The sequence below is a fragment of the Lepidochelys olivacea genome (assembly GCF_965140295.1).
Source record: "Lepidochelys olivacea isolate rLepOli2 genome assembly, chromosome: 1".
In the NCBI taxonomy this organism is placed as follows: Eukaryota; Metazoa; Chordata; order Testudines; family Cheloniidae; genus Lepidochelys; species Lepidochelys olivacea.
In genome coordinates, this window is record NC_140411.1 from 211,391,469 (window position 1) to 211,631,980 (window position 240,512).

Sequence of the window (240,512 nt, forward strand, 5' to 3'; positions counted from 1 at the left end):
CCGAAAGGGGGAGGGAGAGTAAGGGAAGGGGCTCCGCTGTTATGCCACCTGGCTCCAGTCAGGGGCCTAGGGAGGGGGACGCCCTCGTTGCACTGCTCCTGAGTTCATGTTCTCACGAGTGGGTATCGGGGTCAGTGGTCCTTGCCCCTCCTCCCCTCCCCCCCACCCCCCCGGCGCCGATGCTGGTAACACGTGCAGAGCCGGTATATCAGTATATTGCATGTGGAGTGTGAGTCCAGTATATTCCTGCTATAGGATGGTTGCATGGGTGTGCTGTGGCAGCTAAGATTTGTGTATGTGCACCTGCGTAGTAGGTGTATTTGCCTGTCTGAACTTGTGCGTGTGAGGAGCTGGGGAGAGTGATTTATTTGTACACTGGGATGTACACACAACACAGTACGTGTGTGGAGCAGGTGCCTCTGTGCGTGCAGGTGTGTGTGTGTGGGGGGGGGGGTGTAAGTCCACCTATCTTCAGGCGCGTGTCCATGTGGAGCATGTGCCTGGGTGAGTGCCCGCGTGCTCGGGGAAGGGAGCAGAGAGCGGGGAGTGGGAGCTGACCAGGGGCTTCTCCCTCCTCCCTCCCCGCTGGCTCCCGCGAGGCTGCAAGTGCCGCTGCTGCCGCTGGGGGGACCTGCGGGAGATGCTGCCGCTGCTGCCGCCCTGGCCGGCGCCGGAGGAGGGGTAGGAGCGGGGGGCAGACCGAGCAGCTGGAGCATCTCCGCAGCCGCAGCGCGCAAGCTGCTGCCTCCCCTCCGGCCGGGCACCGAGCTGGGCGCCGCCGAGGCAGCGAGCCGACCCCAAGGCAGGCGCGGGGCAGGAGGTGAGCGGGGCTAGGGCGGGGCCGGGAGCCCGGGGGCGCTGCTGCCGCCCGACTGCAAGCAGCGGGTGCCCCAGAGGGGGGACGCGCCGCTTCCGCGGCCGCTCGGGGCTCCCAGCTGGTCCGGCTCGGCTCTCCCGGCAGGCAGGCAGGCCGGCCGGACCGCCAGGGGCCGCGCTCCCCCCGCGGGGTGGACGGCAGCCTGGGGCAGCCCGCCCTGCTCCTCGCAAGGTCAGCGCGGGATCGGGGCCGCTGACTGGACATGGCCTTGGCGCCCCTTCCCGCGAGCTGCCTTCGCCCGCGGGGAGGGAGGTGAGTTCGCTGAGCAGCCCGGCAAAGGCTGAGGAGCGAGGGCGGGCACCGGGCGGCGTGGTGCGCCAGTGGCTGCGGGAGAGCGTGCTTGGAAGTGAGGCGCGAGCAAACACCCCCGCTAAATCCAGAGCTGCTGCCGGTGCAGGGCACCGCTTCCCCCCCCCCTTCGGCTCCGAGCTCGCCTGGGCCAGGGGCACTGGTTTTTAGTGCAGGTTCTGTGGTGCTCGCATCAGCCCAGGACTTAATTCACCTGCTTTTCTTGCGGAGCAAAGGAGCTGGCGGCTGATACGTTTTGGTGGATTTGGAAGGTTTTCACCAATGGGGACAAAAAGTGGGAAGCACAGTGTGAAGCGTACGGTTTTGCACAAAGCCGATTCCAGGTCTAAACGATGTTCATGCCTCTGGTTATATGTACCGGGGTTAAGTGCCAGCCTACGATGCATGGCTAGAAGGAACATGTTGTAGCATAAAATTCCGCTGCTGGGCTTTTCTGGTGCCTCTCTAGAGTCGTCCTTGGATACTTCGGAAAATGGGCGTTTTAGAGCATTTTGAAAGGGGTAATGGTAATAAGGCAAATGATTAATGTGCCATTGAAATAATAGGAATTAAATGGCGAACTATTGCCCAATACTGTAGTCCTTACTCAGGCAAAACTTCCATTAAGGACTGATTTTAAAACCTGTGAATTTGGCCCTAAACTATTTTGTAAATATAGGTGTCCAAGTGAAAGAAAATTCATTGGCAAGCAGTACTATTCATAAACGTTTTCTCAAAGTGGAGGTTTATGGAGAAATTAGTGGAGCTAAGACAATTACCTAAAAATAAAACTATTTAGTCACATAGAAATCACACAGGCTGCAAAAAATTGTCTCAAATATGCTTCATGGAAAATGAATAATAAAAATGATGTCTCAGAAAATGTACCAAAAGAATCTGCCTGGTAGATTATGATACCATTAGAAGAGATTTCATCCTAAGTATAAGGAAACATTTTGTGAACTAACATATCTTGCTTTGATGTTTTCATTTTGAGCTCAATTTTCATAGAATGTTATTGTAAAATAATCTTGACATTTTTACTTTGATTTTATAAAATATTTTTCTATTTTACTTTTTCTATTGTAGAGAGTATTTCTTGAGGTGGATCCTCCAATTACATGCTCACAGGTTAAACGCTCCTTAATTTCCTTGAGTCAGACTCTCTGGTCTGCTAAATCAATTTTGCACTGCCTACTTCACTCATATTGCACAAAGTGAGCTTAATCCTGCTGGAGATTCATCTTGGAGAATTTCCCCTGTATAGAGGCAATCTCTGCCAATGTAGAGACTCTGTTTCCTCTTACACCAGCCCTATCACCTGCCAGAAGAGTAGGAGGGGCAAGTCTGAGGAAATAGGGAGTGTGGCTGGGAGATGGTTTGTTGTGGCTGAGTCCCTGCCTCCCTGAGGTACCTACTGCCAACAACATAAATTAAAGCTGCTACCCAGTATTTTTAATTTATGCCAGGGCTCGGCCACGAAGAATCATCTCGCAGCAATCACCTGCCTATCCCACTGCTCCTTCCACTGCACCCAACCTCTGTTCAGATACAGAATTGAGCCCTTAGTCTAAATAAGAAATGCAAGTTTATGCCTTAAGGACGTAGAATCCAGTTCTGCTCCTATTGAATTCAATGGGAGTTCTGTCATTGACTTCAGTGGGACCAGGACTGGGTTCACATGTGTTTTGATTAGATTTATTGAAGTGGTAAAATGTGAGTAATGTGATTATTAAAATTATTTGTAATTGGGCTAAATGACTAGATAGTAAAGTGACTGGGTAGTTGTGCAGCTTAAAGAAATGTTTTAGTAACTGATGTTTAATGGAATAAACTAAAAGCTGTTGCAGTGGTTGTGCAGTGTAGATTAGTGAAAAACAGATCCGTTTAAAGCAAATTGATGGGTGACAAAGAGGATTAGTAATGAGCTACAGAACTAGCTGTTCACCTCTATGTCATCTCTCTCAGTCCGTCTCAGGTATGTAGTGACTTGTGTTTGGTGGCCTCTATGAAGTGACTTTGTTTCAGCTCACTTCCAAGTGCCTCATCATAAAAACTGCCACCACACTGTCATCTCAGCAGTCTCCACATGGAGGCCAAGGACTGAATGGACTATGAAGATGGAATGTCTACACTGCAATGTAAGCCCAGGGTTAGTAGTAAAACTTGAGTTAGCACACCCTGGGTTTGTTAAACTAGGGCTTGGGCATCTACACTCATTTGTAACCTAGGTTAGGAATTGTTGATCCCTAGGTCCCAACCTGGGGCATCTGCGTTTACACTGCATTATGCAAGCCCGAGTCTAACCACCCATATCCCAGACTTCCTAGTGCCCTTTCAAAATGTGGCCGCTCTAGCCATTTGTTCCTGATGCAATGTGGAAAAACGTGACTGTCCACCAAACTTGACTCTCTAAAGGACAAAGAAAGTTGGCCCGTGGGATTGTGGAATACTTTTTGCAGACTCCCAGAGCACGAGTCCAGTGGGGCTGTGTCTACACTACAAAACAATAGGTCTTGAACCCTGGGCTTGACTCAGGCTCGGACCCTCCACCCCAGGGGGTCCTGGAACTCTGGGTTAGCATGATTTGTGTGTAGACTGAAGCAGGGTTAGGGTTGAGCCTGACTTCACTTTCCCTTCTAGAAAGGGCAGAGGCATGTTGTTGGGGCAGTCTGTGAAGCTGTTGCCTAAGTTGTACTTTACGTTGTGCTGTAAATATGGGTGTGTCTACACAGCAACACCCCCCCAACCCCCCCGCCACTCCTTGCAGCAAAGGTCTAAGGCTGGATCAACTGACCTGGGCTCATGGGGCTTGCTGGCTGTGTGGGTCTAAAAATAGCAGAAAAGGCATTTGGGCTTGGGCTGGAGCCTGGGCTCTGAGACTCTTCACCTTCACCGGGCTTCAGAGTGTGAGCTTCTGCCCAAGCCTGGATGTCTACACTGCTATTTTTAGCCCCTTAGCATGAGCCCTGCAAGCCTGAGTCAGTTGACCCAGGCTCTGAGACTCATTGCCATGGGTCATTTTGTGCTGAGCAGACGTACTATAAGGGGAGAACTTCAGACTCCATGTCTATCAATCTGGTACGTTTTGCACAGTTTTCAAACCTCAGTGCTTTTAAAAATAATTAATATTTTTATGATTGTTTTATTAAATCAACATAAAACCTGTCAGTGAGACTTTGTGTTGCTTGGGAAAATGACAAAGCCTAGACTGGCCATCAGTAAACTCCCGCTTTATCTGCATGTGTACTGCTGGTTGCAAACAGCTCCTACTGCATAAGTTGATATGCCTCTCAGTCACTTATTAACCGCAGGAGTGAGGAATGCTTTACCTGCGCTAATTGCTGCTGAGCATTGTAAGATCGTTGTCCACCCAACTGTCCATTAATAGAGTGGAGCGCTGACAGAACTGGTAGCTTTAGTGTTACTTTTTTGTACCTGTCACATCCGGAGCTATTTCAAGTGTGAATGCCACATTTCTGCAGAGTCAAGGAAACCTTGCCTGCTGAACTTGTTAGCATGCAAAATACACTGGATTGTTGTAATCCGTTCCCATGTGGCTATAATACACGTGATCTAGAAGTTAAGGCAGCAGACTGGGATTCTGACCTTAGGAAGCCACTTCTCCTCAGTTTGCCCCGCTGTAAAATGGGGATGCCAATATCTACTCCCTGGCGTTCTGTCTTGAGGATTAATTGAGGTTTGTAAGGCCCTAGTGAAATCCCCAGGCGAAAGGCTCTATATACAAAGTACTATTATTACTATTGGCTGTGGGGCCAGTTTTTCAAATGCTCTTTCAAACGTGCATCTTTGACTTGGTCAGAAGCAGCTCCCAATCCACTCCACACTGAGGTGCTCACATTTGCACATTTGAAAGTCTGACCTGTTATTGCCTAAGGCTTTGGTTCCACTACAGCGCTTACAGTGGCGCAGCTGTATCGATGCAGCGTTGCTGCTGTCATGCTGTGAGCGCAGATGCTCTAAGCCGAGGGGAGCGGTAGCTGTGTCAGCGGGAGAAGCCGACATAGCACAGTCCACACCAGCACTTAGGTTGTTGTAACTTTACGTTGCTCGGAGGGGTGGCTTATTCATGTCCCTGAGTGACATCACTTATATTGACTTAAGCTGTACTGTATACATAGCCACAGAAAGTGTCTTGGAATTGCCAAGTTAAAAGATGCTGTCCAGGCTGGGAAGCTCAAAATTTGAACTTTTAAAAAGATATCACTCTGGAATTCCTCATGATTATAATCACCTAGCCTCATGTCTACTGTAGAGTCAAATTTGGGGACAGGTCCTGACATCTCCAGTTCCTCTTCTCTGGCATCTTCAGGGGCCGTCAACGGACTGCTGTGACCCTTATGGCCAGTTAACTGACCACTCCCCCGTTCTGCAGTCTTCAAGAGGGAGCAGCAAATAGACCCACTGCCTCTGAAAACTTCCTCTACCCTTTGTCTGTCTTATCTATTTCGATTGTAAGTTCTCTGGAGCATGGACTGTCTCTTACTATGTGTTTATATAAGCAGCTAGCTCAGTGGAGCCCTGATTTCCATAAGTTCTAGGTGCTATTGTCATACAAATAAATAATGGATCTGAAAGGTGCTTCTCTGGTCCCACTATTGACTTTTTAAACACTGTTTATACCACTGAGGCCTATTAAAATGCACTGCACAGAATGGGAATCCATGTGAAGAGGGAGCCAACTGTAAACTGAATGAAGTAGGCAGTGCTCAAGGTTTCATACTACATCCAGTGTTGTTTAAAACATTTATTAATGATCTGGAAATGAAGGTGAGTAGTAAGGTGATAACATTTGCAAATGATTCAAAACTATTTAAGCTACTCTTGTCCGTACAAGAATGTGAGTAACTTCAGAGGGCCAGACCAAGCTAGGTGAATGGTGAGCAACACAATGGCAACTGAAGTTCAGTGTTGATAAGTACAAAGCATTGCACATGAAAGGAAAAATATAAACGACTCATATAGCTTAACAGGTTTCTAAATTAACAGTTTCAACTGAAGAAGAATATCTGGGCACCACCATGGTCCCATCAAAAAAGACATCTGCCTAATGTTCACCTGTGATCAAAAAGCAAACAAGATGTTATCATGCATAAGGAATGGGATGGAGAATAATATGAAAAGTATGATAACACCACTAAATAAATCTATGGTTCACACTCATTTGAGAGACCATGTTCAGCACAAGTCACTCCCTCACAAAACAAAATACTGCAGACTTAGAAGTGATTCAGACAGGGGTGATGGAAATGGTGAGAGGCATGGAAAACCTCTCATGTGAAGAGAGATTGAAAAGATTGGGGTTGTTCACTTTAGAGAAGAGATGAATAAGAGGAGGAGCCATGATAAAAGTATAATAAGAGTAAGTATAATGAATGCTAAACAAGGTGGATTGAGAGTGTCTGTTCTCTGTATTGTAACACACGAACAAGGGGATGTTTAATAAAATTGAAAGGCAGCAAATTCAGAATTGATAGAAATAGTTTGTCATACAAGACTGTGGAACACATTGCCACAGGATGCTGTTGATTAGCAAGATTTATAGAGGAACTGGACATTTATATGGATAACAAGAATATCCAGAGTTGTTATAGTTAATAATTCTTTAAAAAGGGTTTTAGAAGGCAGATAAAACTTAACGATTCAGGGTTTTACCCAATTTTAACTATTAGTGGCTAGCATGAAGACTTAAAGGAGACAAATTATCCCACATCTGTCTACTGTAGAGTTTCTTGCACCTTCTTCTGCAATATCTGGTTCTGATCATTGTGGGAGACAGGATACTGGACTACATGGATTGATAGAGCCATAGATTTCATGGCCAGAAGGGACCACTGTGATCATCCAGTCTGACCTTCTATAACACAGACCATAGAACTTCCCCCAAGTAATTCCCAGAACATATTTTAAAAAAAATCTGATCTTGATTTAAAAATTGTCAGTGATGGAGAATCCACCATGACTCTTGGTAAGTTGTTCCAGTGGTTAATTACCCTCACTGTTAACATTTATACCTTATTTCCAGTATGAATTTGTCTTGGATCATGTTATACCTTTCTCTGTAAGATTGAAGACCGCATTATTAAATATTTGTTCCCCATTTAGTACCTAGAGACTATAATCAAGTCAGCCATTAACCTTCTCCTTGTTAAGCTAAGTATATCGAGCTCCTTGAGTCTGTCACTGTAAGGCATGTTTTCTAATCCTTTAGTCATTCTCATGGCTCTTCTCTGAAATCTCTCCAATTTATAAACATCTGTCTTGAATTGGGGACACCAGAACTGGACACAGTATTCCAGCAGCAGTTGCTCTACTGCCAAATATAGAGGTAAAATAACCTCTATACTCCTTCTCAAGAATTTCCTGTTTATGCATCCCAGGATCACATTAGCTCTTTTGGCCACAGCTAACAGGGAGCTCATGTATTCACCGCATCTTTTTTAGAGTCACTGTTTCCCAGGTTTAAGTCCCCCATCCTGTAAGTATGGCCTACATTCTTTGTTCCTGGTGTATACATTTACATTTAGCTGTATTAAAACTCATACTGTTTGTTTGCTCCTAGTTTACCAAGTGATCCAGATTGCTTTGAATCAGTGGCCTGTCTTTTTCATTATTTACCACTCCCCCAATTTGGGTTATCTGCAAACTTTATCAGTGATGATTTTGTTTTCTTCCAGGTCATTGATAAACATCTTAAATAGCTTAGGGCCAAGAAGAAATCCCTGCAGGACTCTACTAGAAACAAATGTGTTTGATGTTGGTTCCCCATTTACAATTTTATTTTGAATCTTTCAGTTATCCATACAGAAACAAAAAAGCAGGCTGGTGAAAAGAAACAAGGCTACTGAAGGAATATAGAAGGCAGAACGAGCAATGATTCTGAAGATGAGACTATTTTCCAGTGAGTGATGCTGAATGTGATTAAACAAATAACTAAAAGTTTTCGTTTATTACGTAGAGGCCAGATTCTAGCCTGGACCTCCGTATAAACTTCCTACTGACATCTGTGGGCGAGCTCCTGTGGATCAAGAGCAGTATGAGTTCTAAATATATGCCCTAGCCCATAGACCACAATTAAACGTGGAATTCAACTTTCTCCAAAAATGAATTTGTAGTCGTGAGTGAACCATAAACTTAAAATTTGTTCACAAACATTCCTGAAACGAATTGACAAAAATCAAAGTCTGTTCATAGATAATTCACAGACCAAAAAGTGGCTAAATTATCTGAGTAAGTTGTTCATTGTGAGTTGTTCACCCAGCTTTAATAGCAACATAGAGTAATGGTGAAAATGGGCCAGCATGTACAGAGCTTAAAATTAACTCAATAACCACAACACTACAACTAGTGCTTTGTTAATATATCTCACAATGAATATACTACTGCTATATAATACAGTTATTTAGAATATTCAGCAACTAGAAACACATTTTTTAATTTACATTTACTTGACTAGAAATATACTAATAACTTTTCAAATTATTAACAAGTAGTTATAAATTGCATAATCAGCTGTTTAAGAAACAGTTGAACAAGTTTTTTAAATACACACATTACCTAGAAGAAAAGCAATATCTAAACTTTATTAAGAAATATGAGGGCCAATGACATAAAACATACAAATGAGACACATTTCTAACACAGAAACAAGAACTCTGTTATTACAACCCAGATTTTACTGAGCACTGAGGGATTTTAGAAATCCATGTATGAATTTTTTTTTAACAATTTTAACAATTGCAGCATTCACTGTAGCCATACAAGGTGGGCTGGAAGTCAGAATTTATTTAAGACAATCTAAGGTATTTGTAAGTGCTTATCACCATTTTATCAAGACACAATACAGTAATGTCTATTTATTCACAAACAAAAAGTTGTAAATATGGACAAGGAAGGAAAAATCGTAATTCTTAGTTAAGAATAATGCAGTAGTGACACTTGCACCTCCTAATGATACACATTTCCTCCTAAATGAAATATTTTAAGTGAACAAGAGTTCACATACTGTTATGGGAAGGGATTATGAGATGTATGCCTGTTAATTAAGAGAACAAAATTTTCACTAATAGAGGTGGCAGTGGGTTTGCTAATTTAGAACTGTAATCCTTTCCCTGAGACTCCCTTTAGTATTACAGATTTACAGAAATTAAAGATGGAAAAGGCTTGTTGCAGTAAGTACTTTGCCTATCTCTTCCCATGCATGCAACTTTAACCGAGAGTAACCATTTTGGTACATAAGACATATCCATCTGTCTTGAGGCCTGATCCTACACCCTTGAAGCCATCGGAGTTTTATCATTGGCATCAGTGAGTACAGACTTGAACACTAGGGGCTCAGTCCACAAAGGGGATTTAAACATTAGATATTGTAATGACTAATGTTTAGGCCTCCTGCCACCCCGTGGAATCCACAGCCCTGCGTTAAGTGCCCAGGCTCCCTATACAATGCATGGGGCATAAGAAAGGTATTCTTCAGAAGCCAGGAAGGAACATGAGCAGAGAGCCATCTAAACGAGCTATAAGGAAATGCTGTGGAGGGGAGTGGCCTAAGCATCACCCCTCAAAATAGGGGCACCTCCTTCCACTCAGGATTTGCAGCTGTGAGCCCTCTCCTGGAGGTAGGTGCCTAAGTCAGGTCAGCTCGTTCTCTCAAAATAAATAAATAAATAAGATGAGTGCCCTAACCACTGGTCTGTGGGGGTATTCTGGAGTTTCTGCCGAAGATGTTCCATTGTGAATAAAACACTGAAATATTCTTTGGGATGGCAAGTGAGAATGACTCTATAGCTTGTGGTTAGGGCACTCACTTAAGAAATTAGAGACCCGTGTTCAGTCCCTAGTCTACAGCAGGTCGAGTGGGGATTTAAACCTGGGTCTCCCATATCCCTAGTGACGGCTCTAAAAAGGGAGCAGTTGGGGATGGGGAGACAGTTATACACTAGTCAGCCTCTGAGAATCCCTATTAGATTGGACCTCACTGGCAAGATAGGCAGAGGAATGCCTAGCTTGAAGATCCTGCATGGACTAAAGGCACTGGGTTTTAGACAAGGCCTGATGAAATTCACCCTGCGGTACTTAAGGAACAAGTGAAGCAATCTCAGAATTGTTAGCAATTACCCTGGAGGACAGATTAGCACTGGAGAAGGACAAACATAGTACCTAGCTTTAAAAAGGGGAACAAAAAGAGGACCCACGGAATTATAGACCAGTCAGCCTAACTTCAATACCTGGAAAGATACTGGAACAGACTATTAAACAATCAGTTTGTAAGCACCTAGAAAATAATAGGGTTATAAGGAATAGCCAACATGAATTTGTCAAGAATAAATTATGCCAAACCAACCTGATTTTCCTTTTTGATAGAGTTATCGGCTAGCGGATGGGAGGTGGTGGGGGAAGCTGTAGACATGATATGTCTTGATTTCAGGAAGGCTTTTTGACGCCGTCCAACGTGACATTTTCGTAAGCAAACTAGGGAAATGCCATCTAGATGAAATTACTATAAGGTGGTTCCACAACTGGTTGAAAGACCATACACAAAGAGTAGTTATCAACTGTTCTCTGTCAATCTGGGAGGGTGTATATAGTGGGGTGCTGCTACGGTCAGTCCTGGGTTTGGTAATATTCAGTATTTTCATTAATGACATGGATGGTGGACAGGGTGGATTTGATTTAAATCAAATTGATTTAAATCATGATTTAAACTAGTCAGGAAGACTCGATTTAATCATGGATTTCTACATAAAAGTGTATTCTTGTTGGTTGTTATAACCTTAATACATATTCTTCACAACTCAGTAATAGATGTAGGTTTCATTTTTAGAAGGTACACACTATACATTTTTAAAGTGATGTACTTTGAAAACTTTTCAGATTAGTTTTATGGCTATATCAGAAAATGAATGATTGTTTGGTTATTTCATTTACCAAAGGTAATTGAAGCAGATATTTATGAAATCACTGGGAGGTGAACTATCTCCAATTCAAAAGGTTAATCATTAATATTTGGAGGATTTTCTTGCCATGCTGTATTTGGAGGAGAACATCACCAGACAGACATTTAAATTGTTTTATTTAAGTAAAACAATGTTATATATTTTGGATTTTTTTCTTCAACAGCAAACATATAATATTTTAATAAAACAAGCATATGAATTTTTGAATTTAGTTAAACATTCAAGTTTTTTTTAAATCAGGTTTTTGTTAAATTTAACTACAATAGTTAAATGAAATATTTTTTTAAAAAATTCAAAAATTCAAGCGACTATGTCAGCCATATCAACATGAGAAACTTATAATATTGGCTTCTACAGCTAACTCAGTTGTCTTCACCTTCATTTTCCTGTTTGTTCATAATCTGGAAAAGAAAAACAAGCTTTCCTTCTTTTTCATGATCCAAACGATTTCTCAGTTTGGAATGAATTAGACCAAAGGAAGAAAATATTCTTTCTACACTGGCAGAAAAAGCTACTGCTGTTAAAAGTGAGATTATCACTTCAACAGGATCTGAATTGAAGTGCTTAAGTGACTTCCACCAGTTCACTGGTGTGACTTTCTTTAAAACATCATCAGCAAACATATATTTCTTGAATGGTTCTTATTCCCAAACTGGGTCTCTTTTACAGCCTGCTACCATTATATGTTTTCCCTTCTAGTCAGAGAATGGTATGGTAGATCTCAAATCAAGGCTACACTCAGAAAGACCTCAAGAATTCTGGAATATGCTGCTCAAACAGTTTCACTTTTCTTTCTACTGCGTGTCCCTCCCTTCTCACATTTTTCTCCAGACTTCTTCTCCTTGTCCAGATCTATTCCGCCCCCAGCAATCTTCCATTCATTGAACTTTTTGAAACTTTGCCCTTTTAGAGAGAGGTAAGGGATTGACTCTGTGTCCACAAATTTGCAGAGGGACAATAGGGTTGAGGTCTGTTATTTCTCACCTCTATATTTTATTTAATTTATTTATTTATAACATTTTTGCTGTTAACAAGCATGTTATCTCTGGAGACACAAAACCAGTTTGAGAACTGCAAAACTAAGCATCTCTGATGGTATCTTCTAGACTGAGCACTGAGTCCCATTGGGTAGATAGAAAGATTAACCTAAATAATCTATACAGAAGCCCCTGGAACCCCGTAAGATTGGGTCCCTAATCCATCAACTATTGGAACTCATTTACAAAACTTTCCTTAAATATTGCATGAATATATTGTCTCATACTATAGAATTATAATTTATAATCCCAATTCCATGATGAGATATCTTTGAGCTATAATGTATCTTAATTAAAACTATCTTCAGTTTTAATTAAAAGAATCTGATGTTTTTGATTTAAAAAAAACCCCATTGATTTTTATCCACCCTGATGGTGGAGTGGAGAGCATGCTTTTAAAATTTGCAGATGACACCAAGCAGGGAGGGGTTGCAAGCACTTTGGAGGTCCAGATTACAATTCAAGATAACCTGGACAAATTGGAGAATTAGTCAGAGTTCAACAAGGTGAAATTCAGTAAAGACAAGTGCAAAGTGCTTCACTTAGGAAGGAAAAATCAGGTGCACAACAACAACAACAACAAAAACGGGGGAATAACTGGCTAGATGGTAGCCGTGCTGAAAAGTATCTGGGGGTAAAAGTGGATCCCAAATTATTGGCTTATATACAGTGTGATGCAATTGAAAAAAGGGCTAATATAATTCTGGGGCATATTAACAGGAATATTTTATGTAAGCCAGAGGAGGTAATTATCTTACTGTACTTGGCACTGGTGAGGCCTCATCTGAAGTACTGTGTCCAATTCTGGATGCCACGCTTTAGGAAAGATGTGGACAAATTGGAGAGAGTCCAAAGGAGAGCAGCAAAAATTATGAAAAGTTTAGAACACCTGATCTATGAGGAAAGGTTAAAAAAACTGAGTATGTTTAGTCTTGAGAAAAGAAGACTGAGTAGGGACCTGATAACAGTCTTCCAATATGTTAAGAGCTGTTATAAAGAGGTCTGTGTTTAATTGTTCCCCATGTCCACTGAAGGTAGGACAAGAAGTAATGGGCTTAATCTGCAGCAAGGGATGTTTAGATTAGATATTAGGAAGAACTTTCTCACTGTAACAGTAGTTAAACTCTGGAATAGGCTTCCAAAGGAGATAATGGAATCCCCATCATTGGAGGTTTTTAAGAACACATTGGACAAATATGTGTCAGGCATATTCTAAGTTTACCTGGTCCTGCCTCAACTCGGGATGGGACACAATGACTTCTTGACATCCCTTCTAGCCCTAAATTTCTATGATTTAGGTAGCTTTGTGATTGCCCACTAGCAGAAATTTAAGTATCGGGAATTTGAGTACCTACAGGGTTAGGCACACAGTATTCAAGATGTGGGCAAACCAGGGATTTATATAGAGGCAATATTATATTTTCTGTCTTATTATCTATCCATTTCCTAATGATTCCCAACATTCTGTTAGCTTTTTTGACTGATGCTGCACATTGAGTGGATGTTTTCAGAGAACTATCCGCAATGACTCCAAGATCTCTTTCTTGAGTGGTAACAGCTAATTTAGATCCTATTATTTTATATGTGTCGATGGGATTATGTTTTCCAATGTGCATTACTTTGCATTTATCAACATTCAGTTTCATCTTTCATTTTGTTGCCCAGTCACCCGGATTTGAGGATTGAATTTTGGATTTAGATGCCTAAAATGGCAGTTGGACATCTAAATCTGTGGATCTAGACCTGATTTTTTTTGGGGAAAAGGGCCATATTCCAGCAGAACCAAACTTTGAGGCTGTTTTCCACTCATATGGGTAAATATTCCAATTCTGATTTTGTGCATTTGTGGACCAGAGATCAGAATCTCTAAAATTATGCTGAAAAGTGTTAGGGGGAAACATCCATAACCTTTCATTATCAGGGTTTTAGGATGCAGAATCAACCCAACAAAATCAGGAGAGATCGCAGCAGAAACAGGACAGGTGATAATTTTACAAGAGAGGCCTAAAACAGGAATATCAGTGGGTGCTTGAGGTCACGACTGATCTAAGAAGAAAGGGGGATAATACATAGCTGGAATGGGATGCTGCCAAGCAGGATTAAGATGCACTAGCAGAGCTGTAGATGGGCCCAGGATTAGAATAACAGATGATCCTGTTCAGGATCGAGGTGACTGGCAAAGCTCTGTGTTGGAGCAGCTTGCCTGGTGTTGTTAACCTACACTGTGCATAAATCTAGCCTGTAGTACACTTTCTAAGAGTATCAAATTCATCCTAAAATGGGGGGGGGGAATTAAAAAGATTATTAAAAGAAAAGCCTATGGCATAAACATACCAGGTTTATATCTGAAAAGCATGCTGAGCGATTTAGCTCCTCCTAGAAAAGTTTTAGATTTATTAGGCTCTTGTGCCCCTCCACGAGATACAGAGATTTGAAACAGCTAGCTCTAGTACAAACAAGAGAAAAAGTTATTCTTGACTTATTCTTAAGTAACAGCCAGCAGTTAATTCAAGAAATAACAGTAGCCAAGCCACTAAATAATAATGACCACAATATAAGTAGATTCTACAGCCTATGGAGAAGTATGGTGCAAAAAGTGTCACAGTGACATTAAGTTTTAGAGAGGGTGATTTCAATAAGATGAGGATGTTAGTCAAAAAGACCCTAAAAGGCAAAAGTAAAGGTAGTAAAATCCTTACACGTGGCATGGATGCTACTTAAGGAAGCAATAATAGAGTTTCAGAAGATACATACCACTGAACAAACAGGGAAACAGGAAGGCAAGAACATGGCTGAATGGCAAGGTTCAAGAGGCTGCTCATGCCAAACAGAAATTCTTTCAACACTGGAAATTTAATCCTAGTGAAGCCAATAAACCAGAGCACAAATCACAGCAACTGGTATGTAAGAGGGAAATTAGGAAGGCTAAAATAGATTTCAAGGAGCAAATAGGTAGAGGTATAAAAAACAAACAATTCTTTAAGTGTTTCAGAAGCAGGAAGCCTGAAAAAGAATTGGTGGTCTGATGAATCACCAGGGATTAAAGAGAACAATTAAGGATATTGCTGAGAAGCAAAACAATTTATTTGCCTTAGTCTTCACTGAGAAGTATGGTGAGGAGACATGCCTACCCAGGATTTTCTCTTTTCCAGTAATAAGGGTGAAGTTGTCATAGTTGCAGGGCAATTGCATCTGTGTTCCCCTTCTGTGGTCCACCAAGGGAACCCACTTTAGGTCCTCAGTTCCCAGGTGTCTTTCTGAAGGCTGTGACCATTGCATTGCCCACAGTTATAAGTTACCATGCAGCTCCTTCTAAGCAAGCACATTAATTCTTAAGGTAAAAGCATTAGAGAGAAAACATATAAAAACAGTAAAAGTTCCTATACACATTGTGACAAAGTTCCTCCTCTACCTTGGTGGGTCTAGCGCTTATTAGAGGATTTGCTCGCCTTGGAGCTTCATGGCAGCCCTCAGCTTGGCTGTTTTTCTGAACCCACAGTCCAGGTCGATTCCTCCTGTGTCTGACCAGGAGTTGGGAGGTTTGGGGGGAACCCGAGCCTGCCCTCTATTCCGGGTTCCAGCCCAGGGCCCTGTGGAATGCAGCTGTCTAGAGTGCCTCCTGGAACAGCTGTGTGACAGCTACAACTCCCTGGGCTACTTCCCCATGGCCTCCTCCCAACACCTTCTTTATTCTCAACATAGGGCCTTCCTCCTGGTGTCTGATAATGCTTGTACTCCTCAGTCCTCCAAGAGTCCCATTCTCACTCTCAGCTCCTAGTGCCTCTTGCTCCCAGCTCCTCAGACGCACACCACAAACTGAAATGAGCTCCTTTTTAAACCCAGGTGCCCTGATTAGCCTGCCTTAATTGATTCTAACAGCTTCTTGATTGGCTGCAGGTGTTCTAATCAGCCTGTCTGTCTTAATTGTCTCCAGAATGTTCCTGATTGTTCTGGAACTTTCCCTGTTACCTTACCCAGGGAAAAGGGACCTACTTAACCTGGGGCTAATATATCTGCCTTGTGTTACTCTCCTGTAGCCATCTGGCCCGACCCTGTCACGACCAGCTAAAAACTTACTGGAGGTCACCCACCAGTCTTATGGGGCCCTTGTAGGTCAAGTCCTTCCAACCCTTCCATAAGAATTGCCTCTCTCCTTTTCTAAAACAGAAGGCCCTGTCTGTTTGCTGGATTAGAATGAAGGCCCCTAGTCAGGCTATTTGTCCAAGAGTCCTTTGTGTAGCTCCCTGGAGAATCCAGTTTGAACTAGTATGTGCAAGTATCCCCAGAAGGTGGTACCTCTCTGGGGGAGTTACAACCTGGCTGATTTGCTATAATCACCACCCACTCTTTATAGTTCCTGGAGGAGCTGTGGTAACCCTCCCCCATGGAGTAGAATACAATCAGACATAAACTGGTCATTTAAACCAATGGACCCCAAAGATACTGCATGGGGTTGCAATGTCTGTCACATCTCCCCCTTTGAGAAGTTACATGAAGTTCCAGCCCACAGTACATGAAATTATTGTATCGAGGTCTTTCAAGGATACACAGAGGTGTTCTCAGATCTCTAGCTGTCAGAAGAGTAGATGCTAGAAAACATGGACAATTTAAAGAAAGTTACAGATTATGAAGTCTTAAATGTGTACCTGGTAAATTTCAAGAAATGATAATTAAAAATAGAACAACAAAACACGTGAAATATTGAGTTATGATATGGTCTAACCAGTACGGTTTCTGCAAAGGAAAATCATGCCTTATTTATCTACTAGAATGCTTTGAACATCTCAATAAAGTAAAGGAGATGTGGTTGACATTGTTTATTTAGACTTTTAAAAGGCCTTTGACAAGCTCTCTCACAAGAGGCTATTAAAGAAACTAAGTAGTCCTGACATGGGATGCAAAGTATTGTCATCTAAAATTGGCTAAGAGACAAGAAGCAAAGAGTAGGATTAAACGGTCAGTTTTCATCATAGCAAAGGTTAACATCATGGGAAAGGAGAAACCAGAAAGTTCTGAAAAAAAAAAAGTCCATTTTGTTTAATATATTTATTAGTGATCTGTAAAGGGGTTTGAATGAAATAAAAAAATTTGCAGATGACACAAAATTATTTAAGTTAGAACCAGAGAGGCGACAAGGAATTTTAGAGGGATCTAAACAACCTAGGTGAATGGACAACATGATGGAAAATAAAGATCAATGTTGATAAATGCAAAGTAATGAACATTGGAGAGATAAATGTAAACAAGTCATACACCTCAATGGGTCTAAATTAAAGGAGGGTATGTCTACACAGCAGCAGGGAGAGTTCTTCCCAGTGCAAGTAGACCTACACGCATAGCTTTGCTCCAGCCTAGCACATTAAAAATAGCAGTGTGACCATGGCAGCACTAGTGGTGGCTTGGTCTAGCACCTAAGTACATACCCAGGGGGTCGGGTAGGCTTGTACTCAGGCTGCTAGCCCAAACTGCCATCCACGCTGCTGTGATCACATTGCTATTTATAACATGCTAGCTTAAGCAGAGCTAAAGTGTGTCTGTCTACCCATGTTGGGAAGCACCATTCCAGCTGCTCTGTAGACATACCCTAAATCAATTCACAAAAGGGATGTAGGTGTCATTGTGGACAACTTAATGAAGACCTCTGTTCAACGTGTAGCTGCGGTCAAAAAAGCAAAGAAGATGTTAGAATATGTGAGTAATTGGATGAAGAGTATTGAAAATATGATGCCATTGTATAACTCAATGGTGCAACCTCATCTCAAATATGTGCAGTTCTTCTCACTCATCTCAAAAAAGACATTGCAGAATTAGAAGAGGTTGCGATGAGAGTAATGAAGTAATTTGAGGCATGGAAAAACTCATATGAAGAGAGATTGAAAAGACTGAGTTTGATTAGTTTAGAAAGGACACAAATAAAAGGGGACATGATAAAAGTGTATTTAAATAATCATTGTTATAAAAAAGGTAGATTGGGAGCTTCTGTTCTCCCTTCCTCATAATACATAAGGTGATTATCAAGGGACAACCCACTGGTTAGAGCACCCCTTAGTACTTGGGCATGACTACATCAAGTTTTCACATCTCAAGAACCCCCTTTGGACATCCAGGTGCTCCCTTCCTCTTCTGGAAACTATGTCCTCCAGCCAGGCCACAGAATCATAGGGTATGTCTACACTATGGAATAAGGTTGAATTTATAGAAGTCTTTTTTTTAGAAATCGGTTTTATATATTCGAGTGTGTGTGTCCCCACAGAAAATGCTCTAAGTGCATTAAGTCGGCAGAGTGCTTCCACAGTACCGAGGCTAGAGTTGACTTCTGGAGCGTTGCGCTGTGGATAGCTATCCCACAGTTCCCGCAGTCTCCGCTGTCCATTGGAATTCTGGGTTGAGATCCCAATGCCTGATGCGGCTAAAACATTGTCGCGGGTGGTTCTGGGTACATATCGTCAGGCCCCCCTTCCCTCCCTCCCTCCGTGAAAGCAAGGGCAGACAATCGTTTCGCGCCTTTTTTCCTGAGTTACCTGTGCAGACGCCATACCACGGCAAGCATGGAGCCCGCTCAGGTAACCGTCACCCTATGTCTCCTGGGTGCTGGCAGACGCGGTACGGCATTGCTACACAGTAGCAGCAACCCATTGCCTTCTGGCAGCAGACGGTGCAGTACGACTGGTAGCCGTCCTCGTCGTGTCCGAGGTGCTCCTGGCCACGTCGGCTGGGAGCGCCTGGGCAGACATGGGCGCAGGGACTAAATTTGGAGTGACTTGACCAGGTCATTCTCTTTAGTCCTGCAGTCAGTCCTATTGAACTGTCTTATGGTGAGCAGGCAGGCGATACGGATTGCTAGCAGTTACTCTCTTCAGCCCGCCACCTCTCCTCCCGGTCATTTTGTGCTTTCCTGCACTCCGACATTATTTGCCTCCACGCATTCGTCTGTGCTCTGTCAGTGTGGGCGGACAGCATGAGCTCGGAGAACATTTCATCTCAAGTGCGTTTTTTTTTCTTTCTAAGCTTCACTAGCCTCTGGGAAGGAGAAGATCTGTGATCATTGAAACACATGCAGCTGGTGGAGAAAAAAAAAGGGACAGCGGTATTTAAAAAGACACAATTTATAAAACAGTGGCTACAGTCTTTCAGGGTAAACCTTGCTGTTAACATTACATACATAGCACATGTGCTTTCGTTACAAGGTCGCATTTTGCTTCCCCCCACTGCGTGGCTACCCCCTCAACCCTCCCCCCTTCCTGTGGCTAACAGCGGGGAACATTTCTGTTTAGCCACAGGCAAACAGCCCAGCAGGAATGGGCTCCTCTGAGTGTCCCCTGAAGAAAAGCATTCTATTTCAACCAGGTGACCATGAATTATATCTCACTCTCCTGAGGATAACACAGAGAGATAAAGAACGGATGTTGTTTGAATGCCAGCAAACATACACTGCAATGCTTTGTTGTACAATGATTCCCGAGTACGTGTTACTGGCCTGGAGTGGTAAAGTGTCCTACCATGAAGGATGCAATAAGGCTGCCCTCCCCAGAAACCTTTTGCAAAGGCTTTGGGAGTACATCCAGGAGAGCCGCGAATGCCAGGGCAAAGTAATCCTTCCACATGCTTGCTTTTAAACCATGTATAGTATTTTAAAAGGTACACTCACCGGAGGTCCCTTCTCCGCCTGCTGGGTCCAGGAGGCAGCCTTGGGTGGGTTCGGGGGGTACTGGCTCCAGGTCCAGGGTGAGAAACAGTTCCTGGATGTCGGGAAAACCGGTTTCTCCGCTTGCTTGCTGTGAGCTATCTACAACCTCATCATCATCTTCTTCGTCCCCAAAACCTGCTTCCGTGTTGCCTCCATCTTCATTGAAGGAGTCAAACAACACGGCTGGGGTAGTAGTGGCTGAACCCCCTAAAATGGCATGCAGCTCATCATAGAAGCGGCATGTTTGGGGCTCTGACCCGGAGCGGCCGTTCGCCTCTCTGGTTTTCTGGTAGGCTTGCCTCAGCTCCTTCAGTTTCACGCGGCACTGCTTCGGGTCCCTGTTATGGCCTCTGTCCTTCATGCCCTGGGAGATTTTGACAAAGGTTTTGGCATTTCGAAAACTGGAACGGAGTTCTGATAGCACGGATTCCTCTCCCCATACAGTGATCAGATCCCGTACCTCCCGTTCGGCCCATGCTGGAGCTCTTTTGCGATTCTGGGACTCCATCATGGTCACCTCTGCTGATGAGCTCTGCATGGTCACCTGCAGCTTGCCACGCTGGCCAAACAGGAAATGAGATTCAAAAGTTTGCGGTTCTTTTCCTGTCTACCTGGCCAGTGCATCTGAGTTGAGAGTGCTGTCCCAGAGCGGTCACAATGGAGCACTCTGGGATAGCTCCCGGAGGCCAATACCGTAGAATTGTGTCCACAGTACCCCAAATTCGAGCCGGCAAGGCCGTTTTAAGCGCTAATCCACTTGTCGGGGTGGAGTAAGGAAATCGATTTTAAGAGCCCTTTAAGTCGAAATAAAGGGCTTCATCGTGTGGACGGGTGCAGGTTTACATCGATTTAATGCTGCTAAATTCGACCTAAAGTCCTAGTGTAGACCAGGGCATAGACATGTAGGTTCGATGAGTCTGTGATCTGGTCAGAGGGCCAATATCCCAGAAGAGAAATGGGGCCTCAGAAGGGGTGCTTGAGAGATTGGAGACTTGGGGTAGTTACAACTGAGTGCTAGGGGATGCTCTAACTGCTGAGCCATCCCTTATGTTGTTAAGAGGAAGGGAGAACAGAAACTTTCCCTTGTGTGACATTAAATCCCATGTCCAAAATAGACACGCAGTCACACCCACAGTCACACTATCTTCAAGACCTCCTTCCTGGGCCCCAGGACCTCAGGTCATCTCTACAACAAATGGCACACAATCAAAACTCTGAAAAAGATTTGGGGGTTGTTGTCACACACCAAAGTGTAGGTGGTGCAATTTAGTGATCGGAGAAGGAGTATGGCCTCGTGGTTGGAACAGAATTGACGGGCAGAACTGGAGGCATGGTCAGGAGACAAGTCAGTGGTCAGAATCAAGAACCAGAAGAGACCCAAAGGGCAGAGCTAGAGCTGGGCTCAGAAGAGAAGACAGTGATCAGAGGCAGGAGTTAGGAATCAGGTGTTCAGAGGTAGGCAGGGGCTGGTGCTGGAGCCAGGGCAGGCAAGGGCTGGACAGGATGCAGGTGTGGAATGCATCCAGTAGCCACTGTGCTGCTGGTGCTACAAGGCTTAAGTGGTGATCTGTTGGCTCTTCTGACCAATCAGGGAATGCAGTCACTTAGGGATAGTTTATTGGGCCCAGCTGAGCTCATTGGGTTGCCAGGCTTGCAGCAGGTGAGTTCCTGACAGTCATGGTGGATAATCAGCTGAACATGAGCTCCCTCTGTATTTGGCATTGGTGCGACTGCTGCTGGAATACTGTGTCCAGTTCAGGTGTCCACAGTTCAAGAAGAATGTTGGTAAATTATAGTGGGTTCAGAGAAGAGCCATGAGAATGATTAAAGGATTAGAAAACATGTCTTATAGTAATACATTCAAACACAGGCGCCGGCTTTTTCCTTTGCCCGGTGGTGCTCAACTCTGCTCAGCCCAAGGCCCCACCCCTGCCTCTTCCTGTCCCACCCCGACTCTTCTCTCCCAGTTCCGCCACCTCCCGCGAGTGCACGCCATCCCTGCTACTCTCCCCTTCCCCCCAGTGCCTCCTGCACACCGCAGAACAGCTGATCACGGTGAGCGGGAGGCGCTGGGAGGGAGGGGCTGCCGGCGGATGGGAGGTACTGAGGGGAGGGCAGAACTGGCTGCCGATGGGTGCTAAGTCACCCGCTAATTTTTTCCCCTGGGTGCTCCAGTCCTGGAGCACCCACAGAGTCGGTGTCTATGGATTCAAAAGCTATTTAGCTTAACAAAGAGAAGTTAAAGGTGTAACTTGGTTACAGTCTATCAATATCTACATGGGGAAAACATTTTTAATAATGGTATTTTCAAAGGGGTATTTTCAAATTTCAAAGCAGAGAAAGGAATAACATGATCCAGTGGCTGGAAGTTGAAGCTAAACAAATTTTGTCTGGAAATAAGGCATAAGGCTGACAGTGGGGGTAATTAATCATTGGAACAATTTAGCCAGGGTCATGGCGGATTCTTCATCACAGACAAGTTTGAAATCGAGATTGGCTATTTTTCTAAAAGATGTGCTCTAGGAATTATACTGTGAGCCTGTGTTATATAGAAGGTCAGATTAGATGATCACAATGGGCCCTTCTGGCCTCGGAATCTATGAAAACTCATTCAAATATCTCACACTCTGGCTGAGTCCCCTGCAAAGTCCTGTTACAGTGTCTTAGGCCTGGTCTACACTAGGAACTTACATCAGTATAGCTTTGTCTCTCAGGGGTGTGAAAAATCCACACTCCTGAGAGACATAGCTATACCGACCTAACCTCTGGTGTAGAGAGAAGAATTCCTCCATCGACCTAGCTATCGCCTCTCCGGGAGATGGATTAGCTCTGCTGACAGCAGAACCCTTCCAATTGGAGTAGATAGTGTCTACTCTGAAGTGCTACAACAGCGCAGCTGTGCCACTGTAGTGTTTTAAGTGTAGACATACTCTTAATCCCTTACAAGGCCCTGTGTCAGGCTCACTACAGTGAGAATCTCCCACTTCCTCTTTCAGGCTCAGCCCCTTGTCTTCCTTTTGTCCTCTCTAAGGTTTCCTACTAAGCCAGGAGCCCTGGCCTCCTGCCACCTAGGCATCTCTGTTTCTGGCTTGGCTCTCACGCTTCCCAGTATGCTACAAGCTTTCTTTATAGGCCTGCCATCACAGACACCTTTCTCAAATGTATCAAGATAATCCCAATTAGGACCAAACACACCTCTTTCCCAGGTGACACAAAGGTGTCCTAATTAAGACCCTGTCAGTTTCATTAACCCTTTCCTAGGTCCTATTCCTTCTTACCTAAACTCCCCTGGGGTATAGAGGTGTTATTCTTTCAGGCATAGGGCTCTAAACCAGCCCTGTCATGAGGACATCTAATGAAATTGAAAGATGGCAAGTTCAAAATTGGTAACAGGAAATACTTTTTCACAAAATACAAAAATAAACCATGGAACTCATTGCCACAGGATGTCACTGAAGAGAAGAACTTAGCAAAATCTAAAAAAGGTATTGGATGTTTATATCAATAATAACAAGAATATCTAGAGTTAATGCTGATATAAATGTAGGGGAAAAACATTAAACCTCATGCTTCAGGACTTCAACAAATCTCTAACTACTGGGGGCTAGTGGGAAACCCTGAGGTAGGAGACAAATTATTCTACATCTGCCTACTGTAGGAATTCTTTCACCTTCCTCTGAAATATCTGGTTCTGTCCACTGTCGGGACTGTCCCGATTTTTAGGTCTTTGTCCCGATGAATGGACGGGACGCCATTTGTCCTGATATTGCGGCTTTGGCCACTCCGGCGTTTTTGTTTGTTTGTTTGTTTGTTTTTTTGCTTCCCCCATGTGTCCTGATATTTTCTCCGTTTCATCTGGTCACCCTAGAGTCAGGATACAAGACTAAATGGGCCATGGGTCTGATCCACTCTGACAATTCTGATGCTCCTGTGTAGACTCTCTCAGGTGCTCTTGTGGAATACTGCTGCTCTGTTGTTCTTCCATTTACTCTTTCTGTCTCCCTGTGCTTCCCATTTCACTCTGTTTTCTTCATTCCATCCTGTGAGATAACCCTTCTGGTCATTTTCTTTCTTTTCATTTCTCACCCTTTTTCTAATGACTGTCCCGCCCAGAGGTGCGGTAGTCTGGTAGTATGAGCATGGGAGTGAGATGGAGAGACTCTGAGTTCCAGTGAAAAGAAAAGGAGTACTTGTGGCACCTTAGAGACTAACCCATTTATTTGAGCATAAGCTTGCGTGAGCTACAGCTCACTTAATCGGATGCTCAAATAAATGGGTTAGTCTCTAAGGTGCCACAAGTACTCCTTTTCTTTTTGCCAATACAGACTAACACGGCTGCTACTCTGAAACCTGAGTTCCAGTGCTGGCTCAGACACTGACTCTCTTTGAGGACTTGGCCAAGTCATATAATCTCTTGGCCTGAATTTCTCCATCTGCAAAATGAGAGTCCTAATGAATAATTATCCACTACATATGGCTGCTGTGAAAATTCAGTATGTGACATTTGTAAAGTACATTAATCGGTTCTGTGTGAATACTAATACTAAAAAGTATTATTAGCCAATACTGCACCTTTGTTTGGTCCTGTCCCTTCAGCACATTGATTTCATCTAGGTGAACTAGAGGAGGTGATATTTCAAGAATTTGTCTAATTCAGTATTGTGGAGAAGAATGGTGTTGAGAAAATGAAGGGCACTTACATGCATTTAAAAAAAAGTTGGGATAAAAACTAATTTTCAGATATGTCCAAGATACCAATAGAATAATCAGGACTGAGCCTCCAAACACAGACATTGGATCTAAAGGCTCTGTTGTAGCTGCTACATGAAGATCAAGGGCTGGAGAAGGGCTGACGTGAAATAACACATATTTTTTGTTCATTTAACACTTGGGAAATAAAAAATTACACATTTTAAAATCAAATCATGAATATAAAGTCATTAAATGAGACTTGCAGGCAATAGCTTGCTCATTATATACTCCCAGATGCAAACGGTGGAAAAGATTTATTTATTTCCTAGTGTTGTTTTGAGGTTTAATTTAATATTATTTGTGCAGATCTCTGAGATTCTTGGAGGGAAGGATAAAGTATCATATATTCTTTTTCTATAATTTTGATGATAATATTTTGCCCTTCCTGCAAATTACTAACATTAATTAAACCTCCTTCTGCGCCCCATTCCACCTCCCCAGTAAGATATATTCACAGATTGTAAGGCCAGAAGGGACCACTGTGATTATCTAGTCTGACCTCCTGCATAACATAGGCCATAGAACTATCCTGAATTAATTCCAGTTTGAATGATATCATATCCTTTTTTAAAAAAATCAGTCTTAATTTGAAAATTGCCAGTGATGGAGAATCCACCGTGAGCCTTGGTAAAGTGTTCCAATGGTTAATTACTCTTCTCAGTTAAAAATTTGTGCCTTAATTCCAGTCTAAATTTTTCTAGCTTCAGCTTTCAGCCACTGGATCGTATGATACCATTCTCTGCTAGATTGAAGAGCTCATTATTAAATGTTTGGTCTCCATGTAGATACTTACAGACCTCAGTTAAGTCACTCCTTAACCTTCTCTTTGTTAAATTAAATAGATTGAGTTCCGTGAGTCTATCACTATCAAGCATGGTTACTAATCTGTTAATCATTCTCCGTGGCTCTTCTCTGAACCCTCTCCAGTTTACCAACAACTTTCTCAAATTGTGGAACCAGAACTGGACACAGTATTTCAGCAGTGGTTGCACGAGTGCCAAATATAGGTAACTCTTATTATCTCTGTTTAATAGCTGGGGAAGTTAAGGTGCCATGTGACTTACTTGAGATCACACAGCAAGTCAGTGGCTGAGCAAGAAACAAAAGTGTATACATATATCCCCTAACTGCCAGCCTGATGCTCCAACCACTAGTCAACAGTCCTTCTCAAAATATCTGCTCAGTGCAACATATTTTAATTAAAGTCTCCTAGACGGTAGTGTTTTTTCTCCTAGACAGTAGTGGTTTTTCTGAGGCTTGGAAAGAGAATATAAATGCTAACATTGGGTTTGTGCCTGTCTTATCTGAAGGACTGGAAGGTTTTGTTTTCCCAAAAACATTTTTTCCTCTTTTTATCATTAGAAATATCAGGAAAGTAAAGTGTGCTCTTTCCTAGAGAACCTGCTATGAGTCTAAGAGGTGACATTTTTGAGCTCTGACACCTTAATTTTGTCTAAATTAGTCATTGAAGTTAAATAGCTGGAAACAAAAAAACAAAGTGTTTCAACAGTCTGACTAAAATCCTTTCCCCTTCTCACTTGCTACATTTTGACTTTCTGGACTATTATGATGTCATCATTTCACTAGCCCTCCAGAATTTCCATAACATTTTTCAGGATACAGAGATCCCGAATTTCTAATGTAAAATACCTTCATTTATTTAGGCCTTCTTTCTACAGCAATAGGAAGGAGGAAAGGGGGTGGGGAGGTTCCCCCCCATCCCTCCTTAGCAGGTCAGTTTTAAGGGTTATTTCCCTTTAACTCATATGATACTTCCGCTGCTTCTAAATTCATTGGTCTTTGCTTCAGGACATGGCAGGGATGGATTTGACATGAATTCAAAAAGAACAAAATACTGTGTAACTTTAATGAGGAGCTCTGGAGTGGCTGTAGCATCAGTTTTCAAAGCAGTGGCTGTATTTTCCATTTTTAAATGTGGTGGTCATTGTCAGAAAAATAAACTGTCAGTAAAATGACTACTTGTTATACCATATTTATTCTCCTTCAGTGGCTTTGTCTTTGCTCTACTCAGTTTACATGTCAAAACAAGATTTCTCACCTTTACTGACAGTGCAAATTCAGCCTGCTATCTGAAAATCAAGCAGGGTTTGTTCTGCTTCAATACAGTATCACCCACAGTATAAGCATTCTGGAGTCTGAACTCATCTGGGTTTTTTGATTATGCTCAAGGCAAATACACATGGAGCCTGGACTTCAATGCTCACTCTGCTGACTCTATAGGAAAAATGTCCTTTGTCAGTAAATTAAGTGGATGTGACCTAGTAAATACAGGGAACAGATAGTAGTAGTGTCCATTTTTCAGTTATTTTTCTGATCCTTTTCCCATTTAAAAAAAATTGCTTAATCAACTAACTGGTGACTGTTCTGCTGTGAAATAAATTAGTCTCTCAGCAATTGAAATTTAAAGTCTGCAAGAAAATCATGTCACCATGTTGCCATTTTATGATGATGAGACATTTATCTTATGCCACTTGCATGTTGGCTTTACCTAATAAATCATAAATCATGGTTCCTGTCACAAAGTGCTTAAACTTAAACTCAGATTAGACAAAACACAAAACAACAGCTCAGATAGGGGAGGGTGTGCGGAGACCACTATTGAGGAAAGACTCATTGAAGGACTAGGCTTGAAGAAGGGAACTGAGAGCTCAGTTAGGGAACAAGAGTGAGACCATTTCAAGCAAAGAAGGCAGTGTGATAGAAAGTGTGAAATCAAGAGTGGGAGAAGGAAATGAAGGGAGCAAGCAGGCGGGAGGACTCAGATGAGAGTAGGGAGCAGAAGGATAAGCAGGGTAGATGAGAGCCAACATATAGGTAGAAGTGAGATTCCTTAGGACTATGTAGGGCCCCTTCTTTCAAACAGCATTTCTTATTCTGATGGGACAATCTGTGTTTTTCAGGCCACTATTCCTTAAAATATCCTCATGGCTGCAATATGGCAAAGCAGCATCACAATACACCTATCAAAATGTCCCAGTTCAACAACATTATCCCAGAGGACAAAGGTTAAAGTGGCAGGTCTACTCATTTGTAAAAACAGAACGAATGCTTGAAGTAACGTTGAGCAGACATGATCAAAACTCAGAAAAAATCTCATGACATTTTTCCCCCCACTCATCAAAATGTTGGATCATTAAAATTTTTCTGACTAACTCTACAGAAGAGACAGAAATGCAATAGAGGAGTGAAAGGGATTGAGAGTAGCTGAGGCACTGTCATGCAGCAGAACTGGGCTCAGTTGCCATTCAGCTCTTTCAATAACACCCCTGTAGACCTTCACCCCCATACTTTGCCATGCTAACATCATCACTGTTGAGGCCCAGTGTTGTGGCTGCCACCTTTCTGGACAACAAGGAATGCATAGATCACTCACTCAACCAGAGACATCACTATTTAGTGATATAAAGTCTTCTCTCCCTCAGGGCTTTCACAGCACTGCCAGCCATTTCCAGACTCTGAAGTGGGAGTCTAGGTTTTGGAGTGAACTTGAGGGGTTTTTCTTTTGCTTTTTTCACTAGAATCACATCGTGAGAATCTCTTTTTTTAGGAGAAGAAAAGTTATTGGCATGTGACAATTTATATCTTCACTGTCATTCACTGTGGTGGGGAAAGACTCTGGCAATGGGAAGGCAATGGGACACTGCACTGCTAAAAATAGAAGTGTAGACGGGGCAGGCAATGCATGGATGTGTAGAGAGCTGTGTAGGGTATATACCCTAGAGTTCAGGCATGTAGGGCACTCTTCTTTACTCGCCTAAGCAGAGTTCACTGTTGGCACTGCTGTTTATACCGTACTAGCTGGGCATGCAGTGTCTATAGTCTACACATTGCTGTAAGTGTAGACATACCTTAAACATGCTCTCCACACATACATCCTCCCTTCACAGATACAACACACATGCACACATGCCTTTCCCCATACACAGATGAACACACATACTCCTCTCTCTCTCTCTCTCTCTCTCTCTCTCTCTCTCTCCCCTACAAAGAAACTTTCCCTGACACAGATACAATCCCACATGCACAGTTGATTTACAGGAAGAAAGCTGGATTGATTTCTTCTGAAATCCTGTTAGTCTGTCAAAGCTGTGGTTTAGTTTTCTGTTGCCTCTATCTTTCCATGGTATACTAGTGAGATAAGAAGGGAAAACAGTGAGTCAGCTGCACTCAGGGTTTGTGACTAGCTCACTTCCAGTTGCTGCTGGTTTTCATATATGGGTAGGTTTTAAGGCAAGAAGATAATCTGATCTCCTGAATAACACAGACTATAAAACCTCATTCAGTAATTCCTACATAAAGCCCATAATTTCAAAATGAGCTAGATCATACCTTTTATGAAAAATATTCAATCTGGATTTAACACAGTGTATCCACCACCACCCAATGTAAATGATTTAGAAGGTTATTACACTCATTATTAAAAATGTGTGCCTTATTTCTAGTCTGAATTGGTGTACCTTCAGCTTTCAGCCATTGGATCTTGCTATGACTTTGCTAAACAAAAGAACCTTTCACTATTTGAAATCTTCTCTTCATGTATGTATTTATAGACTGTGGTGAAGTATCCATTTTACCTTCTCTTGGATGAACTAAATAATGGAGCTTCTTTAGTCTATAGAAGAACTATAGAAGAACCCTGTAGAACTGACCTATCCTTAGCATTATTTACCAGTCCATCAATTTGGGACTTCCCCACTATTCCTAGATTTGTTAAACATCAGCATCAATGGTTTAGAGCTTCTCAGCCAGTTATTTTAAAACTCTTTGGTGCAAGTTATCCAGTCTTTCAGATTTAAAAATGCTTAACTTAGCAGTTGTTGCTTACCCTACTACCTAGTTATGATTGGAATAGAAAGTATCTCTTTGCCACAGGAAGATGTGAATACATTATCCCTCTTTACAAACATAGAACATTTGCCATCTGCACAAATCCACATAACTCTCCGAGCACAACCCCTAAACACTAATCAACCCAAACATCAACACAACCTGCATTCCAAACACATATAGCTCCTCACCATAGCACACACCATAGAATCATAGAATATCAGGGTTGGAAGGGACCCAGAAGGTCATCTAGTCCAACCCCCTGCTCGAAGCAGGACCAATTCCCAGTTAAATCATCCCAGCCAGGGCTTTGTCAAGCCTTTGTCACCCTTCATTTGCCACCTGCACAAATCAAAACAAATTTCCCAACACAGCACCACCCATACACAAATCAACCCAACCACCCCCACAATGCAGTCAGCACATACATTAATCCTAACTCTGAAGCCTAGAATGTCTGTTGAGTTAGTGTGAAGCAATGGAAATAGCAACAAGCATAGTTGAGAGCTCTTTTTCTTTAGAATATCACCAGATTCAATCATCACTGGGATTCACAATCTGTTATTGTCCAATTATGTTCTCAGTTATCTTTGGCTTTTTTACATACACAGCTTTATGAATTACACCTGTGTGACAGCACAGGCTTTCAGCTACTACTAATTATTATGATCACTATTATTGATAATGATGATGATTTTATATCCCTGTCTAGTACTGGACCTATACAATTGCTAGGGTTTCTTGTGTTCCGAATACATTTTTGAAATAGATTTTTATTGTCTTTAACTCTACTGGCCATAGACTTTTAATTGATGCCTCTAGCTTCCCTTATCAATTGTTAATTGTAGTCACTGCTATCAACGTCCTTATTTTTCCATTTGTTATGTGTTTTCATGTTGTTTATTGCTGCTTTCACATGTCTTCTTAACAAGAATGGCATTTTTAATGGAAGAAGCCTTCTTTCAAGATGGTAGCATTATGAGGGTTTATGGCATAAAGTTCTCCTAAACATCTCCCAATTATAATTCATACTGTTTTGTTTAAAATCAGTTTTGCTCATGATTGTTTGGCCTTTTAAAATACCAACATTTATATATAACTGGTCAGGATAATAGTTAATTTGCAAATAACAAATACAACTAGATCATGATAACTTGCACTTATGTAACCACTAAATATTAGTGCAGTGATCAGTTCATTTTTATCCATCAGAAGGAGCTAAAATATAGAATAACCCTAAATTAGGCATGAATTTTTATATTAGAAAGTTGTCATCTATAATTTTTAGGAAAGGTTTTACTTACGAAAGCATGAGACCTCCAATATATGTCCTCCAGATTTAAATAATCCAGGTTAATGCAGTTTTTCTTTCATATTATAGATAGATTTTTAAGAAGCTGCTTATCCTGTTCCGTCATCTCACGGTCTATCACATACCCCCATCACTATCAAATCTTGTGCATTATCACTTGGAACACTGATCCATAAGCATTCCAAAAGCTACACTTCTGAATTGTCAATAATGCTAAAACAGAATAGCATATCTTTAACGTAAAGTATGACCCCACCTCCCCTTCTGACCACTCTGTCCGTCCTGATTTTAAGATTCCAGTCATGCGAATCCTCCCATAAGGTTTCAATAATGCCAGTTATATCAAATATTTTCTCAGAAATGAGCACTCTTAATTATTCTTGTTTATTACTCAAGATTTTAACATTGGTATATACACAATTGAAGGATTTATTTTCCTAAGTCACTTGATTCATTATGTTACATTCTTTATGATACCTTGAGTATGAGTTTTATGGTTGTGTATTTGTACTATGTTTATCCCCTTAGCACTCTACTCTTTTGTTATTAGTTTTACACCCACCCAACTAATCTAGCTAGTCTGTCATCAGGAGATTGTTCCCCTTCTGCTGAGATGGTGGCTAAGCCAGGCATCTTCCTGTCTCCATAGAGACAGACATCCTCGTGTCTCCAGAGGTGGCCCAGTCTTTGTATTTTCACGTACCTAACCAACAGTTCATTTTTAGTATCTTCTGTTATTTGTCTTCTCTTGCTACTGGGATAGAAATGCTTTCCAAGATCACCTGTACTTTCCTCTCCTTTAGCTCCCTTCTGAGCTCTCTGAAGTTTTCAGCAATCTGTGAATTATTACCTGAAGCTATGTCATTTGTGTCATTATATGTCGTAACCAGTGGGGCCTTGCCTCCTGTCTTCAGAACCCCATCTAGTCTTGCAGGCACATGGCTTGTCTTCACTCCAGGAAGACAACACACTATTTCGTTTGTCTGTTAGGGCTTTGGAAAATCTAATATTAATTATATCTAACCTGGCCAAATGACAACCAAAGGAAGACATCATAACTGTCCAAAGGGATTGGAAGGATGTAAACACTGGGGAGGAAAAGAGATTCTTTTTGGGAAGCCAAAAAATGTAACTGGGAACAGGAGGGCACTGAGCAAAAAGACATCAGTAAAGAATTTCCATTGGTGAGCTTTATCAAACTGCATTAGCAATCTCCCAGAGGAAATGGTGGGAGACTAATGCTTGGGACTTTTAAATTAGACTGGACAAAGGACAGGAGGATGTTCTGCAGGTAATGGTCCTACACTAGTCCCCAGAGGGACAGTTTAAGTGAATAATGCTGGTCTTGACACAAAGGTGCACCAAAACAACTAATTCAGCTTTAATTCATCCTTTTGGTTATTTCAGTGGAAAGCTGTGTGTGGATACTTTTATCTTAGATTCAGAACATCTTGTTCTGATTTACCATAAATTGGTTAAAAAAAAATCCTTTGCCAAGAAAAAAGGGACCCATCTGGAGATGGAAGAAAGCACTTTTGGCTACTGCTGTGCTGTACTGCTATGCACACATACACCCCACACCACTCTAGTTCCTCAGTCACTGAATATGAGCGGAGGCAGAAACTCCCACCAGAGAGCTTTCCAAGAAGATAAGCAACTACCCAAAACAGTCCTCTGGGATCCTAACTCTAAAAATAAAGAACAGAGCCATAAAAAAGCCAGGGCCTTTCTAGGGGCTTCAGGGTTCCACAATTAAGGAAAAGTCACCAGAACCCTGTGATGACTGGTATCAAAGGCTCAAATAGAGCTAAAAGTATGGGTAGTTGGGCTTTGCCCATCTCTAGGATTGTATATGCCAAAATAATTATCTGTCAAATGGGATTTGTGTGTGTGTGTGTAAAAGCAAATCTTATTCAGCAAGCTTGCTCCACTGCTGGTTTTGCATCCAGATACTTGTTGAGAACAGCTTAGCATATGCTGAGATCTCCCGTCCTTTGGTATTTAGAAATAGACTATTTCCATTTTTTTTCTTTCTTAGGTGTGTGTGTGCATTTTCTGCATTTCGGGATTTATATAGAATAAAGGACAGATTATGGGAGGAGTTCTGGAGAGGACAGCATGGTGCCTTCTGTGAAGCGTTTGTGTAACCAGCACACAGTATCTGGGCTAGGGAGGGTGTACCTTGAGAAGAGAATGGAGCTTGGAACGATGGAATAGAAATGGAAGAACTTGTGACTCACTACATGAGATGGCAAAATGGATCTGTGTCTTGAATGGCAGTAACTCTTGTTATTAGAATTCCCTTAGTTCTCCTCCCACACATCTAATGAAATCATCCATTAACTCTATGGCTACTGGGAACCATTCAGGGGCGGAGTGAGAGCCTGTAGGTGAGAGGGGGGGATATATTACTGTGGAAACATTGTAGGAAGTGAAACATACATGAAAGCTTCATGGCTTTGCCCCTTTTCTGCTGGCTCACTTGCTTATGATGTTAGCCCTGCCAGTGGCAGCACCAGAATCAGCATAATTATAAACAGAGATAGATGAATAAATGGCTGGTCAAAGTGGGAAATGTTCTTTTTCTTTTCTTTTTTCCGATGGCTTAAATAAGCACAGCAAAGCTGGTTTTTATCACGCTCCTGCTCCTGCATTTTTCCAACCCAATTAGGCCATTACCAGGGCTAAATGAGGCATGGAGCCTCCAAAACTCACACCGTCGTCCTGGAGATGGAACGCGTATTGCTGCAGAGTTGGCAGGCAGGTGAGTGGCTGGGACTCACTGGAGTGTGACCCCGGGTGTTTTTGTGTTCCACCTTATGCAGAAAGATCACCTTCACAATAAGTAAAAAAAAGTCAATTTTCACATTTTATTGGAAAAGACACTGTATGGTGGGTAGATTTGCCTGGTTACTGTCAGGTAATGAGACTGTATTCTCCTGTGCTGCATGCACTGAGAAAGTACAGGTGGTTGTAGCTGGGAGTACAGTGTATTGTACAGATTTTAATGAAGATTATATTAGTCATTGTGCTATGTGCTTTCTGCTCTCATACACCTGCTGTCCCTGACTATTTCAGGCCTATTAAGCTTCCTATGGCCATGTAATTCCTGGGCCCTCACGGCCAATCCATCAGACAGAGTGCCATCCTCCAATTCTCTATCCACAATCCCATCTGACTCCAGAGCTGCTGAGTGAGCCGGCAGGAAGGGGTAAAGCTGTGAAAACATTCACATATGTTTCACTGCCTGTAATGTTTTCAACATTCATTTACCTCGGCTTCCCTTCCCGCCCAGAGGCTTTTACACTGCCCCTGAATGGTCCCTAGAATCCAAAGATTTAATAGATCATTCCACTCAGTGAGGGCAAAGGGGCAAGTGGAATTCTAATGACGAGATTTGCCATTCAAGAGACATTGATCATGAGTTGCCATTCTTTAGCCAGCTCATATATTAATCTAGGGGATTCCTCAACCATTTCCATGATGTAAACCCACACTCTATTCTCTTCCCAAATCCCTGAGCACCTTTTGTGTTGGTTACAGAAACGTATCACAGGAGATTTTCCAGAGCTCCTTCCATAATCTGCCCCTTATTTATTAAAGCCAGAGCTGGAAAAAATTCATACACGACAACAACCTAAGAAACAGAAAAAGACTCTATTTAAAATATCAAAGGATTGGAGGCATAGTGGAGTGGACTGAGTGGAGATTTGGGATTGCATGCTTTCTTTTGCATAAGAAGGCCTCTGACAGATGGGATGGAGGATCAGGCATGATTTAGCACATTAATGTTTTGGTGAATAAGTTGTTACACGCTGAAGTCTTACTGTCACATGCAGTGTTATGCATATATGTTTTCACATGTGGTGAAAGTAAATTAGCATGTACAGTTTTATACATATAACATGTATATGATGAAAAGAATTCAGTACATAAAAACTCCTGCTAAGAATACTTTAAACAAATGATTACATGAGCTGAATAGCGCTTAGTTCTCTCTCTTACCTAATGCCTCTAGGCCTGATTTGGCCACCCTTACTTGCAATAAGTAGTACGCCACTCTGGAAGTAGACCAAATGGTACTAATTGCAGAGTTAAATACTGCTCAAGGTGGTTGATTCAGGTCCAGTATGGACTTTGCCAGCTGAAATCAAGCCAGGAGTGAGGAGGATACAATTCCTACCTAGGACTAGAGCTGATACACTGATAGCTCTATCCTTGAGCCTATTCTATTGAAAAACACCACACAGACTTGGCCAGTTGAGCATGAGTGCAGACAAAAGGACCCCAGACTTATTTTCATCTGAAGAGAGGAGTGGGAGCTTGTAGCAAGTGGAGAACTGGGGCCCTTCAAGGATAAGCTTTCATAAAATGAAAAGCAACATTTGCAGGAGTCCATGCAGACCTTTTAAATGCTGCAGGAACATAATTGATGCTCCTAATTATGGAGAAAGATCGTAGCTTGAATATCATTAAGGTTGCAACAATGACATTATAAGTCTGATTTTCATAAATCCTCTTGTTTCAGGGCATAAGACAACTACTGACTAGTAGGGTAAGGAAGGAACTTCCCCTGTGGAAGTTATTGCATAACTGTCCTGTAGGAACATAAATCCACTCCGTGTAGAAGTCAAGCACAAGAATTTATTATGCACAGCACTGGCGGAGTGTCACTTTGCTTATTAGGCTCAGAGACACTGCAGAACAATTGATTACAATGGATTATATGGATTTTCCATGGGCGGAGGGAAATGATGGACTAGGCAGTCCCAGACCCCTGGATAGGTCTAGCAGCAAGACAAGATAAGCACAGTAGCCAATGGTCAAAGGTTGCATAATGTCTCCGCCCATGGTTTCAGGTTAACAAGTAACACTTAATTAGTACTTCAATAAAATGTATTAGTATAAAATATATATATATATGTTGAATACAATTTGGAGTCCATAGGAATGAAGTAACTCCTCTGATTGTCCAACAGATATATATCTAGGGATAAAAGCAAAAAACATCTAAAAGTATATGGCATTAAAGATTGTCTTTCAAGTTGCTCATTTGTGTTTTTAAGGCAGGCACTGGTGCCTGGGAAAGGGAGGTAGGAGGAGGCCATATCTTATACTGACGTGCTTGAACTTTTCCTAAACTCAAGGTTGGTGTGTGGGAAGAACACCTCTCTATAGAAGAAACGAACACAACCGGAACATGGCTTCTTTGTTCTTTGCAACTTTGAATAAGATACAATTATTGCCCCCAACATCTGGCGTTTTGCTGACCAGGCTTATTTTAGCAAAAGCAAGGTTATCTTTGGTTTATTCTACTTCTCTTAGCTAATCACTATTTGCTAGGCCTCTGATTTCTTGACCAAACTCTGGACTTTGGGCCTGTAGAAAAAGCTGACACAATCCATATATCACGTTATTACATAAGCAGCAATGGATTTTGACCCTTCATGTCCACTGTGGTGGTTTTTCACTTTCCTTTGAAGCATCTGTTACTGGCCGCTGTCAGAGACAGAGTCCTAGGCTAAATAGGCTGCTGGTCTGAATAAGTATGGCAATTCCTATGGTCCTACATAGGCTACAAAGTGGATAACGGGTAACTGTGGGAATTGTGGGAAGAGGTAGTCAGCATCAAAGTGTGATTGTTGAGAAAACCTTTAACTTACTTTCCCATCTTGTAGATAGGGAAAATTAGCCAGGGAAAATGTATTTCACCCAAGAGTAGTTAATAGTGTTGCAGTGGAAGCAAGGGGACTGCTATGGAAGTTATGCTGGGTGTTAGGACAACTGGTCCTTTTTGAAATGCCTCTGGTTGTACTGGCTGAGAGTCATATGCCTGAAGTATCATCCCTTTGGCATCCTCAGCAAACATGCAGCCTTGCAGGAAGTTTTCTTTAGTGAATAATTGATAATAACTTTGCCCTTCTACATCACCTTTGATCCAACAGTCTTGCAGTGCTTTGCCCAGGAAGACAAGGGGCATTAGCCCCATTCAGGATTCATTAGACAGCATATGATTGTGTCTTCAGGGCTGCATCATGCTCTCCTGCCCTCATGGAATATGCTGGCACAGGGCCTGTCCTACAGTGAAAAGCAACAGAGGGGAGTCTGCAAAAACAACGCTGCTGTTTTCTTCCAACAGACCCCAATACTGTGTTTGAGGTTCTGTGGCTTGTGATGTGCACGAGGTCAGACTACGTGATCATGATGGTCCCCTCTGGCCTTAAAGTCTATGGATATGTCTACACTGTTATAAAAAACCCATGGCACCAAGACTTAGGCTCATGGGGATTGAGCTGTGGGGCTAAAAATTGCAGTGTAGATGTTCAGGCTCAAGCTGGAGCCTCGACTCTGAGACCCTGCAGTGTAGACATACTCTATGAGTATGATCAGCAGGATAGATCTGCATCCCACTATAGCCACTTCTTCTTCACTGCCCACATCTGTTCCCCCCACACAACTGTAGTCCCTCCTATCTAACTTTTCTCTACTCCTCTGCCATTGGTGTGAGCCCAATAGGCTTTCCCCATTCACTGGCTCACTGAGACTTCTTACCTCCTTCCCACCATCTCTAGTGACCCCTTTCACAGACTCCCTCCCTAGAGAACTCATCTTCCCTGTCCAAAAGACTCTTCCAAGACCCTTTCCCACCATATATCATTATTTCTTGGGAGTAGTAGTAGGAGAGAGATTAGACACAGTGTCCGGGAGCAGAGGAGGGGAGAGATTGGGAAGAGGGTCCAGAGGAGAGAAGAAGAGAGGTGGAGGGAGTAGAGGGAACAATTATTACTCAGTTTAGAAAAATAAGAAAAACGGAAAATGGACACAGAAAAATGGACAAAGAGATATATCAAGATACAGTATATAAAAATAAAGTATTATAGAAAGGAAAGGGGAAGAAAAAAGGACATATAATAAGATCCAAAATGGTTTATTAATAAACAACATAGAATTAAATAAAAAAATTACAATAAACAGCGCAACAAAAAGGGTTTTTAATAAAAGGGGCAAGCTACAGTACAGCAGTTAGGGCTGGGGATAATTTAGGCTCTGATTCAGCATAGTATTAAAGCATATGCTTAGCTTTAAGTATCTGCTTAAGTTTCACTGAAGTTAAATCCCACTAAGGTTAAGCACATTCTTGATTGTTTTGTTGAATTGATGCCATGTTGAAATTGGCTCAGAACAGCCACATGTTTGGGTCCGACCCTGGGAGTAGCACTGTTTTTTTAGTACTACTTTATGGAGTAGTTTTGCCTTCTCATATTTAGCCAGGATCGAACTAATATTCCATTTGACCTCTGTTTTGTGACATGGATGGGACACAATTCCAACAAATTTCTGAAATGGACCCTGACCATATTACAGATTGGGAAACCAAGCACAGGCAAGTGAAGTGACCAGTCCAAAGCTACGTAGCAAGTCAGTGGCAGAGCCAAGAGTATGATGTAGGCATTGGGTCACAGTCCCCTTTTCTAGTACATCCCTTGGCCCGCACCGCTTCCAGCAGCTCCCATTGGCCTGGAGCAGCGAACCGTGGCCACTGGGAGCTGCAATCGGCCGAACCTGCCAACGCGACAGGTAAACAAACTGGTGTGGCCCGCCAGGGGCTTTCCCTGCTCAAGAGGCAGAACAAGTTTGGGAACCACTGGACTATACTAACCTGCTATCAGAGCTCAGATAGCGTGTTTTTAAGCCTCTCTGTTTTCAGTTTAAACCAGGTTTACCAAAAAAATCCTGGGTTTTACAAAAAGTATTGTTCATTTTTTTCTGATTTTCACCCTACTTTTGTATTGTTCAAATATACAAAAAGTAAGTTTTTTTTATTAGGAAAGTACAGTACATCACATGAGATATATGTATTACGATACTACATTAGTCTGTGTGTATATGCAAAGCTGTCTGTTGAAGTATGTATTAGTCTAGAACAGTGGTTCTCAAAGCCAGTCCGCCGCTTGTTCAGGGAAAGCCCCTGGTGCACCAGACCGGTTTGTTTACCTGCCATGTCCGTAGGTTTGGCCAATTGCGGCTCCCATTGGCCGCGGTTCGCTGCTCCAGGCCAATGGGGGCTGCAGGAAGCGGCGCGGGCCAAGGGATGTAATGGCTGCCCTTCCCGCAGCCCCCATTGGCCTGGAGCGGCAAACCGCGGCCAGTGGGAGCTGCGATCGGCCGAACCTGCGGACGCGGCAGGTAAACAAACTGGTCCGCCTTGCTAGGGGCTTTCCCTGAACAAGCGGTGGACTGGCTTTGAGAACCACTGGTCTAGAAGATACACACAATAAACAAACAGGCACGCACACATGCTTTGAAGTTACTGACGAATCTCACGTCCATCACATACACATTTCAAGCTGCTAGCAGATAATGGTTTAAAGATTTGACACACTAAAATGGGAAGAAAATGAAAATCTATATCAGGATATGTTTCAGAACACAAGGAAGTATTTGAAAGTTTTAAAAAAACAAAAACAGGAGAAAAGGATGAAGTTGAGTGTATGCACTACATATGGTGTGGCCAAATTATTAAATGTAAATATATATAGGCTAATAGTTCTAAGTCTACAACAGTAAACTGTTTATTCAAATGAAAAGTTTTATTTGGGGATTAGAGATATTGTTTTTTTAAACTGAGAGGTGGCATTGTGTTTTGAGTTCTGTTTTAGTTCTGCAGCAAACCACATTGAATTCCATTAATCAAAGTATTAATCTACTGAATACTTCCCCCCCATCCTTCTGTCTGCCAAAATAAACCCCGATATTTATCAAGAAAAATTATTAATAGTTTTTCCACCAATTTTCACCTGTTTTTGTTGTTGTGGTAATAAACACTGATAAATTCCTGGGAAAAATTAAATAAAATAAAAACAGAAAATGAAGGACCCTACATGTCTTATAGAAGTGCTACATCTCAAGCAGACTGCTCTTCTAGGAGCTCATAAATACTAAGGCTTTAAAGAATTGTTAATTCCTTATCTAAAGTTTTGAAGAGGCAATTCTGCTGACACATGATACATTTTCTGCATTTCTTTATTTACAAGGAAAGAGGATCATTTGCTCCCACTGCTAAGCTGTAAAATAGGAAACTGATTAAAAATCTGATGATTAACCCCTTAGCAGTACAGGGGTTAATCTGTATGCTCTCATACTCCTCTTCCCATCGATGGCATTATCCTCTCAGCATGATTCCCGTCACTGTCAGACCCACCAGCCACAGTTGCTTACATTGGCCAACTGGAAAGTTCGAGTTGTATTTTGAATAACAATTGTATAAAATTGTATAATTTGTATAACTTATGTACAGCTGCTCTCTGCTCTTCAGTCTCTTTTTCTGTCTGCCTCAATCTTTCTCTCATTGCTCTGTGTTCCTCTCCCCTCACTCAAATAGACAGAAAGGAAACGATTTAAACTGTCCTGAAAATTCTGTAAATCCTGCTGACCAACCTCCTTCTGAGTTGCCTTTTTTTTTCTTTTTGTTTCTGAATAGATAACGAAGGCTGAGCACAAGTGATTTTAAAAGAAGGAATAGGAGGCTGGGGGGATCAGGGAAGTGGCAACAAGTCTCAGACATTTATTTCTTGCCCACCATTTCAAATCCGGCTTACGTCAGCAATACCTGAAAGTTGATGCCTTTTGATTGTTCATTGACCTGTGTGAAATGAGTTGGAGTCTCTTTCTATTTGCTAGTGCACAAGTATCCACATTAAAAAAAAATCACCTGTCACAATACCCACTAATTGATGTTTTATTTGCAGTCTTAGCAAGGAGCAATGACTGAGAAGGCCATAGAGGCTGAACTTCTGTCTGACCCCTAGCACTGTTCCCTCCAAGACGGGACTCAGGCACACTGGCAGATGGTGGGTGTTGGAGAAACATTTCCTGTTGCCTGTGCTGAACCTGCTCAGTAGGTAAATGGAGGACTTTATTCCCTAGGGGTATGAATCTGGCACCTTTCACCAGTTCTGCATTTGCTGAAAAAAATAGAAAAAATTATAAATATTGTACATTAGACAGTAAGAGCAAGTCAGTTAAGTGATTGTGTTAACACCTGTTACTGGCAAAGCTTCTGTAATACATGTAGGAGAAATGGCATGTTTGAGATGCAGGAATGTATATATAATATGCAGGAATGTATTATATACTCTGAAAGGCACACATGTTGAATGCCTGTTTCACCTCCAGGCAAAAGTCTAAACTAATCAAACTTTGAAGCAGGGTGCCTTTCCAAAGGGAATACATATGAACCCAAGGTATGTATCCCTGGTTCTCTTTCATCCTCAACTGTGTACCCATTGGGACTATAGATATATGCTAGAATTGCTATCCACTTTACAAAAAAGACTCTCTCGATGCCTGGTATAGAAGGAGCAAGCCTGGATTATGCCCTGTCTGATGTGGATTGTGGTAATGTCATCCAAAGACAGCAAGGCCAGGGACACTGGCAATCAAAAATCACACTTTTTTGTGAAAATATTGTACCCCCTGCTTTACAAGTAATGCCTAAGATGGATATAAATGAAACATATGAGTGAAAAAATGCTCACTTCTATATTTTTCTGTTTATTTCCTTTCTACCTTTTGATGGCGGGTGTATAATCAGTTTTACTATCTCCTCTGTTTAATCAGTTTCTCCTGCTTATGTGGGTCTTTCACACAGCAAAAGGGAGAGGAGATATAAAAACAGGAAAATACTATTGTAAAATCACAAAAATTGTCAGGGACACACAGAGACAAGCACAGCACCTGAAACTGCTTTTAACTCTTCGTAGAAACTGATTAAATTCAAGTTAATGGTGTCCTTTTAAAGGGGGAGTTCCTTCGTGGAGGAGGAAAACATGCACTTCTTTGGGGGAAACAACAGAATTTGCAAGCTGTAAAATGGGAAAGAGAGAGGATGAAATTCTGTGCTGCATCTCTTGGAAGTGCAGTGCAGAAGGCTCAGCCCAGATGGAAAAAGGGGCAAAGATGGTTTCACGCCACATTTGCATCCTGGAGATTCTAGGTTGCTCTGGGTTAATGTGGTTCAAAGCATAAATTAGGGGAGCCAGAGGTTGATCTAATTCATGGTAGCTTCCCAAAGGTTGCCTTTAGGCTGTTCTGCAGTCTGTAACTGCATAGAATCGCTTATAATTATTCTCTTCTATTTTGTTCTGTTCTTCTCTGCATTCATCACCATAGTATCTGAGCACATTCCAGTACTGGATTAAGCAATGTGACTGACATCTGTCACATATCATTTCTTATCGCAGGGGGGAGAAGCGTGCCCCATAGAATGTTTTGTTTGATTGGATTGTATAGATAGATCAATACATTGCTCTATTTATGTTAGAGAAGGTAAGGTCAAAGAAATGCACCTTGCACTTGGAGAAGAAGGTGGTGAAATTTGTGATGGTCTTTGTTCCTGGAGGAGTTCATTCTGTAAGCTCAGACTGGCCCCTGAGAAAGCTCTGTCTACAGCACAGATGAGCTTTACCCTTATTGTAGTAAGGTCCAGTTGTACCACTGGAGTGAAGTTGTCGACCATTACATTCATCCTGGAGCTTTAGATTATTTTTTGGTACTCGGAGCCCCAGCCTTTGAGTCCCTTGAAGATATATTTGCTGGTGTCCACAAACTCCAACCTTTTTCTGTAATGGCAGCTGAAAAGACTATCTAGCCAGCACTGTATCAGCTGGTAGTGATCCACTGCCACTTAGCAGTGTCTTTTCAGAATACCTGTTCAGCACAGCAGGAGCAAGAGTGACAGATTTTCCTGCCTTCCTGCAGGGACAGAGGAGAAGCTTTTGTGGTGCTCAGTAAACACTCAGAGGCAGGGAGTCTCACAGAGGTCTGCTTCATTCAGTGTCTGAGTCTACCTGATTAGCATTGCACAACATCAGCCAATGCATTACATCACAACCAATTTCAACTTAAAAGTACAGTTCCCCACATCTTCCTTCACCAGCCAAACATAACGATAATCGATTAACAGTAAACATTAATCTAATGCAGAATTTCAAACCCTTATAACCAATCTACTAAGAAAATTTGCAAACAGTGTTCAATTAGTCTTAGCGGAGCTCTGCACTGTTGGTTGGCCCTGTGGAGCTCCCCTGGAACACTGGCGTTACTGCTGTCAGAAAGCAGCAAGTTCACTTCTTCTGACTGTTCTATGCCCTGGGGCTCCTGCTGTAGAGATGTTTGTGTAAGACTATAATTTAGAGATCCTCCCTCATAAGGGACAGTATTATGTATATCGGGATTTGGAGACATGATCTGGAAGCAGGGGTAGAGAGCACAGGGTAGCTGCATACAGCAGTTCTCCACAGAAGCTCTCTAGTTCGTTTTTCATAAAAGTTTCATTCTGTTCTTTTTCACTGGTTTGTTGTTCAATGAACCCCAAGATTACTACTTGGTGTCAGGTTTCAGAGTAACAGCCGTGTGAGTCTGTATTCGCAAAAAGAAAAGGAGTCCTTGTGGCACCTTAGAGACTAACCAATGTATTTGAGCATGAGCTTTCGTGAGCTACAGCTCACTTCATCGGATGCATTCAGTGGAAAATACATTCCACTGAATGCATCCGATGAAGCGTAGTACTCCTTTTCTACTTGGTGTCAGATGTGCCAAATGTGAAAGAGACTGCAGTCATTTTGAGGCTAACTCCTGGTTTTGAAACTGAAAGCAGAGGAAAGGAGACATGTAGAGCAGCAGAGAACAACAAAGATTTCTGTGTGTATTTGATGAGTACATTATTAGCTTGACTAGCTTAAGAAGAGAAGAAAGCAAAAAATGAACGTGTGGGAACCTCCATCCCATTTGCAATTGTCAGACAATGTTGCAGAGAACTGGAAGAAATTCCAACAGAGATTTGAATTGTATTTAGCAGCCACGGAGAGGCGGGGGGGCGGGGGCGGGAGGAGGAGAAAAATGATAAAGAGAAAACATCAATCTTTTTGTTGGGGAGGTAGCACTGGATATTTAAAACAACTTTAAGTTTGAAGAAGGTGAAAGCAAGAAGTTAATTAAAACACTGACTAATTTTAAGGAACATTGCATTCCAAAAAGGAATAAGACACAATTTTTTTACATGCATGCAAAAAATTGATGACACCATAGAGCAACATGTCACAGAATTAAGTACATTGAGTAAAACATGGGACTTTGGTGAGCTGACACAATCTCTAGTCAGAGATAGAATCATTTGTGGCATTAAAAGCAATATGTTAAGAGAGAGACTGCTCTGTGAAGGAGATTTAACTTTAGAAAAAGCTCTCCAGATATGCAGGGCAGCAGAAACTGTCAAAGCAGAAGCCGAAGAGCTAAATTCACCAGAAGTGGTTATCCACATACTAAGTACAAAAGAGTAAGGCCAGGAAAAGTCAAATCTACTCGCTATGAAAGTCACTGCTAGGGGGAAGACTGGATAAAGATGGTTATGTGGAAGGTGTGGATCACAGCATGACCCCAAACAAGTGTTTTGCCTCTGAGAAACACTGTCATAAATGTGGGGAAAATAATCATTTTTGCAAAACGCTACAGATCCCACATGCAAAAAAGTTAAGTGCATTCAGTTGAAGACAACCTGGTTGAGTATTAAAAAAAAAATAAAAATGCTGGGACCAAGCAAACCTGACGAAAGGGACTGGATACCGCCCTGTGAAAGTGAAAGAAACAATTATTCCACTCGGGCACAGGAGCTCAGATTAATAGTCTGTTTGAACAAGATTATGAGGCACTGAAAATAACACTAATTCTAGGACCAACAAAAATAAAAGTAACTGGTTATTCTGAACAAATACACCATGCAGGGGAGGTGCACTGTTAGCATCAACTATACACACGCCATGTACAGACTCCCATTCGTTGTAGCACCAAAGGAGGTGACACCAATTTTAGGCCTGGCCACCAGGTTGATCTGGTAGATCGGGTGCGCTCACTACAAGATCATACTGAACCTGGCAGTGAGGCACTCCTTCAGGAACATTGTGGTTTGTTTCAAGGGTTGGGTTGCTTGCAGGATGAACATACAATCCAGATAAACAAGCAGGTGCCTCAAGTTATCCATTGATGTAGACAGGTGCCATTTGCACTTCATGATAAACTCAAGGCTGAGCTTGCAAGTTTGGAAGCAATGCAAGTAATACAAACAATTAAGGAGCCAATGGAACAGGTGATCTCTGTAGTCTTTGTGGAGAAAAATAACGGCTAGCTACTCATATGCTCAGATCCTAGAAACTTCAACAAGACTATAAAAAGAGAACATTTCAAACTGCCAACAAGAGAAGAGATTATAGCTCAATTTGTGAATGCACACAGTTATCGTATATTGGATGCCTCCTCAGGATTTTGACAGCTAAGATTAATTGAAGAAAGCTCAAAACTATGTATATTTAATATCCCATTTGGAAGATACAGAATCTTATGGCTACCATTTGGCATAGCTTCAGCACCAGAAGTGGACCACAAAACCAAACATCTGATCTGTGAACATATTAACAGCGTTGACACCTCAAAGGATGATATCATCATCTGAGGCTTACCTAAAGAGGAGCATGGCTATAGACTTCAGGAAGTTTTGGATGAAACTAGAGCTGCAAACTTGAAACTAAATAGGGAGAAGTATGTTTTATGGGTTCCAGAACTGACTTTTATTGGAGATATTATTTCCAACAAAGGTGTAAACCTGATAAGAAGAAAATTTTGGCCATTGAAATGATGCCTCATCCCCAGTCAAAGAAAGATGTCCAGGGGTTTCTGGGAATGGTTAATTATCTTGGGAAATACATACTTTATCTACAAAAGCAGCGGATTTGAGAAAACTCCTAGAAAATAAAAATGAATGGTACTGGTGTGTAGAACAGGAGGAATCATGGGAAGGTTTGAAACAAAAACTGGTACAAGAACCAGTGCTGAAGTTTTATGGACCAGGCAGGCCTATTAAAATTTCATCAGATGCTTCACAGTCTGGGTTAGGTGCAGTGATTTTACAGAAACATGAGAATTGTTGGAAACCAGAGGTGTACACATCCAAATCACTGACTGATGCAGAAACCAGATATGCACAGATTGAGAAGGAGCTTTTAAGGATATTGTTTGCCTGTGAGAGATTCAATCAATATATTTATGGCCAGGCAGTGGATGTTGAAACAGACTAATGGCCCTGATGGCATTATCTGGAAAACTGCTAAATGACTGTGCCTTAAGGATTCAAAGAATGATGATAAGACTACAAAAATATGATGTGGTTGCGATCTATATGCCCGATAAATTCATGTTCACTGCAGATGCTCTTTCCAGAATGGTGACTCCTACTACAAAACCAGAAAAGACCTTACTGATAGAGATGCAAGCCTGTATAGATCTGATTGTAAAGTCAATTCCTTTAGCTAACAGGAAACTGCAACAAATAAGAGGGGAAACACAAAAAGATTAATTGTTGGGGAACCTTAAAGAGTTGGGGATGATTAAAGAGTAGCCTGAAGAAGTGAAGTAAGCAGTTGCTGTCCAAGTATAAGAGACTATTGGAACTGCAGACATGAATTTACTGTGATAGATGGGGTGATTTTCAATGGTAGAAAGGTTGTAAATACCAATGAGCCTCCGGAAAGAAATGCTACAGACGATCCATGACGGTCATTCAGGAATTGAGAAGTGCAAACAACACGCACGAGATGTATTGGCTGTGGATCATTCATGACATTACTAATGTGGCAGGAAACTGTTCTCATGCTTGAAATACAAACCATGCCAACAGGCAGAGCCGCTGAGACCTTGCCCAGTTGCACAAAGGCCTTATGAGAAGGTAGTCACTGACTTATTTACCTGGCAATCAAAAGCTTATTTAATAGTCACAGATTATTTTTCTGTATATCCAGAAATTTGCACTGCACAGGACTAATAGTAAGTCAGTGATAGCCGGCATGAAGGGAATCTTTTCCAGACATGGAATTCCAGATGAAGTCTTTAGGGATAATTGGCTGCAATTTTCCAGTGCAGATTTTAGGCAGATTGCCCTAGATTGAGATTTTCATCACAAAACATCAAGTCCAAATTACCCCCAGTCACATGGACTTGTGGAAAGGTTGATATAGACAGTAAAGAACCTTATGAAAAAGACTTTCAACAGTGGGAGTGATTTTCATAAAACTTTATTGATTTACCAAAGTACACCTCTGGGGAATGGCTCTTCTCGAGCTCAGCTATTAAAGGGAAGAAGGATCAGATCTAATTTACCAGTCACTGATAACGAGCTGAAATCCCATGACAATTAAACTGTATGGAAGATGAAGGAAAATCAGAGGGGAAGCAGAAATATTATTTTGAAAGCAAGGGCCCGTGATCCTATCTTAATCTAGGTGATAGAGTGTGTCTGAGGCATCACACTGATAATACTTGGAACCAAATGGGTTACCATTAAAGGACAGCTGCATCCAAAGTCTTACATAGTCCAGATGGACGAAGGGAACATATTTCAGCATAATCAGGGATTTAAGAATAATCACAGAATGTTCCAAAACACTGACAGTCGATGTGGACTCTGGCATTTACCAACTGACTTGATTGTTTAATCATCAATGGACAAAGGCTTTTAGCAAAGCTTTTGACACGGTCTCCCACAGTATTCTTGTCAGCAAGTTAAAGAAGTATGGGCTGGATGAATGCACTATAAGGTGGGTAGAAAGTTGGCTAGATTGTCGGGCTCAACGGGTAGTGATCAATGGCTCCATGTCTAATTGGCAGCCGGTGTCAAGTGGAGTGCCCCAGGGGTCGGTCCTGGGGCCGGTTTTGTTCAATATCTTCATAAATGATCTGGAGGATGGTGTGGATTGCACCCTCAGCAAATTTGCGGATGATACTAAACTAGGAGGAGTGGTAGATACGCTGGAGGGCAGAGATAGGATACAGAGGGACCTAGACAAATTGGAGGATTGGGCCAAAAGAAATCTGATGAGGTTCAATAAGGATAAGTGCAGGGTCCTGCACTTAGGACGAAAGAACCCAATGCACCACTACAGACTAGGGACCAAATGGCTAGGCAGCAGTTCTGTGGAAAAGGACCTAGGGGTGACAGTGGACGAGAAGCTGGATATGAGTCAGCAGTGTGCCCTTGTTACCAAGAAGGCCAATGGCATTTTGGGTTGTATAAGTAGGGGCATAGCGAGCAGATCGAGGGACATGATCGTCCCCCTCTATTCGACATTGGTGAGGCCTCATCTGGAGTAGTGTGTCCAGTTTTGGGCCCCACACTACAAGAAGGATGTGGATAAATTGGAGAGAGTCCAGCGAAGGGCAACAAAAATGATTAGGGGTCTGGAACACATGACTTATGAGGAGAGGCTGAGGGAACTGGGATTGTTTAGTCTGCAGAAGAGAAGAATGAGGGGGATTTGATAGCTGCTTTCTACTACCTGAGAGGTGGTTCCAGAGAGGATGGTTCTAGACTATTCTCAGTGGTAGAAGAGGACAGGAGAAGGAGTAATGGTCTCAAGTTGCAGTGGGGGAGGTTTAGGTTGGATATGAGGAAAAATTTGTTCACTAGGAGGGTGGTGAAACACTGGAATGCGTTACTTAGGGAGGTGGTAGAATCTCCTTCCTTAGAAGTTTTTAAGGTCAGGCTTGACAAAGCCCTGGCTAGGATGATTTAATTGGGGATTGGTCCTGCTCTGAGCAGGGGGTTGGACTAGATGACCTCCTGAGGTCCCTTCCAACCCTGATATTCTATGATTCTAAAGGAGAAACTGTCAAGCAACAAGAGAACAACTCAGACTTTAATGAAAGGCTGATACTAAGAGAGAGAGAGATTCAATGTCCTGAAAGACTTGTGGAGACTTTCTAACCTGCCTGAAGAAAGGGTACTTGAGGAAAGTAAGTGGAAAGTGAGCTGGTAACCTCTCCTCTCTAGGTAGTTGACATGTTGTGTTTATGGAAATTTACTAGATGGGCTGAGAATTTAATGTATGTATTATCAGATAGTTATCTTTATATATATATATATATATATATATATATATATATAAAGATAACTATGTGTGTGTGTGTGTAAAAAGATAACTAATTGTTTTTTAGAAGGGACGATGTAGAGATATGTTTGTGTAAGATTATAATTTATAGGGGCTCCCTCACAAGGGAAAGTAATATGAATATACGAATATGGAGACATGTCCTGGAACCGGGGATAGAGAACACAGAGTAGATATGTATACCAGTTTACCACAAAAACTCTCTAGTTTGTTTTTCATAGAAGTTTTATACTTTTCTCATTCACTGGTTTGTTGTTTTATGAACCCCAGGATTATAACACAGGCATTTCAACTTACTGTGGTTGTTTCCTCTCTGAGACCTGCTCGAGCAAGACGGGTGACGGGTGCCCTTTATCTCCTTCCCTTCTGAGATCTGGAGAAGGTGTCACCTGTTCCTCCTCTGTATGTGTCCACCTGGAATGACAACCTTATAGGACTTCAGGGCTACATCTTCTGATACCACTGCTGTTTGTGACCATTGTTTTCCATCATAGATATGCAGAGTCATGTTCGTTAAATGGTGGCAGCTCCTAGGACCGAAAACCATATTGAATGTTTATTTTGCCTTACCTGTCTCAGTTTTCTGTTGGCCAAAACATCAGCAGGTGACAACCATGCTTCAGTGGTGTCCTTCTGTAATTTAACCGTGCTAAATACAGATCAGAGTCTGACTCTGAAGCTTTTTTCAGTTGGAGCTTTATTATTTTGACACTGTTTTCCATCAACCCATTGAGTTGGAGATAATGAGGACTGGTGGTTACATATCTAAACCTTTGCAAACTGCTTAAACTCATACCCACCAAACTAGCCCTTTGGCAGAAATTACTATGTCAGGTATAGCACGTCTAGCAGAAAAAGATTTGATATACACAATAATTGGCTTAGCCGTAGTATTTTCTAGTAAGGCTATCTCATGGAAGTGAGAATAATAATCTGGGACAATTACATAGATTTTTCCAGGCAATGTAAACAAATCTATGCCTGTTTTGTTCAAGGGGGGCAATTTTTCCTGAACCACCAACATGGGCCCTTTTGCTTGACGTGTCCTGTGTATGTTTGGCACATACAACAAGCCTTCAGATCTTCCTCAATGTCACTGGTCATTTGAGGCCAGTATAAAATATCTCTCGTCCATGTTTTAGATTTTTCAATCCCTAAATGACCTTCATGTATCTTTTTTTAACATATGTTTCTTAGGGATCCCTATCATGGTGATTTTAAACAAAATTCCATCTAGGACTTAGAGCTTCCTTTTCAATTGATAATAGGGGCTGGGAATATGTTGTCCTGGCCACTCAGTGCAAATAGCTTTAATTATTTTCTGTAGGGTGTCCTCTTGAACAGTAGCTCTGGCAGTCACAGTCCACATTTTGTCTGAGACTGGACAGATTTTTTTTTATCAGATTGACAAGTACAAAATCTAGGTTTGGACTTTGCTCCACTGTATTTTTGTCAAGTGCTCTAGAGAGTGTCTGCACCTACCAAATCTCTCCCAAGTTTGCATTCAGTTTGCAAATCATACATTTATAACTTGATAAAATAGTCCCTGTGTTCTTGGGGGAGTGTCTTCCAGGCCCCTTTTGGTAATGGCGATAAGTGTTTTATGGTCAGTTTCAGCTAACATTGGCATCCTGTAAAGAAATGAAACCTTTTGCAACCATGGCCTAAGGCCAAAGTTTCCTTCTCTATTTGAGCATATTGATACTGAGTTTATGTTAGTGCTTATGACTCATAAGCCACTGGTCTCCAAGTTTGACCAGCTGTTGTAAGAGCATTGCAGCAATGCCCTCCTTAGAGTCATCTATGGACAACTTAGTTTTACACTTACTATCATAGTAACCCATGACTGGGGCCTCTTTAATAAACTCCTTCAGTTTCTCAAACACCTTATTAAGATTTTCATCCCATGTCACTGGGCATCTTTGCACAATAGTGCTCTCAGATTGCTGATTTGGATGGAATAGGCATAGATTTCCCTACATAGTTCATCATTCCAAGGAATCTTTGAAGCCTTTCCTTGTCTGTTGGGACAGGCATGGGCGCCAGGTTTGTATAATTTTTGGTGGTGCCAGGAATGGGTCCAAGCGGAGCCGTCCCATCCATAGGATGGACCGGGACAACCACCCCGGGCCCCGTGCTTGGGGGGGCCCCATGCTTCAGGGAGATATGGGGTCCAGGGCAGCCTGCGGCGTTAGTGGGGGGCCTGGCACCGGCAGCAGCAAGCCACCTGGGCCCAGCCTGCCCCACTATGCCCCACCAGCTCCTGGCGTCGCTCGGGGGAGAGGGCAGAAGCCATAAAGTGGTGGGGCAGGGGTTTGGGGGAAGGAGTGGAGTGGGGGCGAGGAAGGGGCAGGAAGAGGTGGGGCAGGGCAGGCTGGGGCCGGGTTGCTCACTGCTGCTGGCACCAGGCCCCCTGCTAACTCCTCAGGCTGCCCTGGATCCCATGTCCCTCTGAAGCGCAGGGGCTCCCAAAGCGTGGGGCCCAGGGTGGTTGCCCCGGTCCATCCTATGGACAGGATGGCTTTGAAAATAAAAGCCCAAATATTGATGGAGCCAGGCCCACCTTCCTGAATATTGGTGGAGCGTGGGCACCACGGGCCCATATAACTTGCCGCTTATGGGGACAGGCATATTTGTTCTGGCTTCAACCTTACTGTGAACTACTTGTACACCTTGCTGTGTAGCTTCTCTCCCAAATATATGTTATTTTTGTTATATGGAATTTACATAAAACATTTAAGGCCTGGCTTGGCAAAGCCCTGGCTGGGATGATTTAATGGGGGTTGGTCCTGCTTTGAGCAGGGGGTTGGACTCGATGACCTCCTGAGGTCCCTTCCAACCCTGATATTCTATGATTCTACATATTTGTTTGTTTACTTTAGCTTTGCAGTTCTGGCTCTTTCCAGAGTTACTCAGAGCCTCTGGACCTGTTCTTCTACTGTTTTTCCCCAGATCAAAATGTCATCTATGTAAACCTTAGTCCCCTGTAGACCATCAAAAATGTGTCATATTTTCCAGTGAAACATCTCAGGTGTTAAGCAAAACCCAAATAGCACTCTGAGTTTTTTTGTCCCAGATCCCAATCACAATCTGGTCTCTTCTCAGTGGCAGCCCCCCAAAGTTTGAAGATTGGCTCTTCAGCCTTTGATCACTTAAGCTCTTTCTTTTTGCACTCTGTCTAAAAACATCTCTCTTATATGTTACATTTTTATGTGGAGTGCAGTACTCCTCAAGTTTCTGTATCACAGTTTAATAGTTAGCCTCCTCTGCCTGAGATAACTGAAAACTGTTAAACACATTAAGTGCTTCAGAGCTAGCTATTGTCAGAAATCAGGTGATCTTTTGACTGTCTTCCCTTTTTGCTGGCACCCAATGCTTGCAGATAGAGAGTGAAGTGCTGTTTAAGCCTTCTCCAGTTGTATTTCACATTTCCAGAGAGTTTCAGCTCTGATGGAGCTTTTAATTGCTCCATTCTTCCACTCAAGATATTTTCTTAGTTGGTTTTATTCCTGGCCCCATGTGGTGTTCAGTGACCACTCAGAGCCAAGAAGCCCGACAGAGATCTGCTTCTGTCTGAGTTCTATCTAACTCATCAGCACTGCAGCCCATAAGCCTCTGCATAACATAAAAATGATTCCAAATGGCTCTTGCAGTTCCCCCAGCTTTCATTCATAAGGACTTCATTAGGTCAGGCCTGACAAAGCCCTGGCTGGGATGATTTAGTTGGGGATTGGTCCTGCTTTGTGCAGGGGGTTGGACTAGATGACCTCCTGAGGTCCCTTCCATCCCTGATATTCTATGACTAATAGTCACCTGCTGCCCAGGGAATATACTGTGCCTGAGCATGTAGCTACCAGCTGGCTTCCTAGTAAACAGCCCATGGGTGAGGAAAAGGAGGAGTGCATAGAAGGGATCTTTCAGGAACTTGAATCTATTCTCCACCATGTCTGCCATATTCCCCTGCCTGCATTAAAACCTCCATGTGGAGTGATTAACTTGAGTCACCAATTCAGGATGCAGACACATCAGACACCAGGCACACACTGCCAGCATGGATATTGAGTCAGACTTTGAATAATTTCAGCTGGAGATTCCAGACTAAGAGAGAGTGGGAGCGAGAAAGACCATCACCACTTCACTCGTCGGCCTTCCGTTCAGCGCACTGGGCTGAACTGATTCAGTGCACCACATGCACATGCTGTGGCTCCTACCTGTTCCCTTTGTTTGCAGAACTCATGCATATCCTCCCTTTCTTCCCCTTCACACTTCAAAGTTAACACAGGGTGGGTAGGTTGGGCCCAATTACATTACGTTTATATTTATTGCATTTGACTCGCAGTTCTCAGATCTGGTCACTGTAAATACAAGGGATAAAATGGAGTATACAAGAATCACAGAATTGTAGGGCTGGTAGGGTCCTCGAGAAGTCATCAAGTTCAGTGCCCTGCACTGAATCAGGACCAAGTAAACCTAGATCATCCCTGTTCAATCTGTTTTTAAAAACTTCCAGTGATGGGGATTCCACAGGCTCCCTTTGAAGTCTGTTCCAGAGGTTAAATACCCTTATACAGTAGTTAGAAAGTTTTTTCTAATATCTAATCTAAATAAGCCCATTACTTCTTGTCATACCTTCAGGGGACATATATAACAATTGAATACCATTCTCTTTATTACAGCACTTAACATATTTGAAGACTATTATTAGGTTCCTGCTCAGTCATCTTGTCTCAAGACTAAATATGCCCAGATTTTTAATCTTTTCTCATAGGTCAGCTTTTCTAATCCTTTTATCATTGTTGTTCTCCTCTGGACTCTCTCCAGTTTGTTCATATATTTCCTAAATTATGGTGTCCAGAACTGGACACAATACTCCAGCTGAGACTTCACCAGTGCCGAGTAGAGCAGGACAGTTATCTCCTACATCTTACACATAACACTCATGTTAATAAAACCTTGTTACATATGAAACTCCTGTAAATAAAACCTTGACATATGACACTCCTGTTAATAAAACCTTGTTTTCTCATATTCAATTTATGATCCACTATAACTCCTAGATCATTTTCAGCAGTACTACTACTTAGCCAGTTGTTCTCCATTTTGTATTTGTGCATTTGATTTTTCCTTCCTAAATGAAGTACTTTGCATTTGTCTTTACTGAATTTCATCTTGTTGAATTCAGACCAATTCTCCAATTTGTCAAAGTCATTTTGAATTCTAATCCTGTCCTCCAAAGTGCTTGCAACCCTCCCAGGTTGGTATCATCTGCAAATTTTATAAGCATGCTCTTCACTCCCTTATCTAAATCGTTAATGACAATAATGCATAGTACCAGACCCAGGACTGACCCCTGTGGAACCCCACTACATAAGCCCTCCCATTTTCACTGCAAACCATTGATAACTACTCTTTGCCCTGGTCTACACTGGTGGGGGGGAGGGAAGGGGGCGTCGACCTAAGATACGCAACTTCAGTTACGTGAATACTGTCGCTGAAGTTGGTGTATCTTAGGTTGACTTACCTGGCCGTTAGGACGGTGGTGAGTTGAATGCTGCTGCTCCCCCATTAACTCTGCTTCCGCCTCTCACGAGCTGGAGTTCCAGAGTTGATGGGAAGCACGTTCGGGGATCGATTTATCACATCTAGATGAGACGTGATAAATTGATCCCCGATAGATCGATCACTACCCGCCAAAGTGGCGGGTAGTGAAGACCTGCCCTTTGAGTGTGGTCTTTTAACCAGTTGTGGCGGTACCTTATAGTAATTTCATCTAAACTGCTTTTCCATAGTTTGCTTATGAGACTGTCATGTGGGGCTGTGGTCAAAAGCCTTACTAAAATCATGATATATCATGTCTGCTGTTTCCCCATATCCACTAGGCCAGTGACCCTGTCAAAGAGTGAGATTAGGTTGGTTTAGCATGCTTTGTTCTTGACACATCCAGGTTGGCTGTTCCTTATAATCCTATTATCCTCCAGGTGCTTATAAATGGATTAATAATTTGTTTCAGTATCTTTCCAGGTATCAAAGTTAGGCTGACTGGTTTATAATTTCCTGAGTCCTCTCTGTGCCCCCTTTTAACGATAGTACTATGTTTGCCCTTCTCCAGTCTTCTGGTACCTCATTTGTCCTTCAGGAGTTCTCAAAGACAGTTGCTGACAGTTCCGAGATTGCTTCAGCTAGTTCCATAAGTACCTTAGGATGAATTTCATCAGGCCCTGCTGATCTGAATACATCTAACTTATCTAAATATTCTTTAATTTGTTCTTTCCCTATTTTGGCTTGTTTTCCTTCCCCCTTCTTGTTAACATTAATTGTGTTGAGTATCTGGTCACCATTAACCTTTTTAGTTAAAGCAAAAAGTTAGTGAAACAAAATAGGTATCAAATACCTCAGCTTTCTTGATGTCATCAGTTATTAGCTGTCTTTGCCCACTAAGAAGAGGGCCTACACTTTCCTTCATCTTTTTCTTGCTCCTAGATTTAAAGAATGTTGTCTTATTGCCTTTTATGTCCCTTGCTAGGTGTAACTAATTTTGTACCTTAGCCCAGGTCTGCTGATGGGGGGAGGAGGGGTAAGGGGGCAATTGCCTAGGGGCCTGGGTGATTTAAAAGGGCTTGGGGGTGGCGGTGGCAGCAGCCGGAAACCCCGGGACCTTTTAAATCGCCCAGGTGGACTGAAGGGCTCCTAGGCGCGTGTGGGGTGGTACCGGCAGCGGCGAAGGCAGCTGGGCGGGCATGTGGAAGCTCTGGCTGTGCCGAAAGAGCGCGCCCAGCGGCACAGCCGGCAGCTAGCAGGGCACCAGCAGTGCAGCTGGTAGCAGCTCGCTGGACACCAGCCAGCACAGCCCAAATGTCAGACGGGCCTTCCTAGGGAACAAGAGATAGAGTTAAAATATAAATTTCATGGCATAAGCCAAGTACAGATGTCCACTATGGGGTTTCTTGCATCTTCCTCTGATGAATCTGGAACATTGCCACTATCAGACACTGGACTGATTGACTGTTCTGCCCTGGGCAGAGCCCTCCCTAGGGTATGGCAAATCAGCCGACTGCTCCAGGCCCTGTGCTTTGGGGGCCCTGTGGGACGGTGCAATTGGCCAGCGCAGTTGGTCCCAGAAGTGATGGATTCGTCATTTCTGCCTTGGGTCTCACACCCCTCTAGGGGGCAGCCCTGGCCCCGGGGCCTGGAAATGCTGGTGGTGGGCCTGCCTTAGCCTTTCTGATTTTGTTTCTATGCTCTGTACTCTCCCTTAGCAATTTTTCCCACTTTATATAGAGTTCCTGTTTGATTTTCATGTCATTAAAGAGCTTCCTAATGAAGCAATATGTGCCTCTCACTATGTTTTTTTTCAGTGGAGGAGGAATGGACTCAAAATTACTTGACCGCGCTTTTGGAGGACAGATGAACTTAAATAAGCAGGGAATGTGAAACAAGTTGTTAAGTGCACATGCAATCTAGATTTACTAACGTATGTATGGAAAGAGGACCTTGCTTACTAGGAACTTTTTCTGCATTATTGTGAAAGAAATAAGAATTACCTCTTCTTGGCAACTTTTCATGATTTTATATTTTTGTATGTATGCTGAATAAATGCAAAAGTAGATATTAAAAAGGAAATTTACAAGAATACATATTGCGGAAAAGTTAAGGACTTAGCTAGATATGTGGGCTGTGTATGTAGCCTGTTTTTTGTAGAACTGATTACACTGAGAAACAAACTACGGCTAGATCCACATAAGAATCATGGAATATCAGGGTTGGAAGGGACCTCAGGAGGTCATTGAGTCCAACCCCCTGCTCAAAGCAGGACTAATCCCCAATTTCTGCCCCAGATTCCTAAATGGCCCCCTCAAGGATTGAGCTCACAACCCTGGGTTTAGCAGGCCAATGCTCAAACCACTGAGCTATCCCTCCCCCCTTAAAAAGGATTAAGACATTGCCACTCCTAGGGCACCTGCCACCTAGTAGAATTCTCAGCCCCAAGTTAGGCTGTGCAGGCTCCTCATACGATGCCTGGGGAGAGTTAGAAAGAGTTAGACAAATTAGAGGATTGGGCCAAAAGAAATCTGATGAGGTTCAACAAGGACAAGTGCAGAGTCCTGCACTTAGGATGGAAGAATCCCATGCACCGCTACAGACTAGCGACCGAATAGCTCGGCAGCAGTTCTGCAGAAAAGGACCTAGGGGTTACAGTGGATGAGAAGCTGGATATGAGTCAACAGTGAGCCCTTGTTGCCAAGAAAGCCAATGGCATTTTGGGATGTATATGTAGGGGCATTGCCAGCAGATCGAGGGACGTGATCGTTCCCCTCTATTCGACATTGGTGAGGCCTCATCTGGAGTACTGTGTCCAGTTTTGGGCCCCACACTACAAGAAGGATGTGGAAAAATTGGAAAGAGTCCAGCGGAGGGCAACAAAAATGATTAGGGGACTGGAACACATGACTTATGAGGAGAGGCTGAGGGAACTGGGATTGTTTTGTCCGCAGAAGAGAAGAATGAGGGGAGATTTGATAGCTGCTTTCAACTACCTGAAAGGGGGTTCCAAAGAGGATGGATCTAGACTGTTCTCAGTGGTAGTGGATGACACAACAAGGAGTAATGGTCTCAAGTTGCAGTGGGGGAGGTTTAGGTTGGATATGAGGAAAAACTTTTTCACTCGGAGGGTGGTGAAACACTGGAATGTGTTACCTAGGGAGGTGGTGGAATCTCCTTCCTTAGAAGTTTTTAAGGTCAGGCTTGACAAAGCCCTGGCTGGGATGATTTAGTTGGGGATTGGTCCTGCTTTGAGCAGGGGGTTGGACTAGATGACCTTCTGAGGTCCCTTCCAACCCTGATATTCTATGATTCTATGATTCTCCGAAGCTAACAATCTGAGCGATGAGCCGCCTAAGCTAGCCAATAGGAATTACCAAGGAAAGAGGGAGGGCTTAGGGCCCAAATCTTCAAAGGTATTTAAGTACCTAATTCCCATTGCTGTGGGGTTTAGGCACTGGACTGACTGGCCAGAAATAGGCACCTCCTTCCACTTGAGATTCTCAGCTGCGGAGCCTCCCCTGAAGTAAGGCACCTCATCTAGGTCAGCTGTTGAGGTAGCCCATGCCCTGTCTCATGAAACCACAGAGAGAGAGAAATAGGCCACCCCATTATACCCAATAACCTAGTCGTTAGGACACTCGTCAGGAATGTGGGAGACCCAGATGCAAGTCCCTGTTCTGAATCAGGTCATGTAGGGATTTGAACCAGTGCCTCTCGTAGCTCAGGTGAGTGCTCTCAGCTGCAGGCTATTGGTTACCCTGGAAGCTCTTTCTCTGGTTTTTCATGAAACACATCCAAAGGTCTGGGTTTCTCCTGATAGGGCATGTGCTGATTTGGCTCAGGTGTCTAATTCCTGGAGAGCATTTATAGCTGAGGATCCTAAGTGGAGGGAGGTGCCCATCTTTGGCCCCTCAGTTAGGCACCTAAGCCCCTCTCACTGCCCCCTTCCTCTGTATTTCAGTCCTGGTGAGGTTTGGCAGGTGACTGCTTAGCTTGCTGGCTTCTGAGGATCCCTTCCTTAGGCACCTAACTCTCCCCATGCATCATAAGGGAAGCCTGGTACCTGACTTGGGGCTAAGGATTTCATTAGGTGGCAGTGCACCTTGGGGTTAGGCATGGCAGTTCTGAGCAGAGCAATGCCTAAGTACCTCTGATGATCTGAGCCAGTGTGACTTGGTATGCAGGCAATGTGTTTGTGGAAGAAGGAAGATTGTCACCCCAAGGAAGGCTCATTAGGTGAGCCACAGGGACCTTTTGGAGAGGGATGTGTCCTCGAGAGGCGATTGCAAGTGCCCTGTAGTGGTCACAAGAACCTCTGGGACTTTTTGGGGGGTTAGTCCTGGCCTTTGCAATCCCCATATCTATGTGTAAAAGGTAGCTGCAGGCAGGCCAGGCCCATAAGCTTCTTTAAAGCAATGGGGCATTGGCTACGTCTACATTACGAGCAGGGGGTGTGAGTTACAGCTCATGTACACATACTTATGCTAGCTCACTGAGAGAGCTAGTGTGAGTATAAATAGTAGGGTAGCTGCTATAGCAAAGGCAGCAGCAGCATGGCAAACCCAGTGGGTACATACTCGGCACAGCTAAGCCATATTGCCACTGACCATGCTACTGTGGCTACACGACTATTTATACTCACACTGGCTTGTATGTGAGCTGGGAATTACACCTCTAGTTCGTAGTGTAGATGTATCCTTAGCGACCTGTGTCAGCTTGGTGTAGTCTTGCATGCACATGTGATCTGTGGGGTGGGGGTGGGGCTTTATTGTGGCTGTGAGGAGTAGAGAGGAAGAGGCCAGAGGGAGCAAAAGAAAAGGTGACTTAATGAGCCCTCCCCTTTGGCAGCAGCATCTGGTTTTGTTGTTGGGAGAACGACCAACTGCAGGTGGTGGTGGTGATAGCAACTGCTGCTGTGACTCTTTTGGAGGCCGAGGTTGGTGCTGCTGGTGGGCTACAGGTCATCGGCGGCTTCTGTAGCGACATCTGAGCCCACAGTAGTGGCACAAGCCTCATATGCCTCTGTGAGAAATGGCTCTGAAGCACACTGATGTCCTAAGACCACCGCTACATACGTTTCTGGAAGCAGTGGGGAGTTACCCACTAAGGCTTCTCTGCCACTTCATTGAAGCACTGTCAGACTGTGGAGCAGGCCCTTGTAGATTCATATCTATTAAGACTAGAGAGACAATTATCATTATTTAGTCTGAATTACTGCATAACACGGGTCATAAAATGTCATCCGATACCAAGTCAAATGCCTTACAGAAATCTGAATATATTATGTTAACTTTGTCAGCTAAACTTGTAATCCCATCAAGTATCTATTTCACATTTGTAAAACAAAACCTAATTTTCACAAAACCACATTGATTGGCATTAGTTTTTGTATCATCCTTTTATTCTTTACTGATTTCAATCTGTATCAGCTAATTGTCTTGTAGTTCTCCAGGCAATCCTGTTTACTGTTTTTAAATATTGGCACAATATTAGCTTTTCCCCATACCTCTGGAACTTCCCCAATATTCTGAGATTTGTTCACTAATCAACAGCAGTGGCTCTGAGAGCTCCTCAACCAATTATTTTAAAACAATTTGGTACAAAATACCTGGTTCTGCAGATTTTAAGCAGTGTAACTTTAGTGATTGCTGTTTAAAATCCTGCCTAGTTACTGTTTGATTATGCAATACTTTCTCTTCTAGGTAAGATGTAAAAACATCAACCGGCATCTTCCAAGTAGAGAACAGAAAATATTTATTGAACTTTTCTGCATCATTATTAACAATTTTAGATCCTTCCGAGTAAAAGATCCATGCCACTGCTATGATTTCTTTTGTTTTTCCCTCTGCTCCCTCCCCTGATTCTGTGTCTGCCTGCACAGGATCCTCTTCAGCTCCCTCTTCCATTGCCCTCCATCTTCCTTTCTCCCTGAAACCTCTTTAATTCCCTCCACAGGAGTTCAGGCAAAATGGCTGACATTCTATTTTTGCTTCCTGTGGAGTCCAAAACCTGGAGTCTGTGTTTATAAAACAGAAAAAATACTTCGATAAAAATGGAAAATGAAGAATAAGACTGTTTCAAAAAATCTGAATTGAAAACATTAAGGATTTTTTTTAATTCTTCACAAAAAAATCTTAACCAGCTGTGTGCATGAGGCAGACATGTAGAAAGACGAGATCTCAATTTTGAAGAGCTTGCAATATAAATATTTACTTTCTGTTATGGAATAAAGTTTAGACTGTAACAAATATTTGCTAAAGAACGGAAGTAGAAATAGATACAGAGCCTTCTGCTCAATTCAATCACTTGGTAATCTGATCTTTTAATTTGTGTGTTGAAACCACAGGAACAAAATTATTTGTACTAATAGCACAATTTCCACCCTATCCTTTAATACATTTTGATGACTTCAGGCATGCATTAGTGGATAATTCAACCACTGACTGGAAAAAGTTGTCATTAATATGGAAGAGACCGACATTCTTAATGAAATTAAGGAAAATAGAGCCCAAGGAAGATCTGTGATAACAAAAGATGACAGAGGGTGGAGGGGCTGGCTAATTCAGTATGCTGGGAAGAAGCAAGAGCTTTGCATCTACACGTCTGTGTTTATAAACCCTCTCTGTGTCTGTGACTGAAAATATTTGATAACTCTTGTGGATTGTATAAAGTGAGTTGGGGAATCTCAGGGCCAGTTTTGCACAGGCATTTAGGCATCTAAAGATTCGGGTAGGTGCCTAGTGAGATTTTCAGTAGTGTGTAAGAAATTGAATGGGAGTTAGGTCCCTGCCCTGCTTAGGTGCTTCTGTAAATCCCACTAGGCACCTATCTGCATCTTTAAGCACCTAAATATCTTTGTAAATCTGGCTTCCAATCTATTTCCTCAGGGAAAAGTGTTTTATTTGGATAATTCACCTCATTTAGATACATACCAGTTCAGATGAGTGTCACATCTAGTCCGGTGTCTGATAGTGGCCAGTTCCAGAATCATCAGAGGAAGATGCAAGAAACCCCATAGTGGACATCTGTACTTGGCTTATGCCATGAAATTTATATTTTAACTCTCTCATGTTTTCATTATCTGTATTTAAATCTAATCCTTTTAAAAATCTTGTCATGCTCCTGGTCTGAATGATAGCGTGTGGCAATGAGTTCCATGTGCATTGTTTTTAAAAACGCAGGAAAGGGTTGCAGCCTGGTGCAGGGAAGATAAGCATGGGCCACAGTTTCCCTATGCACACAATACTGGTAGGTATCAGGGGAATTTGTGAAGTTCACCAGCAACATGCCCATGCTCATGCCTCCGTGAAGGAGCTACTAACTCACATCCCTGGCATGTGGCAGAACAAGGCTAGGGAATACACTCTCCCACCGAGGATCCCACTTGGTGCCTGGGCAGGACACAAAGGTGAGAGAGTGGATGGTATGGAGTTTAAGCATGTAAAGGTTTTCCATGGGTGGAGCTGGAAGGAAAAATGATTGGATAGGATGCAGCCCTCTTGGGTGAAGAATGGGGGATATCTGGAAGGCCAAGAAGACAGGGCTGTGCAGAAGCCTAAAGTTCTTAACTTAAGTGACCACAGAAGACCTTCAAACACAGACCAGGGTTGCTAGGAGTAGTCCAGGACTTTCTTCTGGAGCCATGTTTTGACCTCCAGGGAGGTTAGGAAATGTGATTCAGGGAAGTTGCAAAGCAGTGAACATTTCATTACAGTTTAAAGCAAAGGAAATCTGTTCAAGTATTTCCTGTCAAATTCTCAGAACACACACAAATGCTATATGCTTTTCATTGTTACAATTTATGCATGTTTTTACTCATACTTTTATAATAAATGTAAAGGATTGTGAAAATGTTTGACTTTGAACAAGGAGCCCCCAACCTGCAAAGAGTGAGAAATACTGCTCTAGAGATTAGCCTGGGTATTCATTTTCACCAGATCTTCTGAGTCCCTGGTTGCAATGATCATAGAATCATAGAATATCAGGGTTGGAAAGGACCTCAGGAGGTCATCTAGTCCAACCCCCTGCTCAAAGCAGGACCGATCCCCAATTAAATCATCCCAGCCAAGGCTTTGTCAAACCTGACCTTAAAAACTTCTAAGGAAGAAGATTCCACCACCTCCCTAGGTAACGCATTCCAGTGTTTCACCACCCTCCTAGTGAAAAAGTTTTTCCTAATATCCAACTTAAATCTCCCCCACTGCAACTTGAGATCATTACTCCTTGTCCTGTCATCCGCTACCACTGAGAATAGTCTAGATCCATCCTCTTTGGAACCCCCTTTCAGGTAGTTGAAAGCAGCTATCAAATCTCCCCTCATTCTTCTCTTCTGTAGACTAAACAATCCCAGTTCCCTCAGCCTCTCCTCGTAAGTCATGTGTTCCAGTCCCCTAATCATTTTTGTTGCCCTCCGCTGGACTCTCTCCAATTTTTCCACATCCTTCTTCTGGTGTGGGGCCCAAAACTGGAAACAGTACTCTAGATGAGGCCTCACCAATGTTGAATAGAGGGGAACGATCACGTCCCTCGATCTGCTGGCAATGCCCCTACTTATACATCCCAAAATGCCATTGGCCTTCTTGGCTACAAGGGCACACTGTTGACTCATATCCAGCTTCTCGTCCACTGTAACCCCTAGGTCCTTTTCTGCAGAACTGCTGCCAAGCCATTCGGTCCCTAGTCTGTAGCGGTGCATTGGATTCTTGCTTCCTAAGTGCAGGACTCTGCACTTGTCCTTGTTGAACCTCATCAGATTTCTTTTGGCCCAATCCTCCAATTTGTCTAGGGCCCTCTGTATCCTATCCCTGCCCTCCAGCGTATCTACCTCTCCTCCCAGTTTAGTGTCAGTTTAGTGATGATGTCATCAGCATACACTGACAGCACCAGCTGTGTCTCTGAGCACTAACCTCATCAGCAGTTGATAGAAGAGAGAGAATCATAGAATATCAGGGTTGGAAGGGACCTCAGGAGGTCATCTAGTCCAACCCCCTGCTCAAAGCAGGATCAATCCCCAACTAAATCATCCCAGCCAGGGCTTTATCAAGCCTGACATTAAAAACCTCAAAGGAAGGAGATTCTACCATCTCCCTAATGCATTCCAGTGCTTCACCACCCTCTTAGTGAAAATGTTTTTCCTAATATCCAACCTAAACCTCCCCCACTGCAACTGGAGACCATAACTCCTTGTTCTGTCGTCTGCTACCACTGAGAAGGGTCCAGATCCATCCTCTTTGGAAGGGCTTGATGGCAGTGGAGTAGTTGGTTGGACAGAGGGCATTCCTGATGACAGTTTTGATCAGGGTCTGGTTGAGCTTAAACAAGCATCTGCAGAACTGTATGCCACTGAAAGGAACCCTGCAAAGTGGATCCCAAAGCCAGACAGAAGCAGTGTTCCCAAAAGATAAACATGATCCATCCAGTAAGACACATTTTTCTAGCCAAGTGCCAGAAGGGTGAGGGCAAAGACCATCCCTAGTTGGAGGCTGGAGGTCTGAGACCAGTTGGAATAAGTTGTCAAATATAGTCAGTCTGGGACAGAGTAGGTCTGGTTGAGATGAGTCACTACTATCATAGACTTCTGCTGCAGCAAGATTACCCTCCTTATGACTTTAAAGTGCATGCATAGGAAGAATATTAATAACTTAGCGCACAAAAGCTCTTTCTTAAGCAGCAGTGCAAGCACAATCTTTGTGCATGAATGGGGGAGTACTCAGCTCCCCAGTGACCTAGTCCACACAGTGAGAAAGTCTAGACTCAGGATGTCTCAGAACACAGAATCATAAAAATGTAGGGCTGGAAGGGAAATCGAGACTCCATCCCCCTGCACTGAAGCAGGACCAAGTTTACCCAGACCATCCCTGGCAGGTCTTTGTCCAACTGTTCTTGAAAACCTCTGAGAAGGACTCCACAACACCCCTTGGAAGGTTAAGCTATTCCGGAGCTTAACTACCCTTATAGTTGGAAAGTTTTTCCTAATATCTAACCTAAACATCCATTGCTGCATATCAAGTGATTTACTTCTTATCCCCTCTTCAATGAACATGGAAAACAATTGATCACCCCCATCTATAACAGTCCTCAACATATTTGAAGAGTGTTATTGGGTCCCCACTCAGTCTTCTTGTCTCAAGACTAAACATGCTCAGTTCATTTAACATTTCTTCCTGGGTCAGTTTTTCTAAACCATTGATCATTTTTTGCTCCCCTTTGGACTCTCATTTTTCCACAGCTTTCCTAAAGTGTAACATTCCAAACTAGACGCAGTATTCCAGCAGAGACCTCACTATTGCTGAGTAGAGCAGGACAGTTGCTTCAAGTATTTTACTTCTGACATTTTCTTAATATACCCCAGAAAGATATTAGCCTTTTTCAGGATTGCATCCCATTGTTGACTCATATTTAATTTGTGATCCCCTATAATCCCCAGATCCTTTTCAGCAGTACTATTGCGTAGATAGTTATTCTACATTTTGTATCTCTGCACTTGATTTTCCCTTTCTAAGAGCAGTAGTTTGTTAAATTTCATCTTGTTGATTTCAGACCAAGTCTCCAATTTGTCAAGATCATTTTGAATTCTAATCCTGTCTTCAAAGTGCTTGCAACCCCTCTCATCTTCGTATCATCTGCAAATTTTATAAGCACACTCTCCACTCCATTAGCCAGGTCATTAATGAAAATGTTGAATGGTACTGGACCCAGGACAGACCCCTCAGCACCTCACTAGATATGCCCTCCCTTTTTGACAGCAAACCATTGACAACTGCTGTTTGAATACAATCTGTCAACCAGTTGTGCATCCACCTTATAGTAATTTCATGTAGACCATGTTTCCCTAGTTTGCCTATGAGAATGTCATGTGGGACTGAGTAAAAAAGCCTTTCTAAAATCAAGATATATCATGTCTATTGGTTCCTTCCATCCACTAGTCCAGTAATCCTGTCAAGGAAAGAAATAAGTTAATTAGGCATGATTTGTTCTTGACAAATCTATATGGGCTGTTCCTTATAACCCTATTATCCTCCAGGTGTTTATAAAGTGATTGTTTCATAATTTGTCCTAGTATCTGTAACAAAAAGTAAGGTACAGAAAGTAAGATGATTGGTTTATAATTCCCTGGGCCCACTTTGTTCCCCTTTTTAAAGGTAGGAACTATGTTTGCCCTTTTCCAGTCTTCTGGGACCAGACTTGTCCTCCAGGAGTTCTCCAAGATAATTGCTAATGGTTCTGAAATTGCTTCAGCTAGTTCCTTAAGTACCCTAATCTGAATTTTGTCAGGCCCTGCTGACTAGAATACATCAAATATATCTAAATATTCTTTAATCAAGGGTTGCTGTTCCCAGCCAATGGGAGCTGCAGGAAACGGCAGCCAGTGGATTACCCTGAGGGGCCACGTGCCAAAGTTTGCCGACGCCGCTTTAATCTGTTCTTTCCCTGTTCTGGGTTGTGTTCTTTCCTCAGCCCATGTGACTCAATGGTCTTTTTATAGATTCACAGGGATTTGCTGTTGCACATTAGATGGAGGAAGGTTTCAGAGTGGTAACCGTGTTAGTCTGTATCAGCAAAAACAATGAGGAGTCCTTGTGGCACCTTAGAGACTAACACATTTATTTAGGCATAGGTTTTCGTGGGCTAAAACCCACTTCATCAGATGCATGGAGTGGAAAATACAGTAGTAGGTATATATACACAATACATGAAAAGATGGGAGTTGCCTTACCAAGGGGGGGCGGGGGGGTTCAGTGCTAACGAGACAATTCAATTAACAGTAGAATACCAAGGGAGGAAAAATCACTTTTGTAGTGCTAATGGGGATGGCCCATTTCAAACAGTTGACAAGAAGGTGTGAGTAACAGTAGGGGGAAATTAGTTTTTGTAATGACCCATCCACTCCCAGTCTTTATTCAGGCCTAATTTGATGGTGTCCAGTTTGCAAATTAATTCCAGTTCTGTAGTTTCTCGTTGGAGTCTGTTTTTGAAGGTTTTTTGTTGAAGAATTGCCACTTGGAGAGTTTCTGAGAATTAGGCCAGAGTGAGAAAGAAGCTCTAGCCACCTCCAGTTGCCTATACTGGCCAATTTACCATTGGGAGTTCATCTCCCAGGACCCCACCGTTAGAGCTGGAGGAAGTTTTGTCAAAATGAAATGTTTTGATTTTCAGTGTGAAATGATTGATTGTTTTGAATTTTGAACTTCAATTTTATTTAAAATCAAAAGGTAAAAACAAACTCGAAAATTAAATGGAACATTTCAACAAAAAGTCAAAATTTTGACATTTCCTATGAAATTAAAATTCTGAAAAATGTCATTTCAGAATTAGTGAAATTGTTAATCAAAATAGTTTCGTTTTGACAAGGTTGAAATGCTTTGTTTCAATTTTAATGTAACAGTGGAAGCAGTGAAGTTGAAATGAAGCACTTTGACCTTATTGAAAGTGTTTTGATAATTTTTCATGGAACATTTTGACAAAATTATGACATTCTGATTCAACAAAATCAAAATGTTTTGCAGGAAAGTTCTGGTGGGAAGTTTTTGACCAGCTCTAACTAACAATGACCCAAGGTTCCTAGGAAATCAGATGCCTGCTGATAGAAAAGCACTTGCTCCAAGTCCCATATCAGGGTATAGGTGTAGAGGAGGTTTAGTACCAGCCTCTTCACTAGGAGGTCAGCAGGTTTCCTGGTGTGACTTCAGTCACCTCAAGCGCCTGGGGACCTAGGGCTTGGGAGAACAGCATGGCAACCTGACCATAAACATTGGTGAGGAGGCTAAAGGAAACCCTCTCTCCCCACTCCAACCAGCAGCTGCTTTAAGAAGGCAGAATCACATACCTTTCCCATCAGGGAGAGAGTTGTGGCCTAGCCATGGTGGTGAGAAATGGGAGGAAAAACTAAGGAAAAAGACAAAAGGGAAAAAACCCAAACCCACAATAGTATCATGATTCCCTGTGATACTAGGCCTGGCTTTTAGATCCTGTGCAGGGACACAGAAGACCCAAATGAAGCAATACATGAAAACAAAGACAAATGAAGGGCCATCTGGCAACATTTGTGGGAGTGGGTGAGAAACAAAAAGGTGCAGGGGGCACAGGAGTTTTCGTGTATGACTATATGTGTACATGTGTGTGTCTCAGTGTATATGTGCATAACAAGAGAGTTTCTCCCTCAAGTCTTTGTGTACAGAACAACAAACCTAGAGACCCTGAGCTCTACTCTCAGTTCTTCCACTGTCTGTTATTGTTTCCTGAGAAAGGCAATTTATTGAGAATGCATGAAATACTTCCAAATGTGTCTCACACAATGTTCATGACACTTACAGATTCATAGATCACAGTGGGGCCCCAAGGTTCACTGTGATCATGTAGTCTGACTTCCTGCACAACACAAGCCACAGAGCTTCCTTGAATTAATCCCTGTTTGAACTAGATTACATCTTTTAGAAATACATCCAATCTTCATTTTAAAATGTTAATTGATGGAGAATCCACCACAATCCATGGTACGTTGCTCCAGTGGTTGATTATCTTGTTAAAAATGTGCGCCTTGCTTCTAATCTGAATTTGTCTAGCTTCAGTTTCCAGACCTTGCATCTTGATATACTTTTGCTAGATTGAAGAGCCTTCCATTATCAGATTTCTTTTCCTCATGTACATACGTGCAGACTCTGATTAAGCCACCTCTTAACTTAGCAGGTCTGTTACTATGTTACAGAAGGAAATCTACCGAACACAGATGAGACACAATATGTAGCAGGATGCAGTCCTCAAAGCAGGATTCGTAACTAAACCAGGAATGGTATGATCAGTGAACCTCAGAAGACTCAGAGGTTCAACTTGGAGAAATATCCTGATTTTACAAGGTTTCCAAAGCCATTTTGGGTGGGAAGGCTTATGAGAAAAGATTTTCTTGTTAGCTTCTTTCTGCTGGAGGGAAAGGAATCTGGCCCAAACAGGAAGGTGGTAAGGACTCTGTGAAAATAGGGTGGAAAACCCAAGCCAAACAGTTTACCATATTTCTCTGAGTATCAAATACGTTTGGTCTGAGTTTTGGGCCAAGGTGTAGGTTGGTTCTTACTTTACCTAAGTAGGGTTTCCCATTCTCTACTTGCTTTATGTCATCTCTCTTATCCCAAATGGGATGCAATCTTCCACCCCGATCCCCAGTAACCACTATATGTACTGTTTATATAGGGCTGACTCTAGATTTTGCAAGGCTCATTGTGAAGTAAGACAGGCAGACTTCACAGACGTCAGGCAGACTTCTGTAACCCACTTAGCACATCTGGGGGATGGGAGAATTTGGCAGCTGAGAGGGTCCAGGGTACTTGTTATTAAGGGGTTGGGGATGGTCATGCAGATTTCATAAATTAGAAGTGGGGCAGGGAGCATCTCAGCAACTAGAAGAGGTGGGGCGCCAAATTCATCTTTCAAAGTGGGAGTGAGTTGTTATGGGCTGTTGGGTGGAGGAGGGGCCGGATGTGTCCTGGGAAGGGGATTTGACAAAGCAGGGCCGCCCTTGAACGCATGGGACCCTGTAAAATTTTGCACCTGGTATGTGTCTAGCTAGGACTGGTGCTGCTATGCATACAGAATTTCCATTGATGTTTCATTATGCTGCATGTCACATACTTGCCATGTATAGTTGTAGCATTGTGGTGTGGAGGTGCAGTGGTGTAACACCATCATGACTTTGGGACTCTTCAGTAGCCCAAGAAGTAGGATAAACCCATGAAAACCAGGCCTATACCACATGTTGGGAGGAGTGGTGACCCTTGCTGTCCTGTGAAAACTGAAATAGAGTAGCCATAATGCAGCCAGCGATGGGGTACATGAATAAAAGGCACTGCACAAAAGTGCAAATAACAATTCTTTGTGTAGCTGGTCACTTTTTGTATCTCATTCTTTTTCAGAAGGTCTCAGAGATGGGCTCCACATAACACTTCAGTTCTGAAGAACCAAGGACTGTAGGATCTAGTGTGCAATGGAGAAGATAGCAGGAGAAATACCAGCCCTGACTCTACCATCTTGTGGCTTATTGTACTGCAGGCATGCACTCCCAACCCAGAGTGTGCTGCCTTAGGGAGAGGAAATACTTGTCAGACGTTACTAGATCCATTTATTTTCTTACATCTTTTTTACTTTTGCATCCTGTAATGCACTTATGAAAAAAGGAATGATGACTTTTTATAGTTGCTGTTTGATTCTCTTGGTGTTTACCTGGAACACCTCTGCCTACGGACCAAATCAAAGGGCGCAGAAGAAGGGAGACATTATTCTTGGGGGACTGTTCCCCATTCATTTTGGAGTGGCTGCCAAAGACCAGGATTTAAAATCTAGGCCAGAATCAGTGGAGTGTATAAGGTAAGCCAAAAAGAAACTGGTAAAAATCTGCAATGCTGGAGCCTTTACCTCAGTCAGTTATAAGTGAGGTGCCTTACTGCTTCAGTAGTATAGCGGTAGCTAGCTATCAAATACAACACATCTTTACTGTATATAGTATCTTTAATACAATTTGTAACCCAAATGCTTTACAGAGTTAAGTATTTGTCTTTTGCTTTTATGACAAGAACTCAAGCTCCAATTTTGCATTCCATCTACATTATCTTTGCTTTTTGCTACTGATGGGGGGCACCATGTGAAGACAGTAGACTTGCTCCCCACAGAGCTAAGTAATACAAGACCATGGAAGTGTGTGGTGTAAAGAGAATGAACGGTGAATAAGTGAAAGTAAATGTTAAGAATTATTTAGTGGCTTACAGTGAGAAATAACAATGCAAGTTATAGTTCTCAATGCTGCCAAATCACAAATACACAAATCTATTCAGGCAACGAATAATGGATGTTTAATAAATAATACATATATACTTTACTTAGAATCACAGCAAATGCAATGGAAGTGACCAAAATTTTTATAAGATTGTCTGACTACAGTTATATGTGGCAAAAAAGGGTTTTGAAATAATGAAATCTCATATTTTTGTTGTGCCTTTCCTCCTCCCTCCCAAAGCACTTCACTTACTGTGAGCTAAATTTTAAAAGTGTTTAGGTGCCTGAAGTACAGATAAGTGGGCATTAGATGCCTAGGCACTTTTGAAAATTCCTCTAGGCACCTGTCTTCCTCTGTAGGCACCTCAATACTTTAAAAAATCTGGCCCTATGGGCCCAAAGCTGAATTCCGTAATCGATCCTTGCTCAACCAAAATTCAATTACTTTTGTGTAAATACTGCCTATAGACTGGGCAAAGTCTTTGGCACTAAGGTCTATGTGTATGTATGTGAATTGCTTCTTCCACTACTGAAATATAGCCAGTTCTGGGGTGAGATGTGGCAGATGTTTAACCTTGCACAGCAACACTACATAGCAATTTAAGATTGGACATTACGACAAAAATTGAATTCAATTGAAACTTCATGGAGGCAAAATGTAAGATATTCAGTTTGGAATTTGGTCATGGCAAAGGGGGGAAACACTTGTGCTCCTGAGCAGTAAAGAGGCATGGGACTTTAATAACAACACGTGGTCAGGATGTCTGTTTTACACCTTATCTAAAAACAGCATGTCTAGAAGCACACTGACTTCTAATACTAGGCTGGGGAATTAGTTCAATATGGATTCAGAATGATGATAATGAATGCCTGACACCATTCCTGCTTTGCCTAGTGCAGTGGTTTTCAACCTGTGGCCCGCAGACCCCTGCGGGGGAGAGCGCAGACAATGTTTAAGAAGTCCGGGAAAGGTTGTCATTGCGATAGAACAGTGGTTTTCAGCCAGTGATCCGTGGATCCCTGTTGGGGGCACAGACTATGTCAAAGATTTCCAAAGGGGTCTGCACCTCCATTTGAAATTTTGTAGCGGTGCACAAATGAAAAAAGGTTGAAAACCACTGACTTAGGTTTTCTTAGTGGTCTCCCATCCAAATACTTAGCTGGTTCAATCCAACTAGTTTATAAGATCAGACAGAGTCACAGCACATAGTGGTCTGAATACAGTGCATAAGAGAGCAGAAGGAAAGAACTTCAACAAAACAATTCTAAAGCCTCTCTTGTTTTATTCAATACACTTACCTAAAAACTATAGGCTAGATCTACATCTAGGGAAATGCAACCTAGATGGAGCTACCATAAGGTGGGTGCAAAACTGGTTGGGAAACTGTTCCCAGAGAAAAGGAGTACTTGTGGCACCTTAGAGACTAACCAATTTATTTGAGCATGAGCTTTCGTGAGCTACAGCTCACTTCATCGGATGCATGCCGTGGAAACTGCAGCAGACTTTATTTATACACAGAGAATATGAAAAAATACCTCCTCCCACCCCACTGTCCTGCTGGTAATAGCTTATCTAAAGTGATCATCAGGTGGGCCATTTCCAGCACAAATCCAGGTTTTCTCACCCTCCACCCCCCCACACAAATTCACTCTCCTGCTGGTGATAGCCCATCCAAAGTGACAACTCTTTACACAATGTGCATGATAATCAAGTTGGGCCATTTCCTGCACAAATCCAGGTTCTCTCACCCCCTCACCCCCCTCCCAAAAACCACACACACAAACTCACTATCCTGCTGGTAATAGCTCATCCAAAGTGACCATTCTCCCTATAATGTGCATAATTAAGGTGGGTCATTTCCAGCACAAATCCAGGTTTTCTCACATCCCCCCCCCCCGCATATACACACAAACTCACTCTCCTGCTGGTAATAGCTCATCCAAACTGACCACTCTCCAAGTTTAAATCCAAGTTAAACCAGAACATCTGGGGGGGGGGTGGGAAAAAACAAGAGGAAATAGGTTATCTTGCATAATGACTTAGCCACTCCCAGTCTCTATTTAAGCCTAAATTAATAGTATCCAATTTGCAAATGAATTCCAATTCAGCAGTTTCTCGCTGGAGTCTGGATTTGAAGTTTTTTTGTTTTAAGATAGCGACCTTCATGTCTGTGATTGCGTGACCAGAGAGATTGAAGTGTTCTCCGACTGGTTTATGAATGTTATAATTCTTGACATCTGATTTGCGTCCATTTATTCTTTTACGTCTTTTATGTCATCTGCATCCGATGAAGTGAGCTGTAGCTCACGAAAGCTCATGCTCAAATAAATTGGTTAGTCTGTAAGGTGCCACAAGTACTCCTTTCCTTTTTGCGAAGGCACAAGAAGTAACTCTTCCAATCTATTCCATGCTGATTAGGCCTTAAATGGAGTATTGTGTCCAGTTCTGGGTACCACATTTCAGGAAAGATATGGACAAATTGGAGAAAGTCCAGAGGAGAGCAACAAAAAAGATTAAAGGTCTAGAAAACATGACCTATGAGGGAAGAATGAAAAAATTGGGTTTGTTTAGTCTGGAAAAGAGAAGACTGGGAGGGGACATGATGACAGTTTTCAAGTACATAAAAGATTGTTACAAGGAGGAGGGAGAAAAATTGTTTTTCTTAACCTCTGAGGATAGGACAAGAAGCAATGGGCTTACATTGCAGCAAGGAAGGTTTAGGTTGGACATCAGGAAAAACTTCCTAGCTGTCAGGGTGGTTAAGCACTGGAATAAATTCCCTAGGGAGGTTGTGGAATCTCCATCATTGGAGATTTTTAAGAGCAGGGTAGACAAACACCTGTCAGGAATGATCTAGATAATACTTAGTCTTGCCAAGAGTGCAGGGGGCTGGACTAGATGACCTCTCGAGGTCCCTTCCAGTCCTATGATTCTACACAGTGGATGTAGATTAAGTGTTGCAATAGCTGACATTTAGGCACCTTGCCACCCAGTGGACTCCACAGCCCTGAGCTAGGTACCCAGGCTCCCTGTACAATTCACAAGGAGAGTTAAGTGCCTGGGAAAGGTATTCATGGAAGGCACCAAGCTGATCAGGGAGAGGCCTAAGCTAATCAGTAGGAAATGCCTACGTCCCATCCCCTCAAGGGGAGTTGGATGCCTCCTTCCACTCAAGATTCACAGCCATGAACTAAGGCAGTCCTTTGTAGCAAAAAAACTGAGGGGGAAGAGGTGCCCCCTGCCGCATACGCAGTGGTTTGAGCACATCCATTCATTGGGCCAGAGAGTGAAAAATGACTCTATAGCCTGCTAGTTAGGGCACTGATGTGGGGGACCCAGATTCAAGTTCCTGTTGCTTCTTCAGTGCAACTTTCATGCAAAGTTGATCAGCTTCAGTGGGAGACACTGAGAGAACCCCAACCCTAAAATACCCTGTACCCCATTGGTTGGGGGTAGATCTGGTTCAAATCCTTGTTCCACCTCAGACAGAGCAGGGATTTGAACCTGGGTTTCCCACAACTTGGGTGAATGTTCTAACCACTGAACTATTCTCCTCAGATCTGCCTTGTGCAGGGCCCAATCCTGTAAGCTTGTTCTGAGGCAGTCTCTGAGGATGACTACTGCATTGGGCCCCACAGACAAGATAGGCAGGGGAATGCTTAGTCTGAGAACCCCACTGTGGCTTAGGCACAGAGCAGCTCAGCAGCAGCAGGAGGTAGGCAGCTTTGCGCATGGCCACTGAGAGAAATATAGGTGTCTCACGGATTTTTCTAGCAGAAATCTAGGTGCCAAGGGAATTTATGCCCCTACAGGGCAGGTGCTGGACTAGGGGTACTGGGGGTGCTGCTGCACCCCTGGCTTGAAGTGGTTTCCATCATATGCAGGATTTACAGTTTGGTTCAATGGTTCTCAGCACCCCAATTATACAGATTGTTCCAGCACCCCTACTTCAGGGTTAGGAAGCAGCTGAGCAGGGTTTTGAGCATCTACATTTTGGATTTAGGTGCCTAAAGCAGCTGTTAGGTCCCTATATTTCCTTGTGGATCTAGCACTAAACGTATATAAAATCCAGCATACCTTCTCTGTCACACTCTCAAAGCAGTGGTACATGTCAGCATTTGAACTTGATTCAGCATTCCTTTACTGTCTTAGATGCAGTAAAATTGTATTTTAAATGTGCAAACTGACATCTTAAGATTCAGCCTGTGCTTGCTTACATAAAGCCTGATCTAAATGGGTCCATTGACGTCAGTGGGGTTTGGATCAGGCTGATATTGAAGCAAAGCAGTTAAGCCATTATGTATCTATGTAGACTGCTTTTAGATAAAAGAAAAGGAGTACTTGTGGCACCTTAGAGACGAACAAATTTATTTGAGCATAAGCTTTCATGAGCTACAGCATCCGATGAAGTGAGCTGTAGCTCACGAAAGCTTATGCTCAAATAAATTTGTTCATCTCTAAGGTGCCACTAGTACGCCTTTTCTTTTTGCTGATACAGACTAACACGGCTGCTACTCTGAAACCTGCTTTTAGATAAGCACTCTCTAACTGATCTAACTCTGAGAACAAAGGTTCTTTGAGTGCTTGCTCATGTCAATTCCATTCTAGCAATGCCAGTGGCCAACACAGTGGCCGTATTGGGGAGCATGGGGCGTTTCAGTGAAGACATTGCCCCCTTCTCAGTGCTCATCAGTGGCCGTGTTGGAGCGAAGATTGACAGCCCCACTGACCAGTCCACAGAAGAGATCCACTTTCTGGACACTACGGTACTAATAAGTGATGGTCACTTAAAGACGACCCTATACCGGAAACCTACTGACCGCTATGCCTACTTACATGCCTCCAGCTTTCATCCAGACCACACCACACGATCCATTGTCTACAGCCAAGCTCTACGATACAACCGCATTTGCTCCAACCCCTCAGACAGAGACAAACACCTCCAAGATCTCTATCAAGCTTTCTTACAACTACAATACCCACCTGCGGAAGTGAAGAAACAGATTGACAGAGCCAGAAGAGTACCCAGAAGTTACCTACTACAGGACAGGCCCAACAAAGAAAATAACAGAACGCCACTAGCCATCACCTTCAGCCCCCAACTAAAACCTCTCCAATGCATCATCAAGGGTCTACAACCTATCCTGAAGGATGACCCATCACTCTAACAGATCTTGGGAGACAGGCCAGTCCTTGCTTACAGACAGCCCCCCAACCTGAAGCAAATACTCTCCAGCAACTGCACACCACACAACAGAACCACTAACCCAGGAACCTATCCTTGCAACAAAGCCCGTTGCCAACTGTGTCCACATATCTATTCAGGGGACACCATCATAGGGCCGAATCACATCAGCCACACTATCAGAGGCTTGTTCACCTGCACATCTACCAATGTGATATATGCCATCATGTGCCAGCAATGCCCCTCTGCCATGTACATTAGCCAAACTGGACAGTCTCTACGTAAAAGAATAAATAGACGTCAAGAATTATAACATTCAAAAACCAGTCAGAGAATACTTCAATCTCTTTGGTCACTCGACTACAGACCTAAAAGTGGCAATTCTTCAATAAAAAACTTCAAAAACAGACTCCAATGAGAGACTGCTGAATTGGAATTAATTTTCAAACTGGATACAATTAATTTAGGCTTGAATAGAGACTGGAAGTGGATGTGTCATTACACAAAGTAAAACTATTTCCCCATGTTTACTTCCCTCCATACTGTTCCTCACAAGTTCTTGTCAACTGCTGGCCCACCTTGATTATCATACAAAAGGTTCCTCCCCTCCCCCCCGCTCTCCTGATGGTAATAGCTCACCGTACCTGATCACTCTTGTTACAGTGTGTATGGTAACACCTATTGTTTCATGTTCTCTGGGTATATAAATCTCCCCACTGTATTTTCCACTGAATGCATCCAGTGAAGTGAGCTGTCGCTCACAAAAACTTATGCTCGAATAAATTTGTTAGTCTCTAAGGTGCCACAAGTACTCCTTTTCTTTTTACCTGGAACCGGGAATGTCCTGGCAGATCACCTCAGCAGGACCTTCTCCTCTCGCCACAAGTGGTCCCTCTATCTGGAGGTGGCCAACTTGATCTTCCGACGGTGGGGAACTCCCCAGTTGGACCTATTTGAGTCCAGGCTGACATGTTCTACTCCCTATATGGTGGAGACAGGGGTATCCTGTCGGATGCCTTCCTGATCCCGTGGTCTTCCGCCAGTGCTGCTTATCCACAGAGTCCTGCTAAAGGTGAAGCAAGACAGAATGTGGGTCATTCTCATTGCCCTGGCGTGGCCTCACCAGCACTGGTTCAACATGCTTCTGAATCTTTCAGTGGCCAACCCGCTGCAGTTACCTCTCCATCCAGAACTGCTATCCCAGAACCACAGCAATCTGCTGCACCCGAACCTGGCATTGCTGCACCTGACAGTGTGGCTGCTCCATGGCTAAGCACAGACGAGCGAGGGTGCTCCGCGGCAGTCCAGCAGGTCCTGCTGGGCAGCAGGAAGCCGTCCAGCAGGGCTACCTATGTGGCCAAGTGGAAGCGCTTCGCACACTGGACATTGGACAAGCACGTTCGTCCTGAGGAGGCCTTGATGCAGAACATCCTGGACTATTTGCTGCATCTAAAGCTCCAGGGCTTGTTGCCCCATCTCATAAAAAAGATATATTAGAAATGGAAAATGTACAGAGAAGGGCAACAAAAATGATTAGGGGTATGGAACAGTTTCCATTTGAGGAGAGATTGAAAAGATTGGGACTGTTCAGCTTGGAGAAGAGACAACTAAGAAGGGATGTGACAGAGGTCTGTAAAATCATGAATGGTGTGGAGACAGTGAATAAGGACGTGTTATTTATCCCTTCATGTAACACAAGAAACAGGGGTCATCCAATGAAATTAATAGGTAGCAGGTTTAAAACAAACATAAGGAAATACTTCTTCACACAACACGCAGTCAACCTGTGGAACTTATTGCCAAAGAATGTTGTGAAGGCCAAAAGTCTAACTGGGTTCAAAAAAGAATTAGATGTTTTAATGGAGGATAGGTCCATCAATGATATTATACATGACGGCCAGGGATCCAACACCATGCTCTAGGTGTCCCTAAACCTCTGACTGCCGGATGCTGGGGCTGGATGACAAAGGATGGATCACTTGATAATTGCCCTGTTCTATTAATTCCCTTTAAATTTGGCATTGGATGATATGACCTTATTTTAGATGACTGGGTACAACTGCATCTTTTTTATCAAAGGCATGTGTCAAACCATATGGGAAAATTGAGCCCAATCTGTTCATGAGCATTTGGTCAACCTCTCTAAATGGGTATGTCCAAAATGGTACCTTTCTCTTTTTTCTCATTCTTTTCTTTCATTAGACAGTAATAGCAGAAAGCCACCATATTTATTCTGTGGCCGAATCTTAGCCTTGAGAGAGAAGAAAGATGTATGAGTTCCATCCAGCCCATCCCTAGCATTCCAGGTGGTTCCATTGCTCCTTTCTGGTCTATTCTATTGCCTGATAAATGTCCTAACCAATGGGGCTTCCACCCCTTCCATTTTGAAACTATTCAACCTGAACTGCAGTGTTAGGATATTTTTCCTGATATTCAGCCTTGATCAGTTTCATCCTTTTACTCCTATCATATCTTCTCACGATACACAAAACAGTTCCATGCCCACTCCTCCCCATTCAAATACTTGTAGAATTGCCTCCTGACAGTCTTTGTCTAGCTATCCAATGCCTCTGCATATTCACTGACATAAATTTAATTTGTGTATCTTACATAATATTATCTGGAAAATTTCTCATACTGAATTTAACAGTGAAAAGAAGAAAGAAGAATAAGAATTTCCCCGTTGCTCTCATTGTCCCAGTGCAAAATACTTCTCCCTACCTTGGTCTTACCAGTTTGAGGGCTGAGTCCTAAAACCTAAGAGAAAAACTTGCCCACAATTTTCATCCTCATTGGAAATGTAAGATGGGGGTATCTCAAGCCACAGGAATTGCATATTTGCAGCTTGTGTTTCTGAAATATCTTATATATAATTAATTGTTTAAGTAGTGTAAGTATTGAGAGAGTGATGTAAAATTCATCTCCTATGTTGTATATTTGCCTGCAGCTCTACTTAGACTGTTTCCCATCACATTTCTGGTGTATACATTTTGTGTAGAATGGTAACAAAGGCAGAATACATCAGAGAATGAATCCGTCCCCAATGGCCTTATTCATATCCTAATCTCTCTGTCTTTTTTAGATCTCAGAAACATTATTTATTATTAATGTATTATTTGAAATAGCGTAGCGTCTAGGCACCCTAATCATGAACTGTTTATATCATAATATTGTGATTTTTTGCAATGACAATGAATCTTCACAGCATTACGATACATCATTGCCTTCTGGTGACAAAATGCCATCGTATCACCAGAATGCAGTACAACAATGCAATATTCTGATACACATCTCCATAATCTGATCGTCCACACTATGACACATTTCCACACTGTAAAACAGTATTTTTGCATCACAGTGCACCGTCCTGATTTCAGGACATTTTAACATCCTTTGCACCCACATTAGATGTTCCATTATAATCAAGACAGGAAACATCTTTTGTTCTGCCTTTAAAAGCTCTAATTTTCTCATGGAGATGTTATGGGACAAGTGATGCTGCTTTTCCACAATTTCAGCCCGTGCACGTCGGCGGAAGCACTCTATGTAGAAGTCCAGTCTGCTGTTTCGACCCTCAGGAGGAATCCACCTAGAATCCTTCTTTTTGTAGTGTTGGTAGGGAGGTCTCTGTGGATTAGTATGTTGTTCAGAGGTATGTTGGAAATATTCCTTGAGTCAGAGACGTCGAAAATAGGATTCTAGGTCACCACAGAACTGTATCATGTTCGTGGGGGTGGAGGGGCAGAAGGAGAGGCCCCGAGATAGGACAGATGCTTCTGCTGGGCTGAGAGTATAGTTGGATAGGTTAACAATATTGCTGGGTGGGTTGAGGGAACCATTGCTGTGGCCCCTTGTGGCATGTAGTAGTTTAGAAAGTTTAGTGTCCTTTTTCTTTTGTAGAGAAGCAAAGTGTGTGTTGTAAATGGCTTGTCTAGTTTTAGTAAAGTCCAGCCACGAGGAAGTTTGTGTGGAAGGTTGTTTTTTTATGAGAGGTTTCAGAGTAACAGCCGTGTTAGTCTGTATTCGCAAAAAGAAAAGGAGTACTTGTGGCACCTTAGAGACTAACCAATTTATTTGAGTATGAGCTTTCGTGAGCTACAGCTCGAGCTGTAGCTCACGAAAGCTCATACTCAAATAAATTGGTTAGTCTCTAAGGTGCCACAAGTACTCCTTTTCTTTTTTTATGAGAGTATCCATTTTTGAGAACTCATTCTTAATCTTTCCCTGTTTGCTGTAGAGGATGTTGATCAGGTGATTCCGCAGTTTCTTTGAGAGCGTGTGGCACAAGCTGTCAGCATAGTCTGTGTGGTATGTAGATTGTAATGGATTTTTTACCTTCAGTCCTTTTGGTACGATGTCCATCTGTTTGCATTTGGAAAAGAAGATGATGTCTGTCTGTATCTGTACAAGTTTTTTCATGCAGTTGATAGATTTCCACTCCATACGGCTAAATGCAGTGCCTTGCATAATGACAGGTTTCAGAGTAACAGCCGTGTTAGTCTGTATTCGCAAAAAGGAAAGGAGTACTTGTGGCACCTTAGAGACTAACCAATTTATTTGAGCATAAGCTTTCGTGAGCTACAGCTCACTTCATCAGATGCATACTGTGGAAAGTGTAGAAGATCTTTTATACACACAAAGCATGAACAAATACCTCCCCAAACCCCACTCTCCTGCTGGCAATAGCTTATCTAAAGTGATCACTCTCCTTACAATGTGTATGATAATCAAGTTGGGCCATTTCCAGCACAAATCTAGGTTTTCTCAACCCGCCCCCCCCCCACACACACACAAACCCACTCTCCTGCTGGTAATAACTTATATAAAGTGACCACTCTCCTTACAATGTGTATGATAATCAAGGTGGGCCATTTCCAGCACAAATCCAGGGTTTAACAAGAATGTCTGAGGAGGGGGGCAGGGTTAGGAAAAAACAAGGGGAAATAGGTTACCTTGCATAATGACTTAGCCACTCCCAGTCTCTATTCAAGCCTAAGTTAATTGTATACAATTTGCAAATGAATTCCAATTCAACCATCACAGGGCCTAATAACATCAGCCACACTATCAGAGGCTCGTTCACCTGCACATCCACCAATGTGATATATGCCATCATGTGCCAGCAATGCCCCTCTGCCATGTACATTGGTCAAACTGGACAGTCTCTACGTAAAAGAATAAATGGACACAAATCAGATGTCAAGAATTATAACATTCATAAACCAGTTGGAGAACACTACAATCTCTCTGGTCACGCGATTACAGACATGAAAGTTGCAATTCTTCAACAAAAATCTTCAAATCCAGACTCCAGCGAGAAACTGTTGAATTGGAATTCATTTGCAAATTGGATACAATTAACTTAGGCTTGAACAGAGACTGGGAGTGGCTAAGTCATTATGCAAGGTAACCTATTTCCCCTTGTTTTTTCCTAACCCTGCCCCCCTCCTCAGATGTTCTTGTTAAACCCTGGATTTGTGCTGGAAATGGCCCACCTTGATTATCATACACATTGTAAGGAGAGTGGTCACTTTATATAAGTTATTACCAGCAGGAGAGTGGGTTTGTGTGTGTGGGGGGGGGGGCGGGTTGAGAAAACCTAGATTTGTGCTGGAAATGGCCCAACTTGATTATCATACACATTGTAAGGAGAGTGATCACTTTAGATAAGCTATTGCCAGCAGGAGAGTGGGGTGGGGGGAGGTATTTTTTCATGCTTTGTGTGTATAAAAGATCATTTACACTTTCCACAGTATGCATCCGATGAAGTGAGCTGTAGCTCACGAAAGCTTATGCTCAAATAAATTGGTTAGTCTCTAAGGTGCCACAAGTACTCCTTTTCTTTCCACTTTACTTTGTTGTTCTTTCCTCTCTTGTTTTATTAGTTTCATGCTTGTGGATTTTAAGTCTTGGTGGGTGCAGCTGATGAAGATTTGTTGTTTTTGCACTGAAGTCACTGTGTAACATAAAGATGTTGAGTGTTCCAATAGATCTTCATCTCTCCTCTGGGTCCAGGCTGTGGGAGCTGTTCAAACCAAAAAATGTTTCTGGGCTTCCTTGTAAAAAACACACCAGTGTTCGTTGAAGGTCTAAGGAGGCAAGTGCAAGCAGAACAAATCATCTGGCCCTGAGCTAAGGTGACACTGCTGGGCCCACAAATGAAGATTTTGAAGTGGGGCAGCCTGAAGGGAAATAATTGTGGAGAAGGAAGCTGCAGAGACGTCCATGTTACTGCCTGCTCAGCATGTTGGAGGAGGGTGAGGAGGTTTGTTGAAGTGGCACCTTTATATCTCCTTCCACCTGAGGGTCTAGTGGCAGTGTTTGTCCTCTGTGGGCCCCCTACAAACCTCGATTCCGGGGCCCCTACCAGTGTTGGGGGCAGCAGGAGAATTAGGAGAGCCTCAAGGAAGCAGGGGGTGACTCCTCTCAAAGCCTCTCCCATTCATCTCCCCCTGCCTGTCTCTGGCTCCTGCTCCCAGCTGGTAGCTCCGCTGTCTTGGCAGCTTTGCTACTTAGCTCTGGCTCTGCTTCTGTGTCCGCCCCAGGCTCCCAGTAGCTCCAGCCCCTGCACTCCCTTGCCTGGTCCCCTCTGCCTTTAAGCAACTCTCACTCTCCGCCTGGACCTGGCAACAGCATGTACTGGCTTAGAGTATGCTCTGCAGGGGAAGGAAAGGGCCTGACATGGGAGCACAGGAGCAGGAACCTCTGATGAGGGCCTTCTGTTTGGCCTGCCGGGTATCAGTTCCTTCCAGCTCCCCAGTGGGGGGTCTGCTGTAAAGACTGCTTTGCTACCCAGCTCTGGCTTGCCCCAGGCTCCTGGTAGTTCCGGACTTTGTGCTCCCTGGCTGCCAGGTGGCCACTTTCTTCCTGGCTGCAGAGCATCCTCTGAGCTGGGGTGGAGGTGCTCAAAGGCAGGTCAGCATGGGAACACTGCAGATGTGATCGGGCAGGGGCACATAGGTGCTGAAGCTGCCAGCAGCCCAGGGTGGAGCTGGAGCCGGGTATCAGGGCAGTCCTTACAGCGGAGCCCCCAGCAGGGAGCAGGACCTAGTAGCTGATGCCTGATGGGTCAAACAGAAGACTTTTGCGAGTGGGATCTGGCTTTCAGGGGGCTCCTTGCTGCTTAGGCCCCCCCATGATTACATTGGTTGCAAGTGCTTAATGTCGCCACTGTGAGGATCCCACTGTGCTTTACAAATATTAACTAAGTCTCACAACCTCCTATATCAGAGATGGGCAAACTTTTTGACCCGAGGGCCCCATCTGGGTGGGGAAATTGCATGCAGGGCCATGAATGTAGGGCTGGGGCAGGGAGTTGGGGTGTGGTAGGGAGTGCAGAGTGTGGGAGGGGGTGTGGTGTTCAGGAAGGGGCTCAGGGCAGGGGGTTGGGGTGCAGCAGGGGTGTGGCAGGGAGCTCAAGGCAGGGGGGTAGGGGGTTCAGGGCAGGGGGCTAGGGTCTGGGCTGCAAGGGGGGTTTGGGGTGCAGGCTCCAGCCCAGTGCTGCTACTCAAGCAGCTCCGAGGGGCAGCAGCGCGCAGTGAGGCTAAGGCAGGCTCCGCATGTCAGCATGTCCGGCAGTGGCTCCTGGAGGTGGGGTGGGGCAGGCAGCTCCGCCGCACGCTGCCCTCACCTGCGGGTACCACCCCCAAAGCTTCCATTGGCTGCGGTTCCCCGTTCCCGGCCAATGGGAGCCACAGGGGGCAGTGCCTGCAGCCGAGGGCAGCACACAGAACCCTCTGCTCCCACCCCTCCCCCAGGGACTGCAGGGACATGGTGCTGGCCGCTTCTGGGAGAAGCATGGGGCCAGGGCAGGTAGGGAGCCTGCCTCAGCCCCGTGGCGCCACGGGAACTGGCAATCCCGCAGGCCGGGATTGAAAGCCCTGACAGGCCAGATCCAGCCTGCAGGCTGTAGTTTGCCCACCCCTGCCCTATATAGTAGGATAGTAGCATTATCCTTGTCTTACAGTTGGGGACACTTAGGTACAGAGAGGAGAAGCAACTTACTTGGGATCACAACATAAGCCTGTGGCAGGAGCAGAAATAGAACCAGTGGTTGGAGCCATGTCTGCTAGGCCATCCTCCCTCCCAAAGTGGGTGGAAAGGGTTGGGGCTGTTGAGATTCACAGAAAGAGGGAGGGGATTGGTCTGAAAACCTGTTCCCACACACACAGTTTATGATCCAGATCCATAGTTCCTTCTACCCTGTGCCATCCACGGATCCCTCAGTGCTTAAAGAGCTCGGAAAAACTCTGCTTTGTTCTGTGTTCAGTTTCAACTGACTGTGCATAACAAGAGCTTCAGAGCAGCTCAACCCCAACTGCCTGTCTGGGAAGCTCTTCAGCCCTTAAAGGCACAGCCCCCAACACCCCAGGCCCTGCTGTTTTCTGGTGCCTGAAATGAGGTCTCATTAATAAGGCTATGTTTTAGTCACGGGTATTTTAGTAAAAGTCATGGACAGGTCACGGGCAGTAAACAAATTCACAGCTCATGACCTGTCCATGACTTGCACTATACACCCCTAACTAAAACTTGAGCTGCGGGGCCATGAGTGCTCTGGGGGAGAGGGGGGAGAGGTCTGAGGGCACTGCGGGTGCTGGGGGTGGTGACCCAGGACCCCTGCTGGTGCTGGGGGTGGGAGGGTTGGCAGGGCTGGCAGGCTCCCTAACTGGCTCCATGTGTCCTTGAAGCTTCTAGGGGGAGGGAAAGCGAGGGGTGTCCCCATGCTGGCCCTGCCATGAGCTCCGGCTTTTCTCCCATTGGCCGATAACCACAGCCAGTGGGAGCTGCGGGGGCAGCGTGTGGAGCCCCCTGGCTCCTCCCCCTAGGAGCTTCAGAGACATGCCGACTGCTTCTGGGGAGCCCCCCCTGCACGAAGTAAGCACCGCCCCACACCCCAACCCCCTGCCCCAGCAGCCCTGAGCCCCCTCCCACACCCAAACTGCCCCAGCAGTGGCCGGGGCTACTGGCCCAGGGCTGCCTGATCTGCTGGGGCAGCCCCGGATTAGCCAGCCGCACCGGCCGCTGCAGAAGTCACGGAGGTCATGGAAAGTCACAGAATCCGTGACTTCCGTGACCTCTATGACAGACATGCAGCCTTACTCATTATTAAAGCTGGCTTTAATAAGGAGTCTGTGCAGTAAATGACCAAGTCTCATTCAAGCAATAACTACCCAAGTGAAAGGCATCTCCTGGAGACTAGTGCGCAGCTGGGAGGCCTCAATGGCACAGAGGTTAGGATCTCTTCCAGGGATTCATGCCCATCTTGGAAAAGACAATAGCCAAAAACGCGGAGGTCAGAAATGTGATTGCTTTGGGCATCTCTAGATGATCTAAGATTAGCTGGAAGCATTTTATAATATGCCTTGTATAGATTACTCTATCTAATATCACACCCTAACACCTTCTAAAACTCTAGTGAAGAGAAAGCTTTTCTATGTTAAAATGGGCTAGGCTTTAACTTGGCCAGTTTAGCACATTCTCTTCATTTTGACTGGGATTTTGAAGGTGTTAATTTGAAGCTATTATTCATTATCATTATTTCTCTTACTGTAGTGCCTACCCTAGGAGCCCCAGTCATAGACCAGGATCCCACTGTGCTAGGCATTGTGTAAACACAGAGCAAAAAGATAGTTCCTGTCTCAAAACACGTATAATCTGAGTATAACACAGACTCCTGGGGGACAGTAGCAGGAAACAATGAGACAATATTGTATAAGCAGACAAAACAGACATGTGGTAGGGATAGAACACACAAGCAGAGTGAATTATGTGATGGCAGCAAACATCGTATTAGCTCCATGTTAGTGAGCGAACTCAATCTAATATCACACCTTGAAACCTTAGACTAGACCAAGTCAGAGTGTAACTGCCACTCCCTGCTCTAATGGCCCTTGAAGCTTTAATGTAGTGGTGCCCAAACTTTTCCTGTCACTCCCCCCACCCTTACCAGTGACGGAATCTGTCCATCCCCCACCTTCCGTTATAGCACAGTTGGCTCAGCAGAGGAGCTTGGGCTGAAGGCAGAGCTGGGGCCCGAACTGCGGCACTGGGGAGGAGCTGGGGCTAGAGGTGGAGCTGGCCTGGGGGTGGAGAGGGAATGAGGGCAGAGCTGGGTTGTGGGTGTAGCAGGGGGAAGAGTGGAGCGGTGGCGGGAAGCGGAGTGGAGCAGGGTGGTATTCCCTCCCTGCACCCCAGTCCCTGCCGTGAACCCTCCCAACGTTCTAGAGGAGCGCGGGGACCACTGCTTTAATGACTGGGGAATTCACAGAAGAGAAACATTGGATCTTCTATTCATATGATGAGATTCATTGAGAACATTGTTGAAGCTCCTCTCACACATCCAGCTGCAGTTGGAACCTTTGAGAATGTGCTTGATTCCAAGCAGAACAACTAATGGTTCTAAGCAGGGCACAGCCTGTGACAGCTCGTAGAAACCTAGGCTGAAGAGTACCTTTTCCTTCTTGAAGAAAAAACATGGTCGATGAAGTGAGCTGTAGCTCACGAAAGCTCATGCTCAAATCAATTGGTTAGTCTCTAAGGTGCCACAAGTCCTGCTTTCCTTTTTGCGAATACAGACTAACACGGCTGTTACTCTGACACCTGGTCACTTGGTTAAGGCACATGATTTGGAGTCAGAAGATCCAAGTTCTGCCACTGACTTGCTGTATTGTTTTGGGCAGGTCATTTTGATTAAACACTTTGGCCAGGATCCACAAAGGGATTTAGGTTTCAGGTGTCGCAATGCTTACGCCATGCCTACACTGCAATCTTTGGTTGACACAAGTTATGTAAAGTGTGTTTATTTTCATCTTGTTTCTTTAATATCGTCGTGATATAACTTGCATTAAACCTAGCACTTTAGTTGCAGCAGGAGGATTTGGAGAGGAGATGTCTGTGGGTACGTGTACACTGCAATGTAAGCCCAGGCTCAAGCCCGTTGGCTCTGTATTTGTGTGCCCAGGCTTGAGCGGCCGCACTGAATATTGACCCCAGTTTTCACACCTGTGGTCAGGCTTCCACACTGCATTACACAAACCTGAGTCAAACCAGCTTGTACCAGGCTTCCTAGCACCCTCTCCAACTGTAGGCACTGTAGCCCTTAGATCGTGGTGCAGTGTGGAAAAACTTGAGTGTCCACCCTGCACATTACAGGAGGTTGTTGCAGCCTGCCAACACAACTTGCCGAGCTGTCTGCTGGATCTACACACTCCTGGCAATGAGAGCCAGCAACATAGAGGAGTCAACATGTGAAGAATATATCTTGCTCGGACTTTCACTCCTGTTTCAGGAAATAGACAGAGTGTCCATGAGATACTAGTGGATGTTTTGGCAGCATTTTCTGAGCTACCAAAGGCACCTGTTGGAGGAGGAAGATGATATAGAAATGACACACTTGAACTGGCTGAGGCTGCTGAAGGCTTTCGGTACAGCCGCTGATGTCCCCTCTGTAGATTGCAGCTTCTGGAGCACAGACTGGTGGGATCACATTATCATGTGCACCTGGGGTGACCAGCAATGGGTCCAGAAATTTAGCATGAAGATAGCTACACTTCTGGAGCTTTGTGAGCAGCCTGCTCCAACCCTCCAGCTTCATGATACATTCATGTGGTCGGCCATATTGGTTCAGAATCAAGTTGCTATAGTCATCTGGAAGCTGGCTACCTCAGACTGCTAGAAGTCCATTGCTAAGCAGCTTGGCAATGGAAAGTCAACTGTGGATAAAGTGATAGCAGAGGTTTCTGGGGCAATCAAGTGTATGGCAATGAGGTGTGCCCAAGGAGGCGGGTGTAAACAATATTCCTGAAGTAACTGCTGGTTTTGAGAGAATGCAGTTTCCAAATTGTGCTGGGGCCATTGATGGGACTCGTGCTCATAGTTCACCCTCCTTAAGGAACACATGAGTACATCAGCTGTAAAGAGTACTACTCCATTATTATGCAGGCTGATTTATGGATGCCAGCGTGGGCTGTACTGGGAAAGTTTATGATACCAGGGTTTTCTGCTGATTGTGAGTCTGTCTTCAAGGTCAGGCCAGGACACTGTTCCCACCAAATGATATTATCATAAATGGAGTAGCTGTTTCCACTGTTATTCTAGGGGAGCCTGCATACCCCTTTTTGCCTTGGCTTACGAAAATGTATCCTGATCTCAAAGGCCCTGGCAAGAAAAGATTCAATAACACTCTCAGTAGGTGTAGAATGGTGATTGAATGTGTGTTTGGCAGACTGAAATCCCACTGCTGCTGTTTACAGAACCATTTGGATTCCATTGTCATCAATGCTGCCTGCATTGCTATGGCTTGCTGAGCTCTTCACAATCTTTGTGAAACCAAAGATGAGTCATTTGCCCCCTGTAGCGGGGTGATCACCCTGCTCCAGCCCTGAAGGGGTTAAAACAGCCCTGGGAGAGGGCTGCCCTGGGGAGAACAGCTGGGGGAAGCTGAGTGAGTAGTTGACCACAGCTGTGGCCAGCTCAATCAGGGCCCAGCTGGCCTTTATAAGAGGGCTGTGAGCCAGGAGCAGAAGAAGAGTCTCACTCTAGCCCTAAAGTGGGAAGGGCTAGCTGCCTGGGAGCAGGGTACTTAGAGCTGGAGCAGTGCTGGGAAGGGCAAAGGGAGCTGGGGTGCTCCAGCCTGGTAAACCCCCAGGCTGCAGGCCTTGGTGAAGGCCTACAAAGGTACTGGGGCTTCAGAGGGGCAGCCTGGGAACAGGCAGAGGCAGCTGGTCCTAATCCCTTGTCAATGATGAGTGGCCATTACACTGCAGTCTGCCCCAGTGAGTGGGTCTTAGATGATGACTGGCAGTAGTCACTGAGGCAAGGTGGATTTAGAGGGCTGGGGGTCCCCCTGGGAGGGGAGACCCAGAGTGTGGGGGTACTGCTGGGGGCAGGACCCTGAGGTAAAGGGCATCAGGATTTGTGAGGGACACGGGGCCAGTGGCAGGCGAGACACCAGCCTGCAGAGGGTGCTCTGGACTGGAAGAGCTAATTCCCAGGATGACCAGCAGGAGGCGCTGCACTGGTGAGTCTCGCTTCAGTACACCTCCCAAATGGACTTTTGACAGTAATAGATCGCTGACCTGGTATACTCAGCCAGTGAGACACCTGTGACTGCTAGAGCAGGTGATGTGCAACAGAAATCAGGGATGTTCTGTGGTCCCATATTATGGATTTGTATGGACCAATGGAAGAAGAACTGTATATTCATGAATTTGTTTTTACAGCAGTGTTAACAGTGAATGAAATACTGTCCCTGTATGCAATGAATGAGGGGATGATTGTCATGAATTTTAATTATGGATGAGATTACTTCTTATGTAATCGGGGGAGGATGCACTGTATGGCAAGAACTATGGATTTTAATTATGGATTGATGTAAATAGATGTATTGAGAAATTGTGTTTTGGACACAACTTTTCAGCTGTGCCTTATGTGTTTTATTGGAAGCACACATTACATGATGTGATGGTAATAAACTTTCTTAATAAAATAAAAGCCTTTATGTGTGAACATGGCTGTATTTTTTTTAAAAAAACACTATAAAGTGTTTTCAGTTAGGTTAGCTGCCATTATAACAAAACAAGTAATACACCAACATCAAAACAGTAATAAAACAAACATTGAACAGGGCAAACAGTGAAACTAGTGCTGACAAGTTCCCTGCTTGTGTGTGTCCCCTGGCATCCCTTTCTTGCCCATTTAGCATTTACTTGGCACTGCTGCACGAGGGTAGAAGACTACAGGGGTACATTTGCCCTGTCCAGCTAGTCCCAGCTGCATGGGCCACCCAACCATGGAATTGTCAACTGCATTTCTGGTCTGCAGCTTATGATACCATGGAGGGGACTCGGGATGTGTGGCAGGAGCCTGCACTCTTGCAGCCTATGAGCAGAAGCAGCCTCTCAAACAGGTCTTTCTGCAGGGCTCTATCTTCTTCCCTGAAATGACGATCCTACTCAGCAAATTGCGCTGCCAATCTCTCCCCATGCGCTGCAATTCTGTCCTCTCACTCTGCATCCTGTCCGTACTCTTTCACTTGCCATGAATCCTTCTCTCTTTGGTATTAAACGTGCTTGTTGGCTCTGTCCCACGTGTTCACCATAAGTGCATCACGGGAAACACTTCCTCTTGGGCAACTCCATGACCATTCTAAATCTCAGGCTCCTGGTGGAGTGCAGCCTGTGGAGGTTGAAGGACCTGAAAACATCCATCAAAAATACATTGTTGTCTCAGTACTTCAGAAAAGGTTCAACACATTCACAGAGAAAAGTATCTGTGGACTCTCCAGGCCAAAAAACAATACTTGGTTAAACTCTGCTTCAGTACCTTGGTCAGAGGAACCCTTTGGTTCCCAGAAGCTCCATAGACACAACTGAGTTAATCAGAGTGAAAAGAGTGCACACATAATGGTAAGGTGAAATTTACATACGCTATATGGTTAAGAATTGCAGACGATTGTAGCCTGGGGAGCGGGGCAGGGACAGCATGACTTACTACCCAGCCTTCTCTGTCCTTTCACCATTCCACGTGATGTAACAATCCTGGAGGTTCCTGAATGTAAAGGGACATTCTATTCTGCTGGTGGCAAGTGTGGCACAGAGATTTTGAAGCTTATGGTGACTGAGCACCACATCTATGAATGGAGTGGGCTGGTGTCCTACAGAGATTGGCCCAGAAAATGCACCCTTCAAAATGTGACTTCTTATCTGAACTTCCTACCATGGGAAAAGTTTGCAGCTATCAGCACCTGGGATTGGGTCAAAATTCTTGGGGTAATCAACCGGATGCTGCATTAGCATTCACATGGATTATGGCTTCCCTGCAGCTTCCGATGCAGTCTGCTCTGACTACATCTAGCTATGGACTACATACGAACGCACACAATAATACGGACTCTCAAAGAGCTACACAGTCATTCCCTTCCCTGGCACATTTCTGGACAACAGAAAAAACTCAGTTGTATTTTGAACATTAATTTCATCACCCATGGCCTACCTTGCCCCTCCCCCGTATAGTTATCTGTTTACAGGAGACTAGTTACGCTGTGTCATGGCTGATTTGTACAGAGCAGCCTACTAAAAGGGAAGGCCATATACGGTTCTTACTTTTAACACACTGGCACATCTTTGTAAGAATGTGTGAGTATCAAATAAAAATTTCAATATAAATGCTTGTGTAACAGTTGTATTTCACTTTTGAATTCCACCTGGGGGGTGGTGACATCAAGGTGCTGGCACGCATTCTGCCATTAGCAGATACACACTGCTTCCCACAGCTGGTAATCAATTTTACATTGGGTCATAAATTGGAAATCCTTCACATTCCTATACTAATAACAAACATGGTAGCCTGGAAAGTTTTTGGCTCCAGCTTATCAGGTAGGTAACTTCTGCACCGCTTCTGCTGCCATTTCTGCAGTGGACTGCTCCTCCAGGGGATTATCAAACAGCCTGTTCAAGTAGGGACCCAGGATGTGCTGCAGGCAGCAAAGCCTCCTCAGAGATCAGTATAAGCACCTGAGCTGGTGTCTGCTGACTAGATTCGGGGGTCAGAAGACACTATCATGGCTGACCAGGCTATTGTGAAATGCTGGTGGCTCACTGCTCTGAGCAGTACCCAACACCTAATTATACTCTTTGTAAAAGAGGCAGGATGATGCTGAGTTCCCAGAGGTGTAGTTCTCATCTCTGTTTTTACGACAGTTGCTCTTGAGCCATTTAATTGGCCCCCTGCACTGGTCCAGTGAATCTGCAGTGCTGCCAGCTTCTTTGCTATTTCCTGATGCGCTTGGTTGTTCCTGGAACTCTTGCTGAAGTCAAACATTTTGCTCATCTCTCACCAGAGATTCATCAAAACTTGTCTGTGATCCCCTGACCAGATAGCTGTGTGCTCAGCAAAGGACTTCTTGTTAGTGGCCATCTGCAGCTCAGCAGTCAGAATCAAATAGAGGGTTAAATGCTGAGAAGCTGTACTTGAACCAGGGGGGTTGCTTCCATTTCCTGGGAGTCAACTGGCTAATCTTAGGATAGAAAGGACAGGGAACACTGGCCAATAGGATTGTGGGATAGTATTGGCAGACTCTCAGGACATGAGTCTCTGGGACCGGGACATGAGTTGCATCCACATAGCAAAATGATGGAGTTTGGACCCAAGTCCCAGTGGAATTTGGGCTCAAACCCACTCCCCTTGCTTGGTCCCAGGGCCCAGAGGGCTTATTGGCCCAAGTCAGACAGAACTGTATGTAGATGGAAGTGGGGTTTGGGCTTGAGCCTGAGTCTAAACCCAGGCTTACATTGTGGAGTAGACATCTACATCTTAAATAGTGGTCCATCATATGAAACAGTTCAAGTGCCATTGGTCTAAATGAAAATACTGTGGGTCATGTCTTGAGCAAACCTTGAACATTTTAAGAGTACTTACTTATAATACAGGGAACTGTTAAATTTTAAAAGACCATAAAATGATCCTGGAGAAGCAGTAAAGGACAAAAATGGGAACTGGCTAAATTTCTGTGGTTTGTGTTGTACAGGATGTCAAACTAGATGATCTACGGGTCCCTTTGGCCTTAAAAATCTGTGAATCAAAATCAAAGCATTGTGCTTTACCCCCACCAGTCCACCTTTAATGACAATTAAAAGAATGGGGTAGCCATGTTAGTCTGTATCCACAAAAACAGCGAGGAGTCTGGTGGCACCTTAAAGACTAAGATTTATTTGGGCATAAGCTTTCGTGGGTAAAAAACCCACTTCTTCAGGTGCATGGAGTGAAAATTACAGATGCAGGCATAAAGATACTGACACATGAAGAGAAGGGAGTTACCTTACAAGTGGAGAACCAGTGTTGACAGGGCCAATTCAGTCAGGGTGGATGTAGTCCACTCTGAGGAGTAGTAGCAGTTTTGGTGATATGTTGTTATTGCTAATGTTAAACTAATACATAAATAAAATCTATACAACCATCAAGTCAATATTGAATCTTGGTCAGATCAATAAATTAGCAAATTAATCTCACTGAATTGGAATTATATAATAAAATGAGTTAAATCATCAAATTAGTTGTAAAAATTATAAACTACTTTAAGTTCTAAAGACGATTCTTAAGAAGGTAACTGTCCAGTTGGTTATAAACCCCCAACTAAAGAATTTTACTGACCTCAATCAAATCTATGACTTAGAGCTGGTTAAAAACTTAATATTGAAACCAAATTATCTAATATCTGAATCACTACCTCAGAGCCATTATGCTTCTTTCTTAGAATTGAATTCTAGTGGGGTGACTAGAACACATATTATAAGACAGACTCTAAGAAAACATTTTGATAAGCAGGAGTTTGACAGCTCTCTTATGAACCAAAGTGTTTGTTACAGTTTAAGTTTCTTAGGACTTTTAAATATAGAATACCAAAGACACTTCAATGAGTATCTTCACGAGACAAGGATTATGGGAGTTTAAACTTTTTCTCTGGTAACTTCACCATGTGGACGTTGTGGATTCTCATACATACATGCACACAATCACCCTTTTGCATCCTATAATTAGAAAATAAAAAGCCTGGGACATCTCCCAGCTAATAAAAATAAAAGACAAAATAAAGATAACAAGGGTTTGCGACCTCTTCAGCTTTCACAGTCTTTTGGACTTATTGTCTAGGAGCTGGAACCTGCAGTCAAGGAGCAGGTAGTGATGTTCTGCTGGCACAGCACATCTCCGTAGGTACAGGGACAGAGTGCTCAATGGCTGGAGTACCCTGTTTGCTGATGTTGTGACTTCCTCTTTACAAGATGATCAGCCTTGGGGATTCTGGAACATCAGTTTTCTCTCAGGTGGCTTGTTGACTCAAAGGTGAGGCTTCTCAATCTGACCCTTGAGTTTTACAGTTTGAAAACTTCATAGATTCCAAGGCCAGAAGGGACCATTGTTATCATCTAGTCTGACCTGCTTATAACATAGGCCATAGAGCTTCCCCAAAATAATTCCTTTTTGAAGTAAACACATATTTTAAAGAACCCATTCAACCTTGATTTAAATATTGCCAGTGATGGTAAGTTGTTCCAATAGTTAATTACAATCACTGTTAAAATATATCCTTTATTTCCAGTCTGAATTTGTCTAGCTTCAGCAACAAGCCATTGGATCTTGTTATATGTCTGTCTGCTAGATTGAAGAGCCCATTATCAAATATTTGTTCCCCATGTAGATACTCATGAAGTGTGATCAAGTCACCCTTTAACTTTCTCTTTGTTAAGCTAAATAGATTGAGCTCTTTGAGTCTACCACTATAAGGCATGTTTTCCAATTCTTTAATCATTCTCGTAGCTCATCTCTGTACCCACTCCAATTTATCAACATGCTTCTTGAATTGTGGACACCAGAACTGGACACAGTATTCCAGCAGCGGTTGCACCAGTGCCAAATACAGAGGTAAAATAACCTCTCTACTCGTACTTGAGAATCCTCATTTTATGTATCCAAGGATTGCATCAGCCCTTTTGGCCACAGCATCGCACTGGGAACTTATTCTTAGCTGATTATCCACCATGACCCCCAAATCTTTTTCAGAATCACCTCTTCCCAGGATAGAATCCCCCATACTGTAAGTATGGCCTACACTCTTTGATCCTAGATGAATACGTTTACACTTAGCCATACTAAAATTCATATTGTTTGCTTGCGCCCAGCTTACCAAGTGAGACAGATTGCTATACATAAGTGACCTGTTTTCTTTATTATTTTATCGCTCCCCCAATTTTTGTCTCATCTGTAAACTTTATCAGTGATGATTTTATATTCTCTTCCAGGTCTTTAATAAAAATGTTAAATAGCATAGGCCCAAGGACAAACACCTGCAGGACCCCACTAGAAACACACATGCTTGATAATGATTCCCTGTTTATAATTATATTTTGAGACCTATCAGCCAGTTTTTAATCCATTTAATGTGTGCCATGTTAATTTCATATCATTCTAGGTTTTTAAGCAAAATGTCATGCGGTACCAAGTCAATTGCCTAACAGAAACCTATTACATCAATTCACTTATCAGTCAAACTTGTTGTCTCATAAAAAATGTATCAAGTTAGTTTGACAGTATCTATTTTCCCTAAACCCATATTGATTGGCATTAATTTTATTACCTTCCTTTAATTCTTTATAAATCGAGGCCCATGTCAGTTGCTCTGTTATCATGCCCAGGATCAATGTCAGACTGACAGGTCTATAATTACCCAGGTGATCCTTTTTACCCTTTTTATATATTGTCACACTCGCTTTCCTCCAGTCTTCTGGAACTTCCACAGTGTTCCTAGACTTGTGGAAAATTAGCATTAGCAGTCCAGCAAACTCTTCAGCCAAATCTTTTAAAACTCTCGCATGCAAATTATCCAGACCTGCCAATTAAAAAATATGTAACTTTAATAGCTGCAATTTAATATCTTTATGATACAATGTTGGAATGGAAAGAGTATTGTTAGCATCATGTGATATGACCATATCATCTGTCTTTTTCACAAATACAGAACAGAAATACTTATTGAACCCTTCTGGTTTTCCTGTGTTATTATTGACAATTCCAATATTTCTATCTAGTACTGGTCCAATACCATTGTTAGGATTTTTTTTGTTCTTAATATACTTAAAGATCTCCTTACTATTCTTAACTCTGCTGGTCATAGAGTTCTCCTTGTGTCCCTTTGCTTCCCTTATCAATTTTCTACAATTCCAAGCTTCTCATTTATTTTCATTACTATCAGCTTCCCCTTTCTTCAATTTGAAATTATTTATTTGTTTATTTATAGCTGTCTTCTCTTCACTTACTCAGGCCAGGTCTACACTACAGACTTATATCGGTATAACTGCGTTGCTCAGAGATGTGAAAAATCCACATCCTTGAGCGATGTAGTGATACCAACGTAACCCATGGAGCAGGCCATGTTATGTCGGCTGGAGAGCTTCTCCTGTCGTCATAGCTACCGCCTCTCATGGATTAAATATGCTGATAAGAGAATCTCTCCCGTCTGTGTAAGAGTGACTTCAAAGTGTTACAGTGGCGCACCTGCAGCTGTGCTGATGCAGCATTTTAAGTGTAGACCTTCCCTAAGCCTGGCAGCACCTCCCTCCAAGATCTTTGACAGATCATGTGTGAGGCCTACCTTGTAGTCATGCAGCCTGATCCAGTCAGGTTCAAGTTAGGTCATCCTTTACTAGTGTCAATTCTGGAAAAGTCCTCTTTAAAAAATAATTTAAAAGGGAATTCTTTGCCAGAGAATGTTGTGAAGGCCAAGACTATAACAGGCTTCAGAAAAGAACTAGATAAGTTCACGGAGGATATGTCCATCAATGGCTATTAGCCAGGATGGGCTGGGATGGTGTACCCAGCCTCTGTTTGCCAGAAGCTGGGAATGGGTGACAGGGGATGGATCACTTGATGATTACCTGTTCTGGTCATTCTCTCTGACGCATGTGGCATTGGCCACTGTCATAAGACAGCATACTGGGCTAGATGGACGTTTGGTGTGATCAAGTATGGCTGTTCTTATGTTCTGAATGTTTTCAATTAGCAAGTTTAGCACATCACAGGGATAATGCTCACTCCACCCCAAGGTGACACTCCAGACCTGAATTCCTAGTGCCCTGATGCCCATTTCTGATTGTCAGTGTATGTCACTGTGGAAGCTCAGTCCAGAGCTGAAAAGCAGTCCTGAAATACGGCTTTGCCATTCCAGAGCAGAGTGGCAGCAGCAATCTTATGAGGCACTCCTTAAATATCCATGAGTCATGGAGTTCCCTGCCAAGATCTACTTGCGAGGTTCTGAGCTCCTATCTAAAGGCAACTGCCCTGATCATTATAACAGAGGAAGACTGTAGTTGAAGCACTGGACTGGGACCCAGGACTTCTGTATTCTTGTTACATTTTTCAAAACCATCTAAGTGATTTAGGAGCCTATATCCTATTTTCAAAAGTCAGACACTTGGGAGAATAAATCCGACTTTGGCACTTTTGAAAATTTACACACTATTCCTGTTTTTTCTGTAGACTTGAAAATCACTTCCCCTCTCTGTGCATCCATTTCTCCATTTGTAAAACAGGCAGATTGATACTGACCTATTTTGCATGGGTGTTGCGAGGGGCAATCCATTCAATGTTTGTGAGGTGAATGCCTGGTAATAATTACAGTGCTTGCGTGATAGTTAGTGGATATAACATTTATAAAGGTTTATAAACATACAAAAAGACTGAGCTTCAGGAAAATCGAGGTTCATTCCCTGCAATGGAATACATCCACCTGACCCCAAAGGTGATCCCTGTTCATGACTTGATCAGGAGTAAAACCACAGGTCTCTGGTCAGGAAGGAATTTGATCTTGTCCCCAAATCTGATAGGCCTTTCAATCTTGTAAGTGTGAGCAAGGATCACCCTCTTGAAGGATCTCTTCCCATATGTACCCAAGTTAGATCTGGGGACTAAGTAATTATTTTGTATCTGGTCAGGTCTCCAAGGTACAAGAGATACCAAGCAGCACTTCAGACCTGATCTCCTTCATCTTCCCCAGACTCCGGGGCGGGGGGTGGGGGTGTTAGAAATCCACAGCCAGCCCTGGATGAGAACCAGATCCTCAAATCCAACCCACTCCCAAATATGTGAGTTTGAAATCTTGATCCAAATCTTGCAATTTAGGCCCATCTTTTCCAGGGACCTTTTCCTGCACCTACTGAAGTCAATAGCAAAACTTTCCATTAAATACAATAGGATGTAAGACTGGGCTCTTCACACTATACTGTGATTTTGATTTTCATATCTAAAACCTCCAATTCGCGCTCTCTTTCTCTCTCTCACGCATGCGCGCACACACACAAAATCTCTCAATCTGTTGCTTACATGCTCTCTTGTTCACTATATCTAATATGCACTTGCTTTCTCTCTCTCTCTTTCTCATCCGTACACTGTCTCCCCCTCTCTTTCTCTACCTCCCACTCTCTTATTTTTATTTCTTGCTCATTTGTAGGTATAATTTCCGAGGTTTCCGGTGGTTGCAGGCTATGATCTTTGCCATAGAGGAAATAAACAGTAGCCCGACCCTCCTTCCAAACATGACCTTGGGATACAGGATATTTGATACCTGCAACACTGTCTCCAAAGCCCTGGAGGCCACACTGAGTTTTGTGGCCCAGAACAAGATAGACTCCCTGAACCTGGATGAGTTCTGCAACTGCTCAGACCACATTCCTTCTACTATTGCAGTAGTGGGGGCAACCGGCTCTGGGATCTCCACTGCAGTGGCCAATCTGCTGGGACTCTTTTACATACCTCAGGTACTGCATATTTTTCTCTTATTTAGCTTACAAGGTGGTTAGATCTTAGGGCCTGGCCTGTCTACTCTATAGACTAACCAGGCCAGGGCAAAGTTAGGTGAAACTATTTTGTAAAATAGCTAATTGTTTGTAGTGTGGACAGAAAAACAAATCTACTGAGTCATGTTCAGGAATTGTATTACAACCTAATGTGATCTTAGCTCCTTTTAGTCCTTTCTCCAATATAGACAAAAACAGTTTTAGCATGGAGGGCCTAATTGTAAGCTTTCTTGGTAAGGACTTGCAGTACAAATAGGCCCTCAAAGTGCCATGAGATGGACAGAACCCTTATGTGACTCACACAGACATTTACAATAACATAACAGTACAACCTGGTCAATTTATATGATGTGACACAACCTATTCCTTTCATAAATATTTTGTGTCACGGAGGACTCAGTATTTTTGTTGATGAAATGTGCTATATTTCACTCTCCAGAATTGCCAGGTCTGTGTGTACTGACTGAATAGGTACAGCCTTGGGCAATGGCACCACAAGCTTCCATTTGCCACTCTCTGCCAATTTGCCCTAGCCCTGCCCTAGCAGGACCACCTTTAGAAGCACAAAAGGAGTTCAGTCCATTCTTTCCTTTACCTGTCTGTTGAGACTGCCAACAAGGTCAGTTACTACAAATTGCATTGTTTGTTTGTGATGTGAACATTTGTGCTGCTGGGAATTGGATTGAAATGCATCCAACTCATTTCATAAAGCCAAAGGCCACCAAGACGCCAACAGATGGAAACAACTTCCAGCCACAAGCAATCTGGAGTAGACAGAACCTATGATTACCAGATACATATCTCACTGACATTCTCTTCAGTGATTTAGTTCCCTGAATACCATTAGTTCAAATAAATCATTTGCAGTTGCCATTCACTACAGACAACTGGCTCATTGCTATAGCTGGGTGAATTTTTTGGTTTGCTGGCAATTCTTAAAAATCAAAAAAAGGTTCATTTTGTGTCAAACTGAACAATACATTTTTCATCATTTTTGGCTGGTTGAAAACGTGGAAAATAATTCACACAGAGTCCAAACAAACTATTTTGTTCCAATTCAACTCAAAATTTTTACTTTCAGTTTTGGGTGTTTTTAACAGAAGCAAAGGAAGACTAGTTTCAAAAATAAATGGAGGAGCAAGAGGTGCCCTCTTTATAACTTTTAGACCAGTGCATAAGGCACTGCTCTGGGAGACCTGGCTTCAATCCCCGCCACCCACCCCACCCCCGATGAGGCAAAGGTATTTGAACTTGAGTCTCTTGAGTCTCAGGAAAGTGCCTGAGCCACTGGGCTATAGGACAATTTAGTGTGGGATTTCCTCAGTCTGTTCTGCTGAAGCTTTTCCACTATTTATAAATAATTAAATGGTCATTGGATCAGGGACTTGAAATTAGGTCTCCCACATCCTAGGTGAGTGCCCTCCCCCAGCCACACACTCTATAGAATCATTTTCTCTATCTTTTTGTGGCCCAATGACCATTCATTGTTATAAATAGTGGGAATTCATAGTCATTCAAAAACTAACCCAGGCCTTAAATAAACAAAAGCTATTAAATCTCATCATGTATTTTGCTACACAGTCTTATACAAACTCTGCTGTCATTACAACAAACATTTATGGAATTAAAATTTGGTTTATAATATGTGCATTACAACATAAAGTTTTAGCATAACATTTACACTTGAGTACTTTAGCACAAATATAAATATCTTCTTGCCCCTCTGATCTTCCTTCAGAGATGACTTTTCAGTCAATAAATAGTGTGACCTAAAATGAGGTGCATGTCAGCTGTTAGAAACTGGTCCCATAACCCCACTATACAGTTACCAGCCTGTTGCTAGTGGATCAAATAATTGGGCCCCAAGTGCTTCCAAGCCAAAGGAGTTTGTGTAGAATCTGGTCACTATTTCTAGCTCTGAGACTGTAGGGCACACGCCCAGGCTCAGGCCTCTTGTCTGCAGCCTTCTTTGGGATGCTGTTGTCCAGCTGCTCAATAACCTGAAACCAGTCAGTCCTCCTGCCACACACACACACACACACACACACACCCTGCCCAGCTGCTTATGTATGTCCTCTTGTCTGGACTCTTTGGCTTACTCATTTAATCGCTTCAGGAACAATGTGGCAGGAAAGTAAGGAACCCAGGCGTAACAAAGAGATTTCTTAATCACAGTGACTTTACTCTTAAAATGCTTGACAGTTACAGATTTTTGAAAATAACAAAAATCCTGAGACACAGGTTCCCCTAGTCAGAGCTTAGCTCACCCTTTCTGGGAGCCCAGTGTTCATCACATTTCAGGCTGGGCAGAGTCCTTTCCGTCCTCTGTCTAGTGCAAGTGCTTCCTGTGTGTGGCGGTCATCAGTCCCCTGCGCAGAACAGAACTATTCTACTAAATAGGGCCTCCTTCTCTGTGCCAAGTGCTCAAACGGTGAAGTTTTATATCCATCAGTTATGCTTGTACCTCCCCCACCCTTGTGGGTCCCTGTGTAGAAAGACCATTATTATTTGTATTACCCTAATGCCTAGGAGCTCTAGTCATAGACCAGGACTCCATTGTGTTAGGTGCTGTACAGACACAGAACAAAAAGACAGACCTGCCCCAAGGAACTTATAATCAGAGGATAAGACAACAGACAATAGATGGATATAGACTGATGGAGGAGTACAAGGAAATAATGAGACAGTATTGGTCTTTGCTTGAGACAGTATTGGTCGGCATGATAGGCAGTGATCTCTCCACAATAACAGTCTAACAAGTGTTTTGTAGGCATCACAGCACAGAAGAGTTTTGAGGAGGGATTTGAAGGAAAACAATTAAGCAGCTTTGTGGGTGGTTAATCAGAGCATGTCCCAAGTGTGTGGGGCAGCATGGGAGAAAGCACGAAGATGTTTGTTTGAAAATTTAACAAGTGGGCAGTGGAGGCATTAAGGGTCTATCAGAGACAGAAATCAACTTCTTGATACTGAATGAGGGATGATAGGTGGTGGGGAATAGGCTGTGAAGGCCCTTGAAAGTGAAGACAAGCAACTCATGTTTGATGTGATAGAGAAAGGGGAGCCAGTGGAGGGATGCAAAGGTGAGCGGTGACATGGTCAAAGCAAGGAAAGGCTAGGAAAATGGTCTTTGCAGCAGCATTCTGACTATTCAGAATATGAGTGGGGGAAAGATTGTTTTTGTCAAGGCCAGAGGGAAGGATATTTTCAGTAGTTGAGATGTTAGATGATGAGAAAGCTTTGATGAGACTCTTAACGTTTTGTGTGGATAAGGAAGGCTATATCTTAGAGATGTTATGCAGAGAGAATTGGCAACTTCAGATTATCTTTAATTAAAAAAAATGCATAATACAAAGGAAAAACCCTAAAAAAGTTAAGGAATAATTAGACTTCATCAGTCAAACTCTGCCAACTTAATAAATACAAACATGTTGAAACTGATTCTTTGCTTGCCATCAGTGGTATAAGGTGTAGCTCTTTGGAATTGCACAGAGGAACTCCCCTTCTTAGCACCTTCCAAAGTGAACAGAAGGGCAACTCTTGTCCTGCAGACCTAAAAGTAACAGAAAAAGAGCTCAGCTCCTGAGTACCTTATGAGGTGTGCCGGCATGGGACTCCTCTCCTGTACCCCCGACTCACTTTAGAAGGTGTTAAGGTCTTCAAAAGAGGAGCTTCTCTTCTATAAACCTGAGGGTGGGCAGTGCTGGGAATATTCTTTGCTAGCCAGGCTCTTTCTTTTCTCTCTCAGAAGAGTTGACATCTAAAATTTTAAATGCCAGCATTTTAGCGTGCAAAATTTTACGCATCAACATAAGGCATTTTTTAATCTATCGGCTTTTGCAAAAGAAATAGTAAGAAACAATAGTGCTAGAAAAATCACAGGAACAGGACTGTGATCCACAAAGCCAGCTTAGGTACCTAGACTCCCTATGCAATGAATGGGGAGAAATAGGCATCTTCAAATGTGATCCACAAAAGCAAGCACGTTACGCAGGGAGCTGCCTAAGCTAGCCAGTGGGAATCCAAAGCCTGCCCCTTTCACAGAGATAGGTGTGTATCTCTGCGTGTGATTTACAATCAGGAGCCCCTCTCCTGGAGTCTTATAACTTAGGCACCTGCCTCACTCCACACAAAACAGCAAGTGGTTGTAGAGGTGCCCACCTGCTAGCTTTTAGCCCAGTGGTTAGAGCACTCGCCTGGGATATTAGAGACCCACGTTCAGGTCAACCTTCTACCTAAGGGGGAGAAAGGATTCGAACCTCTCAGGTGCATTCTGTCGCTGCGCAGGTATGGATATTCTGATGTGGGACTTTCTCAGTTTCTCCTATTGAAGTTGTTCCACTGCGTATAAATAATTAGAGAATCACTGGAAGAGGGGACACCGGGTCTCCCAGCTCAGTGCCCTAGCTACCAGGTGACAGAGTCATTCTCTTTCTCGCTCTCTGGCCCAATGACTCTTTAAGTATTTTCTGCAATGAAACAGCTTCAACAGAAGAGGTTGAGAAAACTCTCACCACAAAATATCTCAGTGTTTAGCACACTCTCCTAAGCAGTGGGAGACCCCTGTTCAAATCGTTTCTCCCCCTTAGGCAGAGATGGGGAAATCAAACCTGGGTCTCCCACATCCCAGGTGAGTGTTCTAACCACCGGGCACCACCACAGACCCTTTTCCTGCCAAATTTTGAATGGGACCTGATCCGGTAGGTGGCCTCTGAGCACACCTGTCAGATCAGGCCTTGCATGCAAGATAGGTGCTCCTCTGCCTGTCTTTCCCCAGTTCATGGATCGCTCTGGGGCTTAGGCAGGAGATTGGTGTTTGGACACCTTGAGTGAGGCATGCCCAGAGGCAGGAATGTAGGCACCTAGGGAACTTTTACTGCAAAAACTTTGACACCTACAGCATATGGAAGGAGTTTTGTGAATCACAGTGAAGCCTAAAACTGGGATTTAGGATCCTAAACCACAGTCTTATTCAACTACGTCTGGGCTTTAGGTGCTTATGCACCTTTGTGTACCTGGGCTTTTGTTCTTAAATTCTTTTAGATGAATAAAAATCGGATTTTATGTGGGTTTTTTTCATCTTTCAAAGTCTGAAATGCTAAAGCAAAGCCATTTGTACATTAGACGGAGTCCTCAGAAAAATTAGACATTAGTCCTGAAATTTCAGAGGAATAATTTTCAATTCTTTCAAATCCCTATATTAGTCAATGTTTTTTCTTCTAAGTTTCTAGAAGATTTAATCTATCCCCTAAGAGTAAGTGGTACAAATTTCATTAGGAAAAAACATTTGTTTGCAGCCCTAACAAAAAAATTGAAATTCCACTTTAATTGCAAAACTCAATGCACCGTGACCATGGATTCAGTAACTTTGCCTTCATAATTACCACACTGCTGCTTTTTTGAGATTGACCATGGATATTTTGAATAAACTATTTAATAAATAGTTTAATACGAAATAAACTATTTAATACTATCCACAGGTCCATGTCATTTCTGATTTCTCACGCACTTCTTGCACCGAGACTGAAATAATAGTTGGCGATGGTATCGCATGGAGATCTGATGGCTCATGGCTAAGTCTGCTTAATGGAATGCAAGGAGAAGGGAGTGGAGGAAGGACTTCAGGAGGCCAGTGATGTAGCCGAGGTTGTGATGATAACAAAAGTCTGTAGATGTCACATTCAGGGAGGGAGCATTTGTATTTTATCTGAATTGATATATACATTCTTAGTTTACTCTAATGACAAGTTCTTGTTTTTCCAGATTTGGCAAGAAGTGCAGAGAATTGCTTGTGTGATCTGCCAGTGGCACACATCTCTGTCCATTTCCCCCAGTCTGTGTGTCTACGTATTTCTGCCCCATTTCCCCAGATCTCTGACCAATGAGGTATACATATGTCTGCCCCACTTATCTAGCTCCCTGAGAGCTAGGGACACACTGAGCACACATTTCTGCAAGTCATTTATTACCACAAGAACATACCCACATTTCAGTTTCCATCTGAAAATGTAATTTCAGGCACTATAAATGCCCAAGCGTAAGTGGCTGGCTGAGCATCACCATCTCAGATTACGCATCGAGATGGTGACCCTAAAACAAGACTAGGCAATTTATCTTCATACAGCTTACTTAATGAGCCATACTGCTTGCTCCCTGTCCTCCTACAGGTCAGTTATGCCTCATCCAGCCGACTTTTGAGCAACAAAAACCAGTTCAAGTCTTTCCTCCGCACGATCCCCAATGATGAGCACCAGGCCACTGCAATGGCAGATATCATTGAGTACTTCCGCTGGAACTGGGTGGGAACAATTGCAGCTGATGATGACTATGGTCGGCCAGGGATTGAGAAGTTCCGGGAGGAGGCAGAGGAAAGGGACATCTGCATTGATTTCAGTGAGCTCATCTCCCAGTACTCAGTGGAGGAGGAGATCCAGCAAGTGGTGGAGGTCATCCAGAACTCCACTGCTAAAGTGATTGTTGTCTTCTCCAGTGGACCGGACCTTGAACCCCTCATCAAGGAGATAGTCAGGCGTAACATAACTGACAGGATCTGGCTGGCAAGTGAGGCTTGGGCCAGCTCTTCCCTGATAGCCATGCCAGAGTTCTTCCATGTCATTGGAGGTACCATTGGGTTTGCACTGAAGGCAGGGCAGATCCCAGGCTTTCGTGAGTTTCTACAGAAAGTGCATCCCAAGAAATCCACCAACAATGGCTTTGCCAAGGAGTTTTGGGAGGAGACCTTTAACTGCTACCTCCCAGAAGGGTCCAAGAATCTCCCAGCTTCAGCCTCCTTCCACAAGGGCCATGAAGAAGGAAGTGGAGTTGGAAATAGCACAGCTGCCTTCCGTCCCCCTTGCACAGGGGAGGAGAACATCACCAATGTAGAGACACCATACATGGACTACACACACCTGCGGATATCTTATAATGTGTACTTGGCAGTGTATTCTATTGCCCATGCTTTGCAGGATATATACACATGTACCCCTGGAAAAGGCCTCTTCACCAATGGATCATGTGCAGACATTAAGAAGGTTGAGGCATGGCAGGTAAGTCTTACTTTCAGTATAAAGAGTGCCTATGTATGTATATCCATAGAATAGAGACCAAACTGGACAGGATCTCTCCATTGCTGTCCTGGGAAAGGGTGCCTTTGACAATCTGGGATTGGGAAGAGAAGGGAATCTGAGAAAATAAGTAAGCAATAACACATTTTGGAGTTCACTTTCTCAGTCAATTTCTATGTCTTTTGCAATCCTATAGCATTTTTGCCTACCAGCCAAATTTTAAGTTTGATCCCAATGTCCTAATTAGATATAGGCCCAAACTAGAGAATATTGAATCCTGGAGGAAAATAATTTGCGACTATTTAGCAAATACTAGGCATTCGGTTTATTTCAACATTCAAGTCTTTTCGCATATGTGAATTTACAAAACTTTAAAATGGATCTGAAAGATTTGGTCAAATTTACATAGTCAATAGATGTATTCTGCCCAGTGTGATACTTAGGCCTTTGGTCTCCAAACTTTTCACACTGCACCCCCTGCTACCCTGTCTGTGCCCCCCAACCCTGGGAGCTGTGGTCAGGAGCCACGGCCAGGAGTGGAGCTGCAGCTGGGAGCTGGGGCCACAGCTTGGGACAGGGCTAGAGCAGAGTGGGGGCCAAAGCAGGGCTGGGTGGTGCTGCCTCCCTGCCCCCTGTGGGGACTGGCCTTGGTCCTGCTCTGCCTGCTAGGGAGGTGAGTCCCACAGTTTTGGGACCACTGACTCAGGCAATTAATTTTATTCTCTGATACTTTGCAAATACTCCAGATGCTGCCATATGTTTGGCTGTGATATTCAACATTCAATATTTTCTAATATCAAATATATTTTCAAAAATGGTAATGTTTTTAAAGTCCCCCACCCCATATGCCAACATTTTATTCCGCAAATACTTTTTGCCCAGCTGTAGCCTGAATCAAAAGTTTGGATCCAAACACCTCTGGAATCAGAACTCCCCTGAATTTAAGGAGATCTTTTGACTTCTCATGGTACTAGAGCCTGAACTCTAACCCAAGCTTGAATGTCTACACCGCAGTTAAACAGCCCCTTAACCTAAGCCCCGCAAGCCTGAGTCAGCTGGCATGGGCCAGCAGCGGGGTCTAACTGCAGTGTAGACATAACCCCAGAGGCATCTGTCTTTCAATGCCTTTCTGCCAGACTGGCTGTCAGAGCTGCACAAATATGTCTGTACAAATGTCACAAAATTAATATATATTTGAAAATGATTCTCTCAACTCTGTAAACTAGGAGAATAAAAAACAAAGTATGCATAAAAATAATGTATTCAGAAATATGTGATATTTGTTAAATAGATTATAGGAAAGAAGGCAATAAATCCACTTTTGGAGGATTTGTCAGATGCTGAAAAATAGCTACAGCACTTAGCGAAGGATGCTAGATAAGAATAGTAGGTACCAATATTTATCATGGAGAAGAGAACTTGGCAGAAGGAAAGAGTAGATGGGGGATAAAGCAGAGAGTTTGGGAAGGGTTGGAGGATGCAGCGGGAGCCGACAAGTGGGTGAAGCTATATATTAAAGTATATTTAAAATGACAACCATTATGTGGTGGTGGCCATTGGCATTATTTGATATTTGTGCCTTTTTTAAAAAATTCATTTTGACCTCACCTGAATAGCACTAAATGCCAGGTGTGTGATTTGTGTACTCCAGATCAAGTATTGCCTCAGCATCTCCCTACAGGTTTTCACCAGTCACAAGGGAAATGGCTTCAGCTCACATAGATACATCCCCCAACATCTTCAGAGCCCTAGGGAGCATCTCAAAGCTGAGAGAAATTTGTACTTTCCTCCCAAAACCCAATTTCATTTCCATGGACAAAGACAGCTCAGTCAGGATCTGTGCTACCTTATCCAAAAAATAGTGTGTAAACCCTTCATAGTGACTAACTCTCATCTCTGTCACAAGGTGTAAAGAGCCTGGGTTAACATGGCTTGTTACCACTCAGAAAGGTTACTCTGATGAGGATTTCACACATGCTGTAGTGCCGGTGAAGAAAACTTTCTTTACCCTCTGCACAGCCACAACATAAGATTCAAGAAAACCTTTATGCCAGAATCAATCCAATACACAATGGTGCTTCGGCTATTGGCTCTCACCATCTTCTCTTTCACTTAGTTAAAGGGTTTCTGAGTACCAAGGTGATCTGTGATGACAGAGCCAAGAAGGTGTTTAGGAGCTACTATACCAAGATGGCTCCTAGATAACAGGAGCTCAAGATGAAGATAACAGATGATTATAGTGTCTCAAACCACTGGCAAAGTGGTATGTTGATAAGACAGTGTTCCTCCTAAGAAGTCTTGGCTCCATTAGCCTCAGCGTAAACTTCTGGACTCTGTATCTTGTGGCAGTAAACTCTACAGTTTAATTATATGCTGTGTAAAAAAAAGTATTTACTTGTATCAGTTTTAATTGCTTTGCCTTTCATAGAATCATAGAATATCAGGGTTGGAAGGGACCTCAGGAGGTCATCTAGTCCAACCCCCTGCTCAAAGCAGGACCAATCCCCAACTAAATCATCCCAGCCAGGGCTTTGTCAAGCCTGACCTTAAAAACCTCAAAGGAAGGAGATTCCACCACCTCCCTAGGTAACGCATTCCAGTGCTTCACCACCCTCCTAGTGAAAAAGTTTTTCCTAATATCCAACGTAAACCTCCCCCACTGCAACTTAAGACCATTACTCCTTGTTCTGTCATCAGCTACCATTGAGAACAGTCTAGATCCATCCTCTTTGGAACCCCCTTTCAGGTAGTTGAAAGCAGCTATCAAATCCCCCCTCATTCTTCTCTTCTGCAGACTAAATAATCCCAGTTCCCTCAGCCTCTCCATGTGCTCCAGCCCCCTAATCATTTTTGTTGCCTCCGCTGGACTCTTTCCAATTTTTCCACATCCTTCTTGTAGTGTGGGGCCCAAAACTGGACACGGTACTCCAGATGAGGCCTCACCAATGCCGAATAGAAGGGAATGATGATGCCCCTCGATCTGCTGGCATTGCTCCTACTTTTACAGCCCAAAATGCTGTTAGCCTTCTTGGCAGCAAAAATAAAGGGAAAGAGACGGCTAAGGGGAGATATGATTGAGGTCTATAAAATCATGACTGGTGTAGAGAAAGTAGATAAGGAAGTGTTGTTTACTACTTCTCATAACACAAGAACTAGGGGTCACCAAATGAAATTAATAGGCAGCAGGTTTAAAACAAATAAAATTAAGTATTTCTTCACACAACGCACAGTCAACCTGTGGAACTCCTTGCCAGAGGATGTTGTGAAGGCCAAGACCATAACAGGGTTCAAAGAAGAACTAGATAAATTCATGGAGGATCGGTCCATCAATGGCTATTAGCCAGGATGGGCAGGAATGGTGTACCTAGCCTCTGTTTGCCAGAAGCTGGGAATGAGCGACGGGATGGATCACTTGATGATTACCTGTTCTGTTCATTCCCTCTGGGACACTAGCCCCTGTCGGAAGACAGGATACTGAGCTAGATGGACCTTTGGTCTGACCCGGTAGGGCCATTCTTATGTTTTGATGCCCCATTATGAGAGGAATAACAAAACTTAACAGAGGTCCGATAAATGCCCCAGCCTGTTTCATGAGATGCTTCTTTCTTTTAAAAGAGACCCTTTTATTACAGAGAGTTTTGATAAAATTGTGTCTCATTTTCTGCACACACTTGATTTTGTGTCAAAGGGATGTTTTCTTTTAAGGTGCTGAGTGCTATTTCTGAAATGGCCACTATTAAATCATCAGAGGCTGAACACAGGATATCTTTCCTTTGCTGTGGTGATTTGCTAAGTAATTTTAAAAGGGCCAGGTGTCTCTTCATGTAGCTAGACATGTTTTCGGTCAGCAGCTTTGGTTGTTAAAAAAGGGTCTGATGATAACTCATTGCTTTTTACACCCTGCTGTTGTACTTTTCAAAGTATAAGCCACTGGCTAATCATGAGGGAAAAGCCCAGTTCTTAATCTGTAAGCCTCTCTTGTAGAAGCATTTAAATCCATCCCTAGGTTCGGTGACAAAATTCCTCCTCTGCCTTGGTAGGTCCTGCGCTTTTTGGCAGATTTGCTCGCCTCAGAGGTTCATGGCAGTTTTCAGTTTGGCCACTTTTGCTCGAGGCTCAAATCTGCCGTTCACTCAGCTAACCTCCTCACTGGCCAGCATGGGGGAAATTGAGAACAATCTCCGCAGTCTCTGTTGTCCCACCTAGTGGTTCAGGAACAGACCAGATCCCTTTGCAAATCAGACCTTCCCCTCTGGTGTCTCTCACAGACCAAGTCAACTCCTCCTGTGTCAGGTAGGTTGTTGGGGAGATGGGGAGAACCCTCTATACCGGATTCCAGCCCAGAGCCCTATGGATAGCAGCTGTCTACAACGTCTCCCGTATCAGCTGCATGACAGCTACAACTCCCTGGGCTACTTCCCCATGGCCTCCCCTCAGCACCTTCTTTATCCTCACCGCACGCCCTTCCTCCTGAAGCTTGATAACACTTGTACTTCTCAGTCCTCCAGCAGCACACTCACTCACTCCCCAATCCTTGTGCACCCCCTACTAACTGATGGGAGGTCCTTTTAAGCCAGGTGTCCTGATTAGCCTGCCTGCCATAATTGATTCTAGTAAGTTCTTAATTGGCTCCAGGTGTCTTAATTAGCTTGCCTGTCTTAATTGGTTCTAGCAGGTTCCTGATTGCTCTAGGGCAGCCTGATTGTTCCCTGGGAACAGAAAGCTATTCATACAGTGGCCGGCATATTTGCCTTCTACCAGACTCCTGCACGCAACTGGTCTGGGTCTGTCACAGTACCCATAAGGTATTTTGGTAGCATCCTCAAAAGCTTTTAGATTAGGATTAGGCCTTCCTGAGGTACATTTGCTGAGCAAGTGTAGCAATTCATAATTTATCCCTTAGAGCCACCACCGTCCCTTAGGCCATAAGGGCCAGATCCTCCATCCTATTTTCTGACATGTCCGTTTGAGAGCCTCTACTTGGGGGCTTCTCTTTTTAGTTTTGTGTTTTCTCCTTATTGCCTCTTTCATCTTTTAACATTTTTTTTACAAAAAGCCTGGACATAACTTTTTGGCTGCAGTCTGCCCCCAAATGCTGACCCCTGCCCCTTTTGTTTCCCCTGCAACTGCTGTGCAACCCTGTTCTTAACCCTAACACTGCCTCCTCTCAAGCTCTGTGCAGTCCCTTTTGCATTCAGCCCCCATTTATGCTGCTTCTTCTGCACAACCTTGTTACTCACGCCTAGGCATGTTTGTTTAGAGCTACAGGTTAACCCTTGAAAAACTTTCACATTTTTTAAAGCCTTATGTATGTCTTTTGCCCTCTGGAGATCATGTGTGGCAACCCCCAAGACAGAGCCATCTATATATCACCTGTCTCTTCAAAGAACCATAATTTTCACAAAGAGCTTTAACAAAATTTGTCACTAACCCTAAAGAGAGACCATATTTCGCCAACAGTATTGGATATTTCACAAGAAAACATTTTGGTAGTGTGTGAACTTTCAGACCTTGTTTTTTTTATTCACAGTCCCTAAAGCACATGCTCTGTTTTCACTCATCGTTTTTTCAGGGCTTAGTGTGGAACTGGAGGCATGTTTGCATGGTTGCTTTTTACCAGTGATTTTTGCTTTGTCGTTTAACTTGATGTATCTGAGCATTGGGCTGTCTTGATGCTGTGTCTATGGTCTTCTGCTGCTTTGTGGTGTCGTTGCTCAAGGTGTCAGAGCATATTCCTGCTTCTTTGGTCGTTCTGTTCGTCGTGTGTCTGTAATTCTGACTATGGTATCATCAGGAAAGTATACAGGACACTCTGTCTCCAAAAAAAGCTCAGGTTTTTACATCTGCTTTAATATATTGCTTTGTTTCAAACAAAACTTCAATGTCTGTTACCAGATTGTTTTGATCACTGTTGCTCTTAACTAATAGACGTGGAATTTATACATCCCTCCCTGAACATTCCCTTTCGATGTCTCTTGGAGAGAAACTGGCTTTATTTAAGTATTACAGTAGAACCTCAGAGTTACGAACACCTTGGGAATGGAGGTTGTTCATAACTCTGAAACGTTTGTAACTCTGAACAAAACATCATGATTACCCAAATCTGAATATTCATCAACACTGCTTACTGATACTTTTGCAAACCATAATATCTTATTCTGCTGTAATGCTAAGGACTTGGGGCATCTGTTTACACATTTGGTGAAGACAATAAGCCACACCCCAGAAATTTCAAAAAATAGATTGATTAAACCAGGAACCCCTAGTCATATTGATGGACTTGTGTCAGCTGTCTTGTTCTCAAGACATGGTTTGAGATATATAGCTATAAAACATGATCATATTTTTTGCTTTATTTTAAACACAGTTGTTTTTTTCCCAACCTGAATTGGCTACAAACATTCCATCTTTTTGTTGTAAAATAGGTCTTTTTTTTTCTTTTAAGAAACAATAGCTAGGATCTCAGAAGCTCCTTTTTTTTTTAAATCCCCCTTGAAAGCTCCTTTGGGGATCCTTCAAAACCCCCATTTTATTTAAGGCCTCACACAAGCTTTGTAACAGAAACACAGATATGGCCAGATACCTTTTCAATATATATTTTCATTTACAGATGACACATTTTATTTTTAAAAAGAAAAGGAGTACTTGTGGCACCTTAGAGACTAACCAATTTATTTGAGCATGAGCTTTCATTGGATGCATACTGTGGTATGCATCCGATGAAGTGAGCTGTAGCTCACGAAAGCTCATGCTCAAATAAATTGGTTAGTCTCTAAGGTGCCACAAGTACTCCTTTTCTTTTTGCAAAGACAGACTAACACGGCTGTTACTCTGAAACCTGTCATTTTATTTTTATATCACGTTTGTCCCATCACTATTCTCTAACTTTATCCTTTTAGATTTCTTAGAATAGTCTTTTTCCTCAGCAGAGTTCTGTAACTTTTTGTGCAGATCAGGTGGTCAGTATAATGTAATAAGTGGATATCCTTCAGTTTGGTAATTTTGTTTAAACGCTGCCAGAGTCTCTACCAGTTTGCACAGCATTTACCAAGACCACCCTTAGTGCTACATTTTCTTAGGTTAAGCACAGACATTGCATTGCGTACCCTATGGCAATAACTGTGTTTAATTAGCTTTCCAAAAACAGGTCAGCACAGAGGTCCCAAAGCTTGCAGTTTATATCCTCTGAAGTCCAGTTGACACAGTCATGATGCTGCTGGCCTCGTGTGTCTATAACACAGCCCTCACAATCTTCAGAAACCTTCTCCCTAAGACAATAATTAAGGACAGCATAAACAGAAATGCATAGAATAAACTGCTTAATTTTTTTACACTCCCAACATGCCATGGATGCCATTAGCTGTATGCCTAGTGCTTTCCATGGAACCATATAGCTGTCATCCTCTTCATGGTTGATGTCCTCTTGAACAACTTGTCTTGCTGCTGAGCAACAAGTTTGGCCTGATTCATCTTTGTTCTCTGATGCAACATTGTTCAGGGCCTCTGGGTCTTCTAGAAAGGTATCATCAAGCTGTTGAAAGATTTTCAGAACAGAAACAGGTGTAAGTCCCCTGTTTTAGATTTACACAACCTCAGGTCAGATCCTACTGCATTACACCCTCCTTGACTGCCACTTTTTAGAATCTATTTACCTAAGCAACATCTCCTCAGTTCACGTTATCCAATGGTGTCACTGAAGAGGTCTTGCCACCTTCCCCCATGGGTTCAGACATTGGATGGGCATCACGCTAGTCAGTCTGACTCACGATCGCATGGGTCTCGGTGTCAGGGTCTGCCATATTCAGCAATGGCTGGGCTAAAGGGCTCCATTCGGCCACTCTCTCCTCCTCAGAACTGTCTTTAATATTGCACTTCCTTTGCAGGTAACCAAGCACTCTCAGAGCTAAAATAAATGCCATAGTTCTCACAGGGGTGGTGAAGGCTGCCATGTTTCCTTTCACCATTTCCATAATTTCTGAAAACATTTTCTTGAAACATATGGCCTCTTCGCCACAGTGAGGGGCTTCCAGGGATGGTGCTGCTGACCAGCCAACCACTAAACTCCAGATGGTGGAGTTTCCAGCTAAATACTTGTGCTATAACTATTCTGATTGGTACACAGTTCCCATCATGTCCTACAGGCCTAGAACCTGTGTTGATTGGTAGAGTGTAGTTGGAGGAGTCCTTAGAGCAGTGGTTCTCAAACTTTTGTACTGGTGACCACTTTCACATAGAAAGCCTCTGAGTGTGACCCCTCCATATAAATTAAAAACACTTTTTATATATTTAACACCATTATAAATGCTGGAGGCAAAGTGGGGTTTGGGGTGGAGGCTGACAGCTCGTGACCCTCCATGTAAGAACCTTGTGACCCTCTGAGGGGTCCCAAACCACATTTTCAGAACTCCTGTCTTAGAGGGAGCACACAATGCTCTTCCGGATGGGTCAACCAACCCCTAAACTTTCTCTAATTGGTCACTCCCACTCTTGGGGGTGTTCTAGGGGGCTGAAACCCACTCCAATTGGTAAAGGACGATGGTAGAAGTTCTTAGAGGGGTCACATGACCTCCATCCCTCTTGGGGAGGATCTATGGTGCTGAAATCCCCTCTGATTGGTAGATGGTGGTGAGAGAAATTTTTAGAGAGGTTATTTGACACCCCTTGCTTCTGGCCATATTCCAGACTCTACCCTGGAAGTAATACAATGGCAGGGGGGTTCTTATGGGGCAGAGGTTGGGCTTTATGGGGTTAGGAGATGGAATTAAAGTTTGAGTGACGTTGTACCCTTGTATATACTGACTGGAACTGGAGGAGTATATGATTACTAACAGTATAACTGATTAGAAACAGGGAGCAGATTTACTGAGTGTAATGGGGCTAAAATGTATAACCTGCTGCTTAGCTTAACTAAACTAGAAGAGAAAACATTTACTGAGAATGTGGAAATTCTAGAAAATTGCCTATCCCTAAATGGAGTCAAAAAGAAAATTAAACAATTTCTGAATATGTGACTGGATTAAGGGAATTAACAGAGCACTGCCTGTTCGGAGAGAATTGAAATGGTGCCTTAAGGGACCAGTTGGTTTGTCGTAAGCAAAATAAAACAATCCAAAACCAGCTATTGACGGATTGATTTGACCCTAAAGCATGAATTAGAAAATGCTGTATCAGTGGAGATAGCTTTAAAGATTCCAGGAAACTGTAACACCACCATGTGATCTGTAACAAATAAACTGTTAGTCAAGCAGAAGGCACCACATGTCATCACTGACTGCTTTCATTGTGGGAAACAGTCTCACAATGCAAATGATAGTTGGTTCAAGGACAAACCCTGCATAAACTAACAAATTGGGGGCACACACAGAAAATGTTCAGGTCAGTGCAAAAAGCACAACGACAATACCAGAGGATTTCAAATTCATCAGCTTGCACATGACAACACAGAGTCAAGTGAGAATATTATTTCATCTCTACAACTGTAGTTGACTGTTATGTCATCTCAGACAATAAGTGAAGTGATATTTGGATTGCTTTAGAAGTGGAAGGGTTAAGTGTTAAAATGGAGCTTGATATAGGATCTAGTATTTCTGTAATTTCACACAGGATTGTAGAGACTACTTAAAGAGGTGAAGTTGCAGAAAAATCTGAGTACTACTAAATACATGTACAGGGGAAATCCTCAATCTCCTGGTTTTTATTACAATGAAGGTAACATATAACTAAACAGCAGATGCCAAGAGCCTATTCTGCGACTTGGTAGAGAATAGCTGAGAGAGCTTCAGCAAGACTGGTAAAGTATAAAATGACTGCAGGTTGAAAAAAAATTATGAATTCCAGCCCAAAACAAAAATTAGCTAGACTTTTGTACAAGGCAACTGGTATCTTTCAGGATGCTATGAGAAACTTAAAGCCCATGAAAGCAAATAAAACTTTGCTTGAGCAATTTCTAAATTTTGCAAACGTCTTCCAGTGCCTTTTGTGATACAGCTAAAGGCAGAGTTAGAACTTCAGCATTTACAAGACTCTGGGATTATATCCAGGCTTAACTGGAGTGAATGGAGCACCCTTACAGTGCCAGTAATGAAAAAGAATGGAGCTTTCCCTATCTATGGTGACATCAAGGTTACCAGAAGGGGGATCCTGGGAACTACAGGCCAGTCAGCCTCACCTCAGTCCCCGGAAAAATCATGGAGCACCAGGTCTTCAAGTAATCAATTCTGAAGCACTTAGAGGAGAGGAAAGTGATCAGGAACAGTCAGCATGGATTCACCAAGGGCAAGTCATGTCTGACTAATCTAATTGCCTTCTGTGACGAGATAACTGGCTCTGTGGATGAGGGGAAAGCGGTGGATATGTTGTTCCTTGAGTTTAGCAAAGCTTTTGACACGGTCTCCCACAGTATTCTTGCCAGCAAGTTAAAGAAGTATGGGCTGGATGAATGGACTACAAGGTGGATAGAAAGTTGGCTAGATTGTTGGGCTCAACGGGTAGTGATCAATGGCTCCATGTATAGTTGGCAGCCAGTATCAAGTGGAGTGCCCCAAGGGTCGGTCCTGGGGCCGATTTTGTTCAATATCTTCATAAATGATCTGGAGGATGGTGTGGATTGCACCCTCAGCAAGTTTGCAGATGACACTAAACTGGGAGGAGAGGTAGATACCCTGGAGGGTAGGGATAGGATACAGAGGGCCCTAGACAAATTAGAGGATTGGGCCAAAAGAAGTCTGATGAGGTTCAACAAGGACAAGTACAGAGTCCTGCACTTAGGACAGAAGAATCCCATGCACCGCTACAGACTAGGGACCGAATGGCTAGGCAGCAGTTCTGCAGAAAAGGATCTAGAGGTTACAGTGGACGAGAAGCTGGATATGAGTCAACAGTGTGCCCTTGTTGCCAAGAAGGCCAATGGCATTTTGGGATGTATATGTAGGGGCATTGCCAGCAGATCGAGGGATGTGATCGTTCCCCTCTATTCGACATTGGTGAGGCCTCATCTGGAGTACTGTGTCCAGTTTTGGGCCCCACACTACAAGAAGGATGTGGAAAAATTGGAAAGAGTCCAGCGGAGGGCAACAAAAATGATTAGGGGACTGGAACACATGACTTATGAGGAGAGGCTGAGGGAACTGGGATTGTTTAGTCTGCGGAAGAGAAGAATGAGGAGGGATTTGGCAGCTGCTTTCAACTACCTGAAAGGGGGTTCCAAAGAGGATGGATCTAGGCTGTTCTCAGTGGTAGCAGATGACAGAACAAGGAGTAATGGTCTCAAGTTGCAGTGGGGGAGGTTTAAGTTGGATATTAGGAAAAACTTTTTCATTAGGAGGGTGGTGAAACACTGGCATGCGTTACCTAGGGAGGTGGTGGAATCTCCTTCCTTAGATATTTTTAAGGTTAGGCTTGACAAAGCCCTGGCTGGGATGATTTAGTTGGGGATTGGTCCTGCTTTGAGCAGGGGGTTGGACTAGATGACCTCCTGAGGTCCCTTCCAACCCTGATATTCTATGATTCTATGATTCACCCAGTACTGCATGAGTACAGATAATGGAAAGAGAAGGGTTACATATAAACAGAACTGTAACATGGTTCTTAAGGACTAAACTTAAGAAGAAGAAAAGGAAGACTTGTGGTACCTTAGAGACTAACGAATTTATTTGAGCGTAAGCTTTCGTGAGCTACAGCTCACTTCATCGGATGCATGCAGTGGAAAATACAGTGGGGAGATTTATATACACAGAGAACATGAAACAATGAGTGTTACCATACGCACTGTAACAAGAGTGATCATCAGGTAAGGTGAGCTATTAACAGCAGGAGAGCGGGAGGAGGGGGGTAGAGACCTTTTGTAGTGATAATCACAGTGGGCCATTTCCAGCAGTTGACAACGTCTGAGGAACAGCGGGGGGCGGGTGGAATAAACATGGGGAAATAGTTTTACTTTGTGTAATGACACATCCACTCCCAGTCTTTATTCAAGCCTAAATTAATTGTATCCAGTTTGAAAATTAATTCCAATTCAGCAGTCTCTCATTGGAGTCTGTTTTTGAAGTTTTTTTGTTGAAGAATTGCCACTCTTAGGACTGTAATCAAGTGACCAGAGAGATTGATGTGTTCTCCAACTGGTTTTTGAATGTTATAATTCTTGACGTCTGATTTGTATCCATTTATTCTTTTATGTAGAGACTGTCCAGTTTGACCAATGTACATGGCAGAGGGGCATTGCTGGCACATGATGGCATATATCACATTGGTAGATGTGCAGGTGAACGAGCCTCTGATAGTGTGGCTGATGTGATTAGGCCCCATGATGGTGTTCCCTGAATAGATATGTAGACACAGTTGGCAACGGGCTTTGTTGCAAGGATAGGTTCCTGGGTTAGTGGTTCTGTTGTGTGGTGTGCGGTTGCTGGTGAGTATTTGCTTCAGGTTGGGGGACTGTCTGTAAGCAAGGACTGGGTTGTCTCCCAAGATCTGTGAGAGTGATGGGTCGTCCTTCAGGACAGGTTGTAGATCCTTGATGATGCATTGGAGAGGTTTTAGTTGTGGGCTGAAGGTGATGGCTAGTGGTGTTCTGTTATTATCTTTGTTGGGCCTGTCCTGTAGTAGGTGACTTCTGGGTTCTCTTCTGGCTCTGTCAATCTGTTTCTTCACTTCAGCAGGTGGGTATTGTAGTTGTAAGAACGCTTGATAGAGATCTTGTAGGTGTTTGTCTCTGTCTGAGGGGTTGGAGCAAATGCGGTTGTATCGTAGAGCTCAGCTGTAGACGATGGATTGTGTGGTGTGGTCTTAACAAGTTAATTTAACTTAACAACCTTATAATATGCTGCATATTTGGTTCTCAAGAATGGTCATAAATATTGTTGTCCAAGCTGTTTTCTCTGAGGTCCTGTCCCACACATGAAGGAAGAGAGAAGGCAGAAGACTACAGAATTGAACTGCTGGCTAAGTAAGTGATGTAGGCTGGAGGGTTTTGGTTTTGTGGAACATTTGTCCAACTTCTGTGAGTGTGGGGAACCGTGTGGTTTAGATGGCCTCCACCTCAGTAAAGAGGATCCAATCTCTTTACGGACAGGCTGGCTAGAGTAGGCAGGAGAACATTAAAATAATAACAAAAAGAGAGAGTAAAAAGAGGGAAGATATGAGCGCTTGTTTTGCACAGAATTAAGACGTTGAGGATAAAATTAATGAAGGAACCAAAGGACAAAGAAAGAAGAAATTCTTGAATTGCCTATTCATCAGTGCTGGGAGCCTGGGTAACACAAGAAAAACTTGCTTTGATCATTTATGAGAATAAGTTCTATTTAGTTGGTATTACTGAAACCTTGTGGGATGATTTGCATGATTGGAATGTTAAAATCAATGGTCATAACCTATTTAGAAAGGATCGATTGGGCTAAAAAGGAGTGGGAGTAGTGCTCAATACAAAAATGGCATTACCTGTTTCCAAGTCACTGACAACTCGGACAAAAAATATTTTAAATGCTTAAAGGTCAACGTCCTAACCATTAAAGCACAAGATAGGCTACTAGTTGATGTCTGCTACAGACCACCGAATCACACTAAAGAACAGGGTGACCAGCTCCTACCTATAACATGTAGGAAAAAAGCTGTGTGATCATGGGGAATGTCAATTTGAGTGACATATGCTGGAGGTGTCATGTTGCCAACACTAAAAGATGTTTGGAATGTCTAAATATTATAAATAATTTCCTAACTCAAAAGTGTGTTGCAACCAACATGGGGGATTTCTATGTTAGAGCTCGTATTGACAGAGTAAGAGGAACTGATCACAGAACTAAAAATTAATGGTAGCTTAAGTACAAGTGATCATGAGCTGATCACATTTATAATGTGCAAACAGTCCAGACCAGTTCTCTCTCTCTCTATCTATCTATATATATATACACACATATTTCACAAAGCTGAAAAATAATTATGAGGAAGAATTTAATCAGGAAGATGCGAATGAATGAGGAAAAAGGCACAATCCCACAAATGAGGAAGAAGGCTGTGCTGGTTAAAAAATGAAGCTTATAGGGGAAGTGAAGACAGCTGTGTGTATGTATGTATGTGTGTGTGTGTATATATATATATATATATACACATACACACACACACACACACAGCTGATATATATGTGTGTGTGTGTGTGTTGTGACAAAGTTCCTCCTCTGCCTTGGTGGGTCCTGCGCTTATTGGCAGATTTGCTCACCTCAGAGGTTCATGGCAGCCCTCAGTTTGGCCACTTTCGTGGCTCAAATCTGCCGTTCACTCAGTTAGCCTCATCACTGGCCGGCATGGGGAAAAGGAAGAAAAACAATCCCTGCAGTCTCTGCTGATCCACCTAGTGGATCGGGGAACAGGCCAGAGACCTTCCCTTCTGGTGGAACCCACAGTCCAGGTTAACTCCTCTGGTATCAAGTAGGGAGTTGGGGGGATAGGGGAAACCCAGGCCCGCCCTCTACTCCAGGTTCCAGCCCAGGGCCCTGTGGATTGCAGCTGTCTACAGTGGGAGACAGCTGCAATCATATATATACAGCTGTCTTCAATATATAAGCTTTGCTTATATTGAAAACAAATGGAAGAAAGGGAAAGTTGATAGTAATGAATGTAAATCAGAAATTAGGAACTGTAGAAAATTGATAAGGGAAGCAAATGGACACAAGGCAAAAATCTATTGCCAGCAAAGTTAAGGTAAATAAGAAGGAGTTGTTTAGTATATTAGGAACAAAAACAATCGTAACAATAGCATTGGTTCATTACTAAATGGAAATGGTAGAATTATCAGCAATAATGCAAAAAAGGCAGACGTGCTCAATAAATATTTCTGCTATTACTTTATATCTTTGGGCGGGAGGGGAAACCAATGATATAGTCTCATTATACAGTGATAACATTTTTTCCCTTCCAGTAGTATTTCAGGAAGATGTTAAACAGTAGCTGCTAAAGTTAGACCTTTTAAAACCTGAAATTCAGCTTCCAGCCATTATATCATATTATACCATTCTCTGATAGATTGAAGATATATTAAATAGATTAAATATTTGTTCCCCGTATAGGTACTTATAGACAGTGAGCAAGCCACTGCTTAACCCACTTTAGGTTAAGCTAAATAGATGGAGCTTCTGGAGCCTCTCACTAGAAGGCATGTGTTCTAATCCCTAATCTGCGCTTCTTCTCTGAACCCTCTCCAATTTATCAACCAACCTACTTCTTGAACTGTGGGCACCAGAACTGGACACCGTATTCCAGCAGTGATCACACCAGTGCCTAATACAAAGCTAAAATAACCTCTCTACTACTTCTCAAGTTTCCCCTGTTTATGCATCCTAGGATCACATTAGCTCTTTTGGTCGCAGCATCACACTGGGAGCTCATGTTCATCTGATTATCGACCATGACCCCCAAATCTTTTTCAGGGTCCCTACTTCCCAGGATACAGTCCCCCATCCTATAAGTATGGCCTACGTTCTTTTTTTCTCAGATGCATACATTTACGTGTAGCCATATATAAACACATATTGTTTGCTTGTGCCCAGTTTACCAAGCTATCCAGATCGCTTTGAATTCAGTGAATTGTCCTATTCATTATTTAATACTCCCCCAATTTTTATGGCATCTGCAAACTTTATCAGTGATGATTTTATGTTTTCTTTCAGGTCATTATCAAAAATATTAAATAGTGTAGAGCTAAGAACTGATCCCTGTGGGACCCCATGGAAAATGGACCCACTCATTGACTTTTTCCTGTTTTAAAATGACATTTTGAGACCTATCTGTTATCCAGTTACTAATTCATTTAAAGTGTGCCATGTTAATTTTATACCATTCTAGTTTTTTCATCAAAATGTTGTGTGGGACCATGTCACATATCTTACATAAGTCATATGTAACTATATTATGTCAACACTATCGCCTTTCTCATGCAAACTTGTAATCTCATAAAAAAAGATATCAAGTTATTTTGACTGGATCTGTTTTCCATAAACCCATGTTGATTTGCATTAATTATATTATATTCATTCCATTCTTTATGAATCGAGTCCTGTATTGGTTGCTCCATTATTTTGCTTGGATTGAGGCCAGGTTGACAGATGTATAATTACCCTGGTCATCCCATTTATCTTTTTTAATCACTAGCAAAACATTTGCTTTCTTCCAGTCTTCTGGAATTTCATCAGTGCTCCAAAACTTATTGAAAACCACCCGTCCAGTGAGATCCTCAGCCAGATGTTTTTTAAATCCATGGATGCAAGTTATCTGGACCTCCTGATTTAAAAATGTCTAACTTTAGTAGCTGCTGATTAACATTCTCCTGAGATGCTAGTGGAATGGAAAGAGTATTATCACCATATGATGGGACTATATCATCTGTTTTTCCCCCAAATACAGAACAGTAATATTTATTGCCCACTTCTGCCTTTTTTGCATTATTATTGATAATTATACCATTTTCATCTAGAAATGAACCAATACCATTCTCAGGATTCTTTTTGTTCCTGATATATTTTTTATTATTTCTTATTGTCCTTAACCCTGCTCACCAAAGAGGTCGCCTTATGGCCTTTGGCTTCCCTTATCAATTTTCTACAATTCCTAACTTCAGATTTATATTCATTACTATCAACTTCCCTTTTTTTCCATTTGTTATATGTATAAATTTTATTTTTTTACAGCTGCTTTCACTTCTCCTCTAAACAAGGTGTTTGTTTTTTTTTAACCAGCACAGCCTTCATCCTCAGTTGCGGTTTTTGGGCATCTAATAAGGTATTCTTAAATGATTCCAAGTTATCCTGTACATTTTTTTGATTAAATTCTTCCTCCCAGATTATTTGATTCATAATTGTTTTTAGCTTTGTGGAACTGGCCCTGTTAAAACAACACATATACATGTCACTTTGCACCTTATAAATGTGATCAACTTATTAAAATTGTCATTTATAATATTTAGACATTCCAAGGATGTTTTAGTATTGGCAGTATGACACCTCAAGCATATGACACTCAAATTGAAATCCCCCATGATCACACAGCTTTTTTCATATAAGGAAGCGGTCATCCTGCTTCTTGTTGTGATTTGGTGGTCCATAGCAGACACCAACTAGTACTCCATCTTATGCTGTTAGGACACTGATCCATAAGCAATCATTTTCTTCCAAGTTATCAGTGACTCGAAAACAGGTAATGCCATTTTTGATATAGAGTGGCATTCACCCTCCTCTTTTGCCCACTCAGTCCTTCCTAAATAGATTATAACCACTGATTTTAACATTCCAATTGCATGAATCATTCCATCATGTTTCAGTAATACCAACTAGGTAGAATTTATGCTCATAAATGAGGAATTCCAATTCTTCTTGTTTATTACCTGGGCTCCTAGCATTGGTGAATAAGCAATTAAAGAATTTCTTCTCTTCGAGTCCTTTGGTTCCTTGATTTATTTAATTTTCATCATCTCAATTTTATGCTTATGATCATATCTTCCCTCTTTCTACCCTCCCCTTTTGGTATTAGTTAAACCCCCTCTTGACCACTTTAGCCAGTCCATACCTAAGGAGACTGTGTTCCCTTCTACTGAGCTGGAGGCCATTCAAACTATACAGCCCCCCCTCCTTTTAGAAGGTGGACCAATGTTCCTCAGAACCAAAGTCTTCCACCCTTCATCACTTACTTATCTGGGGATTCAGTTCCAGAATATTCTGCCTTCTGGCTTCCTTTGCTTGGAGAACATGAACGATCCCAGAGATGATGGTTTGGACGTTCCTCTGTTTCAGCATGCTTCTGAGTGCCCTGAAGGTATCTACTGTCTGCGAGATATCCCACAACACAGTGTCATTTGTGCCAATATGAATCATCACCAATATTTCACTAGGAGGGTGGTGAAGCACTGGAATGGGTCACCTAGGGAGGTGGTGGAATCTCCAGCCTTAGAGGTTTTTAAGGCCCAGCTTGACAAAGTCCTGGGTGGGATGATTTAGTGGGTGTTGGTCCAGCTTTGAGCAGGGGATTTGACTAGATGATCTCCTGAGGTCTCTTCCAACCCTGATACTGTATGATCTTTGCCTAGTGACTTCAGAAGCCTATCCAGTCTTAGCGTGATGTCTTGTCTCTTGGTTCCAGATAAGCAGCCCACTGTCCTGTTACCCTGCCTGGCCCTTGCTGAATGTTCTTTTGGTTCGTCTGAGTACTGAATCACCAACAAGGATCTTCTGTCTATCTGATAAAAGGAGTACTTGTGGCACCTTGGAGACTAATCAAATTTATTTGTGCATAAGCTTTCGTGAGCTACAGCTCACTTCATCGGATGCATGCAGTGGAAAATACAGTGGAGAGATTTATATACACAGAGAACATGAAACAATGGGTGTTACCATACACACTGTAACAAGAGTGATCAGGTAAGGTGAGCTATTACCAGCAGGAGAGTGGGTGGGGGGAAACCTTTTGTAGTGATAATCAAGGTGGGTCATTTCCAGCAGTTGACAAGAACATGTGAGGAACAGTTGGGGCAGGAGGGGAATAAACATGTGGAAATAGTTTTACTTTGTGTAATGACCCATCCACTCCCAGTCTCTATTCAAGCCTAAGTTAATTGTATCCAGTTTGAAAATTAATTCCAATTCAGCAGTCTCTCGTTGGAGTCTGTTTCTGAAGATTTTTTGGTGAAGAATTGCCACTTTTAGGTCTGTAATCAAGTGACCAAAGAGATTGAAGTGTTCTCCGACTGGTTTTTGAACGTTATAATTCTTGACGTCTGATTCGTGTCCATTTATTCTTTTACGTAGCGACTGTCCAGTTTGGCCAATGTACACGGCAGAGGGGCATTGCTGGCACACGATGGCATAGATCACATTGGTAGATGTGCAGGTGAACGAGCCTCTGATAGTGTGGCTGATGTGATTAGGCCCTATGATGGTGTCCCCTGAATAGCTATGTAGACACAGTTGGCAACGGGCTTTGTTGCAAGGATAGGTTCCTGGGTTAGTGGTTCTGTTGTGTGGTGTGCGGTTGCTGGTGAGTATTTGCTTCAGGTTGGGGGACTGTCTGTAAGCAAGGACTGGGTTGTCTCCCAAGATCTGTGAGAGTGATGGGTCGTCCTTCAGGACAGGTTGTAGATCCTTGATGATGCATTGGAGAGGTTTTAGTTGTGGGCTGAAGGTAATGGCTAGTGGTGTTCTGTTATTATCTTTGTTGGGCCTGTCCTGTAGTAGGTGACTTCTGGGTTCTCTTCTGGCTCTGTCAATCTGTTTCTTCACTTCAGCAGGTGGGTATTGTAGTTGTAAGAACGCTTGATAGAGATCTTGTAGGTGTTTGTCTCTGTCTGAGGGGTTGGAGCAAATGCGGTTGTATCGTAGAGCTTGGCTGTAGACAATGGATTGTGTGGTGTGGTCTGGAAGAAAGCTGGAGGCATGTAGGTAAGCATAGTGGTCGGTAGGTTTCTGGTATAGGGTGGTGTTTATGTGACCATCGCTTATTAGCACCGTCGTGTCCAGGAAGTGGATCTCTTAGAATCATAGAATCATAGAATATCAGGGTTGGAAGGGACCTCTGAAGGTCATCTAGTCCAACCCCCTGCTCGAAGCAGGACCAATTCCCAGTTAAATCATCCCAGCCAGGGCTTTGTCTTGTGTGGACTGGTCCAGGTTGAGGTTGATGGTGGGATGGAAATTGTTGATATCATGGTGGAATTCCTCAAGGGCTTCTTTTCCATGGGTCCATATGATGAAGATGTCATCAATGTAGCACAAGTAGAGTAGAGGCATTAGGGGACGAGAGCTGAGGAAGCTTTGTTCTAAGTCAGCCATAAAAATGTTGGTATACTGTGAGGCCATGCTGGTACCCATAGCAGTGCCACTGATTTGAAGGTATACATTATCCCCAAATGTGAAATAGTTATGGGTGAGGACAAAGTCAGAAAGTTCAGCCACCAGGTTTGCCGTGACATTATCAGGGATACTGTTCCTGACAGCTTGTAGTCCATCTTTGTGTGGAATGTTGGTGTAGAGGGCTTCTACATCCATAGTGGCCAGGATGGTGTTTTCAGGAAGATCACCAATGGATTGTAGTTTCTTCAGGAAGTCAGTGGCTCAAAGATAGCTGGGAGTGCTGGTAGCGGAGGGCCTGAGGAAGGAGTCTACATAGCCAGACAATCCTGCTGTCAGGGTGCCAATGCCTGAGATGATGGGGCGTCCAGGATTTCCAGGTTTATGGATCTTGGGTAGCAGATAGAATACCCCTGGTCGGGGTTCCAGGGGTGTGTCTGTGCGGATTTGTTCTAGTGCTTTTACAGGGAGTTTCTTGAGTAGATGGTGTAGTTTCTTTTGGTAACCCTCAGTGGGATCAGAGGGGAATGGCTTGTAGAAAGTGGTGTTGGAGAGCTGCCCAGCAGCCTCTTGTTCACATTCCGATCTATTCATGATGACGACAGCACCTCCTTTGTCAGCCGTGGATGGCATTGTGTTCTGCATGGCTGAGGTTATGGGGCAAATGATGCTGCTTTTCCACAATTTCAGCCTGTGCACGTAGGCGGAAGCACTCTATGTAGAAGTCCAGTCTGTTGTTTCTATTCAGGGGACACCATCATAGGGCCTAATCACATCAGCCACACTTTCAGAGGCTCATTCACCTGCACATCTACCAATGTGATATATGCCATCGTGTGCCAGCAATGCCCCTCTGCCGTGTACATTGGCCAAACTGGGCAGTCTCTACATAAAAGAATAAATGGACACGAATCAGACGTCAAGAATTATAACATTCAAAAACCAGTTGGAGAACACTTCAATCTCTTTGGTCACTTGATTACAGACCTAAAAGTGGCAATTCTTCACCAAAAAGCTTCAGAAACAGACTCCAACGAGAGACTGCTGAATTGGAATTAATTTTCAAACTGGATACAATTAACTTAGGCTTGAATAGAGACTGGGAGTGGATGGGTCATTACACAAAGTAAAACTATTTCCCCATGTTTATTCCCCTCCTGCCCCAACTGTTCCTTACACGTTCTTGTCAACTGCTGGAAATGACCCACCTTGATTATCACTACAAAAGGTTTCCCCCCACCCACTCTCCTGCTGGTAATAGCTCACCTTACCTGATCGCTCTTGTTACAGTGTGTATGGTAACACCCATTGTTTCATGTTCTCTGTGTATATAAATCTCCCCACTGTATTTTCTACAGCATGCATCCGATGAAGTGAGCTGTAGCTCACGAAAGCTTACGCTCAAATAAATTCGTTAGTCTCTAAGGTGCCACAAGTACTCCTTTTCTTTTGCGGATACAGACTAACACGGCTGCTATCCTGAAACCTGTCTATCTGATGTAAGCAGGGTGTGAATAAGCTCTCCCGTGACATACTCTGGGGGAAAAGACTTCTGGAGCACATGATAGCTCCATAGACACATCTACTCTGCCTGGGTGTTTGGCAGTCACACCTGCTTTGCCAAAATGATCGATTTTGGGTGGTTTGGGGTTACAGTTCAATTCATATTGAATGCAGAGATGATGAAATGTTGTTGTCCTTATTATATGATTAAAGGGCAGCAGAACTGTACTTAGCATGCCTTGATTGAGGGTGTCACCCTAACTGAACCTCACTTGCTAAGCAGAGGGTAAGGATGGCAAATCCCACTGAAGATGAGAGAGAGATGGGGACTGGTGTTGCTACGTGATGGTGTGGACTCTTCCTAATGCGTCCTAGACACCATTTGACTCTCTCTTCTCCAGTGTTGAAAGACAGAGCTGATTGGACTCAATTGAGAGTCCTTGTTTCTATTCAGTGATTACTAGAGCTGAAATCACTGATGAGCAAATCTAGGGGCTAAGCCTGTAGACCTGGTATAGGCACGGTGTTGCTATGAAATACAACAAAGAGGCAGCAGCTCAGTGTTTCCTCACTACCAAATGAAATCACTAAGAGCTGAAATCACCAAGCTAGGCTAGGTGTGGGAACCTCAGAACATGGCATCACAGTGGTGGCAGTGAGTGGCAAGCAGCAGCAATGATAACAGTGGGAAAGATGAGCAGCAGCAGAGGTAACAGCGAGGCAGTTGCAGAGACATGGTGGCACAATGCCCCTGCCCTGGACTTTCAGGGGTGTGAGGGGGACCCATGTGAATGAAGCTCTGATTCACTGACTAAGGACAATCCACTGTGAGTGGGGTGCGGTGGAGAGCCATTCAGTAATAGCAACCATAATATAATTAAATTTAACTGCCTTTTTGTGGGGGGGAGGGGGGAAATACCAAAGAATCCCACCACAGTAGCATTTAACATCAGAAAGGGGAACTACACAAAAATGAGGGAACTAGTTGAAAGGAAATTAAAAGGTATAATCACAAAAGAGAAATGCCTGCAAGCTGCCTGGAAACTTTTCAAAAACACCATAATAGAGACTCAAATTAAGGTGTACTCCAAACTAAAAGCATAGTAAGAGGACCAAAAAGTGCCACCATGGTTAAATAACAAAGTAAAAGAAGCGATTACTGGCAAAAAGGCATCCTTTAAGAATTGGAAGTCAAATCCTAGTCTAGCATTGGCTTTTTCCTGGCTGGTCCATTGAATTAGGACTTCTTAATACTATGATAATGAGCATTTGCCAAAAACCTGATCTCAGATAAAAGCTAATAGCCATTGGAACTAACTGATGCAAGATATTACTAAGGCCAAGAATACAGTAGGATTCAAATAAGTATTAGACATTTACATGGATAATGAGAATATCCACAGTTATGATACATAGTCTCAGGGCATAAGAAATGTTACCTATGGACAGATTATTCCATAATTGGCTGCTATGGGGTTTCTTGCACCTTCCTCTGATGCACCTGATACTGGCCACTATCAGAAAGAAGATACTGAACTAGATTACCATTGGACTAATCTAGTATGACAGTTCTTATGTTCCTAATGCCCACTGTAATGTTGTAGAAAGACCCTCTTCTTTTTCCTGATTAAGACTTTGGAATACATAAGGGAGAGACAAACCCCAAATAAGTCTATCAGGTTTTCTCATGAGGCCCAATGGGAGTGTTTGAGAGTTCTTTGTAGTTCTACAGAATAACTGGGTGTTTTCAGTAAAGTTTTTGGATTTTTATATTTGCATTTAGTCTTAAAGTCAAATTATCGGCTACTCTGACCATTGGCAACCCTAATAAAGTGAGCAGGAAAGCATGTGGGGTATATCAGCCTAGAAATGGCCATTAGACTTAGCCTTTTACTAGTTGTAAAGATGTGGAATCATCTCCTAAGTAAGAGGGGAACCCTATTATTTAGGATATTTAACACTGACCTGGACAAAGCACTGGTTAATACTGGGTAGGCAGTGATCTTGCACTGACCCATGAGAGGATGGACTAGATGGAACCTAACAGGTCTTTTCCATTACTAAATACTCTGATTCAAAGGCATCCAGTGGTCTGAGAAAGGAAAAGTAGCAGAATCCATGGGGTTCTGTCTCCCTACAACCTTGGGAAAAGGTCTGAAGGTGGTAACCGACAGAATGCCGTCTTCCCCACTGGCCTTAACCAGCGTTCAATGGTGTATTGGTCTAATATATTCATCCAACCATCACTTTACTTCTCCAAAATGTCTCTTCCAGGTTATGACCCACATACAGTACATGCTCTTTTGCCCTGGCTGAATCAGAGTCTTTTAAATGTTAGATTGAGTGCTCAGTATTTATGTTTCTATCTTTAGCTACAAAACATGTTTTTGACTGTGAAGGGTTTGGCTAATCATTGATAGGCTGGTGCCTATTTTAAAAAAAGCCCCATAATTACACAATGAAAGAACACAGGCTGCAGCTCTTTCTTTTAAAGTTTAGATCTTAAACATTTCTGGGTTGCTTGAGCCTCTCCTCCTTAGTTTGGTCCCACATTTAATAGTAAAGCACTTCACACATGTCGGCCCCGAACCTTGTGTTCATGATCATCTGAGACTGTAACAAGGCCTCTCCCTTTTCAACTCAGGAGTTGCTTCACGAGATGCTCATCAGAAATTCCAGTATTGGAGGCCAAACATATTGGTAGGCAGGAATCAAAAAGTTTATTCCTCTGGTTGCTGTTCCCTCCTCTCTGGTTTGTATTCTAGGCAGGACTTGCTGCTTCCCTGCAGGAGCTGACTTATGTGGAATCTTCTACTCCTTGGACAGGACTGCAGTTGATACTCTATATACTAGAGAATAAGCCATTCAGTGCAGGTTAATGCTTTTGTACAACTATCTCCCCGGAAATTAGAGGCATCATTTTATACATGAGTTGGTTTGCAAATATCTACGGTCTGGTGACTCTAATCCTCATATATGGTGTATGTGACCGAAGAAAATGTGCTACTAAGGTAATCCTGTAAAACCAACCCCCAGCCAGGGTTATATAATGATTTCTAGGAAGACTAATGTCAGGATGTAAGGCAGAGGAACAGATTAACTGAGATGAATGTGATAAAATAAAGCAAAAGGGTTTCTAGGGAACCCAGACATTTCTCATTAGTTCACCTCACTGACACTATTAACTACCAACATTCTGCATGCCCCTAAAGAGGCAACACTGTGTAGTGATGAGTCGGTACAAGTACTTTTGCAGAATCAAACATCATATCTGTGAACTTGTATAATGTCTATTATCAAAACAATTAAAAGCTCTGTACTTTATACACCCAGAGATCATCAACCCACCACTGAAATCTAGCCAGCTCTAGGGTGGGGCACGGTAAATGTTTAATAGCAAATTGAAACACTGCATAACAGATCAGAACAGAAAGTGAAGAAAAATACTATATCCCAACTCCCTAGGCTTCAAAGCCCGAGCTGCAACTTCAAAGCACTGTCTATACAACTATTTTTAGAGCAGTAGCAGGAGCCCTGCTAACTCAAGTCTGTTGATCTGGGCTGGGAAGCTTGCTTCTGATCAGTCCAAAATGCTATGTAGACATACCCAAAGGGGTCTTGCAGGGAAACCTGGAAATAGCCAAGCTTGGGAGAAAGCTTAATCTGAGGTTTATACTATATGGTTACTATTATGTAGCGCGTAGACTCTCTGATCAGGATCAGGCCTCTGTTGTGCTAGGCATCATACCTCTCAACTGTAGTGCATTTTTGGTTACAGAATGAAGCCAGTTCAAAGTTTTCTGTCATGCATTCCCACTTTGAAAAGGCTATGTTACATATGGGCTGTTGCCTGCAGGCAGCTGCAGCTAGCAGGGAGCTTTTACAGAAGAACTCTATATCTATATATATATGTAAACAGTTAATAATAGATAAGATACCAGTAGATGGCAGTCAATAATATGTAGTCTAGTTCCTGGGTTTTATAGAACTGATAAAACGTGTTGTTTTGCACGGTAAATGGTTTCCTCTGGCTGCTCTTTACATGCACATCATAACGTGTCAGAAGTAAAGTAGTTTTTAGTGCTTTAATTCATCATTGTGGCCAACCAAAGGCAACAATGTCACTTCAGCAATGGCTGTGAGCCACACTCCACTCCCTGCCACAGAGCAAATGTAAGTGTGAAAACTGTAGTTTCTTTAGAGCCTCACTGGGAAAACTATGAAGTGGATGCAAGACAGGAGAAAGGCAGCAAGGCAATCAGAGTGAATTTGCTGAACACAGCAATTCATTTATATTCATAGATTCAGAGGTTTTAAGGCCAAAAGGGACTATTAGATCATCTAGTCAGAATTTCTATATAACACAGGACATAGAATTAAATCTAGCTACTCGTGTGTTGAGCCCAACAACTTCTGTTTGGCTAAAGCATATCTTCCAGAAAGGATCCAGTCTTGATTTGAAGACTTCAAGAGATGGAGAATTTACTACTTCCTTTGGTAGTTTGTTCCACTGAGTAATCATCCTCACTTTTAAAAATTTGCACCAGATTTCAAATTTGAATTTGACTGGCTTTAACTTCCAGCTGTCGGTTCTTGTTATGCCTTTCTCCGCTAAATTAAAAATCTCTTTTGTATCCGGTATTTTCTCTCTGTGAAGATACTTTATATACCTTGATCAAGTCACATCTTGATCTTCTTTTTGATAATTAAACAGATTGAGCTCCTTAAGTTTCTCACTGCAAGGCATTTTTTTCCAGCACTCAAATCATTGTTATGGCTGTTCTCTGCACCCTGTCCGATTTTTCAATTTCCTTTTAAAGACATGGAAACTGGATTCAGTATTCCAGGGTTCGTTTCACCAATGCCTGATACAGTGGTAAAATCACCTCTCTACTCACTACTCTAGGAACAGAGAACGCAGGCCATACTTACCGGATGGGGGAAGCAGTGACGCTGAAAAGAACTTGGGGAGTCAAGAGGGGTAATCACCTGAACAGGAGCCCTCAGTATGACACTATGTTTGTTTGACCCCCTCAAAGAACTCTAATAGATTAGTAAGACATGATCTCCCTTTACAGAAACCATGTTGACTTTTGCGCAACAATTTATGTTCTTTTAGGTGTCTGACAATTTTATTCTTTACTATTGTGTCAACTAATTTGCCTGGTACTGACGTTAGCCTTACCTGTCTGTAATTGCCAGGATCCCTTCTAGAGCCCTTTTTAAATATTGGCGTTACATTAGCTATTTTCCAGTCATTGGGTACAGTAGCTGATTTAAAGGACAAGTTACAAACCATAGTTAATAGTTCCGCAATTTCACATTTGAGTTCTTTCAGAACTCTTGGGTGAATGCCATCTGTTTCCGGTGATTTGTTACTGTTAAGTTTCTCAATTAATTCTAAAACCTCCTCTAGTGACACTTCAATTTTATGACACTTTGACAATTGCTCAGGTTTGTCACCTATAAAAGACGGCTCAGGTTTGGGAATCTCCCTAACATTCTCAGCCGTGAAGACTGAAGCAAAGAATTAATTTAGTTTCTCTGCGATGACTTTATCATCTTTAAGTGCTCCTTTTCTATCTCGATCATCCAGGGGCCCCACTAGTTGTTTAGCAGGCTTCCTGCTTCTGATGTACTGTCAAGATTCCTTCCCCACTCTGAACTCTGGAGTACAGATGTGGGGACCTGCATGAAAACTCCCTAAGCTTATTTTTTTACCAGCTTAGATTAAAACTTCCCCAAGGTACAAACTATTTTACCTTTTGCCCTTGGACTTTATTGCTGCCACCACCAAGCGTCTAACAAATATATAACAGGAAAAGAGCCTGATTGGAAACGTCTTTCCCCCAAAAATCCTCCCCAAACCCTATACCCCCTTTCCTGGGGAAGGCTTGATAAAAATCCTTACCAATTTGCATAGGTGAACACAGACCCAAACCTTTGGATCTTAAGAACAATGAAAAAGCAATCAGGTTCTTAAAAGAAGAATTTTAATTGAAGAAAAAGTAAAAGAATCATCTCTGTAAAATCAGGATGGTAAATACCTTACAGGGTAATCAGATTCAAAACATAGAGAATCCCTCTAGGCAAAACCTTAAGTTACAAAAAGACACAAAAACAGGAATATACATTCCATTCAGCACAACTTATTTTATCAGCCATTTAAACAAAACAGAATCTAACGCATATCTAACTAGATTACTTACCAAGTTCTAAGACTCCATTCCTTTTCTGTTCCTGGCAAAAAACAACACACAGACGGAGAGAACCTTTGTTTCTCCCCTCCTCCAGCTTTGAAAGTATCTTGTCTCCTCATTGGTCATTTTGTCAGGTGCCAGTGAGGTTATCCTAGCTTCTTAACCCTTTACAGGTGAAAGGGTTTTTCCTCTGGCCAGGAGGGATTTTAAAGGTGTTTACCCTTCCCTTTATATTTATGGCATGTACTTAAAAACATTTTGATATTACCTTTTGAGTTTTTGGCTAGCTGTTCTTCACACTCCTTTTCGGCTTTGCTTATTACATTTTTACATTTAATTTGGCAGTGTTTATGCTGCTTTCTATTTACCTCACTAGGATTTGACTTCCAGTTTTTAAAATATGCCTTTTTAGCTCTCACTGCTTCTTTTTCATAGTTGTTAAGCCACGATGGCTCTTTTTTAGTTCTTTTACTGTGTTTTTTAATTTGGGGTATACATTTAAGTTGAGCCTCTATTATGATGTCTTTGAAAAGTGTCCATGCAGCTTGCAGGGATTTCACTCTAGACACTGTACCTTTTAATTTCTGTTTAACTAACCTCCTCATTTTTGCATAGTGCCCCTTTCTGAAATTAAATGCCACAATGTTGGGCTGTCTTCCCACCACAGGAATATTAAATGTTAAATGCGCAGCACAGTGTCAGAACAGGTAGGGACTAGCCGGCCTTAGCTGGGCAGCACCACCGACGGGACTTTTAATGGCCCGGTTGGCAATGCTGACCAGAGCTGCCACGACCCAGTGCCTTACATTCCCCTGCTCTACTCATTCCACTGCTCTACACAGAAGCCTGGCTGGGAAATGACCTCCTGTTCATCATCCTGGGCCCATGGCCAAAGGGGTCAGAGGCTAAATTTAAGGGGGAATGTTCTCTGTGAAGGGGGACTGTTCATTGCCTCATGCCAGAAGACTGAGCTAAGGAGAGAGAATCAGGAAGGGCTACCTGTGGACACTGACCAAACCCAGGACACACAGGAGGGGTGAGATCAGACTCAAAGAGTGCATACAGAATTGTTTCTTGTTTTCCAAAGATGTGTAACTCTCTAGTGCTCTTTAAAAGTAAATTAGTTGTGGTTAGGAAATTTCTTTGCAAAGCCTATGTTCCTTGCTTGCCTGCCATTATGTCCCTGAAGGGGTTAATCAAGAAGCTCAGACTGCCCACGGTAGGTGGATTCTGGGGTATGTCTACACTGCAGCTAAAAACCCGTGGCTGGACCATGCTAGCTGACTCAGGTTCATGGGGCTTGAGCTAAGCAGCTGTTAACTGCAGTGTAGATCGTAGAATTGTAGGACTAGAAGAGACCTGGAGAAGTCATGTAGTCCAGTCCCCTGCATGAATGGCAGGACTAAGTATTAGTTAGATGATCCCTGACAAGTATTTGTTTAACCTGCTCTTAAAAATCTCCAGTGATGGAGATTCCACAATCTCCCTAGGCAATTTATTCCAGTGCTTAACTACCCTGACGATTAGGAAGTTTTTCCTAATGTCCCACCTAAACCACCCTTGCTGCAATTTAAGCCCATTGCTTCTTGTCCTATTCTCTGAGGTTAATGAGAACCATTTACTTCCCTCCTCCTTGTAACAACCTTTTATGTACTTGAAAACTGTTATCATGTCCCCTGTCAGTCTTCTCTTTTCCAGACTAAACAAACCCAGTTTTTTAATTCTTCCCTCATAGGTCATGTTTTCTAGACCTTTAATCATTTTTGTTGCTCTTCTCTGGACTTTCTCCAATTTGTCCACCTCTTTCCTGAAATGTAGTGCCCAGAACTGGACACAGTACTCCAGTTGAGGCCTTGTCAGTGCAGAGTACAGTGGAATAATTACTTCTTGTGTCTTGCTTACAACACTCCTACTAATAGATCCCAGAATGATGTTTGCTTTTTTTATAACAGTGTTACGCTGTTGATGCTATTTAGCTTGTGATCCACTATGACCCCCAGATCCCTTTCTGCCGTATTCCTTCCTAGGCAGTCATTTCCCATTTTGTATGTGTGCAACTGATTGTTCCTTCCTAAGTGGAGTACTTTGCATTTGTCCATATTGCATTTCATCCTATTTACTTCAGACCATTTTTCCAGTTTATCCAGATCATTTTGAATTTTAATCCTACCCTCCAAAGCACTTCCAACCCCTCCCAGTCAGGTATCATCCACAAACTTTATAAGTGTATTCTCTATGCCATTATCTATATCATTGATGAAGATATTGAAGAGAACTGGACCCAGAACTGACCCCTGTGGGACCCCACTTGATATGCTCTTCCAGCTTGACTGTGAATCACTGATAACTACTTTTTGGGAATGGTTTTCCAACCAGTTATGCACCCACCTTACGCTCCATCTAGGTTGTACTTTCCTAGTTTGTTTATGAGAAGGTCGTGCAAGACAGTATCAAAAGCCTTACTAAAGTCAAAATATACCACATCGAACGCTTCCCCCCATCCACAAGGCTTGTTACCCTGTCAAAGAAAGCTATTAGGTTGCTTTGACACGATTTGTTCTTGACAAATCCATGCTGATTGTTACTTAATAAGGTGATCCTTGTAATCTACTAGGTGTTTATAAATTGATTGCTTAATTATTTGCTCCATTATCTTTCCGGATACTGAAGATAAGCTGACTGCTCTGTAATTCCCCGGGTTGTCTTTATTTTCCTTTTTATAGAGAGGCACTATACCTGCCAATAGAGATGTTCAGGCTCAGGCTACAGCCTGAGCTCTGAAACCCTCACACCTCACAGGGTCGTAGAGGCTGGCTCCAGACAGAGTCCAAACATCTACACCACAATAAACTGCCTCTTAGCCCAATCCCTTCCAGCCCGAGTCAGCTGGCATGGGCCTGCCGTGGGTTTTCCATTGCAGTGTAGACACACCCACAGAGGCTATTGCTGATCATGATTGTATCCTGACAGAACTACTTTATAGAGCACATCAGTGAATCTAAAACTCAGTAAGAAAAAAATCAGAGTGTGCCTGCCAGCAGTGCTGTGTATTGGACACCTTCTAACTGCAGAGGGCGTAAAACCAGGCCCAGAGAAGGTCCAACCATTTTGGACACTGCCTCTTCGCAAAATATGCAAGACATACCGCACTTTGTGGGATCTGCTAGTTATCCATCCAACTTCCTGCCATAACTTTCCCAGATCAAAGTGCCTATGAGGAAATTGACTGGTAAAGATGGGGCTGGGCATCCCAACAGCAAGATACTTTTTCAAACAAATCTAAGAGCTCGTGACTAACCATCTAGTCCTAAAATATTATGATGTGAAGGACTCTCTAACTATTCAGTGTACTGCCAATGAATACGGATTGGGAGCAGTGTTGTTCCAAGATGGTTAGCCTGTAGCATTAGCTTCTAGAACACTCTCTGCTACAAAGTATAACTATGCTTAAACAGAGAAGAAATGCCAACCATTGTCTTAGCATGCTTCAAGTTTGATCAGTATCTTGTGTGACATGATCATATCCATGTGGACAATGACCACAAATCTCTGGAAACCACCTTTAAAAAACCTTTGCTATCAGCTCCACAATATTTTCAAAGGATATTTATGAAAATTCAAAAATATCTCTTGGAGGTACAAGGCAAAAGAGAGTCTCTGATGTTCATTGCAAACTTTTTGTCCAGAACAGCCATGCCCCAAAAGACAGTGACCCTTGATTATGAAATCTTCAGTGTATGTTTTTGCGACAATACATGGCTTCTCCACATGTAGAGACATACCTAAACAGACACTGCATTTCAAACACTTAGAATGGTCATTATGTTAGGATGGGCAAACAGGGAGGAAGAGGTGTCACTTACTATTTATCAATATTGAACAAATAGAGAAGAACTGTAAAGGCAGTAAATACCTAAGGACATGAGTCATGTAATGCTCACCTGCATGCACTCCATGATTTAAAGCAAAGCTATTTAAATCACTGATCTTAATTATTATTCAAATCAGCAGATAGAAAACCTTGATTTAAATAATTGGTTTAATCATGTTTTTCATTTGTACTTTTTAGTTACTTTCTTGAAGAAAGCTTGATTCTCATTAGTTGGTAACCATTAAAACACACAATTTACGACCAAATATAGCTTTTACACTAAATTTGGTGCTTGTTTTTGCTAACAAGGAGAATACACTATATTTTTTTCATATTTATTCAAGCAATTATATAGCTTAATTTACATTTATTCAAATTCTTTGTTTTTACATTATTATGTTAGAAAATTGTGAGCAAAGTATTTCTTATTTAATAGATGAGGATTAATTTTTTTACTTGTGATTTGTGTCGAGCACTATTTGGATAGGAATTCAAATTTAATTAAAAATGTTGAAAAACAGCATTTAAATTTTGTTATTAAATAAAACTACCTCAGCCATGCTGAATATATACAAAAAGAAGTTTATCAAAAATTAATCAAAACATGTTTTGCATTTTAAAATTATTGATTTATTAAAGTAAGTATTATCTGTAGTTCATGAATTACAGTACACTGATTGTTTCTGGTCACTATGTCCTTCAAAATTTTAGAACTAAATGATCTCATCCTCTCACACCTAGTTTTTATTCATAGATTGAAAGAGGAAAACAAGCTTTCCTACTTTTTCACCCCAGGATGGTTTCTTAACTTTGAATAAACTCGTCAATGAACTCTATGAGTTGAATAAACTGACATGAAGAAAATATTGTTTGCATCTGCAGAAGAGGTTGTTGCTATCAAAAGCTGGTTTAGCATGTCAAAAAACTCTGATTCCAGGTGGTTAGCCATCAACTTTCACCAGTTCAATGGTTTGACTTCCTTTAAAACTTGTTGGCAAACACGTACTTCTTAATATTATGTTTTGTATTCAATTTAAATTATTTTAATAGATTAAGATTTTAAAATATGTTGTCAATTTCAAATTTTATTTTAAATACGATTTTAAAAAAAACACCCTGTATTTAATTTAAAAGAAAAATTTCAATTTAAATAAAAAACTTGGTTTTTTTAATCTGTTTTTATTTACTCTTCACTCTTACCATATTGGTGCTGTAGCATGTCTATTGCAAGGCCCGAGATGTTTAATATTGTTAACTTAGAGAAAGATGATTAAGTTCCTAGGTGGACTGGTTGATGCCAGCCAAGTTTCTGAATCAAAGGTTCTGGTTCTTGGTAGTTATTGAAAGAAATATGACTAAGTATTCTTTTTATAAATTGTACTGAAGTTAATTAACAAACATAAAACCAAGAAAACATGTCACTAAGGCTAAACTACTATAAACACTACTAAACTTATCTAAAAATTGAACAGTACAATTATCAAATCAAAAGTCAACAAATCAGAAGCAATACTGGATTGGAATTAAGTCATCAATTTAGTCAAATCATCAGATTAATATAGCAGGTAATCAGTCCTCATAAGTCCTAAAACAGGAATCCAGGAGGTGGCTGTCCATTTAGTTATAACTAGGGCCCTACCAAATTCGTGGCCATGAAAAACACATCACAGACCATGAAATCTGGTCTTTTGCATGCTTTTACCCTATACTGTATAGATTTCACAGGGGAGACCGGCATTTCTCAAATTGGGGGTCCTGACCCAAAAGGGAGTTGCAGGGGGGTCACAGTATTGCCCCCTTACTTCTGCACTGCCTTCAGAGCTGTGTAGCCGGAGAGCGGCGGCTCCTGGCCAGGCACCCAGCTCTGAAGGCAGTGTAGCGCCAGCAGCAGCGCAGAAGTCACGGCAGCAGTACCGCAAACACCCCCTACAATAACCTTGCGACCCTCCCACACACACACACACACAGCTCCTTTTTGGGTCAGGATCCCTACAATTACAACACCATGAAATTTTAGATTTAAATAGCTGAAATCATGAAATTTATGATTTTTTAAATCCTATGACCATAAAACTCACCAAAATGGACCATGAATTTGGTAGGGGCCTAGTTATAACCCCCCATTAGAGAACTTCACTCACAGCAATGCTCACCAATTCACTCACCAATTTAGCTGGCTGAATATTTTAGTACTGAAACCAAATTATTGTTTACATCTAAGTCTTACAACCTACAAGCCAATTAAAATGTCTTCTTTGGATTTCACTGTTACACTCTCCTTTCTCCATCCCCAACACAGATTCAGACCTTATTGAGACTTCAATAAGCAGAAATTTAACAGCTCTCACTTAACACTCTGTACCTGACAGCATAGCATCTTTGGACACTTGCAAAGAATAAGAACCACACATTCAATGAGTTTATGAGACACGGTTTAGGGCTGTTTTGGAATTGAAGACTCATTCTATCTGGCTTCTTTCTCGTGTGGGCTCATACACACATGCAGGCAACCAGACACACATTCACATTCTAAATAATAAAAAGGGTGGGAAGTTTCCCAGTTAATAAAAACAAAAGAAAAAAGTAGAAAAAAGGAAAAACAAGATACCTAAGATAAGAGGGGTTTGACCTCTCCAACTCTTGCAGTCCTCAGACTCTTATGGAATAGGAGCTGTAGCTGCAGTTAAGAAACCAGATGATAATGTTGCTTGGACTATGCTTCATGCTAGCAGGGCCTTTTGGATACTGGCAGACTGGTCAGGGGCTGGCATAACCCATTCAATGTTGTCTTCTTGTAGGCTTGCCTCAGGAAGTGGGAGCATCAGTTCAGATGTCATGTTAAGCCACAGGAACCAAGGCCTTCCACCTTTACGGTTGCAATTCTAGCTTGCTCCACCTCATGGCTCCTTCCAGGGTCTAAATCATGTATGAAGTATGCCTTGGACTCCAGCAGCATGGCCCAATTCAGCTGAAGTGAGGCAAACTTTGGCATAATGTCAATTTAGAAAAGCTAGCATTTTTCTTGAAATATCCATTGTTTCAAACCACATGGAGTGGGTATGTGTGAACCCCCAAAATATCAGAAATGAAAGAAGCACAAGAATCAGAGTTTTGCGGAAGTTGCCACAGCCCTCTTCTGGGTCAAACAGTTATGCGCTGATATCTGTTCCCGCCTCAAACATCCATAGCAATATTTTGTTGCAAAAGTTTCTGACAGAAGAAACACACTAAAATCATGCTTTCATCAGCAATTATTAAAAATAAATTCAGACCTCTCATGACAGATGTCACATCTTTCCTTTGCAAACAAGAGAATTTGGGAACTTAACAACCATTATAGTCTAACTGGGTAAAAGGTTACACAGTTTGTGTCCTTTAGTAACTGTCCATCTTAAAGCAGAAAGTTACTTTACAGCTTATGAATATGAATTCCATTTGAAATGGAAATAATTGAAATTTATACTAGATCTGTACTCCCATTACACTATTTCTCTCACAGAGGTGAAAGGCTTCATAAGTCAGTTCATCTTCAATAAATTCCTAGCACATCAATAAAGGGGACTGTGACATGCCGCAGGGTACAAATCTGAATTGTTGGATCATTGTGCCCCCTTAACTTGCCAGTCTGGTGTGCACTATGCCCTGTTTTGCTTTGTGAGCTGCCACTTTGCCAACTTACCCCAGCCTCTGGCATGCAAGTCACCCCCTGACAAATACCAGCATGCTATAGCTAGCCACTCTTGAATTACGTATAGGGTGACACCCGCATTTGCCTAGTCCCCGCCTTGCACCCCAGAAATGTGTGCTTTACACTGCTCAAGACTCCCTTGATCAGAGTAAGCTCATTAATTAGTTTGTCATTGCATCAAAGAGTAAGAATATGTAACCTGAGTAGATTCCCCAGACTTCTGTCAAAAACACGCTGGCTTAGATAAAATATTAAAATAAGTTTAACTACAGAAAGATAGATTTTAAGTGACTATAAGTGGTATAGGCATAGAAGTGCAGAATTGGTTACAAAAAGAAATAAAAGATAAAATCACACTCTAATTCCTAAACTTTATCAAGCTAAGTCAAATTTGAAGCAATAAGGTTTCTTCTTCAAGTGCTTGCTCATGTTGCTTCCATTCTAGGTGTGTGTGCGCCCATTGGAGATTTTTGCCTCTGGAGTGTCGCACTCATGCTGCGGTACACAGGCGCAAACTTTTGTTGGTGCCGGTGGGTGCTCGCACTCCCAGCCCTGCCCCTGGCCCCCTCGCTGCCCCATTGGATCCCTCCCCAAATCCCTGCTCTGGCCCCACCTCTTCCCCAAGTGTGCCACGTTCCCCCTTCCCCCCGGCTTGCCATGCAAAACAGCTGTTTCGCAGTGCAAGCGCTGGGAGGGAGGGGGGAGAAGCAGGACGTGTTGGCCCACTCAGGGGAGGAAGCAGAGGTGGAGCGGAGGCAGAGATGAGCTGGGGCAGGGGGGTGTGGTGGGGATCTGCCGGTGGGTGCTCCACACCCACCAATGTTTCCCTGTGGGTGCTCCAGCTCCGGAGCACCCACAGAGTCAGCGCCTATGCCGCGGTAAATCAGGTGCCGCCAGCCCTACACCCTCTGAGTTCCTTCTTACTGTCCATGGTGGTCAGTCAGAGTTTCTCTCTTGCTTAGCAAGAGCTAGCAGTTGTCTACCATTTCAAGTTTCATGCCTTAAGACTGTTGTATATACTTTGCTTTGCTAGTCTTAAGTAGTTGTCAAGTAGTTCTTAAATAGTTGTTAAGTGTGAGTTACTTAGTAGTTAGGATCCCAGCGGGACTTTGCCCTAGGTGGGACAAGCCCGGGTTCAAGCCCTGCTCAGACTGCAGCAGGCCTATGCCTGTGAGTGACTCCCACAGCAGCTGCCTTAAGTGCCTGGGGGCATCACATCTAAAGGAGCAGTGCCGGATTTGCAAAAACTTTTGGCCCTGCCTCCAGAAGGAGCGGGACATCCGCCTCATAACTCTCCTGATGGAGTCCACACTCTGCCCAGCTTCCGAGCAGGTCGCACCAAGTGCCTCAGCCTCCATGTGCAGCACACCGCCGGCACCCGACTCCTCACGGCACTGTTCGCCAGCACCGGTGCTGAAGGAGAAGGCCAAGAAGCACTCCCCGGCACTGAGCAAGAAGGCCCAGGGGTCATCTATCAAGGGACCCAGGCCTGCCCATCAGACTGCTCTGGTGCCACGTGATCGTGCCTCCCCGGCTGGGGTGTCCAGTCCCCTGAAAGGTCTGCCACCGACTCTTAGGAGCAGTATGGGACCCCCACTCCTGCCAGGGAGCTAAAAGTGGTGCGTCAGGCCTGCCAGGCGTTCTTGCCCCACCTGAAGGGCAGGGTGGTGCAGGTCCTGATAGACAATACAGCCGCAATGTACTACATCAACAGGCAAGGCAGAGCCAGGTCTTCAGCCCTTTGTCAGGAAATGCTCAGTCTCTGGGACTTTTGTGTGCGGCATGCCATTCATCTGGTAGCTGCCCACCTGCCTGGAGCCAAGAACATCCTGGGGAATCGCCTCAGCAGGACCTTGTCATCTCGCCAAAAATGGTCGCTTCATCCAGAGGTGGTCAGCCTCATCTTATGCAGGTTGGGGACTCCCCAGGACTCCCTGCATCCAGACAGAACAGGAAGTGCCATCAGTTCTGTTCTCTGTAGTGCAGGGACAAAGGCTCCCCTGTTGGAAGCCTTCTTGATTCCATGGTTGGGAGTGCTGATGTATGCCTTCCCACTGGTACTGCTGATCCACAGAGTCCAGCTCAAGGTAAAGCAAGACAAAGCATTGATCATCCTCATAGCCCTGGTGTGGCCTTGTCAACACTGGTTCAGCATGCTTCTGAGTCTCTTGACAGCCACGCCGCTGCAGCTACCTCTTTGGCTGGATCTGCTGTCACAAAACCATGGCAACCTGCTGTACCCAAACCTGGAGTAGCTGCACTTGACAGCCTGGCTGCTGTGTAGCTGAGTGCGGACAAATGGGGGTGTTGCACTGGTGTCCAGCAGGACCTGCTGGGCAGCAGAAAACCACCAAGGTGACCTACGTGGCAAAGTGGAAGCAGTTCACATGTTGGGCCTCTGATCATATGGATGAGGCCCCACTGCAGGACATACTTGACTATTTACTGCAGCTTAAGCATCAGGGTCTGTCACTATCTTCGATCAAGGTACACCTGGCGGCCATTTTGGTGTTCCACCTTCTGCTTCAAGGCCGGTCGATCTTTGCCCATCCCAGGACTGGACGTTTCCTGAAGGGTTTGGAGCACCTTTACCTGCATGTCCGAGACCCAGTCCCCTCTTGGGACTTGAATCTTGTGCTGTCCAAACTCATGGGTCCCCCCCCTTCGAATCCTTGGCTTCCTGCTCCCTCCTGCTTCTCTCCTGGAAAGTCTCCTTCTTGGTCACTATAACTTCAGCCTGTAGGGTGTCCAAAACCAGGGCGCTCATGTCAGAGTTGCCCTATATGTCTTCTATAGGAACAAGGTCCAGGTGCGTCCGCACCCAGCCCAAGATCGTCTCCCAGTTCCACACTGGTCAAGGCATTTATTTACCAGTCCTTTATCCAAAGCCTCATGCTATGGATGACGAGCACAGGCTGCATACCCTGGACGTCAAATGGGCACTGGCCTTCTACGTTGATAGAACAAAGCCGTTCCATAAGTCAACGCAGTTGTTTGTTGCTGTCGCTGACAGGATGAAAGGTTGCCCAGTGTCTGCCCAGAGAATTTCGTCTTGGATCCTACCCTGCATCTGCTTTTGCTATGAGCTGGCAAAGGTGCCCCCGCCAGCCATCGTGACAGCCCATTCGACTAGGGCACAATCAGCAGCCTTCCTGGCACAGGTGCCAATCCAGGAGTTCTGTCAGGCCGCAACCTGGTTGTCGGTCCACACATTCATGTCACACTACACCCTGACTCAGCAGGCTCGAAACAATGTTGGCTTTGGCAGAGCAGTGCTGCAAGCTACAAGACTGTGAACTCTGAGCTCACCTCCATTGATTCTGCTTGTGAGTCACCTAGAATGGAATGAACATGAGCAAGCACTTGAAGAAATAAAAACAGTTACCTACCTTTCGTAACTGTTGTTCTTAGAGATGTATTGCTCATGTCCATTCCATTACCCGCCCTCCTGCCCCTCTCTTGGAGTGGTTGGCAAGAAGGAACAGAGGACGTAGGGCTGGAGACACCTGATATACTGTGGTGTGAATGCAGCACTCCAAGGGGCTCCGCAGCCCTACGGGTACCACTAAGGCAAAAATCTCCTACGGCCATGCAAATGGGCACGCACACACCTAGAATGGAATCTACATGAGCAACACATCTCTAAGAACAACAGTTACGAAAGGTAAGTAACCATTTTTTCTCTTACCCAAAAGTCTACAGCAGTCTGTGCACACTGGAAAATTTTCCAGTTAGGACTACTTCCCCCAAGTCAATGATGTTTCTTTTTTCCAAACAATCTTGTTGCCTTCAGTATGAGTGGGGGACAAGATGTGATCTGATGATGTCACTGTCTCTTACTTTATACTCTCATCCAGATGCTGGAAAAATCTTTGCTGTGTCATGGGTTTAGGAAGCCCCCATTGTCTACGTGTTTCACACCCAGTCCTTCACATGAATTGCAGATTCTTGCTTGCATCTTCCATATACGTGAGGCTTGACATGTAATGCTTGTTTTGCAGTTCCTTGGTTATTTCTAGGGAACTGGTCAGTGGACGTTTCTCAAACTCACAACATGTTTCAGTAACAAACATATAGCAAAATCTCAGAACTTCGTATACAATGATGACACATACATATCAACAGGACAGTAATGTTCAACAGATTGACTTTTCCAGTGATACCTCAGAAGGCATACTTTGTACAAGATTTATCATAGTTTTGTAAAAGTGGTGACCGTAATAGCGTAGACTGTCACAGGCACATACAAAAATACCTGATCAACAAAGCAAATTATGGATTTACATACATAGGGATACCAAGTATACACATTCCTCAGGGTACAACCTGGACTGATGTACAGCTGTGTCCCCTCAATTCTTCAAACTGGGGTGCCTCTGACACTGCTTTGCTGTGAGAGCAACCACTCCCGGTCCGCTCACACACAGCCTCCAGCATGTAAATAATTCCCAGCTAGACTGTCTGAGTGCTATAGCCAGCCATCTATGAATTACATTGCAGGGCAACACCAGCAAACTCCCAGTCTCAGACTTTCCCGCACAGAAATGTGCATCTTGTACTGCCCAGCCCTCTCCTGGACAACACAAGCTCATATAAAGTTCATCATTTCATTGATAGAAAATGATATGCACAAATCTTGTTACCTCAAATGGAGTTTCCCAAATACTTCAATCCAAGTTTATTAACTACAGAAAGAGAGATTTTAAGCGGTTACAAGTAATGAGGCATAAAAGTTAGAATTGGTTACAAAGAAATGAAAGGTAAAATGCAACTAACACCTAACTTAACAAACTAAGTGAATTCAAAGCAAAAGGTTTCTCTCACCACATGCTTTAGCAGTCTTACTGACTGAACTCCTTTCAGACAGCATCTCTGTCTGAAGCTTCCTTTGTCCTTCAAGTGTTGTCAACGCTGTGAGTAGACGGGAAGGGAGAGATGATTTGGAACCTCTGTTCCATATCCAAGGTGAGCTCCCCGCTCCAGATTCAGAAAAGAGGAACTGCTACTGTCTCCATCCCTCTCCTCCCTCCCCACAGCTACACCTGACTGGAAGGCTGAGATAGGCAGGCCTGGTTTTGATTTGATTTGCTGTTTGAGGTTGCATGCATAGGAATGGGGAATGTGCTGCTCATTGGGTTATTTTGATTATGTAATATATTTATAACTGATGTCAAGGGCACCTAGGTGTCAAGATATGTTCTTTTAAGTATGTTATAGAAATGTAATTATTCTCGTAGCTCATACTTATTTATTACTTATTTGAACATCCACAGTTACTGTAAATAGGAGAAAATGCTATAAGGGATATAAAAATCATGCTTGAGGGATTAAGCAGAAACTAACTGGCAGGGATTAGAAAGAAACTTCATATAAGGAGAAGTTATTCCTTATCAATACAGGGTTCCTTGTCCCTTCCTTTGATACATCTGGTACTAAGCACTGTCAGAGACAAGATATTGGACTAAATGGACAAATGGCCCTGTCTGATATGGAAACGCCAGTGTTCCTGGGATTGTTTAACTGCTCACACCAACAGCACGTCGGAGTTTAAGACAGGAAGTGAAGAATACTCTAGCTAAACTGCAGAGCGAATGTACAGAGGCATAATATAATTATTCATATTGCAATATGACTAGGATGCCAGATCCACACAGTTCTGGAAAAATGCCACAAGAACTCTAGGGCCTACAAGTTGTCAAGAGACGTAGTTTAATGTTCCATCTGGAATGCAGTTTATTTTTTACAAAATGAAGAAAAGAGCTTTGAGTAATATCTCTGTGTCAGTCAATAACTGATTGTTCAGTGAAGATCCAAGCGAAGGTGGGGAGTGTGGTTTGTATGTCACAGGCTGGCTAAGTGGTGTGATATCCTCATTTCGTGACTGGTCCACATACAAGACAGGAGCCTGCTACTGCTCTGAGGTAATGAAGTCACCTCAAGTGGTAGGGTTTTGGGGGTATTGTGCTGATACTCCAGAAGGCCTGTGCCTGGGAAGGATGGTTACATGCAGGTGTTCAAGGCATCTTTGTCTCTCTCTCTAGGTACTGAAGCATCTGCGCCATTTAAATTTCACCAGTAAGATGGGGGAGCAAGTGGATTTTGACGAGTCTGGGGACCTGATAGGGAATTACTCGATAATCAATTGGCACCTGTCACCAGAGGACGGCTCCATCATGTTTGAGGAGGTCGGACACTACAATGTTTATGCCAAGAAGGGAGAGAGGCTCTTTATCAATGAAAACAAAATCCTGTGGAGTGGATTCTCCAGGGAGGTAAGTGCCATAGATCACCTTAAACCCCTCACTACAGTGCTTCCTAAATCTTTGAAAGTTGAGCCTTTCTTCAAGAAAATTAGAACAATCTCTCTGTCATACACACACACACACACACACCTCCATTGCAATACCACCATGTGTTATTAAGGGCTAATTCATCTTAATTTATATATCTTCCATGCTCCTCGACTAGTGCTTCACTTCTCAATCTCTCCTAATTAAGAATGCTGATATTTAAAATAGTGTTGCCCCTTTTGGCCCGACTAGCTAGCCAAAATGCGGTATAGTCTTGGGTTTGGGTTGTTGTTTTTTTAAGAAGAGAATGTACATAAAGTCCCGTTTCCCTGAGCACAGTAGAAACAAACAACAGCATGCAGTTTCCTTGCTCAGAAATCCCCAGGTCTGCCACTCTAGCAAGCTCTGTGCCCAAGAAACTCTATCACATTACTTCCTCTCAGGGAATTTTTTCCTTTCAGGAGGCTAGAAATCTATCTGCTGGCTTCCTATCTCCAATACCCACGATCTTTAATCTATATCCTGATTGAGCCCCTGCATTTACTAGAAGGGCAAACGTCTGTTAATCTACCTAAATTATTTCTGGGCTGCCTTGTTGTTGTCTCAGGCAATAGCCTCCATTTTCTGCAGCTGCTTTACTGTATGTTACAGCCCCTTCTGTTGAGCCTGATAGGTACTTTACACACACACTGGTTTTAATTAGGTTTATGATTAACTTTGGATTTTAGGGCTTGTTTAGATGAACACTTGGTGCACAGCAAACTGGGCTGCACTATTAATCTAGATAGGCTCCTAGATCCAATAGTTGCAGCTATTAGCATCTTTCAGCATAATAATATCATTGTTAGCCACTGACTTAGCGTCTATTGAAATTAATGGGACAGTTCACACCTCAAAGCTATTGTTTCAGTCTCTGAAAGCTCAAGCAGAAGAGTCTGCATCAGTTATACTTGCTTCACCTTTTGAAAGTTTTATTCATTACGAGAAATTTACACTTTTTTAAAATGAAAGTTCAGATTGGCAAACTTTTAAGAGATCCGTCTAGAATCCCCACACTCAGCTAGTCCTTCCCTGATACTGCCTCACGTCACAGTAGCTGAGGGAATACATGTTACACATTCGTAAGGAATGTGAGTGAGAGACTACGGCAGGAGTTGAAGAGCCAGGAGTCTTGGGTTCCATTCCTAGCTCTGCCGCTGACGTATTGATTGGGCAAGGTCATTTCCCTTCTCTCTGCCTGACTTTCTCTATTAATACTGACTTGCACAAGGGGAACAGGAAAATCACTGATGAAAGTTTGCAGAATACTTTGAGATCCTTGGATAGAAGGACCTATACCCATGCCATGGGTCAGTGTTATTTGGAGTAGATGCCTGACTGGAACACTGCTTCAGAGGTTTATGGGACCATAAGCAACAGGCCTAGAACCGTGGAGTTGCATGTCCCAAGCCCTATACTGAACAGTGTTACCTTCAACAGACCCTTTCTCCCTATGATCGTCCAGTTGCTTTCAGTTCCTGCAACTGTCCAATAGGCCCCTGTTAGATCTCTCCCTGCCATCCTTGAGTAGTTGACTCTTATATCCCCTAGGCAAGTTCAGAGGCCAAAGTTCTGGGTCTGGGAGCAGCAGCAATAAATTTCATTTCAAAAGAGATGTAAAAACTGAGGTGCCAGCCCATTCGGATCATTACAGATCCTCTAAAAAAAAGAACAGGAGGACTTGTGGCACCTTAGAGACTAACAAATTTATTAGAGCATAAGCTTTCGTGGGCTACAGCCCACTTCATCGAGTGCATAGAATGGAACATATAGTAAGAAGATATATATATATATATATATATATATACAGAGAAGGTGGATGTTGCCATACAAACTGTAAGAGGCTAATTAATTAAGATGAGCTATTATCAGCAGGAGAAAAAAACTTTTGTAGTGAAAATCACTTTTGTAATGTGCTGGCGATGCCCCTCTGCCATGTGTGTTGGCCAAGCTGGACAGTCTCTACGCAGGGGAATGGATGGACACGGGTCTGACATCAGGAATCATAACGTTCAAGGACCGGTGGGAGAGCACTTCAACCTCTCTGGCCACTCAGTAAAAGATTTAAGGGTGGCAATTTTGCAACAGAAGAGCTTTCAGGAGCAGACTCCAACAAGAAACTGCTAATTGAGTTAATATGCAAACTAGATACCTTTCAGAGTAACAGCCGTAGTAGTCTGTATTCGCAAAAAGAAAAGGAGTACTGGTGGCACCTTAGAGACTAACCAATTTATTTGAGCATAAGCTTTCGTGAGCTACGGCTCACATCGTCGGATGCAAACTAGATACTGTTAGCTTGGGTTTGAGTGAAGACGGGAAGTGGCTGGGTCATTACACACATTGAATCTATTTCCCTATGTTTAGTATCCTCACACCTTCTTGTCAACTGTCTAAATGGGCCATCTTGATTATCACTACAAAAGTTTTTTTCTCCTGCTGATAATAGCTCATCTGAATTAATTAGCCTCTTACAGTTTGTATGGCAACTTCCATCTTCTCTGTATTGTATATATATCTTCTTACTATATGTTCCATTCTATGCATCCGATGAAGTGGGCTGTAGCCCACAAAAGCTTATGCTCTAATAAATTTGTTAGCCTCTAAGGTGCCACAAGTCCTCCTGTTCTTTTTGCAGATACAGACTAACACGGCTGCTACTCTGAAACCTGTCATGATACAGATCCTCTGGCACTTTCCCCAAAAGTTGTAATGTGAGCCCAAATTTTCTGGCTAGATTCTAGAATTGGTAATTACATTCTTCTGGTTTAAGGTCCCCCTGCAGTATCAGTTGAATACAGTATTCATCATCACTTCCTGACCTATACTATTCTGTGGTATTATTATACCCCATGAAATAGCTGTTATGTTCTATTACAGAGGTGGTTGAGTTGGATCAGGATGGATGTAGTAACCCCTATGTTTCTCTATATGTTTTAAGTTTGTAAAGCTTTTAAAGTCCCTTGAGGATGAAAGGCTTCTTTATGTATAACAGTTTATTATTGATTCATTAGTGATCTATTGATCTTTCCAACCATCTATCTGTCTTAGGGTTTTATACAGCTTCCTTATGTAATCAAAAGCAATAGCATAATCTTTTGTGGACTTCATGGAGTCTCTGGCACTTTGGGTCAGTTTTGTAAAGGTAGTTAGGAGCCTAAAGATGCAGCTAGATGCCTAGTGGGATTTTCAAAAGTGCCAAGGGGCTAGATCCACAAAGGGATTTAGGCACTTCCACACCTAACTCCTAGGCACCCTGCTGTTCAGTGGAATTTGCGACCCAGAGTCAGGCTCCCAGACGTACCCTTTTGTGTAAATAATTACATACGCCTTGAGCCAGATGAAGAGAGAAAGAGATTGACTCTGTAGCCTGCTGATTAGGGCACTCAGCCGAGAGGTAGGAAAGTCAGTCAAGACCCTGCTCCTAGTAATATTCAATTATTTCTATAAAGTGGAACAGCTCCCAAAGGACAGATAGAGACAAACCCACCCTTGAGCATGGTGATTAGGGCACTCACATGGGAGTGGAAGTTTGAGTCCCTGCTCCAAATTAGGTATTGAAACCTAAGTCTCCTGCATCCCTGGTGACTATAGCAGGTAGCCTAATCTCTGTGCTATTGGATAGATTTTTGCCAGCCCCAAAAGTCCCCACCTGGTTGTCCCCAGCTGTCTTTTGTAGGGTTGGGCATACTGTGAGCACACCTAGCAGATCAGGCCCCACAGATGACAGAGGCAGAGAACATTAAGTTTGTGAATCTTGCTGGGACTTCGGCATGAGCTAGCCCACTAAGCAACTATCAGCATCAGAACGCAGGCAGTTTTGTGCATGGCCACCGACAGAAACTTAGGCACCATGCGAATTGAGGTTCCAGGTGTTTTGAGGATCTCAGTGGCAGTTAGGCACCTAAGTCCCTTTGAGTCCCTAGCCTATGGCACCCAATTCCCTTCATTTCAATGGCAGTTAGGTGCCTAGGAGCTTTTGAAAATCCCCTTAGATGCCTATCTGCAATTTTAGGCACCTAAGTACCTAAAAATCTAGCCCTTCTCCCTTTTGGGGGTTAAACCTTTTCTCAGGGTAGTGTATATTTTTCATATAGTTAATTAATTAGTTTTATTCAATGTTGGAGGGGGGATTTGTGTGGGAGGGGATATTGGGTAAAAGTGAGTGGCAAGAAATCATTTTACTTTGCTTTAGTTACTCGTAATCATCATGCAATATCAAGGGGACAGGCTGACTCAGCGGTTTGTTTCATGGTAACTGGAACCTTTCACCTCTAGGCTGCTAATTCAAATTCAGGCCACTAAGAACTGACTTTTGTTACCAGCTGATAACACTTAGATGTTATGAGTAACATCAGTTGGGCTTCTGTTTTTCGGGGTTTAATAATTTCATTTTTCAGGGTTTATTTTTAGCAATTTTGGGGTTCTATGTAGATGGCCAAAAATTGGATTTTCTTCAAGGCTTTTTCTACATTATATATATATATATATATATATATATATATATATATATATATATATATATATGTATATATATACACACACACGCACAGGCATAGTACTGTTTCAAACAGCACTATGTTAGAGCACAATAGAGAACCTTTAGTGTGCGCCAGTAGATTGTATACCAACCAATTAATGCACAACACATTAGTGCAGTTTAGAAATCACACCCCAGTAGTCTGCATTGCTGCTCTGTGTAGACAAGCCCTTATATACAAGCCAGGGAGCAGGGATATCACCTGTATAAACAAACTTCACTGGGAAAGAGGTGTAGTAAGCATGAATTGAGAAACCATTTCTAACTGATTTCATTTTTTTCCTAATCGACGGTGTTTTATTGGTGTTTATCTGTTAAAAGCTAAAAATAGTACCCTAAATATGAGTTTCCAGTAGAATTAGTGTCCATTATGCAGCAGAGATTACAAAGACTTGTGGTCTACCTTCTACTCCCTGGAAATGGTCCTTCAAACACAAAAGTGGAGAATACTGATAAGGCTGGTTGAGGGAGGACAGTTTTTCGGTTACACATGTTGTCTCAGCAGATTTTAGTCTCCAGGGCTATCAATGACAGGTTTCAGAGTAACAGTCGTGTTAGTCTGTATTCGCAAAAAGAAAAGGAGTACTTGTGGCACCTTAGAGACTAACCAATTTATTTGAGCATGAGCTTTCGTGAGCTACAGCTCACTTCATCGGATGCATGCCGTGGAAACTGCAGCAGACTTTATTTATACACAGAGAATATGAAAAAATACCTCCTCCCACCCCACTGTCCTGCTGGTAATAGCTTATCTAAAGTGATCATCAAGTGGGCCATTTCCAGCACAAATCCAGGTTTTTTTCATTTCATTTCAGGTATTTTTTCATATTCTCTGTGTATAAATAAAGTCTGCTGCAGTTTCCACGGCATGCATCCGATGAAGTGAGCTGTAGCTCACAAAAGCTCATGCTCAAATAAATTGGTTAGTCTCTAAGGTGCCACAAGTACTCCTTTTCTTTTTGCGAATACAGACTAACACGGCTGTTACTCTGAAACCTGTCACTATAAGGCATGTTTTCTAATCCTTTAATCATTCTCATGGCTATCCTCTGAACTGTCTATAATTTATCAACATCCTTCTTTAATTGTGGGTTCCAGAACTGGACAGGTCCAGCTGTGGTCTCATCATTGCCAAATACACAGATAAAATAACCTCTGCACCTCTACTTGAGATTCCCCTGTTTATTCATCCAGGATAGCATTAGAGCTTTTGGCCACAGTGTCACACACTGGGAGCTCATGTTCAGTTGATTATCCACCACAACCCTGCCACCCTAGGTGTTTTTCAGAGTCATTGCCTCCCAGAATACACTCCCCCATCCTGTAAGTATGGCCTCCATTATTTGTTCCTAGATTTATACATTTATATTTAGCCATATTGAAATGCATATTGTTTGCTTGTGCCCAGTATACGAAGCAATCCTGACTGCTCTTAATCTCTAACCTGTCCTCTTCATTATCTATCAGTTCCCCAATTTTTTCCCCACAAAGTCATCTGCAAACTTAATCAGAGATGATTTTATGTTTTTTTCCAGGTCATTGATAAAAATTATAAACAGTGTAGGGCTGAGAACTAATCCCTGAGGGATCTCATTGGAAACTGATGTGCTTGATGACAATTCCCCATTTGCAACTGCATTTTAAGACCTATTAGTTAGCAAGTTGTTAATCGATTTAGTGTTTGCCATGTTAACTTTATGTCATTTCAGTTTTTAATAAAAATGTCATGCGGAACCAAGTCAAATGCTTTACAGAAGTCTAAGTAAATTACATCAACCAAATTTATCTCATCAAAAAGATAAGAAGTTAGTTTGACATGATCCATTTTCTGTAAATCCATGTTGATTTGCATGGGTTGAATTCTTTATTAATCAAGTCCAGTATCAGTTGCTGGAAGGTGATCAGGAACAGTCAACATGGATTCACCAAGGGCACATCATGCCTGACCAACTTGATTGCCTTCTATGGTGAGATAACTGGCTCTGTGGATGTGGGGAAAGCAGTGGATGTGATATATCTTGACTTTGGCAAAGCTTTTGATACTGTCTCCCACAGTATTCTTGCCAGCAAGTGAAAAAAGTATGGATTGGATGAATGGACTATAAGGTGGATAGAAAGCTGGCTAGATTGTCAGGGTCAACCGGGATTGATCAACGGCTCGATGTCTAGTTGGCAGCTGGTATCAAGTGGAGTGCCCCAGGGGTTGGTCCTGAGTCCGGTTTTGTTCAACATCTTCATTAATGATCTGGATGATGGGATGGATTGCACCGTCAGCAAGTTCACAGATGACACTAAGTGTGGGGGAGAGTTAGATATGCTGGAGGGTAGGATTAGGGTCCAGAGTGACCTAGACAAATTGGAGTATTGGGTCAAAAGAAATCTGATGAGGTTCAACAAGGACCAGTGCAGAGTCCTGCACTTAGGACGGAAGAATCCCAAGCACCGCTACAAGCTGGGAACCGACTGGCTAAACAGCAGTTCTGCAGAAAAGGACCTGGGGATTACAGTGGACGAGAAGCTGGATATGAGTCAGCAGTGTACCCTTGTTGCCCAGAAGGCTAATGGCATATTGGGCTGCATTAGTAGGAGCATTGCCAGCAGATTGAGGGAAGTGATTATTCCCCTCTCTTCGGCACTGGTGAGCCACATCCGGAGCACTGCGTCCAGTTTTGGGGCCCCACTACAGAAAGGATGTGGATAAATTGGAGAGAGTCCAGTGGAGGGCAACGGAAATGATCAAGGGGCTGGGGCACATGACTTATGAGAAGAGGCTGAGGGAACTGGGCTTGTTTAGTCTGCAGAAGAGAAGAGTGAGGGGGGATTTGATAGTAGCCTTCAACTACCTAAATGGGGGGTTCCAAAGAGGATGGAGCTCGGCTGTTCTCAGTGGTGGCAGATGACAGAACAAGAAGCAATGGTCTCAAGTTGCAGTGGGGGAGGTCTAGGTTGGATATTAGGAAACACTATTTCACTGGGAGGGTGTTGAAGCACCAGAATGGGTTACCTAGGGAGGTGGTGGAATCTCCATACTTAGAGGTTTTTAAGGCCCGGCTTGACAAAGTCCTGGCTGAGATGATTTAGTTGGGGTTGGTCCTGCTTTGAGCAGGGGTTTGGACTAGATGACCTCCTGAGGTTTCTTCCAACCCTAATCTCCTATGATTCTATTATTTTGTCTGGGATTGATGTCAGGCTGACAGGTCTATAATTACCCAGGTCAATCCATTTATCCTTAGTAAAAACTGGCACAGTATTAGCTTTCTTCCAGTCTTCTGGTACTTCCCCACTGCTCCAAGACTTACTGAAAATCAGCATTAATGGATCAGTGCAATCATCAGCCAGCTCTTTTAAAACTCATGGATGCAAGTTTTCCAGACCTGCTGATTTAATGTCTAACTTTAGTAGCTTCTGTTTAACAGCCTCCTGAGATATTAGTGGAATTGAGAAAGTGTTATCACCATATGATGAGACTGCATTATCTGTTTTTTCCCTAAATCCAGAAGAGAAATAGTTATTGAGCACTTTTGCCCTTTTCTGCATTATTATTGATTTTTCTACCTTTTCTGTCTAGTAATGGACCAATAACATTGTCAAGATTCTTTTTGTTCTTAATATATTTTTAAATGCCTTATTAGCCTTACTTTTGCTGGTCACAGCTTTTTCCGTGTGTCCCTTGGCTTCCCTTATCAATTTTCTACAATTCCTAACTTTTGATTTATATTAATTACTATCAACTTCCCCTTTTTTCCATTTGGTGCATCTGTGTGTGTTTTATTGTTTTATAGCTTCCTTCACTTCCCCTCTAGCCGAGATTGTTTTTTAACCTGCACAGTCCTCTTCCTCAATTGCAGGATTGTGACTTTTTGGGCATCTAGTACAGTGTTCTTAAATGACTCCCAATTATCATTCATATTTTTTAATTAAATTCTTCATCCCAGCTGATTTAGCTCATAATTATTTTCAGCTTTGCGAAATCGGCACTTCTGCTTGCGCAGTATAAATGTGATCAAGTCATGATCACTTGTACCTAAGTTAGAATTATCTTTTACTTCTGTGGTCAGTTCTTATTTATCTGTTAGGTCTAATACACAATTCCCCTGTGTTGGCTGCAACATTTTTTGGGTTAGAAAATTGGAGAATATTGAGAGAGAGAGAGAGAGAGAGAGAGAGAGAGAGATCTTCAGGACAGGTATCTCTCCAGAATTTTATACTGTGCTCATCACCATAGTATCTGACCTTAGCACATTTTGTAATTTCTCACCACAGAGTAGAGTGTGTATGAGCCCCTTCCCCAGCAAGGTTCTGGATCATGCATTTGCATGTTTAACTAGACTGCTCTTTGTCTTGCAGGTGCCAGTCTCTAACTGCAGCAAGGATTGCCTCCCAGGTACCAGAAAAGGTATCATCGAGGGAGAGCCCACCTGTTGCTTTCAATGCGTGAAATGCTCTGACGGGGAATACAGTGATGAAACAGGTAATATGGAAAAGGCGTGTGTGGTTTGCAGATTCCTGTGAGTCGCCACCAATGGATTATATTTGTAAGTGCAATTAATTCCCAGCCACTGTTCTAGTCTGTTAGAATAATGCTGAGCTGAAGCAACAGAGAACATTTCCCTTGGAAAGTCCTCTGAGAGAATATTACATAGGAAAGATGCATGAAGAATTATTCATTCCTTTTTTAAGTGAATTTGTGCTGATGAAAGCTGCCAGATTCACAGACCTGAAGAATGAACCTCTCAATTATCCCCAGAATATGTACAGTACATGCAGCAGCCTCCCTAGTTCAAATTGCCTCAAGGCCCTGCCAATAGACATAATTGGGACCCTCTCTAAAGGGCAGAGGGGAGTTCAGTTTTCAGGGCTCATTCGTTTCCTAACCTCTGCTAAAGAAACCCTGCTCTCAGCCCCCTCAGAGCCATGTCAGTCTTATCCCCTGTTGCACAGTTAGGTTTCCTAAGGAAGAGAGATGGGAAAGGATTTGCTTAAGGGCACACACGAAGCCTGTGGAAGAGCCACAAATAGTACCCAGGAATCGGACATCAGTATTCCTACCACACCATAGCAATAACTTTTGGTCCCCTAACAACCTGTAGGTGAAATGCTCCATAATACAATTCCAATCTGCGTCCACCTTTTCATATGTTTATATATTCCCCATTTTATCAGGAAATAAAGTCCATTCTGTAGCAGAATCCATTGTAATCAGACACCCCTGTATTCACACTGCACAGATGAACATTTCCCTTAATGAAATTGGCTTCCACAGTTTCTGCAGGAAATAAAGCAGACTGATATGACCTGTGGGCACACTTCAACTCTTATTGAAGTGAGAGTCTGATTAAACCATACAGTTCCACTCTGGAGGGAAAAATGTAATAACAGTTTTAGAGCAAATTGAAAATTTTTGATTTTCCAATGTCTCAGTCAGACTGATGCCTCAGGGTTGGCACGTCCCAGACCATGAAACCAAATTATTGTGTCAGCAAATTTCTGCATCCAAAACCATTCTACGCTCCAAAGTACAGCCGTTTCCTTGCCCTCACTGGCATCATGTGTCATAGTCCAGGCTGCAGCATGTGTGTGAATGTGCTACCATGTGTGTACTACCATGTGTGTGAATCACATTCTCAGCAAATCAGAAATGAATTACCATTCTTTAATAGGGGAATATGGTACCATACATTTCTTGATTCAAATACTATAAGAACTTAAAATCAATATTCATATAATAGCTTATTTTGAATTAGATAGAAAGCAGAGATCCTGACCTCTAAAGATCTGAAGTAAAGATCCCCTGGCACTTTTCTCAAGATTTAAGGAGCGGTTTCTGCTGCCCTGGTAAAATTCCAACTTGGGTGATTTCATTCTGCCTTTCTAAATTTCTTCTCCTATTTCAGTTGGATATGTTACTCTTTTTCATTTCCTGTGCTTACCTGTTTTATAGTGTTGCTGTACACAGTTAAGCAACTGCCACTCTTCACCCCAGAGGGGGTGTCTGGACCAGGCCATGGACGGCCCATGTGCACCAGTCAGTTACCACCTAGTGGTCAGGAAACAATTGGTATCATCACAGTTGAACAGGGTCACGAAGTCAGGGTCAGGCACCAAGTTGCAGGTGGGAGGCAAGTGGAGGAGTCAGGGTCAAGCTGGGTCAGGATACCAGGAAGCCAAGGTCAGGTACCAGGTTACAGACAACTGGCAAGTAGCAAAGTCAGGGATGAACCAGGGTCAGAAGCCAGAGTCTAGGATCCACAGCAAGATAAGGTCGGAGCAGAAGCAAGCAGACAGTCTGTGTTGTTGCTTAGGACAACTCCTCATGATGACTTTCTGGTTTATATACCAGCATGAGCCAATCAGTGGGCTGTAGGGAGCCACTGCTCAGGACCTGCTGGGTGGTACTTCCTGTAACGTCTAGCTTCACAGGAACCCAACCTAAATTTCCAATGGCGATGCAGAAGCTTCAGTGGCCCAGAACCCCACAGTCCCAGGTTCTAATCCCACAGGTTCTTACAGTACCCCCCTTCAAGGTGGTTCCAGGCCAGGCTAGTCGTGATGAGTCCTGTGCCATTCCCCAACCAGGTCAGGGGTGTGGACGTGGGAAGCAGGTTCCTATGTGTGAGCTACAGCTTACTTCATCGGATGCATCGAATTCTAAGGTGCCACAAGTACTCCTTTTCTTTTTACCAAAGTAAGTTATCCTATTCCTCACAGAACAGTGTCTCTTTGCCCACAATGGCATAGACTGTGTTCTTTGGGCAAGTGGGTCTTCTTTCAAGGCAAAATGGATAAGGGTGACCAGGTCTTGCTGAACTGTGGCATTGACAACATTACTAGGCTTGAGGAGGCGGGAGTCTCAGAAGTAAGTTCCTTGTTTTCCTGGTAGTAGCTCCCCTTCCGCGATAGAGGCTGGCTCTCCCATTTCAGTTTCCTAGGCATTAGGGAATAAACTCGAACTCAGAGAGCAACAAGGCCTACCTTAACTGCCTCTGATTCAAATCTTGAGCCTTGCAGAGGTACTCCAGGTTCTTATGGTCAGTAAAAACCTGTACTGTGTGCCAAGCTCCCTCAAGGTGATGACGCCAGTCTTCAAATGCAGTTTTGATTGCGACGAGCTCCTTGTCCAGTATGCCATAGTGTATCTTTGTAGGGGTGAGTTTTTGAGAGTAGAATGCACAAGGGTGCAGAACTGACTGGGGTCCAACTCTCTGCAAGAGTACTGTCCTGACAGTCATGTTGGATACATCCACTTCCACTCTTAACAGGAAAACTGGGTCAGAGTATGCCAGAATCAGGGCTGTGGTGAAGGCGATCTTAAGCCGGTCAAAAGTGAGCTGGGTTTCAGGTGACCAAGTGAACCAAATGGCTTTATGAAGGAGGGAGGTCAGGGGGATTATTTGTTCTGAGATGTTGGCGATGAATCACCTATAAAAATTTGCAAAGTCCAGGAAGCGCTGAAGTTCTCAGAGGAGTTTGGGTGCTGTCCAGTTGTGAATGGCTTCCATCTTCTACAGGTCCATCTGAGTACCCTCCGGGGAGACTAGGGAACATAAAACTTCAAGGGTGGTCTGGTCAAAGGTGCACTTCTCTAGTTTGGCATAGAAACCATGCTTCCCTAGTGTCTCCAGGGAAGACCAGACAGTACTGCTCAGGGTTCTCAGAAAACACCAGTATATCATCAGGATAGGTGATCATATACAGTCCAAGATGTCCCTGAACATATTTTTTACAAACTCTTGAAATGTTGTGAAGGTGCTGGTTAAGCCAAACAGCATTACTGAGTATTCAAAGTGCCCGTATCAGGTACAAAAAGCAGTCTTCCATTTGTCCCCAGGCCTTATGTGCTCTAGATTGTATGCGCCCCAGAACCTAGGTGAGTCATCAGGAGGTCCAGCAATTCCAGGATGAGGGGCAAGGGGTACTGGTTACAAATAGTCACCTGACGATAGTCTATGCAGAGGTGCAGTGATCCATTCTTTTCTTGCACAGAGGACTGGTGCCCCTGCTGAAGAGGTGAATCTTGGAATGAATGAAGCCCTTTACAAGATTTTCCTGGATATACATGCATAGTGGCCCCATTTCTGGTTCAGGCATGGTGTATATCTATCCACAGGGCAGCTGTGCCCTGGTTTGTAGGTCTGTTGGACAGTTGTAGTCCCTATGTGGGGGTAATGAATCCATGTTTTTCTTTTCCACCACACCCAGGTAGTCTCGGTGTCTGTAAGGGAAGCTGAGGTTCTGGTCTGGAGTTACTCCTTTCTGGGTTAGCCCCTGCCATCGGGGGTCTCGCTTCCAAGGGTCTTATCTGACCCTGGGGCCCTGGTTGCAGGTAACCTGGGGGGTTGTTGATTTGTTGGAGGCAAACTTTCTGGCAATATTTAGAGAAGAAGCAAATGTTCCTCCACCACCAGGAGATACGCAGGCCATGTCGCTCCAACCAAAGAGTGCCAAGAATTATTGGGAAGAATGGAGAGTGGAGCACATCAAAACATATTATTTCCTAGTGCCCTTCCCCTGCGACCTCTAAAGGAACCGGTCTTTTGGGTCACCAGTCCTGACAGCAGAGGTGACCCATCAACCATTTCTACCAGGTCTGGTGTAGGTTTTGGCCAGAGAGGGATCTGGATGATTTGGGCTACCTTAGTGCCTATAAAGTTGACAGGGACATCTATCATCAGCAGTTGTGGTGGGATCTGCTGCGCCTGCCTGAAGACCCACAACCTCAGCAGCAATTAGAAATGCAGGGAGACCCCATGGTTCCTGGGTCAGGTTCTACTTGAGGGGTGAGGGTGGTTCTAGAGCACGGAGCTCTGGTAATGCCCAAGCTGTACCCCCGTACCGGACTTGGACTGGTCCATTTTCCAAGCTCTTTTGAGCTGGACCGGAGGCATGGGCATGTCCTGGAACCCCACAATACAGAGTTTCAGCTGCCATTGACATTCTTTCTCCTCCGAAGTCAGGTGTCTGCAACCCAGGCAAACCTGCATCAGTTCAGGACTTGGGTCTACAGGCTTTGGTGTAGCAGGCAGTTCCTCTTCAAGTGATGTCCCTGTGGGTGCTCGACTGTAGGTGTGGCAGCATCCCCTGCGCCTGGGTTTGGAGAGCTTAATCAGCAGTGCCCATCAGACAGCACATGGGCACCTCCCCTCTTTTGCACTGCACGTGGGACATTCATATATATATATATGAATGAGAGAGAGCGCGCGCGCACACGCTGTGCGATCCAACCGACCCCAGTTCCTTCTCCAACATCTTTGGTCTGGGACGGACTCTACTAGCAGAGCCCACTTCTCCTATACCCTCTTAGTTAGTATTTTCCTCCTATGTTTACAGTTCTTCTCATAATTTAGGTTTCTGTTTTCCGCCGCTTCCTGCCCTTGCCAACCAGGAAGCCTTTTCCATTCACTCTTATGCCCGGCTTTTCCGGGTTTAAGAGGTGTGATTCGTGTGGCGCCGTCTTCTTGATAACAGATGGCCACCTGCAGTGTATCCTTTGTCAGGGAGAGGGACACGTCCCTCAAAAATGTTCCCATTTGTCTTGGCGTGAAACCCAGAGCCAGAAAGAAAGGGACATTAGATTGAAATTTCTCCTCATGAAGAAATCGCTACATGCGACAATGAACCTGGGTCCGGACTTTCCCCAGAGAGGCTCTCATGCTCTGCCAGGTCATCAGCTGATCCCCACTCTCCACACACTGTGAAGAGAAAGTCATACTGTGATTGTGCATTTGACAAGAAATAGGCTTCCTCCTCCTCACACTTTTGAGGCGCAGCCTGCCAGAATACCATCCCCAGCTAGGTCGGTGGCTTCAACCTCATCCGACAGGGGACACAGGTCCAGGGCTCATCCAAGTACCTCTGGTACCGACTCCAAGAAACAGTCTAAAGACCCTATCTGTGCAGACCTTCAGCCCTCAGCACCGTTTCCCAGCTCTGGAGACCGAGGTGGCCCGTGTGCAGGAGCTATGGCACCGACACCATTTCTGGCACCAATGAAGCCATCGACACCGAGTAAGTCCTCACTTTTTTGACAGGACCTCCCACCACTTCTACCCTCCTCTCTGGACTCACGAAATTCCTCCCTCTCTCCGCTGAGAACAGCGCCTCCCTTCCCCAGTGAGGAGGAGGGAATGGAGAAGGAGGATGAGGGTTCCATTGTTCCCTCGACTACTGGACAAATTGCACTGGCTTATCCTTACTATATGCAAACTACCTCTGGCCCGCAATCCTGACAGGGACCACCATGGATGCAGCCACATATACCACTCTATGGCACTCTGTACCTCAAAGTAGCACTCTGGAACCCTCATATTCATCCTTGTCATATAATTATGATATATTTCATACAAAGCATGCCATGTAAGATATCATATGAAAGGTCATGATCTGCTGAAACCCATTGTTCTGTCCAAATATGTATATCATTAGTGTGTGTGAAGTTATGAGATTTTACTGTATGGCTGTTACTGAAATATGTTGTAAGTTTGAGAGTCTCTACTGCTAGGTGGTGATCCACTCCCAGGACGGTGTTAAGCGACCATTAATCAGTAGGGGAGTTGTAAACAAGGAATTTACAATACTGTAAGAGGGCTGCACAAGCCTCACACAATGGGGGATTGCTCAACTCTGTGACTCAGCAAAGCCCACCAGGACATGTCTGGGCTACTGTTTTCCAGACATATGGACTGAGGATATAAAATAGGGGACAGTGGCATCATGCCTTTGCCTTTCTCCTCCCCCACCTACACTGGGAGCAACAAGAACACTGGGAAGACAAAGGCTTGAATTGAGGAGACTCGTCCCAGGTTCAAAGGGGAAGCCTGTGTATTAAAAACTTGACATCTAGTAGGGTGAGAGAACAGATTGATCTAAATACTGCCTATTCTAATAAGGTTTAAGATTTAGACTGAGCTTACCTTTTATTTTCTTTGGTAACTATCTCTGACCTTTTGTGCTTACCACTTCTAATCACTAAAATCTATTTCTGTAGTTAATAAATCTGTTTTATATTTTACCTAAAACAGTGTATTTTGGTTGAAATGCTTGGGAAATCTCAATTCAGTTTACAAAGGCTAGTATGTGTCCTCTCCACATTGAGGGAGGGGTGAAGTGGGTAATAAAGTTATACTGGTCAGGCTCCTGATGAGGGCAAGATGGTATATTCCACCTGCAAGGCTGGGTGGTTGGGAGACTTTCACTGTGTGATTCATGAGTGGCTCAGGGAGAATTCATGTAATTTAGCTGTGTGTGGGGCTCCATATGCTGTTGTACTGAGTGATATCAGCACCCGAGGGGTTGCTGCTTTTCACTTGCAAAGCATTGTGAGAGACAGCCCAGGCTAGAGAGTTAAGGGGGTCCAGTGGTACCCCAGTTTCAGGTTGTTTATTCATAGGTGACCTCATCACACACTTCCACCAAACTGGTCGCATTGGGACCCTGGGGCCATGTTCAGGGCACAATTCGGGAACCCTCCCAGAGAGGAAAGCCAGAGACCTATACCTCTCCCTTCTCCATCAGTCTCTCACCTCAGGAAGTCAAACTGCCACTGGTACCCACTGAGGAGGAAAAACAGGAAGAAGGGCACGAAGTGGAGGCTTTTCCAACTTTACGTTTTTCTTCCTCCTCACCTGACGAGGAGATTATGCCTCCACCCCCTGCATCTGCCGATGACTTCAGGCATTTTCAAGATCTGTTCCATAGGATGGCAGACTCCTTATAGATTCCATTGGAGGAAGCCAAAGACCAGCAACATAAACAGCTGAATATGTTCCACACATCCTCTTCCTCAAAGATCACACTACCAATCAATGAGGCTCTTCTCGAACCTGTGAAGGTTCTGTGGCAGACCACAGCTTCCATCTCTCTGACCTGCAAATGTGCCAACAAAAAATATTATGTTCTGGAGAAGGATGCTGAATTTTTATTTTGGTACCCCACCCCACTTCTTTGGTGGTCAGTGAGGTGCAGGAGAGAAGCCGTCAATACCAATCTTGCTCTAGTCATCCAGGCAGAGATTGGAAACGCCTGGACCTATTTGGATGCAAGACATTCTTCAGCCATGCTCCAATTTAGGATTTCAAATTATGAAGCTCTTATGACCAAGTATAATTATCTGAACTACTCCATATTGGAGGCACTCTGCCATGACTTACCAGTAGAGGATTTACCATTCAAAGGTCAGAAGCTATTCTTGGAGCACACAGAAAACTCTCTGCGCTCCCTTAAAGACTCCCCAGCTACACTTCATTCTCTCAGGATATATACGCCAGCACCAAAGAGACGTTCGGCGAAGTACCAACTCCCCCCGCAATCCCAAATTCAACAATACACAATGCTGTCAACAAAGGACTCTGACTAAAAGTAGATAGCCCACTCCTCAAGGGGCTACCTCTCACGCAGTAGCACCAAAATTACAATTTTGAAGGTGTGGTCAAGGTACCAAGAAGCCTTCCCTTGTTCCAGTTATCCCTACCATCCCTGACATTCCAACAGTTTGGTGACCGACTAGCTCCGTTTTCCCCATCTTAAAGTCTCATCACCTTGGACAAGTGGATTCTAGAGACAATTAAGGAAGGATACTCGGTCCCCCTTCTATATATCCCACCCCACCACCTTTCCTCACCATCCCTCTTCAGGGACCCCTCTCAAGGGGAGAAATAAGTCATCTTCTGCAACTGGGAGCCATAGAACAGGTTACTTCCCAACACATGGGACAGGGCTTCTACTCCTACTATTTTCTGAGTCAGAAGAAGTCCGGCGGCTGGTGTCCCATCCTAGATCTTCAGAATCTAAACAAATTCATCAAGCTGCAATGTTTCAAGATAGTTACCCTCTTCATTATTATCCCAGCACTGGAACAGGGGAACTGGTTCTCAGCGCTTGACTTCCAAGATGCATACTTTAATATTTCCATACATCCTGCTCACAGAGAATTCCTCCAGTTCGTCATGGGCACCGACCATTACCAGTACAAAATACTGCCCTTTGGACTATCCACTGTGCCTCGGGTGTTCTTCAAAGTCCTCACGATAATCATGGCCTACCTAAGGAAACAAGGAATAATCATTTTCCTATACTTGGACTATTGTCTCCTCAAGGCCCCATCCAAAATGGACACTCTCCGAGCCGTCCATGTAACAATGGACCTGTTCACAAAGCTAGACCTCCTTGTGAGCCTAGAAAAGTCCACTCTAACACCAGTACAACAGCTGGAATTCATCAGTGCATAGTTGGATGCCATACAAGCCAGAGCCATCCTACCACCTCACAGATTCTCAGCTATAATGGATCTGATATCCGCCGCATGGTTCTGCCCCCCAGATCTCTCCATGAACATGCCTCCAGCTTCTAGGCCACATGGCAGCGGCCACGTTTGTGGTCAGGCATGCAAGACTGCACATGCAAGGTCTTCAAGCATGGCTCCATCCTGTATACCTCCCCCACAAGCACAGCATTCACAAACTTTTATCTATGTCAAGGACTCACTGCTGTGATGGACACAGCTCAGTGACGTTTGTGTTGGAGTTCCTTTCCTACAACCATCACGGACTATGATCTGAACCACAATGCTTCCCTAATCAGTTGGGGGAGCACGTATACATGAACACACAGTACAGGGCAGATGTTCGTCCACCGACTCCATCTTACACATCAACCTCCTAAGAACTCTGAGCAGTCCGTAATGCCTGCCAACATTTCCTACCTCTTCTCAAACATCATACCATCAGAGTGATGATGAACAATCTCGCCTGCATGTATTACATCAACAGGGCAGGTGGAGCGAGGTCCCACTCTTATGCTTGGAGGCGATCAAACTGGAACTGGTGTATCCAGAACGACATCTCCATTTCAGCCGCATACCTCCCAGGGCACCAGGACACCACTGTGGATGCACTGAACAGGATGTTCTCACATGATCATGACTGAGAGCTGGATATGCAAGCACTTCAACCCATATTCAACTGATGGGGCAGTCCCACCATATATCTCTTTGCCATTCAACACAATGCCCGCTGCGCTCAATTCTCTTCCAGGCTGAATTCTCTTGGGGCACAGATCACTGGAGGACATGTTCCTCATAACCTGGGATGCACCACTCCCCTATGTCTTCCCTCTTTTTTCCCTCCTATTCTGAGCACTTTGCAAAATAGTAGCTCCAACATGGCCACAATAGGTCCGTTATACTTAGCTTCTATGCACGATGGTATGCCCGCTGATCTCTCTCCACCTAATACCATGGTTCCTTTCACAGGACGCATCTCCATCCCAATCCATAGATGCTCCACCTCAAATCCTGGCTCCTCTGTGGTCCCAGGGTCCAGAAATAATCTGCTCAGATGCAGTCAAACTTTTGAATAGCGGGCGTGAGATGACCAGATGAACTTACATTCACAAATGAACTAGATTTCACTGCTGGAGTGCCTCACACCAGGTTGATGCAGCACACACTCCGTGCCCCTTATTCTTGCCTACATTCTCCACCTTAAACAGTCAGGATTGGCCAATAGCTCTATTAGGGTACGCTTGGTGGCAATCACTACCTTTCACTCCTCTATTTACGTCCACTCTGTCTTCAGACACCTGCTCACAAAGTGCTTCTTGAGGCATATTCAAAATCTCTATCCCCATATATGAGACCCAATCCCAGCCTGTGACCCCAGCCTAGTCCTACGTTCCCTGAATAGCCACCGTTTGAACCAGTGGCAACCTGTTCTTACAAACACCTAGCAATGAACACAGCCTTTCTTGTTGCCATCACCTCTGCTAGACAGGTGGGCAAAATCACAGCCCTCATGGCATATCCACCATACACGGTGTTTTATAAAGACAAAGTTACACTATGCTCACACCTAAGATTTTGACCAAAGGTCCCAACAGCTTTTCATCTCAATCAACTGATACACCTCCCTTGCTTTTTTCTGAAGCCTCACAATAATCAACAGGAGGTGGCTCTACACACCCTAGATGTGACGTGCACAGTAGCTATCTACTTGGATAGGACTAACCCCTTCCGGAAATTTCCATGATTATTCCTCTCCACAACCAAAAGATCTAAACTGCTATATTTAAACAATACCTCTCTAAATGGATCTCCCAATGTATACATTTATCTTACAAACTCCACGATAGACAACCTCCTACCTCAATCAGAACACATTCCATATATTTGTTATCTACCTCAATTGCCATTCTTAATAATGTCCCCATTGATGACATTTATAAGGCTGCCACATAGGCAATGGACACTCTCCTTGGAGATGCTGTCCTCTCCTCAGCAGTACATGTCGCTTCAAAGCCCCAGCCTTCCAACAAGGGGCACTACTTTCTAGTCACCTCCAGTGGAGCGCGGACAGGGACATCACTCAGAGAAGAAGTTGTTACCCTGTGCGGTAACTGAGGTTCTTCAAGATGTGTGTCCTTATGGGTGCTTTACTACTCGCCCTCCTCCCCTCTGCTTCGGAGCTGAGAACAAACTCTGTGGCAGAGAAGGAACTGGGGGCAATCAGATTGCACAGCGCTATATATATATATATATATATATTATATATCCCGCACACAGCAAGAGAGAGGGAAGGGGCACATGTGCGGTCCGATGGGCACTGCTGGTGAAGATCTCCGATCCAAGGCACAGGGGGCATTGTCACACCTACAGTGGAGCACCCATAGAGACGCGTCTCGAAGAACCTCAGTTACTGCACAGGGCAAGTAACCCTCTTGCACGGGGGCATTAGGCTCCCCTGCTTTCTTCCCTCCCCTTATGTAACTGAGAGTCGATGCACAGGGCAAGATCAAGACCGACCTCTAAGCAAGTGAGGCTTTCAATGCAACTAGCTCATCTTTTACATCCTCACTGAGTCCTCACCAGAACTGGTATAGCTGGGCTGCTCCATTCCATTTGACATCAGCCACAAGCCGTTGGAAATGTGCAGCATAGGAGATGACCAGCCCTTTCCCCCAGTGAAGATTCCAGAGGGCAGCCTCTGTAGAGCAGATCCAATGCGGGTCCTCAAAAATGGTTGAGAAGGCTTTCTGGAAGGCATCACAGTTTAAGAGCACAGGGCTGTTCTGCTCCAATGGGGATGTCCAATCAAGCACTTTGCTGGTAAGAAGACTGACTACTAGCGCCACCTTTGTTTGGTCTGTGGGGTATGTACTGGGGCAGAGCAGGAGAAGCAGCCTGCATTGTTTCAGCAACCCCCAGAATTTCCGGCACTCCCCACCAAGCCATTTGGGCAGTGGGACCGTGGGAGCCGATTCAGGTCCATAGCGTAGCTGTTTCTCCCTGTGAGTGTGCTAGCTGCTCACAGAGGCTCTGTGCTTCAGCAGAGATACCTCACTTGGGCCTTTAGCATGAGGTTCTCTGCCTGCAGGCAGATGACTTGGTCCTGAAAGTCCCAGGCCCTCAGGGAGCCACTGTTGGAGGGCAGCCTGCCCCTTCCATCATCTGTGGAGGGGTTGGATGGAGTGGGGAACCAAAGGGGTCTGAGAAAACTGTCTGACCTGGGCTCTGGGGGGCCTGTGTGGTCAGTTACCAAGTTGCAGTTGAGATGAGCAGCAGAGTTGGGCTCAAGCCGGGTCAGGATACCAGAAAGTCAGGGTCAGGCACCAGGTTACAAGACAACTGGCAAGTAGCTGAGTTGGAAATGAACCAGGGTCAGAAGCCAGAGTCTATGATCCACAGCAAGGCAAGGTCTGGAGCGGAAGCAAGTAGGCTGTTTGCGTCATTGCTCAGACAGCTGTCCATGATGGCTTCTTGGTTCATATACCAGCATGAGCCAATCAGAGGGCTGCGGGGGGCTGCCACTCAGGCCCTGCTGGGAGGTACTTCCTGCAGTGACTAGCTAGGGTTCTCCAGCAGAAACCCTGCCTAGACTTCCAGTGGTGGTGCGGAAGTGTCAGCAGCCCAGAAATTCCATGGTCCCAGGTTCTGATAGGTGGCTGCGTTTCAGTGGTGCGTGAAGTAGTGTACAGTTTGCAAAGGCCAGTGAGATGAAAAGGGCTATAAATAAGTACTATACTTTTGACTGAATTAATGTTAATGAAATACCTAAATTGCACTGTCTGTTCTATATTAACAGGGGTCCTTTTTCTCTATTCACGTTTTGTCACAAGAACAATTTACAAAAGACCAGCTAAACATTAAGAGAGAGATATCACAGAGGAATATTTGTTAACAGATTCTGAAGAACCCTGGTTTATTTATTTATTGTTTTTCACTATTTTAATGGCTATTGTTATTTTTAAGCAAATATAAAGAATAACCTTCTTCAACAATGACCATGGAAGAGTCCTTTGGGCATGCCATGGCCCATGATGTCACCTCTTTTCCAGAAAGAGAGTTTAGAATATTCTGCCCTCATTAGCAGAGCATTACTGGCTGCATTATTAATATCAGTCAAATGCCTCACTCCAGTTTAAGAGCCATGTGCGGTGACTGTAATCAGTACTCAGATAGAAAGCTCTGAAAACAAGAGTGTGAGACAGCAGACAGAGGTATTTGCAGATCAGTACTCAGAATGCTTTGTCAGCTCGCAGCACTGTGGTGCTGATGGCTGAGGTGTAGGTTCTAAACTTATAATGAGCATCCCACCACAGGTCATCCACAGATCTTCAGCACCAAAACCACAAGCCCCATCTGAGTGAAATGCTAGCCATTAGAGGGAGACATAATCCCACACCTACATTCCATGTGTTTTACACAAGCACATACCGAAAGGCCTGGATGCACCTGGTGGACACCCCAATTTCTGTTCTGTATGTTTTTGTGGGATGTGCTGTGCATGATTAGAACATAAAGACATCAGCTAGTCCGGATTCCCTTTCCCTGCCATTCTGAAGTGAGGGCTTTAAGATATTGGAGGATCAAGGGCACTGATGGTCTGCTTAAAATGAACAGTTTAAATACATCCAAGATTTGCCTCCCTAGGATGTGAAGTGGGATCCCAGTGCAGCTAAAGAAGCTAGCATATTCTTTTGATTTTCATCATGTTATCAAGTCAGCCAGAATGACTCAGATACCACCATGATGGAGGAAGTAGGTATGTGAGGTGAGAGATAGAAATTAGGAGGTAGATAGATAGATAGATGGATGGATGCAGAGCTGCAGTATAAAGTGCACTGTTCACCAGTAATTCTAAAATTCGCGCAAGGAATTGGTCTGAAAAGCCAGAGTGCAGCCCCAAAACGTTATCGTGTGGCTCACAAATGGCCTTCATCTTTAATACAGACCTATGGCTCCTGAGAGGCTACAGGTCCCATCATGCAATGTTCCTTCTTCATTCAGAGCATTATATGCTGGAACCTGTAATCTCTTATAGGAAGCACTTCTGTATTTAAGATGAAGGGAGCTAAACATTGCCCCATTTTATTTTGGGTGGCCTTCTAGTCTAACAAACTTGTTCATCCAATGTTATTTATTTTGCAGATGCGAGTGCTTGTGAGAAGTGTCCCGAGGATTTCTGGTCCAACGAAAACCACACATCCTGCATCCCCAAGCAGATAGAGTTCCTGTCCTGGACAGAGCCCTTTGGAATAGCTCTTACTCTCTTTGCTATCCTGGGAATTTTCCTGACCTCTTTTGTTCTGGGGGTCTTCACCAAATTCCGCAATACACCCATTGTCAAGGCCACAAACCGGGAGTTGTCCTACCTCCTCCTGTTCTCCCTGCTGTGCTGTTTCTCCAGCTCGCTATTCTTCATTGGCCAGCCCCAGGATTGGACTTGTCGTTTGCGGCAGCCAGCCTTTGGCATCAGCTTTGTACTCTGCATCTCCTGCATCCTGGTAAAGACCAATCGCATCCTGCTGGTTTTTGAAGCCAAGATCCCTACAAGCCTCCATCGCAAATGGTGGGGCCTCAACCTGCAGTTCCTTCTGGTCTTCTTGTGTACTTTTGTGCAGATCATCATCTGTGTGATCTGGCTCTACACAGCTCCCCCTTCCAGCTACCGGAACCATGAGTTGGAGGATGAGATCATCTTCCTCACCTGCCATGAGGGCTCCCTGATGGCTCTGGGCTTCCTGATTGGTTACACCTGCCTCCTGGCTGCCATCTGCTTCTTCTTCGCTTTCAAATCTCGGAAGCTGCCAGAGAACTTCAATGAGGCCAAGTTCATCACCTTCAGCATGCTGATCTTCTTCATTGTTTGGATCTCCTTCATACCTGCCTATGCCAGTACCTATGGCAAGTTTGTCTCAGCCGTGGAGGTGATTGCCATCCTAGCTGCCAGCTTTGGGCAGTTAGCCTGCATCTTCTTCAACAAAGTCTACATTATCCTCTTTAAGCCTTCCCGCAACACCATTGAGGAAGTGCGCTGCAGTACAGCTGCACATGCCTTCAAAGTAGCAGCCAGGGCCACACTGAGACGTAGCAACGTGTCACGCAAGAGGTCTAACAGTGTAGGTGGTTCCACAGGCTCTACCCCATCATCCTCCATCAGTAGCAAGAGCAACCATGAAGACCCCTGTCCTCTGCCTACCTCCACGGAGCGGCAGCAGCAGAAGCGGGGATGCAAGCAAAAAGTCAGCTTTGGCAGTGGGACAGTCACCCTGTCATTGAGCTTTGAGGAGCCCCAGAAGAACTCTGTGGCCAACAAGAATGCCAAGCACAGGAACTCCCTAGAAGTCCAAAACAGTGATGACAGCCTGATGCGGCACAGAGCCCTGCTTCCTCTACAGAACAGCGAACCCCTAGGTGTAGAGGAGTCAGGAGTGGGAGAAACCAAACAAGAGGTGCAAAGCCCAGAAGAGCCTCCTCTACCGTCAGCAAATTCCCAGAATTTTATAGGTAGCGGAGGTGGCTCTGTCATAGAGAACACAATACGTTTTTAACAAACCAAAAAATGATAAAATCCACCACAGTTCTCCAGAGAAACCAGCTCACCTGCTTTCTTCTTTGGGAAAGACACCGAAGACGCATCTGAGATGTAGCCACCACACCTTATTGTTAGTACAAGCAAAGAGACCCTCACTTCCAAAGGACACACAGGAGGAACAGACTATCAGAAGGCTACATCTAGGGACCCTTGTACTGACATTGTATTTGTTTTAAAGAAATTGGCATCAGGACATCTTGAAAGGACAAGTGAAAATCTTCTCCAGCTCGGTTTTAGTAAAACTTTGCCTACTGCCTTGCCATTGTCGATCCTGCCTGCCAGACGGCAGCTCAACTGGCTGTAAGCATTTAGGCAATTTCATTTTACTCTGCTTTTACACTGATGTATAATACCCCTCTTCCCCATTGTGTATAATAGTCCCTCTGTATCCAACATGTGAGATCTCTAACCATGTTAAACCAAGGAAAGGACTCAGCTGTACTAAAACAGGACTTCCAGTTTGACCCCAGGGAAGGGGTCATTAAAAATAAAACAAATAAATACATAAATATTCTGAATGCTTTGTACAGCCAACAGTCTGAACATGCAAAGTATTTAATATGATAGACGGTCCTCCCTGCTATTTATATAAGATGATGTTCCAACCCCTGCTTCCTGATGCTGCCAGTGTGAGCAGTAGTGAATGCTGGACAGTATTCTTCATAGACATCAGTGCATTAGATCGAATTACAAGTGGCCTGTTGGTTTGTTCCCATTGACATGTTGTCACCCCCAGGCTGCCTATTTTGGTGGAGAGGGAGGACACTTTTCCACCCAAGGGAGAATGTTGTGGAGCTCAATGAGATGTATCCATGAGTGATTATGTTCCTAGTAGTAATATGCTTAATGAAGTGTCTTTGCTGTAATGTCCCATATGACATACATGGCTAAACATTCACATCACAGCCTACATTGTGTTTTGCCATATTAGTTTTTCTCTCTCACACACACACACTTCAAGATGGGGAAACTGTCCCCAAGAAGTGGTTATGTTTGGGTGTAGCCAAAGGAAAGAGGAGTATTAGAGGGGCACACAGACAAGTGGCTGGGTGCGGTATGAGGAAATGCATATGGGCAGCCAGATGTTTTGGGTTTTGTGTCATGCACAGAGGTAATAGTCAGCTGAATATTTTGGAGCAGCTAGGCTTTTGGGGAATTTATAGAGTAGGTAAGCCAGAGCAAGTGCTTCAATCCTGGTCCATCTTGAAGGGGTGTATGGTACAGGACATATCTCCTTTATTTGAAAGAGAAGCTTTAAGGGTTGGGAGGTGAGCAGAAGAGACCTTTAAAGACACTCTCTTCAGTGGCCTTCTCAAGGTTCATGCAAGTGCCTCCAATTTTTGATAAGATGTGCCGACTCCTCTCCCACCCACTTTAAGGATGTTTGAAATGAACTCACTGATGTGAAAATTTGGCATGTGGATGGATCAGAGAAATAATGCACCTGTATGGCCACACTGCAGACAATGGGCTTATGTCAGGGATTCATTGCCACATAGATTCCAAGGCCCTAAAGGATCACTGACCTCCTGCGTAACACTATCCATAGAAAAGGAAAGGATGAAGTATCATTCATCCGATGAAGTGAGCTCTAGCTCACGAAAGCTTATGCTCAAATAAATTGGTTAGTCTCTAAGGTGCCACAAGTCCTCCTGTTCTTTTTGCAGATACAGACTAACACGGCTGCTACTCTGAAACATGTCACTATCCACAGAATTTCCCCAAAATAGTTCCTAGAGCACATCTTTTAGAAAAACATCCAATCGTGAGTTCAAGTTAATTTAGCGCCCTCTGTGTAACAGTTATCAGCCTGTGTGAATCGATTATACTCTTCTCTCAAAATACTAAAAAATGCTCTTGGTCACTACAGCAGAGTAGGTTGGCCTTAGACTTACCTGGAGGAGAGACAAACAAAGGTCTGTGGAAATGCCTTGGTCAAAACCTCATTATTCTTTTGTTACTATTAGATTGGCATTGTTTGGGGTTTTTTTGGTCAGGGCAAGAAAATAAACCTTCCAGAGGATATTGCCATGTAAGGGTTTGTTGTACTGTCAGTGGTGTTAGCGGAGGAGGAATATGGTGGGGAACACAGGGGTGGCCTGAACGTGGAGAGACGCTTTTTCAAGGTAGGGATTAATTAACCTTTTCATTGCTGTGTGTGCATACACCTGTGCAGGCAGAGCTTCTGCTGATATGTAGAAAAACCTCAGCAAATTAATTCAGTGACCAACATATTAAAATGACATTTGTTAAAAACAATTAAACTGCAGGGAGAAAATTTAAAAATACACACTGTGGAACAATTTTTAAAAGTCGGCTCTGCCATTGAAGCCAAAGGGAACTTCAGGTACTCAACACTTCTAAAAACCAGGCTACATATATAGGTGTTTAAATATGGATTTAGGAGCCTAATTTCAGGCACGCAATTTTGAAAATCTTGGTCTCTGGCTTTAACTGAGTGCAAGGAAATGGCCACTAGATGGCAGGAGTAGCTAAAGAATAAGACAAGTGGGATTCTAGCCTAACCCTGAGAATAGTTTCCAAAGACGTATGTCTTGGTTCAATACATCATCTGCGAAATGGTAAACATAACTGAGACTCATTAGGCAGAATCGCTGCTGCAGACTTTACAAATCCCGAGTCACCAGCCAAGGCACAGGTGCATTCAGTGAGTAAAATTAAAGTATAAGCAAGAACACAAACACAAACATACATATGTCCATGGCCACTGCACAGATGAGATCTGGAAAGTAACTTATGGCTTGCTTCTGTCAGTACTCATCATTTTACATAAGCTGAAAGGAGTGAATTTATCTTTCAATGGATAATGTTCATGTTTATTTCCAAGTTTTGGGGTTTTTAAAATAGTATATATCTACATAAAGTGCAGTTCTACTCTGAAAAGTGACTTTGCTATCATGAGACCCCATATTTATTGGGTCACCAGTGACTCCAGATCACATGTATTCAATTTGCAGGTAAAGAAATGGGTGAAGGGGTGATTCTAATTGTCACCACTACACATTCATCCTCTGAGAGTCAAGCTGGATTCTATCCTTGTCCACCTTCACCAGCAACCCTGATCTAGTTTGAGGTGTACAATAGGTGCAGTTTTGGTGTAATAGACGTCCTAAGGAAAAGAACCCATGTCATAAAGGGGATTGTCATTCAAGTCATCTTTCACCAGCCAAGACCAAGAGCTCTCCACCTGACGACCCCAAGAGGGGAGGAAGCTTTGATAGGACCTGTGTCTAAAAACACCTTGCAGCACACACAGAATACTAAAACTTAAAACAACTTGGACACCCAGCAGTGTCCTTCTGCCAAAAACCCAAGCCAAAGATCCACCATGGTGGCCAGAGCTGTCCACATGAATAATTGCCCCTCTAGATGGCTCCCAGACAGCATAAGAATGGCCATACTGGGTCAGACCAAAGGTCCATCTAGCCAAGTATCCTGTCTTCCGACAGTGGCCAATGCCAGGTGCCCCAGAGGGAATGAACAGAACAGGTAATTATCAAGTGATCCATTCCCTGTTGCTCATTCCAAGCCTCTGGCAAATAGAGGATGTGGACACCATCCCTGTCCATCCGGGCTAATAGCCATTGATGAACCTATCCGCCATGAATTTATCTAGTTCTTTTTTGAACCCTGTTATAGTCTTGGCCTTCACAACATCCTCTGGCAAAGAGTTCCACAGATTGACTGAGCGTTGTGTAAAGAAATACTTCTTTTTGTTTGTTTTAAACCTGCTGCCTATTAACTACTACTACAGCCCTGCTGCTATTTGTAGGATCAACCTGTGGGAGACACTACTGTTACTACAGTGGAGGAGACCCAGAGAGAATATTAGCTTCATACTGGAATTCCATGAAAATCTGGCTGGTGTGCTGGGAATGGTTCCAAGGAAAGCAACTAGTCTTATCCACTGTCCCCTCTCATCCTGACCCCAGCAAAGCCCCTTCTGCATAGAGCCCCAACAAAGTGGTATCTATGGGTTCTCGGGGAGGAGAGGGATGGTGCCACACAAGTGAGACTCTTCCCCACAGTCTACATCTCAAGTAGATCTCCCTCCCCCGCCCCCACCCAATAAGTGGAAGGGCCATATTGGTTCCTGTGTAAAGGTTAGTGTAATTACAAAATTAAGTAAGGGTAATTGGCATGATTTATTTAAAGTCATAATTCTGCATAGGCGTTAGGAAATTCAGAATGGGGAATGGGGAGACATTTTAAGTGTGGGTGGAGCCCTGGAAAGGATCAGAACAATACTGGCTCAGACCAATGGACCATCTTGCCCAGCATCCTGTCTTCTGACAGTGGACAGTGTCAGATGCTTCAGAGGGAATAAATAGAACAGGGCAATTATTGAGTGATCTACCCCCAGCCTCCATTACCAGCTTCTGGGCATCAGAGGTTTAGGGACACCAAGGGCATGAGGTTGAGTCCCTGACTATTTTGGCTAATAGCTACTGAGGGATCTATCCTCGAGGAACATATCTAATTCTTTTTGGAACCCAGTTATTCTTTTAGCCTTCACAACATCCCCTGGCAATGAGTTCCACGGGTTCACTGTGAATTGTGTGAAGAAGTACTTCCTTATGTTTGTTTTAAACCTGCTGCCTATTAATTTCATGGAGGACCCCTGGTTCCTGTGGTATGTGAAGGGGTAAATAATACTTCCCTAATCACTTTCTCCACACTATGCTTGATATTATAGACCTCTATCATATCTCCCCTCAGTCATTTCTTTTCTAAAACTAAATAATCCCAGCCTTTTTAATCTCTCCTCGTACGGAAGCTGTTCCATACCCCAAATAATTTGTTGCCCCTCTCTGTACCTTTTCCAATACTAATACATCTTTTTTGAGATGGTGCAACCAAAACTGCATGCAGTATTCAAAGTGTGGGCGTACAATGGATTTATACCATGCCATTATATTTTCTGTTTTAGCTAGCCCTTCCCTGATGGTTCCTAATATTGTGTTATCTTTTTTGACTGTCATTGCACACTCAGATGTTTTCAAGGAACTATCCACAATGACTTCAAGATCTCTTCTTTGAGTGGTAACAACTAATTTAGACCCCATCATTTTGTATGTATAGTTGGGATTATTTTTTCCAATGTGTATTAGTTTGCATTTATCAACATTGAATGTCATCTGCCATTTTCCTGCCCAGTCACCCAGCTTTATGAGATCCCTTTGTAACGCTTCCCAGTCAGCTCTGGACTAAACTATCCTGAATAATTTTGTATCATGTGTAAATGTTGTCACCTTAATGTTTACCACTCTTTCCTAGATCATTTATGAATATGTTGAACAGCACAGGTTCAGTACAGATCCTTGGGGGAACCCCAATATTTACCTCTTTCCATTGTGAAAACTGCCTATTGTGATAGACCCAGGCCAGTTGGGTACAACAGAGTAGTCCTGCTGGTATCCAGGAGGTGAGCGGGCTCAGGCTCTATGGCAGGTGTGACAGCCACGGCATCAGGAGGTCGACGATCTTCGGTGGGGCCCCCGCCCAGGAAGGAGGTTGGTTGCCCTGCACCAACGAGGGGTGCCTCTGGTGACTCAGGTCCCCCTCAGTAGGCTCAGCGGCTATCAGCGGGGTGCCACCTATGGGCAGATGGAAGAATCCAGGAGAACCTCAGAGGCGGGAGCAGAATCAGCGGTTGAGGGAGGGAGCATGGGGAAAGGGGGGACCGGGGTGAGGTCGGCCAGATCGAGGCCTGCTGGCAGAGGGTTGTCCTCCCCCTAGCTTCAGAGGCTGGGGCGGGGCATACAGAGCAGCAGAGGGAAATGGGCAGGGCAGACAAACAAACTCAAGCTAATGAGGGGGCTGGGGCAAAGGGGAGGGCAAAAGGCTGCAAGGGGAAAATGGGTCGGGTAGCAAGGGACAAAGCTGAGGGTTTGCTGGGGTGGGGGGGAGGGGTGTCAGTCCAAGGAAGGGGGAACGTGCGTCCATGTGCGCTTGCAAAAGTCAGTTTGGGCATGCTGCCGCTTCAGGCCCAAATGGTGAGCAGCTGAGTCCCAGAGGCAGGAGCTTGAGGCAGATGGTAAGTGTCCACTGGGGGTGGATAAGGGGGCAGCAATGATGGCAGGGGCGGGGGCAAAGGGAGACACACTCCACACCACACCCTCTGTGTCCCCACAAACACAATCAAAAGCCCCACCACAAGAGCACAGGTCGAAAGGTACTCAGTCTTAGAGGCCCTCTCTATGGTGGTCTGCAGAGTCTCTGTGCGCTCCCCAGCAGCAGATGGTCCTCTTCTTCTCCTCCTCCTTGGGGTTCCAGCAGCTCTGGCGGCTCCAGGCAGCAGTCCAGTGGCCAGGCAAGAAGGGCCCCTCACAGGCGGTGGTGGTGTCCACAGCAGCAACGGCTGGGGTCCCTCACTCCCCTCCTCTGGGGAGCAGGCCAGCAGGCTCCCCAAGGGACTGTAGCTGGAGCAGTAGCAACTGAGGGTGGGGGATCCAGCAGCTAGCCAGCAACCAAGTAGCAGGGGAGCAGTAGCAGCAATGGCGAGAGCCCAGGTCTTAGCAGCAGCCTCTCACTTCCTTCCAGGCCAGAGGAGAGTAGTGAGAGACAGAGCTTCCAGCCACTGGAGAAGCAGGTTGCTGTACCCTGACTGACCAAGGCAGGGGCTGCTCCAGGCTAATGAGAGCACCTGACTCCAATTAACCTGCAAAGAGTCAGGTGAGGCCATTAAGTTAATGTGAACACCTGACTCTAATTAAGGCCCTTCTGATACTATTAGAGGGCTCACTCCAGTCAGGCTGAGGAGAGTGAGGGAGAGGAAGTATGGCTGAAGGACTGAGTAATGATGATATCCTCAAGCCATTAGTAAGGATAGAAAAGAGGGAGAGCTGTGGGGAAGTGGCCCAGGGAAATGTAGCAACTCTGGCAGTGAAAAGTTGGCTGCCAACAGCTGCTACCATTAGGGTCTCTGGCCCAGAACCCGGAGTAGAGGGCGGGCCCAGGTTCCCCCCAACCCACCACTACAGTACTATCTCCTGGAAGGGGAAGATAAGCCCCTGTCAGGACAGGAGGCTAAACTATTATGGAATGAGCCCATAGGGACAACAGAAACTGTGGGAGTTCTCTCACCAATCTCCTTGCTGGCTTATGATGAAAAGGGGCTCAGTACACTAACCCTGGCCCTAGAGAGAGAAGGGCTATGTGGAGGGTTGTAGTGAGCCTCTGAAGCTAGTATAAACTGCCTGGAAGCACCGGACCCACAGGGACAAGGTAGGAGCTCTGTCACACTATTTATTCCTGTCCTTAGTTTCCTATCTTTTAACCAGCTACTGATCCATGAAAGGACCTTCCCTCTTATGCTGTGACTTCCTACTATGTTTAAGAGCCTTTGGTGTGGGACACTGGCAAAGGTTTTCTAAAAGTCCATGTGCACTATATCCACATGCTTGTTGACACACTCAAAGATTTCTAATAGAGTGGTAAGGCATGATTTCCCTTTACAAAAGCCATGTTGACTCTTCCCCAACATATAATGCTCATCTATGTGTCTGATAATTCTGTTCTTTACTATAGTTTCAATCTATTTGCTTGGTACTAAAGGTAGGCTTACTGGTCTGCAATTGCCAGGATCACCTGTGGAGCCCTTTTTTTTTTTTAAATGGCATTTCATTAGCTATCCTTCAGTCATCTGGTACAGAGCCTGATTTAAGTTATAGGTTACATACCAGTTTGTAGTTCTGCAATTTCATATTTGAGTTCCTTCAGAATTAGTAAATACCACCTAGTCCTGATGACTTACTGTGTTTAGTTTATCAATTTGTTCCAAAACCTCCTCTTATTGACCCCCTCAATCTGGGACAGTTCCTCAGATTTATCACCTAACAAGAATGGCTCAGGGGTGGGAATCTTCCTCACATCCTCTGCAGTGCTCCTCTGCAAAAAAAATTCATTTAGCTTCTCTCCAATGGTCTTGTCGTCTTTGAATGCTCCTTTAGCACCATGATCATCCAGTGACCTCAATGATTGTTTGGCAGGTTTCCTGCTTCTGCTATACTTTGGAAGAAAAAAAAAGCTGTTAGTTTTTGTGTCTTTTGCTAGTTGCTTTTCAAATTATTTTTTGGCCTGCCTAATTGTACTTCTACGCTTTGACTTGCCGGAGGTTATGCTCCTTTCTATTTTCCTCAGTAAGATTTGACTTCCAACTTTTAAAGGATGCCTTTTTGCCTCTCGCTATCTCTTTTACTCTGCTGTTTAGCCCCGGTGGCATTTTTTGGTACTCATTACTGATTTTTTTTTATTTGGGGTATACACTGAGTTTGAGCCTTTATTGTAGTGTTTTCAAATAGTTTCCATGAAGCTTTTGTGACTGTTCCTTTTAATTTTGATTTAACTAGCTTCCTCATTTTTGTGTACAGTAGTTCCCTTTTTTGAAGTTAAATGCTACTGTGGTGTATTTCTCTGGTATTTCTCCCCCCTCCCTCCCTCCCTCCCCCAAATGTTACATCTAATTACATTATGCTCTCTGTTACTCAGTGGTTCAGCTTTATTCACCTCTTGGACCAGATCCAGAGCTCCACTTAGGACTAAATCAAGAAACCTCCCTTTGTGGATTTCCGGACTAGCTGCTCCAAGAAGCAGTCATTAATGTTGTCTAGAAACTTTATCTCTGCATCCCATTCTGAGGTGACATGTACCCAGTCAATAGGGAGATATAATGAGGAATTTCAGCTTATTGAGTTTTTGTAGCCTCTTTAATCTCCCTGAGAATTTCACAATCACCATCACTACCAGGTGGTGGGTAGTATATTTCTTCTGGTATACAGTTAATATTTGAGCATGGAATTTCTAGCCATACAGATTGTCCAGCACAGTTGACTATGCTTTCTTTCACCTACAGTGCCCCTCCCCTACCAGCTCAACCTACTCTGTCATTCCTATATATTTTGTTCCCTTGTATTACTAAGTCTCATTGATTATCATTGTTCCACCAAGTTTGTTTTATTATATTATATCAACATCCTCATTTAATAACACTCACTCAAGTTCACCCATCTTGGTATTTAGACTTCTAGCTTTTGTATACAAGCACTTACAAAATTTGTCAATATTTAGTAGTTTGCCTTCATGTGATATATTTGAATAGGACATTTTCACTACCTGTTTCTCTTCAGTTCCTACATGTATTTTATCAACCTCTATCCTCTTCTCTTTTACGAGAATACCAGGGCCGGCTCTACCCTTTTTGCCGCCCCAAGCAGGGTGTCTGAAGACAGAAGCTGCCTCTGATTTGCTGCGGCGGCGCAGCCTGCAGAGTAAAGCTGCCACCGAATTGCCACTGCCGTGGAAAGACGAGTGCTGCCCTGACGGCACACGGGCTGCCGTCCCTTTCACAGTGCCGCCCCAAGCACGTGCTTGGAATGCTGGTGCCTGGAGCTGGCCCTGTAAAATACCGTGTATCCCCTTTAATAAATACTCCCCTAATTGAGGTCTCTGTCCAAACCTTGTGCTCCTCCATGCATGTTGGCTTCCTCCAGCCCTGAGTTTAAAAACTCCTCTATGATCTTTTTAATTTTACATACCAGCAATCTGGTTGTGTTTTGGTTTAGGTGGAGCACATTCTTTCTGTATAGGCTCCTCCTTTCCCAGAGGGTTCCCAGTTCCTAATAAACCTAAATCCCTCCTTCCAACATCATCGTCGCACCCACACAGTGAAACCCTTCAGTTTTGCCTGTCTAACTGGCCTTGGCGGTGGAACTGGAAGCATTTCACAGAATGCTACCAATACCATGAAGGTCCCAGACTTTAATCCCTTACTTAGCAGCCTAAATTTGGCCTCCAAGACATTTCTCCTACCTTTCCCTATGTCATTAGTACCTACATGTACCACGAGCGCTCGTCCCCTGCACTGCAAATAAGTCTGTCTAAATGTCTCATGAGATCCGTAACCTTTGCACCTGCCAGACAATTTACCACACAGTTCTCCTGGTCAACACAAACCCAACTATTTATATTTCTAACAATAAAATCCCCCATTGCTATTACCTGCCTCTTCCTAATAACTGGGGTTCCCTCCCTCAGAGGGGTATGCTCAGTGCAAGATGATACCATGACATCAGCTGGAAGGAGGGCCCCAACTATGAGATCATTTCTCTCCACTCCAGCTTAATGTTCTCCTTCCCTGAAACTTTCATCCTCCTTAACAGCACAGAAACTGTCAGACTGGAGGTAGGACCGCTCTACTGTCTCTCTGAAAATCTCCTTTATGTACCTGTCTCCCTTAACTCCTCCAATTCAATCACTCTGCTCTCAAGAATACATGCTGCATTCACTGCAATAAAATGGAGAGCCCCCACTCTGCTGCTGAATGTCTGCCTGCATTCTTTTTACTCCTGCAGTGGAGAGTGGGGTTCTATGTTTGGAAGGTGATTGGCCTAAATTCGATCAGAGTATGGTTGTCAGGTGCATCTGCTGCTCATGCTCCCCCTCTAAAGTCCCTTGCAGAACTCCTGTTTGTTGCAGTTCTGGTCACTTTTTTAAAACTCCTGTATTCCCTGAGTTAGTCCCTCCCACTTGCCAAGGGATTCTGAAGGGATTAGGGGGTCAAAGTTTCAGAGTGGTAGCTGTGATAGTCTGTATCAGCAAAAAGAATGAGGGGTACTTGTGGCACTTTAGAGACTAGCAAATGTATTTGGGCATAAGCTTTTGTGGGCTAAGCCCACTTCATCAGATGCATGCAGTGGAAAATACAGTAGGAAGGGGTATGTATATGTGTGTGTGTGTGTGTGTGTGTGTGTATTGTGACAGGGTCAAGCCAGATGGTTACAGCAGAGTGATCCTATTGGGATCCAGGAAGTGGGCGGAGAAAGCCCACCACTGCTGAAGGATCCCCCCCCCAGCCTAAGAGGGGGATCCACAGGACCTGGAAGCCAAATGAGTACAGGGGACAACTAATGAAATAACAGGGACAGGAGTGTGGTCAAATGGTCAAACGAAGAGAACCGAATGGGGACACTGAGCAGAGAACCCTGGACAGTGCCCACTGCTCCTCAAAGGTGTCAAGGGAGTCAGTGGACGCTGCCCAGAGGAACTCTACCCAGATACGTGAACGGACAGAGGATTGGAAATAGGCCCCACAGTCACAGGAAACTCCATCGGCCAACCTCCTCGCCCTGTGTCAAGGTTCCTTCCCCACTCTGAACTCTAGGGTACAGATGTGGGGACCTGCATAAAAACCTCCTAAGCTTACTTTTAGCAGCTTAGGTTAAAACTTCCCCCTGGTACAAACTATTTTACTTTTTGCCCTTGGACTTTTGCTGCCACCACCAAACATCTAACCGGTATTTTTTTATTAAGAAAGAGCCTGTTTGGAAATGTCTTTCCCCCCAAAATCCTCACCAAAACCTTGCACCCCGCTTCCTGGGGAAGGTTTGATAAAAATCCTCACCAATTTGCATAGGTGACCACAGACCCTAACCCTTGGATCTTAACAACAATGAAAAAGCATTCAGTTTCTTAAAAGATGAATTTTAATAAAAGAAAAAAAAGAATCACCTCTGTGAAATCAGGATGGTAAATACCTTACAGGGTAATTAGATTCAAAACATAGAGAATCCCTCTAGGCAAAACCTTAAGTTACAAAAAGACACAAAAACAGGAATATCCACTCCATTCAGCACAGCTTATTTTCTCAGCCATTTAAACAAACAGAATCTAACGCATATCTAGCTAGATTACTTACTAAATTCTAAGACTCCATTCCTGTTCTGTCCCCGGCAAAAGCAACACATAGACAGACCCAGACCCTTTGTTTCTTCCTCCCCCCAGCTTTGAAAGTATCTTGTCTCCTCATTGGTTATTGTGGTCAGGTGCCAGAGGTTATTCTAGCTTCTTAACCCTTTACAGGTGAAAGGGTTTTTCCTCTGGCCAGGAGGGATTTTAAAGGTGTTTACCCTTCCCTTTATATTTATGACACGCTGATTTTATAGATGGCCATTTTAGCCAGGGCCAGGAGGAGGTTGACCAGGCGGTCCCGTGACTTTGTGGGGCTATGGATAAGGAGTGCATAAATAAGGTGAGGGGGAAAGTGTAACCAAAAGCGTAGTAAAATATTCATGAGGAGCCGAAATAGGGGCTGCAGCCTGGCATGCTCCAAGTATATGTGTGCCATGGTTTCCCTCAAACTGAAAAAGGGGCAGATGTCCGGGATAGGGGTGAACCACACCAAGTACACACGCGTGCTCACGGCCCCATGAAGGAGCCGCCAACTTATATCCCCGGCGGGCCTCGGGATCAGGGTGGAGTATAGGCTGGCCCACCGGGGCTCCTCACCCTCTAGAGGTGGCAGGAGGTCCTGCCACTTTGTGTCGGGGCGGGAAGCAAGGGTGAGGACATGAAGGGTGTGGAGCACGAGCGTGTATAGATGTTTCCTTGGTACCGTCTAGAAGTGGACTGGCTGCAGATCATGTAGCCAGCTAACGGTGAATGGGGAGGGTTTCCTTGGTGCGGTTTGGAAGCAGATCGGCTGCAACTCATGCAGCCGGCTCACGGTGAAGGGCTGAGGGGGTCGGTTGGGTCCCCGGGACAGGGGCCCAATTAAAAGGTCCGGTGGGCCTGAGGTAGAGGGTGGGCAGGGTGTGCCCTCATGCAGGACCCGGTCGAGATAAACCCGAGCAGCGGGCGGCAAAGCGGCCTTCACCTCCTGAAGTACGCGCCGGGGAGTACGAGGTCTGGAGAGCCCCATGCGCTGAGCGAGCATCAGGGGATCCAGCCAGTCTCCCGGTCGTAGTCCAGGAGGTCTCCGACTCTTGTGACTTCTGCCAGGACCAACCTCTGGCGCACCGAGCGGGACTCCGCCACCTGCACGCGCAGCTGGGGGTTGTGTAGCAGGGGCTCCGTGAGGAGATCTTCCCCCTCGGTGGCCGCCGCAGACCTGGTCGTTGAAAATAGTTTCCAGGACCAGAGGAGGTCTTGGTAGAAGACCGGCAGCCCGGAGAGGTCTCGCGGAAAACCCCTCGGATGGAGATAAAGGAGCTACCGGTCGTATCGGAGCCCGCGGAAGCGGCGCAGGAAGGCGTGTGCCAGTATGCTCCATGCCGGACTACCTTCACCATAAAGGAGCCTCTGCAGAGCCTGGAGGCAGAAGACACGGACCTGAGTGTACAGACATTTCAGGACCTGCCCTCCCTCCTCCAGGCGTAGATGGAAAACACCTGCAGGGACCCAGTGCAGTCCTGACCAAAAGAACTCCAGAATCGATGTCCGGAGGTTGGCCAGGAAACCCGGGGCCAGGACCAGGGTGTTGAGCTGGTACCAGAGCATGGACAGGACTAGTTGATTAAGCACCAGCATTCTCCCTCGAAGGGAGAGGCACCAGAGTAGTCATGTCCATTGCTGGAGCCGATCTATCACTCCGCCCTCTAAATTTTGCCAGTTCTCTGGCAGAGAGGGATGCGTGGCAGAAAGGTAAACGCTGAGATAGAGCAGCGCACATGCACTCCACAGGATGGCCTGAAGCACAGGTGGGAGGGAGCTTGCCTGCCAGCCATCCCCAACCACCAGGCCAGAGCTCTTGACCCAGTTGACCCGGGCAGAGGAGGCTACCGAACAGATGGCCTGGCAAGCCTTAACCCGCGCACAGTTGTCTGGGTCCTGGAGCATGAGGAGCACATCATCAGCGTGCACCGACAGGACCAGCCACAGCTCTGGCTCCCGCAGCACCAACCCTGTCAACCTCCTGCGGAGGAGACAGAGGAAGGGCTTGATCGCCAGAGCATACAGCTGGTCCAAGAGGGGGCACCCCTGCCGTACTCCTCGTCCAAAGCTGACCGCTTCGGTCAGGGTCCAGTTGAACCTGACCAGACACTCTGCGGAGGCGTACAGTGCCCGGAGAAAACCCACAAACTGGGGTCTGAAGCCAAACGCTTGCAGAGTGTTCAGGAGATACCCGTGATCCACCCTGTCGAATGCCTTCTCCTGATCCAAGGACAGGAGATCGCTACAGGAGAGTGATTTTTTTTTTAAAGCAGAAAAGAATTTTATTTATGTAACACTTACAAAGAATCACCAAAGAGGATAAAGCAAAACTATGCAACAAAACAAAGCAAACAGAAGGTATAACACAGCAGCCTTCAGGAGGGAGAAGTGTTCAGGCTAGCCTGGGCCCAGTGCGGGGGGGCTTCCTCGACACTCGTGGTCTTCCATCTGCTCAAGTTACCTAGTGCCACGCCCAGTGTCACCGATTATTCCTCTCCTAAGAGTGCCCGACAAGATGGGCACGGCTGCGGGGTGGGTGGTTTGGGGGTGGGGGGGTGTACACCCACGTGTTAGAGGACCCCTCCTAGGTGACACTGATCACGGTATCCACAGCCGCAATGGCTGGGGCTGGGGTCTCTCGCTCTTCCCCCTCAATCAAAGGGTCAGGCGGAGGGAACCGGACGGGGTCACCGAGCAGAGAACCTCGGACAGCGCCCACTGCTCCTCGATGGCGTCAAGGGAGTCGGTGGACGCTGCCCAGAGGAACTCTGCCCAGATACGTGAATGTACTGAGGATCGGAAAATGGCCCTACAATCGCAGGACGCTTCATTAGCCAACCTCCCCTCTCTGGTTTTATAAATGGCTGTTTTAGTTAGGGCTAGGAGGAGGTTAACCAGGAGATCTCGCGATTTTGTGGGGCCACGGATGGGGAGTGCGTAGATAAAAAGGTGAGGGGAAAAGTGGAGCCAAAAGCATAATAAAATATTCGTGAGGAGCCGGAAAAGAGGCTGCAATCTGGCACACTCTAAATATACGTGCGCCAGGGTTTCCCTCACGTTGCAGAAAGGGCAAGTATCCGGGATGGGGGTGAACCATGTCAAAAACACGCCCGTGCTCACAGCTCCGTGAAGGAGCCGCCAACTAATGTCCCCGACAGGCCTCGGGACCAAGGTGGAATACAGGCTGGCCCATCGAGGTTGCTCACCCTGCAAAGGTGGCAGGAGGTCCCGCCACTTTGTATCGGGGCGGGACACCAGGGTGTGGGCGTGAAGCGTGAGTGTGTATAAATATTTCTGTCGTGTAATTTGAAAACTGACCAACTGCAGTTCATGCAGCCGGCTTGCAGTGAAAGGGTGAGGGATTTGTTGGGATCTACGGGGTAGAGACCCAATGGAAAGGTCCGGCGGGCCTGGGGTAGAGGATGGGCGGGGTGCGCCCTCGCGCAAGGCTCGGTTGACATAAGCCCGAGCAGCGGGGGTCAAGGTGGCCTTCACCTCCTGAAGTATGCGCCGGGGAGTACGGGGGCTGGAGAGCCCCATGCGCCGAGCGAGCGTCAGAGGATCCAGCCAGTCTCTCCAGTCGTAGTCCAGGAGGTCTCCGACCCTCGTGACTTCCGCCAGGACCAACCTCTGGCGCACCAAGCGGGACTCCGCCACCTGCACACGGAGCTGGGGGTTGTGTAGCAGGGGCTCCATGAGGAGATCTGCTCCCACAGTGGCCGCCACGGACCTGGTCGTTAGAAACAGTTTCCAGGTCCGGAGGAGGTCCTGGTAGAAGACCGGCAGCCCAGAGAGGTCTCGCGGAAAACCCCTCGGAGAAAGATAAAAGAGCTGCCGGTCGTATTGAAGCCCTTGGAAGTGGCGCAGGAAGGCGTGCGCCAGTATGCTCCACGCCAAACTACTTGCACTATAAAAGAGCCTCTGGAGGGCCTGGAGGCGGAAAACGCGGACCTGAGCGTACAGACACTTCAGGCCCTGCCCTCCTTCCTTCAGGGGTAAATGAAGAACTCCAACAGGGGCCCAGTGCATTCCTGACCAGAAGAACTCTAGAATCAATCTCCGGAGGTGGGTCAGGAAACCCGGGGCCAGGGTGTTGAGCCAGTACCAGAGCGTGGACAGGACTAGTTGGTTAAGCACCAGTGCTCTCCCTCGGAGGGAGAGACATCGAAGAAGCCTCGTCCATCTCCGGATCCGCTCTATCACCCCGCCCTCTAAATTTTGCCAGTTCTCCGGCGGGGAAGGGTGCGTGGCGGAAAGGTAAACGCCGAGATAGAGCAGTGGACCCGCACTCCACCGGATGGTCTGAAGTGCGGGTGGGAGGGAGCCTACCTGTCACCAGTCCCCCAGCGCCAAGCCAGAGCTCTTGACCCAGTTGACTCGGGCGGAGGAGGCTGCCGAATAGATGGCCTGGCATGCCTCCACTGGCGCCAAGTCACCCGGGTCCTGGACCACGAGGAGTACGTCATCGGCGTACGCCGACAGGACCAGCCGCAGCTCCAGCTCCGGCAGCACCAACCCTGTCATCCTCCTGCGGAGGAGACAGAGGAAAGGCTCGATCGCCAGAGCGTACAACTGGCCCGAGAGGGGGCACCCCTGCCGCACTCCTCGCCCGAAGCTGACCGGTTCAGTCAGGGTCCAGTTGAGCCCAACCAAACACTCCGCGGAGGCATACAGAACCCGGAGAAAACTCACAAACTGAGGTCCGAATCCAAACGCCTGCAGAGTGCTCAGGAGGTACCCGTGGTCAAGAGACAGGAGGGTGAACGACAAACCATCTCTCCGCCCGACTTCCAAAAGGTCTCGGACTAGAAAGAGGTGGTCAAAAATGCTGCGACCCGGGACAGTATAGGTCTGGTCTGGGTGGATCACGTCCACCATCACGGACCCTAGCCGCAGCGAGATTGCTTTCGCTACGATTTTGTAATCCGTGCTAAGGAGTGAGACGGGACGCCAGTTTCGTAAATCGCGGAGGTCCCCCTTCTTCGGCAGCAAAGCGAGCACCGCTCGCCTGCACGACAGAGGGAGGACCCCGCTCTGCAAGGACTCAGCCCAGACAGTGACTAGGTCTGGGCCGAGAATGTCCCAGAACGCACGGTAAAACTCCACGGTCAGCCCGTCCATGCCCGGAGATTTATTGGTGGGCATGCGACGGAGGGCTTCCGAGAACTCGGCCAGGGTGAGAGGCAGCTCTAGTCGGTCTCGGTCGCCCACGCTGACTGTGGGGAGTTCCTCCCAGAGCACCCTGCAAGCGCCAGGATCGGTCGGATCCGGGGAGAAAAGGCTTGTGTAGAAGTCACGGGCCCTCCCACACATCTCCTCCGGACCCGTGAGGGGGGTGCCGTCTTCCGCAAGAAGGCAGGTGACGTGTTTCTTGGCCCCCCTCGTTTTCTCTAGGGCATAGAAGAAGCAGGAGCTGCGGTCCATCTCCCGAAGGAGGCGGATGCGGGACCGAACGAAGGCACCTCGGGCCCGGTGGTCCTCGAGGGCCCGGAGCTCCTCCCGCTTCTCCCGGCACGCTCCGCAGAGGGACGGGTCCTCGGGATCGGCAGCCAGGCGCCTCTCCATCTCTAAGACCTCCCGTTCCAACTGCTCTATCGCCGCATTTCGCCGTCGGCTGGTGCCCCGAGTGTAGTCACGGCAGAAGAGCTTGGCGCGCACCTTCCCGAGATCCCACCATCGCCGCACCGAGGGAAAGGCACACCACTGCTCTCGCCAGGCCAGCCAAAACTCCCGGAAGGACATCACAAATCTCTCGTCCTCCAACAGGCTGTTATTAAAGTGCCAATAGGCCGGCCCTGGTCTCTCTGCACGGAGGGAGACCGTTAAGGTGACTAAATGATGATCGGAGAATGGGGCCGGCCGAATGGCGGAGGAGTGGGCCTGTGAAAGATGGAAACGGGATAACTAAATACGGTCCAACCGAGAGTGGTGTGACCGATGGTCCTCCACCCGGACAAAGGTGAACGTGGAGGTGTCATCTGGGCGATGGTCACGCCAGACGTCCACTAGGGAGTGATGTTCAACTATCCCTTGGAGAATATTCGCAGCGGCCGGGCTCGGTTCGGCCCCTGAGTGGTCCCGTTCCTCGAGGGTGGTGTTAAAGTCCCCTCCCAGGACCAGGCACTCGTGCGAATCCAGGGTGCCGAGAAAGTCGGACACCCGCTGATAAAATTGTGGCCGCCTGGAGCTCATTTGCGGGGCATAGATGTTAACAAGATTAACCACGAGCCCCTCCATATGGATTCGAAGGTGAGCAGGTGGCCCGGCACGGCCTCATTGACCCCTAGCACCTCAGGCCGTAGGTTGGGGGAGAACAGGGTCGCCACTCCAGCTTGCCAGGTCGCGAAGTGGCTAAAGTATACCCCGTCCCCCCACTCCAGCCACCACCTATCCTCGGCGGCCGGGTCCGTATGGGTCTCCTGCAGGAAAACTACAGAGTACCTCCCTTCCCGAAGGTAAGAGAGCACCTGGGACTTGCGGAGAGCCATCCTACAGCCCCTGGTATTCAGGGTCGCAATAATAAGAGGCGTCATGCGGAGGGCTGGGGGGGCGGGGGTGTTCAGGGCCCCTGGCGGGTTGCGCAGCAACCCGTGACCCATCCCGTGGGTGAGTAGATCGCGTCGGAAGCTGCGGGCTCGCTCGTAGGCCGCAGCACCACGCCTTCCTTGCCCCCTGCCCTCCTTTATAAGGGCCCTTGTGGCCTGGAGGATTTGATCAAAGTCCCCCCATAGCTGAAGAGCCAGCTGTGCCCTATCGCGGGCGCCACGGGTGTGCTCTAGGAACTTCCGTAGTGCATGCCGCAGCTCATGGGGGGGTGGGGTTACAATTCCCAAGGTGTTCCCTGATGGGCCTCTTAATACAGCCTCGTGGTCCGCTAAGGCGGGTAGACAGGGTGCGGACCACCGACGGGGCGTCTGACAGGCTGGGGTTATTAAATTCATTTCACGCCTTGGGGTGGAGGGGGATGGCAGGGGAAAAATTGCCACTCCTAATGGGTCGCGGCTAGAAAGTGCAAAGACTGCTCCCTGGGGGGAATCTGCGAAAGGCGGAAAGGAAATAACCCCAGGGGCGGCATTAACATTGCAGGAGGAGGGGACTTGGGCAGGGGCAAGGCTCTGGGGTTCAGGAAGCAAGCAGCTAAAGGAAAGTGCCTCCTGAGCAGAGTCAAGGGTTAAGGGGTAAGGGAGGGGGCTCCCAATAATGCTAGGCGCTGGCTCCATGGTGGTCTTAGCGGCCATGGCATCAGGTGGTGGACCACCTCCTGCAGGGTGCTCACCCGGGAAGGCAATTAGGGGGAGGGAGCATGGGGAAAGGGAGGCTGGGGTAAGGTCGCCCAGCTCGAGGCCAGCCAGCAGCAGATCATCCCCTCCCTAGGTGACCGGGGTCAAATCTAGGGCCTCAATCTCCACGTACACGGGGGAGAGGCCAGCTCCTGCCACCCTGAGGGGCGTCCTCAGAAGTCTCGGAGGGGGGGGTCTCCCGTGGAGGGGGGATTCTGCCCTCCAATGCCAGTCCGTCTTCCCCTCCCGACACCAGCGGATGGATCTCACTCGTGGCCATGGCGGGAGGCTTGATAGCAGTGCCTCCTTTCCTGGTCTCCCGGGGGGCTTCCACGTCGGATGGATGCAGCGGAGCTCGAGCCTTCCGCTTGCCTCGCTTCCCCTGGACTAGGGTCCAGCCCTCCATAACGTCATCTGGGGACTGGTTAGCAGGGGTCGTGTCGGGGGGCGGAGGTGATGGTTCAGGGGTTCGGGGAGGTAGCGGTGAGGCAACATGAGGAGCGAGGGTTTCTCCTTGGGGCGGGCCCTCTCCTATACCCGGTGATATCCTTGCCACACCCTCCTCCATGGGCTCTGTTGAATTGGTACTAGCAAGGGTGGAACTCCCTTGCTCGCCCGGGCGTTGTAGGGGAGGTATCTCTTGGGCCCGGATGGGAGTAGCAATGGGTCAAGTAGGAGGAGGGCTGGTTTCAGGTGCCGGGCAGCCAGGGGCGTCGGCAGCGATAGGGCCGACGTCCTGCCGGGTCTCGGGGGTTTCGGGTGCCCCTCCCCCCCGGGCCAAAGGGCAGTCTCTGTGGACATGCCCCGCTGAGCGGCAGAGGTAGCACCGGGCCTCTCCGATAGAGTAAAAGACCCGATAGCGGGCTCCCTGGTAGGGGACTAGAAAAGACCCCTCGAGCGCCTCTTCGTCACGCGCCCCTGCCGGCGGTAGAAGCCGCACTTGCTGGCGGAACGAAAAAATGTGACGGAGGGTGGGGTTCTTGCAGCCCAACGGGAGAGGGCTGATGACAGAGACAAGTTTCCCCAGGGTGGAAAGAGCGGGTAACAGGGCAGCATTGGGTAAGAAGGGAGGAACGGAGGTGAGGACAAGGCGAACGCCCAGGTCTTCTAACGGTTCTAGCGGACAAACACCCCCCCCACCGTCAGGCCCCTCTCCATCGCCTGCTGGGCGGCATCCTCCAAAGCTAAGAAAAAAACAACCTTCCCATACATCTTGGAGGCCACCACAATAGCCGTGGGTCCTACCACCTTCGCCAATGCCTGCACGTATGTCTCCACGTGGGGCGAGGCGGGCACCTGGAGGCAACGGAGGCCGTGTCTCCTGGTCAAGGCGGGGAATGGGCCCCGGCCGCTGGTGATGGTGGCGGAGGCGGGGGGGGGCGAGATGACGAGGCGGCAGGCAGGGGGGAACCGTTGCCGCCCGGGCATACATCCTGGGGGCCGGGGGAGGGACAATCGCAGAGCTGGTGGAGGTAAACGCAGGGAGGGGCGCCACGGTTGATGACGAGGCCACAGCGGTGGGGGCAGCCTCTGCCATGGAGGACTCAGTGGTTTTAGCGGAGCCCTTTCCTTTCCTCCCGCCCTGGCCCTTCCGGCCAACCCGGGGGGGTTTCCTAGGATCTGGGGGGGGGGTGGGTGCAGCAGCAGCAGCGATCGCCCCGGTGCCTCCTGCTGCGGGGGGGTGGCAAGTATCTTGACAATAGTGGTGTGGGAGGGACCTTGGGGGTCGGGCAGGGGTGGTGGTGGGGGAGGGACAACTAGTTTTATTGAAGCGGCCTCACCCCTCTCATTCCCCGCCATTGTGAGCAGGGAGAGACAGGGAGACACCGGAAGGAGAAGGGGGGAGGGGGACAGGAAAATAACCACTCTTCCCCGCTAGGCTGCAGGCGGGGAGGAGGGGGAATGCCAAGGGGGTTGGACTGAGGGGGGGGGAAACAAAATCAGGGTCCAGTAATAGGGGCAAGCTGTGGGATAGGCAATCCGGGGGGGGGGGGTGTGCAGACCCACACACGTTTGTCCAAAGAGTCTCAGTTGGTCGGCTGTTATGTCTGGTCCGAAAGGCAAAGTTCAAAGCAAACAGCTGGATCCGAAGGGAGATGGCAGGTTGCTAGCAGGGGCAGACAGTGGGGGGGCCGTGATAGTTGTAGTAACGATGGGGGGGTAGGGGCACCGATGAATCGGGGGTGGGGGTCTCCACGCCACACCCCCTGTGCCGCCACAAACGCAAGTAACCACAGTCAAACTCCCCCCCCACGAGAGTATAATTCAGAAAATTACTCAGTCTTACGGCCCCCTCCACGATGATTTATAGCTCTCCTGGATTAGTTCTCCTGTCTTCTGAAATCTTCTTCTCCGGCTGTTGGCTGTGGTCCAAGGCCTTCGGCATGCTGAGAACGTTGTAAAGTCCGAGCTGCTAGCAAAACAGCTGGGTCTGGGGGTTTCCACTCCCCCCTCCGGACAGCAAAATCGGCAATCTTCCCCCCCCCCCCCTCCAGGGGCTCAGCTGAGGCAAATAGCTGCGCCCGAAAGCAGGTGGGGGGGGGGGCGGGTGCTGGCGGCAAGCTGAGGGCCGACAGCACGTAGACGGGAAAAAAAAACAAAAAATCAAAAGAAAACAAAAAAAGCGTCTGGCCCGGTCGGGGGGGACTAAGGCAGGTGCAAAAAGTAAGAAAAATCCGGGCCAGGGGGCTTTAGGAAAGAATAGAAAGCAGATAGCTGAGGAGCAAGCAAAGGATGTTCCGTTTCCCAACAGGGACGGTTTTTTTTTTTTGAAACAAAAAGAAAGTTTATTGGTAACGCTTACAGAATTACCAAAGGAAACAAAACAACTATGCAACAAAACAACGCAATCAGAAGGTATAACACAGCAGCTTTCAGGAGGGAGAAGTGTTCAGGCTAGCCTGGGCCCAGAGCGGGGGGGCTTCCTCAACACTCGTGGTCTTCCACCCTCCTGAGTTACCTGGTGGCCTAGAGCGGGGGGGCTTCCTCGACACTCGTGGTCTTCCACCCCCTCGAGTTACCCAGTGCCACGCCCAGTGTCACCGATCCTCCCCCTCCTGAGAGTGCCCGGTAAGATGGGCACGGCTGCGGGGTGGGCAGTTTAGGGAGGGGGGGGTAGACACCCATGTATTATAGGACCCCTCCTAGATGACAGGAATGATGGTATCCACAGCGGCACTGGCTGGGGCTGGCGTCTCTCGCTCTTCCCCTCAATCAAAGGGTCAGACGGAGGGAACCGGACGGGGTCACCGAGCAGAGAACCCCAGACAGCGCCCACCGCTCCTCGAAGGCTTCAAGGGAGTCGGTGGACGCCGCCCAGAGGAACTCCGCCCGGATACGTGAGTGTACTGAGGATCGAAAAACGGCCCCACAATCGCAGGATGCTTCATGGGCCAACCTCCTCTCTCTGGTTTTATAAATGGCTGTTTTAGCCAAAGCTAGGAGGAGGTTGACCAGAAGATCCCGCGACTTTGTGGGGCCACGAATGGGAAGTGTATAGATAAAAAGGTGGGGGGAAAAATGAAGCCAGAAGCGTAATAAAATATTTGTGAGGAGCCGGAAAAGGGGCTGCAATCTGGCACACTCTAAATACACGTGCGCCAGGGTTTCCCTCACATTACAAAAAGGACAAGTGTCCGGAATGGGGGTAAACCGTGTCAAAAACACGCCCGTGCTCACAGCTCCGTGAAGGAGCCGCCAACTGATGTCCCCGACGGGCCTTGGGACCAGGGTGGAATACAGGCTGGCCCACCGAGGTTGCTCACCCTCCAAAGGTGGCAGGAGATCCCGCCACTTTGTATTGGGGCGGGACACCAGGGTGTGGGCGTGAAGGGTGTGAAGCGTAAGTGTATATAAGTATTTCCGTGGAGCAATTTGAAAGCTAACCGGCTGCAGTTCGTGCAGCCGGCTTGCAGTAAAAGGGTGAGGGGTTTGTTGGGATCTACGGGGTGGGGGCCCGATGGAAAGGTCCGGCGGGCCCGGGGTAAGGGATGGGCGGGGTGCGCCCTCGCACAAGGCTCGGCTAACATAAGCCCGAGCAGCGGGGGTCAAGGCGGCCTTCACCTCCTGAAGTACGCGCCGGGGGGTACGAAGGCTGGAGAGCCCCATGCGCCGAGCGAGCATCAGGGGATCCAGCCAGTCTCTCCGGCCGTAGCTCAGGAGGTCTCCGACCCTCGTGACTTCCGCCAGAACCAACCTCTGGCGCACCGAGCGGGACTCCGCCACCTGCACACGGAGCTGGGGGTTGTGTAGCAGGGGCTCCGTGAGGAGATCTGCCCCCACGGTGGCCGCCACGGACCTGGTTGTTAGAAACAATTTCCAGGTCCGGAGGAGGTCCTGGTAGAAGACCGGCAGCCCGGAGAGGTCTCGCGGAAAACCCCTCGGAGAAAGATAAAAGAGCTGCCGGTCATATCGAAACCCTTGGAAACGGCGCAGGAAGGCGTGCGCCAGTATGCTCCACGCCGAACTACTTGCACTATAAAAGAGCCTCTGCAGGGCCTGGAGGCGGAAGACGCGGACCTGAGTGTACAGACACTTCAGGCCCTGCCCTCCTTCCTTCAGGGGTAGATGAAGAACTCCAACAGGGGCCCAGTGCATTCCTGACCAAAAGAACTCTAGAATCAATCTCCGGAGATGGGTCAGGAAACCCGGGGCCGGGGCCAGGGTGTTGAGCCGGTACCAGAGCGTGGACAGGACTAGTTGGTTAAGCACCAGTGCTCTCCCTCGGAGGGAGAGACATCGAAGAAGCCTCGTCCATCTCCGGATCCGCTCTATCACCCCGCCCTCTAAATTTTGCCAGTTCTCCGGCGGGGAAGGATGCGTGGCGGAAAGGTAAACGCCGAGATAGAGCAGTGGACCCGCACTCCACCGGATGGTCTGAAGTGCGGGTGGGAGGGAGCTCACCTGCCGCCAGTCCCCCACCGCCAAGCCAGAGCTCTTGACCCAGTTGACTCGGGCGGAGGAGGCTGCCGAATAGATGGCTTGGCATGCCTCCACTCGCGCCAAGTCGCCCGGGTCCTGGACCACGAGAAGTACGTCATCGGCGTACGCCGACAGGACCAGCCGCAGCTCCGGCTCCCGCAGCACCAACCCTGTCATCCTCCTGCGGAAGATACAGAGGAAAGGCTCGATCGCCAGAGCATACAACTGGCCCGAGAGGGGACACCCTTGCCGCACTCCTCGCCCGAAGCTGACCGGTTCAGTCAGGGTCCAGTTCAGCCTAACCAAACACTCCGCGGAGGCATACAGCACCTGGAGAAAACTCACAAACTGAGGTCCAAATCCAAACGCCTGCAGAGTGCTCAGGAGGTACCCATGGTCTACTCTATCAAACGCCTTCTCCTGATCAAGAGACAGGAGGGCGAACGATAGACCATCTCTCCGCCCGACTTCCAAAAGGTCTCGGACGAGAAAGAGGTTGTCGAAAATGCTGCGACCCGGGACAGTATAGGTCTGGTCTGGGTGGACCACGTCCGCCATCACGGACCCTAGCCGCAGCGAGATTGCTTTCGCTACGATTTTGTAATCCGTGCTAAGGAGTGAGACGGGACGCCAGTTTCGTAAATCGCGGAGGTCCCCCTTCTTCGGCAGCAAAGCGAGCACCGCTCGCCTGCATGACAGAGGGAGGACCCCGTTCTGCAAGGACTCAGCCCAGACGGTGACTAGGTCTGGGCCGAGAATGTCCCAGAACGCGCGGTAAAACTCCACGGTCAGCCCGTCCATGCCCGGAGATTTATTGGTGGGCATGCGACGGAGGGCTTCCGAGAACTCGGCCAGGGTGAGAGGCAGCTCTAGTCGGTCTCGGTCGCCCACGCTGACCGTGGGGAGTTCCTCCCAGAGCACCTCGCAAGCGTCAGGATCGGTCGGGTCCGGGGAGAAAAGGCTTGTGTAGAAGTCACGGGCCCTCCCACACATCTCCTCCGGACCCGTGAGGGGGGTGCCGTCTTCCGCAAGAAGGCAGGTGACGTGTTTCTTGGCCCCCCTCGTTTTCTCCAGGGCATAGAAGAAGCGGGAGCCGCGGTCCATCTCCCGAAGGAGGCGGATGCGGGATCGAACGAAGGCACCTCGGGCCCGGTGGTCCTCAAGGGCCCGGAGCTCCTCCCGCTTCTCCCGGCACGCTCCGCAGAGGGACGGGTCCTCGGGATCGGCGGCCAGGCGCCTCTCCATCTCTAAGACCTCCCGTTCCAGCTGCTCTATCGCCGCATTTCGCCGTCGGCTGGTGCCCCGAGTGTAGTCACGGCAGAAGAGCTTGGCGCGCACCTTCCCGAGATCCCACCATCGCCGCACCGAGGGAAAGGCACGCCACTGCTCTCGCCAGGCCAACCAAAACTCCCGGAAGGACATCACAAAGCTCTCGTCCTCCAACAGGCTGTTATTAAAGTGCCAATAGGCCGGCCCCGGTCTCTCTGCACGGAGGGAAACCGTTACAGTGACTAAATGATGATCGGAGAATGGGGCCGGCCGAATGGCGGAGGAGTGGGCCTGTGAAAGATGGAAACGGGATAAGTAAAGACGGTCCAACCGAGAGTGGTGTGACCGATGGGCCTCCACCCGGACAAAGGTAAACGTGGAGGTGTCATCTGGGTGATGGTCACGCCAGACGTCCACTAGGGAATGATGGTCAACTATCCCTTGGAGAATATTCGCAGCGGCCGGACTCGGTTCGGCCCCTGAGCGGTCCCGTTCCTCGAGGGTGGTGTTAAAGTCCCCTCCCAGGACCAGGCACTCGTGCGAATCCAGGGTGCCGAGAAAGTCGGACACCTGCTGATAAAATTGTGGCCGCCTGGAGCTCATTTGCGGGGCATAGATGTTAACAAAATTAACCACGAGCCCCTCCATACGGACTCGAAGGTGCAGCACGTGGCCTGGCACGGCCTCATTGACCCCTAGCACCTCAGGCCGTAGGTTGGGGGAGAATAGGGTTGCCACTCCAGCCTGCCAGGTCGCAAAGTGGCTAAAGTATACCCCGTCCCCCCACTCCAGCCACCACCTATCCTCGGCGGCCGGGTCCGTATGGGTCTCCTGCAGGAAAACTACAGAGTACCTCCCTTCCCGAAGGTAAGAGAGCACCTGGGACTTGCGGAGAGCCATCCTACAGCCCCTGGTATTCAGGGTCGCAATAATAAGAGGCGTCATGCGGAGGGCTGGGGGGGCGGGGGTGTTCAGGGCCCCTGGCGGGTTGCGCAGCAACCCGTGACCCATCCCGTGGGTGAGTAGATCGCGTCGGAAGCTGCGGGCTCGCTCGTAGGCCGCAGCACCACGCCTTCCTTGCCCCCTGCCCTCCTTTATAAGGGCCCTTGTGGCCTGGAGGATTTGATCAAAGTCCCCCCATAGCTGAAGAGCCAGCTGTGCCCTATCGCGGGCGCCACGGGTGTGCTCTAGGAACTTCCGTAGTGCATGCCGCAGCTCATGGGGGGGTGGGGTTACAATTCCCAAGGTGTTCCCTGATGGGCCTCTTAATACAGCCTCGTGGTCCGCTAAGGCGGGTAGACAGGGTGCGGACCACCGACGGGGCGTCTGACAGGCTGGGGTTATTAAATTCATTTCACGCCTTGGGGTGGAGGGGGATGGCAGGGGAAAAATTGCCACTCCTAATGGGTCGCGGCTAGAAAGTGCAAAGACTGCTCCCTGGGGGGAATCTGCGAAAGGCGGAAAGGAAATAACCCCAGGGGCGGCATTAACATTGCAGGAGGAGGGGACTTGGGCAGGGGCAAGGCTCTGGGGTTCAGGAAGCAAGCAGCTAAAGGAAAGTGCCTCCTGAGCAGAGTCAAGGGTTAAGGGGTAAGGGAGGGGGCTCCCAATAATGCTAGGCGCTGGCTCCATGGTGGTCTTAGCGGCCATGGCATCAGGTGGTGGACCACCTCCTGCAGGGTGCTCACCCGGGAAGGCAATTAGGGGGAGGGAGCATGGGGAAAGGGAGGCTGGGGTAAGGTCGCCCAGCTCGAGGCCAGCCGGCAGCAGATCATCCCCTCCCTAGGTGACCGGGGTCAAATCTAGGGCCTCAATCTCCACGTACACGGGGGAGAGGCCAGCTCCTGCCACCCTGAGGGGCGTCCTCAGAAGTCTCGGAGGGGGGGGTCTCCCGTGGAGGGGGGATTCTGCCCTCCAATGCCAGTCCGTCTTCCCCTCCCGACACCAGCGGATGGATCTCACTCGTGGCCATGGCGGGAGGCTTGATAGCAGTGCCTCCTTTCCTGGTCTCCCGGGGGGCTTCCACGTCGGATGGATGCAGCGGAGCTCGAGCCTTCCGCTTGCCTCGCTTCCCCTGGACTAGGGTCCAGCCCTCCATAACGTCATCTGGGGACTGGTTAGCAGGGGTCGTGTCGGGGGGCGGAGGTGATGGTTCAGGGGTTCGGGGAGGTAGCGGTGAGGCAACATGAGGAGCGAGGGTTTCTCCTTGGGGCGGGCCCTCTCCTATACCCGGTGATATCCTTGCCACACCCTCTTCCATGGGCTCTGTTGAATTGGTACTAGCAAGGGTGGAACTCCCTTGCTCGCCCGGGCGTTGTAGGGGAGGTATCTCTTGGGCCCGGATGGGAGTAGCAATGGGTCAAGTAGGAGGAGGGCTGGTTTCAGGTGCCGGGCAGCCAGGGGCGTCGGCAGCGATAGGGCCGACGTCCTGCCGGGTCTCGGGGGTTTCGGGTGCCCCTCCCCCCCGGGCCAAAGGGCAGTCTCTGTGGACATGCCCCGCTGAGCGGCAGAGGTAGCACCGGGCCTCTCCGATAGAGTAAAAGACCCGATAGCGGGCTCCCTGGTAGGGGACTAGAAAAGACCCCTCGAGCGCCTCTTCGTCACGCGCCCCTGCCGGCGGTAGAAGCCGCACTTGCTGGCGGAACGAAAAAATGTGACGGAGGGTGGGGTTCTTGCAGCCCAACGGGAGAGGGCTGATGACAGAGACAAGTTTCCCCAGGGTGGAAAGAGCGGGTAACAGGGCAGCATTGGGTAAGAAGGGAGGAACGGAGGTGAGGACAAGGCGAACGCCCAGGTCTTCTAACGGTTCTAGCGGACAAACACCCCCCCCACCGTCAGGCCCCTCTCCATCGCCTGCTGGGCGGCATCCTCCAAAGCTAAGAAAAAAACAACCTTCCCATACATCTTGGAGGCCACCACAATAGCCGTGGGTCCTACCACCTTCGCCAATGCCTGCACGTATGTCTCCACGTGGGGCGAGGCGGGCACCTGGAGGCAACGGAGGCCGTGTCTCCTGGTCAAGGCGGGGAATGGGCCCCGGCCGCTGGTGATGGTGGCGGAGGCGGGGGGGGGCGAGATGACGAGGCGGCAGGCAGGGGGGAACCGTTGCCGCCCGGGCATACATCCTGGGGGCCGGGGGAGGGACAATCGCAGAGCTGGTGGAGGTAAACGCAGGGAGGGGCGCCACGGTTGATGACGAGGCCACAGCGGTGGGGGCAGCCTCTGCCATGGAGGACTCAGTGGTTTTAGCGGAGCCCTTTCCTTTCCTCCCGCCCTGGCCCTTCCGGCCAACCCGGGGGGGTTTCCTAGGATCTGGGGGGGGGGTGGGTGCAGCAGCAGCAGCGATCGCCCCGGTGCCTCCTGCTGCGGGGGGGTGGCAAGTATCTTGACAATAGTGGTGTGGGAGGGACCTTGGGGGTCGGGCAGGGGTGGTGGTGGGGGAGGGACAACTAGTTTTATTGAAGCGGCCTCACCCCTCTCATTCCCCGCCATTGTGAGCAGGGAGAGACAGGGAGACACCGGAAGGAGAAGGGGGGAGGGGGACAGGAAAATAACCACTCTTCCCCGCTAGGCTGCAGGCGGGGAGGAGGGGGAATGCCAAGGGGGTTGGACTGAGGGGGGGGGGAAACAAAATCAGGGTCCAGTAATAGGGGCAAGCTGTGGGATAGGCAATCCGGGGGGGGGGGGTGTGCAGACCCACACACGTTTGTCCAAAGAGTCTCAGTTGGTCGGCTGTTATGTCTGGTCCGAAAGGCAAAGTTCAAAGCAAACAGCTGGATCCGAAGGGAGATGGCAGGTTGCTAGCAGGGGCAGACAGTGGGGGGGCCGTGATAGTTGTAGTAACGATGGGGGGGTAGGGGCACCGATGAATCGGGGGTGGGGGTCTCCACGCCACACCCCCTGTGCCGCCACAAACGCAAGTAACCACAGTCAAACTCCCCCCCCACGAGAGTATAATTCAGAAAATTACTCAGTCTTACGGCCCCCTCCACGATGATTTATAGCTCTCCTGGATTAGTTCTCCTGTCTTCTGAAATCTTCTTCTCCGGCTGTTGGCTGTGGTCCAAGGCCTTCGGCATGCTGAGAACGTTGTAAAGTCCGAGCTGCTAGCAAAACAGCTGGGTCTGGGGGTTTCCACTCCCCCCTCCGGACAGCAAAATCGGCAATCTTCCCCCCCCCCCCCTCCAGGGGCTCAGCTGAGGCAAATAGCTGCGCCCGAAAGCAGGTGGGGGGGGGGGGGCGGGTGCTGGCGGCAAGCTGAGGGCCGACAGCACGTAGACGGGAAAAAAAAACAAAAAATCAAAAGAAAACAAAAAAAGCGTCTGGCCCGGTCGGGGGGGGACTAAGGCAGGTGCAAAAAGTAAGAAAAATCCGGGCCAGGGGGCTTTAGGAAAGAATAGAAAGCAGATAGCTGAGGAGCAAGCAAAGGATGTTCCGTTTCCCAACAGGGACGGTTTTTTTTTTTTGAAACAAAAAGAAAGTTTATTGGTAACGCTTACAGAATTACCAAAGGAAACAAAACAACTATGCAACAAAACAACGCAATCAGAAGGTATAACACAGCAGCTTTCAGGAGGGAGAAGTGTTCAGGCTAGCCTGGGCCCAGAGCGGGGGGGCTTCCTCAACACTCGTGGTCTTCCACCCTCCTGAGTTACCTGGTGGCCTAGAGCGGGGGGGCTTCCTCGACACTCGTGGTCTTCCACCCCCTCGAGTTACCCAGTGCCACGCCCAGTGTCACCGATCCTCCCCCTCCTGAGAGTGCCCGGTAAGATGGGCACGGCTGCGGGGTGGGCAGTTTAGGGAGGGGGGGGTAGACACCCATGTATTATAGGACCCCTCCTAGATGACAGGAATGATGGTATCCACAGCGGCACTGGCTGGGGCTGGCGTCTCTCGCTCTTCCCCTCAATCAAAGGGTCAGACGGAGGGAACCGGACGGGGTCACCGAGCAGAGAACCCCAGACAGCGCCCACCGCTCCTCGAAGGCTTCAAGGGAGTCGGTGGACGCCGCCCAGAGGAACTCCGCCCGGATACGTGAGTGTACTGAGGATCGAAAAACGGCCCCACAATCGCAGGATGCTTCATGGGCCAACCTCCTCTCTCTGGTTTTATAAATGGCTGTTTTAGCCAAAGCTAGGAGGAGGTTGACCAGAAGATCCCGCGACTTTGTGGGGCCACGAATGGGAAGTGTATAGATAAAAAGGTGGGGGGAAAAATGAAGCCAGAAGCGTAATAAAATATTTGTGAGGAGCCGGAAAAGGGGCTGCAATCTGGCACACTCTAAATACACGTGCGCCAGGGTTTCCCTCACATTACAAAAAGGACAAGTGTCCGGAATGGGGGTAAACCGTGTCAAAAACACGCCCGTGCTCACAGCTCCGTGAAGGAGCCGCCAACTGATGTCCCCGACGGGCCTTGGGACCAGGGTGGAATACAGGCTGGCCCACCGAGGTTGCTCACCCTCCAAAGGTGGCAGGAGATCCCGCCACTTTGTATTGGGGCGGGACACCAGGGTGTGGGCGTGAAGGGTGTGAAGCGTAAGTGTATATAAGTATTTCCGTGGAGCAATTTGAAAGCTAACCGGCTGCAGTTCGTGCAGCCGGCTTGCAGTAAAAGGGTGAGGGGTTTGTTGGGATCTACGGGGTGGGGGCCCGATGGAAAGGTCCGGCGGGCCCGGGGTAAGGGATGGGCGGGGTGCGCCCTCGCACAAGGCTCGGCTAACATAAGCCCGAGCAGCGGGGGTCAAGGCGGCCTTCACCTCCTGAAGTACGCGCCGGGGGGTACGAAGGCTGGAGAGCCCCATGCGCCGAGCGAGCATCAGGGGATCCAGCCAGTCTCTCCGGCCGTAGCTCAGGAGGTCTCCGACCCTCGTGACTTCCGCCAGAACCAACCTCTGGCGCACCGAGCGGGACTCCGCCACCTGCACACGGAGCTGGGGGTTGTGTAGCAGGGGCTCCGTGAGGAGATCTGCCCCCACGGTGGCCGCCACGGACCTGGTTGTTAGAAACAATTTCCAGGTCCGGAGGAGGTCCTGGTAGAAGACCGGCAGCCCGGAGAGGTCTCGCGGAAAACCCCTCGGAGAAAGATAAAAGAGCTGCCGGTCATATCGAAACCCTTGGAAACGGCGCAGGAAGGCGTGCGCCAGTATGCTCCACGCCGAACTACTTGCACTATAAAAGAGCCTCTGCAGGGCCTGGAGGCGGAAGACGCGGACCTGAGTGTACAGACACTTCAGGCCCTGCCCTCCTTCCTTCAGGGGTAGATGAAGAACTCCAACAGGGGCCCAGTGCATTCCTGACCAAAAGAACTCTAGAATCAATCTCCGGAGATGGGTCAGGAAACCCGGGGCCGGGGCCAGGGTGTTGAGCCGGTACCAGAGCGTGGACAGGACTAGTTGGTTAAGCACCAGTGCTCTCCCTCGGAGGGAGAGACATCGAAGAAGCCTCGTCCATCTCCGGATCCGCTCTATCACCCCGCCCTCTAAATTTTGCCAGTTCTCCGGCGGGGAAGGATGCGTGGCGGAAAGGTAAACGCCGAGATAGAGCAGTGGACCCGCACTCCACCGGATGGTCTGAAGTGCGGGTGGGAGGGAGCTCACCTGCCGCCAGTCCCCCACCGCCAAGCCAGAGCTCTTGACCCAGTTGACTCGGGCGGAGGAGGCTGCCGAATAGATGGCTTGGCATGCCTCCACTCGCGCCAAGTCGCCCGGGTCCTGGACCACGAGAAGTACGTCATCGGCGTACGCCGACAGGACCAGCCGCAGCTCCGGCTCCCGCAGCACCAACCCTGTCATCCTCCTGCGGAAGATACAGAGGAAAGGCTCGATCGCCAGAGCATACAACTGGCCCGAGAGGGGACACCCTTGCCGCACTCCTCGCCCGAAGCTGACCGGTTCAGTCAGGGTCCAGTTCAGCCTAACCAAACACTCCGCGGAGGCATACAGCACCTGGAGAAAACTCACAAACTGAGGTCCAAATCCAAACGCCTGCAGAGTGCTCAGGAGGTACCCATGGTCTACTCTATCAAACGCCTTCTCCTGATCAAGAGACAGGAGGGCGAACGATAGACCATCTCTCCGCCCGACTTCCAAAAGGTCTCGGACGAGAAAGAGGTTGTCGAAAATGCTGCGACCCGGGACAGTATAGGTCTGGTCTGGGTGGACCACGTCCGCCATCACGGACCCTAGCCGCAGCGAGATTGCTTTCGCTACGATTTTGTAATCCGTGCTAAGGAGTGAGACGGGACGCCAGTTTCGTAAATCGCGGAGGTCCCCCTTCTTCGGCAGCAAAGCGAGCACCGCTCGCCTGCATGACAGAGGGAGGACCCCGTTCTGCAAGGACTCAGCCCAGACGGTGACTAGGTCTGGGCCGAGAATGTCCCAGAACGCGCGGTAAAACTCCACGGTCAGCCCGTCCATGCCCGGAGATTTATTGGTGGGCATGCGACGGAGGGCTTCCGAGAACTCGGCCAGGGTGAGAGGCAGCTCTAGTCGGTCTCGGTCGCCCACGCTGACCGTGGGGAGTTCCTCCCAGAGCACCTCGCAAGCGTCAGGATCGGTCGGGTCCGGGGAGAAAAGGCTTGTGTAGAAGTCACGGGCCCTCCCACACATCTCCTCCGGACCCGTGAGGGGGGTGCCGTCTTCCGCAAGAAGGCAGGTGACGTGTTTCTTGGCCCCCCTCGTTTTCTCCAGGGCATAGAAGAAGCGGGAGCCGCGGTCCATCTCCCGAAGGAGGCGGATGCGGGATCGAACGAAGGCACCTCGGGCCCGGTGGTCCTCAAGGGCCCGGAGCTCCTCCCGCTTCTCCCGGCACGCTCCGCAGAGGGACGGGTCCTCGGGATCGGCGGCCAGGCGCCTCTCCATCTCTAAGACCTCCCGTTCCAGCTGCTCTATCGCCGCATTTCGCCGTCGGCTGGTGCCCCGAGTGTAGTCACGGCAGAAGAGCTTGGCGCGCACCTTCCCGAGATCCCACCATCGCCGCACCGAGGGAAAGGCACGCCACTGCTCTCGCCAGGCCAACCAAAACTCCCGGAAGGACATCACAAAGCTCTCGTCCTCCAACAGGCTGTTATTAAAGTGCCAATAGGCCGGCCCCGGTCTCTCTGCACGGAGGGAAACCGTTACAGTGACTAAATGATGATCGGAGAATGGGGCCGGCCGAATGGCGGAGGAGTGGGCCTGTGAAAGATGGAAACGGGATAAGTAAAGACGGTCCAACCGAGAGTGGTGTGACCGATGGGCCTCCACCCGGACAAAGGTAAACGTGGAGGTGTCATCTGGGTGATGGTCACGCCAGACGTCCACTAGGGAATGATGGTCAACTATCCCTTGGAGAATATTCGCAGCGGCCGGACTCGGTTCGGCCCCTGAGCGGTCCCGTTCCTCGAGGGTGGTGTTAAAGTCCCCTCCCAGGACCAGGCACTCGTGCGAATCCAGGGTGCCGAGAAAGTCGGACACCTGCTGATAAAATTGTGGCCGCCTGGAGCTCATTTGCGGGGCATAGATGTTAACAAAATTAACCACGAGCCCCTCCATACGGACTCGAAGGTGCAGCACGTGGCCTGGCACGGCCTCATTGACCCCTAGCACCTCAGGCCGTAGGTTGGGGGAGAATAGGGTTGCCACTCCAGCCTGCCAGGTCGCAAAGTGGCTAAAGTATACCCCGTCCCCCCACTCCAGCCGCCACCTGTCCTCGGCGGCCGGGTCTGTATGGGTCTCCTGCAGGAAAACTACAGAGTACCTCCCCTCCCGAAGGTAAGAGAGCACCTGGGACCTGCGGAGAGCCATCCTACAGCCCCTGGTATTCAGGGTCGCAATAATAAGAGGCGTCATACGGAGGGCTGGGGGGGTGGGGGTCTCGTATTGGTGGGGGGGTTCAGGGCCCCCGGCGGGTTGCACAGCAACCCATGACCCATCCCGTAGGTGAGTAGATCGCTTCGGAAGCTGCGGGCTCGCTCGTAGGCCGCAGCACCGCGCTTTCCTTGCCCCCTGCCCTCCTTCATAAGGGCCTTTGTGGCCTGGAGGAGTTGATCAAAGTCCCCCCATAGCCGAAGAGCCAGCTGTGCCCTATTGCGGGCGCCACGGGAGTGCTCTAGGAACTTCCGTAGCGCATGCCGCAGCTCATGGGGGGGTGGGGTTACAATTCCCGAGGTATTCCCTAATGGGCCTCTTAATACAGCCTCGTGGTCCGCTAAGGCAGGTAGACAGGGTGCGGACCACCGACGGGGCGTCTGACAGGCTGGGGTTATTAAATTCATTTCACGCCTTGGGGTGGAGGGGGATGGCAGGGGAAAAATTGCCACTCCCAACGGGTCGCGACTAGAAAGTGCAAAGACTGCTCCCTGGGGGGAGTCTGCAAAAGGCGGAAAGGAAATAACCCCAGGGGCGGCATTAACATTGCAGGAGGAGGGACCTTGGGCAGGGGCAGGGGTGGGGGCAGGGGCAAGGCTCTGGGGTGCAGGAGGCGAGCAGCTAAAGGAAAGTGCCTCCTGAGCAGAGTCAAGGGTTAAGGGGGAAGGGGAGGGGCTCCCAAGAATGCTAGGTGCTGACTCCATGGTGGTTTTAGCGGTCACGGCATCAGGTGGTGGACCGCCTTCTGCAGGGTGCTCACCCGGAAAGGCAAAAAGGGGGAGGGAGCATGGGGAAAGGGAGGCTGGGGTAAGGCTGCCCAGCTCGAGGCCAGCCGGCAGCAAATCATCCCCTCCCTGGGTGACCGGGGTCAAATCTAGGGCCTCAATCTCCGCATACACGGAGGAGAGGCCAACTCCTGCCACCCCGGGGGCCTCTCCTCTAGGGCCCGCCTCAACGGCCGCCTCGGGGTCTGCGGGGGGTTTGGGTAGCGTCCAGGCAGAAGGGGTGTCCTCAGAAGTCTCGGAGGGGAGGGTTTCCCGTGGAGGGGGGATTCTGCCCTCCAATGCCAGTCCGTCTTCCCCTCCCGACACCGGCGGATGGATCTCTCTCGCGGCCGTGGCGGGAGGCTCAATAGCAGTGCCTCCTTTCCTGGTCTTCCGGGGGGCTTCCGCGTCGGGTGGATGCAGCGGAGCTCGAGCCTTCCGCTTGCCTCGCTTCCCCTGGACTAGGGTCCAGCCCTCCATAGCGTCATCTGGGGGTTGGTTAGCAGGGGTCGTGTCGGGGGGCGGAGGCGATAGTTTAGGCGTTCGGGGAGGTAGCGGTGGGGCAACATAAGGGGCGGGGGCTTCTCCTTGGGGAGGGCCCTCTCTTATACCCGATAATATCCTTGCCACACCCTCCTCCATGGGCTCTATTGGGTTGGTACTAGCAAGGGTGGAAACCCCTTGCTCGCCCGGGCATTGTAGGGAAGGTATCTCTTGGGCCCGGACGGGAGCAGCGATGGGTCGAGTAGGAGGAGGGTTGGTTTCAGGTACTGGGCAGCCAGGGGCATTGGCAGCGACGGGGCCAATGTCCTGCCGGGTCTCGGGGGTTTCGGGTGCCTCTCCCCCCCGAGCCAAAGGGCAGTCTCTGCGGACATGCCCCGCTGAGCGGCAGAGGTAGCACCGGGCCTCTCCGGTAGAATAAAAGACCCGATAGCGGGCTCCCTCGTAGGGGACTAGAAAGGACCCCTCAAGCGCCTCTCCGTCACGCGCCCCTGCCGGTGGTAGAAGCTGCACTTGCCGGCGGAACGAAAAAATGTGACGGAGGGTGGGGTCCTTGCAGCCCAACGGGAGAGGGCTGATAACAGAAACAAGTTTCCCCAGGGTGGAAAGAGCGGGTAACAGGGCAGCATTGGGTAAGAAGGGAGGAACGGAGGTAAGGACAAGGCGAACGCCCAGGTCTTCTAACGGTTCTAGGGGGACAAACACCCCCCCTACCGTCAGGCCCCTCTCCACCGCCTCCTGGGCGGCATCCTCCGAGGCTAAAAAGAAAACGACCTTCCCATACATCTTGGAGGCCGCCACAATAGCTGTGGGTCCCACCACCTTCGCCAACGCCTGCACGTATGTCTCCATGTGGGGCGAGGCGGGCACCAGGAGGCAACGGACGCCGTGCTTCCTGGTCAAGGCGGGGAAAGGGCCTCGGCCGCTGGTGATGGTGGCGGAGGCGGGGGGGGGTGAGATGACGAGGCGGCAGGCAGCGGGGAGCCCGCTGCCGCCCGGGCATACGTCCTGGGGGCCGGGGGAGGGACAATCGCAGAGCTGGTGGAGGGAAACGCTGGGAGGGGCGCCACGGTTGATGACGAGGCCGCAGCGGTGGGGGCAGCTCCCGCCATGGAGGGCTCAGTGGTTTTAGCGGGGCCCTTTCCCTTCCACCCGCCCTGGCCCTTCTTGCGAACCGGGGGGGGTTTCCTAGAATCTGGGGGGGTGGTGGGTGCAGCAGCAGCAGCAGCAATCACCCTGGTGCCTCCTGCTACCGGTGCCCCAGCAGGGGGGGTGGCAAGTACCTTAACAATAGTAGTAGGGGGGGGACCTTGGGGGTTGGGCTGGGGTGGTGGTGGGGAAGGGACAACTAATTTTATTGAAGCAGTCTCACCCCTCTCGTTCCCCGCCATTGTGAGCAGGGAGAGACAGGGAGACACCGGAAGGAGGGGGGCGGGAGGCAGAATAGCCCCTCCCTCCGCTGGCTGCGGACGGGAAGGGAAAAAATGCCGAGGGAGGGGGGCTGGGAGGAAGGGGGGAACAAAATCGGGGTCCAGTAAAAGGGGCAAGTTGTGGGATAAGCAATCCGGGGGGGGGGGTGCAGACCCACACACGTTTGTCCAAAGAGTCTCGGTTGGTCGGTTGTTAGGTCCGGTCCGGAAGGCAAAGTTCAAAGCAAACAGCTGGATCCGAAGGGAGATGGCAGATTGCCAGCAGGGACAGACTGCGGGGGGGCCGTGACAGTTGTAATAACGATGGGGGGGGGGGGGTAGGGGCACCGATGGATCGGGGGTGGGGGTCTCCACACCACACCCCCTGTGCCGCCACAAACGCAAGTAATCACAGTCAAACTCCCCCCCACGAGAGCATAATTCAGAAAGTTACTCAGTCTTACGGCCTCCGTCACGATGATTTATATTATTTCTTCTGTCCAATGGAATCTCCGTCTCCGGCTGTGTTGGCTGTGTTCCAAGTCCTCCGGTATGTTAAGAATGCTATAAGGTCCGAGCTACTGGCAAAACGGCTGGGTCTGGGGGTTTCCACTCCCCCCTCCGGACAGCAAAATCGGCAATCTTCCCACCCCCCCTCCGGGGGCTCAGCTGAGGCAAATAGCTGCGCCCGAAAGCAGGCGTGGGGGGGATGGCCGGCGAAGGACGTAGACAAAAAAAAGAACACAAAAAATGAAAAGAAAAACAAAAAAGCGTCTGACCCGGTCGGGGGGGACTAAGGCAGGTGCAAAAAGTAAGAAAAATCCGGGCCAGGGGGCTTTAGGAAAGAATAGAAAGCAGATAGCTGAGGAGCAAGCAAAGGATGTTCCGTTTCCCAACAGGGACGGTTTTTTTTTAAAACAAAAAGAAAGTTTATTGGTAACGCTTACAGAATTACCAAAGGAAACAAAACAACTATGCAACAAAACAACGCAATCAGAAGGTATAACACAGCAGCTTTCAGGAGGGAGAAGTGTTCAGGCTAGCCTGGGCCCAGAGCGGGGGGGCTTCCTCGACACTCGTGGTCTTCCACCCTCCTGAGTTACCTGGTGGCCTAGAGCGGGGGGGCTTCCTCGACACTCGTGGTCTTCCACCCCCTCGAGTTACCCAGTGCCGCGCCCAGTGTCACCGATCCTCCCTCTCCTGAGAGTGCCCGGTAAGATGGGCACGGCTGCGAGGTGGGCGGTTTGGGGAGGGGGGGGTAGACACCCATGTATTATAGGACCCCTCCTAGATGACAGGAAAGATGGTATCCACAGCGGCAATGGCTGGGGCTGGCGTCTCTCGCTCTTCTCCTCAATCAAAGGGTCAGACGGAGGGAACCGGACGGGGTCACCGAGCAGAGAACCCCAGACAGCGCCCACCGCTCCTCGAAGGCTTCAAGGGAGTCGGTGGACGCCGCCCAGAGGAACTCCGCTCGGATACGTGAGTGTACTGAGGATCGGAAAACGGCCCCACAATCGCAGGACGTTTCATGGGCCAACCTCCTCTCTCTGGTTTTGTAAATGGCTGTTTTAGCCAAAGCTAGGAGGAGGTTGACCAGAAGATCCCGCGACTTTGTGGGGCCACGAATGGGAAGTGTATAGATAAAAAGGTGGGGGGAAAAATGAAGCCAGAAGCGTAATAAAATATTTGTGAGGAGCCGAAAAAGGGGCTGCAATCTGGCGCACTCTAAATACACGTGCACCAGGGTTTCCCTCACATTACAAAAAGGACAAGTGTCCGGAATGGGGGTAAACCGTGTCAAAAACACGCCCGTGCTCACAGCTCCGTGAAGGAGCCGCCAACTGATGTCCCCGACGGGCCTTGGGACCAGGGTGGAATACAGGCTGGCCCACCGAGGTTGCTCACCCTCCAAAGGTGGCAGGAGATCCCGCCACTTTGTATCGGGGCGGGACACCAGGGTGTGGGCGTGAAGGGTGTGAAGCGTAAGTGTATATAAATATTTCCGTGAAGCAATTTGAAAGCTAACCGGCTGCAGTTCGTGCAGCCGGCTTGCAGTGAAAGGGTGAGGGGTGTGTTGGGATCTATGGGGTGGGGGCCCGATGGAAAGGTCCGGCGGGCCTGGGGTAAGGGATGGGCGGGGTGTGCCCTCGCACAAGGCTCGGCTAACATAAGCCCGAGCAGCGGGAGTCAAGGCGGCCTTCACCTCCTGAAGTACGCGCCGGGGGGTACGGAGGCTGGAGAGCCCCATGCGCCGAGCGAGCATCAGGGGATCCAGCCAGTCTCTCCGGTCGTAGTCCAGGAGGTCTCCGACCCTCGTAACTTCCGCCAGGACCAACCTCTGGCGCACCGAGCGGGACTCCGCCACCTGCACACGGAGCTGGGGGTTGTGTAGCAGGGGCTCCGTGAGGAGATCTGCCCCCACGGTGGCCGCCACGGACCTGGTTGTTAGAAACAATTTCCAGGTCCGGAGGAGGTCCTGGTAGAAGACCGGCAGCCCGGAGAGGTCTCGCGGAAAACCCCTCGGAGAAAGATAAAAGAGCTGCCGGTCATATCGAAACCCTTGGAAACGGCGCAGGAAGGCGTGCGCCAGTATGCTCCACGCCGAACTACTTGCACTATAAAAGAGCCTCTGCAGGGCCTGGAGGCGGAAGACGCGGACCTGAGTGTACAGACACTTCAGGCCCTGCCCTCCTTCCTTCAGGGGTAGATGAAGAACTCCAACAGGGGCCCAGTGCATTCCTGACCAAAAGAACTCTAGAATCAATCTCCGGAGATGGGTCAGGAAACCCGGGGCCGGGGCTAGGGTGTTGAGCCGGTACCAGAGCGTGGACAGGACTAGTTGGTTAAGCACCAGTGCTCTCCCTCGGAGGGAGAGACATCGAAGAAGCCTCGTCCATCTCCGGATCCGCTCTATCACCCCGCCCTCTAAATTTTGCCAGTTCTCCGGCGGGGAAGGATGCGTGGCGGAAAGGTAAACGCCGAGATAGAGCAGTGGACCCGCACTCCACCGGATGGTCTGAAGTGCGGGTGGGAGGGAGCTCACCTGCCGCCAGTCCCCCACCGCCAAGCCAGAGCTCTTGACCCAGTTGACTCGGGCGGAGGAGGCTGCCGAATAGATGGCTTGGCATGCCTCCACTCGCGCCAAGTCGCCCGGGTCCTGGACCACGAGAAGTACGTCATCGGCGTACGCCGACAGGACCAGCCGCAGCTCCGGCTCCCGCAGCACCAACCCTGTCATCCTCCTGCGGAGGAGACAGAGGAAAGGCTCGATCGCCAGAGCATACAACTGGCCCGAGAGGGGGCACCCCTGCCGCACTCCTCGCCCGAAGCTGACCGGTTCAGTCAGGGTCCAGTTGAGCCTAACCAAACACTCCGCGGAGGCATACAGCACCCGGAGAAAACTCACAAACCGAGGTCCAAATCCAAACGCCTGCAGAGTGCTCAGGAGGTACCCATGGTCTACTCTATCAAACGCCTTCTCCTGATCAAGAGACAGGAGGGCGAACGATAGACCATCTCTCCGCCCGACTTCCAAAAGGTCTCGGACGAGAAAGAGGTTGTCGAAAATGCTGCGACCCGGGACAGTATAGGTCTGGTCTGGGTGGACCACGTCCGCCATCACGGACCCCAGCCGCAGCGAGATTGCTTTCGCTACGATTTTGTAATCCGTGCTAAGGAGTGAGACGGGACGCCAGTTTCGTAGATCGCGGAGGTCCCCCTTCTTTGGCAGCAAAGCGAGCACCGCTCGCCTGCATGACAGAGGGAGGACCCCGCTCTGCAAGGACTCAGCCCAGACGGTGACTAGGTCTGGGCCGAGAATGTCCCAGAACGCGCGGTAAAACTCCACGGTCAGCCCGTCCATGCCCGGAGATTTATTGGTGGGCATGCGACGGAGGGCTTCCGAGAACTCGGCCAGGGTGAGAGGCAGCTCTAGTCGGTCTCGGTCGCCCACGCTGACCGTGGGGAGTTCCTCCCAGAGCACCTCGCAAGCGTCAGGATCGGTCGGGTCCGGGGAGAAAAGGCTTGTGTAGAAGTCACGGGCCCTCCCACACATCTCCTCCGGACCCGTGAGGGGGGTGCCGTCTTCCGCAAGAAGGCAGGTGACGTGTTTCTTGGCCCCCCTCGTTTTCTCCAGGGCATAGAAGAAGCGGGAGCCGCGGTCCATCTCCCGAAGGAGGCGGATGCGGGATCGAACGAAGGCACCTCGGGCCCGGTGGTCCTCAAGGGCCCGGAGCTCCTCCCGCTTCTCCCGGCACGCTCCGCAGAGGGACGGGTCCTCGGGATCGGCGGCCAGGCGCCTCTCCATCTCTAAGACCTCCCGTTCCAGCTGCTCTATCGCCGCATTTCGCCGTCGGCTGGTGCCCCGAGTGTAGTCACGGCAGAAGAGCTTGGCGCGCCTATCCAGAACAATCAGGAACTTTCTGGAAACAATTAAGGCAGACAGGCTGATTAGAACACCTGCAGCCAATCTAGAGGCTGCTAGAATCTCTTAAGACAAGATTTCCACTCCGTACGGCTACATGCAGTGACTTGCATAATGACAGGTTTCAGAGTAGCAGCCGTGTTAGTCTAAATTGGTTAGTCTCTAAGGTGCCCCAAGTACTCCTTTTCTTTTTGCGAATACAAGTTAACACGGCTGTTACTCTGAAACCTGTTATTAAGACAGGCAGGCTAATCAGGGCACCTCGGTTTAAAAAGGAGCTCACTTCAGTTTGTGGTGTGCGTGCGAGGAGCTGGGAACAAGAGGTGCAAGAAGTTGAAAGTGAGAAGGCGTACTAGTGGAAGACTGAGAAGTACAAGCATTATCAGACATCAGGAGGAAGGTCCTGTGGTGAGAATAAAGAAGGTGTTGGAAGGATGCCATGGGGAAGTAGCCCAGGGAGTTGTAGCTGTAACACAGCTGTTACAGGAGCCACTGTAGACAGCTGCAATCCACAGGGCCCTGGGCTGGAACCCAGAGTAGAGGGCGGGCCCGGGTTCCCTCCATCCCCCCAACTCGATACCGGAGGAGTTGACCTCGACTGTGGAAGGTCTCTGGTCTGTTCCCTGCTCCACCTGGTGGATCAGCAGAGACTGTGGGGATTGTTCTTTCTTTTCCCCGTGCTGGCCAGTGATGAGACTACCTGAGTGAATGGCAGATTTGAGCCATGAAAATGGTCAAACTGAGGGCTGCCATGAGCTTCTGAGGCGAGCAAATCCACCAATAAGCTCAGGATCCATCAAGGCAGAGGAAAAAATGGAGGTTGCCATACCAACTCTAATGAGAGTAATCATAAAATATCAGGTTTGGAAGGGACCTTGGGAGGTCATCTCATCCAACCCCCTGCTCAAAGCAGTACCAATCCCCAATTTTTGCCCTAGATCCCTACATAGCCCTCTCAAGGATTGAATTTACAACCCTGGGTTTAGCAAGCCAATGCTCAAACCACTAAGCTATCCCTCCCCCCAATCAATTAAGGTGGGCTATTATCAGCAGGAGTGGGAAAAAATTTTGTAGTGATAATCAGGATGGCCCATTTCAAACAGTTGACAAGAAGGTGTGAGTAACAGTAGGGGGAAAATTAGCATGGGGAAATAGTTTTTAGTTTGTGTAATGACTCATTCACTCCCAGTCTTTATTCAATCCTAATTTAATGGTGTCCAGTTTGCAAATTAATTCCAGTTCTGCAGTTTCTCGTTGGAGTCTGTTTCTGAAGTTTTTTTTGTTGAAGAATTGCAACTTTTAGGTTTGAAATTGAGTGTCCAGGGAGACCGAAGTGTTCTCTGACTGGTTTTGAATGTGTTAAATCTTGACATCTGATTTGGGTCCATTCATTCTTTTGTGTAGAGACTGTCCGGTTTGGCCAATGTACATGGCAGAGGGGCATTGCTGGCACATGATGGCATATATCACATTGGTAGATATGCAGGTGAACGAGCCCCTGACAGTGTGGCTGATGTGATTAGGCCCTATGATGGTGTCCCCTGAATCGATATGTGGACAGAGTTGGTAATGGGCTTTGTTGCAAGGATAGGCGCAGATAGGGGTCGGCATCCATTACCCAGAATCTTCAAACCTGGGTCCCTAAACTTAAGCATTTAAATCCTGATATGCTGAGCACCCCAACTTCCACTGAAAGTAATGAGGTCTGAAAATGCTCATCACATCTGAAAAGCAGGTCAACTTGGATGGATAGATTCATGATTTTATACACCCAAGTTTGAAAATGTCAACCATAATCTATTTGAGCCTCAATTTCCCCATCTGTAAAATGGACATAACACCACAGCAGACTTGTGGCCATTAAGTAGTTAACGTTTATAAAGTTTATGAATCTTAAACCTCTTCAAAATTGACACAAAACTTTCAGTGACCCCAGAAACCCAGCATATTTGGCCAAGTGTCCCTTGCAAAACTTTTCCAGAAGTTGGCAACAATACAGAGACCCCAGCGCAAGTAGCTGGTCTCCCTGTCTCCTGCAGCACAAGGTAGGTGGAAAGAGGTCTTAAAGCGTGCTCCCCACCTGCATACACTTTCTATATACAATGAGTGAATTAAACGTGGGGTCAATGCCGAAGCATCCGCTGTTTACCTGCCGCACTGACCCACTGCAGTGCTGTGATCATGGGATAGTAGGGCTGCCCATGCCTGCCCCCGGGCGCGGGCGCTGCCGCTGCCTGGAGCCGCTTCTCGTGCGCCGGACTGGCCTCGCCCTGCCCGGGCTCACGCAGGGCGCGGCAGCAGCCAGGGGCGAGCGCTCAGGGCTCTTCCCAACGCCGCTCAAAGGACGGTGCGGCGCGCCTCCGAGATCTACGCTCCCCCCGCTTGCCCGGGGCGTCCTCGTCCCCGCTCCACGGGGCCGCGCCCTGGCCCCCACCGCGCTCCTTGAGCGGCGAGGAGGCGCTGGCGCCCCGAGTCCCGCCCGGCAGAGCAGCGGGATCCAGCCTCCGGCGCGCGGGCGGGCGGGCTCGCGGGGCGGGGCGGGGCGCTGGCTGGCTGGCTGGCTGGGGACGCGCCCGTCCGTCACACGCCCCGGCCCGGAGCCTGGTCAGGCCGCGGGCGTGGGCGTCTCAGAGTCGCACCCACCTTCTCCTCCAGCCCGCCCAATGGGAGGCCGGGGCTGAGCTCACGTGACGGAACCTTCGCTCCCGGCGACGTGGCTTCGGCCTGGCTGGTGGCGGACTCGGAGCTCGGCGCTCAGCTGCCGCCATCATGCAGTGTGGCGGGCTGACGGGTGTCCGGCCGGCTACCCCGGAGACGCAGCAGATCCTCGATGAGGTGAGGGCGCCTGGCCGGGCTACGGAGCCGCTAAGCCGCGGGGGGGGGCAAGGAGGCCTTTGCACCCAGCGCGCCTGGCGGAGCGGCGGGGTGCCCGTGGTTCGCGTCCCTGTGCTGGGTCTGAGACACCTGGTAAAATGACTCCTGTTCAGGTGAGTTCAGCGGCGAGCAATCGGAGTGATGCAGTGCACACGTTCACGTTAACATGGAGTGGACTGAGCCCCTGTTAAAAAGAGCGAGGAGGAGCAGGTAAAGGGGTGATGGGGGGGTAGCAGAGGTGACACATAACCAGCCGCTGTGGGGCACCTGCTGACTCTCAGCAGCCGCCACGGCTCACGGCGTGCAGCCAGCGACAGCCGGAAACGGGACGGGGGCAGGGCCCTGCTGACCAAGAGCCAGCATTCAGCAGGGGCTGCGCTGACAGACCGGCAGGAGCGGCCAGCCCCGCGCGCTGCATTTTTGTCCCGCCACCAGCCTTGCACACCCAGCCCCACCCTCAGCCACTGGACCCCCACTCCCCACCCCACCGCTGGTGGGCAGGCAGCTGGCGAGTAGGGATCCAGCCGGCAGCAGGACCCGCTGGTACTGATGGAGGGCGGACCGGCAGAAAATATGGGACAGTTTGCCCATTTTTAAAAAGAATAGTTGGGACATCTTCAAGAGGGTCTAAAAACCGGACGTCTGGTCACCCTACAGAGAGGGGGGAAATGGCAACGCACTACAAAATAAAAGCAACTTTTCTCTCGTAAACAGCGTGTATTGAGAATGGAAACTGAGTGACAAGCAGAACTGCTGCTCAGGGCATGAGGTACTTGTCTGCTGCAGAGAGTAAAAAAGTGTGGTGATGCCAGTGATGATTTCTCAGGAGGTTCGCCTCTGCACGGGAATGTGGGGGCCTGTAAATCAAGAGCAGGGACTGTCGTTTAAGGACACTCTGAATGAGGGAGATTGTTTTATGTCTTGTTGAAACACACAACGAAATCCTCCACCGGAAAGGAGAGGCTTCGAAATTTGCCCAAAAAATTCTTCAAAAATGAGAAGTATTACATAATTTAATAAGGATGAAATCAAAAGGGGGGGGTCTATAAAAATTACTTTAAAATGTTTATAGGGCTCAATTCTGGCTTTGCACTGAAACCTGTGCAAGGGCATTGGAGCCTTCCCAAAAGTGGGGGCACCGGGGGCCTGCCCCCAGCCAAACCGGAAGCCAGAGTGGGCCAGGGTGCCTGTTCAGGGTGAGCCAAAAACAGCTGCTCCAAGCCCTCCCCCTCCCCCCCCCTTCCTGAGAGCTGTGCGGGCAGCTGTGGGGAGGCCATGCGGAGTCATGGACCCTCCACCTCCACAGCCCGGTGCGGATCCTGGGGGTGGGGACACAGGCCTGGGGCTGCTCTCACACCGTGGGCAGATGGAAGATCCACACGCAACTGCCCCAGCTCCCCAGCCAGGCTCCATGTTGGCCTGCCTTGTGAGTGGGGCCTCGGGGAGAAGGGAGCAGGGTCTGCCCTGGCAAAAATTGGAGGGCCCAGGCCTATCCACTTTCAAAAAGTGGGAGGGCTATGGCCCCCCTGACACCTCTGGTTCTGGGGTCCCTGGACCTGTGTGAAGTCCCAAGGGCAGACCGGAAACCAGATTGGAATTTAGACTCCCCCTTGCTCCAGGGGAAAAGTTATCTCTGCCAACCCTCTGTCTGGAACAAATTACAGTAGAACCCCGTTTATCGGATCTAATTGGGACCTGGGCCAGATCAGATAATCCAAAATTCAGATAATTAGGAGAATGGGCAAAGAGCTTTTTATCCATTATTTTAAAATATGAAGTTGCTTTTAAACTAGCTGACCCTGCCCAGAAAAGCATTAAAACATACATACCCGCCTTATAGAATTGTAGGACTGGAAGGGACCTCGAGAGGTCATCTAGTCCAGTCCCCTGCACTCATGGTAGGACTAGACCGTCCCTGACAGGTGTTTTTCTAACCTGCTCTTAAAACTCTCCAATGACAGAGATTCCAGAACCTCCCTAGGCAATTTATTCCAGTGCTTAACTACCCTGACAATTAAAGTTTTTCCTAATGTCCAACCTAAACTGCCGTGGCTGCATTTTAAGGCCATTGCTTCTTGTCCTATTCTCAGAGGTTAACGACAACAATTTACCTCCCTCCTCCTTGTAACAATCTTTTATGTACTTGAAAACTGTTATGTCCCCCTTCAGTTGTCTCTTCTCCAGACTAAACAAACCCAGTTTTTTTCAATCGTCCCTCATAGGTCATGTTTTCTAGACCTTTGATCATTTTTGTTGCTTTTCTCTGGATTTTCTCCAATTTGTCCACATCTTTCCTGAAACGTGGTGCCCAGCACTGGACACAACACTCCAGTTGAGGCTGAATCAGCATGGAGTAGAGCAGAAGAATTACTTCTTGTGTCTTGCTGACAACGCTCCTGCTAATACATCCCAGAATGATGTTTGCTTTTTTTTTTTTTTTTTTTTTGCAACAGTGTTATGCTGTTGACTCATTTAGCTTGTGATCCACTATGACCCCGCAGATTCCTTTCTGCTGTACTCCTTCCTAGACAGTCATTTCCCATTTTATATGTGTGCAACTGATTGTTCCTTCCTAAGTGGAGTACTTTGCATTTGTCCTTATTGAATTTCATCCTATTTAATTCAGACCATTTCTCCAGATCTATTTGAATTTTAATCCTATCCTCCAAAGCACTTCCAACCCCTCCCAGCTTGGTATCATCCACAAACTTTCTGGGAACAGTTTCCCCTAGTTTATGAGAACGTCTTCTTAGCTACTTAACAGAATATACAAACTGTTTTACACGGCTGAAAAGACACTATGGTTACAGACGTGAGGTCAATTTCCTGTGTGTGCGCAAGTTGTTCGGTTAATACAGAGAGCCAGATAACGGAGGGTTGGATAAATGGGGTTCTACTGTACTTCCCATGGCATGCCACCTCAACCATGCTGGCTGGTGTGTTGGGGGACAGAGCCCTGGCTCCCCTACTCCCCACCCATCTGCACAAGAGGGGGACTAGCAGTTCTGCAGAGGCTGCTTTTCCCTTCCCTCCCTCTCTCCCCCACTTGCTTCTACCTGTGATGTAGTTAGCCCAAGAAGGGGAGTAAGGTGGTTATCCCCTTACTCCTCTGTGTGGCCATTGTGCCTACAGAGTTTAGGAGAGAATAGGATCTTTTGTACAGACTTCTTAAACCATCCTGTAGGATTCAATAGATAATTATATCCTCGCTGTATGATACAGCAGATTGATTGCAACACTCTCTAGAAAGGTTTTTATCCTCTATTACATTCTATAGGATTTTTCTATAAAGGAGTGTTTGGTGTTTGACTGTAGTCCTCCTGGTGATAACTGCAGAATGCTGGCAACTTGTCAGCAGTGCAGAGTATGTGTAGGGTGACCATATTTCCCTAAACTGAAAACAGGATGCGCTGGGGTGGCCCGAGCCGCCTGACATCACCACTCCCTCCCCCCACCACCAGACATTCCTCTGACCTGCCAAATGAGCCAAGTAGCAGAGATTGGGGCGGGGGAGGGGGGAGGAATGGGGATAGCCTGGGATCTGGACAGCAAAACGGTGTGAGTGTGTGAGGGAATGTGAGTACTTTTGGGCTCAGAGCCAGGACGTGAAGCTGTTTGACTATGATACACCTTGCAGTGTGATGGTCTTTCGGGGGAAATCCTGCTTTGGGGGATAGCAGAGGGGCACGAAGGAGGCTCCAGGTAGCGGGAGGGACCAAAGAGACTCCAGATAGCTGCTCTGGGGTGGTGGGGGAAGGGCAGGATGTGGCAGAAGCGGGTGACTGGAGGCAGACTGGGGAGTGAAAGAAGCCAGTGGGGGATTGGAGAGGGCTTCATGTTCAATTAATTGTACCCTTCTGCATTCAGCCCCATCCGGAAGAGGCATTTCAAGTATTTTGGGAAGCAGAACACAGTTGCAGTGAAGGCAGTGATTTCAGTCTGGCAGCAGGTTTAGGGAGAGGTACACTCTCACCAAGATGTTTCCTTCTCAGAGTCCTAAAGGGACAACTCATCCCTGTAATAAAATCTTAGGGTATGATTATCTGTGTTGGGATGATACGCGGGCTAGCAGGGAATAGCTGCCCCTCTGCTGTGTCTGGAGTGGCAGCAAAAAGCCCTGCATTTGCACATGTTGCTCAAGATCAGTGGCATATGGCCCTGGCAGGGGAGTCTATATGCCCATGCTCCTCTGTAGGCCTTATTTCTATTCTGAATTTATATAGCTTTGACTTCCAGCCATTGGATCTTATTATGCTTGTGTCTGCTAGAGTAAAGAACCTGCTACTATCAGAAATCTTCCCATGTAGTTACTTATGGACTGTGATCAAGATCTCTTTTCTCTTGGATAAACTAAGCAGGCAGAGTTTTAGTCTCTCAATGTAAAGCAGGTTTTCCAGAACTTGCATCATTCTTGTAGCTCTTTTCTGAGCCCTTTCCAGTATGTCAACATTGTTTTTGAAGTGTAGACACCAGAACTGGACAGAGTATTCCAGTAATGGTCTCACTAAATGCTGGACAGGATGGTAATATCGTCTCCCTGTTTCTACTTGCCATCCTGCTCCTACATCCAAGGATCATGTTGCCGTCTTAGGTACATCACACTGGGATCTCATGTTCAGTTGCTTATTTAGAATGATCCTAAATCCTCTTCGGTGTCACTGCTTTCTAGGGTTGTAAATAGCATTTTTAAAAGTATCAGTTAACCGTTTAACCGTTAACAAGTTCACCATGAATCTACCACACACACATATTATCTTTGTCAAGTGCCTTTACTAACAACAAAAACAGACAGTCTTATGTGTGAAACCCACTTTTTTGTTTAATTTTTTCCGTAATATTCCTGAGCCATCCAAAAACACAAAAAGTCCGATTAGAATTTCAACTCTACTGCTGATTTTTGTTAAGAAAAATTAACATGTTTACATGCTCTGGTGTCAGTCTTGTGCTTTGCATTTTCTTGAACTGCCAGAAACAAACACGGTCAGCGTTGTTTGATTTTTGCTGTCTTTTTCACATGAAACAGAGGGATGTTTCAGCTCCAACAGCCCTCACCCCAACCCTCTACCTCAGCCTTGAGCCCCGCCCAAAACCCTCATCCCCAGCTCTGTTGAGTTGCGGACATCAACAATTTTCTTCAACTGGGTCCCCAGAAAAAATGTTGGAAAACCGCTGCCCTATGAAATAGTACTGCTGTGGTGTTTTTCGTGTACACATTAGGCATTTAAACATGAACTGAATACGTTACTGGTAAGACCGATGCTTATCGGTTAACCAGTTAACATTTTACATCCCTACTGCTTTCTAGGATATATTCCCACATTCTGTAAGTGTGACCTGCATTCTTTGTTCCTAGAAGTATGACCTTGCATTTTGCTATATTAAAGTGCATGTTGTTAAATTAATCTAGTTTACCAAGTGACCCAGATCATTCTGTAGAACTGTCCTTTCTTATTTACACCTCCACAATTTTTTGTGTCATCTGCAAAATTTGCCAGCCGCAATTTTATATTTTCTCCAAGACATAATGCATGGATAAACAAATGTAACCCTTCTGCCTGTCAGTGTTGGCAGCAACAAGGGCCGGGTTCAGTATCTAGGGGTTCCATTCCAATAAGACTATGCAAAACCGGCTCGAGCCCCCACCCAGTGGCCTGGGACAAATATATACCACCCCTGCTGGGCGCCTCCAAGAGGCAATACTTCCCCTCTCGCAAGCACATAGTCTGAGTGTAGCAAAAAGCCTTTTAATAACAGAGAGAAACAATGTGGCATTATGTTGGGGAAACACCACCAACAGGATTCATAACACAACTCATGAGCAAAAAACCCACCCCAAGCAAATTGGGGTGTGTCCTTTCCCTTTGGTTCTTGAGTCCAGCAACCCAAAATCACCCAAAGTCCCATGACCCAAAAGTCTCTGTCACTGGTCAGGGCAGCCCCAGAGTTCGAAAGTTTATCTGCAGAGTTTTACCTCCCGAGATGGGGGTGGGGGGGTGTTAAGAGGCACGTTACATGGTCCAAAGCTGATTGCCCCACCTCTCCATGGGGCTCCACTCTGCCAGCCACCCCATGAGCTGCTCCAGGCATCCGACAAACTGCTCTGCTGCACCAGCTGCTCTGCCAGCTGTCCCGCAAACTGCTCCGCCATATATCTTCAGGCTCCCCCACTACTTAACACAACACTCAGTGATTTCAGCTCTTAGTAAGTTTAGCTCTTTTGTGATTTCAGCTTGAAGTAGGGAAGCCTCAGTGCTGGTACACCATTAGCCCAAAGTGAATTCAGCTCAACAGCCTATAACTAGACTCCTAATGGAATCAAAATTAGCTCTGATATTCCACAGTGGAGAGAGGAGGAAGTGCAATTAGCATGTAAGGCCCTCATCAAGGGAGCCTATGCCACCAAGTATTAATACCTATCCCCAACCTCTCTCGATTCACAGAGTTTTGGAACCCATGTCCCTTGCCTAGCGAGTGCTACTAAGTTGATGGTGAGTCCCTCCATCATAACAAAAGGCTAAGTACAGTTCCACTGTCCTTGATTCCCGTAATCAGGGTAATAAGAATTTATTCTTCCTGCCCCCATAACAGAGACACTGGGGATCCCACAGCAGCCAAAGTGACCATTTGGGCAGCTATGGTCTCATTCTAGGCGGGGTGGGTGTGTCTATGCAAATGAGATTGGCCCCTGAAGTTCTTTTCCACAACTTGCCACAACTCACCACCAGATGTCAGGGTGGAGCTCATCCTGACTCTGCTTACACAAATTTTATAGCATTGAGCCAATAACAGATCCCTATGGGGCCCCACCAGAAACACCCCCAGAATGGATGATAATTCCCTGCTAAATGATTACTTTTTTGATGTAATTTAGCTGGTTTTAAATCTGTTTAATACATGCTACATTGATTTTTGGATAGTGCTAATTTTTAAATAGAATAAGCATGTAGTGCTAAGTCCAATTTAAGTGTTTCCCAAAAGTCTGTTATAAGTTTTCAAAACCTCTCTGTGGATTTGATTCCTTACACAGCATACAGAAACTCCAGAGACAGTCTGCCTACACAGTTACAAAACCATACCATATCCCACTGGATAGAGACTCCTCTTCACATATGGTATTCTGCCCTCACCTTCCCTCTTATATCCACCAGCCCAACACCCTATGTTCTCACAGAGCCTTATGCAATGTTTCTCCATCCAGACATCCCCTACCTCCTTCCTAACCTCACAAGAGGGAGTGTCAGAGAACTGGGAACCTCACAGCACAATGCAAATAGGCATGCTCTGGATAGCATGAGGAGTCATTTCAGTGTGCCCCAGGCTAGTGTGGCAGGTCCATGTTGCTGCTGGTTCATCCTAATGTACTCTCCCATACATGATTCTGACTGGCCAGCCTCAAACTTTTCAAGCTACAAGAGGATGTGCAGCAGGTAGAAGTCCAGCCCCCTGTGCTGTGGCAGGACCAAATAAACCTAGACCATCCCTGACAGGTGTTTGTCCGTCTTGTTTTTAAAGCTTCCAATGATGGGATTCCTCATCCTCCCTTGGAAGCCTATTCCAGAGCTTAACTACCCTTATAATTAGATAATAGGAAATAATTTCTAACCTAAATCTTCCTTGCTGCAGATTAAGCCCATTACTTCTTGTCCTACCTTCAGTGGACATGGAGAACAATTGATCACATTCCTCTTTAAAACAGCCATCAACATATTGGAAGGCTGTTATCAGGTCTCTCGGTCTTCTTCTCTCAAGACTAAACATACCCAGTTGTTTTTAACCTTTCCTCATAGGTCAGCTTTTCTAAACCTCTTAGCATTTTTATTGCTCTCCTCTTGACTCTTTCCAATTTATCCACATCTTTCCTAAATTGTGGTGCCCAGAATTGGACACAGGACTCCATCTGGGACCACACCAGTGCTGAGTAGAGGGGGACAGTTACCTCCTGTGTCTTCCATACAATGCGCCTGTAATACACCCCAGAATGATATTAGCTTTTTTTGCAGCTGCATCTTATTGATGACATAGTAAGTTTGTGGTCCACTATAAATTCCAGAACCTGTTCAGCACTTCAACTAGATAATTATTTCCATTTTGTAATTGTGCATTTGATTTTTTCCTCCTTACGTGAAGTACTTTGCACTTGTCTTTATTGAATTTAATCTTGCTGAATTCAGACCAATTCCCTAATTTGTCAAGGTCATTTTGAATTTAAAACCTGTCCTCCAAAAGGCTTGCAGCGCCTCCCAGCTTGCTGTCATCTGCAGATTTTATAAGCATATTCTCTACTCCATTATCCAAGTCCTTAATGAAAATATTGAATAGTACCAGACACAGGAATGACCCCTGCAAGACCCCACTGGATGTGCCCTCCCAATTTGACAGCAAACCATTGATAACTACTGTTTGGGTACCAGTTGTTCACCCACCTTATAGTAATTTCATCTAGACCACATTTCCCTAGTTTGCTTGTGAAAATGTCATGCAGAACTGTGTCAAAAGCCTTAATAAAATCAAAGTATATCATGTTTTCCACTTCCCCCCCCATCCACTTGGTCAGCAATCCAATCAAAGAAGAAAATTAAGTTGGTTTGGCAGGATTTGTTCTGCCGACTATTTTTTATAACCCTATTATCCTCCAGATGCTTACAAATTGATTGTTTAATAATTTGCTTCAGTATCTTTCCAAATATTGAAGTTAGGCTAATTGGTCTATAATTCCCTGGGTCCTCCTTGTCGTCCCCTTCCCCCCCTTTAAAGATAGGTACTTTGTTCGCCCTTCTCCGATCTTCTGGGACCTCACCAATCCTCCAGGAGTTCTCAAAGATAATTGCTAACAAGATTGCTTCAGCTAGTTCCTTAAGTACCCTGGGATGAATTTCATCTGCTCTGCTTGCTTGAATACATCTAACATGTCTAAATATTCTTCAACCTGTTTCTTCAATCTCTATTTTGGCTTGCATTCCTTCCCCCTGGTTGTCAATAATTGTGTTGAGTATCTGGTCATCATTAATCTTTTTAGTGAAGACTGAAGCAAAATAGGCAGTAAGCAACTCAGCTTTCTTGATGCCATTAGTTATTAGCTCTCCTTCCCCACTAAGTAGAGGACCTACACTTTCCTTCATCTTTCTCTTACTCCTAATGTATTTAAGTAACCTCTTTTTATTGCCTTTTATGTCCCTTGCTAGGTGTGCTTTAGCCTTTCTGATTTTGGTCCCTACACACTTATGCTGTTCTTTTGTACTTCTCCTTATCAATTTGACCACGTTTCCACTTTTTGGTAGGATTCCTTTTTGATTCTCAGGTCATTAAAGAGCTCCTGATAGAGCCATATAGGCCTCGTACTATTCTTCCAATCTTTCCTTTGCGTCGGAATAGTTTATAGTTGTGTCTTTAATATTGTCTCCTTGAGGAATCCCATGCACCGCTACAGGCTGGGGACTGACTGGCTAAGCAGCAGTTCTGCAGAAAAGGACCAGGGGATTACAGTGGATGAGAAGCTGGATATGAGTCAGCAGTGTGCCCTTGTTGCCAAGAAGGCTAACGGCATATTGGGCTGCATTAGTAGGAGCATTGCCAGCAGATTGAGGGAAGTGATGATTTCACTCTATTCGGCACTGGTGAGGCCACATTTGGAGTATTGTGTCCAGTTTGGGGCCCTCCACTACAGAAAGGATGTGGACAAATTGGAGAGAGTCCAGCGGAGGGCAATGAAAATTATCAGGGGGCTGGGGCACATGACTTATGAGGAGAGGCTGAGGGAACTGGGCTTGTTTAGTCTGCAGAAGAGAAGAGTGAGAGGGGATTTGATAGCAGCCTTCAACTACCTGGGCTGGGGTGGGTGTTTTCCAAAGAGGATGGAGCTCGGCTGTTCTCAGTGGTGGCAGATGACAGAACAAGGACCAGTGGTCTCAAGTTGTAGTGGGGGAGGTCTAGGTTGGATATTAGGAAACACTATTTCACTAGGAGGGTGGTGAAGCATTGGAATGGGCTACCCAGGGAGGTGGTGTAATCTCCATCCTTAGAGGTTTTTAAGGTCCAGCTTGACAAAGCCCTGGCTGGGATGATTTAGTTGGTGACTGGTCTTGCTTTGAGCAGGGGGTTGAACTAGATGACCTCTGAGGTTTCTTCCAACCCTAACCTCTATGATTCTGTAACTGCCAGCTCTTTTGAACTGATTTTTTCCCTTAGATATTCTTCCCATCGGACCTTAACTACCAGTTCTCTGAGTTTTAGTCTGCTTTTTTGAAGACCATTATCCTTATTTTGCTGCTCTCACTCCTTCCTTTCCTTAGAATCATGAAATCCATCTTTTCATGATCACTGTCACCCAAATTGCCTTTCACCTTCAGATTCGCAACGAATTCCTCCCTGCTGGTCAGAATCAAGTCTGAAATGGCTGTGCCCCTGGTTACTTCCTCCACTTTCTGGAATAAAAACTTGTCCTGGATACATACAAAGAACTTATTGGAGATTTTTGTGTTTTGCTGTATTACTTTACCAACAGATGTCTGTAGTTAAAGTCCCCCATTACTATCAGATCCTGTGTTTTGGATATTTTTGTTTAGAAATGCCTCCTCCACCTTCTCTCCCTGATTTAGTGGTCTATAGTAGCATTCCCCCACCACACACACACACAAACACCCCACCATTACATAAACCCTATTTTTGTTTAACCCTTTTATTTTTACTCAGAGACTCTCTACTGGTCTACCTCCTCCCTCCTTCTGGACCACAGAACCACTTCTCCTGTGAGCTCCCCTCCCTCCTGGGACTGGTGATGCCCATCAGTCGCATGCTCTTGTGAGTCGGTGTTTCTGTGGTAATAACGTCAGCCCCCGGGCTACATATGACTGTGGCTCATCTGCATCTGTGGAGCCAAGTGTTCTGCTTTAGGGTGGAAAAACAAAATATGCTGATCCAGGTTGTCTGCCTAGCCTCGAACACTCAGAGCAGGGTCTAGAATCACTGAGGGGAAGGTCATGATATTACTGGATTTTTCTTTCGGGTTTAGTGCTGCAACATTAGCTCATCAGCACTTCAGTTGTGTTTACACAGAGTGTTCACAGCAGCAGCAGCTTGGCTGCTAATGCAGTGACAGGCACACTCAGTCCACTGTCTGGCTCTTAGTAATATCCTTACCTGTAGCGCTGTAGGAAAAGGAATTGGGCTAAGATTGACTGTACTCTCTGTGGGTCGTATTCTCCCATTGTAAAATACAAGATTGCTGGGGGTTATTTGCATTTTGCATGGGGAGAGTTAGAGCTTCACTGCTTCAGTTTTGGAGTTACAGTAAGATGTACTCTTATGAGTGGGGGGTACAGGTGGGGACGGGAGCTCTTCCCCTGTGACAGACAGCATACAGAGTGGCCAGAGCTCCCCCTCATGCCCTATGAGAGGGAAGGTGCTAGTACAAGTGGCCTAGAGCTCAGCTCGACTGTGAAATGAGCGAGTTCTTGGTCCTGTCTTTTTCTCCTGCAGGGGGTGGGGGGAGTCCTGGATGCAGGAATCTTTTAGGTACATTTCCACTCCACAGTTTCATGAAGTAGCCTGAGGAGCAGCCAGCTGGAACCTTCTGTGCTTGGAGTGGGAGCAGGTGTGCTGACTCGGCAATACAATGGCAAATGTTTTTTTCCTCCTGTTTAATGGATATTTACAGGGAACAGGAATTTCCTTTTCTGAGCTGGATTGTGTATATGCTCCTTGCTTGTGTTCCTGCACAGCAGAGAGGTGGAGGGATACATAGCCATGCACCCAAAGGAGGTGAGACCAGCTGTATTGAGCTGGGGTTGAGGCACTACAAGGCTGCATTACTGGTCAGTATCATTAACTTTCCTTGTCCTTATAGGTAAAGTTTGAAATATCCCTCTCTTCAACCTAAAGCAGGGGTGGGCAAACTTTGGCTCACGGGCCAGATCCGACCCACCAGCCATTTTAACCTGACCCTCGAGCTCCCACTAGGGAGCGGGGTCTGGGACTTGCCTCATTCCAGCCGAGGAGCAAGATTGGGGGCCGCTCCACACTGGCCCTTCTGGCTCTCCAGCCAGGGATCAGGGTCGGGGGCCGCACCACGTTGCTCCCAGAAACAGCAGCATGCCTCCCCCCTCCGGCTCCTATGTGTACAGGCCGCCAGGGGCCTCCGCTCTGCATGCTGTCGCCACCCCAAGTGCCGCCCCTGCAGCTCCCATTGGCCAGGAACCACACCTTTGAACCCCTTGATCCCAGCCCAGAGCACCCTCCTGTACCCCAAACCCCTCATCCCAAGTCCCACTCCAAAGCCTACACCCCAAGCCGGAGCCTGAACCCCTTCCCTCACCCCAACCCCCTGCCCCAGCTCTGATCCCTCTCCCACCCTCCGAGCCCCTTGGTCCCAGCCTGGAGCACCCTCCTAGCCCCCAAACTCCTCATCCCCAGCCCAACCCCAGAGCATGCACCGTGGAGCCTGCATCCCCAACCAGAGCCATCACCACCTCCTGCACCCTAATTTTGTGAGCATTCGTGGCCCGCCATACAAAATCTATTCCCAGATGTGGCCCTCAGGACAAAAGGTTTGCCCACCCCTGACCTAAAGCGTATGCTGTAGTTAGTGTTCTTCAGTAATCTGAGCACAGAAAGACCAACAGTAATTTGTGAATTCTCTCAGGTTCTATCACTGCCTCTATCTGTGATATTAGACAAGTCACTTCCTCTCTCTGTGTTTCAGTTTTCCTTTCTGTAATATGGGACTAAGAATACCTAGCTCACAAAGGGTTGTAAACCTCAATCAATGATCAAAGAATTTTTGAAATGCAAAACTTTATTACTTTATAACACTTTTTATTTATTATTATTACCAGTCATAAGTGTCATACTGTGAAATATCCATTAAACAGACTTCCTAAAGCCTCACTTAACTGGCCTTCGCTTATATTCCTGTAGGAAATGGGACATTACTTCAGCACCAAATTATTTTATGGTTTAAAAACTTACTCCTGGGGGAATTCTGTGCAAAAAAAACCAAAAAATTCTGCACCAAAAAATTAAAAATTCTGTACACAATATTTTAAAATTCTGCAATATTCTGTATATTTTATTTGTCAAAATAATGCAATACAAGTCCTCTAGTTTCAATTATTTCAGTAATTTATTTAAACTACAATACAATGGATGGAGAATGGGAGTGGGGAGCATTGGAGGAAAACCCCAAACCCTCTTGCCTAACAGTAATGTAGCTGGGTTTAATATAATTTAGGCTCAGATTTAGGTTCCAAGTCTTGGTTTTGGCTCCATGGCAATCCACAAAATTTCCACCAAATCCTGTAGGTGCCTAAATTCACCGAATGCCAAAGTCTCAGGGTAAAAATTCCCAAGGTGCCTAAGTTTCTGCCTCTGAGTATGCGCATTGCTGCCTCTCTCCAGACATCCAAATGCCTATCTCCATCCTAAGCCTCGGAGTGATCCACGAGCCAGAGCCAGACAGGCAGTCAGCTGCGTAAGTCACGTGCAGGGCCCACGTTCTGGTAAGTGTGCCCAGAGGCCACCTACCAGACAGAGTCTCATTCAAAATCTGGCTGAAGGAAGAGGTGGCAGTGCTGTGTAAGTACTTGTACACCATGGAACAGTCAGAGAGAGAGAGAGACTCTATAGCCTGGTGGCTAGGGCACCCACTTGTGAGGTAGGAGGCCCTGAGTCCAGTCCCCCCACGCTTGACTCTTCCTTTATTGATCCTCAGCAGGACAGGTTGAGGGAGCCCCACATCAGAATACCCCATAATTCAGTGGTTATCACACTCACCTAGGATGTGGGAGACCCAGGTTCAGTTCTTCTCTTGGCTTGAGGGGAGAAAAGGGGGAGAAGAGAGACTCCTGTTCAAATCCTAAGTGTAGGAGGGAAGAATCTAGTTCTCCCACATCCCAGGTGAGTGCTCTGAACCGTGGGCTGAAAAGCCTGGCTCTTCCTCCTCCTGTGTCCTCCCCCTCCCCTGTTTTGTATGGGCAAGGCAGGCATCTAACTCATTCCCACAAGAAACTATTTAGGCACCTAAGCCACCTGACACCAGGCGGAGGGTTTTGTTCGTGAATCACTAAACAGAGAGCGGCGCCTCCCTGCAACCTGGGCATAGGCACTAATCTCTGTTGGAGGAGTGGAGGTTGGCATACCCTTTTTGTCAGCATCGGCTAGCCTTTGTTAGCTTAGGCAGCTCCCTGCCTAGCTTGCTGCCTTTTTGTGGCTTGCAGTCTAAGATGCCCCTCTCTCCCCATTCGTTGTACAGGGAACCTAGGTGCCTAACTCAGGCTTTGTGGATCGCAGTGACATGCCGTGAAAATCACAGATGTGCAAAAGGCGCCATGCCTCTGTTACAAAGTCTGAGTTCTTCCGTGCATCCAGGTGTTAATAAGTTTTTAATTTTGAAAAGGAAGATGGATCCGAAGAGGACTTTTGTCAAGAGGAATGGTTTTGTGTGTTTTTGACACCTAGTGTTTTTCAGCTGCAGATTTCAAAGCACTTCGCATAGGTGGATCAGTATGATTTTCCCACAGTAGAGAAGGGGAAGCTGAGACACAGACAGAGGAAATAACTTGCCAATGGTCACATAGCAAACTAGCTGGCTAGCTGGATTTAGAAGCCAAATCTCTTGACTTCCAGCCTCATACCATGTCTGCTGAACCATGCTGCTTCCCCAGGTTCACTGCCTGTCTAGAATTAGGGCCAATTGGTGACCCTGTGTCACAACTCAGGGCAACTTCACTTGTATTTCCCCTCAGTGCTCCCTCAAGAGCATCCACTCTAGGCTCCCTGATCCTTAGCTGTCACTTTTGGTGGAGACACGTATCTCGTTCCCTCCTGACCAGGGTTTTTCCAGGCTGCAGAGTTCTCTGCCCACACTGTGATATTTCTAGCAAACCAGACTGCCTAAACAGGCCAGCATCTGTCTTTCTCTCCACAGGCTATGAACAACTGCAATTGCCAGCAGTTACAGGTTACCACCGGCTCTTTCTGGTAGGAGTCTGTCCTTCAAACTGCACATGGGGAGGGTGGGGGTTGTGGTTACGAGTTCATAACAACCTTTAGCTCAGAATAGTTAAGTCTCCCCTTTATACAGCTTGGGCCTTTGATCTTTAGACTCTGAATACAGGTGATCAGCAGAAAATGGTCCTCTCCTCAGGGTGTAGCTTCAAAAGGCTGGATTTTGGGCATAACTGGAGGTGAGGAATTTGCTTTCACCTCCCCCTGGAGGCCCAAGCAAACCACTTGATACTGTTTGTCCCAAAAGTTCATTCTTGTCTGGCACGTTATTAAATACAGTCCAGTTGAAGGTCATAACACTTCCCAGGGTTCATATCACATCTCCCCCCTAGAGAGAGATCACACAGTCCCAGCCCACAATAATACATAACCTTTATATTTAATTCCCTGGATCCCAAAGATACTTGAACTTCATTCAGTAAGGTTTTTCAGGGATATTGCAAGAAATTGTCATATCTGTTACATCTTGTGTCATAAATATAAAGGAAAGGGTAATCACCTTTAAAATCCCTCCTGGTCAGAGGAAAAACCCTTTCACCTGTAAAGGGTTAAGAAGCTAAAGGTAACCTCGCTGGCACCTGACCAAAATGACCAATGAGGAGACAAGATACTTTCAAAAGCTGGGAGGAGGGAGAAAAACAAAGGGTCTGTGTCTGTATGTGTGATGCTTTTGCCGGGGACAGAACAGGAATGGAGTCTTAGAACTTAGTAACTAATCTAGCTAGATATGCGTTAGATTATGATTTCTTTAAATGGCTGAGAAAATTAAACTGATCTGAATAGAATGAATATTCCTGTCTGTGTGTCTTTTTTGTAACTTAAGGTTTTGCCTAGAGGGATTCTCTGTGTTTTGAATCTAATTACCCTGTAAGGTATTTACCATCCTGATTTTACAGAGGTGATTGTTTTTACTGTTTCGTCTATTAAAATGTTTCTTTTCAAGAACTGAATGCTTTTTTCATTGTTCTAAGATCCAAGGGTTTGGGTCTGTGGTCACCTATGCAAATTGGTGAGGATTTTTACCAAACCTTCCCCAGGAGGTGGGGTGCAAGGGTTGGGAGGATTTTGGGGGGAAAGACGTTTCCAAACGATGCTTTCCTAATAAAAATAAACCCAGATAAATGTTTGGTGGTGGCAGTGGAAGTCCAAGGGCAAAGGGTAAAATAGTTTGTACCTTGGGGAAGTTTTAACCTAAGCTGGTAAAAGTAAGCTTAGGAGGTTTTCATGCAGGTCCCCACATCTGTACCCTAGTGTTCAGAGTGGGGAAGGAACCTTGACATCTTGCTTTATGGAACATCTCACATTTTAGCCATTATGTTTTTGAGAAACATGAAGAGCAACATGTCCAGAGACACCACGGCAGTGTGACCTGTACCGCATCTTAGAAACACTAACAGTGGAGCTCATGGGTTCCAGACTTTACGTCTGCCTTGAATAACTAGTAAAACCCTCTTTTTTTCTTCTTCTTCTTAAGGTGAAGCTTCAGGTGGAAGAAAAAGAAGGGAAGAAATTTGAGGTCTTCACTGCTGTGGAGTTTAAAACTCAGCTGGTTGCTGGAATAAACTACTTTATCAAGGTACAGGGCAGAGGGGAATGGGCTCTCAATTTGAATTTTATATGTGTAGTATCTTATACTTCATTCTTGTTCAATTAGTTAAATACAAAGAGGTTCCTGTGATTTGGCCCTTAGAATGGGTGCCACAGAGGGACTGGCCCCTTGAAGAGGGAATGGGCACCTATTGCTCATCAGCTCACCCCCGATTTGGGCTTAAAAGAGGGCACTTGGGCCCTGGGTGGGGGGGTGAGATTGGCAGGTGAGAACTGTTTGAGACCATGGGGAGGAGAGAGAGACGCACGCACGCAGAGAGAAACAGGAAGCAGCGAGGAAGAGCTGGCAGGAGTTGCTTGGCAGAGAGCTGAGTTTAGAAGAACACTAACTATGAACTGCTGGTGAGGAGCTTGGAGGAAGGCTGTTGGTGAGAGGAGACCAAAGCTAGGGACCCATGAAAAGCAGAAGCCTCAGGCAGTGTCCCCTAGGAAAAGGGGAAGATCTAGCCCAGTCAGGGGAAGCTAAGCCCAGAAGTTGAGGGTTTTTGCAGGAGGGTGGATTCCCCTGAGTGGAAAGGGGTAGGTGTGACGGGCAGGTTGGCCTGGAGGAATGGAATGCTGGAAGAGAGGGAGCCCTCAGGGTGAAGACCTGAGCAAAAGGCTGTGGGAGGACTGGTCACTCTCAGGCAAAGAGGCCTGGAAAGGGGGACCCTGTGTCAGGGAAAAAAGGAACTGGGAACAAAGTGTTCCCAGGTGGTGACTTGCTGGTAGTGTCCTTGGAGAGGGAGATGGAAAAACCCACTGTATGTTTGTTTAATATGGACCCAAACGAGCCACTCTTCCCTGTAGTGACCCCATGCAACAACCATGTGATTGTGATGAAGGTGTTTTAGTGTTTGTGGTCCCAGATTAGATTAGAGCACCTCACTGCATTAATAAATAACACCACAGCTGCCAGGTAAACAAATCTGATTATCCTTGTTTTACAGATGGGAAACAACCTTTCTGTGCCTGAGTGACTTGCCCCAAGGCCACACAATGAATGTGTGAAAAAGCCAGGGAGTGAGCTCATGACTCCTAATCTGTGCCCCAACAAGAAGACAGCCTTTCCTTGGCCCCCTCTTCCCTTCCCCCAACCCAAAACACACACTCGCTAAAATGTCCTGTCCCTGGAAGGCTTTTATTCCATGGAACTTACTGTCCCTTTCTTCTTACCTTTCAGGTCCATGTTGGCAATGAGGAGTTCTTGCACTTGCGAGTGTTCAAAAGCCTTCCTCATGAGAACAAACCTCTGAGCCTCTCCAGTTATCAGAGCAGCAAGACTAAGCATGATGAGCTGACTTACTTTTAGAGGCTCTTCCAAAGAGCCCCTCTCAAATTTTTTTTTATAGGCTACAAAGTGATGTTTCCGATACAAATGAATAGAATGAAAGTGCATTTAAAAAATCTTGTCTGAAAAATCAGTTCCTTTTGTAGAGTTCCCTCCCTCCTCAGTATCCAAAAGAACGGAAATGGTTCTCCTCACTTACACTAGTGTAAAACAGGCATAGTTCCATTGAAGTCAATGGTTTTATGCCAGCGTAAATTCCATGTAAGTGACTAGAGAATCATGCCCATAGAATCTGTTGTGAGCTAGAAGAAAAGGGAGTGTAACCAGTACAACTGTGACATAAAGCAGTATAAGAATTAGAATTTCTTCTAGACCTGTTACAGAATGGCAATGTTATTCAATAAATTGTAAAGAACAAACCCATGTTATTGTTAGGGAACTAAAGATGGAGGTTTACAACGTTGGAGCAAACTTGAAAAAGTGAAAAGAAATAGGATCATACTCATTTGAAATAGAAGCACTTCCTAGGCGATCAAATCCACCCCCCTGCAAGGATATGATATAGTTCCTAATAGAGGACACGTCAGATATGACAGTGCTTCTTCACCAAAAGTCTTTGTAAGGCATTCAAACCACATAGGCACTTCTAAGCAGATATTTCTACAGAAGGTACAGGGTGTATTTAGCAGGAGTTTCGCTCTGTTCTCTTAGCTGTTGAAGATGTATGTGTTGATTTGGATTGTTTTATTTGTAAGGGCCATCTTCCTCATAACCCCAAGAAAGGGCAATCTCCCTGACAGACCAGCTGCCATTGAAGTGCAGATTAAAAGTGCTATATAAGAGCTAAGTATCATTACTCATTAACTGGTTGAACAAAGGTTATGCTATATTTGTAGCAAGCTAGCTCAATCGGAGCTCGCCCGGGTATGTTTCTTCATGTTGGGAATTGCACGTCCAGCTTGAAGTGTAGACATCAATAGGAATAATCATAAGATTCCCCTGAGACACAGGTAAGGAGAAGCCGAACACCGAGGGAGGGGTGCATTCAGAGAGACCAGAAAGGCAATAGAGGTGCAACATGACTGTACCTAAGTATGGAGTTAGGAGCCAAACTTTAGGTAGTCACTTTTGAAAGATTTGACCCCAAAGCAAATAGCAACTATGGTAAAAGTAAGTTTTGAAGGACATACAAGAGGAGATTTTTCAAAGAACAAATGGCAGTTAGGAATCTAACTTGCATTGAGACTTTCTCCCAGGAGTTTGAAAGATTTTCAGTATGGAAAAGGCGGTGTGCTTCTTCAGCTGCTATGAGTTGATGTGGCACAGAGTGAAATGGATTCAGTGGAAATGGAGCGAAAGGTGTTCTAAAATATCTGGATAGTCAGAAAATTCAGCTGACTATGAGAGAAAGCAGGAGGCTCTGTGAAGCTCTCATCAGGAGCAGGGAAAGGTTGAGGTTTAATACTGTGGATTTAATGGGCTAGAAAACCCTGGGATATATAGGGTACAGCGCATTGTTGGAATACAAACTTCATTTCAGTATCCATCCAGCAGAAATGGTGCTGCCAAGATCCAGAGCATATTGGGGTGAGGAGAAGGAACTTACTGACTGAGAGGACACTTTTTAACCCTGATTACAAAAGAGAATTCAGAAATTTCTGAGATTTGTAATAATAGCACTTCATTTCCATACCTGTCTCTTCTAACACATCCATTTAAGTGGCCGCTGATAACTATTTCCTGGAATTTGGCAAAGAGCAGTGCCTAACATTTCTTAGAAACTTGACTTCTCATCTTGCCCACGGCCAGACTGGGATGCATATGCACTAACTATGTTTAGCAAGCCACATTCAAAAGCCAGCTTGGCTACTCTTAAGCTGATTCTATTTACTGTCAGCCTCTCTTTCCTTTATTTTACTCTCAAGGGCTATGCCTACTCCATGTCTTGAGTTGGAGCCCCCACAGTATTTTGTATTCTTTGCCAATTTCTTTGGCCTTTTCCCCTTTCTGTTTTGTTCCCTGGATGTATGCTCTCTGTGCCTTCCTCCTCTTCAGTGTCTCTGCTGGGTCCAAGCTACAGCCAGTTAGTGTGCCGACATTCCAACTTGCCTGTCTGATCTTAGTTTTCTGGGGTAGCTTCTTTAGCGGCGCATGTCCAAAGCTGGACCAAAGCCCTGGCCAGCTTTCCACCACATTGGGGCAGGGGCACTGTGCATCGTTTCTAGAATACCCCTCATTTTCTTGATTCATTTCAAGACTCAGTGTCAATTTATGCAAATTTTTACAACCAGCTGCACAACCTGATGCCAACCTTCAACTGGGCTTGGAATTGGTTCTGGCAGAGGAAAAGTATTCACATGAAATTCAGGGATCTGGAAAAAACCTCTGACTGAGTTCCAGGGGAAGTCCTCTGGTGGTGCATGAGGGGGAAGATTGTGCAGAACTTGGTGCAGTTTATTGGAGCCATATATGTCGGTGCAACACCAACAGTCAGAACTTCTGGTGCTGAAGCACATGAACTATCATTAAAGGTTGGAGTGCAAAAGGGATCAGCATAGAGCCCTTGTTTATCCTGGTCCTAGATACCGTCACAAGAAACATACAGAAGGAGGCACCTTGCTGCATGTGGTTTGAAAATGAAATTCTGTGCCGTGAGGAGAGGATCTTGATAAATGGAGAGATGTGTTGGAGAAACATGAGCTCAAAATAAGCAGAGGAAAAACAGGGCAAGGTGTGTAATTTCAGTAATGTGAACGCTGACGAATTCTCCCTGAAACTAGATTGGCAGACAGGACTGAAAATGCAAAGTTTCAAGTATCTGGGTTCCCAAATCTGGGTTAGTGAAGGAGAATAGTAGAGCTCGGATAAGAAATGCCTGGCTCTAATGGAAAGAGATAAGCGGTGCAGAATGTGACAGGAAGAAACCAGTAAGATTCATAGGGAAAGTCTACAAAACGGTGGTCCTTCCATTTTTAATGTATAGCACTCAGTGTTGGGCAACAACGAGCAAATGATCCGGAGAAATTGAAATGCTGAGATGGACAAGTGGCGTAAGAAAGATTAGATGGAGAATGTGTGTGTTACAGACAAAAAAAAATGAGGGAGTGGAGGCTCAGATGGTTTGGTCATGTAGAATATCAGGGTTGGAAGGGACCTCAGGAGATCATCTAGTCCAACCCCCTGCTCAAAGCAGGACCAAGCCCCAATTTTTGCCCCAGATCCCTAAATGGCCCCCTCAAGGATTGAACTCACAACCCTGGGTTTATGCTCAATGCTCAAACCACTGAGCTATCCCTCACCACAAAACTAATTTCAGAGAAGGACAAAATGCATCCTTGCATTGGCCGAGAATCAAATCCAGGCCAACTGCTTGGAAGGCAGCTATGCTCACCACTGTACCACCAATGCATCTCTACAGACCAGTCCTGACAACTATATGGGTAAAACAGTCCAACAGATTAAGATTGATGGGGAAAAAGACAGAGGCTGACCCAACAAGAAGTGATGAGATGTTGTCATAAAGGAAGGCATGTTAGCATGTAGTGTGATTGAGGAGATGGCACTCTTGAGGAAGAGGACTTGTAGAATGGACCCCATTTGATGGGATTAACAGAAGGAAGAAAAAGAAGAGCCCTTCTTAGTTTGTTGGTGTAATGAGATTTCAGAATAAGGTGGAACTAATTTGTGGCTCAAATTCTGAAGTCAGGAATGTTCTGTATTCTAACAGGAACCCAAGGAAGCTGGGTCACCTGTTCTGCAGACCTTTTTCAGAAAATAGTAAAAGAATGCAGGCCATATATTACATTGTTATGTGTGTATTATACTCTGTACTGTCTATATTGCTAAAGCGGGAAAATTATATTCATATGATCTTGGTCTCCATGCATTGTAAAACAAAGTATTCAATGCTAAGGAAATATTGTTATATATACAACACAAATTCTAGTACACGACTGGCTCACTTCTCACGTGACTGTTTTCAGCTAATGTTTGAAATTGGTGAATAATGCTCACTAATCATATCTCACATGAGAATGTCACCAATTTGGCTGCAGCTGACATCGGAAAAAATGATCGCTGCTGAGCTATTCAGGAAGAAGAGATTAATTGGCATGTGGTGTCTGTTTGGCTGTACTTTGAGTGGCCCATCATACTACTTTTTCTGTATACTTATCTTGATCTCTGTTGTACGTTAGGTTAATATGTATTGAAAAGTTGGTATTAAAGTGTCCCTTTGTGCTGATGTAATATAAACAATGACATATTAAGAGAATCAGAGAAATTCTGGAAACAGACATAGAAAGCAACATATGCAGAAATCCATATGTACCAACCACAATGTTAGTTAATATTATCTCCTGCAAAAGCCGTTTCCTACCTCATCTCAAGATTATGGAAAATAAGTAACTATGACTCAAATGAACTACTTCCTCAGGACTCCCCTAATCTGGGAAATACTCCCCGGGCACTCTCAGGTAAACCTGGTTAATATCAGTGTCAAAAGTGTTATGGGGAATTCACAATACTCAGGATGCAGAGAAAGAAATGATCCCAGGATCAATGTTTCTACAAAGTAGCATACTCCATACCTGCCCTTGCACACTCAATGCTTTGTAAAAATCTGGGGTGGTGATGTCAAGAAAAATTACTATAAAAATGATGCATGAAATATGGTGTGATGATCAGCTACTATGGATTTAACCAAGTGATGGTGGTAAACAATGATTTTGTACATTTTGAATTTAAGGTGCTACCCTTCTAATTAATGCAAGAGCCATATTCCAGAGGCTGGTTAATCAGATATTACAGGAGTTCCAGGACTTTGCTATCAGCTACATTGATATCACATCACTATATTTAGCCACATCAGGGAGGAGCACAAAGCTGAAGTGGGGAAGGTATTGAGAAGCCTCAGGGAGGCAGGTCTTACACTCAAGATGACAAAGTGTAGGCTGGTGCAGCAAAGATCACTTGCCTGGGTCTTTGGGTGGGCAGAGGCATACATACCTAGCAGATGTGTTACCTAGCTAAATGACAGGTTTCAGAGTAACAGCCGTGTTAGTCTGTATTCGCAAAAAGAAAAGGAGTACTTGTGGCACCCTTAGAGACTAACCAATTTATTTGAGCATGAGCTTTCGTGAGCTACAGCTCACGAAAGCTCATGCTCAAATAAATTGGTTAGTCTCTAAGGGTGCCACAAGTACTCCTTTTCTTTTTACCTAGCAAAAGTGATAAGTAAACTGAGTAAGTCGCAAGTTGCAAAGCTCAATCTCACTTTCTAGAAGTCTGTGAAGGTGTCATCTGATCCTGAAGATTTCCTGCATCTGCTATTCCATTTCAACCATACAGTCAAGGCTGAGATGGCCTGGTCCACCCTACTTTGAAAGTAATTGCTCATGTGGGCCTTGCTGACCACTAGGTCTATGTGCCCCAGCACACTTCTGAGGCTTCTTGCATGCTCAATTTCAAGCACAATCTTTCCCACACCATGGTCTTGTTCTTGATGACAAGGAGTGTAACACCAGCTTGAGATTCTGGTTGAGGGCCGTGCGGTCAGGAGAACTGGGCCTGGGGCACAATCCCTTGGCATCCTGGGTTCATCTGTGGAGTGGGGAGGGACAGGTATAGATGGTGAAGGAAGACTGTCAGCGGAATGCTATGCTGGTGATTGCTGTTGCCAGCCATGGGAAGGACATGGGGTGGGGTACTGACCTGTGTGAGATAGTTGAAGGCAAACTTACAGAGTGATGGTGTATGATGATGAACTGGAGATCGATACTGACTGTGAAAATGAAAATGACAGCAGTGCAGTTCAGATGTTGGAGGGCACGGTGTCCTAGGAGAGAGTGCGAGCGGGTGACATGCTGCTTTTCAGTGGTGCAGACCCTGACCAGAAACCCCATGTGCACAACCTGAGGACTCACCCCTGAGTTATACGTGAATTCCAGACAGCAGGAATAATCCTCAACCTGCTCTTCTGGGATAGAAATGTAGGGTGGGGGTGACTGTGACCTGGCCAGCTCCATGTTGGCCTTTTTGATTATAGCTGTGGCAGCTGCTCACTGAACTGTGCTTCCCTTTGCCAGCATGGGTTCATTTCCTCACCGTCCTGCAATTCTGAGACCAGTTTAATATCCGTGCTGTCCAAGCGAATGAGTCAAGACCACATTATATAAAAATCCAACCAACTCAGTGTCTAGTGCCCAGATCCTCAATGGTATCCAGGCCCCTAACTCCCACTGGCTTCCTAAATACCTTTGAGGATCTGGGCCTGGGTCCCGAACACTGCAGTGTCTCCCCTACCAATGGCAACAGGGGCCAGTGCTCAAATCTGACACTTTATTTCCCTCTCTTCCACCAGCGTCTCTCTCAAACCCCACCCACCTGCAGCTCACCTAACGGGGGAGAGGAAGCCCAGCACAGTACGTTATGTATCATTCTTCAGCTACACACCAAGATGTGGATTCCAGATCTAGGGCACCAGGTCTTGAAATAGACAACTGCTTAGGATATGAGAAAGCATGTTTGAATGTATAGGCGGCACTGGTATCCCTGGAAGCATCAGGGAAATAGTAAATACCTCATTGCAGTTTATATGCTGGTGTATTTACGTCACTCTGAGCATCAAGTTGCACATACACAAACTGCAAGTGTGTTTGCTTGGGGACACAGAAGAATGTATTTACTGCACTGATTGAGAACATTTTTCCATCCTGCAAAGGTTGGGAAATTTAACTGTGGCAACAATTCCCACATCAGTTCTATTTGGGCACTTTGACCTTGTATGTTAAAAGAGAGGCACTATCAACTTCTAATTTTTGTTTTCAGCCTTCTTGTAGCCATGTTGTTCCCAGGATGTGAGAGACAAATAGGTGTAGTGATCTCTTTTACTGGACCAGCTTATGTTGGTGGAAGATACAAGCTTTTGAGCTAACGGGTCAAGGAAAGGAAATCGGAGTTTGAGGGCTAGTCTACATTAGAAGCACTACAGTGCGTCTGGTGAAACTCTGTCCACAGTGGAGAGCTCTCCTGTCAGCATAACAAAACCACTTCAGTGAGAGGTAGTAGCTATATCAGCAGGAGAAGCTCTCCCACTGACATGCACTCTCCACTCCGGCACTGAGGCTGGTGTAACTTATGTCACTCAGAGGGGGTGACTTATTCACACCCCGAGCGATATAATTTATACGGACATAACCTGTAGTGTTGACAAGCTCTGAGGTAAATACAAGTTGGGACAGACTGTTAAGCATAAGGGATGATGCATGTTGTAGGAGGCCACTTGAAATGGAGTGGGAGGAAAAAGTTAGATTGTTATGTAAAATGGTTTTGAAGTAGGCCATTAAAAGCTAGCAGGTAGGTATCAGTTACATGTCTGTAACTAGCTGTGACGGGGTTGGAACTCACCACCACTGCACCTCCAGGAATTAGCTCGGTCCAGTGCAGAGTGCCCTCTGCTGGTAGTGTCCCATTCATCTCTTGCCCTGCTGGCATCCGGGTCCGCATTGCTCCTCGCTCGACAGCATCCTCTTCAGGACACTGCCCTCCGGCAGTGCCCACTGTTCTGGTCTAGCCCCCTTCCAGGAATCATAGAATATCAGGGTTGGAAGGGACCTCAGGAGGTCATCTAGTCCAACCCCCTGCTCAAAGCAGGACCGAACCCCGATTAAATCATCCCAGCCAGGGCTTTGACAAGCCTGACCTTAAAAACTTCTAAGGAAGGAGATTCCACCACCTCCCTAGGTAACGCATTCCAGTGCGTCACCACCCTCCTAGTGAAAAAGTTTTTCCTAATATCCAACCTAAATCTCCCCGACTGCAACTTGAGACCATTCCTCCTTGTCCTGTCATCCGTTACCACTGAGAATAGTCTAGATCCATCCTCTTTGTAACCACTTTTCACATAGTTGAAAGCAGCTATCAAATCTCCCCTCATTCTTCTCTTCTGTAGACTAAACAATCCCAGTTCCCTCAGCCTCTCCTCGTAAGTCATGTGTTCCAGTCCCCTAACCATTTTTGTTGCCCTCCGCTGGACTCGCTCCAATTTTTCCACATCTTTCTTGTAGTGTGGGGCCCAAAACTGGACACAGTACTCCAGATGAGGCCTCAGTGTCAAATAGAGGGGAACGATCAACG

The 240,512-nt window shown here is 45.9% G+C and overlaps 2 protein-coding genes and 1 long non-coding RNA gene across 8 annotated transcripts; all 3 read left to right on the plus strand.

Annotated features, from left to right (window-relative positions):
- Positions 1-383: 383 nt before the first annotated feature.
- On the plus strand, positions 384-172,477 carry CASR (calcium sensing receptor). Of its 6 annotated transcripts, XM_084613438.1 has the most exons (8): positions 7,999-8,087; positions 40,528-40,680; positions 69,216-69,666; positions 97,255-97,561; positions 103,765-104,646; positions 145,788-146,018; positions 154,960-155,083; positions 169,031-172,477. In XM_084613438.1, exons 3-8 carry the CDS (start codon positions 69,467-69,469, stop codon positions 170,431-170,433), a joined length of 3,147 nt encoding a protein of 1,048 aa, XP_084469564.1. In that variant the 5' UTR covers positions 7,999-8,087; positions 40,528-40,680; positions 69,216-69,466; the 3' UTR covers positions 170,434-172,477. The 6 variants fall into 6 exon arrangements, with proteins under 6 accessions (XP_084469566.1, XP_084469563.1, XP_084469567.1 ...); XM_084613440.1 differs by lacking the exons at positions 7,999-8,087; positions 40,528-40,680 and adding an exon at positions 384-431; XM_084613437.1 differs by lacking the exons at positions 7,999-8,087; positions 40,528-40,680 and adding an exon at positions 679-820.
- Positions 172,478-214,260: 41,783 nt separating this feature from the next.
- On the plus strand, positions 214,261-236,619 carry LOC311514964 (cystatin-B-like). The gene is made up of 3 exons (XM_084617717.1): positions 214,261-214,459; positions 230,973-231,074; positions 232,269-236,619. The coding sequence occupies exons 1-3, from the start codon at positions 214,394-214,396 to the stop codon at positions 232,395-232,397; spliced, it is 297 nt and encodes a 98-aa protein (XP_084473843.1). The 5' UTR covers positions 214,261-214,393; the 3' UTR covers positions 232,398-236,619.
- On the plus strand, positions 225,082-229,844 carry LOC311514965. Its single transcript, XR_014710002.1, has 3 exons — positions 225,082-225,295; positions 226,152-226,308; positions 229,419-229,844. It is a non-coding gene; the product is annotated as an uncharacterized lncRNA (long non-coding RNA).
- Positions 236,620-240,512: the final 3,893 nt, after the last annotated feature.

Bases quoted from the DNA above. Each gene is read 5' to 3' on its own strand.
- CASR (XM_084613440.1), top strand. From the start codon at position 69,467: ATGAAAAAAGGAATGATGACTTTTTATAGTTGCTGTTTGATTCTCTTG. The intron at 69,667-97,254 runs GTAAGCCAAAAA...GCTCATTTGTAG, and splicing joins GAATCAGTGGAGTGTATAAG to GTATAATTTCCGAGGTTTCC. The intron at 155,084-169,030 runs GTAATATGGAAA...TTTATTTTGCAG, and splicing joins GGAATACAGTGATGAAACAG to ATGCGAGTGCTTGTGAGAAG.
- LOC311514964 (XM_084617717.1), top strand. From the start codon at position 214,394: ATGCAGTGTGGCGGGCTGACGGGTGTCCGGCCGGCTACCCCGGAGACG. The intron at 214,460-230,972 runs GTGAGGGCGCCT...CTTCTTCTTAAG, and splicing joins CGCAGCAGATCCTCGATGAG to GTGAAGCTTCAGGTGGAAGA. The intron at 231,075-232,268 runs GTACAGGGCAGA...CTTACCTTTCAG, and splicing joins GAATAAACTACTTTATCAAG to GTCCATGTTGGCAATGAGGA.